Source organism: Triturus cristatus, chromosome 3_1 (assembly GCF_964204655.1).
Source record: "Triturus cristatus chromosome 3_1, aTriCri1.1, whole genome shotgun sequence".
Taxonomy (NCBI): Eukaryota; Metazoa; Chordata; class Amphibia; order Caudata; family Salamandridae; genus Triturus; species Triturus cristatus.
Window position 1 is genome coordinate 23,580,765 of NC_140583.1, and position 243,793 is coordinate 23,824,557.

At 46.5% G+C, this 243,793-nt stretch overlaps 3 protein-coding genes across 5 annotated transcripts; all 3 read right to left on the reverse strand.

Moving 5' to 3' along the window:
- Nucleotides 1–32,198: 32,198 nt before the first annotated feature.
- LOC146859626 (zinc finger MYM-type protein 1-like) lies at nucleotides 32,199–33,899 on the reverse strand. Its single transcript, XM_085645228.1, has one exon. The coding sequence runs from the start codon at nucleotides 33,897–33,899 to the stop codon at nucleotides 32,199–32,201; it is 1,701 nt and encodes a 566-aa protein (XP_085501354.1).
- Nucleotides 33,900–107,057: 73,158 nt separating this feature from the next.
- Nucleotides 107,058–110,106, reverse strand: LOC146859627 (uncharacterized). Its single transcript, XM_085646662.1, has 2 exons — nucleotides 108,453–110,106; nucleotides 107,058–108,161 (listed from the first exon to the last, which is right to left on the reverse strand). Exons 1-2 carry the CDS (start codon nucleotides 109,027–109,029, stop codon nucleotides 107,194–107,196), a joined length of 1,545 nt encoding a protein of 514 aa, XP_085502788.1. The 5' UTR covers nucleotides 109,030–110,106; the 3' UTR covers nucleotides 107,058–107,193.
- Nucleotides 110,107–110,240: 134 nt separating this feature from the next.
- On the reverse strand, nucleotides 110,241–240,689 carry ZNF408 (zinc finger protein 408). Of its 3 annotated transcripts, XM_085646658.1 has the most exons (5): nucleotides 240,507–240,689; nucleotides 180,841–181,091; nucleotides 159,391–159,452; nucleotides 156,247–156,914; nucleotides 110,241–112,624 (listed from the first exon to the last, which is right to left on the reverse strand). In XM_085646658.1, exons 2-5 carry the CDS (start codon nucleotides 181,009–181,011, stop codon nucleotides 110,316–110,318), a joined length of 3,210 nt encoding a protein of 1,069 aa, XP_085502784.1. In that variant the 5' UTR covers nucleotides 181,012–181,091; nucleotides 240,507–240,689; the 3' UTR covers nucleotides 110,241–110,315. The 3 variants fall into 3 exon arrangements, with proteins under 3 accessions (XP_085502784.1, XP_085502785.1, XP_085502787.1); XM_085646659.1 differs by lacking the exon at nucleotides 240,507–240,689 and having other exon boundaries at nucleotides 180,841–181,215; XM_085646661.1 differs by lacking the exons at nucleotides 159,391–159,452; nucleotides 240,507–240,689 and having other exon boundaries at nucleotides 180,841–181,000.
- Nucleotides 240,690–243,793: the final 3,104 nt, after the last annotated feature.

Sequence of the window (243,793 nt, forward strand, 5' to 3'; positions counted from 1 at the left end):
CGACGAAGTCAGCAGGGCTCCGATGGTCTTACTCCTGCGAGGTCGAGCCGCGACGAGGTCAGCAGGGCTCTGATGGTTTCTCTCTGCGAGGTCGAGCCGCGACGACGTCAGCAGGGCTCCGATGGTTTCTCTCTGCGAGGTCGAGCCGCGACGAAGTCAGCAGGGCTCCGATGGTTTAGGAGTGTCTTCTTCTCAGCAAGAGGGTGGAGCCGCGACGCAGTCAGCAGGGCTCAGAGGTCCAAGTTCCAAGTAATGAGTCTTTCTCCGTAGGGTCAGCCGCGATCCGATCAGCAGGGCTCTTGACTCCAGGATACAACTGCCGTCCTGGCGGGAGGCTGCCCCAGATATAGGTCTGGACCCCTTTGATGTCCGGACCCTTGCGCCTGGGGGGCGGAGGAGCTGAGATGGGAGAGGCCAGTCACCCAGCGGGAGAGGCGCCCGCGTCCAGGAGGGCCGGAGGGTGATCGAACCCCGGCGTTGATGGACGGTTGGGGGTCCCATCAAAACTCCCCTCCTCCGGGATCGGTGGAGTGGCCACTTGGTGCCCCCTGGCCGGATCTTGGTGCCTCGATGTCAGGGCTTTGCTGGGGCTGATGTCGGGGCGAGCCGGGTCGCATAGGTTGGCGCGGGCGGCAAAGTATCATCCGGCGGGACCCCGAAGGGTGGGGGTTGCCCCCGTCGGGTCGGGTAGGAGGGTTCGGGACCACGCCACGAGGCCGGGTCCAACAGAACTTATCAACAACATGAGCGATCCCCTAACTCCACTGCGGGAGAAATGGACGGGAGATGGCGTCGAACTAGATGATGAAAGTTGGCAGACGGCGATCTCATCCCCTAAAATAGTTGCAATATCAGCGCGGCTCCGGCTTGAAAATCAGTTGAAAATCCTACATAGAATATATGTAACAGGTCCCCAAATGGTGCATATGGGGGGTCAGACGGATGGGTCCTGTAGACGGGGATGCTCTTAACCGGGCACTTTCATGCACATTCTATGGCATTGCAGACCAATCCAGGAATTCTGGCGTAAGACACATGCAATCATGAGCGAAATACCGGAGGCTGAGACCCAGCCGCAAGCGCCCAGATACCTCCTTAATATCTGGGAACCGACAGACCTCACCACCCATGCCACACAGTGGGTCACACTCGGCTGTATGATAGCCAAAAGGAACATTGCGCAGCTCTGGGGGGCCTCACATGCACCCACAATTACAGACTGGAAAAAAGACCTTGACTGGTGTATGCAAAGAGAGAAGTTTGTGTATACGGCCCATGGCTGTCCCCGCAAATGGTCCAAGATATGGGCCCCTTGGAACTTATACCGTGGAAACATTTGTACCCCCCCTCGCATACATGATGATGATGTCTCCCCTTCCCCGTGATTTCCACTGCATAACCTTACTGTATTATGATGTATATTGGTTTTTGCGGTACCCTCCATATTGACTTTGTGATACTATGCCTTGTTGTCGAGTCTGTTTAATAAAAAGATTTATAAAAAAAAAAAAATTATGGAGGCGGAGAAAAGCTATGACCGACAGCAATGGGGCGTTCCAGTTGGATGCAATGAGGCTGTGCGTTAGTCCATAGGTTCCTGGTGGACACACCGTCACAGAGCGTCTTATAGCCGGCCAGTGGGCTCACCTTAGACACGAGGCGAACATTCTGAAGATGGATTGCGCGTGTTGCCGCCATGAGCGTCCTATAGCCGGCCAGTGGGCTCACCCTAGACACGAGGCGAACAATCATTGCACGTGCTGCCGCCATGATCACAGGTCGGTAGGCCATGTGCTTGTCTCACACCCAATTTAAACCAAGCAGTAGTTCAGATGCCAACCTGTGTGACTTCAAAATCACAAACAAAATGCAGCACTTAAAAAAAGTGAAAAAACAAGGATAGATAAAGATATTTCTACTCGCTATGCCTCACCTGGGGAGGCGTAGCATTTTGACACATTCTCAGGTCTACCAGTAATGGTAAATCTGGGAATGCATCAAAAGCCATTGGTGGATGCGCGGGAACACCCCTGGTACACTCATGGAAGGCCTCCCTTGGGCACAGTAACCCATTGTGATTCGTTACTCTAAATTTATCAAGCTACGGAGGGCCACGCGGCTTTGTAAATCTGACTTGGTAGTTGCGTCGCCCTTGCGCCCCGTTGCATCTCATTTTGACTTAATCATTGAGTTTGTGGGGTTGCCAAGTGCCTAGTTGGGTGATCCAGAAACGTTCTCTCAGGGAGATATTCAGAGGGCTGCCCTGCCTCCTTTGTCAGTCTTGTGCACTTTAAGGTCTTATAAGTGCACCTGCTTCCCATTCATTCCCATTCAGAATCCATATTGTATTGCTAATGGTGACTTTTCAGTTCTAGTTCTGACGTTTTTTTTGTGCTCACTGAAGTGGGTTTTGTCTTTGCGGGTGGCGTTACTCGCGTATCCATTGCTAGAAAGGCATTTCATTACGTGAATACAGTTTGAAACGTAACAAGTAGCACAGGTTTAAACCCATCGCTGGCTGGTAAAGCAGGTCACCCTGAAAGCACTTTAAACAAGTGGAAGCTCCATTCTTGGCTTCTGGAGGGCGGCTTAGAGACCTCAGAGGTCAATATTTTCCTCCAATCAAGTTTTTAAAGTTCTTACCTCTTTTGAATGCCATCACTAGATGTAGGAAAGTGGCTCTGTATATACTGTTCCCAGATAGGTACAATGAGTCCACAGTCCCCAGAGGTTTGGCAGAGGCTAAAGTTAGATATAACCTTACTCTCTAAAGTGGTAGCTTCGTCGAGCAGTAAGGCAGTATCGGAGGACAGTGTAAAGCATTTGTTGCACACACTCAGTCAGCAAATGGTCTCACACACTCAATAACTGAAATCTAGGCCAATGGGTTGTATAAAAAATATATGGTTGTTTTATTTTAGAACCAACAATAGGTATCAAAATATACTTTCTCAGAATGAGATGCTTTAGTTAAATACTTTGCAAGAGGCAATTGACTTGGAATGCAATAGTTACAGTTTGTTGCAATAGGCAACACAATTCAAACACAATAATACATTGAGCTCAATGGGAAATTTAAGTTATATGCAATTGATTACTTTCAGGATTACTTTTCTAACTCCAGGACTGGATCCTAGATTCAGTCCTGGGACAGTTCTTGGAAACAAGTGAGTAAATACGTTTTAGTTACTGTTGTAATTTTTAAGCAATATTTTGCTATTTTAAAAGTTGACACTTAGAAACCTTTTCTCATAGAATCACCAATGTTATCCTATGGGAGGAAATTCACTTAGCAGGTAAGTAGGGTTATGGTTACTTTTTCTAGGTCAGTGTTGGATCCTGGATCAAGCATGAGTGAACCACCTGTAAGCAGTTGAGAAACTGTGTTTAAGTTACACAGGCGATTTTTAACGAATATTTATAAGTTTGCAAAATCGACACTTCGAAGAAATTTCACAGAAAAACAGTCAATGGTTTCCTGTGTGAAGGTGGCCTGATATGTGGGCACCTTTTATCAGTCCAAAGAACCCCTTATGGTGAATTGGTTAAAGACACCCTTTATTGAAAGCTATCCTAGTGGTAGCTATGGAGAGCAGCCTTCAGGCTAAGTCTTGAAGGAATGTAAAGCAGCTTGTTTTACGAGTCTATAATCTCTTAAATGATCAAATGAAAGGACAACCACACCAGGTATATATTCAAAATATATATATTTAGGTTAAAACACACCCCTCTAGCCTCTTTATGAGACTGAAATTTGAAGTACTTAAGTTACAAGTTAGCAATCAACAGTAATAGCACAAATACACGTTTGGGCCCTAGGGGCGTACCAAACCATATACCAATAAAGTGGTATAAGAACCATGACCGAACTAGAACCAAGACCTAGAGCCTGTAGAATCACTGTGACCCCAAGGAACCACCCAAGGTAGTGACACAGGGGACCCACGGGGACTGTGTGCAGTGTGTAAACACAACTGCGGGTTCCCGTTAGCTTCTATGGGCAATGTCGCGGTTGGAAATTTAAAGATTAGGGACACTTAGAATCGAGTCAGGACCAAACCCTTTTGGACTTAAGAAGTTCTAGGGCTTGCACCCATGAGAGTACCAGAGTACTCGAGTTACCTCACCCAAGGAAGCCGGGTGCATAGGTGTCTTATGGTGTCGGGTCGCATCGTCGATTACAATGGAAGCTGGCGAAGAACTGCTGCTGTCGTGAAGAGGAGAAGTGTCCGGAGAGATCCAAGCCTGGATCTAGGATGTAAGGAACCTGAAAGCAGAGGGGACAGAGTCTGGGTCACTAGCCAGTGACCAAGGGCAGGATGGACCAATGCTCACAGATGTCGGGTGCTTCAGGTGAGTTGAGGGGTGCCTTGACTCTTCAGCCACGAGGTCCAGGAGGCGTCGACGAAGTCCACGAGCCGGATTCGAGCTGTCCCACGAAGTCTTTCGAGTGCTGCGGTGTCGGCGACCAGATTGGACCCAACAAGTCTTGGCAACGGCAAGTTACTGGAATTCAGAGAAAGGACTGCGGTGCAGACCAGCAAGGTCTGAGGGACTCACCCAGCTAGGGTAAGTCAGGGCACGTCTGGATAAACCAGGGAAGCCCAAGTAGAAGAGGAGTTGCCTTCGTGGGGACCCACTAGCCAACGGGCTAGCGATCACGAAGGAGCCTGAAGCGGTCGCACTGGAACCTGGTCCACGGGTCACTCGTGGAGTGGAGGCCAGAGATCTTCGGTGCAGACTGTGCTCATGGCTGGGGCTACTCGGAGCCCAAAGCAGAACTTCAAGGATGAACAGGAAGTTGATGTACCAGCAATAGTACGCGGTGCCCAGGGGTCATGGTTGCTTGTCACCCACGATAGCCACAGGCCTCAGCTTTGCTGTGGACTCAGGGTAGCCTCGGGGAAGTCAGGAAATCTACCTCTGGTGATGCAAAGACTTCGGCGTTCAGCGGGAGCTTTGGAATTGCAGACCGGACAGTTGCTTCTTTGGTGCCTGCTAAGCAGGGGAGTCACTCCTTGACCCCAAGGGAGATTTCTTCCATCTTCTAGTCGAAATAGAAAGTCGAAGGTCCAGGATATATATTGCAGAGTTTCGTCCAGGGTAATCTAAAGTCACGAGGACTGGGTTCCCATACTTATACTAAGTTTGGGGCTTGGACATACTCTAGGGACCCACCTATGGGAGGGTTTGGAAAGAGGGATGGTTACACCTATTTCCTTTGTCCAGCTTCACGCCAGAGCAGGGGCAGGTAGCTGCAGAGGGGCTCTGCTCATGCAGGGGCACCCTCTCACATAAAAACCAAGCACTCTGCCTTCAGGATTGTTAAGGCCTGCCATAGGAGTGACTTATAGGTTTTATATGTGTGTGCAATGGTGGTGCTATAGGTAGCCTATACCACAGTAAGGGGTGCAAGCACCCCCTTACCCAGGCTGCAGTAGCAGACCTGTGGTGCCATTTTGGAGTGCTTCCCAGGGGTGGCATAATACACGCTTCAGCCCTGGTAGGCCTCTAAGGTACCTATGCCCTAGATACATAGCATACCATATACTAGGGGTTTACAGGGCACTCCAGAATCCAATTAGATATGTACCTAATGTACATGGAAACCATTTTAGAGAGGAAGCAGGTAGGCTGTGGTCCTGATTAGCAGGGCCACAGCCAGACTCAGGTCGGAAAACAGTGAAACACCAGCAAAAAGTGGGGGTACCCATGTGAAGCAGATCCTACTCTCCTACAATAGCTAGCTATAGTTCAGTGTTGCCAAGTGTTGCCAAAAGTTTCTGTAAGTTCTAGTCTGCTCCATACCTTAGAATGTGCAAGGTTGGAATCTCTTTCTGGGACTCGATATCTAACACCCCGCAAGGGGAGTCAGAAACACTGGAGCTGGATTCTCTGCGAGGAGGATGACAGCGTCTGGTCAGTGCATCAGGCTGAAACTCGATCTCCTTCCGAACTTGCCGTGGTGAACCGCAAATAGGCAGTCGAACTGGACCGTACCGGAACCGTGGTTTGCCAGGGTAAGTGCAGGTATATTTGTACCTTAAAGGTGTTTCGGAATGCCTGAATTGACGTAAAAGTCGGGCATCGGAACGTCATGAATGAACCCCTGAGGAACAGATGTTCATGCATAATAATGAGTTCTTGGAGAAATCAATATCAAAGCAAGGGAAATTCCTAAAGGCTTAAGAGTCTGGTTTTCCAAGAACTCGTTGTGACGTGGATTGACGGATGTAGGAGACCATGCCTGTGTTTAGTTAGCATGGACAATGCCTAAATAAGGTGTGGATTTTCTATGCCTTAATAAGGGCAATATGATTTGTAACTATATAAGAGTATAAATCGGGAAACTTATACACGGAATGTAAATCTACACACAACAATATGTCAGAGGACACAAAGGAGTTGTGTCGCTCCTGTATCACTTGTCAAGCCAGTGGTAAGGCAGGTGGTACTACAAAGGCACCCATGATACCACTACCTGTGTTGGGGGTTCCCTTTGAGAGGGTGGGAATTGACATTGTTGGTCCCATGGATCCTCAAACTGCATCTGGGCACAGATTTATACTAGTAGTGGTGGACCATGCCACTAGGTATCCAAAAGCAATTCCACTTAGTACTACCACAGCTCCTGTTGTGGCTAGAGCCATCCTGGGAATCTTTTCCAGGGTGGGTTTTCCTAAGGAGGTAGTATCAGACAGAGATGCAAACTTCATGTCTAGTTATTTGACTGCTATGTGGAAGGAGTGTGGAGTAAATTACAAATTTACCACCCCTTATCACCCACACTGAAATGGGTTAGTTGAAAGGTTCAACAAAACCCTCAAGGGCATGACTAAAGGTCTCCCTGAAAAGCTCAGGCATAGATGGGACATACTTTTGCCCTGCCTTCTTTTTGCCTACAGAGAGGTTCCTCAGAAGGGGGTTGGTTACAGCCCTTTTTTAATTTCTGTTTGGACATCCAGTGAGGGGTCCTTTATGTCTAGTGAAGGAGGGATGAGAGTTACCTCTCAAACCCCCTAAACAGGATATTGTGGACTATGTACTTGGTCTCCGCTCGCGGATGGCTGAGAACATGAAGAAGGCTACCAAAAACCTTGAGGCTAGCCAGGAATTACAAAAGGCCTGGCATGACCAAAAGGCTGTGTTGACTGTTCATCTGCCCGGACAGAAAGTATGGGTGTTGGAGCCTGTGGCCCCAGCAGCCCTTCAAGACAAGTGGAGTGGCCCTCCTACAATAATTGAGCAAAAGGAGAGGTTACCTACCTGGTGACCTTGGAACTCCCAGAAGCCCCCATAGGGTGCGCCATGTGAACAGGCTCAAACCATATGTGGACAGGGCAGACATGGGCTTGCTCATGGCTACTGATGAGGGACAGGAGGAAGAGAGTAATCCACTCCCTGACCTGCTCTCACAGAACCCTGATGATGTGTCAGTTGATGTTGTAGCCTTGGCAGGCAGCCTCCCTGACCAGCAGCAAACTGATTGCAGAAAAGTTCTGAATCAGTTCAGACCTATGGTCTCACTGACTCCAAGTCAGACTACCTGGTGCACTTATGAAGTGGACACAGGTGACAGCCTGCCTGTTATAAACAAGATTTACAGGCAACCTGACCATGTCAGGGACTGCATCAGGACTGAAGTCCAGAAAATGTTGGACCTGGGAGTAATTGAGCCCTCAGTTAGCCCTTGGGCCACTCCAGTAGTCTTGGTACCAAAACCTCACACCCAGAATGGTAAGAGCGAGATGAGGTTCTGTGTTGACTACAGGGGTCTCAATGCAGTCACTAGGACTGATGCCCATCCAATACCAAAGGCAGATGATCTTATAGATATGTTGACCTCAGCCAAGTTTCTGAGTACATTTGACCAGACAGCTGGCTACTGGCAAATCAGATTAGCTGAGGATGCAAAGCCAAAAACAGCATTCTCAACCCCTAGTGGGCACTACCAATTTGTGGTGGTGCCCCTTGGTTTGAAGAATGCATCTGCCACTTTTCAAAGGTTGGTGAACAAAGTCCTTACAGGCCTGGAAGCCTATAGTGCAGATTATCTAGATGATATTGCTGTCTTTAGCTCCACCTGGGAGGATCACCTGGTCCACCTGAGAAATGTTTTGGAGGCCCTGCAGAAAGCAGGCCTAACTATCAAGGCTACTAAGTGCCAGATAGGGCAGAGTCAGGTTGTGTACCTAGGCCACCTTGTGGGTGGAGGCCAGGTTCAACCATTGTAGAGCAAAATCCAGACCATCATGGACTGGGTTACTCCAACTACCCAGACTCAGGTCAGAGCTTTCGTGGGCCTGACTGTATACTGCAGGAGGTTTGTCAAAGGATATGGATCCATAGTGACCCCTTTGAATGACAACTTCCAAAGAATTGTGGTAAATATTTCATTACCGGTACTATTTTTTATGCGGTAAAGTCTAGTAAGAATAACTCAGTAAATATAAGAGGCAGAATCTGTGGTATTAGAGGTTCTAAAGGCTTTATTCCTTGACAAAGGAAATACAATTCGAATTGCAGGCTTCAAATTCCATCACCACGAGAGTTCAGGAAGGAAGGGCATACATTATTGACAGGTAATGATATTTATATGGAAAGCATTACGTTAAGACAGATGCAAGAGGCGTAACAGCTGATAATACAGATAAAATAGGCATACGTAACTAAAAAAGGCGGACATATAGGCGTAACTTATAAAACGTCATTATACATGATGTCACAAGTGGGTGGATCCATAAGAGAATCCTGCAATGTCAGCAGAAATATTTGGCAGAGATGCGCGCGCAGCCGCATGACGTGTGATTGACGTGCAACTAGAGGGTGAAGGGGACTTGACATTTAGCTCTACATGTGGAGACAGAAGTCTGGGGTCATGTCAACCTAATCCCAAATCATATCTAATATCCTATGTTTAAAGAACTGTGTTATCCAAAAGGAAAGGTCTCTAGGATAGAATCTATTCTATACTGACTGTTAGTGCGTGTACAAGCGTCTAAGTGTCTGTATGAGATGCGAGGGGGCAGGAATCTTCCATGGTAACAGGGGCTATGAATTACTTGCATGAGGACAGCGAGGCCTGGCCCTTTGCATGGTAGCTGGAAGAATGTTTACCTAAACTACTAGACAGGAATGCATCGGATGAGGAGCGGAGCAGATAATCTTGAAGGTGAAATACAGTTTTTTGGCAGGCAACAGGCTGGATCAGGCACCGTTAGCCACGCAGGGAGTAGGACAAAGTTCATGGATACAGATGCAGGCTCGGACTGGAGCTTTCAGAGGCAGAAGGCAGGAAAAGGCTTGATGGCAGAATTCAGGGCCTACTCGCCTGAGTCTGTAAAATGTGGAAAGTGAACCACATAAAGTCGGTGGCCTTTCATACTTAGGAATGGAATATCTGACCCATTCATGGCGGATCTGAAAGAGGACATGTTGACGGTGGACGCACATATATTTGCGTCTTCAAAGCTGGAACTGGAGGGAACATACATGTACTTGTAGCATGCACATGGAGCCGTTGGGGTCTACGATAGGGGACATAACTGATCACAAAATTCATATTTCCTCATTCCCTCCTTGTCCCCTACGGACCCTCAGGTGATATCGATCTTCATCAATCCATCGATCTGTTCATATAGCATCATTTGTTCTTCTTTCTTCTTCCGGGATTTTGAATGAAAACTTGGAGGTGGGATACACGATGTGGCACACAGGCCGCAAATCGCTGGCCCACATTGTAGACATAAGCAGCAACTGAATAGTATGAGGAAGCCAATACCTAGGAAGGATAGGATCCTCCATCCCCAGGCGGACAACACGCCCCAGAACCAGCCGGACCAAGTCCAGGTGCCTGGGCTCTGGTGTATCTGGCTTATAATCTTATGAAGGCGGGTTATGGCTTTATATACTGACGGCGAATTTTCTGGTATGAAAATGCAGCAACTTGATCCGATGACCCTACAAGCTCCGCCCCTATCGGCCAGGATGACGTCAAGGACAAGACGATTTTGAAGCACAACAATCCGCATAGCAGACTGCTCTTCTGTTAAATTGCCTAAAGCGGAAGTAGTCTCGTTCACGACTGCTTCAAGGGTTCTAGTTAATCTACGTATCAGCTTACTATTAGTGACTGTACCTATATAGGGAAAGAAACCTTTATTGAAATCTGTGTATTGCTCCCATGCTGTTTCAGTGTAATCGACAATTGGGAGATCTCTCTGCTGTCTATTGTGTACTAAATGGGTATTTCTGTGATAATCAGGAGGAGCTAGGAAGACAGGTGGCAGAAGGAATGCTATGTAACAGGTACCATCCCAATCTAGAGGTAGACGTATATATGCGGTCTGGCCACATATGAAGTAGGAATGACGGGAAGCTCTAAATGTAGACTTGCCTTGATCACTGAATTTTATTACAGTGGTGCATTTACTATGGCCCATGTGTATGGAACCATTCTTTCTTACACATAATTCCCCTTTTACTGGGAATACTGACATGGCGGGCAAGATTGGTGTAGCTTCAGATTCAACGTTCAGGATCATGAGGTTAAGTGTAAAATTACCTAATCCATATACTTCATTTTCTAGATCAGTTCCTGTTCTTTTGGGAAGTCCCTCCTTGTTAGGGTAGCAGACTTTAAGCAAAACTAGGTTCAGGTTTCCCCATACCCAGTTGTCTTGATAAACTGCGGAATTTGAATCTAGGGAATTAATCAAACTAAACCATGCTCCACAGGAGCCATTGTGTGTGAACGGATATGGAAAGAGGGGCAAAACTCCCTTATAGTTCTGATAGGGAGGGAGTCGGCCACATATCCAACAATTTGTGGCATTGCTGGTCTGGTGGGAATGATGTAACATACTAATGAATGTGTTGTTGCGCAGCGCAAATCTATAGGACAACTCATGCGGAGGTAATTCGCTAAAAGAGTGTTCTGCAGTTACATTGTAAGCACGTTTAGAAATAGGGTAAAACATATGCAGTAATATACTAAAAACGATGATCAGAAGACTTAGAAAAAACAAAATTAATAATGTTACTGTGCAGTGACTACGAAGTGATTTACAATACGCATGCTTTTTAAGCTGCATCTGTTGATTTCTTTCTCTATTCCGGTCTAGAGGATACATGTCAGAGACAAATTCAACCGATTCACCTTGGAGAGGACTTAAACAATCAAATTGTCTGACTTGCTAGACCTTAATTTTAGTTTATAAAGTTCCGTTTTTGACGGCTCAACCAAGGGAAGCTTAGAGTCTGTCTGTGAGGGAATGCAGGGTTGAGTATTCACACTGGATGGTAGTCCATAAAATTTCTTGATATGACTCGAGTGCAACCACCCTTTACGTCCCTCGATCTTCACGGCTGTCCTTGTAGTCAGTAGAACAAGCTTTGGCGATTTCCACCTAGGCTCCAGTTGGGTCTTCCGGTCGAAATTCCGGACCAGAACCAGGTCGCCCGGAACCACGTCATGGGGCTTCACCTCAGTATTATCGGGAAAAGCTGCAGCTACCTGTGAACGACAAGATTGTAGTGCAGACATCAAGGAAGCCAGGTAATCTGTCAGCATATTACAGTCAACATCAGTGATTTTGCGAGGTATAGGCGTCCCCCACATATTTGGTGCTCTACCGAAGATCACCTCGTACGGGGATAGCCCTGTTCGAGAATGTGCTACCATTCTCATGTAAAAGAGCGCAACTGGTAAGGCTACTATCCAATCGACACCTTTTTCTCTACATATTTTGGACAATCTAATTTTCAGAGTTTGATTATGGCGTTCCACGAGACCTGCTGCCTCGGGATGTCGGACACAGTGGAATTTCCATTGGTAGCCTAACAAAAGGGAAACGTGTTTCATTAGTTCGGATGAGAATGGCTGGCCGTTGTCTGAGTAGACAACACGTGGTAAACCGTACCGTGGGAAGAATTCTCGAACTAACTGTTTGGCAGTAGTCGGGGCAGTGTAATCTGAAACCGGGTAGGCTTCTGTCCAACGGGAAAGAGCACAGACAACTACGAGAACATATTTGAATCCTCGACATCGTTCCATCTGGATATAATCCATCTGGAGGACTTCAAAAGCATGATCGGGAGGTTGAAATCCACCCTGCTCTACGGGGATGCTTTTACCTGGATTAAACTGACAACATATCATACAGGTACGAACTTTCTGTTTGGCTGCTGCTCGCAAGTGTTTGTTGAACCAAATGTGTTGAATACTGTCTAGCATAGCTTTTTCTCCTAGGTGCGCTGGACTATGTATTGTGTTAATGATGACTTGAACCATGGAGTCGGGAAGAAACTATATAGATTTTTCCTTCGTCATCCATCCTTGATCCGTTTGGATCCCTCCTAATTCAGTCCATTTCTTTATTTCTTCTGATGTAGCATGTGTCTGTATGTCAATTACATCAAGGGCGGGATCCTTAACTGTCATGCAATGTGTTGGTGTCGGAACTATTGTCTTTGTCGCGTCAGTTGTATGAGTCTGGTTCTGAGCAGTCTGTTTAGCTGTTCTGTCAGCTAGGTCATTTCCCTGAGAAATGATATCGGTAACTTTTGTATGAGCTTTGCATTTCATAATCGATATTGCAGTAGGTAGATGAATCGCGTCTAATAGAGCTTGAATGAGGGGTCCGTGTTGGATGTGGGCACCGTGAGAAGTTAAATAACCTCTCTCTCGCCACAGTACGCCGAAGTCATGGACGACTCCGAATGCATAACGTGAATCTGTGTATATGTTGACTTTCTTATTTTTGGCTTGAATACAGGCTTGTGTCAGAGCGATGAGCTCTGCTGCTTGAGCTGACAAAGTGTTAATACAATTTGTTTCAATGACTTCAGTGTCTGTTGTGACTGCGTAAGCGGCCACTAACTCTCCTGTACTTGTTCTCATACATGAACCATCTACATATAATGTCAGGTCTGGATCTGATAAAGGGATGTCTGTCAAGTCTTGTCTGGGTTTCGTCGTGATAGTAATGACTTCGACACAATCATGTGCCAATGGATCTGTTCCGCCTACTGGTAACAGTGTGGCAGGATTTAACGTATTACAACGTCTGATTTCTATGTGTGGCTGAAACAATGTCAATTCGTAACCGGTGAGTCTCGCTATAGTCAAGTGTTGTGTTTGTGTGCGGTTCAAAAGAACCTCTACTGCGTGTGGTACTTGTACTGTCAATTGGTGTCCTAACACTATGGTATCGCTTTGTCTGATTGCTAAAGCTGTTGCTGCCACCGATTTCAGGCACGCAGGAAGAGCCTGAGCTACTGGATCTAATGTACTAGAGAAATAAGCACATGGTTTGTGTGATCCTGCTTGTTCCTGAGTGAGTACTGACAAGGCAGTACCTTCGCGTTCTGTAACAAAGAGTGTAAACTGTTTACTGTAACATGGTGTTGTTAAAACAGGTGCTTGGCATAAAGCTTTCTTTAAGCTTTCAAAGGCATGTGTGTGTTCTTGAGTCCAAGGGAGGACAGTCGATGTGGCTGCCTCCTGTGTTGTCAACTGGATGAGTGGTTTTGCTAGAAATGCATATTGAGGGATCCACTGCCTACAGTACGAGGTGAGGCCTATAAAAGCCCGCACCTCCTTTTGTGTCTTGGGTGGTGGCATGTTAGCGATTAACTGGATGCGGTCGGGTGTAAGCTGTCTTCCCTCCTTGGACAGCGAGTGCCCAAGGTAAACAACTCGCTGGACACAGAATTGCAGCTTAGAAGGGGACACCTTGTGCCCCTTGTCAGCCAAAAATTTTAAAACCGTCAGTGATGCTGTTTCACATTCAGGTTCGCTTCGGGCGGTGATCAGCAGATCATCGACATATTGAAGCAAGGCAGTGTTAGCTGGCATGTGGATACTGTCAAGTTCTCGTTTCAGTGCTTGGCTATAGATGCTGGGGCTTTCTGTAAATCCTTGAGGTGCGCGTGTGAATTTAAAACTTCGTCCATTTAAACTGAAACCGAACAGATATTGACTTTCCGGATCTATTGGGACGCTAAAGAAAGCATTCTTGAGATCAATTACAGTGAAGAACGTTGCTTCTGAATCAATAGCTGTTAGTAGTGAAGAGATATCTGGGACCACAGGGTATTGTGGTACAATACATTTATTTAGTTCGCGCAGATCAATAACCAATCGATATACTGGTGGTGCTTTTGGATCCGTTCTTTTAAGAATCGGAATTATCGGGGAATTGCATACATTGGAGTCGGTTTCTACAACCACTCCTTGTGCAATGAGTTCGTCAATGATTTGCAGCAAAGCCACAACAGCATCTGGTGGTAACCTATATTGTCGCATTCGTGGTAGTACTATTCCTGTTTTTAGTGTGACTCGATATGGTGTAATGTTCATGCAACCAACATCAGTGGGGCCTTGTGCCCATAAATGTGTAGGTAAATTCTGCAGTCGGTGATCCATGTCTCGGGACACGTAGTGACCTTTAAAGTCACGTAAAAATAGTCGTACTCCTTCCGGAGAACAACATATTATAGCTCCTAGAGCTTTCAATGTTTTTATACCTAACAAGTTTTCTGGACAGGATTTAGTAAGCAATAAATCTGTAGTACGTGTTAATGGACCAACCGTGAGTGGAAGAGGTTGTGTTACGTCATTAATTATAGGTTTTCCTGAGAATCCAAGGGAAATATTCTGTGAGCCTGAGAGGGGTGCCCCTGGAACTTCACTGCGTCTTATAGTTGTTCTGCTTGCCCCTGTATCAAGTAAAAACTTTCTGTCTTCCCCTAATAGTTCACTATGTACATAAAGTCCCTCCTGGTCTACAGGAACCTCAATAAGGGGTAAGCCAACTTCCCTCTCTAGGCTATTTCATGTGTATCGCTGATAATCGGGATAATCTGCTTGTGCATACTGGTACATCTGTTGTGTCGTTGCTTGTGTTGCAGCAATAGGCTGCGCTTGTGGTGGTGCTACGGTCTGTTGTGGAGCTGCCTGTTGCGGAGCTAGTTGTTGCGGAGCTGACCTAGGTTGTGCATGCTGAGGAATTTGTTGTTGATTCTGATCCTGTCTAGGTGGACGTGGTCTTTCCTGGGTTCTACCTGTGGCAATATTATGTTTCAAGACTGGACAATCGTGTATATAATGACCTTGTTGTTTACAATAGTTACATGTCCCTTTAACTGGACCTGCGGAATCACCCTTTTGATGACTATCAGCTGGAACTGACTGAGCAACAAGCATTTTCATTTTTGTATCTTTCATACGTCTCTGTTCGTGTTCTTGTTCTTCTCTAATTCTATTGTGGTGATATTGTAACATCTGTAACATCTGTGACGGGGTATTACCTTGCCAGGTGCTCTCGAATTTCAATACTCTATTCTTAACTTGCGGCAGAGAATTTTCAACTAATTTTGTCACAAACAGATGTGGATATGACTCGCTACTTGCTTTTATGCCACTATTGATACCAAAACATTTTTCAAATCGGGAATAGAAATCACTAGTGTCTTCATCTTGCTTTTGTTTACAGGCTGAGATTGCACCCCAGTCCTCTTTTTTTCGTAGTTAATAAACGCGGCAGTACCTGCACTAGTAATCCTGGTAATGCTGTAGTCTTTTCCCCAAGCCCTGCTCCTGCAGCTCGGGCCTTTTCTTCGTTTTCTAATGCTGTCCAATCTATCTTTTGGTCTCCCACCTCCCATTCCTTTTCTTTGAGTTTCTCGTAAACACCGGCAGGCATTAACACTTTCAATATTTTCATAATGTCGGGGTATGTGTACTCTCCCATGAGTAACATGTCTTTTATCTCACGGTGGAAACCTGCTGGATCCTTGTCATGGCTGGGTACTACTTTCTTCATTTCTAATAATTCAATTTTAGTTATAGGCGTGTACACAAACACACGTGTAAAGTTATTACCTTCACCTCTGATTGGGTGGACTTCGCGTAACGGGTTCTGTCTATCTATGTGATACATTTTTCTTCCCATAATGGGAACCGGAACGTGTTCTGGACACACGAAAGTTATATACTGGTTTCGGAATTCTAGAATTTCTTTAATTAAATCAGTACCTGAACCTCTCCAGTTATTCGTGAGTAGTTCTGTCAATATGTCAGGTAAGGGTCCTGGATCGGAGTGTTGGCTTTTATATAACATAAGGAGGTGTTGAATCATGTATATACTAGCTAAACGCTGTTCATCTGGGGCAAGATTCAGAAACGTGTGTGCTAGTGCATCATCACTGTATTTACTGGGACTGTCAGCCCATTGTACAACTGACCTGGCTAATTCTTGTTCGTCCATGGAATCGAGCATATGGTACCCACTTCGATCTCGGAGTAATTTATCAGCAGCTTGGAATAGGTGTTCAGGGGATCTTGTATTTAACATAGGGTTTGTAAAATGTCTATTACATTCTGGACGTATCGGACGTATCGGATCATTAAAGCCTCTAGTATTATTATGGGGTCTTCCTCTACCTACGTAAGCTATCGTATCTAATTGTTCTGATTCTTGCTCCTCCTCTTCCTCTGATTCAATTCTGTCTGCTTCTCGTCTTTCTTTATGTATTCGTTCTACTTCCTTGCGGATCTTTCGATACATGGCGATTATACACGCCTGTCTATCATGTTTCTCTTCTGATATGTTCTGACCCCATTTGACAAGTTTTTGTATGGCATCATGATCTGCCCCAGGCCTGTCTTGGTTCCTAATTACGCAATTTATGAAAAAACGTAGTAGTTGTCTTTGGACATCCACTTTCTGGTATTCCATAGCTTCGTTAATACTTTCTGGACCTCGCCCTGTTTGGACAAAGCGATATATATTATCTAGGTGTTCAACCATTCCTGGTATCGTCATTAAATACAATGTAGCTCGTCGTATACGTAGTGATGATATGAGCAATCTGTCCTGTTTACCTGGTACTGGGTCGTATCTACAATCCACAAGCTGTTCTTTAAACATGTCGGATGTCGCTAGTTGGGGTGTACGCTGGAGTGCTAAATCTCTAAGGGTCTGTTTATTTCGCGGCGGTGTGGCAAACATGTCTGTCGTACCTCCTGTAGCACCATCTGAAGTGCTGGGCAAGAAAGGATTCGTTGGACGTAAGATAGAAATCGTAGATGCGGGAAAAACAGTAGAAACGGACGGACCTGTGGGAATGGGCGTAGGAGTTTGTTGTTGCGGGGATACAGACGGATGCTCTTGGTGTTGAACACCATCGGCAAGCGGTGTGGGTGGTATGGTATTAGCATACTCGGGAACTACGTCATCTAAATAGGAGGAGAGGAAAACGTCCTTTGCTGTTTTGGGATGTGTTTTGGGATGTGCTTTTATCGGGAGTAACGGAGGAATCAAGTCTTTTGGTATTTCCGGGGTAGCCTTAGGTAACCCTTCGGCCAGAAGAGGATACATACCATTCATAAGAGTGTTTCTTTGTCTGTCTACTTGTTCTGATTTTACTCGGGTACCTTCCTCAATTAATAGATTTTCTCGGGTTTTATTTGAATTCTCTCTACCTCTCTCTTCCTGTCTGAGCGCTTTTTCTGTACGTCTATATGATTCTTTACGCCATAATTCAATGGCATCTTTCTGTGACTGTCTGGCTTTCTTTTTCCATAATTCTTCTTCTACTCTCATGATGCAATCTGCATCCCAGGTCCCCGCTGCGGGCCATCTCTGACTTTCTGGCAAATCCTTGGTGTAGTCCACCCATAAATCAAGAAATAATACGGCATCTAGGCCATGTTTATGATACATAAAGTATCCTGGGGTATCCCTAGGTGGAATGGGAACAGCTTCTTCGAGTACCCCTTTTCTAGTTTTGATCTGTCTTAATTTCGAAAAGAGCGGCATTTTTAGATCTGGTTACTTAATCTTAAACACACTTAATACAAATAAACACAATAATGAACAGTCATTCACACCACAATGTATAGAACGTATTAAAACATTTAATATTTAACATTTAACGAATAATGATGACTAATAGGAAACTAGTTACTGACATAATACTGACACTAGGTAATACTTATTTATATGCAAGACATACTAGATATACTGCTAAACAGTACAGATACACTGCTGGAACAGTGCAGACCGGATTTGTGTACCCAAACCCGTCTTGACCGGCATAGACTATGTGCACGTTAAATGCCTCCCCGGCAATGGTACTCACCGGGTAGCACGGAACGGAAGGCCTCGGAACAGAACTGAAACTGGACCGGACTGGACTCGACTGGACTCGGAACTTCGGAACCTGGTGGGCCTCTGTATACCTCGGATCTTGCTCTCTCAGCTAGGCTCTGGTCGGGATACTTCGCACTTCTCACCGCCTCGTCTGGGTGTTGATCGCAGCCTCAGTCGCCCCCGCTTGGCCGGAGGGAGATACAGGAAATCCTGCGGGTACGCGTTTTTGTCCGTTCAGCTGTAGCAGGAGACCGGGCCTGCAACGCACCGCCGGCGCGTGAGATGAGAAAGTGTCCCTGTTCGGGCGCCAATTTCTGTGGTGAATATTTCATTACCGGTACTATTTTTTATGCGGTAAAGTCTAGTAAGAATAACTCAGTAAATATAAGAGGCAGAATCCGTGGTATTAGAGGTTCTAAAGGCTTTATTCCTTGACAAAGGAAATACAATTCGAATTGCAGGCTTCAAATTCCATCACCACGAGAGTTCAGGAAGGAAGGGCATACATTATTGACAGGTAATGATATTTATATGGAAAGCATTACGTTAAGACAGATGCAAGAGGCGTAACAGCTGATAATACAGATAAAATAGGCATACGTAACTAAAAAAGGCGGACATATAGGCGTAACTTATAAAACGTCATTATACATGATGTCACAAGTGGGTGGATCCATAAGAGAATCCTGCAATGTCAGCAGAAATATTTGGCAGAGATGCGCGCGCAGCCGCATGACGTGTGATTGACGTGCAACTAGAGGGTGAAGGGGACTTGACATTTAGCTCTACATGTGGAGACAGAAGTCTGGGGTCATGTCAACCTAATCCCAAATCATATCTAATATCCTATGTTTAAAGAACTGTGTTATCCAAAAGGAAAGGTCTCTAGGATAGAATCTATTCTATACTGACTGTTAGTGCGTGTACAAGCGTCTAAGTGTCTGTATGAGATGCGAGGGGGCAGGAATCTTCCATGGTAACAGGGGCTATGAATTACTTGCATGAGGACAGCGAGGCCTGGCCCTTTGCATGGTAGCTGGAAGAATGTTTACCTAAACTACTAGACAGGAATGCATCGGATGAGGAGCGGAGCAGATAATCTTGAAGGTGAAATACAGTTTTTTGGCAGGCAACAGGCTGGATCAGGCACCGTTAGCCACGCAGGGAGTAGGACAAAGTTCATGGATACAGATGCAGGCTCGGACTGGAGCTTTCAGAGGCAGAAGGCAGGAAAAGGCTTGATGGCAGAATTCAGGGCCTACTCGCCTGAGTCTGTAAAATGTGGAAAGTGAACCACATAAAGTCGGTGGCCTTTCATACTTAGGAATGGAATATCTGACCCATTCATGGCGGATCTGAAAGAGGACATGTTGACGGTGGACGCACATATATTTGCGTCTTCAAAGCTGGAACTGGAGGGAACATACATGTACTTGTAGCATGCACATGGAGCCGTTGGGGTCTACGATAGGGGACATAACTGATCACAAAATTCATATTTCCTCAGAATGCCTAAGAAAGTTCAGTGAACAGTCAGCTGTCAAAGGGCATTTAATCACCTGAAGCAAGCCATGTGCACTGCTCCAATTCTGCAAAGTACTGACTATTTCAAACAATTCATTGTTCAAACTGATGCATCTGAGTTTGGGTTAGGGGATGTGTTATCACAACTGAATGAAAAGGGTCAGGATCAGTCAGTAGCTTTTATTAGCAGAAGGCTGACCCCCAGAGAGAAACGTTGGTCAGTTATTGAGAGAGAGGCCTTTGCTGTGGTTTGGGCTCTGAAGAAGCTGAGGGCATACTTGTTTGGCAGTCACTTCATTGTTCAGATAGACCATAAGCCCCTCTTATGGCTAAAACAGATGAAGGGTAAAACCCCCAAACTTTTGAGGTGGTCCATTTCCCTACAGGAGATGGACTATACAGTGGAACATAGACCTGGGAGTAACCATGCCAATGCAGATGGACTCTCCAGATATTTCCACTTAGAACATGAAGACTCAACTGGTCAAGGATAGTTTAATATCCTTACGTTTGGGGGGGTTGTGAAAGAGTAGGATCTGCTTCTTATTGTTACCCCCATTTTTTGCTGATGTATCACTGTTTTCGACTTAGACTGACTAAGATCCTGCTATCCAGGACCACAGTCTAGCTGCTTTCTCTTCTAAATTGTTTGCATGTACTTTAGGTACACTCCAGATTGGATTCTGGAGTGCCTTATAAGCCCATAGTATATGGTATACTATGTACCCAGGGCATAGGTACCACAGAGGCCTCCCAGGGGCTGCAGCATGCATTATGCCACCCCTGAGAGACCATTCAAACTGACACCACAGGTCTGCTACTGCAGCCTGTGCAAGGTGGTGCATGCACCCCTTACTTAGATATAAGTTCACTATAGCTAGTCTAAATCACTGCACATATAAACCTATCAGTCACCCCTATGGCAGGCCTTATCAATCTTGAAGGCAGGGTGCTGGGTTTTATGTGAGAGGGTCCCTCAGCATGAGCAGAGCCCCTCTGCAGCCTTCGGAACCTATTTTCGGGGGTTGTTTGTGATGCAGCCAACCATATATATTTAAGTGCATTATAACCTCGCGGTAAATGCTAACTTTAAAACGGCTGCTTAAAAACATGTCGTGTTTGGTGTCAAAAGCCTTGGAATCATACCTCCACATGATTTCTCCCTTCTAGAGGGACTTATGTGAAACACTGGTACACCCGGTACCAGCTTTCTCGACCTGGGCATCACAAAATGGATGCTGCCAGCCACAGACACGAGTCTGCCCTCCTGCTGCTGAGCCAAGCTCGAACAGGGGGAGGCTTGACAATAGGTTTCCTGTCACAAGGAGGTGTGACCACCTCCCAGACAGGATTTAGTGTATTGGGGCTGGGTCGGTGCACTCTGAGAGTGTTTGAAAGTCTGCACTGGGGGCACATTTGGTGTCCCTGTGCATAGCCCAGTTCAAAACGATTGCAGGAGCCATTTGCTCCTGCTCTGGCACAAAACTGGACAAAGGACATGGGTGTAGCCACCCCTCTGTCCTGACCCTCCCATCCCCCAGAGTTTGTTCCACCCCTTCCTTGGGTATAAAGTAGGAACCCTGACAACAGGACTTTAGATTTTACCTGGACTAAACTCTGCTACAGAAACCAAGTGCTTCGATGCTCTACACTTTGCTAGACGACTGAAGAATCTCCCTTGGAGTAAAGGAGTTACTCCCCTGCAGCAGCAGGCACCTTGGCGCATCTGACCAGTTTGCATCTCCCGAGCTCCTGAGGACTCCGAAGATTTCTGCAACAGAGGAGGTAGGTTCCAGAGCGTCCCTGAGGTTGATCTGACCTCTCAGCAAATGTGAGACCAGTATCCCTTGTGGAGACCGTGCAACCCGAATCCCTGTGCACCGTGTACTTTTGCAACAGCATATGCTTTTTGGCGATCCCGGAGGCTGTGCTTTGGGCTATGTGTAGTCCTGACCCCGAGCAGTATTTCCACTGAAGATTTCTGGCCTACACTCCATGAGTGTTCCATGGGCTGGTATTTCGTGATTCAGCTCGAGGTCCCCTTGCGACCCCCTGGTTCGTTAGTCTGTAGGTCCCGGTGAAGGTAACTTTGACTTTCCTTGGGTTTTCCTGGTTGCTCCAGATGTGTCCTGACTCTCCATTGCTTGGAGAGTCTCCAGGACCTTGCTGGTCCTCACCGTAGCTTGTTTCCTCTGCCCGCGTGGGTTGCAGTTGCCAAGGCTTGTTGGTGTTCGATCGGACACTGACCCCCCAGCACTCGACATCCTTCGTAGGACAGTTCACCTCCGGACGTTGGTCATTGTCGACATCTCTTGGTCCCCGTGGCTGCAGAGTCAAGCATCCTATCTTCTAACCTGAAGCACCCGACATCGGTGGGCATTCGTCTACTGAGCCCCTGGTCACTATGAAGTGACCCAGACTCTGTCCCTTCTGCTTTCAGGTTCTTCTCACCTCAGATCCAGGCTTGGATTCCACCGGACACTTTTCATCTTCCCGGCAGCAGCACTTCTTTGCATCACGCCATTGAAAACGACGAGGGTTTCCGACACCACTTGACCCTTATGCACCTGGCTCCTCTGGAATAGGTAACATGGGTACCTCGGTACTCACAAGGGTGCTGGCCTTAGAACCTTCTATGTTCCAAAGGGTTTACTCTCCTAAGTGTCCTTAAACTGTACTTCTCCAACAGCGACTTTCCCATAGGGTTGGACGGAGCTCACACCTGTGTTCTTAAACTGCAGCCGTACACCGTGGGTCCCCTGTGTCACTACTTTGGGTCCCATCGATTCTAGGTGCTCAAGGCACAGTGTCTAGTTAAGTCGTGGTTGTTATACCACTTTCTTAGTATATGGTTCGCTCTCCCCCTGAAGCCCGCTGTGTATTGTGCTATTTACTGTCGTTCTAGTGATTTAATATTGTGTGGTTTGTGCTCTAATCTCATAAAGAGGTTAGTAGAGAGTGTTTAGTAATAAATACATATATTTTATATATCTCTTGTGTGGTTCTCCTTTCATTTGGTCAATCAGGAGGTTCCGATCTGGTAAAACAAGCTGCTTTACATTCCTCCAAGACTTAGCCTGAAGGCTGCTCTCCATAGCTACCACTAGGATAGCTTTCAATAAAGGTTGTCTTTAAACCTATCATCAATAACCAATCAGTCCTACATACTCCCTTTGCCGGCGTGCTGCAAATTCTGACATGTCAGAGAATACTCTCACTCCTGATCCATCAGTTAACAAAATATATATTTTTTCTGAATTGCCTTACTTAGAATGGCTTGTCTTATACGAAAATCTGAAAAATGTATGATCATTGCCCTTGGGTTTTTGACCCCTGCTGAATGATGTGGTGGAACCTTGTGTGCCCTCATTATGTTCTTTAATCATTGTTTCCATGTATAATAAGGGGTTAGACTGGTCATTTATACGTATATTATCCTCCGGAATCCCCGTGAAGCGCAGATTAGATCGTCTCGCATAATTCTCCATTTCAATTGTGAGGCCTGAACTTTTTTTCGAACAGTGACAATATCACTGTCCCAGCTCAAGGAGTGATCCTCCATATCCGACACTCGTTGCTCAAGTTCTTTCATTCGTTCTGGAATTTGTTGTACCATACCCTCAATTTTATCTAGCATTTAATGAACTGTGGCAATATCCTGGGCCTGCACATTTTTGCATTCTCGAATCACAGTTGAGATAGTTCCAAAGAAGTGCTGGACCTGATGCATCCAGGGCTGGCTATGGCTAGATAGCCCAGTTGGTAACTCATTGAACTGCTTTTGGTTTTGGCATCCCATGGCATTAGCCTTCGCCACCTTCTGGAATCCTTGAGATGGCCCCTCCTGTACTCTTCTCATGGGGCCGGCACACCTGTGACTTGGTTTATGCATCTGGAAGTTTCCCCACTCCTGTTTCCACCATTGGACCAATGCTCCGCACTGCTGCGTTCTCCATAGAAGCGAGTCCTGCATTCGATGCAGGGTCGCTCTGGCTGACAATGTAGGCCCTCCAACATTGATTTGAACCGATTTGCAAATAGTGGATCATCCTTGTGAGATTTATTGGCCATACTCCCCTCTATAACTCCACCAAGTATGACTATTGGCACATTTCCACTACTGTTGGTATGTTGTGGTTTGAACGTGGCCTCCTTGTATTCAGTGTTATCAGCCTCCGGTACCAAGATAGATTCTGGCATAGAGCCCATGCCAGCAAAGGCTGAGCAAGAGGGGACCCAGATAAAGCCAACATACGGGGAGAAGATATCGTAGTTGAGAAATATGGAGATAACGACTCCATTGATGTATCTGCGACTCCTGCTTTCTTTGCAGAGTTCTTCTCTCTCTTCACCGCCAGAATGCGCATTCTCGCAGCTTTCCTCTTCGCCCTTTGCTTCACTGATGAAGGGCTCAACGCTGGGGGTCCAACGCCTGCTCCCCTTAAAACCATTTTTTGGATGCTTTGGTCCATCCAGTTCAGTAGAGTTGTTTCCTTACTTCTGCCCCATACAGTTGGTAATGACAGATAATGTTCAAAAACATTTATCTGTGGAGACCGCTGGCACTCTTGTAGCATAAGAAATTGGCTATAGGGGAACAAATCCCTTCCTATCATGTAGATTATGCCAAGCAGGATGTATAGAGCGTACAAGCCTATACAGGGACCGTCAGCTGGACAGGGCTGGTCTACTGGGGCGACTCCTCCTCCACAAAAGACCTCTTTACCTCAGCGAGGCACCTGACCTCTCCCTCTGTTTCCGTCTGCGCTCTTTACCGTGGCTTTCCTTATGCCATCAACACCAAGAACTGGCTGTGTGACACTGCAGTCAGAAGTCCATGACTGCCGCACCCACCGCATCGGGTCCCCAGTCTGGCTGCCACGGCGTGCACGTGGCCTGTAGCAAGGGAGTGGAGATCTTGCGTGCTAGAGGCAGGGCACTGGGCTCACCTTCGCCGCCATGTCTGCTTCACTCTCAACAGGGATGTAAACTTGTGCTTCACTCTCAACAGTTGTGAGCAGTGAAGGCGGGGGATGACACTCTTGGGATGAAAACCTGTTCTCCACTCTCAGCAGTTGTGAGCAGTGAAACACCGGGGATGACACTCTTGGGATGTAAACTTGTGCTTCACTCTCAACAGGAATGTAAACTTGTGCTTCACTCTCAACACTTGAGAGCAGTGAAACACGGGGGATGACACTCTTGGGATGTAAACTTGTGCTTCACTCTCAACAGGGATGTAAACTTGTGCTTCACTCTCAACACTTGAGAGCAGTGAAACACGGGGGATGACACTCTTGGGATGTAAACTTGTGCTTCACTCTCAACACTTGAGAGCAGTGAAACACGGGGGATGACACTCTTGGGATGTAAACTTGTGCTTCACTCTCAACAGGGATGTAAACTTGTGCTTCACTCTCAACACTTGAGAGCAGTGAAACACGGGGGATGACACTCTTGGGATGTAAACTTGTGCTTCACTCTCAACAGGGATGTAAACTTGTGCTTCACTCTCAACACTTGAGAGCAGTGAAACACGGGTGATGACACTCTTGGGATGAAAACGTGTGCTTCACTCTCAACACTTGTGAGCAGTGAAACACGGGGGATGACACTCTTGGGATGAAAACGTGTGCTTCACTGTCAACAGTTGTGAGCAGTGAAACACGGGGGATGACACTCTTGGGATGAAAACGTGTGCTTCACTCTCAACAGTTGTGAGCAGTGAAGACGGGGGATGGCACTCTTGGGATGAAAACGTGTGCTTCACTCTCAACAGTTGTGAGCAGTGAAACACGGGGGATGACACTCTTGGGATGAAAACCTGTTCTTCACTCTCAGCAGTTGTGAGCAGTGAAACACGGGGGATGACACTCTTGGGATGAAAACTTGTGCTTCACTCTCAACAGTTGTGAGAAGTGAAGGCGGGGGATGACACTCTTGGGATGAAAACCTGTTCTTCACTCTCAGCAGTTGTGAGCAGTGAAACACGGGGTATGACACTCTTGGGATGTAAACTTGTGCTTCACTCTCAACAGGGATGTAAACTTGTGCTTCACTCTCAACACTTGAGAGCAGTGAAACACGGGGGATGACACTCTTGGGATGTAAACTTGTGCTTCACTCTCAACAGGGATGTAAACTTGTGCTTCACTCTCAACACTTGAGAGCAGTGAAACACGGGTGATGACACTCTTGGGATGAAAACATGTGCTTCACTCTCAACAGTTGTGAGCAGTGAAACACGGGGGATGACACTCTTGGGATGAAAACGTGTGCTTCACTGTCAACAGTTGTGAGCAGTGAAACACAGGAGATGACACTCTTGGGATGAAAATGTGTGCTTCACTCTCAACAGTTGTGAGCAGTGAAGAGGGGGGATGGCACTCTTGGGATGAAAACGTGTGCTTCACTCTCAACAGCTCAACAGTTGTGAGCAGTGAAACACGGGGGATGACACTCTTGGGATGAAAACGTGTTCTTCACTCTCAACAGTTGTGAGCAGTGAAGACGGGGATGACACTCTTGGGATGAAAACTTGTGTTTCACTCTCAACACTTGAGAGCAGTGAAACACGGGTGATGACACTCTTGGGGTGAAAACCCGTTCTTCACTCTCAGCAGTTGAGAGCAGTGAAGGCGGGTGATGACACTCTTGGGATGAAAACCTGTTCTTCACTCTCAAAAGTTGAGAGGAGTGAAACACGTGTGATGACAGTCTTGGGATGAAAACCCGTTCTTCACTCTCAGCAGTTGTGAGCAGTGAAGGCGGGTGATGACACTCTTGGGATGAAAACCTGTTCTCAACTCTCAGCAGTTGTGAGCAGTGAAGGCAGGTGATGACACTCTTGGGATGAAAACCTGTTCTCCACTCTCAGCAGCTGTGAGCAGTGAAGGCGGGTGATGAAACTCTTGGGATGAAAACCTGTACTTCACTCTCAGCAGTTGTGAACAGTGAAGGCGGGTGATGACACTCTTGGGGTGAAAACTTGTGCTTCACTCTCAACACTTGAGAGCAGTGAAACACGGGGGATGACACTCTTGGGATGTAAACTTGTGCTTCACTCTCAACAGGGATGTAAACTTGTGCTTCACTCTCAACACTTGAGAGCAGTGAAACACGGGGGATGACACTCTTGGGATGTAAACTTGTGCTTCACTCTCAACAGGGATGTAAACTTGTGCTTCACTCTCAACACTTGAGAGCAGTGAAACACAGGTGATGACACTCTTGGGATGAAAACGTGTGCTTCACTCTCAACAGTTGTGAGCAGTGAAACACGGGGGATGACACTCTTGGGATGAAAACGTGTGCTTCACTGTCAACAGTTGTGAGCAGTGAAACACGGGGGATGACACTCTTGGGATGAAAACGTGTGCTTCACTCTCAACAGTTGTGAGCAGTGAAGACGGGGGATGGCACTCTTGGGATGAAAACGTGTGCTTCACTCTCAACAGTTGTGAGCAGTGAAACACGGGGGATGACACTCTTGGGATGAAAACATGTGCTTCACTCTCAACAGTTGTGAGCAGTGAAGACGGGGGATGACACTCTTGGGATGAAAACCTGTTCTTCACTCTCAGCAGTTGTGAGCAGTGAAACACGGGGGATGACACTCTTGGGATGAAAACTTGTGCTTCACTCTCAACAGTTGTGAGAAGTGAAGGCGGGGGATGACACTCTTGGGATGAAAACCTGTTCTTCACTCTCAGCAGTTGTGAGCAGTGAAACACGGGGGATGACACTCTTGGGATGTAAACTTGTGCTTCACTCTCAACAGGGATGTAAACTTGTGCTTCACTCTCAACACTTGAGAGCAGTGAAACACGGGGGATGACACTCTTGGGATGTAAACTTGTGCTTCACTCTCAACAGGGATGTAAACTTGTGCTTCACTCTCAACACTTGAGAGCAGTGAAACACGGGTGATGACACTCTTGGGATGAAAACATGTGCTTCACTCTCAACAGTTGTGAGCAGTGAAACACGGGGGATGACACTCTTGGGATGAAAACGCGTGCTTCACTGTCAACAGTTGTGAGCAGTGAAACACAGGGGATGACACTCTTGGGATGAAAATGTGTGCTTCACTCTCAACAGTTGTGAGCAGTGAAGAGGGGGGATGGCACTCTTGGGATGAAACCGTGTGCTTCACTCTCAACAGCTCAACAGTTGTGAGCAGTGAAACACGGGGGATGACCCTCTTGGGATGAAAACGTGTGCTTCACTCTCAACAGTTGTGAGCAGTGAAGACGGGGATGACACTCTTGGGATGAAAACTTGTGTTTCACTCTCAACACTTGAGAGCAGTGAAACACGGGTGATGACACTCTTGGGGTGAAAACCCGTTCTTCACTCTCAGCAGTTGAGAGCAGTGAAGGCGGGTGATGACACTCTTGGGATGAAAACCTGTTCTTCACTCTCAAAAGTTGAGAGCAGTGAAACACGTGTGATGACAGTCTTGGGATGAAAACCTGTTCTTCACTCTCAGCAGTTGTGAGCAGTGAAGGCGGGTGATGACACTCTTGGGATGAAAACCTGGTTTCAACTCTCAGCAGTTGTGAGCAGTGAAGGCAGGTGATGACACTCTTGGGATGAAAACCTGTTCTCCACTCTCAGCAGCTGTGAGCAGTGAAGGCGGGTGATGACACTCTTGGGATGAAAACCTGTACTTCACTCTCAGCAGTTGTGAACAGTGAAGGTGGGTGATGACACTCTTGGGGTGAAAACCTGTCTCAGCAGCTGTGAACAGTGAAGACAGGTGATGACACTCTTGGGATGGAAAACCTGTTCTTCACTCTCAGCAGCTGTGAACAGTGAAGGCGGGTGATGACAATCTTGGGATGAAAACCCGTTCTTCACTCTCAGCAGTTGTGAGCAGTGAAGGCGGGTGATGACTCTCTTGGGATGAAAACCTGTCTCAGCAGCTGTGAACAGTGAAGGCGGGTAATGACACTCCTGGGATGAAAACCTGTTCTTCACTCTCAGCAGCGTTGAACAGTGAAGACGGGTGATGACACTCTTTGGGTGAAAACCTGTTCTTCACTCTCAGCAGCTCTGAACAGTGAAGACGGGTGATGACACTCTTGGGATAAAACCTGTTCTTCACTCTCAGCAGTTGTGAGCAGTGAAGACGGGTGATGACACTCTTAGGATGAAAACCTGTTCTTCAGTCTCAGCAGTTGTGAGCAGTGAAGGGGGGTGATGACACTCTTGGGATGAAAACCTGTCTCAGCAGCTGTGAACAGTGAAGGCGGGTGATCACACTCTTGGAATGAAAACCGGTTCTTCACTCTCAGCAGTTGTGAGCAGTAAAGGCGGGTGATGACACTCTTGGGATGAAAACCTGCTCTCCACTCTCAGCAGTTGTGAGCAGTGAAGGCGGGTGATGAGACTCTTGGGATGAAAACCTGTTCTCCACTCTCAGCAACTGTGAACAGTGAAGACGGGGGATGACACTCTTGGGATGAAAACCTGTTCTCCATTCTCAGCAGTTGTGAGCAGTGAAGACGGGGGATGACACTCTTGGGATGAAAACCTGTCTCAGCAGCTGTGAACAGTGAAGACGGGTGATGACACTCTTGGGATGAAAACTCGTTCTTCACTCAGCAGTTGTGAGCAGTGAAGGCGGGTGATGACACTCTTGGGATGAAAACCTGTTCTTCACTCTCAGCAGCTGTGAACAGTGAAGGCGGGTGATGACACTCTTGGGATGAAAACCTGTCTCAGCAGTTGTGAGCAGTGAAGGCGGGTGATGACACTCTTGGGATGAAAACCTGTTCTTCACTCTCAGCAGTTGTGAGCAGTAAAGGCGGGTGATGACACTCTTGTGATGAAAACCTGTCTCAGCAGCTGTGAACAGTGAAGGCGGGTGATCACACTCTTGGGATGAAAACCTGTTCTTCACTCTCAGCAGTTGTGAGCAGTAAAGGCGGGTGATGACACTCTTGGGATGAAAACATGCTCTCCACTCTCAGCAGTTGTGAGCAGTGAAGGCGGGGGATGACACTCTTGGGATGAAAACCTGTTCTCCACTCTCAGCAACTGTGAACAGTGAAGACCGGGGATGACACTCTTGGGATGAAAACCTGTCTCAGCAGCTGTGAACAGTGAAGACGGGTGATGACACTCTTGGGATGGAAAACCTGTTCTTCACTCTCAGCAGCTGTGAACAGTGAAGGCGGGTGATGACACTCTTGGGATGAAAACCTGTCTCAGCAGCTGTGAACAGTGAAGGCGGGTGATCACACTCTTGGGATGAAAACCTGTTCTTCACTCTCAGCAGCTGTGAACAGTGAAGATGGGTGATCAGACTCTTGGGACGAAAACTTGTGTTTCACTCTCAACAGTTGAGAGCAGTGAAGGCGGGGAATGACACTCTTGGGATGAAAACTTGTGTTTCACTCTCAACAGTTGTGAGCAGTGACCAGACGAGTCTGTGCGTTCAAACGTCCTCTGGGAGGGGTCTAGAACTTACGTGATGTTGTGGACTGTTCGTGATCAACTAACTAGAAAGATGGTTTTGTAAGTAGCTATTACTCAAAGATTCACATACTCTGCACCATGCTGCCATCTAGTGCACAGGTCCAGAATAGCTCCGTGACGTTCTAAAAAGTTAAAACCTGTTGACATTGACCGTGTCTAGAATGAAGCTCCCCTAATGGGCAATGATGCCACCAAAACCACTCGATGCAACCCAGGATCGTATTACATGGTTATTCATTTGATATATTTGATACAAAAAATAAAAGTTATAATGGGTTTTAGATTAACTAATATATAATTAGAGGCCTCACCATAAAAATGTAAAAAGTCATTAAATTGACCTGTTGTTGCAACCCCAACCCGGAAAAGACACGACATGTTGGAACAGCCCTTGTTCCGCTGCCTTTGGGCCACAGAGATACCACATACAACTCGGCTAGGACCGGTCAAGTGTTCCAGTGGGAGAAGGACGCACTGGACCCAAACAGGGACATTTTAAGGATTTTGGGGGCCCTGGGCCAAACATATTTTGGGGGCCCCTGTTCGCAATAACTTTGAATTCACTGTCCATTTTACGTTCATTCACACCCTTGCTATGTCACGCAATATTTAATGATACTTTCAAAATGTATGAAACAGTAAAAGAAAGAAGAAAAATTAGCTGTAATTACTTACATTACATTTTATAGTGATTATGTTACTTGAATCCACATCCGAAGACAAATGAAGATCAGTGGGGCCGTCTGGTTGTGCTAGACCACTCTCTCAGTCACTCTAAGTATCACATATAACATTATTGAAGTAGGCCAGAATGATGTTGTCCCATTTTCTAGCAAAATTCTGTATCCACCTGTCTAGATTCAATCAATGTCTTGTTCCATGATATTATTTTTCATTCATTTCAGCCTGAGGTATATAACTTTCTATGCATTTACTATTTTCAGTGCTGTTCTTCTTACCTTCTTTCTATTGTTAACATTGGTTCTTTCTTTCCTCAGACATGCTCAGAACATCACCTTTAACATTTTACTGGTGAAATTCAAATTGTTTAAGGCCTTAACAATGTTGATTCTGGGACGAACTTTATTGCATGGGCTGACAGCAAACAGTAATAAATACAGAAAAGCAGTGGTGTTCAACCTTCTTCAACGTGTTCTGTGCAATAGGTGTTTGTTTGGATGATATCATATACATCCTGGTGCATAGGTTAAACAGAACATGATTGAGCAATTATCCTTGTTGGACCTCATCTTGTATCTCTGCAAATCTTGTTACCTACACTTGACCTGTGCAGTAATTGTGTTAAGGAGTTCTATTTTAATTTTGAGGAATTGAACATAAATGCTGCTGGGTTTGGAAGTTTTGTTGAAGGCAATGTTTGCTGCCTGTATCAAAGGCTTGAATGAAGTTTCAATGATAAGTAGAAAGTTATAGACCATAGAAAGTTATAGGCTTTTGTGAACTGCTGACAATACTTTTATGATGCTCAGATGGACCCTATTTATGATTTACCATTTTCCTGGTCTACTCAGTCTTGGAGATGCCTGCAAGGCATCCATGCTGTTTTCCTGAATGGTCAGGCCCTCTTTGATTGTTTCATAGTTGGAGAAGGACGAAATAGGCAAGATTGAGTACAAGAACTCTATGCTGTTGGCTTGAATTTTGACAATGCTGTTCGTCACATAGAATACGGTTTTGGCATTTTCTTGCGAACATTATTCAAAGTGATTTTGTTCTTGGGTCTTCTTCCCATTTGTCAGTTTTTCTTGTCATATAATGTCAAATGCTATAAGTGCACAATGTGCTGTGATTCCAGAGCATCTAGGGGTATTTTAAGTGCAGTTTAGGTTGTAGAAGTCAAACATCTTAATGCAGATGATTTTTAGAAAAGGGAAAGTAAATGTGTTTCTATGACTATTTACTTAGATTCAATGAATACCAAAAATGTCATTATGTGTTTCTGCAAAATAAAGCTTCTAAGTCAAACCTTGGAGCATCTCTGTACAATATTAGGCACCTGTAAGACACTACTTAAATTATGCATCTCTTTCTGGATTTGCTAGCAGCAAACTCATTAACCAGATCAGCAAATTCTATTTCTTGGAGCATTTCTGACTCAATACTCAGCAGAGCCAGAGAATTGAGTCTGGCTTGTAGCATTCGATTACGTAGCTCATTTTTTATGAGCTTCAACTTTGAAAAGGACCTTTCACCAGTACAGTTTGTGACCATCATCGACAAGAAAATGCGCAGTGCAATTTCAATGTTAGGGAAAGTGTTCTCTAGTTTATCAGTTTTTATTTTCCTGTAAAGACAAGTCATTGAAATTGTTTCATTTTTGTGTACAGGATAATGTTTGAACTGCTGGCATTCCTTGATGAGATCAGATTTGTTCAGGTCTTTATAGTACAAAGAGGCAAGTTTTTCACACCACCCTTCGATTTCTTTGGTGTTCATGTTTTTTAATTCTGTAAAGAAGCCAAACCGATTATTTAGGTCTCTATATGCTTCGCTTCGCCGTGTTAAACCATCAATCAGAGCATCCATGATCGGTAAGTATGCTTCTACTTTAAATTTGTACCGCCCTTCAAGTACGGTGTCACTAGAGGGTCCTTCAAACCGAGTTTGTCTACTGCTTCGTTGTTTTGTACGCTTTCCAAAATCTCTGTAATGAGTATCTGGAGCTTTTGCCTTTGCCTTGCATTCATAGTCATCAAATTGGTCTCTCAACTCTTGGACATAAGACTTCAAAGATTGGATAATGTTGACTGCAACAGATAGGTTAACATCTTCTTTTTGTACAGTCTTGCTTGTTTCGTTGAAACGCATCAGTATGTCATTCCAGAGAATGGTCAAGAAAATGGTTTCCAGCTTGTCCATTTTTTTAAGGAGACTAAGTGCATCATGCATTGTATCTTTTGACTGAATGTGATCATTTGTCAGTGAATCAAGAGCAGCTTTAATTCTTTCATAGCCACCACACAATGCATTGAGGGCATCTGCATGAGCTGACCATCGAGTATCAGACAAGCGTTTTACAACCTTGTGATCTGGGCCTACAGAATGAAGTAGCACATCCCAACGATGAGTAGAAGCAGCAAAAAAAGTGTACAAATTTTGAACAAAGTCAAAAAAAGAAACAACCTGCATGCTGCACTCAGCCGCTTTTATACCCACCAGGTTCAAAGAATGGCCAGCACAAGGAACATAAACAGCAAATTCGTTGATCTCTTTCAATCTTGCCTGTAAGCCCGAATACTGACCAGACATATTGGATGCATTATCATATGACTGACCACGGCAATCTGATAATGGAATACCGGCCCGCTCTAGGAATTTCACTACAACATCGGCAAGATACTCTGCCCCATGACCATGAATGGAGATAAATTCCAAAAAACGCTCCTTTGGTACGTGACCCTTTACATACCTCACTGTGAATGTCAACTGATCGATGTGGCACACATCTGGAGTGGAGTCTACACTGAGAGAATAATATTTTGCTTCCTTTATTTCTGATATTATTGCAGAGAAAACTTTCTTGCTCATTAATGTGATAAATTCTTCACAAATTGTTGCTGATAGGTATGAGGGATTGCCCTTTCCAGCATTTCCATATTTCCTGATGTGTTCTTCAAGAAACGGGTCAAATTGGCTTAGAAGTTCTAAAGTCCCCAAATAATTTCCATTGTGCAGTGATCCTATCATCTGGTTTTCTCCTCTGAATGCCATACCTCTTGCTGCTAAAAATTTAATAACTGCTACAATTCTTTTCAGCACACCCTGCCAGTATATTTGTTCATGTTTTATCTGTTCCTCTAATTCAGAATCAATTTTACCAGTTTCTTTTTGACGGGTGGTGTATATTAACATGCATTTTTGATGCTCAGGGCAAGCTTCATGTTGAGAAATACAACGGGTTGCATGCTTCCAGTCATTAAAACCAGATCTACTGAAGGCAGAATCTGTGCTAGAAAACAAACGACAAGCAAAACAGTACACTGTTCCTTGTGAAGGAGAATATAACAGCCATGTACGACTTACAAATTCCCAAATTTGCAGTTGCTGCTTGAAAGCAGCATCGGATAAACTCCGCTTGTGTTTCTTTTCTCCAATTTGATAAACACGAGCAGAACTGGAAAAATCACTATTTCGATTTTGACAGGTTGAAGGGCCTCTTTGAACCCAATATGATCGTGTTTCGTTTGTGATAGGACTCTCCGGCACAAATGAGACTTGGCTTCGGTCAAATAGCGAGAAAGGGCGCCTACTTCAAATGCTGACATAAAATAAAGGGAGCGGATGTAACAACTATGAACTCCTACCTCTGGAAGGAGCTTGAAACAAAAAAACGGTAGCGCGGTCACAACCTATCTACAGCATTCAAAAGACACCCTGGCTCGACGAAATATCTGGGAAAGCACTGGATCACATTCCATGTTCAAAGAGCTTATAAACAAATCAGTAAGAATTATTTTGCAAGAGGAGGACAAAGCGCCGATAAAAAAAAAGAGGGCCCATGGTTGGTTTTTCCTTCAGAGCTACACCAGAGGTTCCCCTCAACCAGCGCTTCATTTGTGCCGGTGGTTTCAGGTGCTCAGCACCGGCACTTATTTGTCAGCACCGGCTCTAGTGACAGTCTACCACAAGGTGCCACTGTCTTTTAATTTTGAAAACACACCAGCATTGTTAATTAAGTCAATATACATTGAATAATACCAGCCTCTCATGCCATTATTATAGCCTGAGTGGCCTGAAATAGTCTGAATTGTCACACTTGTAGAAGTGCAATGGTTGGGTGTTATGTTGGTACTGTCATTGGCAGCGCTGGCAGGGTCTTTGGTGGTGCAGGCTGCAGTGGCCTTCCAAGAAGTGCCCTGGCACTTCATTTTTTACAAATTAAGTGCCGCCCTCAACCCTACATCTAAAGCTGGGCATTCTTTCATCACTGTACCATCTGCCCCCATACCTACAAACAACAACCAGCTGCCGTCTATGCGGAGATTCAAAAGAGGACATTATCCATCAATTGTGCATATGCAAGACGTTGGACAAGGAGCGCAGATACATATTAAAACATGCTTTAAAAAAAGGGGAATAAGATCATGCGGGCAGGCACTTAAAGCATGTTTAGAAGGCGAAGATATCCAACTAGCCTGCCGCCTTGTCCAATTCCTGGACAAAGTGGGAAAAATCTGAACTGCAACTGGCAGCCAATAGATGGGGACACAACATGATGTACGTAAGACTCATTGCTCGTGGCAGTAATGGAAGACTGACAGCTACCCGCAACTTCACAATGCAAAATTTCAAAAACCTTTTAATTACCCTTCTCTCATTCTTAATAGACCGCTTGCAAAATCTTGAGACTTATGAAATGATACATGCTACCACACAAACGGTCCTGAACTTTGAACACTTGACTATCATTGTTTTATCAGGGCGTTTTAAAATATGTCTGATCAAATGAAATATATTGATATGCCATTTTATAGTTGCAATGGTTTCAAGTAATCATGCAATAAAGATTGATTGATTGATTGATTGAATGTGGATTTTAAGGAGATGGGATTTACTTGGGATAGAAAAGATATCAATTTCCATAGGAGGAAAAGGAGAACAATGTGTGGCCCTAGGGAAACCATGCCTGGGGTTGCTGCTTTCGAATTTTAGGAGTTTACTTGCCCCTGGTATTTGAGTGTTCTGCGTATTGTGGGGCAGGATGCTATGTTATGTTATGTTATTTTAATCTTATAAGGCGCACAGCTACCCAAGGGTTTTCCGGCGCTGCCCATCAGGATCAGAAAATAAAAAGGAAAAAGTTCTACATATTAAACAGCCAGGTTTTTAAGCACTTACGAAAATTCTCATATATAGTTTCGGTCCGAAGTGACATAGGACGGGAGTTCCACAAGGAGGGACCTAGACAGGAGAACGACCGACCGCCCATTCGTGAAAGTCTGGTCCTAGGCACCGTAAATTTAGCCCGAGTGGCAGAACGTAAAGAGAGGTAGGGGTGACCTAAGGCATTCAAGTATTGGGGTGCCTTACCAAATTTGATTTTAAACATATAGCTCAGGGCTTTGAACTTATACGATTCTCAACCCTGAGCCAATGAAGATCTCGAAGAGCGCCTGAGATGGAGGCTGTTTTTGGAACCTTGCAAAGTAACGTAGCCGCCGCATTCTGCACCAACTGTAGTTTACGTAACATGTCCTTGTTGACTCCTAGATACAGAATGTTGCCGTAGTCCAGTCTTGAGGTAACACAAGCTTGGACCACAGTTTGTTGCGTAGACAAAGGCATCATCCAAAGGATTTTCCTGAGCCATTTGAGAATAGTAAAGCAGGTCGAAGACACTTTCACCGCTTGTTGCCTCATTGATAGCTGGTCATCGATTATAACGCCTTGGTTCCGAACCTAATGATTAGGCTGGGGCAAAGCGCCCATTTCAGGCGCCAGTGTTGAGGTCCCCATAGGTCTTTATTCTTGCCCAGTATCATCACCTCCGTCTTTTCACTGTTGAGTTTAAGCAGGTTGGCTTGCATCCAGCCTGCTATATTTCTCAGCCCAAACTGAAGAGAAGATTTTGATGCCCCTTCAACAGATAGGGAGAAAACAATATGGGTGTCATCAGCACAAGAAAAGAGAGACAGCCCAGAATCTTCAGCAATCGTCGCCAGAGGCCTGACATAGATGTTGAATAAAAGAGGGCTAAGGATCGAACCTTGAGGAACCCCATAAGGTGAAGAATGAGTAATGGAACTAGAAGTGGGAGAACAGACTTGAAACGTGCGATCAGACAGAAAATCATTGAGCCAGTTGAGTGCTAAGCCAGTCACTTCCAATGATTGCAAAGCTTGCAATAACACATTATGAGAAACCGTGTCAAACGCGGCACTTAAATTGAGGAGTATAAGAGCCACAGTATCCCCGGTATCAACACGGTTACGTATCATTTCTGTGACTCCAAGCAGAGTAGTCTCCATTGAAAAACCTGGTCTAAAGCCAGACTGTGAGCCATGCAAAACATTTGGGATTCAACAAATGACGTCAGTTGGATATTGATCTATTTTTCCAGAAGTTTGGAGAAGGCCGGAAGCAAAGAAATGGGCCAAAAGGTAGACAATTGCGGAGTCGGCAATAGCTTTTTTTTAAAGTGGGAGAACCATCGTGTGCTTCCAAGCAGCTGGCACCTTTGCTTCCTTTAAGGAGGCATTGAGCAACTCCATAATTAACAGCAGAGAGGACTGTTCAAGCTTCTGGAGCACAGTGATGGGGACAGGGTCCCTGGGAGAGCCGGATCTAAGGCTGTCCAAAATCCGCCTAAAGGAGTTTTTACCCAGGGGCACCCAAGTTTCTAAATTGCTAATAGGTGCCGAGGACGCACAGACCTGTGGTTCCGTACTCCTAATTGACTGATGAAGATTCTTAATTTGCTGTATATCATTGGCCGGTTGAGATTCATTAAGTGCGGAATATATACTTTCAACTTTATTGAGAAAGAACGTAGCAAGATCCTCACATTGTGATTCAGTGAGATCCGGGGATTTGGGTTGACAGGCCGCGCCAGACGTTCTTTGACAAGCTTGAACAATATCTTGGCGTTAATCTGTGCCTTAAAAATGGTAGAGGTCACATGCTCTGCACGTGTAGCCTTACAGAGTGAATGGTAATCTCTTTTTGCCTTTTTATAGACCAGTTTAGTGTCTGGAGCGTAGTTCTTTCTCCAGCTTCTCTCTGACGCATTACATTTACTTTTCTCCACTTTTAAATTCTCTGAAAATCAAGGGGAAGGTGGCCGGTGATTGTTCACCTTTGTGACAGACGACGGAAGACAAGCATTAATGGAATTAAGAATCCAGTTATGTATGGCATCCGCGTCTGCTATAGGAACTGGGCTAGAGATGGGGGCACTCTTAGATAAGAGCCTATTAAAAGTTTGATCCGAAAGCCCACCAGGAAATGATCGGACCAGAGTACTGGAAGAGCTGGGGGGCAACTGATGTTAGGCAAATTGGAAAAAATCGGGTCCAATAAGTGTCCAGCAACGTGGGTGGAACCCGAATTACAGAGCAGAATGTTCACAGCTGCTAGATCTAGAATAAGTGCAGCACTAGTAGCACATGTCGGGTCATCAAAATGCAGGTTCAGACCACCCAAACTTGTGAAATTTGCGGCGTCCAAGAGATGGGGAGTAATTAGGTCAGGGAGTGAGTCAGCCCATGCCCCAGCAGGCCCAGTGGGCGATAAAGCAAAATGCCAGAAAAGGTGACCTGTGGGGTTATGGCAAGTTTAAATATTGCAGCCTCACAGCCCACAAAGGATAGATCTTCAAATTTGCATGTGTAGGAATTGTTATAAATGATTGCAATGCCTCCTCCCATTTTGATTCCCGTGTCTCTCCTAACTATTGTATAATTAGATGGTAAAGTGAACACGATGTCAGGCCCAGAACACTCCTGCAACTAAGTCTCTGTGAGAAAAATAGCATCAGGCTGCTCATTGATCAAAAGGTCAAAAATATCTGACTTATGCTTAGGAAGTGAGCGACAATTTATGTTAATAAATATATCATCTTTATCAAATGTATTGCATGGTTTTATAGAAACATTGCCCTGGACCTTCTCAATCCTTGGGGGAGTAGTTAGGGAGCTACAGCCTTTGTATGAATGTGTGTCAAATGCAAAGCTACAACACGGGCAGCTAAAAACCGTAGCATATGGATTAAATAGCCTGCAGTCAGAAGACGACGCACTATTATGATGCACCAGATGTTTGTAGGAACATCTTATAGGCATCCTCTTAATCGGACCAGGGGTCGTGGCCCCTGGCCCCGGTCGTGTGCAGACGGGCTTGCCTTAGGCACGCCTTTGGCGCGCCTGCTGCACGTTCGATCCGTGTCCATTATATAGAATAATGGCAGGACGGCGTGCATAAACTGATGCGCTAACCAGCCGAAAAACGCATGGCAACACAAGATGGCCACCGGGGATTGAACCTAACAGGTGTCCGATCCGTGTCCATTATATAGAATAATGGCAGGACGGCGTGCATAAACTGGTGCGCTAACCGGCCGAAAAACGCGTGGCAACACAAGATGGCCGCCCAGGATTGAGCAGGTTCAAATGTGCAAAATCAGCTACAAGGAGTATAACACATTCCAGAGGTAACGAAAGTCAATTTTTAAAAGCCCGCAAAGTGCAGAGTTTAGATTTAGTGCAGGTAAAATTACAGTTAACCACACAATTAAAATTTCATTTAGAGCGACCTAACAGGCCATGCTAGACAATAGATATCTATGTGGCAGGCATAGAAGGACCTGGGGAAGGCACAAAGCACAAGCAGAACATTATGCAATCTAGTGCATATAATGAGATTACCAGATCACACAGTCGCAACACTGGGGGAGGCGCGCGAGGGGTTTTGGAGAGACTTTTATTGCTTTATGATCGATACAATTGGTAAAAGTTTAGGTATTATAAAATACTTTACTGCTCATCCGCTGGCCGGTGGCTGTAGATGGGTTTAATTGTAAATGTTTATTCAATAAAAAATTGTAAAAAGTTGATCCATAAAAAAGAAGCCCACCAGACATACTGCCACAGGCTACCACTGCATTACCCATCAAGAAGTTCTGTGCAAAAATGAATAATTGTATTCATGCCAAATCCATTAACTATAGACCTTTTGAAAGCACCGCTGCGAGATTCTGAAAGTGAATATGGAGACCTCTTGCAGCACACGGACGTACAAGGACTAATTAAACGGAAGATTCTGGGCGGTTCACAGTTTTGCTTCCTGAGATTGAACACTTTGTAGACAGTCAAGGTCCATCCTTCCCAGAACTGAAGGATGTGAAATGGCTCCCGTGATCCATTTCTTTTGGATAGATTTGAACATTTCAATGCACTCAATGTCTCTTCTCTATGATTTATGCTGTTTCTTCATTTGAAAGTAACTTCTTCCTATTCAACAAACACCTGGAAGAATTTCATCCACTTTCCAGAACTGTCGGCTGCAACTCAAAGGTTAACCAATGCTCAAGAAACGCAGTCAACGCTAAACCTTGGTGCAGGCCTTGAGGGCATTTCTGGGGAGATAGTGGGACTGTTTTCTCAAGTCTGTGCCCGCACCCCCTGTTCATGCTGATTGAAACCCCTTGGATGGTGAGTGCACAAAATCTTGAATTTGATAAACGTATTGGCTTAAAAAGGGCACATGCAGAAATGGAGCAGTTTGACATGCAGCACAATGCTGTACTTCAAAATTACACAGTGACATTTTCAAACAACTCCAGGAGTAGAAGTAAATAGACGTGGTTGACCTTTCATAAATATGTACAGTTTAAAAAGCACATTCTTTTGAGATAATGTATTTTTATTGTCAAAAACAATAGCAAGCTCAGTAGGTATTGAATGCCAGAGCTTATTAAGCTGACATTCAACATGGTCCCAATCTGTCAGAAATGTAACCGGTTCCTAGCTGAAATATAGATATATTATAAACTTATTTAACATTTCATGTCTCCTATTAAAGTCCTGTAGTCTGATACAATGTCAGAGCCTGCCTCATGAGCAGGGCCATATGTAGGTAAGTTTAGTTCAGAGTTTTTTTCCTTCATCACTTCCATTGTTGAAAATAAACATATGTTGACCCCAAGATACAAATTAATTTCTAGACCAGTGTAACAAGAAGAGGACATTTTGGGGAGGTAAAATTTTCCAGAGTTCTTCTGATCCGCCCCCCCCCCTTCCTCCCCCCAAAAAAGACATCAATAACTTAATTTTCTACTAATGTTTTGAAAAGGAATTGATTTTTTTTTGCTTCTAAATCGCCTTCACCCTACTCCGCCACTGATGCAGCCCACAGCCCTAAACCAGACTGTACATTTGCTCCAAGAAAATATTTATTAGTACCCAGGCTATATTCAGTTAATCTGATCGATGCGCGAACACATCCAGCACACGCACACTCCATAAGACACATACATCTAACTCCTGATTCATGATTACACATTCAAAAACACACACACTCCCAACTCATACATATAAAATAAGCTTGACAACGGATGCACACACTTCACAAGCTCTGATACAGAAAAAGCATGCACACTCAACTCTAGATGCACTCGAACTGATGGCACACTCCACTCTTGCACATTATGAACACACCTGTTGCCGCATATATGCTGCAAGAAACGCACTTAAATTCAGACACTAGACAGACAGCTATACATTTACACTGGGCATCCGACACACACTGGCTACAAATATTCCATGATACCTCAAACTCCACACGTTACACATACCCGCTCGATACAGTGATAACACACCTACTGACTGTACAGAGTCTTGACTCCACACATTAGTCCGATATAAACACTTGTGACAGACACACAAACTGATTAAACAACACACAGTTATTTATATATTGGAACTGATACACATGGCTGATACACTCCTTGCACTATACACACCAAACACCCACACACACTGTGTGATAAAGATGTCCACCCAGTACACTGATAACACTCACCCCTGATTCCATACTCCTGACTGTACAAACTCTGTGCTGACATGTTACATTTCTTCACAACTTTGAATAAAATATCTGTCACATAACATTATATATTATACACTTTGTATATACCAAGCATTAAATGCTTACACAGCCGCTAGCATAAGCACACACAACTGCATTGATACAAACGCTGAACCCCGTTCATACCATGACATCATTCGAACCCACAATGATCAACTCACGTAGCCACTATCATACGCCAACACACCAAGCACCATACATACCGCCAACATTTACAAATGCTCTACAGCGTCTACAACAAAACACCAACCATTATAGGCGTATTTACAAATCATATGTAACTAAATATAAGCAATTATGTGTTTACAACTAACACTTTGCATTGAACAGGGACAGCTGGTGTTAACTGCGAGACGGGCCCTCGCCCTGCCACCCTAGGGAGGAACCAAAGGGTGAGAAGAAACGCCAGCAACCAGAAATACATTGTGCTTGCTGCTCGGTGACAAAGATGTTTCAATCTGTGCTTTCGCTTGAGAAGGCGGGGGAGGGTGACCCTTGGCCCTGCGCATGCGTTGGCTGGGCGAGGCTTAAATCAGGGCAGTGACGAGACTCTGGTGGGTGCAGTGTGTGTGTTACTGCCGAGAATAGACTTTCTTTGAGCGTTATTCACAAGGCCCTAAGAAGAGTCCGAAGACCTCCATTCATGAATCTCAATAGCTGGGGCCAGCAGTGTAAGAGTGGGTGTATCAGTGGCCCTTGCCTCTTCCACCGAGACTCAGCATCTCCTCTTGAGTTGGTTATGATAGGTGGGCTCGGGTCTGCGGGAGGGGGAGGGTCTAGGGGAGGAGTCCAGCAGCTTCCTTCCGGGTTCTTCTTCAGTGTGGGTTAATAGTTCGCACCACTGCAGTCCAGTCACCAGGCCCGGGGAAAAGAAGTATGCAGGCGAGTGAGTTTTGTATGGGTCTGCTTCGGTTCACTCTGCCTTCCCTCGCATAAAGCCCTCTTGTTTTCAGTTCTACAGCAGCCGCGCACATGGCATCTAGCAGATGTTATTGAAGAACCTGGCAAGCTGGTTAGGCCTCACGTTCCTTCACCTACTGGCTTTGCCAATGCTTCTTGTGTTTTAAATTGGGAAGATAAAGTGGCTTATCCATAATCACAAAATGTGGAGCCGAGGCTTGGGAGATGATATGGCATTCTTTCGGGAGAGGAGGTGGCGTAATGGCCAGAGCTGCAGAATATGGAGCTAGTCAACTGGATTCGACTTCACAGCCTTGATTTTGGGCAAATCACGTAATCTCGCCGTGCCTACAAAAATAAAGGTATCCTTGTGTAAAGTAACTGGTGCTAATATAAACGGCTCCAATACCTTTGGGTGGTGTTGGCACTATATAAAACTGCACAAATAAAAGGACCTGGTGCTTATGTAAAGCGCTCTAATACCTTCGGGTGGTGTTGGCGCTATAAAAAACTGCACAAATAAAAGTAATTGGTGCTTATGTAAAGCGCACCTATACCTTCGGGTGGTGTTGGCGCTATATAAAACTGCACAAATAAAAGTAACTGGTGCTTATGTAATCAATCAATCATAGGCATTTGTATAGCGCACTGCTCACCCGGAGGGTCTCAAGGTGCTGGGGGGGGAGGGGGGTTGGGGGGGAATGCTACTGCTCGAACAGCCAGGTCTTGAGTTGCTTCCTGAAGGCGAGATGGTCTTGTGTTGTCCAGAGGTGGATGGGGAGGGAGTTCCATGTCTTGGCTGCCAGGTAGGAGAAGGATCTTCCTCCGGCGGTGGCTCTGCGGATGCGGGGGACGGTGGCAAGAGCGAGGCTGGCGGAAGGGGGACGGTGGCAAGAGCGAGGCTGGCGGAGCGGAGCTGGCGGGTGGGCTTGTGAAAGGTCAGGCGGCTGTTGAGGAACTTGGGGCCCAGGTCGTGGAGGGCCTTGTGTGCGTGGGTGAGTTGTCGGAACGTGATTCTTTTGTTGACGGGGAGCCAGTGCAGGTCTCTCAGGTGTCCGGAGATGTGGCTGTGTCGGGGGATGTCCAGGATGAGTCGTGCTGAGGCGTTCTGGATCCGTTGGAGTTTCTTCTGGAGTTTGGCGGTGGTGCCAGCGTAGAGGGCGTTCTCGTAGTCCAGCCGACTGGTGACGAGGGCCTGGGTGACCGTCTTCCTGGTCTCGGTGGGGATCCACCGGAAGATCTTTCGAAGCATGCGCAGGGTGTTGAAGCATGAAGACGAGACGGCGTTGACTTGTCTGGTCATCGAGAGGGAGGAGTCCAGGATGAAGCCTAGGTTGCGTGCGTGGTCCGTTGGCTCGGGGGTGGCTCCCAGGGCGGGGGGCCACCAGGAGTCGTCCCAGGCGGAGGGTGATGATCCCAGGATGAGGACTTCCGTCTTGTCTGAGTTCAGTTTCAGGTGGCTGTTCTTCATCCATTCGGCGACGTCCTTCATCCCTTCGTGTAGGCTGGCTCTGGCGGCGTCCGGGTCGCTGGTGAGGGAGAGGATCAGCTGGGTGTCGTCGGCGTAGGTGATGATCTTGAGGTTGTGTTGACGTGCGATGGTTGCGAGGGGGCTCATGCAGACGTTGAAGAGGGTGGGGCTGAGCGATGACCCTTGTGGAACGCCGCAGATGACTTCGGTGGCCGCTGACCGGAACGGGGGGAGGCGGACTCTCTGGGTTCTTCCGGCGAGGAATGAGATGATGTAAAGCGCTCTAATACCTTCGGGTGGTGTTGCTGCTATATAAAACTACACAAATAAAAGGAACTGGCGCTTATGTAAAGCGCTCTAATACCTTCGGGTGGTGTTGCCGCTATAAAAAAACTGCACAAATAAAAGTAATTGGTGCTTATGTAAAGCGCACCTATACCTTCGGGTGGTGTAGCCGCTATATAAAACTGCACAAATAAAAGTAACTGGTGCTTATGTAAAGCGCTCTAATACCTTCGGGTGGTGTTGCCGCTATATAAAACTGCACCCAAAAGAAATGTGAAACAGTCAATGGAGGAGGGGATCTGTGCAACTGAGTTTAGCGGGGTAAGCAGCAATAGCCGGGGTGTGGACCGGCAACCAACAGCAAATGCAGGCAGAATTAGGAACATTTTTTACTTGTTGCTAATGTTTTCTTCACACTCGTGCTTTAAAATACTATATTTGGATCCTCTTTTTTCAACAATTTGCAATAAATAAGTGGTGTTAAATCCACCATTTTAATCCATTTTTTCAACATTTTCTAGCAGGGGGAGAACCCGCACTCTCCTTTTGAGGTCGCTCATTATTCAAGGGTATAACATTTCTGCCCCATCAATTTGAAACTCCACCCGCCACCACGGACGCTGAAACCAGTGCTTAATTTGTAAAAAACATAAGTGCCAGGACCCTCGTCAGGAAAATACTGCAGCCTGCACCACCCGTAGCCCCTGCCAGTGCTGCCAATGACAGTACCAACACAAATACTTACCATCACATTCTTACAAGTGTGACAAGTCATATTATTCAGGCGCCAAAGCCGTAAGAATGGCTTGGGTGGCATGTAGTAGTCACTGTTAATGAATATTGAATTCATAAATCAATGTTGTGCTCATACCAAAAGTAGGCACACAGCGCCACCATGTGGCAGACTGTCCTAACCACCGGTGCTAACAATTAAGTACCGGTGCCGAGCACTGGACACCACCGGCTCAAATTAAGCATTGTTTGAAACCCCTGAGACAGCCACACAGCCTTGAGTATAGGCTTACTCCCAATAACAAATGATCATGCATCCACCTTGAAATGCCCACACACTCGGGGCCAGATGTACGACGAGATTTAGCATGCGCAAATGGGTCGCAAACCCATTTGCGCATGCTAAATCTGATAGGGCCATGCACACACACTATTTTGGCTCTGCAAAAAATTGCGACTCGCAAAATAGTGATTTGTGACTCGCTATTATGAAGGGGTGTTCCCTTCCTAATAGTGACTCACAAGCCATGTACAAATGTTTTGCAACCGCCCTCTTCAAGAGGGTGGTAATGCAGTCGCAAATGTACACCAGCTCATGCATTATCATTATCATACACCCACACAACCATTTACCAGTGGTCTACACTGTTTATCCAAAAACTTAGCAACACCATCACAGAATCTTAAAACACCTCCAAACATAATCTAGAACTCTCAAAAAATTCTCATTTCAAACTTCCTTAAATACTGACCGGGTTGGGAGTTAAATTTAAAACAGCGGGTTGATGGTAGCAGCTTAACTCATGCACGCCATGACCCTGAGCAAGCTGAACTACAGGAATATCCTTCATGCCAGGATTAACAGAAAAAATCACCAGAAGGCTGAAGACCACTCAGAGCTCAGTGGCCATAATCACTCTCAATATATAAGGCCCCACTCACATCACACCAAACCTGAAGGCGCTCTACTGGCTCCACCCATACACAATCAAGCACATTTCAAACTACCCATCAACACTTTCAAGGCGCTACATAACACTGGCCCACACATTAAGTCTGGCACTCTGAAACTCGCAACCTATTTGGAAAAGAACTCTGGCAAGGAGCCCCGTGCGGGACTCAGTCAGGCATTGCAGTCAGACCAATGAGGAGCACAGCTCAATGATGAAGCCTGCACCAGCTGCTGGGTAAGGGGCTTGTGCTCCACAACTAATTTACCTCGGATTACTTTTTTTGGGCCAATCCATGACAGCAGATAACTTGGACCACTCTCTTGGAACTGCACACGCTATATGCCGACGATTTGGCGGTCTTGTCGTCAGACATGAATAGAGCTATGCGGAGAATTGAAGCCATAACGGAGGATTTTGGCGCAGTGTCCGGCTATAAACTAAATCTGGGGAAGACTCAAGTGCTGCATACAGAGGTCGGACTTCCATTGGAGGTTCAGGTGGAAGTGGCTACGGAGGCAATGTATTTGGGTATAATTATTTCACCTCAAATTTATAATATTCCGAGGATTAATGTGGAGCCGATACTCGCCTCCTCAAATAAAACCCTGGAGCAAATAGATCGGCTGCATCTCTCCCTATATGGAAGGGCCAATGTTTTGAAAATGTCTATTTTCCCAAAGTTTCTGTACCTGTTCAGGGCTATACCAATTATTTTTCCAAAGTCCGTATCCTGTAGAATAGAACGAATGTGCGCAAGATTCCTCTGGGGCTACCGTCGGTCTAGAAGGGCTATCAAATGGCTTTATTTGCCAGTCGAACGAGGCGGTTTGGCTCTCCCAAATTTCTATCTATATCATCTATCTTCGCTACTACAACTTATGGGTATTCTGGTTTGGGGCAAGACGGCAGCCCTCGATCCTGCCTCCTTTCCGTCTATATACGAGTGGTGCTTGGGAGAATCAGCACAAGGGTTACTTTTAAAAGTGCTGGAGCCAAGCTACTATAAAAAAAACTAGGTTTAAGATTATACAGACGGCCTATTTAGTTTGGAAGAGGGTGTGCAAACAACTATCTATCTCAAGCATTATTAAATATACACCCTTGGATGCGTCCGGATTTCCGCCCGCTGTATTTCAGGATGCGATTATGCGTAGGTGGGCGCAGTATGGCATGAGATTAGTAGCGGATTTGTTGGAGCAGGGAGAGATGTTATCTTTCTCAACACTACAGGAAAGATTTGGTGTCGGGAGGGCTGACTTCTACAAGTATTTGCAAGTTAGGAGTTTTTTACAGGCCGCAATGGCAGGGGGGAAACTCCAGCACAGACAGATCCATATTTTGGAGCTAATAAAAGCTAAGTGTAAAATAGGGCAAATATATATTTTGGTTTAGGCGCCTTGACGCCCACTGGGCATAGTTGCGCATTATAAATAATATTTCATTCATTCATTCATTATATAGAACTTATGTCAATGCAACCTGATGACATGGATAGACAGGAAGCATTATGGAAGGAGAAAATGATTCTAAACAATCTGGATTTACATCTGGTAATGCGAACTGCCAGTTCAATTTTGCTCTCTGGTAGCCTTAGAAGTCAATCATATATGGCCACATTTAACCTGTATTATACGCCGGGGAAGATAGCAAAATGGAAGGTGGGGAGGGGGACTAATTGTGCCAGATGTGGATATCATGCTGCAGATTCACTCCATATGTTTGTTCTGTTTCCTGCCCTCCATCCTCTTTTTATGGATATAGAACGGTTTTTGCTGCAAATTTTGGGAACACCAATATCTGTTACAGCATCTCTGGTTATGTTTGGTATAGAATTTGGTTCAGTGCCAAGCAGACAAGCAACTGCTTATAGAGGCTTTAAGTTTATGTGTATGTCAGTGTTGAGGTTATGTATAACATCTTAGTGGCTGGACCCTGAGCCTCCGACCTTTATAAATTGGAGGGCTAAACTTATCTCCATATTTAATACGGAATTTGCATTATACAAATTGAAAGGTATGGCAAAAAAAAAATGGGGGCCTTAATATGGGATCCGCTCAGAATCTGGGCACAGCAATGACACTTATTCCTCTTCTTTGGTTTGTTCTCTGACTGCTGTTTTTCCGTGTTTTTTTATTTTTTGTTTCTAGTGCTCTTGTTGCTGTGGAGAAATTATAGATTTGTAGAGTCTGAAATTTCTATGTATCTCATTTTATATATGTTTTTGTTAGATACAAATGCTCTGTTAACCATTCTGTGTCCTCCCTGAATCGATAAATAAAATAAAAATTAAAAAAAAAAAAAAGGAACTGCACACGCATTTGTGAGATTATTGTAAGAGAGAGGACGTGTGCTGGACAGGTAAATCTCTCTTCCCCTCCTTATATAGCTAGCCTTGCATCTACTCAGTGCCAGGATACCCACCAGAGTGACAGTGCGCTCCACGAAACTCATGAACATCATTTTCCTGACTTGTTAGTTCCTGCAGAAGCTACTGCTAACTTATTAGTCAACATTAACTCCATTTCAAAAGGTACATAAAAATGTCACATTTGTTCAAATGTCTCCAGAATTCTGCATGTTGCCCGAAGAGAACGTGGTCATGATTCTGTGCCAACAAGCGGAGTCTGTCCTAGCCCCACTGATTCCTCCATTTAAACATGATTCTGGGATCCAAAGCCATTTACTCCTGTCTGCTGCACAAAACAAATTCTCAAAACCCTCTGAACCACCATCCAACCATTTCTCATTCCACGAGTGATTAGCATGGAGATGAAATCCTCTATCCCATCTTTCTTTCTGCTTTCTCCAACATCTCTTACTGCCCCAACCAATAAATACTTCCAAAGCTCACACTGGCTTTTAACATACAATAACCAGTATTTAATATGCGTTTTCCTCCTTTCTGTTCCCTTCTTTGGACATTTTTCTTCAGGGATAGCCCCAGGAATGCATCCAGTGTGCATTGGAGCTTCAAGGCCTGGTCCACATCTCACTTTCATCGGATCCTGTTCTCTAACGTAATAGTCTGCTACCATCTCCAAGCATTCCATTGTTTGTAATCAGTGGATCAAGTAAGGCTCTCTCTTTTCTCTTTGCTTTTATTGGAATTCTTGTTTGAATGGAGAAATCAGAGGGGCTGGGATTAACTCTGCTAAACTGTGCTCAGTGTTAAACCACAGGAGAAACCAGTAACCCCAGTTGAGACCTGGGCGAGTATAACATCATACAACAACGTCTCAATGGTAGTCAATGAAAGAATACAGTTTAATTGCACAAAAAACACGTAGTCCCACTTTTAAATGTCATCGCAATTGTATTAAAAAAAGAAAGGTATCAATACACACTTAACAAGGAAAAAAAAGCAGCATCAACCTGCTTTCAAATTTGTGTACTAAAGTGCAGGTGAACAAATTGTGTTCGTGGAAAGTGTTTTAAACGACACGAGGGAAACACATAAGAAATAATCTGCGGTTTTCTTTGGGAAATACTTGAAAAGAACATTTACTTTAAAATGTGACAATGAAAATAATCGTGACATAATTAACAATCCCAATTAGGCTGATACAAGTCGACGGCGTTTCGGCCTTCATGACTTGGTCATCTTCAGGAATAGAGATCAAACAGAAGCAGATTACTGCCATGCGGGAAATAAAGAAAGAGTTACCCCTATCGAATGAATTTAATTCAATATAATAGGTGGGGTACGTGTTTAGAAGGTACCAGAAGAAAATCCAAGGCACCTAGGGACAAGGACAAAGAAAGAAAAGGGCTACATTAGCCACTGCTACCAAAATCAGAAGAAAACCTCCAGAGTAGCCAGAAAATGTATGGGCAAAACACTAACATTGAAAAAAATGCAAAAAGAATTTGTCAAAAGCTTGGCCAGCACGCTAGTCACTAGGCAGGAGGAATGGGGTCCACAAGTCGTTCTTCATGGTATGACGACGAGTCACGGATAAGAGTTATTCGAAAGGCTGTAAGGGACCAAAGGAATAACTCAGTCCAATGATAACTCAATAAATCTGGATTAGACCAGTAGGGACTTACCCAATGGGACAGGAACCATTTGCATATGGTCAAGATGAGCTGTGTAAAAAAGGAATGTCAACCGATCACGAATGAATCTAAAATGAATAATGAACAAGAGGGTCACAGGAGCGTGTGCCTGAAAAAAAGGGGGGGTTTTGCATTATTCAGGGTTCTATATACCTCAAGGGCAGGTGAACAAGAACTAGATTAGCTGCTCGCAGTTACATGCATGGGTTACAAGTTTATTAATAAAAATGCACTCACTGTACAATGGGGCGCCTGCACTATAATTAAGAACACTAGAGCGCGAGGGTATTGACTCGTCCACTAGATACCAGGAGCAGATGCATAAATGGCTGCTCACATGAATTTATTGGATTACAGACAAGTCTGATTCGGTGGTGCTTTTACTATAGGTGGTAGGCGGCTTAACCAGGTGGTAATTAAAGACCAAGTATTCCCATGGAATCCCAGTGTGGGGGAGGGAAAGGGGCAAGCCATAACCCGTCTCCCTTTTTGGTATGCTGTCACAGAAGATACTAGCGTGATGCTGTGCTCTATTCATTATTTTATTTTAATTATTTAATCGCACTCCAGGGCCAGCGGCTCGGTAAGTAGGAGACAATATTCATGACACAAATCAAGTTCGCAGAGCACTCACCCAAAAAAGCGGGGTGTTGTTATTTACTCATAGCACGTCCCTAGTGAACCAGGAAGAACATGTCTCCATGTGATGGAGGCCAATTGAATGCTGGGATTGGAAAGCAACTAGAATGCAAGGGGAACCGGGAAGGTTAATTACAATGTGCTCCTGGGGTGCTGAAAGGAGAACCAACCCATGGAATACAGCCTGCCCAAAATGGGCTTATAGTCTCGCGCAGACCTGATCCATATTCAATCAGTATCAATAAGAATGAAATTGATCTCCTTGCAATGGCGGTCATTGAATGCTGGGATTGGAAAGCAACTACAATACACTGCAACAAGTTCCTGGAGTGCTAAAAGGAGAACCAACCCATGGAATACAGCCTGCCCAAAACGGGCTTACAGTCTCCCATATATCTGATCCACATTGAACCAGTATTTATGAGAATGAAATCGATTAAAAACATGAGCATGTATAGGGGCACACATTACTGAAAATGTCAAACATTTATATATAAAAAAAAAAGACATTCAAAATGGTTAGAGTTACTATATTCAGGTATATGTACATTGAAAAAAGTCAGGCGAAAACCGCCCATGGTAGTTAAGCACAGGCGTGTTATATGCCTGAGCCCAGGCCGAACAGGTAGGTCACTTTAGGTAGACACCATATTATCCATGGTGTTTAAGCCACTGTCAACAGAATTACAACGTGTAATACATTCACATCATAACAGTAGTTAGTCCAAATATCCTCCTCGTATTGGCAAGATGGATTGGTCTATCACTTGCCCTACAAAGTCATTTTCGGTGTGGCTATAGTGCTTTAAAGTAGGCAACCAGAGGAGCATTTTCCACTTGGCATCTGATTCGGCTTTTATGTTGTGAACTGTGACCAGCTGAGTTGTTTGACCAATATAAAGCCGGTCGCAGTGTGGAAATCTGAAATAATTTCCGTTAGCATAAGCTGAAGCCATCTTGGTTGTGGCATCCATTTTGTAAGCTATGTAATTCTTCCATCTTCACTGTTGCTTGCCCTTCTATTTTGCTTGTGTCATCAGCTTACTTAACTCCTTCTGTACTGAGCCAAAGCAATGTACGTGCTGAGAAAAGGCCTGTAGCTGCTAAAATACACCTGGTTAAAGATGCAACTGTCAACTGTTTTCTACTGTTGTCAGCAGTTCTGTTCTCCCTCCCAATTTGCTGACTAAGTGATTACCCATCTGCCCATGTCTGGAAGTAACTATTCCTGTGTAGACTTGTACCTTCTATTTGTAACTACATGCTTACTCTGCAACAAACTCTGTATATAAGCAATATGGTCTGTGTATTTAATGTACTACCTATGGCAGCACTTGAGAGTGCTGTGTGGACGTAGTCCCACTCGAGTGATTAATAAACTTGTTATTTGAATTCCAGCTTCAGTGCCAATCTCTATTTTGTTGGTCTATGGACCCGTGGACAGTGAAGGGTGACCCCTGCACCGGTGTGCACACTAAAAGGCACATTTCCACAGTTGGCGCCGTACGTGGGCCTCATCGAGGACGCGGCCGTCCGAAGAAGTGGTCTTGACGGAATAGTGGAATATTTCTGAGGAGACCCTTGTCTTTGCAGCCAAAGTGATTTTTCCGGTTTTCTCGATTTGACCCTCCAGGTGTTGGCCAGTCCCGACTGAGGTATCCTTTGGCGTTATTTTTACAGTGACCATTAGGTCGACCAAGAGATTGGCAGTTGGAGGTTGGAGACTCTTGTTTGGTAAGGTCGCTGAAGCGCCACTCTTGTTTGCTTGGCCAAGATTCTGGTTTTGTTTCTTTGATTTATTTTTTGCAATAAAGGCAGGTAATGTGGAGATTTTTCTCCACTTTTGAATATTTTGGAATAGTAATATTTTACAAAAACTTGGTAGCATGCCTGTTTCCAGCACACTCCGTAGGCTGTGTTGCTGTCTTGGTGGTACCAATATGGATTTAGAAAGAAGTCAGCCGGCTCCCCGGAGGGGACACCTAATAGACATGGTGATTAAATATGGTATTTCTTCCATAATGTATAGCATACTGTGGAACAAATATACGAAAAAGGATCCTGATCTACAATGGCCAGTGAATTGGTCATTTGACTTTAAAAAGATTCAATATGTAGAGCAGTGTTTATTCAAGAGAAAAAGTCGACAAGATATGTTTGATTGTGTACAAATGTGGGAGAAGGGGGGGAGGAGCCTAGCGCTTGACCAAGATGGCCGCGTGAGCCTTGAGCTCCCGCGACCCTGGCGCCCTCCTGCAATCATCCTGTCCTAAATCCTGATTTTCATGCACGGAATCCTGCAGATGAGTCACAGCTGGGGCGATTGACGTTGTCCGGGCTAAGATCGCCCACCGGGGACCGAAGTTGTGCATGGCGGAAGATTGCGGCCTACCTCCGAAGGATGCCAGGGGCTTGCGTTGGCAGGATGCCTGGCCACTAATTGAACAACAGCGGCCTTGGGAGGTGTGAACTGGCGGACGGGTGCCGCTGCACTTTCACTTTCGCTTTCTCGCCCTTTGCTTGCTCTGGGTTGGGAGTGCTTCATGCCGATCCCCTGTTGTCTGGAAGACCTCCACTCGACCCTGGCTGGCTGCTGAAGTCCTAGTTAACCCTGTTTCCTCTGGCTGAGTGAGGGACGTCTTTTTGCGACTGACCGCCCTGCTGTTCGGGATGTCGACCAAATCAGAGGCAGATAAGACGAAGTCTAAGACTACCAGGCGGGGAGGCTATACCCAATCCAACAATATGGATCGCTATGCCCAGCAGAAGGGGTCGCCTGGTGGATCGGGACAGTCGCTGGAAGCACAGAAGGCCGATTCATCCCCAGCCTCGGAGTTATCATTGCAGGATATCAAGGGGGCGATAGATGGGATGCAATCTTCGATTGGGCGACAGTTCGAGACCCTGGCGCACAAGGTGGATATGATTTTGGTTGATGTCAACTTGATTCGCGCGGACCTGGGCAAAACCAATGAGCGGGTCAAGTCCCTGGACCTCAAGACTACGGGCCTCGCGGACGATGTCTCGGAATTCCAGGCTGAGGTTCGTAAGTTACGAACCGCGAATGACCTCTCCGCCCGCCGGCTCGAAGACTTTGAAGGTCGGGCCCGGCGCAACAATGTGCGCCTTATTGGGGTCCCGGAAACTTCGGAGGAGCTCTCCGTGGATTTACTCGTCGAGGACTTGGTGGTGAATCATCTTGCGCCTAAGGGCCTCGGCAAGTTTTTTGCGGTTGAGCGGGCTCACCGAGTGCCTGGCGGACGGCCTAAGGTGGGAGCCCCCCCGCGGCCGATTGTCGCCCGCATCTTTAATTTTAGGGAACGAGACGCTATCCTGCAAGCATCGAGGGTGACAGGCCCGGTGCCTTTTCAGAATGCCTCTGTGAGCTTTTATCCTGACTTCACCCAGATGGTGCAGAAACAGAGGCGGAGTTTCCTGGGGGTGAAGCGGCGGCTTAGGGAGATGGACCTGAAGTATGCCATGCTTTTCCCCGCCAGGCTACGTGTGGTGTATGAGGATCGGACTTTCTTCTTCGAATCACCGGACATGGCAGGGGGCTGGTTGGATGCGCTCCCTCGGCGACAGCCCGGCCGGGACCGCGTGGATGGAGCGGAAGGCTACCGGGATGGACAGAAGTGATACCTCCGGGGTCGGTCTGTTTTGACTCAGCCCCGGACAGTGACTCGCATTCTACTGCAGTAATGGGAGGGCGGCGGGGGGAAGATAGGAGCTCTTTCCTCCCTTGGGGTACTTTTTGTAGATTTGTTTTTGATAGGGCGACAGGCACACTGCAAGTTGGGGGGGCTTTGTAAGCTGACGCAGGGGTGCAGGGAGGGGGGGGATTCGGGATGTTGGGGTTGTTGTTGGGGGTTGTTTTTTTCTTGCAAGGCGTAGCAATTGTTGTCAGTATGGTCCGATCGTGGTTCTCCGGGGGGGGTGGAGGTCTCTTTGTGTTTGGGGATGGGGGATAGGGGCTTAAACATAATTAGCTGGAATGTTAATGGCTTAGGGGATCGTATTAAACGGGGGATAGTCCTGCAATTCTTGAAACGGACCTCGCCAGAGGTGGTCCTCCTGCAGGAGACCCACCTTATAGGGAATTCATGTTATGCACTTAACAGAAAGGGTTATAAATTCATTGCTCACTCGGGGTTCTCCTCGGGCTCCAGGGGTGCGGGCATACTTGTTAGAGCTTCCCTACCATTTGAGGTTGACTCCACCATCGCTGATGACAGGGGGCGCTTTGTGGCTGTGGCGGGGAGGTGGGAGGGCAGAACGTTGGTATTGGTTTCTGTTTATGTCCCTCCTGCCCTGCAGGCCTCCACGTTTGCTGATCTGGGCAAGGCCTTGTTGGAACTCCCCGAAGGGATGCTCGTGGTGGGAGGAGACTTCAATGCGGTTGGTTCTGGAATGCTCGATAGGTACCCGCCCAGGGACACCAGGGGGGGGGCTCAGAAGTGGCTTCCTGACTTTATAGATACTTTTGGCCTGGTAGACTGTTGGAGGCTACGGCACCCCACTCAGAGACAATAGACCTTTCACTCCGGGGCCCACGGTAGTCTCTCTCGGATTGATTACTTGCTCACTCTGGCTGCGCACGCCTCATTGGTATCTGAGGCTAGGCACATGGCACGGGGCATATCTGATCATTCGCCGGTGTGGGCCCGTCTGGATATTGGCCGGGTGGTGGGGGGCAGGGTGGCTCCCATTAACCCCTGGTACTTTCGTGACCCCAAGCTGCGCAGTGCGTTGCTGAAGACAGTTGCTCACTATTTTCAAGATAATCAGGGTTCAGTTGAATCTGCGGTGTCCTTGTGGGAAGCTTTTAAGACTGTATTGAGAGGGGAGGCCCTTTCCTTGGTAGTGGCCGCCAAGCGGCGGAGAGACGCCGAGGTGACACAAGTAGAGGACGAGATAGCGGCTTTAGAAGTGGCCTTGGAAGAGGATGTTGCGACGGCCACACTGCATACTTTGAGCTTGAAGCAATTGGAATATAGGGATCTGGTGACGAACGCTGCCAAGACCCTCAATAGGGAACAGCAGGGTCGATTGTACGATGTTGGTGATAAGGCTGGGAAATTGCTGGCGTGGTTGGATAAAAAAGAGCGTGTTAATCGAGTGGTGCCGGAGTTGTCGATGGATGGGGGAGAGGTTGTCACTGACCCCGACGGTATAGTTCAGTGTTTCTCGGACTATTTTCGTACGGTATACACCTCGGTTTCGGATAGGCCGACTGAGGACTCGTGTGACCTTCTGCGTGATATCGCTCTGCCCTGCCTTTCTGCCATTGATAGGGATGACCTCGATGGAGATATAACTGTAGACGAAGTGGCGTGTGCTATCCGTGCGTTGCGCTCCGGTAAGGCCTCGGGCCCAAATGGTTTGCCGATTGAGCTGTATAAGCTTCGTCCGGATAAGTTTGCTCCTCACCTGCGCGCCATGTTCGTGGAGGCGCGGGTGAATGGGTTTCTTCCGCTCGATCAACGGCTGGCGACGATTGTGGTAATACATAAAGACGGTAAGCCCCGGGACAAGTGTGGCTCCTATCGGCCGATATCACTTCTCAACGCCGAGCCGAAAATCCTTGCTAAGATCCTTGCTAACCGCCTGGTCCGGGTGCTTGGCGACTTGATCCACCCGGATCAGTCGGGCTTTATCCCGCACCGTAACACTGCACTGAATCTTAGACGCCTTCATGGAGTGATTGCTAGGACGGGCACGATGCGGGAGCCGGCTATTGTGGCGTCCCTCGATGCCACGATGGCCTTCGATACGGTGGAGTGGGCATACCTGTGGGCTGTGCTAGCCAAGTTCGGCTTTGGGCCTGGATTTGTAGGCTGGGTGGGGTTGCTCTATGAGGGGCCTCTTGCTAGCGTCGTGGTGAACGGGCGGGCGTCGACACCGTTCGAGCTCGGGAGAGGCACCCGGCAGGGCTGTCCCCTGTCGCCGTTGTTGTTCGCCCTTGCTCTTGAGCCGCTGGAGGCGTGGATACGATGGCACCCGGATATACGTGGGATTCGTTGGTCGCCTGACCACGAAGACCGCATTTCACTTTACGCCGACGATATTCTGCTATACCTCGCCTCGCCTAAGAAATCTCTGATAGTGGTTTGTGACGTCTTGACTTCTTTCGGTAGGAACTCTGGTCTTGTCATTAATTGGGGGAAGTCATACTTATATGTCCTGTGTGGGGATGTCCCGCCTGTCCCGCGCAACTGCTCGATCCAGATAGCCCGGCAGGGCTTTTTGTATTTGGGGATCTATATTTCCACCGACCCCATTTTACGATACGAGAAGAACTTGCTCCCTCCCTTGGCACGTCTGCGACGGGACATGGCGGGCTGGCGGCGGTTGCCGCTTTCCCTCCTTGGCCGTGCCGCCCTGTTTAAAATGATGTCTCTTCCCCGTTTCCTCTATGCCCTGCAGAATACCCTTGACTTGGTCCCGGCCAGTTATTTCCGTGAGGTCGAAAGCCACCAGCGCGCGCTATTGTGGGAAGGGCGTCCGCGCATAGCGATTGCTAAGTTGACGCTTCGGTGGTATGACGGGGGTATCGCGCTTCCAGACATTCAACGTTATTATTGGGCTACTCAGTTGAGCGCGATTAACCATGGTGTATATGGTCCGGCGCTGAGCCCCGGCTACGCCATGGACCGATGGTTGCTGCGTGGGGGTAATTACCACAGAGCGTTGTACTCGAAGTCGTCGGACTTAACCCTTACGCGGCCCACCAGGGTGGCCGTGCATGTATGGAAGGTGGCGACGGATTCACTGGGCTGGAAGGGTAAGCTTACCCTTGCCACCCCTCTGTTTGACTCCGATATTCTGGGAAAGCTTTGGCATACAAAAGGGTTTGAGAAATGGGACCTGATCGGTATATCCAGGGTTGGAGACCTTTTGGTTAAGGGTAGGATAAAGTCATTCGAGGAGCTGCAGAAGGAATATGAGCTAGGGAGCACGGAGTTCTTCCGATACGCTCAAGTGTGCCACGCCTTGCGGTCAGTCCTTGTAGAGGGGGAGAAGGTGCCTGAGTCCTCTCCGTTAGAGGACCGGATCCTGGATGGCCATATGCCAGAGAGTATGATCTCGCTCATTTATAAGAAACTAATTAATGTTCGGGCGGATCTTCTTCTAGGGTTGCGCGATCAATGGACCAGGGATGGCCTCGAACTAGATGATGAGGATTGGCAGTATGCAGTTTCTTCTCCCAAAGAGGTCGCGATCCCCGCGCGCCTGCGGCTGGTGCAGCTTAAAATACTCCATAGGGTCTACGTGACGGGGCCCAGGCTGGTCCATATGGCTTTCTCTGAGGAGGGCTTATGTAAGAGAGGCTGTGGTATGGTGGGCACCTTCCTACATATTATTTGGGAATGCGGTGCGATTATGGAGTTTTGGAAGCGAATCCACGATGTGATGGGGGAGGTGACGGGCATCGTCATTCAGCCGGAGGCGCGGTGTTGTCTCCTGAATGTTTGGGGTCCTACTGACCACGATGGGGCACAGACTCAATGGGTGACCCTAGGGAACATGGTAGCCAAGCGCGACATCGCTCGCCTGTGGGGCTCTACTAGGCCTCCTACATTGACAGCGTGGATGGAAAACATGGATTGGAGCATGTTTAGGGAGAAGACAGTGTATTGTGCTCGAGGGCGCCCTCGGAAATGGCACTCTGTATGGGGGCGATGGAACCAGTACAGAGGGAGCATATGCCTGCCCCCAGACCCGGACCCGCCTGAGGAGCAGCTCTCCCCTTAGCTTTCTTTCCGGCTTTGTACTCCTTGCTGGTATGTGTTTGTCTTCTTGAGTCTCTGACTTCCCCTCCTTTCCCTTACTATAGACCTGTGTCTGTTGGACGAAATGGGGCTCGCTCCCCCTGATGGGAACCCTTTTTGTGCTTTCAGTACTTATCGCCTTGCTTGGGTTTAGGTTTGGGTTTGTGTTTATTTAAAACAGAACCTTTGATTCTCCTGTCAGTGAAATGTGGACGCTCGCATGTGTTGTGTTTCTAAAGCTGCCGTACCTCCGGGTTGTTGGCTGAATAGCTGTGTCACTGATTTAAAAGAATAAAGGTTTTTGAAAGAAAAAAAAAAAAATGTGGGAGAAGGAAGTGCAAGAAAGAGTGGGGAAAGAAGAAACTATAGCAGAAAAAGAACAACGAAAAATTATATATCAAAAAGCGTTAGAATTAAAAAATAAAGAGATGAAGGCAATAAAAGAAAAAGAGGAAAGCGGGTGTCGTTTAGAGGTAACTGGCCAGTACACTATTAGGCACCCCATTTATCCCATACTTAATAAACCTCAGAATGATTCCATCTTGTTAGATCGACCTCCGCCCCGTACAAGTTTCCCTCTGCCCCTGAGGATGATCTTTCTGAAGAACATCTTTCCTCAGACGATAAAGACTTAGATAAGCAAGATGGGCGGCAGACTCGCTCTACTCTGACCGTTGACGAAAAAGCTACTATCAGACCCACTGCTCGCAAAGAAGCTTGTGGGACTACTTCTGCCCCAGATCTTGTAGCTCTGGTTCAGCAATGGAAGGATTTAGAGCAGTTATGTTTTGCAGAAAAGTTCACCGGGAAGTGATACTTGGTTTTAGAAACGTTTCTAAAAACTTAGAGCCCACTGATATCAATTCTGATTATAAACAATTAAATGATGGAACTTTCCTTTTGTCAAATATACCGGATTTAATTAGGCGAGTGGTTAAATTAAGACATGATACACTACGTTTAAAAGCGGAGTAAAAATCAGCTGGTAAAGTTAAAACTGCACAAACAGTTCAGACCCCAGTGCAGAAAGAAGAAATTTAAGGGACAGATAATTACCCTAGTGATACTGAAGTTACTGTAAAACCGATGCGTGAAGCTGCGCCTTTGTATGTTCCTACGAAGGGTGCAGGAACAAGTGCTGATAAAGATTCAGATGATGCAAAGTGATATTTTGTCTACAATTGGGTCTATACTCCTTGGAGTAGAGCAGACGTTCTAGCTCTTAAAGCTGCTTTGCCTGATCAGTGGAAAAATCTGTCCGCTTTCTATGAAGAAGTGGAAGGCGCCATTAGCTCCTGCAATATGACCTTGCCAGATAATGATATGCTTTTTGGACTTATTTTGCCCCCTGATATGTGGAGAACAATTCGGAAATAGGTGATAATGTAGCATATGGGGATACTTGGGTGCATTTAGAAGAAATAGAAGCGGCCAGAAAGCCTGCGCAGAAACCACAACAGGAGATATTAGATCTTACCAAAGCTATTGTAACTAAGTTGAAAACTATCATACCCTCTAAGAAAATATATTTACTTTAGCGGGCAGTCCTTGACAGATGGCACGGGTAAGCATCTGTTCGTCAACAAATTTGTTGCTATCATGTTGCCAGAAATAGCTAGTTGCCTAAAGGCCAACGAGAGTTCATTGACTATGTCTTCCCAAGTCTCCCTTTTGACTATGGCCCAGTATTATGAGCGTCAGGAATTGGAAGCAAAAGGCAAAGAGGATAAGAAGATAAAGGATTTAAAGACGAAAGTTGTTTTGGCTCAGGTATATGGTCCACCATTCAGAGGTGGTGGTAGAGGCGGACGTGCAGTATATACCCCTGGTGTACCTCATTTCTCTCTATCAACTTTGTCTTCTGATCAGTGTGTTTATTGTTAAGAGATTGGACATTGGCGTTCAGAGTGCCCCCTTTTGCGAGGTCAGCAGTATCAACGGGGTAAAGGAAGTATGAGAGGACGCCCAGGGAATTCAGGAAATAGGGGAGGAATAGGAACTCGTCCCAGATTTGAGGCAGTTGAACATGGACCAAATTATCCTAATACCTTTGATAGACTAAATCAATATCAAATGTCTAAATATTCGGACACTGGTCTTGCGGATTCTGATTATGCATAGGAATGCCTAGGATGGGGTAAGGAACCGGTTGATGTCCCAGGAGATCAGAAAGGTCCTTATGTTGATGCAAATGTCTTGGGCTCTACTGATCGGTTTCTGGTTGATACAGGAGCTACTCGTTATGCTAGGGCTCCCCTGTCTGGCGCAATGAGAACATCAATAGGATTCGATGGGACACCTACATCTAGACCACTGTTACAGCCACTTGCATTTAGTCTTGATAAATTCACTGCAGCATGTCCATTTTTACTTCCCTCTAACACGCCGGATAACATTGTGGGTATCGATATGCTCAAATATTTTTGTGCTACAATACGTTGTTCCCCAGAAGGTGTGCGTGTTATCTTAAATGATAACTATCCAATGGTTGAGAGGTCTTCTCTTATCAAAGAGGATATCGCTCTGGCATCTTTACCTAGTACTTTATGGGCTACATCAGATACTGATGTGGGACAAATGGTTATTCCACCAGTGCATAATCAAGTTTAGGAAGGTGCTTCATTTCCTCAATTGCCCCAAAATACAATATCTCGGGAAGGCAAAGAAGCATTAACGCACATTGTTCAGGATTTGATCAAGGCAGGGGTTGTGGAAGAAGTCCCTTATAACATTTGTAATAGCCCTATCCTTCCTATTTTGAAAAGAGACACCGATACTAAGATTTGCAGATTCATTATTGATCTGCGAGAGGTTAACAAAATTGTGGTGCCCAAATACCCGGTAGTCTCTGACATTACGACACTTCTTACTATGGTTCCTCCTACTGTCACTACATTTACTGTCATTGATTTGAAAAATGCATCCTTCTCAATACCTATTCATCCTGACAGCCGTTATTTATTCGGCTTCACTTTGAATAATAAATCATTCAGATTCTGTAGAGCTCCACAAGGGTATACAGAGAGTCCTAGCATTTATAGTCTAGCATTGAAAAGGCAGCTTTATTCTTTTTCTGTGCCGAAAGGGGTGGCTCTTATTCAATATGTCGACGACATCTTGCTGGCTGCCGATACCCCTGAACACTGCAAAGAAGGGACTGTCATTGTTATCATTTCTTGCCTCTCATCATCACAAAGTCTCTCGGAAGAAATTGCAATTTTGTAGACTGCAGGTTACCTATTTAGGTCACCTCCTGTCTAAGAGACGTGCACTCACACCAGACCGCATTCAGACCATTTTAGATACTCCTGTGCCCCGTACTCAGAAGGACGTCCATGCATTGATTGGCCTTACTTCCTTTTGTAGGCAGTGGATTCCTAGCTTCTCGTACATTATTAAACCCTTGTTGGCCTTTTTGACTAAGGACACTCCGATGCCTCTCCCATGGACTACTGAGTGCCAGAATGCCATCCAACAGCTACGTCAATGTTGGAAAGGCGTTCGCCGGAGGGGGGTTCGATGCACGTCTTGCCCACCCCTTTGACCCACCTCTCCCAAGTAGGCCGAACCAGGCGCGCACACCCTGAGCTTACACTACGAACAGAGTGACACCACACGTATTCTTTGTAGGACGATAGGTTCTTTTATCGAAGGTTTCAAGGGATCTTTATGATCCCAAAGCGTAAGGAGTACACCAGCGGCACAAGAGTCTACAAATCGGTGGTAGGGGAATGGGGGTAGCGGGACAGTCTTTGGTGGTAGTGTCTCTGCGAAGTACCCTGCGGATAGCTCACAATCCTCGAGCTGGAGGGTGTTGTTTCTCTGGGCGATCTCTTGCCAATTTGTCCTCGAGGGGAGAGCCGCGAGTCACTCAGCAGGCACAGGTAGTCGGAGTTCTGGAGCCGCGATCTTATCAGCAGGGCTCAGATGGTTCAATGGCTGGGGGCCGCGAGTCACTCAGCAGGCCCAGGTGGTTCAGTGTAACAACAAAGCAATCAACAGCAGACCAAGGTCAAGCACTTAAGTTCAATTATTTGTGCAAATTTAGAGTGAGTGCAACATCTTCCAGCATCTGCTGTTGAAAGATGCTATTTAAACACTGGAGTTCATAGAAGAAGAGAGGGAAGGTGCACTTCATCAATAGTTGTAGTAACCAGACATTTGTAATTCAAAAGTCTTTTTTTCGTTTTCTTTATTATTCGAAGTTGATTGACATGGAAACGGCACACAGCCAACGCGTTTCGTTCCCTTGTGCCTTGGGAACTTCGTCAGGGCTGTAATAATCATAAAACCACCCATGAATACGCAATAATAACACGAACACATATATAACACAAAATACATATTACATGGGAAGACATAGTATGTGCAAAAAAAGAGAAACCAAACATGTACATAACGATGAATATGTCACAAACAATCAAAAGAATCACCATTTTGACAAAAACAAAAAAATAACCACAAATACAATATGTTAATGACCCAAAATCAAAAACAAACGACATAAAATGAGCTAAAAGCACAAACAAAATGCGACAAAATTTGATTAACGTACAAATATAAATATGTATATAAAAAAGTGCAACAATAGGTACAGACACAGTCATATTCCTTTTGACGATCAAAAACTGGCATTACAGCCAACACATATGCTATCTTAAAAGAAGGGGGCAAAGACATCTCCTTTTTGAGAAATTAGAAAGCATGATAAGAGAAAAATGAGGGAGAAGCAACATAGAGAAACAGAAGATGGATGAAGGAAAAAGGATCTTATTTATATGGAGAGTGAAAATATCAGTCAATGCAAGTAGCCAAAAACCGAAAACAAGGGGGAGGGAGAAGGGGCAAGGGGGGGGTGCGGGGGGGGGTGGGGAAAGGGAAAAAGGGGAGCTGCTCACCAATATGATTTCAAGAGATATTTGCGGTAAGAACCCCTCAATCCATGTGATGTGGATCCTTATGTTTCCAAAGGATTCTTACGTGCAACCAAAGCCCGCAAATGAAACCTGTGAACATGAAGCATAAGGAAGCTGCTGTCCAGTAGTGTAACATAAGACAGCTTAAGAAAGCATCACAATAGGACCATAAATATCACTAATGCACATTCTCTAATGATTAGAAAAATAGTGTCATCCAGGCATCTCACCTTAGTAGGTGTAAAAGAAACATCCAATATAAGGACACTTCGGTTATTGAGCAGTTCTGAGTATGCGGGAATTATCCCAGGAATTATCACTTGTCGAAACACAGGTAAGCGACGTCAGGCGGGCATAGGATAATTTCGTATAGTGTTAATACATGCCGTCTACGACGGGCTTTATTTTAGAAGTTAAATGTTGTTACACAGCAGAAGGACGCGTGTATGTTTGATCGCTATCGTCCGTTTTTGCAAAAATGTGATTTCCATACCCTCTCTTATATCGTGATGACCTTGACTTTAACGTGGGCTTCCCCCCCCCCCTTTTTATCCGTTTCTATTTTTCGCTTTTCTACATGAGTTTGTGCATCGCATTGGGATAACGATTTTAGGTGCCTATCGGTATTATTTTACAGTATGGTGGCCGAGAGCTTTTTATTTCGCCCGTCTATAGCGCAACTTTGTTAATAGACGTTGTTGATAATTTGGGGCAGATGTGAGGAATTCGTAATCTAGAGGTCAATTACATCTATATCTGGACAATGAAATTCGGTTTCGGATTTAATATAGATTGTGACATCTTACTATAGAGCACGCCAGCTATATGTGGCTCTAAAAATATACATCACTCTTTACCATAAAGGGAGTATGTTTCTTTTATGACTGTTTTCAGTGAGATGCCTGGATGACACTATTTTTCTAATCATTAGAGAATGTGCATTAGTGATATTTATGGTCCTATTGTGATGCTTTCTTAAGCTGTCTTATGTTACACTACTGGACAGCAGCTTCCTTATGCTTCATGTTCACAGGTTTCATTTGCGGGCTTTGGTTGCACGTAAGAATCCTTTGGAAACATAAGGATCCACATCACATGGATTGAGGGGTTCTTACCGCAAATATCTCTTGAAATCATATTGGTGAGCAGCTCCCCTTTTTCCCTTTCCCCACCCCCCCCCGCACCCCCCCCTTGCCCCTTCTCCCTCCCCCTTGTTTTCGGTTTTTGGCTACTTGCATTGACTGATATTTTCACTCTCCATATAAATAAGATCCTTTTTCCTTCATCCATCTTCTGTTTCTCTATGTTGCTTCTCCCTCATTTTTCTCTTATCATGCTTTCTAATTTCTCAAAAAGGAGATGTCTTTGCCCCCTTCTTTTAAGATAGCATATGTGTTGGCTGTAATGCCAGTTTTTGATCGTCAAAAGGAATATGACTGTGTCTGTACCTATTGTTGCACTTTTTTATATACATATTTATATTTGTACGTTAATCAAATTTTGTCGCATTTTGTTTGTGCTTTTAGCTCATTTTATGTCGTTTGTTTTTGATTTTGGGTCATTAACATATTGTATTTGTGGTTATTTTTTTGTTTTTGTCAAAATGGTGATTCTTTTGATTGTTTGTGACATATTCATCGTTATGTACATGTTTGGTTTCTCTTTTTTTGCACATACTATGTCTTCCCATGTAATATGTATTTTGTGTTATATATGTGTTCGTGTTATTATTGCGTATTCATGGGTGGTTTTATGATTATTACAGCCCTGACGAAGTTCCCAAGGCACAAGGGAACGAAACGCGTTGGCTGTGTGCCGTTTCCATGTCAATCAACTTCGAATAATAAAGAAAACGAAAAAAAGACTTTTGAATTACAAATGTCTGGTTACTACAACTATTGATGAAGTGCACCTTCCCTCTCTTCTTCTATGAACTCCAGTGTTTAAATAGCATCTTTCAACAGCAGATGCTGGAAGATGTTGCACTCACTCTAAATTTGCACAAATAATTGAACTTAAGTGCTTGACCTTGGTCTGCTGTTGATTGCTTTGTTGTTACATTGTATAATTCCTTCGGGTTTATAGACTGTCTTGCACTTGTTCTGCTTAAAACACCTTTTATCAAAATGTCGAAATTTAATGACGGCAGAGAAGAAATGGCCCAGAATCTTTTTGGTATAAACATCCAGACTGAACCAACGGAACATGGTGCAACTGGTAAAGCTAGTCTGAAAACACTTTTTATCAGGCTAGAGCGTTTAAAAAAACAAGAGCTTTCCCGCTGGTGGGATGGAGTAACATTGCAACAATACCTGGCAAACAAAAAAATACCCAGAGGTTTAAGAATTTTAATCTTTCCCACTTTTGAAGATTTAAGTGAGGATCTTCTGAATGAGTGGGAGGGCAACCTGGGAAGTGCATCACAAGTGATGATGCAAATCTTAATCCGCCATGCTAAGGAGAAGTGTGAAAAGCTGCAGGGAGAAATAGAGGTCCTTGAGAAGGAAATTAATGATATAGAACAAAAAGATTTGATTGAAAAGAACTTTAACATACTAAAAAAGGTAATGGAAGAACATCAGAAATACTTGAAAGATAAAAAATTGACAAAAATCAAAAGGGATGATAGAGATTATCGTGACGGGCGTGTATATACGTTTGCAAAAAAATTTGACAATATCCAAGCAGGAGAAGAAAGAAAGAGAACTAGAGAGGAAAGGGAAGAGAGTGATGAGGCTCGTTCTAATAGTAGTGTCTCCTCATCAGTAGGCAGTTCAGTCTCCAACGTATCACATGAGACCCCTTTAGAGGAGGGAGCTTCTTCTTTCCAGAAGGAGCTCGCAAAACTCCGAATCAGCAGCAGAATACAACAGAAAAAAGACCAAACAAAACAAGGAGGGGTGGCAGGAGGTCCGAAGGGAGGTACAGGAATAGGTCGAGGTCTGAACAAGAAATCGAAACCATAACTACTAATGATAACCTATCTGCTAATACGTGCGTACCCAATGTTGTTGATAGCACTTGTGACCTGAAAGTTGTTAATTTGACTAATAAAATTCTTGACAAAGATGAAATGATGGTTCTGAGTAAGGGCTTGAGCTTTTGTCCCACTCAGGGGGGTGATTTTACTGATGTACATATCGATTTGTTTAAATTTATAAGAGCTTTGAAATTGAAGGATTTCTTTTCCCAACAAACACCGAGAAGTTTAATGCCCCCGACTCCTTCTAGAAATTACACACAGACAGTGGGGGATATTCGAAATGTACAATTGTTGCTCAGCCTGGATGAGGATGAGAATCATGATATGACCACTCTATTAAATCATTTTGATATTGAACAAGACTGTAATATGGATAGTGGGCTCAAATCTAGATCCAAATTTATACCCACTTTCAATTACCATCCTAATATAGATGTGTTTTATAACAAAATGAGCAAGGACCTGTACAATCTGGAAGTGCCTAGTAGGTCAATGACACGCGTCAGACACAACATTACCGCCAATGAACGAAAAGCCCTGGATAGACTTAAATCTGACAACACCATTGTTATAAAAGAGGCCGACAAGGGCGGTAACGTTGTGGTCATGAACCATTCTGATTACATGACTGAAATCACTAGACAGCTAAACGACACACGCTGCTATCAGCGTGTTTCAACAAATCCCACCAGGAATTTAACCAGTATGATCAATATGAAACTAAGCGAGTGGAAGGATATTGGCTTGCTGTCTGAAGATGAGTACAGATATTTGAGAGTGAACAAACCGAGATACCCTTGTATCTATATCTTACCTAAGATACATAAGGGTGGTCCTTTCCCTCCTGGCCGCCCTATTATCTCTGGGAATGACTCACCAACAGAAAAATTGTCGGAATTTGTTGATTCTAGACTTCAAAAACATGTCCTGGATCTTCCCTCATATATCAGGGATAGCAAGGACATTTTGATCAAATTTGATAACTTCCAGTGGTCGGATGAGCTCTATTTCGTCACAATGGATGTAGTCAGCCTATATACGTGTATTCACCAAAAATTTGGAATTCCTGCTGTACGTTCTTTCTTGGATAGGGAGCCTGCTGGCCTCTATGAATATAATGAGATGACGCTGGAGATGATTGACATCATTTTGAACAATAATTTTTTCTTGCATGACACCACATGGTACCAGCAGATACTCGGGACTGCCATGGGTTCTAAATTTGCTCCCTCGTACGCCTGCCTCTTCATGGGGTGGTTCGAGAGGGAGTACGCCTGGCACAGCCATGCCTCCCCCTGGACGGAGTACATCGTGTTCTGGGGGAGGTATATTGACGACATCATTATCCTATGGTCAGGACCTGTGGAATCACTTGAGGAATACCACACATACTTAAATGCTAACCCTTTTAATGTAAAGCTCACCATGACATATAACAAAGACAGAATAAACTTTCTTGATATTGAATTTTATATCAAAGATGGCACCATACAAAGCTCTCTCTATAGAAAAGAAACAGCCTGTAATTCGATTCTTCACGCTGAGAGTGCACATGCACGCACAGTAATTAATAACATACCTTTCGGAGAGATGACACGTCTAAGGAGGAACTGTAGTGAGGACAATCTATACCTTGAGAAGGTTCTTGAATCTAAGAAAAGATTCCTTAAACGAGGGTATGACAGGAGACTACTTGATAAAGTCATGGACAAAGCACAGAAACTCAAGAGGGCGGACACACTTCGAGATAAACCCAAAGCCACTCGTGATACAACAGTACGGTTTATCACCCAGTATAATAACAACAGCGGCAAGGTTTATAAGATCCTCAAAAAACATTGGGGGTTAATAAAAGATACCCCTAGCTTAAGCGAATGTCTGCCCACTAGGCCAGCAATCACATATCGTAAGGGGCGATCCCTACGGGACATATTGTGTTCCAGTTATGTGACAAATGTAACAACTACATGGCTACCTCCTAAACCGAAGGGTTTTTTTACTTGTGGTTCCTGCAATGTATGTCCGTTAGGCAGAAATAGAACAACTGCCTTCACACACAACTCCCCGAAAAATCATACAATTGCACATTTTATAAATTGCAATACGACACATGTGATTTATGTATTGGGCTGTAGCTGTAATTCCATCTATGTAGGGAGCACTGTACGCTGCCTCAAGGTCCGAATACAAGAACATCGTAGGGCCATTATCAACGGTGATACCCGTTACCCTGTAAGTGAACATTATAAACAAATGCATCCAGATGACACGTCCTTCTGGTTCTACGGGATAGATCACGTGCCCATGAACGCCAGGGGCGGTGACCGTGAACTACAGGTTAGACAAAAGGAGGCCAGGTGGATTTGTCGTCTGCGGGCCACAACAATGGGTCTTAATACCGATAGAGAGCTACATTATTTTCTTGGATAGATGGGTATGATGTTGATAATTTGAGGTATTTTTCTGTATGGGGTATATGTAATGCATGTAATGCCCTTCATTACAAAACGTCATGCATCCAACATAATGAATGTCCTATTTAATGGGTCTGTATGCTGATCTCTATTCTTAACTTTTTTCTCTATTCTCCTGATTCTTCTCAATATATAAGATCTTATCTAATAGTGTTTAACTGACATCTTAACAAATGCCATCGATATTTAGCTTTTAATTAAATATACATATATACTCGCGAGGTCGGAACACAAATCCGGTTTTGAATTGGGACAATATATTAATAACGTCCTTTTTATTTTATATTATATCCTAATTTTGCCCCAAAAAATTATTTTCCGAGATATATTCATGGACTATGTTCGTGATTGCACTTATGCACAATTTTTCTGATTCTTGATGCCCTTTATATACGTGGGCCTCGGGTGACTGCACTTATACTTTTATTTCTCTTGTGTTCACTACGGCAGTTTGATCGCTAATTATGGTTGCAAGTCTAAGGAAATGTTTTGAGATTAATTCCAGCCTGTTCGTGCATATTATAGCAGTATGATCTTAGGACATGGCTGCATTTCAAAAAGAAACGATTGGTTGGTAAATGTTGTTTTTTCGTGTTCCGGTTTGTGTTAATGAAACTGAATATGGTATCTCTCATTGAGTTATACAGTGCTGGTGATTTGATTATCAAAAAAGGGACTTTATGTTCCTCGACCGTTGTTTATATTCTTTCTACATAGAATCACGCACTTGCGGTGAACTACTATGATTCTTTTTGGTATATTGGACACTCCAATATGGCCGTCGACTTGTGGAATTGGCTCGCAATCATTGTCCTTTTTCTATTGCTTTTTGACAACGCGGATGCGGTCATGTGATTGTCCGGCGCGCTGTTTAAAAGCCAGCATGCTTCCCTGTCTCCGTTTGCCGATATCCAACACGGAGAGCAGTGACGGTGACACTTGTCGAAACACAGGTAAGCGACGTCAGGCGGGCATAGGATAATTTCGTATAGTGTTAATACATGCCGTCTACGACGGGCTTTATTTTAGAAGTTAAATGTTGTTACACAGCAGAAGGACGCGTGTATGTTTGATCGCTATCGTCCGTTTTTGCAAAAATGTGATTTCCATACCCTCTCTTATATCGTGATGACCTTGACTTTAACGTGGGCTTCCCCCCCCCCCCTTTTTATCCGTTTCTATTTTTCGCTTTTCTACATGAGTTTGTGCATCGCATTGGGATAACGATTTTAGGTGCCTATCGGTATTATTTTACAGTATGGTGGCCGAGAGCTTTTTATTTCGCCCGTCTATAGCGCAACTTTGTTAATAGACGTTGTTGATAATTTGGGGCAGATGTGAGGAATTCGTAATCTAGAGGTCAATTACATCTATATCTGGACAATGAAATTCGGTTCGGATTTAATATAGATTGTGACATCTTACTATAGAGCACGCCAGCTATATGTGGCTCTAAAAATATACATCACTCTTTACCATAAAGGGAGTATGTTTCTTTTATGACTGTTTTCAGTGTAATTAATTTGCTCACTATGCTGCCCCTTTCTTTCCTATCAACAGATAATTCCTGGGATAATTCCCGCATACTCAGAACTGCTCAATAACCGAAGTGTCCTTATATTGGATGTTTCTTTTACACCTACTAAGGTGAGATGCCTGGATGACACTATTTTTCTAATCATTAGAGAATGTGCATTAGTGATATTTATGGTCCTATTGTGATGCTTTCTTAAGCTGTCTTATGTTACACTACTGGACAGCAGCTTCCTTATGCTTCATGTTCACAGGTTTCATTTGCGGGCTTTGGTTGCACGTAAGAATCCTTTGGAAACATAAGGATCCACATCACATGGATTGAGGGGTTCTTACCGCAAATATCTCTTGAAATCATATTGGTGAGCAGCTCCCCTTTTTCCCTTTCCCCACCCCCCCCCGCACCCCCCCCTTGCCCCTTCTCCCTCCCCCTTGTTTTCGGTTTTTGGCTACTTGCATTGACTGATATTTTCACTCTCCATATAAATAAGATCCTTTTTCCTTCATCCATCTTCTGTTTCTCTATGTTGCTTCTCCCTCATTTTTCTCTTATCATGCTTTCTAATTTCTCAAAAAGGAGATGTCTTTGCCCCCTTCTTTTAAGATAGCATATGTGTTGGCTGTAATGCCAGTTTTTGATCGTCAAAAGGAATATGACTGTGTCTGTACCTATTGTTGCACTTTTTTATATACATATTTATATTTGTACGTTAATCAAATTTTGTCGCATTTTGTTTGTGCTTTTAGCTCATTTTATGTCGTTTGTTTTTGATTTTGGGTCATTAACATATTGTATTTGTGGTTATTTTTTTGTTTTTGTCAAAATGGTGATTCTTTTGATTGTTTGTGACATATTCATCGTTATGTACATGTTTGGTTTCTCTTTTTTTGCACATACTATGTCTTCCCATGTAATATGTATTTTGTGTTATATATGTGTTCGTGTTATTATTGCGTATTCATGGGTGGTTTTATGATTATTACAGCCCTGACGAAGTTCCCAAGGCACAAGGGAACGAAACGCGTTGGCTGTGTGCCGTTTCCATGTCAATCAACTTCGAATAATAAAGAAAACGAAAAAAAGACTTTTGAATTACAAATGTCTGGTTACTACAACTATTGATGAAGTGCACCTTCCCTCTCTTCTTCCAGGTGGTTCAGAGTTCGGGAGCCGCGACCTCGTCAGCAGGGCTCAGATGGTTCAATGGCTGGGGGCCGCGAGTCACTCAGCAGGCCCAGGTGGTTCGGTGTTCGGGAGCCGCGACAGCGTCAGCAGGCTTCGATGGTTCCAGGTCTTCTCTGCCATTCATTCCTCCGGCACCCCTTATTATACTCCCCTGCCCTTTGAAGTCCGGAGTCCTCGCAGAGAGGGGCCTTGGGAGACTTCGGCGGGATTTCCTGCCGCTCGTTTCTTTGGTCTTTTCAGGTGGGTCTGGGAGGGACCCCAGACGCTCGGCAGGCGAGGCGCCTGCTCGCCAGGGGCCTGGGGGCCGATCGAGTCCTCCCGGGGGAAGGCGACCCGAGGTGTGACTGGGCTGGCGCCTCTGGGTCTGGCTCGGGGGTTCCCGCTCCCTCGGTCGGACATGCGTGATAGGGTGTCGAGTCGGTCGGGGGCTCTGGCCGGCCCTTGGGTCTGTGTGGCTGGGGCAGCCGGAGTCGGAGATGCCGTGTCTTGGGGGTGGTTGCAGGTTGGCTGAATGATCGGGAGGGCACACACCGTGAGGCCGGTCTCACACGCGTCCCCCCCAGCTGAAAGGCGTGGAGAACTACCCATCCACTGGGGGGTTCTCCTCGCCGAAGCGGAAGAACCGGGACAGGCCATCGGCGCTGGCATGATCCGTTCCGGGGCGATGCTCGACAGTGAAGTCCATCCCTTGGAGGGAGATGGACCATCGTAATAGCTTGGGGTTCTCTCCCCGCATCTGCATCAGCCACCGCAAGGGCCGGTGGTCCGTCTGCACTCGGAAGTGGGTTCCGAACAAGTAGGGCCGTAGTTTCTTGAGGGCCCAGACTACGGCGAAGGTCTCTCGTTCTATGGTGCTCCCACGCTGTTCGCGAGGCAGCAGCCTTCGGCTGATGAAGGCTATGGGCTGATCTATGCCTTTGTCGTTGTACTGCGAGAGGACGGCTCCGATGCCGTGTTCGGATGCGTCGGTCTGGACCACAAACTCTTGGGAGTAGTCGGGGGCCTTGAGTACTGGTGCGGTGCACATGGCGGTTTTCAAGGCGTCGAACGCCTGTTGGCACGGGGGGGTCCACTGCACCTTCTTCGGAAGTTTTTTGGAGGTCAACTCCGTGAGAGGCCCTGCGAGGCTACCATAGTTTTTAATGAACCTCCGGTAGTATCCTGTGAGGCCCAGGAAGGCCCGGACTTCCGTCTGAGTGGTGGGGGGCTCCCAGGACTTGATGGCATCGATCTTTGGTTGGAGGGGGGCGACCTGCCCGCTGCCCACCTGATGCCCCAGGTAGACCACGGAGCCTTGCCCGAGCTGGCATTTGCTGGCCTTCACTGTTAGGCCGGCTTGGTGCAGGGCCAGCAGTACTTGCCGGAGGTGCTGGAGATGCTCGTGCCATTGAGAGCTGAATACGGCTATGTCGTCAAGGTACGCTGCGCTGAACTCCTTGAGTCCGGCCAGGACCTTGTTTACCAACCGCTGGAAAGTGGCCGGGGCATTTTTCATCCCGAACGGCATGACCCTGAAGCGGTAGTGTCCATCGGGTGTGGAGAAGGCGGAGCGGCCCCAAGGTGGTCGATGAGCTCGTCGGCGCGGGGGATAAGATGAGCGTCCGCTCGGGTGACCGCATTGAGCCCCCGGTAGTCCACACAGAATCTTAGTTCGGGGGCGACCCCAGGGGCGGCCGCTTTCGGGACCAGGACTACCGGGCTGGCCCAGGGGCTATCGGAGGGTTCGATCACTCCAAGGGTTAACATCTTCTGTACTTCGGTCTTGATGCAGGTGCGGACCCGGTCAGGCACCCGGTAGGCTCGGTGTCTCACAGGTGGGCTGTCGCCGGTGTCCACGTCGTGGACACACCAGTCGGTGACTCTTGGGATGAGGGAGAAGAGGTCTGCGAATTGTCTGAGCAGCTGGCGACAGTCGTCGGACTGTTGGGGAGTGAGGGTGGTCGACAGTTTCACTCCCTCCACGGAACCATCCAGTTCTTTAGCGCACAGGGGGTCGGGCAGGGGTTCCGGGTCTTCTTCCGCCCCATCATCGGTGGCCAGTAGCAAACTCAACTCCGTTCTCACAAAGTGGGGCTTGAGACGGTTCACGCGGAGAACCCGGAGGGGGTTCCGTGGGGACTGTACATCGATCAGGTACGTGACCTGACTCTTTCGCTCGATCACCTTGAAGGGGCCAGTCCATTTGTCCTGTAGGGCGCAGGGTTTCACCGGGGCCATGACCCAAACCTGCTGGCCCGGCTGGAACTCGACCAGAGTTGCGTTCTGGTCATACCAGCGCTTCATTTCTTCTTGGCTGGCCTCGAGGTTAGCCTCTGCCAGTTCTCGGAACTTCCGGGTCTGGTTGCGGAGCGCCAGGATGTAGCGGAACACATCAGGAGGGGTCCCCCGGGGGCTTGTCTCCCAGCCCTCCTTGACTAGGCTCAGGGGCCCCCGGACGGGGTGTCCGTATAGTAGTTCGAATGGGCTGAACCCCAGGGACTTTTGGGGAACTTCCCGGTACGCGAACAGGAGGCAAGGGAGGAGGACGCCCCATCTTCGGCGTAGGGGCTCCTCGAGGCCCAGGACCATCCCCTTCAGGGTTCGGTTGAAGCGTTCCACCAGGCCGTTGCCCTGGGGGTGGTAGGGGGTCGTGAACTTATATGTTACTCCGCACTGCTGCCACAGGGACTTCATGTAGCGGGATATGAAGTTAGTGCCGCGATCACTCACAACCTCGCGAGGGAATCCGACACGGGAGAAGATCCCCATGAGAGCCCGGCCCACCACGGGAGCCGTCACGGTGCGGAGGGGAATGGCCTCGGGGTAGCGGGTGGCATGGTCCACCAGGACGAGGATGAATCTGTGGCCCTGGGCGGTCTTCGGATCCAGGGGTCCCACGATGTCGATGCCGACCCGCTCAAACGGGGTACTCACAACGGGAAAGGGTTGTAATGGAGCCTTGCGCTTTCCGCCACTTTTCCCACTGCCCTGGCACGTGAGGCAGGATTTACAGTGGACTTCTACATTTGCTCGCATCTTGGGCCAATAGAAGTGGGTAACTAATCGCTGATATGTCTTGTCTTGGCCTAAGTGTCCTGCCAAGGGTACATCGTGGGCTAGGCCCAGGAGGAGGCTTCGGAAGCGCAGGGGCGGAAGGTTCCGGCCCTTCTCCCGGGTTAGTGTCTTCTTCTCCTTCCGAAGGGGGGTTGTCCGTTTCTGGCAGGGTGCCCCGGTTCTCGGGGTCAGTGTTCGGTGGGAGGGCCTCACCGCCCTCGGAGAGGGGCAATCGCGCGGTCATGGAGCGCGTGGTGGCGCAGACCCATTCGGGTAGGCCCATCATCTCGAGATGGGCTCTTCGTTCCACTTGCCCCCACGGGGAACTCTCAAGGTCGTTGCCCAGGAGGCAGTCTACGGGCTGTGACGTTCGGACGGCTACCTTCAATACTCCGGAGACTCCTCCCCACTCGAAGGGCACCAGAGCCATCTGGCAGAGGCTCTCGGAATTGTCGGAGGATATGACCGGGCAGAGGGCATCGGGTAGGATTTGGTCTTCCGAGATTAGGTTGCGGTGGACCGCGGTGACACTTGCCCCGGTATCGCGGAGGCCCTCGACTCGGTGGCCGTTGATGGTCACCTGCTGTCGGTACTTCTTCGTGTTGGCGGGCAAGGGTGTCCCGGGGACCATCTCTCGATCACCAAGGGAGACCAGGGCCATGGCAGCTGGTTCCCACTCTTCGGAGTCCTCGATCTCTTCCCCTAGGGCCACGGAGGCCATCTGCCGGGCCGGGGGGTTGGTCGTTGCGGTTCGTTGATACTGGGGACACTGGGGGTCATTGGCGTAGTGTCCGGGCTGTTGGCAGCGGAAGCAGGTGATCCTGGTTCGTGGCCCTAGCCGCCCCTGGGCTCCGGTGCTGGCTGGGGGCGGAGCTGGTCCTGCCGCTGGTGGGCTGCTGGGAGGGCTGTGCGGGGGCCCCCCTGGGAAGTCTCTCTGTCGGCCGTGGTTTCCTCCGCCCCTCTGGCGGGGGGGTCCTTGACTGTGGCGACCGTAGTCTCCCACGGGGCCTCGGGTGGCCCGGGTGTTCACCCAACGGTCAGCCTCGGCGGCCAGCTTCCGAGGGTCAGTGAGTTTACTGTCCAGGAGATGTTGGCGCAGTTCTACAAAGCAATTGGCCGCTAAATGTTCCCAGGCGATCAGATCAAACAGCTCTTCGAAGGTGGAGACCTTGCTGGCCTTGATCCACCCGTCCAAGGCCCGGCTGTAAATGTTCACGTATTCTACCCATGTGGTGCCCGGTATCTTTTTGCAATCTCGGAACCGTTGCCGGTACATCTCGGGAGTGAGTCCATACCGGCCCACGAGGGCTTCTTTCATGTGGCTGTAGGAGTTCATGACCGTGGAGGGCAGATCCAGCAGGGTATCTCTTCCTTCGCTTAAGAACCGGCCCCATAGCCCAGCCCCCCAATCCTTCTGCGGGACTCGGTGAGAGGTCATGGCGACTTCGTAGGCCTTAAACCACTGCTGGATATCGTCGCTTTTGTAATACTCCTTTACTACATCCTTGGGGATGTGGACTTTGGCTTCCACGGTGGAAGCGGAGGTTAGATTCCCGGAAGGTCGTGACTCTTCGCTTTTAGCCCTCAACTCGATCTCTTTCAGGCTGCGTTCATGTTCCAGCTGGAGTTTCTTTTCGTCGTGCACTCTTTGGCGTCTCTTTTCCTCGAGTTCCCCTTGTAGCCGTAACTGCTCGACGGCTAGCTTTTTCTCAGCCAGTTTTAGTTCCCCCTCGATTTTCAGCTTGGCCAGTTCAAGTTCGTGGTTGCGGCCTCTCTCTCGGTCTGCTAGTTCCTCGGGGGACAGGTTCCCCTCTGGCCCGCTGTTTCTCACCGGGATGCTTTGTGGTTCATGGGCGGAGTCTCCTTCCGTTTGGGCCGGGGGCGCCCCCGTCTCGACCCAGGTCTTCAATACTTTTTGGAAGTCTTCCTTTGTGCTTAATCCGGTGGTAGCGATTCCAAGGTCTTTGCAAAATTGTTTTAATTCTCTATGCGTATAATAGTCCAATTGATCCTTTCGGAACGTCGCGCTCATTTCGGTACCTGCGGCACCCAGGGAGGTTTCTCCTTCCATCTCTGTTTGGTAGTGCGTCAGTCGTTCACTGCACGCTCTCTTCTGGTGTCGGCTCGGATCCCGTCGTCTGCCACCAAATGTTGGAAAGGCGTTCGCCGGAGGGGGGTTCGATGCACGTCTTGCCCACCCCTTTGACCCACCTCTCCCAAGTAGGCCGAACCAGGCGCGCACACCCTGAGCTTACACTACGAACAGAGTGTGCGGGGGAGTGTGCCATGGTCAGCATGGGGATCAAGTATGAGTCAGGTAGCAACCATTTGTTCGAGTCTTTAGTTCGCCAGCAACCGTCATCGTCCTTCAATCCCACCCGTGCCCATTCAGTTAATTCGTGTGGTGTGCTGGCTAGTTGGATGTCCCTAATCGTTTCCCTAGCATCCTTCCATTTCTCAGTTTGTGACCTGGTCACGTACATACGGGTCGTGGACCTATTCTCGGCTGTGGTTCGGGCAGTAATGTCAGCTAGTGCATTTCCCTGTCGTATAATGTCTGTCACCTTCTTGTGTGCCTGGCATTTGATCACAGCCAGCCGTGTGGGGAGGAGGACTGCTTCGGTCAGGGCAGAGACTAGATCTCCATGCAGGATGGGTGTGCCATGGTAAGTCAAGAATCCCCTCTCTTTCCATAAGAGCCCAAAGTGGTGAACTACCCCGAAGGCGTACTGACTGTCTGTGTAAATGTTTGCGGTTGTCCTTGCTGCCAGGATGCATGCTCGTGTGAGAGCAATTAGTTCCGCCGCCTGTGCGGATCGCTGTGTGATGCGGGCTGTCTCAACAACTGTTCGGGCTGTGGTGACTGCATAGGCAGCTGAGGTGGTGCCATCGGGGAGCTTGATGCATGAGCCATCCACCCACAGTTCTCCGTCAGGGTCCGGGAAGGCAGTATCTCGGAGGTCAACCCTACTCTTGGTCTGTTCGTCGGTGAGGGTCACGCAGTCATGTATAGGGGACGCATTGGGGTCAGTGTCAGGGAGAGGTAGTAGAGTAGCTGGATTCAGAGTCGTGCATCGTTTCAATGTGATGTGGGGTGCAAGCAGAGTCAGTTCGTAACCAGTCAGTCGTGCGCTAGTCAGGTGTTGAGTCTTGGTCTGGTTCAGGAGGGTGTCAACCGCATGGGGTACCAATACAGTGAGGGGGTTCGAGAGCACAATCCCCTCACTTTGCCGGATAGAGACAGCAGCGGCGGCTACTGCTCGAAGGCAGGCGGGCAAAGCTCTGGCTACAGGGTCAAGAGTGGCAGAGAAGTAGGCACAAGGGCGTTGTTTAGGACCTATGGACTGGGTTAGGACAGACAACGCACATCCCTCCCTTTCGTGGGTGTAGAGGGAGAAAGGTTTAGTGTAGTCTGGGGTTCCTAGGACTGGGGCCGAGCAGAGGGCGTCTCGTAATTCTTTGAAGGAGGATTGGCATTCGGGTGTCCAGGGGAGGGGGAAGGGGACATCTTTAGCCAGCAGGGAAAGCAGAGGCTTTACAATAAGACTGAAGTTTGGCAACCATTGTCGACAAAAGGAGGTGAGGCCTACTAGAGACCGCACTTGCTTCTGAGTTTTGGGAACAGGGGTTTCTAGGATGGTCTGAATTCGGTCAGGGGTAAGTTTCCTCCCATCCTTGGATAGGAGGTGGCCTAGGTATGTCACTTGGGGTTGGCAGAACTGCAACTTCTTCCTGGAGACCTTGTGACCGTTCTCCGCGAGGAAGTGGAGGAGGTGAAGGGTGGCCGTGACAGCAAGTGGGGTGGTGTCGGCCGCCAAAAGGATGTCATCGACGTACTGTATTAACACCACTCCATCGGGCAATTGGACTGCATCTAGTTGTCTCTTGAGGGCTTGGCTATAAATGCTGGGACTCTCAGTGTAGCCCTGGGGTGCCCTACAGAATCTGTACGACCGTGCTTTCAAAGTGAAGCCGAACAGGTAGCGGCTGTCTGGGTGGATGGGGATGGAGAAGAATACGTTCTTGAGATCAATAACAGTAAAGGTGGTGGCAGTGGACGGAATTAGGGTGAGGATGGTGGTGATGTCTGAGACCACGGGGTACTGAGGTATGACTACTTTGTTGACTTCTCGTAAGTCAACAATGAAGCGGTATGCTTTCTCATCTCCCTCGCCTTGCTTCTTTACAATGGGTAGGATAGGGCTGTTGCAAACATTACTGACTACTTCTTCTACTACTCCTGCATTGACTAGGGACTGGATGATTTCCACCAATGCCTTCTCACCTTCGGGCGATATTCGATACTGTGGAAGCTTTGGTAGCACTGCGTCCGGTCGGACGGTTATGTGTACTGGGTCGATCACCATGCGCCCTACATCTGAGTCGGTTTTAGCCCATAGATGTGAGGGTAACGTGTCGAGTAGGGACAGGTCAGCATCAGTTATAGAGAGCATACGTCGTGTGTGACAAGGTCTGAACAGATCTGGGTTATCGTGCAGGATGACTCGAACTCCGTCTGGGGAGCATCTGATGGTAGCTCGGAAATGTTTTAGCAAATCAAGTCCCATAATAGCATCGGGGGTGTTGGAGGAGAGCAGAAAGGTCGTGTCAGTGGCGTTATCTTCTAAGTCAAAGGAGATTGGTGCTGATAAGGGGTTAGTGGAGGGCGTTCCATCGAAGCCTATTGAGGTTACGTGTGAGCCAGACAAGGGTGCCCTAGGAATCAGTCGTTTAGATAACGCACTACGTGTCGCCCCAGTATCTACCAGGAATGGAGACTTTGTGCCCAAGACCTTAGCAGTGACGTAAGGACCTTGCTGGTCAACACGGAGTTCGACTGGATCCCTCCCTTGCCCCTGGCGGTCCTATGCGAAGTCATGGGTGCTTTCATAGTCGGACTGCTGACACTGGTTTTGTCGGGGGCGATCAAAGGTGTTTGGTCTGCCTGGCCTGTCGTTGATGGCGTCGTTCGTGTACCCTCGTCCCTGTCCTCTATTTCTGGGGTCATATGCTGTGTCTCTGGGGTCCCTATTTTTGTTCAATTCCAGAAGGACCGGGCACTGGGATTTCCAGTGTCCGAACCCTCTACAGAACGCACATTGGTTCCCATCTAAGTCTCTCCGTCCGTTGTAGGGTGCAGGTGTATGGTCTCTAGGGGGTAGCTTTCTAGGGGCGGTTGGTTGGTAATTCCCTTTTGGGGGTTCCCTTCCTATGGTCACCCCTTGCAACTGTGCTATCATTACCCTCTCCTTCAGTTTCTTTTTCTTCCTCTCTGACGCCCTATCGTTCTCATTCTTTTGGTTTTCGTAGTATTGGGCCATCTGGAGGATTGCTGCGGGTTTGGACGCTGCCCAACTACTCTCGCTGGTCTGTAGCTTCTGGGAGACTTCTTGTGACAGACCCTTCACATAATTCTGGACAAAGAGGTGATGTCCGGTTGCGTTGGTCATGTCCTGGCCACTATAATCGGAAAACACAGTCTCGAATCGAGAGAAGTATTCAGACACATCCTCCTGGGGTTTCTGGCGACAAGCCGTCACTATCGACCAGTCTACCTTTCTTTCTGAGATTAGAGTCTTCAACTTCTGTACAATCTTGTCTGGGAGCTCCAATATGGCTTTCGGGGGTTTCTGTCCCGGTTCTCGCTGTTTATCTATGGTATCGAGTTGTACCCAGGTATATCCGAACGGCTCAGCGTGGTCAACTTTCCGGATTTGCTTCCACACATCAGCCGGCAGACATAACCCGAAGAACAAGTCGATATCTGCTAAAGTCATTATTGTTGAACCTAAGGCTGTACCTAGTTCGGTGTAGAAGGCAGTCGGGTTCTTTCTTAAGTCGGGTAGAGTTTTTCTAAAGGTCAAAATGTCTTGTCGGTCCCATGGCTGGTAGACCCAATTATATACAACCCTTCCCTTCGCATCTTGGTGGTTGATGTCGTCATGTGTTCCCTGACCTCGTGGGGGGACCCAGTAGGGGGCGGCCTCTTTGATGGGCATCATGGTATCAGTCCTTCCTGCTTGGGGCTTAGTCGCTATGGGAGTTTCTGCTTTGGTTGTCTGTCTGTGCTCTTTAAGGTGTCGATAGACCTCGAGTGTACGAGTGAAGAGGTTCGTCACATCGCCCTCTCCTTCTTCCCCAATGTCTACCTTCCTATATAGGGCCGCTAAGCCTTCGGGACCTTTATCGTGGTACCTATTCTCATATGTATTCAGGGCGTGATAACAAAGTCGTACGGCAAAGTGTCGTCTGCGGTTGTCGGCATACGAGTTATACACGTCTGTTATATACTCCTCACTTTCCTTTCGCTCCACCAGTGTCCCTACTATCTTGTCGATTCCTGCTCGTTCATCCTTTGTTAGTCGATTCATTCTGGTGGAATCTTTCTTTCTCATCTCAGGGTCATCCAACGTTATTGCCGACGTTGTGTTCAGTACAAGAGGCTCGGCCGGCGCTGAGGCCGTGAGGACCGAGGCCCCTGTACTGCTTTCGCTTGTGTTTGGGGGTTGTGGGTGTTGCACTACCGATTGGGAGGGTGCGTATGGAGGGGGCATGTAAATGATCGGGGGGCCTAATAGTAATTCGTCATTCGTTCGTTGCTTAGAGGACAACTCAGGGTAGAGCATAGAGGGGGTCCTAACAGGGTACTGGTCTGATGTTTCGGGCTCCTGTCTTAGTTTAGTTTCCCTTCTCTCCTTTATTTCTTCTTCTAACTTTCTAGCGGCAAGGTGAGCTGCCTTTCGTAATTCCTTTTCTGCTTTTACTTCTTCCCTCTTTTTCCGTTGTGTTGCTTCTTTGCGCCACATGCCGATACTGTCAAGCATAGTAGGCGTCGTCTTATTGCTACGCAGAGCTATTTCTAGCATTTCTATCTTATGGTCGTCGAAGGATCCCATCAGTGGCCACTGACTCTCGGGGTCCTTCTTTGTATATTTATGCCATAGCTTGCTATAAGCTACGGCGACTAGTCCATATTTAGTGAACATGTCCTTATTAGGGGTGCCCTCCAGTGGAGCCGGATGGTTCACCTCTAATAAGCGGTCCGGGCAGAACCAACTACCAATCAGTGGGGAGAAGATAGGCATGACGGGTTACAACGGGGACAAAAGTCAGCACTACCTATCTTTTCACTGCTTGCAAAGACTAGACAGAATATCTCTATTCCTCGTTATTTGTAAGCAGAGAATACCTCCAAAGAACCAATATCGAACAACTAGTGTTCGGACAATCATTCAATCAATGGGGAGATAAAGATAGGCACGACGGGTTACAATGGGGACAAAAGTCTGCGTTACCTACCCTTCACTATTTGCAAAGACTAGACAGAATATTTCTATTCTATGTTATTTGCAAACAGAGAATGCTCAAAGAGCACTATCCTTCAAAACAATCAATGTTCGGACAATCAATCAGTAGGGAGATAAAGATAGGCACAACGGGTTACAACGGGGACAAAAGTCTGCGTTACCTACCCTTCACTATCTGCAAAGGGAGAGAGAGAGGGTATTTCTACTCCTCCCCGTTTGTAGACAGCGAATATGTCAAAGAGAACAATCAATAAGCAATACTAGTATTTTTCAATCAATCAATCAATCGTTTCGCAATTTGTCGTGTTTCACGACCTTACCCGGACCGCGTGGACAGTTTCTCGTCTTCTGCCTCCAGCGCCCGATCGTCCTCTACTCTCCGTTATTGCCGCGGCACTCCTGATGGTTCCCAGTCAGGACCGTAGATCACTCGAGAGAGGTCTGCTCGGAACCAGTGAAGTTCGGATGATCGGCTGCCAGACGAGGGTCTATCGGGCAGGAGCTCTCCCGATCGTTGCAGTCGTTCACTCTGTCGTCGGGACCTCTCCCACTGGATCCACGTGTCGCTGATGGGCCCCACGCTTGGGACGCCAATTGTTAAATGGTAGCGGCAGTCGTAGTCGATAACCTTTCAAGTATTGCCCGGCGGTAATCGCCTCTTATACCATTCGATGCTAAACCAATAAAGAGGCAGGCGCCGGAGACTGGAAGGCAGGAAACAAAGTTTTATTCCGTCGGAGTGGAACACATCAGATCAGACAGCGAAGTATCGTCACGAGGTGCTCTAACTGCATCTCTGAGACCTGGCTTCTTATACACACGTTTATGACTTTATTGCAGGGTTATCATACATGGCACATTCTTGAGATCACTTTGAACATCCTCAGAATCCCCGGCTCAGATCCGATCCCACGCATAGCTACAGTAGAAGTTCTCACCCACCCGCAGTAGGAGATGGCTATCACACAGCAGGATATTCTGCCAGTTCCCGGGGGTGTGTGCAACCGGTCGGGTCTCAGGGGGTGGGGGCCTTGATCTGCTGTAATCCCTTTGATGTGGGGTGTTTCCCTTACAGTAGGGGCAATAAACTGCATCCGCAGGGCTAGGTGATGGCCTGGGATCGGTTCGGACAATCGGGCGCGGAGGAAGGGGGTTATCAGAAAGGATGTATGACCATGTATGGGATGAAAGGAGGTGTTGGTCAGGCACGGGGTGCGATTCCATGGCAGGGTCGCGCAGAAGGAGAGGTTTTACGGCCCATGTATGAGAGAGCGGGGGTGGCCAGCGCGCGGGGGATGTTCGCAGCGCCTGAGGGGCGCGCTGGTGATCGGCAATGAGCGGGGAGAGAGAGTGGGGTGCCTAAAATGGCGGCCGTGCGTTCGCTGTGCGTGGCACTGGGGAGAGGCAAGATGGCGCAGATAATGTTCAGTTACAAGCTAAATTTCCACACCACCCTTAGAGGCCCTGTACCCTTACACACACACACTGCCTTTGCAGGCTGAGTGTTTGGGTGAAAAACCAAAACAAAGTCGACATGGCACACATCCCTGTGTGCCATGCCCATCACCTACACTGCCATGGCATACATCAGTCACCCCTCTAGCTGGGTGCCCTATGCCAATGGTGTGGGCACAGGAGCAGGAGCCCTGTGCCCCTACAGTGCCCAGGTCAATTCCTGAGACCTGTAAGTGCAGTGCTGCCATTTAAGAGTACATGGTGCTGAGAGCTCGTCAAACACGAGCTCCACAGCACCATAATGGCAACACTAAAGACTGGGAGGTTTGGTATCAAACTTCTCAGCACATTAAACCCGCACTGATGCCAGTGTGGGATTTAATGTACCCAGCACCCCAAAGGGCATCTTAGAGGTGCCCCCTGAAACCTAACCCTACGAATACACGTCTGCTCTGAGACTGCCTAGGCTGCCACCCAGCAGACATGTTGCTGGACCCCTGGGTAGGAGAGCCCCTGCTCTCCTGGTCCTGCAACAATGCACATCCTGGGCGAGGTGCTAAATCTCCTCCCCCAGGATGGGCAGGGGGAAGCTTCAAAGGCATGCCGCCTCTGTGAGCTTCCCCAGGCCCCTGCAACCCCCACTCTGGCGGGAAGCTTTGGCCAGAAACCCCAAATAAGGACAGGGGATGTGCCAGCCTGCCAACCCCACCCCTCAGGTGGGGGAGGCGAGGTGAAGCACATCTTCGGGCTCTCGCCATCTTGAAGATGGGGAGCCCTACCCTATCAGGACTAGGCTACTGCCCCCCTCCCACAGGAGAGAGGCAGGATAGGGGGTGTACCCACCCCAGGACGGGGACCCATTGGTCGCTGCTCTTCACCTACCTGTAACGCCCCTAAATCTAGTATTTAGGGGCACCCTGAACTTCCTGCCCCAGATTCCAGATTCCGAAATTACAAGAAGAGCGAGAAGAAAAGAAGACCTGCCCTGCAGCTGCGAAGGAGAGGGAGACACCAACTGCTTTGGCCCCAGCCCTACCGGCCTGTCGACCTCGAACCTGCTCCTGCTCCAAACCCGGCATCTCTTGTGGCCAGCAACCTCAGAAACCCCGGAGGACCTGGCTACCTTTGAACTCTGATCCCCTGGGACTCCCATGAGTAGAGGCTCTACTCAGAACCTACCTTTCACCCCTGGCAGCAGCCCGGAACCACGATCCCAGCCCACTCTGCACCAGCCAAGCCTGGCCGGTGCCGGAGTGAACTAAACCCACGAGGACGACCCCACGGCGACTGTGCCCCGAGTCCGGCACCCAAGGACCCCCCTCGACAATCTTGAAGAAGCCTGCAGCCTCAGAACAGAGTGCCAACCCAACCGCAATCAACAGAGGGTAAGACTTTCCGACACCATAGGGCACCCCTGCACCCGGCGCCCCACGGCCCTCTGTGTCCAATCCCGGGGTACCTACCTATCCTCCAACTACCCAACTTACCTCTCAAAGTGGTGGTGGCACCTGAAGAGTCCTCGTCCCCGAGCCTGCAGTCTTTTTCCAAACCGGAGATTTCCCATTGAAATCCATTGAGCGCCCGAAGGCTCAAAAGCCCTCTGCACCCAGCCGCCCGAGTGGCCCTGGCAGTGAAAACTCTACACTTTCCTACTTCCCCACTTGCCCTGAGTAAGTGACCAGGAGCCCAGCTCCCACAGCCGCGTGGCTTGCCAGACAGCAGCCACCAAACAAGGCCCCCCTATCCCTCATAGGATAACATTGGGCCTAACTCTCTCTGCACCCGGCCGCCCTAGAGTCGCTGAGGGTGAACCAACTGTACCTACCTGACCCTGGGAGACCCCTGAGTCTGTGCCCAGAACCTCAACTCTGCCAGTCGAGTACTTACCCTTAAACCGCAAACTCTATTTTCCTCATAGGGTAACATTGACTGGCTTTTTCCTGAAATTTCTTCTAAGTGTGAACTTTTCAAATCTTCAAATATTCACCAAAAATCAGCCGAGTGACAAAAACGAATTTACTCACCTGCTCTTAGGTGAGCTCCCAGTGCTGGATGTTGGTGCCCAGCACTGACTCTGAAAAGTACCCACAACTATACTTACCTTTAACTCATTTTTCTTCCATAGGAAACCATTGACTGTTTTTCTGTGAAATTTCTTCTAAGTGTTGATTTCTGCAATTTCTAAATATTCTTCAAAAATCGTATAACTTCTGAAAACGTAATTACTTACCTGTTTTGGATAAAGGTCCCAGTACTGAGTCTAGGCACCCAGTACTGGATTACAAAAGTAACGATAACCTACTGTACCTATAACCTGAATTTTCTTCCATAGGGAATCATTGATTGTTTGCTCTGAAATATTTTCTAAGTGTTAACTTTTAAAATAGCTAAATATTAGTTAAAAATCATTACAGTACCAAAGTCGACTTTCATCAACTGATTCTGAGAACTGACCCAGGACTGAATCTAGGATCCAGTCCTAGAATTACAAAAGTAATCTAAAAAGTAATCTTTTACATATAATTTGAAATTATCATTGAGCTCAATGTATTGTGTTTAGAAATAGAGTTGCCTACTGCAACTACTTGTAACTGTTTACTAAAAAGTCTATTGCATATACAAAAGTATTTTTATGAAACATCTCCTGTCGAGAAAGTATATTTTAATTCCAAGTGTTGGTTCTAAAATAAAACAAGCATATATTTTTTATATACAAACCATTGGCCTAGAGTTCAGTTATTGAGTGTGTGGAACTATTTGCTGACTGAGTGTGTACAACAAATGCTTTACACTGTCCTCTGGTATTGCCTTACTGCTCGACCAAGCTACCACTTTAGAGAGTAAGGTTATATCTAACTTTAACCTCTGTTAAACCCTTGGGGTCTGTGGACTCTGTACACCCTGTACCTATTAAGGAACAGTATATACAGAGCCACTTTCTCACAATCGGCCATAGTATTTTGGACTCCTGGGACATGTTGGGCTAGGAGAAAGATTTTTTGGGGTATGGCCCATCTCCAGTTGCTCTGTGCTAGCTGAGAGAGCTGCGGGGAGTGTGTGCCCCCTTGTTTTTGTATATAGTACATGGCTGTCATATTGCCTGAGACATGCATTTGAAAGGCCATTAGGGCTAAGAATATGGCTAGTAACTCCAGATGGTTGATGTGGAGTAACTTTTGTTGAGGCGTCCACCTGCCCTGCATGGTGTGATGTAGTAGGTGAGCTCCCCAGCCGGAGAGCGATGCGTCCGCTGTCAGTACTATCGGAGGAACCGGTTCCAGGAATGGTCGCCCTTTGGAAAGGTTTTTGGTGGTTCACAACTGCAGAGAGCGATGGGCACGACCATCTACCAACACAAGATCTGTCAACTGACCCTGGGCCTGGTTCCATTGGCGCGCTAAGCAATCTTGGAGAGGACGCATCTGGAGTCTTGCGTGAGGTACTATGAATATGCAAGAGGCCATCATTCCTATAAGTTGCACGAACACTCGAGCTGGAAGAGTGTGTTCCGGTTGAAATTTGGCGCGTAGAGCCTGAATGCTTGCTATCCTGGCAGGACTGGGATAGGCTAGCGCTTTTGAGGTGTCTATGGTGGCACCGAGGTATTGTTTTACATGGGACGGTTGCAGATGGGACTTCGTGTGATTTACTGTGAAGCCCAGGTCGTGAAGTAGTTGGATAGTGGCGTGAGTGTGTTGTACACACTGGTTGTATGAGCTGGCTTTTATGAGCCAGTCGTCTAGGTATGGGAAGACATGTATGTGTTGTCTTCGCAGGTGTGCTGCCACTACCGATAGGCACTTAGTAAACACCCGTGGTGCTGTGGTGACTCCGAATGTGAGCACTTTGAATTGATAGTGTTGACCGTCCACTACAAATCTGAGAAACTTCCTGTAAGCTTTGTGAACAGGAATGTGGAAATAGGCGTTCTTGAGGTCTAGGGTGGCAAGGAAGTCGTTTTGGGAGAGGAGGGAAAGTACCTGCTGGAGTGTGACCATGTGAAAATGGTCGGAGTGTATATAGTGATTTAGGGGTCTGAGGTCTAGGATGGGCCTTAGAGTGTCGTCCCTTTTTGGTATGAGAAAATATAAGGAGTAAACTCTTTTGTTGGTGGGTAGGAACTCATTCTATCGCACTTTTTTGTAGGAGGGAGATTACCTCCTGCTTTAGTAGTGACAAATGTTCCTGTGTCATTGGGCGTTGTTTGGGTGGAATGTTTGGGGTGTAGATGTTAGTTCGAGGCAGTAGCCTGACCGAATTATTTGTGTTACCCATTTGTCTGAGGTGATAGTAGTCCAGACAGGAAGGAAATTGTGGAGTCTACCCCCAACCGGAGTGGGATGATCTGGGGGGGAGTGGAGGGAAGTCATTGGTTAGGGGTGGAGGCAGAGTGGGAGGTGTTAGTTTTACCTCTGCCTTTATTATTATTGCCCCTGTAGCCGCCTCTTTGGTAACCCCTTGTGAAGGTGGATTGGGTAGGGGCTTTATAGGAAGTAGAAGCGTTATCGGAGGAGTAGCCTCTGGAGGTGCTTCGAAAGGAAGAGTGGCGAAAGGAGCGCCTGGCAGGGTGCGACTGTAAGGCTCCCATAGACTTCGCCGTATCTGTGTCTTTTTTCTTTTTTTTCCAGGGCATCGTCAACTTTTGGGCCGAACAGATGTTCCTGGTCAAAGTGGTGGTTCAGGATGGAAGCCTGCACCTCTGGTTTGAAACCTGAAATTCGTAGCCAGGCATGCCGACGGAGGAGGACACTCGTGTTAATTGCCATAGAAGCGGTGTCAGCTGCGTCTAGGGCACAGCGAATGGCGGTGTTGGTGATGGTTTTACCCTCCTGGATTAGCTAGTTGGCTCTATTTTTGTATTTGTCAGGGAGGTGTTGCATTATGGCTTCCAGTTCATCATAATGTGCCCTGTCATATCTTGCCAAAAGCGCTTGTGTGTTTGCGATGAGCCATATGTTGGCAGCCTGGGATGCAGTGCGCTTGCCAGATCACTTATCAGGTGGTGGTGCGTCGCCTGATGCCTGGGAGTTAGCACACTTTCTTGCAGTGGACACTACTAGGGAGTCTAGTGGTGCTGGCCTTCTGATGTAGGTGGGGTCTGTAGGGGCGGCCTTATACTTCTTCTCGATACGAGGGTTGATGATGTGGAAATATGGATTTTTCTGATCAGTTATGTCCCCTATCTTGGACCCCAACGGTTCCATGTATGAATCACAAGTACATGTATGTTCCCTCCAGTTCTAGTTATGAAGACGCAAACACATGTGCGTCCACCGCCAACATGTCCTTTGTCAGATCCGCCATGAATAGGCCGGATATTCCATTCTTAAGTATGAAAGGCCACCGGCTTTATATGGTTCACTTATGCCATTTTACAGTCCAGGCAAGTAGGCCCTGATTCTGTCATCGAACTCTTCTTGCCTTCTGCCTCTGAAAGCTCCAGTCTGAGCCTGCAACTGTGACCATGAACTTTGCCTCATTCTCTGCGCGGCTCACGAAGCCTGACATAAGCCTGCTGCCTGCCAAAACCTGTATTTCACCTTCGAAATTATCTGCTCCGTTCCCTGCCCGATGCATTCCTGTCTAGTAGTTTAAGTAAGCATTCTTCCAGCTACCGAGCAAAGGCTCGGCTTCTCTGTCCTCATGCAAGTAATTCATAGCCCTGTTACCATGGAAGGTTTCTGCCCCTTGCATCTCATATAGACACTTAGACACTTAGACGCTTGTGCACGCACACACAGTCAGTATAGAATAGATTTTGTCCAAGAGACTTCCCTTTGTGGATAACATAGTTCTTTAAACATGGGATGTTAGATATGATTTGGGATTAGGTTGACTTGACCCTCCAGACTTCTTGTCTCCACATGTAGAGCTAAATGTCAAGTCCCCTTCACCCCCTAGTTGCACGTCAATCACACGTCATGCTGCTGCGCACGCATCTATGCCAAGTATAATCTTATAGATCCACCTATATATGACATCATAACCAATTATGTTCCTTTTTACTCCTCATTACGCCCATTTTCGGTTACGCAGGTGAATCGCCATCTTCCTTATCAATTGTTACGCCTACCGCATTCGCTTCATTGTATTGTGTGTTCTATAAAAGTCATTTCTTGTCAATAATGTATGTACTTCACTTCCTGAACCTTCGTGGTGACGGAACTTGGAGCAACCGATTATAATCGATCATTGGAATAAAGCCCATTCCGAACCTCTAATACCACGGATTCTGCCTCTTATTTACTGAGCTGTTTTATTATGTTTCTGTACCAAATTAAGTCCCGGTAATTAAATTATTTACCACATGAATGGCGCCCGAACAGGGACACTTTCTCATCTCACGCGCCGGCGGTGAGTTGCAGGCCCGGTCTCCTGCCACAGCTGGACGGACAATAACGCGTACCAGCAGGATTTCCTGTATCTCCCTCCGGTCAAGCGGGGGCGACTGAGGCTGCGATCAACACCCAGACGAGGCGGTGAGAAGTGCGAAGTATCCCGACCAGAGCCTAGCTGAGAGAGCAAGATCCGAGGTATACAGAGGCCCACCAGTTTCCGAAGTCCCAAGTCGAGTCCAGTCTCCGCAGTGTTCGAGTCGAGTCCAGTCCGGTTCAAGTTCAGTCCAGTTTCCGAGGCCTTCCGTTTCCGAGCTACCCGGTGAGTACCATTACTGGGGAGGCTTTCTGACGTGCACATAGTTTGTGCCGGTCAAGACGGGTTTGGGTACACAAATCCGGTCTGCACTGTTTCAGCAGTGTATCTGTACTGTTTAGCAGTATATCAAGTATATAATTCAGTTAATGTCGAGTATTATGTTTAGTGATTTAAGTTTTCCTTAGATCGTCATCATTATCGATTGTTCAGGTAAATGTTAAATGTTAAATGTTTTAAGTACGTCCTGCATATTGTGGTGTGAATGACTGTTCATTATCGTGGTTACTGTATTAAGTTTTGTTTTAAATCAAGTATCAGATCAGTTCTCAATATGCCGCTCTTTTCAAAATTAAGACAGATCACAACAAGAAAAGGGGTACTCGAAGAAGCCGTTCCTATTCCTCCTAGGGACACTCCAGGGTACTTCATGTATCATAAACATGGCTTAGACGCTATATTATTTCTTGATTTATGGGTAGACTACACCAAGGAATTACCAGAAAGTCAGAGGTGGCCCGCAGCGGGGACCTGGGATGCAGAGTGCATCATGAAAGTCGAGGAAGAGTTATGGAAAAGGAAAGTCAGACAGTCACAGAAAGATGCCGTTGAGTTATGGCGTAAAGAATCTCATAGACGTACAGAAAAAGCACTCCGACAGGAAGAGAAGAATAAAGAGAGTTCAAATAAAATTCGAGAAAATCTATTAATTGAGGAAGGTATCCGAGTGAAATCAGAACAAGTAGACAGACAAAGAAATGCCCTTATGAATGGTATGTATCCCCTTCTGGCCGAAGGATTACCTAAGGCTACTCCAGAGATACCGAAAGACTTGCCAACCCCATTATTTCCAATAAAGGTACATCCTAAGGGGCATCCTAGAACCGCAGAAGATGTTTTTCTTTCCTCATATTTAGATGACGCAGCTCCCGAGTATGCTAATTCCGCCCCACATAGACCGCCTGTCAGGGAGGTTCAACGCCAAGATCCGGTACCCGTATCTCTACAGCAACGAGTTCCGGCAAGCACATCTGTTTCTACATCTGTCCCTGCAGATACTTCTATAGCTGTGTCCACACCTATAGTTGCTGTATCGCGTTCAACGAATCCTTTCACGCCCGACACCCCAGATGGGGCTACGGGAGGTACTAGCAACATTTTTTCTACGCCACCCAGAATAAATAAACTTACTTTTCAAGAGTCAGGACATTCACGTACACCCAAACTCATAAATGCCCGCACGCTTAAGGAACTTCTTGTAGATTGTAGATATGACCCTGTGCCCGGCAAAGAGGACGAAATGACCCTGGCATCATTACGTATCAGACGAGCCGCGGTGTATCTAGGGAAGTTACCAGGAATGACTGCGCATCTAGATAATATATATCATTTTGTTCAAACAGGGCGAGATTCTGAATGTATTAACAGAGCTATGGAATATCAGAAAGTGGAGATACAGGGGGAACTGTTACGTTTCCTCATAAATTGTGTGATCAGAAATCAAGACCGACCAGGGGTAGACCCGGAAGCAATGCAAATTCTTACCAGATGGAGTCAGAATATATCAGAAGGAAGACATGATAAGCAGAATTGTATAATAGCCATGTGCCGAAAGATCCGAAAAGAAATAGAACGCCTACACGAAGAAAGATTAGCGGTAGACCAGTTCGAACAAAGCGAGGAAGAAGGATCAGGACTGCCCACAGGACAGTCAGACACTATAGCCTATGTAGGTAGAGGAAGATCTTGTAATAGTAATAGATGTCTTATTGACCCGATACGTCCGATATGTCCAGACAATAACAGGAGTTTCCCAACACCCATAGTTCATATAAGGTCTAACGAGCATTCGTTCCAAGCAGCTGACAAATTACTCCGAGAACGAAGGGGTTATCATTTTCTCAATTCTATGGATGAACAAGAATTAGCCAGGTCAGCTGTCCATTGGGTTGACAGTCCCGGAAAATATAGTGATGATACAGTAGCACGCACATTTTTGAATCTCACCCCAGATGAACAGCGTTTAGCTGGGATTTATATGATTCAACAACTCCTTATACTATATCAGAGTCAGCATTCGGACCCTGGTCCCTTACCTGATATATTGACTGAATTACTCATGAATAGATGGAGAGGTTCAGGTACTAAATTAATTAAAGAAATACTAGAATCAAGAAAGCAATACATTCTTTTTGTATGTTCAGAACATGTTTCACTACCCATTAAGGAAAGAACCACGTATTACATGGACAGACAGAATCCTCTACGAGAAGTACACCCAATAAAGGGCGAGGACAATGAGTTTAAACGCGTATTTGTATACACGCCCATATCAAAAATAGAATTGTTAGAAATGAAGAAAGTGGTACCCAGTCATGACAAAGATCCAGCGGGTTTTCACCGAGAAATTAAAGACATGTTACTCATGGGAGAGTATACCTATCCCGACATTATGACAATATTAAAGGTATTAATGCCTGCTGGCATTTATGAGAAACTCAGGGAAAAAGAGTGGGAGGTAGGAGACCAAAAGATAGAATGGTCAGTATTAGAAGCAGAAGAAAAGGCCCGAACTGCAGGAGCAGGACTTGGGGATAAAACTAAAGCACTACCAGGTTTATTAGTACAGGTACTGCCACGTTTATTAACTACGAAAAAGGAAGATTGGGGTACAATTTCAGCCTGTAAACAGAAGCAAGATGAAGACACTAGTGATTACTATGCCCGATTTGAAAAATGTTTTGGTATAAATAGTGGCATAAAAGCAAGTAGCGAATCATACCCACATCTGTTTGTAACAAAATTAGTAGAAAATGCCCTGCCCCAAGTAAAGAATAGAGTATTAAAATTCGAGAGTACCTGGCAAGGTAACACTCCATCACAAATGTTACAAATGTTACAGTACCATCACAATAGAATTAGAGAGGAACAAGAACATGAACACAGACGCATGAAAGACACAAAAATGAAAATGCTAGTTTCTCAGACAGTTCCAGCTGAAGGACATAAAAAGGGTATGACACATTCCGGTGATTCAGCAGGACCTGTAAAAGGGACATGCAATTATTGTAAAAAGCCAGGTCATTACGTACACGATAGTCCAGTTTTGAAACATAATATCGCCATAGGTAATACAAAAGAAAGACCACGGCCACCTAGACAGGATCAGAATGAACAAGGAGCTCCGCAGCACGCACAGTCCATGCCAGCTCCACCACAGTCTGTACAGTTTGTGCCAGCTGCACCAGCGCTGCCCGTTGCTGCCACACAAACCACGACACGACAACTGTACCAGACCGCACAGTACGACTATCCTGATTACCAACGATACGCATGAACCAGCCTAGAGAGGGAAGTTGACTTACCCCTTATCGAGATCCCTGTAGATCAAGAAGGACCTTATGTACATAGTGAATTGTTAGGCCAAGACAGAAAATTTTTACTCGATACAGGGGCAAGTCGAACGACCATAAAACGTAGTGAAGTTCCAGGGGCACCCCTCTCAGGCTCTCAGAATATTTCCCTTGGTTTTTCAGGAAAACCTATTGTTAATGAAGTGTCACAACCTCTTCCACTTACGATAGGACCTTTGACCCGAACTACCGATTTATTGCTTACTAAATCATGTCCAGAAAATCTGTTAGGAATAAAAACACTGAAAGCTCTAGGAGCCATAATATGTTGTTCTCCGGAAGGAGTAAGATTGTTTTTACGTGATTTTAAAGGTCACTATGTATCTAGAGACATGGATCCCCGACTGCAGACTTTACCTACACATCTATGGGCACAAGGCCCTACTGATGTTGGTTGCATGAATATTACACCATATCGAGTCACATTAAAGGCAGGAGTGGTACTACCACGAATGCGACAATACAAGTTACCCCCAGATGCTGTAGTGGCTTTGCTGCAAATCATTGACGAGCTCATTGCCCAAGGAGTGGTTGTGGAAACAGACTCTAATGTATGTAATTCACCAATAATTCCGATTCTTAAACGAACAGATCCAAAGGCCCTGCCAGTATATCGATTGGTTATTGATCTGCGCGAATTAAACAAGTGCATTGTGCCACAATTCCCTGTGGTCCCTGACATCTCGTCATTATTGACAGCCATTGATTCCGAAGCAACATTCTTTACTGTAATTGATCTTAAAAACGCCTTTTTCAGCGTCCCAATAGATCCGGAAAGCCAATATTTGTTCGGATTTAGTTTAAATGGACGTAGCTTTAAATTCTCACGCGCACCTCAAGGATTTACAGAAAGCCCCAGCATCTATAGCCAAGCACTGAAACGAGAACTTGACAGTATCCACATGCCAGTTAACACTGCCTTGCTTCAATATGTCGATGATCTGTTGATCACCGCTAGAAGCGAACCCGAATGTGAGAAAGCATCACTGACAGTTTTACAATTTCTAGCTGAAAAGGGACACAAGGTGTCCCCTTCTAAGCTGCAATTCTGTGTCCAGCGAGTTGTTTATCTTGGACACTCGCTGTCCAAGGAGGGAAGGCAGCTTACGCCCGACCGCATTCAGTTAATAGCTAACATGCCAATACCTAAGACACAAAAGGAAGTACGGGCTTTCATAGGCCTCACTTCATACTGCAGACAGTGGATCCCTCAATATGCATTTCTAGCAAAATCGCTCATTCAGTTGACAACACAGGAGGCAGCCACATCGACTGTTCTCCCTTGGACTCAGGAACATACACAAGCTTTTGAAAGCCTAAAGAAAGCTTTATGTCAAGCACCTGTTTTAGCAACGCCATGTTACAGAAAACAGTTTACACTCTTTGTTACAGAGCGCGAAGGTACTGCCTTGTCAGTACTCACACAGGAACAAGCAGGAGCACACAAACCATGTGCTTATTTTTCTAGTACATTAGATCCAGTAGCTCAGGCTCTTCCTGCGTGCCTGAAATCAGTGGCAGCGACAGCTTTAGCAATAAGACAAAGCGATGCCATAGTGTTAGGACATCCATTGACAGTTCAAGTACCACATGCGGTAGAGGTTCTTGTAAATAGAACGCAAACACAACACTTGACTATAGCGCGACTTACAGGGTACGAACTTACATTGTTCCAGCCACATATAGAAATCAGACGCTGTAACACATTGAATCCTGCCACGCTTTTGCCAGTAATCGGAACAGACCCACTAGCCCATGACTGTATTGAAGTTATTACTATAACGACGAAACCCAGACAAGACTTAACCGATGTCCCATTGTCAGATCCAGACCTGACATTGTATGTAGATGGTTCATGTATGAGAACAAATACAGGAGAGTTAGTGGCTGCTTACGCAGTCACAACAGATACTGAAGTCATTGAAACAAATCATATAAATACTTTGTCAGCTCAAGCCGCAGAGCTCATCGCTCTGACACAAGCCTGTATTCAAGCCACAAGTAAAAAAGTCAACATATACACTGATTCACGTTATGCATTCGGAGTTGTACATGACTTCGGCGTGCTGTGGCGAGAGAGAGGTTATTTAACTTCCCACGGTGCCCACATTCAGCACGGACCCCTCATTCATGCTTTATTAGATGCGATACATCTACCGACTGCAATATCAATTATGAAATGTAAAGCTCATACGAAAGTCACCGATATCATTTCTCAAGGCAATGATCTAGCCGACAGAACAGCTAAACAGACTGCTCAAACACAAACATCCGACATGACAAAGATAATAGTCCCGACGCCGACACATTGTATGACAGTTAAAGATCCTACTTTTGACGTAATTGACATCCAGACACATGCTACACCAGATGAAATAAAGAAATGGACCGAATTAGGAGGGATCCAAACGGATCAAGGATGGATTATGAAGGAAAAGTCTGTGTGGTTCCTTCCTGATTCAATGGTCCAAGTTATAATTAACACTATACATAGTCCAGCACATCTAGGAGAAAAAGCTATGCTAGATAGCATTCAACACATTTGGTTCAATAAACATTTACGAGCAGCAGCCAAACAAAAGGTCCGTACCTGTATGATCTGTTGCCAGTTCAACCCAGGAAAAAGCGTTCCCGTAGAACAGGGCGGATTTCATCCTCCTGAACACCCTTTTGAAGTCCTCCAGATGGATTATATCCAGATGGAACGATGTCGAGGATTCAAATACGTTCTCGTAGTTGTTTGTGCTCTTTCCCGTTGGACGGAGGCATACCCGGTTTCAGATTACACTGCCCCGACTACTGCCAAACAGTTGGTTCGAGAATTCTTCCCACGATACGGTTTACCACGTGTTGTTCACTCAGATAACGGCCAGCCGTTCTCATCCGAATTAATGAAACATGTTTCACTTTTGTTAGGTTATCAGTGGAAATTCCACTGTGTCCGACACCCTGAGGCAGCAGGTCTCGTAGAAAGACATAATCAGACCCTGAAAATTAGATTGTCCAAAATATGCAGGGAGAAAGGTGTCGACTGGGTAGTAGCACTACCAGTTGCACTCTTTTACACAAGAATGGTAGCACACTCTCGAACAGGGCTATCCCCGTATGAAGTGATCTTCGGCAGACCACCAAATATGTGGGGGACGCCTATGCCACGAAAAATAACTGATATTGACTGTAATATGCTGACAGATTACTTAGCTTCCTTGATGTCTGCACTACAATCTTGTCGTTCACAGGTAGCTGCAACCTTTCCCGACAACACTGAGGTGAAACCCCTTGACGTAGTTCCGGGGGACCTCGTTCTTGTGAGGAATTTCGACCGAAAGACTCAGCTGGAGCCCAGGTGGAGATCACCCAAATTGGTCCTGCTCACCACAAGGACAGCCGTGAAGATCGAAGGCAGAAAAGGATGGGTGCATTCAAGTCATATCAAGAAATTTCATGGACTTCCTTCGGATGTGAATAGCCCACCTCGTGTGTCTTCACCCATTGACTCAAAACTACCTTTGGCTGAGGCCAACAGTCAGGAACTTTATAAACTAAAACTCAGGCCTAAACCGTCGGACGATTTGATTGTTTAAGTCCTCTCCAAGGTGAAGCGGTTGAATCTGTCTCCGACATGTATCCCTTAGACCTGAATCATGGAAAATCGCGAAAAATGTTGAAGCGACATGCGTACTGTAAATCATTGCGTAGCCATTGCATAATGACGTTATTAATTTTGTTTTTCTTGAGTCTTTTAATAATTACTGCAAGTATATTGTTGCACATATATTATCCTATTTCTAGACCTGTTTACAATGTTACTGCTGAACATTCTTTTAGTGAATTATCTCCGCTTGAGTTGTCTTATAGATTTGCGCTGCGCAATAACACTTTTATTAGTATGTTACATCACTCCCATCAGGTTAGCAATGCTACAAATTGTTGGATATGTGGCCGACTCCCTCCCTATCAGAATTATAAAGGAATTTTACCTCTCTTTCCATACCCGTTCACACACAACGGCTCCTGTGGAGCATGGTTTAGTTTAATTAATTCTCTAGATTCGAATTCTGCAGTTTATCAAGATAACTGGGTATGGGGAAATTTGAACTTAATTTTACTTAAGGTCTGCTACCCCAACAAGGAGGGACTTCCCCAGAGAACAGGAACTGATCTAGAAAACGAAGTGTATGGATTAGGTAATTTCACGCTTAATCTTATGATCCTAAATGTCGAATCCGAAGCTACTCCAATTTTGCCCGCTATGTCAATATTTCCAGTAAAGGGTGAACTATGTGTAAGGAAAAATGGTTCCATACATATGGGCCATAGTAAATGCACGACTGTAGTAGAGTTTAGTGATCAAGGCAAGTCCACATTTAGAGCTTCCCGCCATTCCTATTACATATGTGGTCAGACGGCATATGTACGTTTGCCTCTAGACTGGGACGGTACTTGCTATATTGGATTCCTTTTGCCACCTGTTTTGTTAGCTCCTCCTGATTATCACAGAAATATTCATTTAGTAAATAGTAGAGTAAGGAGAGATCTCCCAATAGTCGATTACACTGAAACAGCATGGGAAAAATACACAGATTTCAATAAAGGTCTCTTTCCCTATATAGGTACTGTTACTAATAGTAAGCTGATACGTAGATTAACTAGAACCCTTGAAGCAGTAGTGAATGAAACTATTTCCGCTTTAGGCAATTTAACAGAAGAGCAGTCTGCTATGCGGATTGTTGTGCTTCAAAATCGTCTTGTCCTTGACGTCATCCTGGCTGATAGGGGCGGAGCTTGTAGGGTCATCGGATCAAGCTGTTGCATTTTCATACCAGAAAATTCGCCATCTGTATATAAGGCCATAACTCGCCTTCATAAGATTGTAAGCCAGATACACCAGAACCCAGGCACCTGGACTTGGTCCGGTTGGTTTTGGAGTATATTATCTACCTTTGGATGGAAGGTCCTATCTTTCCTAGGTATTGGCCTTCTCATACTATTCAGTTGCTGTCTATGTCTACAATGTGGACCAGCGATCTGTGGTCTGTGTGCCACATTGTGTATTCCACCACCAAGAATTCATTCGTCACGGAAGAAGAAAGAAGAACAAATGATGTTATATGAACAGATCAATGGATTGATGAAGATTGATATCTCTTAACGGGCAAGTAGGGGACAAGGAGGGAATGTGGAAATATGGATTTTTCTGATCAGTTATGTCCCCTATCTTGGACCCCAACGGTTCCATGTATGAATCACAAGTACATGTATGTTCCCTCCAGTTCTAGTTATGAAGACGCAAACACATGTGCGTCCACCGCCAACATGTCCTTTGTCAGATCCGCCATGAATAGGCCGGATATTCCATTCTTAAGTATGAAAGGCCACCGGCTTTATATGGTTCACTTATGCCATTTTACAGTCCAGGCAAGTAGGCCCTGATTCTGTCATCGAACTCTTCTTGCCTTCTGCCTCTGAAAGCTCCAGTCTGAGCCTGCAACTGTGACCATGAACTTTGCCTCATTCTCTGCGCGGCTCACGAAGCCTGACATAAGCCTGCTGCCTGCCAAAACCTGTATTTCACCTTCGAAATTATCTGCTCCGTTCCCTGCCCGATGCATTCCTGTCTAGTAGTTTAAGTAAACATTCTTCCAGCTACCGAGCAAAGGCTCGGCTTCTCTGTCCTCATGCAAGTAATTCATAGCCCTGTTACCATGGAAGGTTTCTGCCCCTTGCATCTCATATAGACACTTAGACGCTTGTGCACGCACACACAGTCAGTATAGAATAGATTTTGTCCAAGAGACTTCCCTTTGTGGATAACATAGTTCTTTAAACATGGGATGTTAGATATGATTTGGGATTAGGTTGACTTGACCCTCCAGACTTCTTGTCTCCACATGTAGAGCTAAATGTCAAGTCCCCTTCACCCCCTAGTTGCACGTCAATCACACGTCATGCTGCTGCGCACGCATCTATGCCAAGTATAATCTTATAGATCCACCTATATATGACATCATAACCAATTATGTTCCTTTTTACTCCTCATTACGCCCATTTTCGGTTACGCAGGTGAATCGCCATCTTCCTTATCAATTGTTACGCCTACCGCATTCGCTTCATTGTATTGTGTGTTCTATAAAAGTCATTTCTTGTCAATAATGTATGTACTTCACTTCCTGAACCTTCGTGGTGACGGAACTTGGAGCAACCGATTATAATCGATCATTGGAATAAAGCCCATTCCGAACCTCTAATACCACGGATTCTGCCTCTTATTTACTGAGCTGTTTTATTATGTTTCTGTACCAAATTAAGTCCCGGTAATTAAATTATTTACCACAATGACCCTGGCCCTGACCGGGTCATTAAAGACCTCCGGCGCATGCTTGATAACCCCTTTAAGCATAGGCAGGATGGAAGTGGCCCTGTGTGTTGTGTCGAAGGTATCTAGGAGGAAGTCCTCTTCCACGGGGTCTGTATGGAGATCCCCTCCGTGGTAGTGTGCAGCCCTATGGAGTAGTTGGTTAAACCCCATTGTGTCTTCCGGGAGGGGGACGGTCTTGAAGGGTAAAGGTCGTCCTGCGAGACGTTAGGGGTGTCTGGAATGTTATAGTCATCCCATGGGTCTGGGGAGCCTGTAGGAGTGGGGTCCCCTGTGGGTTGGTGATGGGGCTCGCCCCCTGTGTCATCGTAGACATCGTCATCATCCTAATCAGGAGAGGGTGTGGGGGAATGATGAGGTGGGGGAGGAGGAGGAGGTGGAGGAGGAGGTGGAGGAGGGGGTGAAGGTATTCTCAAAGGGGAGGTAGCAAAGTCTTTCCTCTTTGGAGGTGGAGCTGGGGCAGGCTTGTCCAGCGGTCTCTTTTTGATGCTGAGCATCAAGTGTCCAGTTTTAGGGTCTTTGACAAGTGTTTTTTGTAGTGGATCAGGCCGAAATAGTTCTTCAGTGAGTGGCCGATCCGTCGGCGCCAAAGGAGTCGGTGCCGTATGTTTTTTAGTCTTGGAGTTGGCATCGGTTTGTTGTTTTGAACTGTGCGGCTTCGAGGTGGATGGTTGTTTCCTCGGCTCCGAGATGACTTTCGGCTTCGAGGTGTGGGTGTCGATGGCTTTGGGTTTTTTGCTTGGCTCCTGGGACAGTGTCGGTACCGAGGAGCTGGTGCTTGTTTTCGGCCGCGAGTGCTTCGGTGTGGAGCTCGGTGCGAAGGAGGAGGCCATTTTCTTTTTCGGTGCCGGTGCGGATGAGTGTTTCTCGGCACCGACGGTAGGCTGGCTTGAGCCCGAGCCGCCAGAAGGCTGGATAGGCTACTTAACCGGGCCCGAAGGCGAGGTGTGGGAAGCAATGTCTTTGGTTGTGCCTAGACCCGAGGGTGTGACCGAAGCCTTTTTCGATGCTGTTGAGGCTATGGGGTGGGGGTGGATGTTAGTACTACGCCCCTCTGTGCCGGAGTGATGTCCTCGACATCTGAGTCGTCGGCTTCGGAGGCGCTGACGAGGCGCCCTTCGGTGTGCTGTTCTTCTGGAGCATCGACGCCTTCTCCGAAGATGTCGTCTGGGATCGCTGTCGACGAGTGTGCCATGGTTTTCCTCGCCCTTCGGTCTCGAATGGTCTTCTTGGAACAGAAGGATTTGCACGCCGGACAGTCTTGAGCCTCGTATTCAGGGGAGAGGCAGAGGTTGCACACCTCAGAGATTGGTGTGGGGAAATTTGGACCCACATCGAGGACACTTCTTGAATGGAGTCCTTTCCATCAGCCAGGACTGGAGCTTAGGTAGGCCCGAAGACCTTCGTCGACGACCGGAATCGAAGACTTCGGACGATGAGAGTCGCGTTGAGTGTGGTGATCGCGATGATCGAAAACAATACCGCGAAAAGGGGAGGATTGAGCGCCCATCAGGAGAACTGGAAACTGTTCGTAACCGGAGCGCGAAGAACACATCCGAGACCGATGGCGGAAAAAAACAATCTGAGGATGAAGTTGAAGCCCATGCGCAATACGATCCGAAGGAGTCGCCGCCTACCTCGTGACTTCCAAAGACTTTCCAAGAGGAAAAACAACTGCAAATATCCGGGCCCAACGCCAGATGGCGATCTATGCACAGTGTGTAATCTGCAGCTCATATGCCTCAAACACATTATTCTCTCACACCATCTCCACTGCGGGTGACTTATACTGCCATATCTACATCTAAGGTGATGGTACTTATTTGGACGTTGGATTCTTTCACAAGCTTTTTTATCCTACTTAACTCCTTTTTAAGTTTCATCTTTGTCAACCCCTGGTAAAATGTAGCATTTGATATATCACTGAACTCAGTGTGTTTTGAGAATTGTGTTTTATAGAATTTTTATTGTTATGTAGGAAAGAGTTGTGGCCCTCCTGATGAAGGCGCTTTTAGTGCCGAAACGCGCGTTGAGAAGATGCATCTTTTAGCCACCTCATATTTGTCCTTGTTTTTCTGTAGTACTGTTTTTCATTATGTTCATGTATTAATGTTTTGTCTATTTTAGACCATTTTTTGGCTTTGTGATATTTGTGTGATTTTGTACCTCACTGAAACTATGTTGCATCAGAATGATGTATTGTTCACAACATTATTTGAACGAAAGTCTTTTAAAAAATGAATAAAATACATTTCCAATATGTTTTAATGTAGCTTAATTATATTCACACTGATTTCTCCTTATCATGTTGTCTGTGTTGATGAGTTGTTGAATTAGTTTAAACCATTTGACTGCCTAGGAATTTTGTTTTCCACTGCCGTCTATTTGTATCTACATGCTTATTCTGCAACAGACTCTGTATATAAGCACCATGGTCTGTGTATTCCATGTACTACCTCAGGCAGCACTTGAGAGTGCTGTGTGGACGTAGTCCCACTCATGATTGATTAATAAACTTGTTATTTGAATTCCAGCTTCAGTGCCAATCTCTATTTTGTTGGTCTATGGACCCGTGGACAGAGAAGGGTGACCCCTGCACCAGTGTGCACACTAAAAGGCACATTTCCACTGCAGGGACATTGGATCGCATAAATCACATTGGAAGATCTACAATTACTCAACTGTTTCAAATTGTATGTCTGGGTACCTGCAATGAATGTTTTGGTATTGATGGTTTGTACACAAACCGTGCAGCTTTGTCATTTGTAGTGGCCAATAATAGGTGGTAAATGCCATGTGGCTATAATGCATTGGCTTTAGTTTTAGGTGTCCACATGACGGCATGAGTTAGGTGATCATCTAAGTTGATACCTCTCTTGTAGGAAAATAAAGGAGGGTCTGCAGAACTGGTTTGGGTCCGTAAAACATTCCAGTTCTTCTGGATTATCTTGCTGAATTTGTTACTAGCTAAGCAGAAAGTAGATACAAAAGGTATGCGTTTATTCATAGTTCTAGTCCTGGGTATGAGAAGTGTTTCTCTAGGACAATACCAAGGTCGTTTGAGCGAGCGTGATAGTGACCGTCTTGAATAGCCTCGAGCGATCAATTTACAGCTACTTCCCTGAAGTAATTCTTCCTCAACTTGCAATTTCTGCAGATTTGCATGAACTGTCCATAGGGTAATGCATCTCGGAGGCCCTTAGGATGATTGGTAGTGTACAGAAGCAATGTATTGCGTTCCATAAATTTAGGTTTCCTAAAGAGGGATGTTCGCTATGTTTCCATCCTCGATTTGCAGAGACAGGTTCAAAAAGGGAGATTATTGCTTTTGGCTTCATGAGTGAACACAAGATGGGGTTGGTCAGTGTTGAGCCAGTTGACAAATAATTCCAGTAAGTCTTTCCCAAACTTCCTTATGAGTAACACGCCATCTATGTAATTCCACCAAAATGAGATTTGGTCATAGAAAGGGTTGTCCTGTGAGAGAATGATATTTTTCTCTAGATTGTCCACATACAAAATGGCAAAATTAGGGGCAAAGCAAGCGCCCATTGATACTCCTTTCTTTTGGAGATAGACGGTATCCGTGTATAAAAAGTAATTATGATGAAGAGCTATTTGTAGTAGTTACAGTATGAACTCTGTAGGGATGTGCATGGGTAATGGTCTAGTTTTCAGGAGGTCCCTTATAATATGCATGCCTTCTATCTGAGGGATATTGGTGTAAAGAGACTATGTCCAATCCAACCAAAAGCTCTGTGGTGGAGTCGAACTGTGTCTTTAACTTGGCAAATCAAATCCTTACTGTCACAAATAAAAGTATTTGTGAAACGGCACAAATGTCTTGATTATAGATTCAATATATTTGCCAGTAGTTCAAGGACCAATCCACACCCAGAAACAATGGGCCTTCCAGGAGGGTTTGTGAGTCTTTGTGTATTTTGGGGAGGATGTACAGAACCGGGGTGCGTGGCCACTTGTTATTCAAGAACAGATATTCTTTTCTCGAGATGATATCCTGTTCCGAGGCCCGGTTGGCGACTTGGGCAATTTGAATCTGAATTCCAGTAACGGGTCAGAAAGTAACTGACAATAATGGCCCGTGTTGGACAATTGTCTTTCAATTTCTATACTGTCTTTTAAGGAATCCATATGAACTATTCCTCCATCCTTGTCCTTGGATTTAAGAACCAGATTCTTGTCAGTTTTTAGAGGTTCCAGAGCTTGTTTCTCTGAGAGTGGCAAATTGTAAGGAGCAAATTCAAAGTTTTGTTCCAATTGTGAAATTTCTTGTAGGGCCAGTCTTTCAAAAGCCAATATTTCAGGCAGCGTAGAATTGGAAGGAGGGTCGAAGGTGGCTTTTTGATCTCGGGTCCCGATGACGACCCCAAGTCATGAAGGACGAAAAGCCGTCGACTTGTATCAGCCTAACTGGGATTTTTAATTATGTCATGCTCCTTTAAATGTTCATGCATAATATTCTTTTCAAGTATTTCCCAAAGAAAAATGCTGGTTATTTCTTAAGTGTTTCACTTGCACCGTTAACACTTTTTTCACAAGCATAATGTGTTCACGCTGCACCTTAGTACACAATTTTAAAAGCACTGTTGATGCTGCTTCTTATTCCTTGTGAAGTGTATACTGATACCTTTCTTTTCTTTTGTTAATGCAATTGCGCTGACATTTAAAAGTGGGACTATGTGTTTTTGTGTAATTAATTTGGTTTCTAAATTGTAGATTTTCATAGACTCTCATTGAAACATTGCTGTATGACATTAAACTGTGCTCAGTGCCATGGAGAACATGGCCATGCCCCTGCAGCAACAGGCAGACATTTGAACAAATATTTTTATTTCTATGTATGGCCCAATGTTGTGTAGCGCGCGCACACGCACACACACGCACACACACACACACACGCACGCACACACACACACACACGCACACAGTACTTGTACTGAAATATGTGCAGACAATTACACATTCACAGTCTGATAGTCAAAGAGTTATCGACTTATGATTTGTTTAGCAGACTTCAACTGGCAAATTTCATGGGATTGTAGATTTTGACTTTGAACCATTGTGCCACTTTAACTGTATTTTTGTAGTGCTTTTCTTAAGTATTTACAGGTTTTGCACTATCTGAACTACAACTTTACTTTACCTGTGTTTTTTCAGTGAATAGTTGTGAAAAGAAAAAAAAGAAAAAAGAAAATGCATTACCATTCGATTAAAGGGCCCAGCCCTTTATCCATTCCATAGCAAGCTAGCCTATGACAAGGCCCTGCAACTAATCGCCCATAATTCCAGAACAGACAGTGCAAAGCCTTTGGCTGTATACCTTTGGTTTAGAAGCATGGCCTGACTGCAGTGAGCCCAACTCCCTATCTGTCCCAATACTTGCACACATGGACTGGCCAGAGGCCCTGTGCCTATCCGCCCAAGAGTACCATTGATTGGATGCAGGACTTGGTCTGTAGCCAGGGTCTAAGGCCATCCACCCAGGCCTCAAACCAGGCCCCATGTACCAAATTATAAGCTTGATGACTGAATCCTGCTTTTTTGCAAATTCACTGAAAGTCACACATTTAGGGCCATATGTAGGTAGCTAAATACCGGTCGGTAACGGCCGAAATTCGGTAAATATGCCGTTACCGACCGGTATTTAGTCAAGTGAGATGTAGGAGGCCAAAAACCAGTTTTCGTTAAATATGAAGCGGTAAATACCGATTCATATTTACCGAATACAGATTTACCGAATCGGTAAATATGAAGTGGTAAATATGAAGTGGCGAATATGAAGTGGTAAATATGAAGTGGTAAAACTGAAAAAGACATGTAGGTAAATTCGGTAATTAAGAAATCCATAAAATTCGGTAATTAAGAGTCGGTAATTAACACGGATTGAAAGCAGGTGGTAAGCATCAACAGTGCATATAAGCAATCCCAAAATGCAACAGCGTGGACAACATGGCCGCTCTGTATGTCATTGCAAGGCGCCTACGTCTACAGGCAGCAGGTCTGAGGATTTGGAGACGGGAGGAACGCATTTACAGACAGCGCATCACACTATTCCAACTGACTGAGGATGAGATACATGAAAGGTACAGGCTACACCCCCAAACCATCATGGACCTGATCAGGGACCTGCACCCACTCCTGGACCAGCCAACAAGAAGGGCGCATGCCATACCACCACATGTGCAGGTGCTCTGCAGCCTACATCTACTGGCATCTGGCAGTTACCAGGGGGTGATAGCTGCGGTGGGCGGTGTATCCCAGAGTTGCCTGTCCCGTTTCTTCAGGAAGTTCCTGGATGCCATGATGCAGAGAATGCACCACTACATCAGCTTCCCAAACACACAGGCTGAACTGCAGAAAACTAAAACTGACTTTTATCACAAGGCACAGTTCCCCCATGTCATTGGCTGTATTGATGGCACACACATCCCAATCTGCCCACCAGCTGCCACTGAGCACATCTACAGGAACAGAAAGTCCACCCACTCCATCAATGTGCAGGTAATCTGCGATGCAGGGAACATCATCACTGATATTGTAGCGAAGTTTCCTGGGAGCACCCACGACTCCTACATCTTCCAGAACAGTGGGATCTACACACGACTGCTTGCTGGAGAATTTGGAGACGGATACCTGCTAGGTAAGTAACAGTGACGCCCCATGAGACTTGCAAATCATAGTGTATTGAGACATGTGACTGATGGTTCACTTTCACTCACCTAGGCGACAGTGCATATGCCGTGCGGTCATTCATCCTCACTCCCTACCTACACCCATCAACCCAGAGTGAGAGACGATATAACGTGGCACACAAATCTACACGCAACGTGGTGGAGCGCACGTTTGGACTATTGAAAAGCAGGTTCCGCTGCCTCCACAAAAGCGGAGGCGCACGCCAGTACACACCCATCATCTGTTGCAAGATCATTGCCACTTGTGCAATGCTGCACAACCTTGCCACAAAGAGAGGTACAGAGGTGGAACTAACAGATTTTGAGGACAATGATGATGATTCAGGTCAGCCAGAGGACAACGCTGCTGGAGTGCCAACAGCAACAGATGGGAGAGAGAGACGGGCAGAGATCACATGCAACTATTTCTGAGTAAGTAAGGGGACACAGCCAGTTGTTGTATGTCATGACGTAGTTTAATAATGCGGCACTACGCCACGAAACCAAGATTATGCCATTCTGGCAACATTGCGTATTGACAAGTTTGAAGTCCAGGGTTACGTCACCCAATTGTCTTTTGCTACGCGGTGCAGCATCAATGTTTGCGGCCACGCGCTACATTGTGGGATGGCACGGATTCAGCCTCCTCACTGGTGCCAGCCCCATGCCGCCTGCTGCTCCTGCGTGTTTCTGGGACCGGGGGTGTTATGCTGCTCCTGCTGCTGGTGTCGATGCTTTCAGCAGCATCCCCTGCACCACTTGTGGCCGCCTGACTGGTCAAAAGCACCTCCAGGGCACTGGTGACCTGCACCATCCCCCTAGTAACGTCGCTGCTGCAGTGTGTCAGGCCCTCCTGCATGTTCACTGAGCGCCGGCAGAGTAGTGAAGTTGCAGTTGCCATGCGGTTGAGTGCCCTGGTGTGCCTGTCTCCCCTCTGCCGTTCCCGGCGCCTTGCAGCTCTATCTGCATCTAACTTGCTGCACAACAGCTGCATGGACTGTGACACGTCCCGCAGGCCCGCTGCCATGTCAGTAATCCCCGCCGCCATTGCGCTGATGTTCCTGTCCATGTTTTTGAATGTGGTTCTCAGTCCCTGCACATGCCGCTGAACTGACATGACTGCCTTTGTTTGTAGGCGCTGCTGCTTGAGCATGTTGCCCTCGAGTCCCGCAAAGACCCCATGGCTGTCACCGTCTGCTGGTGGACTCTGAACCCGCGACCTGCGGCGCCGTCTTGCACCCGTGTGTGCTCCCTGTGAGGTGGAGGGCACAGTGGCATAGCTCCCATCCTGGGGCATTGTGTTAGGCTCCGGGCCCCTGCTGTCGTCGGATGAGGTCTCTAACGCTGCCAACCTGCCAGCAGCACGCCTCCTCGGCATCACAATTGCAAGTGGTGATGTGGGCGGTGACTCATGCATGAGTGGTGATGTGGGCTGTGGTGGTGGTGATGCAGGCTGTGGTAGTGGTGATGCTGGCTGTGCAGTACTCGTGCTGGCCAGAGCTGACCTGTCTTGCCGGTGTGCCCTCTCTCCTGTACCATGTGCAGTCCTGCGCGATGTTACATCTGTGGACAGAAATGCAACATCAGCTCAGTGTACCTGAAGGGCTGCATTGCAAGCAGCACAATAAATTCATGTAACACTCTCACATTGTCCTCTGCCTGCTTTTGGCTAATGTGTGTACCATGCATTGGTGTCCTGTGCTATTCACTTCATGGTTGGGGGTTCCCTGACTACATCTCCCATAATGCATTGCCTGTCTGCACTAACACATGGACTGGAGTGGGATACTCATTTCACAATGGGGGATGTGGGATAGGGGTAGGAGGGGCTACATTGCTGTGCATTCGTCTTACCTTGTTGGGTGGCGGCTCTGGCAGAGCTGTCGGCATCTCCATGCCCCACGACGCTCTCATGCTCTATTGTGGCCTCCACCAGCTCCTCCAGTTCGGTGAGGGCAGGTGCCCTGTTGATTCCACCTCCAGTCTGGCTGGCCTCCTTCTGGATTTCCCCCATCATCCTCTTTGTCACAATCCTCAGGTCGTACCAGCGCTTTTTGAGTACCTCAATGTCGATGTGGGTCACTCCCACAGCATTGACCTGCGCCTGGATACCCAGCCATATAGTGCGCTTCTCAGACTCCGGCACTTGCAGGGACTGCCTCCCAAACAGCTTCTGGTGCTGCTTCACCACCTCCTCCACTAGCACCTGGAGTTCCTTGGGGCTGAATTTCATCTTCCTCCTCCTTTCCCCTCCATCTCTCTGTGTCCTCTGGCTGGACATGATGATTTTGAGCTGCACAAACAGGCACTGGCTCCCTGCCTCTCCTCTGCACTCCAAGCCTCTCCAGAGTCTGTTGATTGTGTGCACCTGCCTGGGTGTGGCCACTTCCTGGTTGGGTGGGGTGTGGTTGCACAGGATTGGCTGTTTCATCCAGTCATGTGATTTTCTTTTCCCGATTCGGTAAATACCGATTCGGTATTTACCGATTCGGTAAATACCACCGCGGTATTTACCAATTCGGTAAATTCCGATTCTTGAATACCGAATGTTACCGATTCGGTAAATATTACCGAATTATTACCTACATATAACTTACCGATTCTTAAATACCGATTCGGTACGGTTCGGTATTTAAGAATCGGTAAATTTTATTTACCTACATGAGGCCTTTAGAGTCCCTTCCTGAAGTCAAATTGGTGGAATGTGCTTTTTGAGTTTGGGAGATTGCCAACCACTCATTTTCTTAAAAGTTTCGGGGTACTTCTTTACCACTATTTGTGGTCTAGAACTGGTCATTGCGCCTCCCATTTTCTTTGCGAATTTCTTTTCCACAACGTACAACTTGCAAGTTTGGGAAAATTCACAAATTCCAACATGGCAAAAAACAACATATCTCTTGAAAAATTCACGTGATTGACAGAACTAGTGACTTTTTAGCTACAGTGTTTAACCGTCAAAGTACTTCTACATGTTAAATCTTTGCTGCTTGCTCGACCATCTTCAAATTGCAAGACCTTGAAATCTACTGTATGGGTTTACATCAAACTACATGAACACATTTGGAGTAAAGTTCTACTTTTAAGGCAAGCTTGGCTTATACCCGATCACTGTTTTTTGCTGTATCTCACTGCAACATTTTCACTTGAAACTAAAATCAGAAATGCATGTTTTGACTTCATACGTTTTTCCCCTAACAGGTATCTGAAATTAACTTGGCCAGCCAAACTTAGCCAGTTTTGTTAGGAGTGTTTCAAATTCCATGCTAATTCTGTAAAGGATAACAAAAAAAAAATGCATTTTGATGAAAAGGGTGGCTGAATTGTAACAAAGGATTTGGTATTGCCAATTCCATATATGGAGATTCAATTGATCTTATAGTTGGGGCCTTGGATGTTAAGCTTATCACATGAATGTGCCATTGTCACATTGTCGGCTCTGTCAAAACACAGCTCTGGAGAGGCTCATCTGTGCTGCTGCACATCTACTGTGAATTATATCATTGAGTTTGTTTAGTGCAAGTGCTGCTTGAGAAATTAGGTTTCACGTCACTGCGGCAAATCTTGCCTTCCCAAGGAGGGATCCCAAATCCAACCTATTGGTCTGAATTTCCCAGTTTAAGAGTAACAATGAGGACCTAAGAGTCTAAAAATAACTCTTTATACATGAAATGTGGAATGGGACAATTTCTCCAGGGAAATTGGAGGGAGAAGAGGGTGTCAGCTGCCTGACTGCACCTCCACTTCCTCTGCAACACTGGTGAAGCTCATACTGTCCTGGATAATCACCACATTACCATGGGACTCTTCACTCTGCAGAACAAGGCACTTTCCATTGTGTTCGGAGGTGGCGATCTTCAGGATGTTGGTCACCTGGACATGTTCTGTGGACTCGTTGATCTCAGACTGACCGAGGAATGGCTGAACCAGGCATCGTGGAGGGCTCGTGAGAGGGAGACTGCAGACAATGTCTGGACTAGCTGATTTTTCCAAACATCCCTTCTCCCTTGTCACTGGTTTTAGGGTGATGGTGGAGGCTTTTCTGAGGTTCATGATCCCTTGCTCTTCACTAGTCCTTGGTTTCTTTGAGGGAGCAGAGTGCACAGTACAGTTGCTCTCCACAGATGCTGTAGGCACAGCCACTCCAATGGCTTTGTGGGTGACCTGATGCCGCTTCAGGTTGTGCAGCAATGTGTACCCCATGCCACATGTGTCACATTTGTATGGTTTCTCATCCAAGTGTGATTTCTGGTGCCGTCGGAGTTTGGTGGCTAGTGTGTATGACTTTCCACACTGCTCACACTTAAAGGGCCGTTCCCCAGTGTTGAAGCGTTCATGAGCGCGCAGGGTTTGGGGATCCATCAATTCCTTCTCCTTCGCCACTGGTTTTAGGGTGATGGTGGAGGATTTCCTGAGGTTCATGATCTCTTGCTGTTCGCTGGTCCTTGGCTTCTTTGAAGAAGCAGAGAGAAGAGTACAGTTGCTCTCCACAGATGCTGTAGGCACAGCCACTCCAATGGCTTTGTGGGTGACCTGATGCCGCTTCAGGCTGTGCAGCAATGTGTACCCCATGCCACACGTGTCACATTTGTATGGTTTCTCATCCAAGTGTGATTTCTGGTGCCGTCGGAGTTTGGTGGCTAGTGTGTATGACTTTCCACACTGCTCACACTGAAAGGGCCGCTCCCCAGTGTGCAAGCGTTCATGGGCCCTTAGGGTGTGGGGATCCTTCAGTTCCTTCCCACAGATGGTGCACGGGTGGCCTTCACCTGTGTGCAAGATCATGTGCCGCCTCAGCTCTGGTTTCTGAGGGAAGGCATCACCGCAGAAGTTGCATTTGTAGGGCTTCTCCCCAGTATGAAGCCGCATATGCCCCCTCAGGTTCCCCATCTGACGGAAGTTCTTGCTGCAGACGGGGCAGGCATAAGGCTTCTCCCCAGTGTGCAGCCGCATGTGGTTGTTCAGCGAGCCTGGATTGGCCAGGTCTCGCTCACATATGCTACACTTGTAAATCTTAACGTTTTCTTGGTTCAACTGCTTGCCCTGGTGGGTCTTCCGGTGGATGCGGAGTGCTGGCCGGCGGGTAAAGGCCTTGCCACACATCTCACACTGGAATGGGCGTTGGCCAGTGTGCAACACCTCATGCTCCTTCAGGTCTCGTTTGGTCCCATAGGTCTTGTCACACTGTGTGCACTTATATGGCCGGACACCGCGATGGGCTAGAACATGGGCTTTAAAGCTTTCCTCTGAGCTGTAGCTCTTGCCACACTCCGTGCAAAGGAATGGCTTTTGGCCACTGTGGATATAGCGGTGCTTTTTTAGGTGGCAAAGTTGGATGAAGGCTTTGCCACACTCTTGACAGCTGTACCTCCGCTGGTCAGTGTTGGCAGGTTTTTCCTCATGGTAAACCTTGGTAACATGTGGAGTCTCAATGGCCAGCTCAGTTTGATGGAATGCTCCGTCACTCTTTGAGCTTCGAGTCTGTTTTTGGTGGTGGCATTTATCGTCCACTCTGGAGTCGAGATCAGAAACCACTGCTTTGCTGCATACTTCAGCGCACTCACTTAGAGAAACATGATTTCTTTCACTGTGCAGGCTCAGCTTGGGACTTTCTTCATGCTGCCACTGCACATGGCTCTCTGGAGTGGTTTTAGGTTGACCTGATGGGAGCTGGCATGCTGACTTGACACCATTCTGCAGACTGGCACCGATACAATCTTGGAATCTGTTCTTTGGTGCTTCGAGCTCAGGGCCTGCCCCTCCCACCTCACCCTGCACCACTGAATCCCTTTGACTCATTGTTGCTGCATCGTGCTTCTGCAGGGCTGGAGTGCTACTGCTTGTCGGTCTCTCTTCTATGTGGGCATGTCTTAAAGGCTTGCTGTCCTGTTCCATCTCGATTGTACCCTGAAGGTTCTCCAGTGGCAGCCACTGGGGGCGTTTTTCCATTCTCCCATCATCATAAGAAGTCGCAAGTGCAGCTTCTGTCTTTGTGTGACCACCACTCCTTGCCCTGCCAGCAGGGGGTGCTGTTGAGACAAAGAACCAGCATGAGTATTACAACAAAAAACATCTTCCAGCATTCACTTTTCTTCCTGAATACAATACAGATATCAAAACACATGAAAGCACTCCAAGAGAGACAAAAACTATGAGATGCAAGACCTCAGCCCCAGTGGACATCAGGGATGGAACGAGTCACAATGCAGATACTGCCACTTATCAGAAGTTGGAACCAATTAAAAGGCAATTCTGCCTGTATCCCAAGTATCTCCAGTGCAACATTAAGTTCCTGTAATTGCGTAGAAGCCATAATATAACAAATATCACATCCCAGAAACAAAATGAAACCTACAGATATAGTGCAACAAAAGTGCAATTTGCAGTGGGCATACTACAAACAAAATCAAGGCTCAAAGAGTAAAGCAAGTCGTTGTCTGAAACAATTCAACAGCATGAACATCTACATCTGCTACGACATTGTCAATACGCGCAGTTTACCAATCTTCCATCACTGATCAATGAGCGGTTTTTTGTTTGAGGATTCCATGAACATCGTACATGTGTCGACAAATAATGACAACAGGAGTTCAGGAGGAAAGCACTCCTTTAGGTCCCGTGAGGGTCCTCTATCCAAAATGCCTGAGGACCATCAGCATAGACCTGGTCTTCAGGTGTGCAGCTACAAACCAACCAGAAAGAACATGAAATCTATCATCAAGAGAAACTGTCAGAGTCTTACTTTCCTTCCAGTAACGAGCATTAGCTAGGTGGATGGGTCTGGCTTGCATTGGGAGTTGTGATGACAATAAAATTTTTTTTTAAAAAGTGCTGCAATAAAAAAACACATTTGCTTTCTGTATACAATGCATTTCAGAGATAACTAGTGCGGCTACATTGTATTTTTCAGATGTAAAACGGTCCCTCATGCACTGCAATGCAAGCACTGCAAAAGAGAGCGATAGATCAGACTGCCAACAGCGTGAGAGAAAGAGACATGCTCTGGCACCCCATACAACTTTTGCATAGCCAGCGTCAGTGTCCTGTATGTTAAAAACTAGGCGCCTAGTACGCCTTTGTCGGCTTCCATCTCCTCTGCCATGCAGAAAGAGCCCTCAGAGTAGCAGTCCCCAAGTGTTTCCAAGCTTGCCCCGATCCACGTAGTCAGTCGCTGGGAGGTGAAATAACCTCCTTTGGCGATAAGGAACTCCACCAGTGGTATCGCTGGTGCACACAGCAAGGTTGGCCCCACATTGCGGTGTGCCCACCCCTCCCTGCACCACAGTGCTATCCGTAGGAGCCACGTCCAGCAAGATGGAGTCAGCTTGGCCCCCAATGGCATGACCAATGCCACCCCCTCCATGCGCACAGTCCCAAACTCAGGATAGACAGAGTCCCATCAGCCAGAGAGCAATCCACTGCAACTGTGCCGCGTAATAGTAGAGCTCAAAGTCAGGGACCCCCAGACTGTCTTTAGAGGTTAGGCTTTGGAGTGTAGGTAGTGACAGATTGGTGCACTGCCCATCCCAGATCAGTTGCCTTAGCATGCCATAATGGATTGAAACCATGCCTCTCTTATTCAGATGGGCAAATTGGCAAAATAGTAAAGGACCCTGGGCAATATGACCATTTTTGTTAACGCTACGCGGGCCATAATCGAGAGTTTCATTGTTCTCCAAAACATGCGCTACCTCGGAGGGCACGCAGCAGTCCTCCAAGCCTGCCCTCACTGATGTCACTGTCAGTGTGGTATATCTTGCCCCCTAGTCCTTGAGCACTGTAGGTTCCCACCGGAGCATAATATCCTACACCGCTTCTGGGGGTTCTGCCAGCCCAGGGGACACAGGGAAAGTACATGATTTTTGCCAGAAACTTAACCGTAGTCCACCAAGCGGGACACACTTCACGGAATGCCCGTACCCACGTCTCTCACAAAAATGAGCATGTAGTCTCCCATGACCCTCCTTCTGCAGCAAACAGGCCATTGATCCATCACCAGCGCGAAAAGCATGGGGGAGATAGGGCACCCTTACCACATTCCTCGATAAATTCCAAAAGCATCCGATATACACCTGCCCGTCTGGGCACATAGAGCAGCCTAAACCACCTGTTCCACCCCTCTCTTGAGCCATTCGGCACATGACCACTTGCAAGTAGTCCCATTGCAGCATGTCAAAGGCTTTCCGTTTGTCTAGAGAGAATACCAACGCCTCGGGGTACCATGTCTCAGATGTTTCGTTGAGAATATGGTACAGACGCTATATATTAAGTGAGGTATTGCGCTTCGGGGTGTACCCGTCTTAGTTGTGTATTAGGCCTGCGTGGTGCGCTTGGAGTCTGGTTGTCAGAATCTTACTAAGGCTCTTATAATCCAAACGGAGTATTGATCGGGGGTGATACGCCATTGCATCAAGGTCTTCATACATGGATTTGGGTATTGAGAGCACGAGGGCCTCCCTGCCAGTGTCATGGAGGCAACAGTTCAACACATTGACATAGATTGCAGCAAGCCTCATGGCCAGCAAGAAGGCATACATTTGGTAGACTCTGGCCAGGAAATGTTGCGTCCCCGGCATTTTACCATAAGTCACTTCTAGCAGCTCTGATCTCGGACTCTGCAATGGGGGGCCCCAGTGTCTCCTGCTCCCCAGCTGGTAACTGTGAAAGAGTCACCCTGGCTATAAATGTTTCCAGAGTTTTTTCTGGGTTTGGATTGCCAGAACTTTACAGGTCTCTACAGTACTTTGTGAACACAGCGTAAATGTTGGTTTGGGAAAAGGCTATTTCCCACCCTGGCTAAAAATGTTTCCAGAGTTTTTTCTGGGTTTGGATTGCCAGCGCTTTACAGGTCTCTATAGTACTCTGTGAATACAGCGTAAATATTGGTTTTGGAAAAGGCTATTTCCCATCGGGTCATTTGTTTGCGTAATGGGGCACCCCAGGTCCCCTAGGTGGGTAAGTGTGGTAAATGAAGATACAGAGTCCAGCTGTACAAGTAGAGTACTTCTTTATTTGTAGCTTGGTTCCAGAATAGGAGATCAGGAAAGTAGGAGAAGATAGATGGTGCAAAGACAGCCCCACCAGGAGCAGGCTCCTAGCAGCTCAGCCTGAGTTGACTAACTGACACTCTAAACACAGAGAGGCACTCAGGCATTCTATGATGTCATGGTACATTCTAACAGAGCAGTACAGTGGAGGATAGTAGAGAAGTAATTTACAAAAGTAAGCCAGGCCAGCAACTGGCCAGCCCATCCTCCTTCCTCATGCGCAGTATTATTCCAGCCACTTTAGAGAGTGGAGTTTACCTTGCACCTCTGAATGCTTCTCACGATCCGCCTTCAGGGGTTTCAAGGCCTCTGGGCGAGTCAAGTCCGGTTTCCAGGTGCCAGAGGTTCTCCTCCAGCGTTCCCAGCTCTGCCCATAGTGAGCGCTCCACTCCCACTGACTGGCAGAGGAAATGTACCCAAAAAAACGCCTTACAGACTTCCCATGCGACATTAGAGTGGGAGGCCGTATACATAGTCACAGCAAAGTAATTTGTGTTCCCATCGTCTAGAGGGTCCCTGAAAGTGAGTTAGGTGAGGTAGCTAGGTAGGAGTCTCCAGGTAGGTATAGGGGTTATGTGGCATCCCCAGTGCATGCCAACCCATAAGGGATTGTGGGTAGACATTGTTCAATTTAGGTACTCAGCACAATGAATCTGCACAGTGAGCCTGCAGAGCATGGTGTCCAGTGGGACGTGCAGGTCATGCACCAGGGAGTAAAAAAGAATACTTTTGCAGGGTTGGATGGCGGTTGCGCCATGTGTCCCCCATAGTCCAGCATTCCTGCCAGACCCTAAGGCACTGTGCCAATCTCACAGCAGGGGGGTAGCTCTATCGCGGACCATATATGCAATGCAGTTATAGTCACCCCTAGCAGCATCAATATGTCGGGGTCTTACAAGAGGAGTGGGGAGAACGTGGCAAAATACTTCGCCTGGCCCACATCGGAGGAGTAAAGTAAGCCAATCACAATCTAAAGCCCGCTGATCCTCTCCACCGCTAGCACACAGCGGCCCGCCTTATTTACATTAGTCTGTAGGGCTTCTAGCAGGGTCCCCCACCCTCTTAGAGAAAACTGAATAACGGGTCGCATAAATATGGTCTCTCAAGCGTTTTTGTAACTTAAGGATTTTGGGTCCCATCAGGTTGGCCTCCTGTAAAAAAGCTATGTCTACACTTCAGATAGGATAGGATTTTATATCACTTATCCACAGAGCCCATCTCCCGAACATTCTATGTAAGGAAAGTATAGCGCATTGACAGGTTAGTCAAGGTGGATTCAAAGAGCTATGCCTGCCCCGCCTCCACCCAAAGAAAGGAACACAGCCACTGGCACACACTAAGCGAAAACAATAAAATAGTTCCCTACTTCCCAACCTCAGGTCAGAGCCTCAACAGATCTCCAGCCAAAAGTAGAAATCAAACAGTTGAAAAAGTCAAACTCTCAATACCAACATGTCATACCAGAGTTTCCAGGAAGGGGTGGTTGTCATATGCTTCCTGGGGACTGGGGGATTGGGGGGGGGGACTCTGTCGCAGACCCCTGAATTAAAGTATGGGACAGGATCATGTGGTTGCAGAGCCGATCTGCCCTAGAAGAAAAGGACTGAATTGCGGAGCAGACAGTGAAGTCTGTGCATAGCACCCTCAGAGATCCCCCTTGCGGGCAACCTCTGTTGCAGAGGCAAAAAAAAGTTATAAAAGAATGTGCAGTGAGGCGGTGGCTCCCACATTAGATGTCGTCCACCATCCTAGCGATCAGTTGCAGGCCCGTCTGCGAGTTCCTCTGGTAAATCATCAGAGTCTAAGTGCTCAGAAGTCGGTGTGCCCCAGTGTTGATTTCAGCTGAGTCAGATACCAGCACTGTCTCCCTCTCTGCCGGTTTGCCATCTGGGTGCGGGTCCCTGGCCACGGCCAGATTGTAGATATTGGCTCAAATCAATCTTCCTAACAAGAGGAATCGGAGCATGTAGAAGAGCAGTGACTGAGTCTCCGCAGCCACTGATCTTATGCTAACCGCTCGCTTTGTCAACTTTCTGTCTTGTGTGGCAGAGACTAAAAAGCTAGACAGTAGAGTTCTCCTGAAAACTCTGAATACAAGACCATTGTTGACCTAACTCGGTCATTGACTTTCTGACCCACATTGTGTCTTTTAGCATCCTATCACAGCACTTCTACTCCAGTGATTTGATTTTAAGAACTTGCACCTACATAAGCAGCTTCATAGGCTTAGCACTCACATGTGCTATCAAAATACTCAGATGTCCTTGTCTGTATTGGGTTTATTAACAGTGTATTTAGCCATATTTCTTTGTTTGCACTTTTAATCTAAAATGTTTTTAATGTATATTGACTTGGCTTTGACAAATCTTTTTGACACATTTTGGGGCCTCATGAGCAGCTATGACATGAACTTTTGCACTATTTTTAAAGACTTGTTTGTGTGCAACGGGTTTTAGTAAACGCGCATGTATTTAATAAATAAATTAATTTACTAAATAAATAAGAACAGTGTTTTGTCCTCCCTCATGAATTTCAGGCGGACAGGGAACAACAGCATGTATCAAATTCTGTCATTTCGCATCTCATTTTTCACAGCAAGGAAAAGGCATATTGTTGTTGAACCAGCATAGTGTAGTCCAGAAAGAGAGCCAATGAGGCCTGGTCTATGGGAAAACTGCATTTTACTCGGGTCCTCTGCAGTATCAAATTTCAGTAATGTTAATGCAGCAGCCGAGACACCAGAGGGGGAGGAGCCCTAGATGATTGCCTCGCCGGGACTCTGTGTGCTCGCTCTAGGGCAAAGAACGAAAGTCCCTGGGGCGCCACCTCCCATCTGCAGCCAGGCCTCGAGAAAGGCCACCATGCCTGCTGCCTCCACTCTCTGGCAGTCCAACTATCCGTACATTCAAAAGATAATGATTCCCTGAGCAATTTTCAAACGAGTGAGTCTCCAATTTAAGTTAATGTGAGTTTCTTAAACCCAAAAGTTATCATATAGTAAGTGGAAAAAAAGTCCAATCTTCCTTTGTAGTCTTTGTTACAGCTTTTGTTGATATTCTTAGGGGACTTGTTTAAAGCAGGAACTTAATTTTCAAACCGATCACTCATCCAAATCCAGTCGTAATCAAGGTTTCTTGAAATCACTTAGATTGCACCAAAGTTCCGTTTCTTAATTTATTCAATCTTAAAAGCATACAGCCACCACGTGTTTCGTCTATGGTAAATTTCCAAAAGACTTCCTCAGGGCTGTAATAGACAGATATACAAAACCATTACCAACAGTCACTTGTTTCAAACTGAATTGTCTGATGGCAGGAATTTATTGTCTACTATGGAAGGTATATAGACGATTGCCTTATCATTTGGACCGTTAACGAATTTGAATTGCGAGACTTTTTTGAATATATGAATACTAATCCTTTTAACATGTCTTTTACTATGTCATCAAGTCAGGAGAAGATAGTCTTTTTAGATACTGAACTCTTTGTGGCGGATGGCAGAATCAATAGCAGACTGTATAGAAAAAGTACCTCCTGTAATTATACTTTATTTGCTACTAGTGCCCACCCCAAAGCCCAAATAAATGCCATACCATATGGTGAAATGTATAGGGCACAGAGAAATAACAGCAGGGAGGACGATTTCCTGAGTTGTTTAACTGATATAGAACACATTTCATGGAAAGAGGCTATAATAAGAATATTATTAATCAAGCCAAACAAAGATCATTAAAGTTGTGTAGAACTGAGACTTTGAAACAAAAAACAAGACACAAGACTAACAAGATACAACATTTAAAATTAGTGACTGACTACCATCCCAGGTCCCATAAGATCTATAATATTCTTAAAAAACATTGGCACCTATTGACCTCTGACCCTGCCTTATGTGCCCATCTTAGTAATAAACCTAGCATTGTATACAGGCGAGGTACTACTATCCGTAATTTGATCAGCCCAAGCTACCCCAAAAATTCTATTCCTGACCGCACTTGGATGCATAAACTTAACATAGGATCCTTCAAATGTGGACACTGTTCTATGTGCAGGTTCGCAGCCCATGATGTTAAGGAATTTGAATATAATGGTTCAGCCAAATATAAAATATTTCAACATATTGATTGTTCCACTAAATTTGTGGTATACGCTATTCGGTGTAAATGCCTAAAAGTATATATTGGTAGTACCATCAGATGCCTTAAAGAAAGAATGGCTGAACACTTTAGAGCCTTAAAGGATGCAGACCTCAGATATCCCCTCGCAAATCATGCCAAGAACTGCTCAAGCCAGAAAGGCAGCTTTTCTTTTTCATTCCATGGCATTGAGTGTATACTGTTGGACAACCGTGGTGGTAATAGAGAACTTAAAGTTCGCCAATGTGAGGCTAAATGGATTTTAAAATTTCGGGCTGTGGAACTGGGTCTCAATATTGATTCTGAGCTGCAATACTTTCTGGGCTGCTAAGGTGATTATATCTAATAGGTAATCTGTCTTATCCTCAAATAGGATCCTTTGTAACACTAGGATATTCATCGCTGTGGATCATAAGGGGGCTGTAATCTAAAATCTTACTGCTATTCCTACTATGTGCTGTCCATATATGCTGTTATATAACAATTGTTGATAACTTAGACATTGTCCTAAATGGGATGTCAATTGTTTCTGCTTTTTACTGTTCTTTCTGTTCAAAACTCTGTTATCGAATTGTATGTGCTTTGTTATTACTGTACTAGTTAGCCAAGCCCTCCTTTTGTCTTCTTAAATCTTTCTCTCTGTTGGTGGTCCTTCTCCTGTGTTTCCACTTTGTTTTTTATTTTTGGTCACATGCCAATATTGCTCTTTCTATGAACTTATCCACACCTGGACGCCATCTTACTAGTTTCTCCACTTTTTCGTATAATAATATTAGAATATTATGATTACTGTAGTAATATACTAGTAGAATTAGGGAGGTCGCTTTAGTTCTGATTTAAATTAAGGGTCCAATAAAAGAAACCCTTTAAATATAGATCTTGGATTACACTTACGGGAAGGGATTGATATTTTTAAGAATCACGTAACTAGTGATTATAAATTTGCAATGCTATGGGTTTTGGCATTTAACAAACTTTGGGATTATACCGTTGGCAAAAACATCTTATTACAGTTTCTATGGGGGATTAGACCGCAATGTTTAACCTGAATTTAGTAATACTCTTTTATTATATGAACCCACTCTAATATGGCACTTATTTACGTACTAGCCTAGTTGCGAGGTTTTTTCGGTAGTCCCTTTACGCTTTGGCAAATGCTTTGATTTTTATAAATATGAAATAAACATGGCGCTGTTTTTAGACGCAAGTTCAGGGTGGCAGGATATCTCTCCACCTTCTGCCTCGAATATATTGGCAAGAAATAGCTGGACTTCAATATGGCGCTTATTTACGATCTAGTTAGTTGCGAGGTGTTTCCGTTAGTCCTTTTTTCGTTCCTTGCATTTAATAAATATGAAGTAAAACATGGCGCCTTTGCCAGACGCCAATTCAGGGTGGCAGGATATGTCTCCACCTTTTGCCTCGAATTTGGAGGTAAGAAATAGCTAATCAAATATGGAGTATTTTTCTGTACCTCCCTTAGCTGATGACACGGGAGACCAAATGCGTGGGGATGTGGTTTATTAATAAGGAACAGGAGTCAATAATTGTTCCTATAGTTTACATTTATTAAGTGTTAATGCTTTTATTAAGACTAAGATTGAGACTTTATTGTTTTAATAAGGAATTTTAAATTACATTGGATTTATATATGCTTTCTAGGTCAGGAGTCGATTAATTAACGAAGATTTTTACTAAGCGGGCTGTTACTTTTTCTGCCGACCCGCATTTGTGCGTTACAAAATTGAATCGCTACTTGGATTTTTGGTGAGTGACACCTGGCCTGCCAATAACGGCATGCTGCGCTTGTTTGTCTTTAGTAATATCTATAAGAGTTGTATATAGACAGTTTTCGATCTAACTTTGCGCTCACTTTAAGATATACCTTTTGGGAGTTGCTATTTCCACGAGTTATGATGAATATAACTTAAGAAAAAACTCTCTATACCTTTATCCCTACGGGTTTTCTCTGTGCACTAAATTGGTATCAATCTTGGTGTCGTTCTGCGTTTTTTGTTTTCTCTTAATGTGATGGTCCTTTGTGACTCTGACACTTTTTTGATTTTGGTTTGTTTTTCTAACACTCTGGTTTGGGTTTTCTTGGCTTTTCTAGATACGTTTTCCTTTGGTGTGGTGGTGGTCTATCAGACAATTCAGTTTGAAACAAGTGACTGTTGGTAATGGTTTTGTATATCTGTCTATTACAGCCCTGGGGAAGTCTTTTGGAAATTTACCATAGACGAAACACGTGTTGGCTGTATGCTTTTAAGATTGAATAAATTAAGAAACGGAACTTTGGTGCAATCTAAGTGATTTCAAGAAACCTTGATTACGACTGGATTTGGATGAGTGATCGGTTTGAAAATTAAGTTCTTGCTTTAAACAAGTCCCCTAAGAATATCAACAAAAGCTGTAACAAAGACTACAAAGGAAGATTGGACTTTTTTTCCACTTACTATATGATAACTTTTGGGTTTAAGAAACTCACATTAACTTAAATTGGAGACTCACTCGTTTGAAAATTGCTCAGGGAATCATTATCTTTTGAATATTTACAATTGTTCTCAATTGTAAACTTACAGCGTTGGGTGGTGGCTGTTTTTTTTCCCTTGATGCATAGCTGTGACAATTGTGCTCTCTTACTGTCTTGACCACTAAAACAATTTTGCGCAGGTTTTACCTCACCACCTGTCAACACGTTGTATCAACTATCCGTACATTGTTCCAACAGCTCCGCATCATCAGCTCGCCTATCCAGAAGTTCTACATGCTGCAGCATCTCTGCCACCTTGGCCTGCAGGCCCTTGACAATGGAGCCTACCTCCCCGAGGCTCTCAGAGTAAAGTTCTACCTTGTTCACCAATTTGCGGTGGTCATCATGGAGTATGCCCAGATCTATGGAGAACTTTTTGTTTTTAAGATTCTTTTTTATTAAACAATCACTTGGCACACCATTACAGTTGTTGCATGTACAGAGGTATACTACAGTCGGTGAATAGAGAGGATGGTTACATATTGAGAGACCACCCCACTTGGATAATACCATCCCATGATGCCCCACCCACAACCCAATCCCTATTCCCATTTGCAGTTCCAATTTCCAGTTATTACCTAACTGTGCCTGTACTCCTTCCAATGGGCCCAGATATTTTCCAATTTTTTGGAGAACCACCTGCTTTGGTGTACTTCATTTTTTGTGTGTTTTTGAGCTAACCTGAGGTGGAATTGGGCAATGCTCCCATTGAGTATAATTATATTGGGGACGCTGTCCACTAGTCCTATGCAAAAAAAAGATGTCCAATCTGTTGATAAAAAAACAAAATCGGCATAGTTAGCAGAATTGAAATACAAATTCTCAGAGTCAAAGACAGTATAATACTGTAGGTCAGAAAACATCAAACTCAGAACACATATGGTATTTGCAATGTCTAAGCAAGACCAAATACACCGAATGGAACTTAAGCCCACACAATTCCAACAGTGACTGGGACCACTGTATTGTTAACTAGGGACTGGTCTCTTCATTTTATGCGAAGAGGAATGTGGGGCTAACACCCCGTCAACCAGTTCGGCAGCAGAACATTCTGGGAGGTAATGGCCGTTGATCAAAAGGAAAAAAACTGTCACGAACCCAATCCACATGAACAAAAATACCATGGAAAATACAATCCAGATTTATATCCAAGGCAGAACCAAATAAGTGCGTTTTAACCAGGGGATGAAAACACAAATTCATGCTGGCGGTGAAGGCAAAACAGAAGTCAATGAAGAATGTCTGTAGAAAAATGATCTTGATCGATATAATAAAAAGGAAATCAAGTGAAATAGCGGATGCTGTGTTTTCTGGAGGGAAAGCTGGTTCTCGTACTGTAGATGGGGCATCAACTGGCGGATCCGAATATACAACGCCCATTACTAAATGTGTAGATGGTGTAATAATTTTTGGGTGAACTGAAGTCTCGACATCCCCCTCCTGCAGCCGGGGAGAATCAGAAAGGATGGTGCTCACGGGCTGTAAAGCTACATTCTGTTTAGGAACACCTTGCGGTATAATATTTGGGATTGGCCATATGGTGTAACTTGACATGTTCAATGGAAACAAAGCGATTATCCTTGTAACCAAGAAGTGGAGGCAGTACCCTGGAGACCAAGCACTGGAAAAGGAACACAGTAGGAGGGACCAAATTCTTGATCACGATCTTCTTACTAAATCACCAACTTTAGGGAGCCAGCCAATAACTGGAACCTAAACAGAAGCATCGGATTGAACAGAAGATGGCAAATGACTTTTGGCCAGAACGTCACAACTTTTCTGTAGATCCTGATAGACAGCACAGCGGTTATCTACGTCAAAGGTTGCGGCTGCTGCCACAACATCTAGACCATCGAGGTCCGGAACATTCATCTTGATGCCAAAGAGCATTACATATGGAGTTTGCCCACTCAGATATTTTAGGGAGATTAATCCGTGCTCACTGAACTCCATACAGATGAGTTAACCAGACACGCCCCGTAACTAATACCCTCGCTGTTAAAGACTCGGCCGGTTGTGCCGAACTATCAGTGTAAATGATACATTTATACTGATCAAGAGGAAGAAGCATAGAAGGTAAAGGATGAACATTTTCACATTGAAGAAACTCCTGTGTTTGTAGCGAAGGGTCAAAAACAAAGGAATCATCAATAGATGTCAAATATGTAGCCCATTGAATCCAACGCAGGTGAAGTGCATTAGAATTGGGAACGCTAGCTTTTGTGACCGCCTCTAAGGCAGGCACAAGTGACACAACAAAGATGTGTTTACCTTGAGCGAGAGGCCATTCTTTAAAGATAGCCATCTGTAGCGCAGTCAAAAAAATGTCAGTAGATGTGAAACGTATCTCATCCGGTGTGTAAAGATGCGATTTATAAGCAACAGGAATAGTGTCACCCTCATCGAACGTGACATAAGAAAACCAATTGCACCTGGTATTATCCCGATGACCAAATTAGTGGAGTTAAGCCCGGTCTATAAGAACTGCGTAGCAAGTAGATCAGACTGCAAGTCACGTAAGATAACAGTATGTTATGGAAGCCAAGAGGAAGCAGAAAAATTGGGGTGTATCAAAGCATAAAGAGGTTAAATTCGCTGAGCATACTCAGGTACGTAAATCTTGCCGAAATTAAAAAAAACAAGCAGAGACTGCTTTTGAGGGTAGAAGGTGGTTGCATTGTGTACAGTTCTCCAAGAAATGGGGAGCCATACCTCTACACCCATGGATTAATTCCTAACCAAGAAAAAGAACAGGAAGAAACGAAATGTGAGACTTTGCAAAATTGAACTTGTGGCCCAGTTCAGCGAATTGCGTAATAATGCGATCCACCTTCGCCAAATACGGATTCAATTCATCATCGGTAAGATACATGTCATCGACATAGGATTAAGCGTCAGGATCAACATCATGTAAAAGGGACACAATATGTGCTACAAAAACACCGGGGAAGTTCTTATAGCCCATTGTTAAATGAGTATCATCTCTTGGAACCGAGGGCAGTAAATGCGGACCAATCAGGTCTTCTTAAAGCCAAATTGTGACTAAAAAGTCAGTTCGAAATGTCCAGCGTAGTTTTAAACTTTTTACAGACGATATTGTTCATTAGAGCTGTACTGTGCGTGTTCTGCATTGCAAAAGTGGGTGTGTGGCTATTTAAATATCTATAATCCAAGACAATGCGATAAGAGCGGTCGGGTTTTAAAACAGGACAAAGAGGATTATTCATAGAAGAGACACAGGAAGAACCCCCTGATACTCTGGGTTCAAGAACCCCCCCGATACTCCAGTTGAGTAACAATGTCTTTAATGGACGCATCTGCGTCCCATTTAATTGGATATTGAGCCGGTGATTGAGTGATGGAACGAATTGGAATAACATGATGCGGTGAGTTCGCATCCCAACCAACTTGATTTCCTTAAAGGGCAGGAGCTAAAACAAGGGCCCATTCGGAAGCATAAGCATGCTGCAACTACTCAGGGATGAGATGTGAAAAAGAAGGGAGGATTATATCTTCTCAACTCACACTGTGTACAGGGTAGAAAGGTAGGAATTATATAGGTGGATTTGGGGCACTGCTTGTGTCTGGACGAGAACCCTCACTCACCCTAGGGTGACATGCTTCATCATAGGGTCCCCTCCACACACTGGGACCGCAAGTTACCCAGTGTGTGCTAAGGCTTTCCCATAGGAAAGGAGCAAGGTTGTTCTATAGCACAGACAGTACTACTACCTGTAGGGGCAGAGTGATGGGCAGAGTGATGGGCAGAGTGCTCAAGCAAAAAGTGTTTTAAAACTATCTCATGAAAAAACTTTATTCCAATGCCCTAATAATGGATAGAAGTTAAAAGCATAGTGAGATAAGGATATGGATGTTACCCTATATTATGGTCACCATGTCTCTGCCGTGTATAACTGTGATGTTCAAGGCATTCTTCAGGACCAGGATTGTCAGTCACTCTGCTGTACATAACGTGTGCAAAAATAAGTAATACGAAAATGCTTTTTGTATAATTAGGCTGTACAAACACTTGAACAGCTGTACTTATTAGCCTCAAATTCTTGAGCGGGCCAGATGGCACATAATTATGTAGTTAAGGTCCAACTCAACCGTCAACAGACTCTCTCAGCACTTAGAGCTCTCCGAGTCCCAGTCCCAGTTTGGGTAGTGTAAGCTCCTTTGTGACCCTTTGTGTGTGAGATTTAGGATTATATCTTCCCCCACGAGGACAAGCAAGAACAAAGGAGGTAGGGCAATCGACCTCAGCTAATAAAATGTCATAAGAAATCAAATTGATCCAAAAAATAGCATTAATGGTGCATTTAATATCTCCTTCAATCTGAACGTCTAAATGATAAAGTCGATCAGGCGGTGCAAAGCGGGTATCTGCGGTATCAACCGTAACAAAGGTTTCAGTTGCTCTCACTGCCAGAAAGCAGCGGAGTGTCTGGTGCACCATGGTGACTTCAGCCGTGCTGTTGAGGAGGGTCAACGCCCTGCTCCTGTCCAGGAGAAGGGTTCTCATCGTCTGGGGCATCGTCTGGGGCATATTTCGCTGTTAAAACAGCAATTGTTTTCTTTTGGAAGAGAGCTCTACACGGAAGCGGTTCCACTCTCTTGACTTTAGTGTAAAAAGAACAATGCATGTCCCGTTTAGGCTGAATGGACTCGCCTTGCCTGCGATCCGGTCGCCCTCCTCTGTCTTACTGTTGATCAGAAGATTCCTGAAAGGAACAAGAATCAGGAACCTGAAAAAGCTCCAGAGTCTTATTTTAGTGCGATCACACAAATCATATCTATGTTCAGATGCGTCCGGTGGCGGAGAGTCACCACAAGACCTGGGCTTCTGTTGTTGTTGTCTAGATTTATCCCAAGATTTCTTAGGAAAAACCAGGCGACCTTCCTTTTCATGAGGAGGTCTGGCCAAGGATTGCGCAGGTGGTCTGGACCCCAAACTATTATGTCCTAAAGATGTATAAACATCAGAAATAATAATTGGCAGCTCACGCACGCGGTCGGCTACGGCCACAGCAGTTAGCCACTGGCATATAATCAAGGACACTGCTTCACCTTTACCATTAGAAAGAATCATCTCGGAGACTATGGGAAAATAACCCACTAGCTTCAGCCCCAAATCTAGGGCAGAACCTGCCCCATGTTCATTCTGTACATGTTTGAGAAAGTTCGTAAGAACGCACATCAAGGGGGTGCCATAACAAAGTGTACACACTGTAGCAATCGCCATCCCCCAGGTGTTGCAGTCGCCCAAAAGAGGCACCAGACCAGTAGACAAGCAGATAGTAAGGACCCTATGCGTCGCTACAGGACCCGTCATGGGGAAAAACAGCATCAAGATGATCAATTTTTTGAGCAATCCAAAACGGAAAGTCTTTGCAATTAAGGGGTCATTTGCCAATAAAAGAGTTAATAATAAAGAGGTAATTACAAGCCCACCACCATGTGGGGCCTGCACAGGGGCATCAAATTGAATCAAGCGCCTATACAGATGGACTACTTGAGCATACAACAAACGCATATCCGCCACAGTAGCAGTGGCATAATGTGGATATTAAGTAAATCCGGTAAATACAGGCCATGTGGCCCCGTCAATACTTAAGGGGCGCAGTCGAACAGAAGCAAAAGGATAGGGAAGGGCGCCATTAAACTAAATCTGGTGCTCCCAGGCCATAAGAGGAAGCTCAATGATCGCATAGGGGCGATGATCCGCAGAACATTAGCTACCATATAAGAACACAAAGTATAATTTGCATCAACAGCAAAATGGTTTATAACCATTTAAATCCAAGCTTGAAAAACCTACAGCAATAGGAAATGCCCAAAAGCAGAGGAGGTAAAGCCCCCGCACCACAGACGTCTCAGCGCAAAGGTGTGAAGGTATTGTGGACAAACACAAGCGCTACTCAGGGGTCCCGTGAATAAGAACCAGATCAAAAGTTGGGGGCCATGTTGCAGGGATTCTGCGAAATCACAGAACTATGCCTGGGAACATAGAACCTTAGTAGGCAGGGACCGAGTTATCCTACCACCTTAGTACCAATGAGCCCAGGACAGACTAGCTATAGTGTCTCACTTGTCCTTCTACTTATTCACAGAGGAACAAGTTATTAGACACCCCAGAACACAACACTTCTGACGCTCTCAGGAATCGCGGTGACAGAACACACTCTTTCCGCTCTCACACTCATACTTGTCCAAAATAAGATCTGACTGAGACAAGAAAAGTTTAACATATTTATTTTAACTATTGTGCTTTCGTATGCAGTCACGTGTCACAATGAGTAAGAAAATGCCTAACACAAATACGGTCAGCATAGTAAGTAATCCATAAATCTTAAAAGGAGTTGTCATTGTATAGGACAGGGTAAACTAACCCCCCCTTCCCTGTAAAAAAAACGTAAAGTGATTATAAATCAAAAGATCTCTAGGTGTTTCCAGCAGACCCCGTACCTTATAGCATGTACAGATGAAGTTTCTACATCTCAGGTGTAGTCGCGATCTCGTGTGTGTATTTGCCTGTTCGTGCATACCTATATGATAAACAGTACGTGTTCCCAAACAACAGCTGCATGTGTGTGTGTGTTTTGTCTATGTGCTAAAGCCTGACCAAAGCAGAACAACAAGAGGCATGGTCGTTTGACCTGGTCTATGGTGTTCAGACTAAATCCCAGGAAAATATGGAACGAAAATTAACAGTAAGTTCTGTGTGAAGGTACAGAGTGGCACAAAGCAAAATACGTGTGTATAGTAACGTGTGCAAAGCAAAGTAAGGACTGCAGTGTGTTCCTACTAACATTGGGAAAACGGCAATGGGCCTGCACAGGACATGTGACACCCTCCGACTGCTGAGGTCTATCCACCTGGCTAGTATTACTAGGCTAGGGGTCCCAAATCTGTGGATAAGGGGATTCCTCCTGACAGTGGGCAATGTGGCCTATTGACATCCCTGGCCTCTTCAGCACCAGGCTGACTGAGGCTTGGCAGAGAGCGGCAGGATACCTGCTCCACACTTGGTACATCCTTGGAAGACTCCCCTGCCCTCAGTGGCTCTGCCAGGACAGGCCTGACCTCCGCTGGGGCAGTTTCTTCACAAGGGGCAGGATCAGTTCTCTGAAGAGTCTGACCTTCACCTACAATCTGGGGAGGAGGACTTTTCTTCATCCCTTGGGCTCTCTGTTGGAGCTGGGTGGGCCATTCTTTCAGGCATCTCTGCTCTAGGGTTTCCCTGTGGTTGGACGTGGGCCCTAGGGGTCACAACAACCTGCTCAGGGAAGCCTATCATCTCTAGATGGGTCTTGGGTTCTACTTCAGCCCAAGCTGAAATCTCTAGATCATTGCCCAACAGTCAATCTACAGGCAGGTTGGGGGATACTGCAAATCCTTTTAGGGCCAGTTACCCCTCCCCAGCTGAGATGGACTATGGCCATGGGGTGATCTGTTCTGACACCATCCGTGTTGGTCACCTGGTACATGTACCCAGGTAGAAACTGAAGAGGGGACACAAGTTTCCTGTCACCATGGTGACACCGCCCGTGTCCCAACAGGCTACAACTTTCTGTCCATTGATCAGAAGCTCCTGTATGTACTTGCCCAAGGTATTGGGACCTCCAGTAAAAGTGGCAAAGCCCATGCTACGATCACAGACTAAGGGGGCATGTGTAGGGGATCGGCCTAGGCCAGAACCCACCTCAGTACCCCATGGGAACCCAACTAAATTGTGGGGGGCACGACTACTACTTGGAGTGCTACTACTAGGGGGTGTAGTAGTAGTAGAGGTTGGGGTGCTAGCCTTGGGGCAATTGGAATCTTCTGCCATGTGACCTTTCTCTTTACAGAGATAGCAACAGGGTATCTTACCAGGGGAGGAAGAGGACTGGAACTCACCTGCAGAGGAAGACTTTTGGGGGCCTTCAGAGGACTTCTCTCTAGACCTTTCCCCACCTTTCTCTTGGGCCTTGGAAGAATCTTTCTTCTCGTCACCACCACCTGAGACTTAGTCTTAACCCTGGTACAAACCCATTTGTCTGCCTTCTTTCTCCATTCTTGAGGACAGGTCAGATCATAGTCTACCTGGTTCTGGTGCAGTTGTTGATGCTGACAATTAAGGATGTGCCCCCTCACTAGTACATTGTACAGTCCTGCGTAATCATGCACTTTACTTATGGATGTGCTCCCTCACAGTCCTGTGCAATCATGCACATTACTTAAGGATGTGCTCCCTCACAGTCCTGTGTAATCATGCACATTACTTAAGGAAGTGCTCCCTCACAGTCCTGTGCAATACTGCACATTACTTAAGGATGTGCTCCCTCACAGTCCTGTGTGATCATGCACACTACTTCCATTAATCCAGCCTTCCAGAAGTTTAAGAGCACGGTCTTCAAAATCAACCCAGTCTTGGGTGTGTGCCTTCTGTGCGTTCCTAAACGTAACCCTGCATTGCACAGTGGTTAAAACAAACCCATCTGTGAGCGCACTCGTTAAAACTGTGTAGTTGTCAGCATCATCCTCTCTGACTTTACAGGCTGACTTCACAGGCCCTCTTCAAGCCAGTGATCCATTTATGGATATCATCCCCCTCCTGGTAAGGAGGGACTTTCCTGCTGAGCCTCCTAGTATCAAAGGACTGTTCCCTGACCCTGGGCTCGCTAGTGCTGCCACAATGGGACCCTAGTGCCAAATTCTTCCTAACTCTTTGTACTTCCAGGGTCTCCTTATAAAGGGCCAACTGTTCTTTCTTGAGCCTGAGCTTAGCTCTCTCAAGTTTGAGCATGGGGTATTCCCTCTCTAAGGTGTACTCCCTCTTGCTAGAGATGAAGGTGTCTATGGAAGTTTTAGAAGCATTGGAATTGATCGAGGAGGACCTAGACCTACCCTGAACTCTTTTCACCCTCCCAGGAGATCAGAGTTTATCAGTGTGGGGTCTTCAGACTCCTCCTGGTCATGCTCAGAATTGTAGAGCCACCCCTGACCCCTCTTCTTGAGCCTCCCCCAACCCAGTGTTTTCATGCTCTTCCGGCCTTTCAGGATTCTGACGGTCATCCTGCAGGAGCATCTGTAAGAGTTGCTCTGTGTTAGGGTTGCTGCCTGTCTGTAACTTCCTGGATGCGGCCAGGGTTTTAAGTTCCTGGAACTTAAGTCTACTGTAGCAAGAGGGTTGGGACCCACTGGCTTCCCCGACAAAAGACATGGTGACTAGGGGTTCTGTGGTGTTGCACCTACCAACCCTAGTGAAACTAAACTTACAAAGATTGGAGAAAAGGTTGTGATAGTCCCTTGACTGCCAATCCAAACTGTTCAGTAGAACTTAGTACTAACAAAAAGTATTTTATATGTGCCTATGCTAGTGATGGTTTTTCATCTAACCACACCTAGATTAGTTGGTAAAACAGTGCAGGCTTAAATCCCAACCGCTGCACACCAATGTAGGAGGCTGGCATAGTGTATGGTGCACACTTATTTAAGTGAAGCACCTTACACTAATCCAGGCTACTCTTATGGTGATTTTACTAGTCTTTGATAACCTCTTAAAAGCTCTCAAAGTGGTAGCGGTGGGGAGCAGCCTTCAGGCTTATCTAGGAGCGTTAAGCAGCTTGTTTTACCAGATTAATCATGTAGTGTAAGTTAAACAAAAAAGAGCCACACCGTGTATATATAAAAATATGTCTATTTATTACACAACACTCACTAACACATTGGTATTTCTCCTACCCGGAAATATAAACACAAATGCACAATAATTCATTGCAATAAGGTAAGTAGCACAAAATACTGTGGTCTCCAGGGGGAGATCAAACCATATACTAAAATAAAATTGGTTGCGAACTGCGACCAAAGTTTGGGACTTGGACCAGGAGACTCAGAGAAGCTGGGGACACAAGGAACAACTCAAGGTATGTACCCAGGAACCCCAAGGAAGCTGTGTGTGCAGAGTAGAACCACAGTGTGCAATAGAAATCAACGGGGGAGTCACAATTGCAGTTCTGAAGAAGAAGGACCCTTCCCAGTGGACCTTGAAGAAACCCCATGGAAGAAAGAAGGTTGGTGAGTCACCCCACCTGTGGATACCCCAGGAACCAGGATACCTACACCAGGGAAGGCAGGTGCATAGGTGTGAAGTTAGAAACCGCCGTAGACCACAATGGAGGACTTCAGGAAAGATGCAGATGGAGAAGATTGCGCAAGAGTCTTGTGGAATCTAAGGGCGGATTCTTGAAGTGAAGAACCTGTAAGCAGAGGGGAAAGTATCTATGCCACTCGGAGGTGACCAGGCGGCACGGAAGAGCAATGCCCACCGATGACTGGCGGTTCAGAAGAGTTGATGGTGACCTTGTCACTGCAGCAGCGAGGACCAGGCGACGCTGAAGACTATGAGCCTTGCATGAGCTGGAGATTGGTGTCTGGCGGGAGCACCAACAAGCCTTGGTAGCGGCAACAGGCATGGAAAGCGAAGAAGGAGCAACATTGGACCCAGCAAGGTCCAAGGGACTCATCACAAGCATGGGAATGAGAGCAGGCCCCGAGCAAGCAGGGGAGTCTACTGGAGCAGAAGACCCTCAAGTGGACCCACAGGCCAAAGGCACAGGAGTCGCAAGAGGACCTCATGCAGCTCACCAAGAAGGAAGGCCCACGGTGCAGTGAGAACGCTGTACTTGGCAGGAAGAGATGCTGGAGCTTCTTGTAGCCTAAAGATCTCTGGAGTGCAGAGCCCACAAGCCTTGACAATGGCAAGTTGAGGCTGTGCACAGGGGTTTGGTCCCAGTGGTTCCGACGAGGGATACTGGTCTCAGAGTTGCAGAGAGGACAGGTCAGGCCTCGAGGGAGCTGCAGAACTACCACCTGGGTTGCTGAGCCTTTCGAAGTCCGTGGGACGTCAGAAGCAGCAGACCGGTAAGCTTTCTTACGGTGCCTGCAGATGCAGAGGAGTGACTCCTTCACTGCAAGAGAGATTACTTCGGGTGTCTTTGATGCCCACAGGTCTGAGAAAGATCCTGGAAGAGGCACAGACACAGAAGAAAACTTGCAGAACAGCGAGACCAGGAGCAGCAGGAATCTTCCTTGATGCAGTCTTGGTTCCTGGTTAAGTCCAGTAAAGTCAAAGTGTCCAGACGGTCGAAGAGTGATATGGTTGCAGGCTCAAGTCTTGTCCCACAACGAATATGAAGAGCCACCCACAGGTTAGCCGTTAAGTACCCTAGGCAAAAGGTTGGAACAACTCAGGGGTCGCTCCCCGAGGAGGGGAGGGACAGAGGGGAGGATACTCCCATGTTTTTTGTCCAGTTTCACGCCAGAGCGTGAGTCAAGGGCTCCAAGAACTGGTTCCAACTGGAGTATGCAAGGAGGGCACCAAATGTTCCCTTCAAAGCAGTCTTGTGGCTCTGGCAAGTACCCCCACCCCAGGCTAATACACCTAAGTTCTGTCTGGGAGGTGGTCACACCTTCCTGTGACAGGAAACCTATTGTTCTACCTTCCCTTGCTCAAGCTTGGCTCAGCAGCAGAAGGGCATAATCGTGTCTGCGGTCGGCAGCAGCACCAGCTTGCTGTAAGACCTTGAAATACTGTTACCAGGAGTACAGGGGGGTACCCCAAGGGAGCCCCTCAGTACACGGGGTCATACTTCCAACACTGGAATCAGTGTTGGGGTATGATTCGAACATTTATTTTATACCAAACATGACCGAGTTTGGTGCAGCCACCATATAGTTAGACATCTCGTAATGACTGATGTCCACTATATATATTAAAATGGCTGACTGCACTTACAAAGCCTGGAGAATCGACTCTGGGGTTTGTTGGGGTGTCCTGCATGCAGGGACACTTATAACCATGCACCCTGCTTTCAGGACTGAAAGTCCTGCCATAGGGGTGACTTATAGGTTTTAAGGGCAGTGAGCTCAGATCTAAGACCACATATCTGTTGTGAGGGGTGCTAGGACCAACTTACACAGCCTGCAATGGCAGGCCTGTAGTCACAGTTTAAGTGGCCTCCCATAGGTGGCATAAATCATGCAACAGCCCATGGGAGACCCCTGGTGTACCTATGCCCTGGGTACTTAAGTACCATATACTATGGACAAGGGTACACCAGTAGCCAATTGTGGATGTACAACAGGACTTGCCATGGTCAATTTAGGGGGGAAGCACAGTGACTGGGGTGCTGATTAGCAGGATCCCAGTCAGACTAGTTAAAAACACACTGACACCAGGTAAAAAGTGGGGGTAACCATGCTAGAAGGATCCTACCTTCCTACATAGTGTAATTTATCAGCAAACTTACATTTTGTTTCACCACCCACCCGTTAAAGCTGTCCCCCTGATGGACCTGCATGAAATTGTGAAAACCAAGGGCATGCAAAATATACTACGTCTTTGCCATATCACAGATCAATTCATTAAATGGTACCAAAGATATTAATCAATCAAAAATGTTTGCGAACCTCCCTTTCACCCCCTTTGAATTTGTCCCCCCTATCGGATTTGCACAAAACCTGAAATACCTGCGCTGGGTGCAACTTGATAAGTGCCAGCCACATTCCACATTACCAGCTTTCCCTGGTCTTTCTGATCATGATTTTCGTGTTCGTTCAATTACTACTGTATTGTATATTTATTCATTCTGTTACTATTGTGAAACTTTGGCAACTAGTAACACGCTGTTTCCTCATGTAAAGCGCTCAGATACCTCCGGGTCTAGCCAGCGCCTCTTCAGTCTATGGCTGCCAAATCACATTCCTTCTCCTATCCTGCCATCCTCGCCAGCTCCTACCTCTTGTCTTTGGATTCTAGACTTTTGATCACCTTCTGTTCCTCACTCTATTCTGCCGGAGCCCGAAACGCATACATGGCCAATTCCTGGTGGAGCTGCTCCGACAGTTATAGGGGAATTTGGCTCTGGCACACTGCTATGGCCGTCACCTACCCAGCTGGACTTCGGACATTTGTCTCGTTTTCTTCCCCGCTGCGGTCTCCTTCCTGTGGATTACCAGCTTTCCTTCGTCTTTCTGATCCTGATTTTAATGTTCGTTAAATTACTCCTGTATTGTATATTTAATCAGTCGGTAACTATTGTGAAACTTTTGCAACTTTTAACATGCTGTTTCCTCATGTAAAGCGCTCCGATACCACCGGGTCTAGCCAGCGCTATATAAAACTCAAATTAATAAATAAAATAAAAAATTCCTAGCAGATTCATCAAACAGCCCCAAAGTCCCCAAAGTTAAAAGCAAATTAAAATGTTATCCCTCCACCCACCCCTTCCCCAGCCTTTAGCTTTCTCCCGGATTGATTGGCACAAAACCGGACATACAAATAGGAAGCATGTCCTTCCAGGTTTCTGCCAAATTTAGTGCAGATTCATAACAGTGCGAAAGTTACAATGAAATGGACACTTCTTGCCCTCTCCCTTTCTTTAACTGGGCCCCCTTTGATGCATCTGTGCATATTTGAAAACATCTGGAGTAATCTCAAAATACTCAGTGTCCGCCAACTTCATGCATAATTGTAAAATGGTTTTAAGCAAATCAAAAAATGGCTTTTCAACTGACAAGATCTACAAGTGTGTTAACCCTCCCTCTGTGCAGCTAATAGTGCTGGGTTGGGTGCAATAGAGATAGGGGGAAGGGCCTAGGGGCCAAAACCCACTGGTGGGGCCTTCAGCTCCGCACCTCGAGGGCTTGGCCGCATGACCTAACCTGCAGCCAGGCTCTGCACACAACCCAAGCTGGGTCTATTTCTATGTTTTTGCACCTGGTTTTCTTAAGTGCAGTGATATCATCAGTGAAGCCTGTGATGTTAACTGAGGTCCATTGATGTCATGAATGAGATCGTATGCAGCGCAAGGGAGCTGTGCGACTAATGCTTTGTGCCGCGAACCATAACTCACATCCAGGTGTGTTTTTTGTAAGTGAATTTTGTTTTTTAGGTCTCACCTGGCGAAAGCAGTGCATGCGCTGCTTCACCATGCGAGGGCCTGTTGCGATCAATTCGGCCAAAGCTAAATGCACGCGCGTACAGATGGACAGAAATGGCTGCTCTCGCCATTCACCAAGCTAAACATGAAGGGACACAAAAATGCACACAAATTTGGACAGCCCGACGCCATCTTTGCACGTGCATTATTTTGTCCCTACGCGTGCATGGCGGCGTGCATTCGCTTTACCCCCCCCCCCGCCTGTCCAGCCAGAGCTCTGCAGGCCCACGGTGTGAAACCAAGAGGCCTGCGTTCATCAGGAGCCTTCCCGAAAGTAAACTTTCGAAATGAAAGCCTTATCGCCATAAATCATACTAATCAGTTGAGATCCTCCAAAGATGCGGGTCTGCGGAAAAGATACCGACTCAGACCATAAAAAAACCCACGAGGAACGCTGCCATTAGCTCATTTGCCTCACTTCGAATAGGAAGGAATTGCTAGCTCTCTAACCCGGGACTGGGCAGCCAGTAAAGTACAAGCAGGCAGGATGCATTTTTATTGACCAAATAGCCCTGCTCTCTCTGCTCCGGGTCGGTGCTCCCCCTCCCCACAGTGCGCGTGTGCGTGCCATTGCTGAGCAAGTGAGACAGAGTCGGAGGCTCGGAGCACTCGAACGCCGCCTGACCTCGTTGCCCACCTTGCCCTGCCCTGGCCTGGGAGTGGGAGTCCTCAAGGAGGATGCCGGTGGAAAAAGGAGACCCGGCCAGGAGCAGCAGTAAAACGCGGGACGGTACGTTTTTTTATTGTACTTAAACCTGTCCCGCTCCCCTCCCCACCGCGAACCTGCTCGGCCCCTATCACCCCGCGAACCCGTGCGACCCCTCCCCTTCCCCCCATCATGCTGGCCGCGACTGCTTGTACTGCAGAGCAGGTATTATGTGGAGGGGCAGCTACTACAATGGTCCACTCCCCCCCCCACACCATTCCTGCACTTAAACAAAATCACGGGGAAGAGGGCGTAGGGAGAGGATACGTGAAACAGCGTCCTTCATAAGACTGGCATGACCAATATAATAACAAGCATTTGCAATGCACTAGGTCTCGCAATATTAAAAGTTTGAGCTATTGGAGTTGCAAATAATAATGCAACGCCAATAGCTCAAACCTTCAGTAATGCGAGTCCTATTCCATTGCAAATGCTTTTTTTTATGTGGACATTATTCTGGCCTCCATTACCTTTACTAAATGTTCGTTTGATGACTCTGGGGTTGAAACATCGGCGATAATTACCTATTGGACTCTCACCCTACCACCTGTAAAAAGGGGACCCTTCGGAATTCAATGTCAAATCTTTGTGATCTCTAGATATTAAAATATTGACTTTCATTAGTTCTATTTTCCGCTTTCTTTATATTTTTATTCTCACACCAGCACGTTTGATGCACTTGCCCACTGCACTGCCATTGTTGTTTTGCAGCACTTGGTTCTATCCTGTTCTTCTTAAACCATGTATGTATAAAAGACATGCTTTCTATTGGTCCTTCTTTGACTTTATTGACTCTTTGCTCTTATGTGCATGTGTTTTTTTCTCTCATTGCGCTCAGGTCTAATTTATTTGCCCTCCATTGCATAAATTATTTTGTACATGACCCCAAAGTATCCCATGTCCTTCGTTTTATGGCATTTCTTCAGATTATCTTATTGCGTGTTTACCTTTATGGTATGACATAAACAGTGTTGGATTTCTGCCGGTGGTTCCTACTGGTGGGTGCTGGCACTATTGATGGCGGATTGGGACATACCATTCATCTTCATACATGGGCCCATATTAAGCAACAGAAATACAGAAAAGGAGAAAGAGGAAGAGAGGAAAATATTAAGTAAGAAAGAAAGCATGGGTAAAAAAAGAACCCACAAGACTGAGATAGAGACAGGAAGAAAGTGGAGCCACCACCAGCACTAGGCAATGCTATTGGCGAGCTCCTAAGAGAAACTTTGGCACCCAGCACATATATTTTTTAGGAAGCCAGGCAAAGACTGCTAAGTGCTTACAAACACGAAACACAAGGATGACCTTGTCTTAAAGAAACACACTGAACAGGAAGAAGTACCTTAGCTAATAATTGTCACATGTAAGCTTTGTGGCATCAACGTGATGTTTTGAGACATTTGTTTACAAAAAACCTCCAATATATGACTTTGAAACAACGTAAATAATGGACTTAAAACCTCAGTTAATTCATTGGTAAAATAAATAAGAAAATAATCATTTTTGGCGCAAATCATTTCAGAGTTTGAAGGTCAGAAATTATTTGAATTTTTCAAAATCTCTGAACTTTACCCCCTGGTTTGTAAACATTCAGTGTCTGCTCGCAGAGATTGGTGTTCGGAAGCAAGGGAGCAGCCAGAACATTAAAATGCACTCCACTTTTACCCAAGGTCTGGTGACACCGAATGATCAAACCAAGTAAGTGCAGCAGTCCTAGAGTAGTCCCCTTCACACTTTCACCCTCCCTCCCTTCCTTCCTTTCATCCATCCATCCTTTCATCCTTCCATCCATCCTTTCATCCATCCATCCTTTCACCCATCCATCCTTTCACCAATCCATCTTTTCCCCTTTCTATCCATCCATCTATTTTCATTTAGTTCATAAGTCAGTCATTCATCCTTTCACTGTTCCATGTATTCATACTTTCACCTTTCCATCCAACCAAATGGGCAGGAGCTAAGCTCCAGATATGTGTTTGTGAAAATACTAAATTGTGAAATAAGTGTGGGGTTTTTTTTGGGGGGGGGGGGGGAGGGTTGTATAAAAGATCTGCAGGTAATTATACACAATACATATAGTCCAAATTTACTGCAAAATTGTGATGGCGAAATCCTCCACATTGAAAACCTGGCTTTGGAAATTAGACTAATGTATTATTTAAAATGCTGGTGAGGCTCCTACGTGCATTTATTAGTAGATATGACACGCTCCGAACAGAGAACCAGACCCGACGAAATGTCTTCCCTGTTTGTATTTTGAAATTAAAAGTGTGTGTCCCCTAGGCACAAGCAGCTCTAATAATGCACCCTATTCCATAAATACGGCTTTTTTTGTTCTTCTAGCAAGCCTAACATCCACTCTGTCAGTGCACCTCAAACCTAATGAGGCATGTTTGCGGGGAGTTGCTTGTTAAGAAGTCTGTGTTCATTATTGGAGACGGATAGTTTAGAGTGTTTTGAGTTCCCACTGCTTGTTTTACGTTCTAGTGATTGATGCGTGTGCCTTGTTCTGTTTTCATTCGCGCTGTTGGCCTGACCTGTGCATCGCTTCAGCAAGAAATTGTGTTATTTCCATGCTTTGGCCAACATTACCATTCGCACTGATGCAGTCGAAACACAAAATGGTTTCAAAATTAGGCAAATGTATGTATGAAGGTGTAAGGATGGCAGGCCAATGTGGACTGCATGACTATGGAGCGTCTTTGTAAACATCTAAATAAATACCAAAATATTGCAGTAACTCCCCCTGCTGAAGATCTTTAATGTAAGCTCTACTACTCTATTACTCACTCTCTACTACTCACTCTCTCCTACTCTATTACTCACTCTCTACTACTCACTCTCTACTACTCTTTTTTTTTATTTTTTTTTATTTTTTTATTGACAACACAAAACAAAAAAAACAACAAAAAAAAGGCAAAGATTAGCTGATAACATGTACATTTGATATCCAATAGGCCGTACATATAAATACACATTAGAGACGTAATGGCAAAAAGTAAAATTAAAGAAAAGTTCCCCAAATTTTATCAAATTTTATCATAGATTTCAATCCCCTCGTTTTGGCAATAGCACGCTCCATAGTATAAATTTCATTAACTAAAAACCACCATTCCATGATATGTGGGGGTTTCTGAGATATCCATAGCCTGGCAATTGTCAGTCGAGCACAGGAAACTAATACAGTTAATAAATCTTTTTGTAGACAATTTTCAGATTGTATATCTAGTAGTATAGACAATGGCGAAAGAGGGCCAAGAACAATTTGTTTTTGCAATAAAATATTTTCAAATCCGGACCAGAACTCAGACAAGAAAAAAATATATGAATGATATCAGCCGCAACAAGATCACATTTGGGGCACTTAGAGCGAGAGCTTGATGTAAGATTTAAAGGTCAATTAGAAATTCTAAACGGTGTATAATATAGAAAACAGATGGTTTTATACAACTGAATCCTCAGACTTGAAGATTGTACTACTTTGTTAATATTACAAAGTGACGCCGAGATCTTGGTGGGGGTAATATTAGTCCCTAATCTAGAAGCCCATTTCAGAGCAATTTTTGGACAATTATCCTCTTTAAAATTAATTAAACATTTATAGCCCCTACTAATTAATGACTTCTGATTTTTTGAGTAGAAACATGCCCATAAATCTGAGTCTGAGATTTGATTGATTTTCATTTTACCAACCAAAAAATCTCTAATTTGCATATATTTAAATCGCATACCATCCGTTAGATTAAAGAGAAGTTTAAGTGTTGTGAAATCTAAAAATCCCTGGTTACCATATAAATCACCCAACAAATTAATTCCTAAATTAGCCCAGACGGTCCCACGTCCATCATTGAATATGTCCGGTAGCCCAGGATTACCCCACAAATCAAGCTTAGGATGAAAAAAAAAGGTCTTGCATGTAATTAATAAAGTTTTCCAAACCGCAACTGTCTCTCTCGCAGTCTTGAATTTAACCCTTTTGAAGTAATTAGGGTCGTTGACTCTTGCAAGAAAGCAATTAGAGTCATTACCTAGCATGAGTTGGTGGTAATAGTATTGATTATTAGTAAAAAATAAACTACGTAAACGGCCGAAAAAAGTTGCCAGAAAATATAATTTAAAATCGGGGAAGTTTAAGCCGCCCTTATTAATTGGTAATTTAAGCAGGGCAAGCGATCTTCTAGCTTTCTTATATCCCCAAATATAGCTGCTTAAGATCCCGTCTAGTTTCTTAAAAAAAGGATTGTTTAGACATAAGGGTATAGACCTAAATAAGTACATAAATTTGGGCAAAATCTTCATTTTAATTAAATTAATCCGACCTATAAGGCTTAGAGGTATTTTATGCCATTTTTTGAGTACGCAAGCTGTTTCTTTCAATAATGCGTCATAATTCAGGTTTTTTATATCGCTTACTTTAGCAGAAATTTTAATACCTAAATACGTCGCCACCCGGCAAGTACCTTGAACTGGGGTCAATGATTTATAGTTTAATATAACTTGTGTTTTACTTAAGTTTAATTTGTATCCTGAGATTGCTCCAAAAACATTAGATTCTTCTATTATCACGGTAAGAGCTTTTTCTACATCAGTAGAGTAAATAGCGATATCGTCTGCGTAAGCAGTAATTTTCAGGGAATTAGAACCAAGTTGTAATGGAATAATATGTGATTGGTTGATAATGAATTTATAAAAGGTTCCATGGAGAGTGCAAATAATAAGGGTGAAAGCGGACACCCTTGCCTCGTACCCCTAAGTATTTTAAAACTTGGGGAAATCATACCTGCATAGCTGATTTTGGCGGTTGGCGAATTATATAGGGCCTGTATCCATTTTAGATATCTACCATTAAAGCCATAAGCCCTCATTACGGTCCAGAGATAATCCCAACCAACTCGGTCAAATGCCTTTTCAGCATCTAAAAGTATCATACCGAGTTGGGTGGAATTAACCGCTGCTATATCAAAAGCAGTAATTGCCATATTGACATGGGCCGTAGTATCCCGTCCTGTGATAAATCCATGTTGTTGTGGGTTAACTAATTCAGGCATAAAAGGGGCTAATCGAAGTGCGAGCATTTTAGAGAAAATTTTGGCGTCGACATTAATTAAAGATATGGGCCGGTATGAGCTACATTCCTCAGCTGGTTTATTTTTTTTGAGGAAGAAAACTATTTTAGCAGAGTTCCAAGAATCTGGAACTTTCCCTGTTTGATCAATTGAATTGATTACTAAGCAAAAAAGGGGGAGTATTTCATCAAGACAGATTTTATAGAGTTCTATAGGAAGTGTGTCTTCACCTGCAGCTTTACCAGACGGAAGAGAAGCTACTGCCTTTCTAATCTCAGCAGATTGCCGACTATGTTCTACAATTATATTGTTAGTAACATTATTGCCAATGTATGCTTGAATGTTGTGTAAAGTAGGAATATTTTCTGGAGTGTATAAATGACTATAATATTTGACAAATTGTGTTATAATGTCACTAGTTTGGTCATAGATAATATTATTGGGACCTTTAATACATTTAATTATTGTATTAGCTTTATTATCTGCAATTTTATAAGCCAGAATCTTACCTATTTTATCACCACTCTCATATTGAGAGATTTTAAATTTCTGTAATTTTACAGTGGCTCGTTCTCTAAGAACATTTTTAGTAGCAGATCGAAGACTGATTAACTCCAGTCTTAATTTATCTCCATCCGACGTACCTTGTATTAAAGCATCTGCTAGTTGATTTTCTAAAGATAGAATTTTAGTAGTAATATTCTTATTGTCTTTACGAAATTTGGAGTTTTGTGTAAAAACATATTGTTGAGTAAATCCCCTTATACTAGCTTTACAAGCATCCCATACATAAATTAAAGAAGTAGAATCAAGATTCGTATCAATAAATTCAGAAACGTGCTTTTTAAGTTGTAAAATGAATTCTGAATCTGAGAAAAGATATCTCGGGAAGGAGAATAATCTTGTATCTTGAATTCTTGTGACTGTTTGAAAAATAAAAAGAATGGGGTTATGATCTGATGTAAGTCTGGGGCATATTTCAATAGTGCTAGATTCTAATATCCTATCAGAAGCCCAGATCATGTCTATCCGGGAGCATAATTTATGAGGTGCGGAATAGTACGTATACCCTGGTAACTCTCTACTACTCTACTACTCACTCTCTACTACTCTACTATTCTCTGCTCCTCACTCTCTACTACTCACTCTACTACTTTCTACTACTCACTCTACTTTCTACTACTCACTCTACTACTCTACTACTCACTCTCTACTACTCTCTACTCACTACTACTCTACTACTCACTCTCTACTACTCACTCTCTACTACTCTACTACTCTCTCTCTACTACTCTCTCTCTACTACTCTCTCTCTACTACTCTAATCCTCACTCTCTACTAGTCTCTCTACTACTCTCCTACTCTACTCCTCACTCTCTACTCCTCACTCTCTACTCCTCACTCTCTACAACTCCCTACTACTCATTCTCTACTACTCTCTTCTACTCCTCTTTCTCTACTACTCACTCTCTATGCGAACACACACACACATATATATATATATATATATATACACACACATACATATACACACATATATATAAATATATAAAACAACAACCTCTGCTCCAGTTTCGGAAAAGAGCACGCACACAAGGACTATTTGGGTTAAGGCCTCTTAATTAGATAAAGCCTCCTCCGACCCAGCACAAAGATACGTGTTTCAGCTGACGGAGCAGCCGTCCTCAGTCATATATATGTGTGTGTATATATGCATATATATGCATTTATATATATGTGTATATATTTACAAACATACATAAAGATATATATACACATCTGCATATCTATACAAATACAAATATAAATGCATGCATACATATACATATATGCATACATATGCATGTGATGTACATGAAAGTTTGAAAGACACTAATAAAAGCAAAGCTAAAAAGCCATATAATTACAAACAGAATTGCTTTAACTTAAACGAGGGGGAGACCTATTCCATTTTCAATGCTTGTTCTTTTTTTTAAATATTTTTTTTTTTTAATAGTGCACTTCAAAATCCTCATTGAGCACAGTAGAAGGCTGTGACCAGCAGGGTTTGCGGCATGCCCAGAGTGCCCGAGCCCACCACGGCATTACCAGCCAACCCTGCCCGAGGGGTGGATTGTGTAGCTTCACAAAAATGTACTAACTGTGATCTTCGGGACAGGAAGCAAAGTTTTCTCTTCGGTTTTCAGGCTTGAAAAGGTGACGGCAAAGATGGTTTTTCTCCATCAGTGATTTGCGATAAATACTTTCTCAGGTCTGGACAACTTGACAAAACTCACGTTACCTTGCATTCTGTGTTAATTACCAACCTTTGTCTGTGCAGAGCTGGGGTTGCCCACAGGGTCGGGTCCGTTGCCACCCTGCGCTCCGCCTGTGCGCATCTGGGGTGGTCGCAGAGCCTGGTCTGTTGCCACCTTGCGCTCCGCCTGTGCTCAGTTGGGGGTGGCCACGGGGCCTGGTCTGCTGACACCCTACGCCCCGCCTGCCTGTGCTCAGCTGTGGTTGGCCACAGGGCCTGGTCCGCGGACACCCTGCGCTCCGCCTGTGTGCAGCTGGGGGTGGCCACAGGGCCTGGTCCGCTGACACCCAATGCCCAACCTGCCTGTGTTCAGCCGGGGTTGACCACAGGTCCTGGTCCGCTGACATCCTGCGCTCCGCCGGTGCGCAGCTAGGGGTGGCCACAGGGCCTGGTCTGTTGCCACCCGGCGCCCCTCCTGTAGCTGGGGGTGGCCACGGGGCCTGGTCCGCTGACACCCTGCGCCCCGCCTGCCTGTGCTCAGCTTGGGGTGGCTACGGGGCCTGGTCTGCTGCCACCCGGCGCTTCGCCTGTGTGCTGCTGGAGGTGGCCACAGGGCCGGGTCCGCAGCCACCCGGCGCACAGCCTGTGCGCAGCTGGAGGTGGCCACAGGGCCTGGTCTATTGCCACCCTGCACTCCGCCTGTGTCCAGGTGGGGGTGGCCACAGGGCCTGGTCTGTTGCCACCCTGCGCTCCTCCTGCAGGCAGGGACCACGCCCTGCTGCGCAGTGTTTGGATGTATACAGCAGAAGTACCTGCAGGATCAACCCACTGCAAGCAGCCAAACACCACTGTATTTTATGTTTGCTACTCTTTATATATTTAATTCGTATAGAAAAGCCATTTAAAAAAAATAAATAATCATACAGTCATTTTAGTTAACTTTGCATACTTTGTTTTTAGCCATTTCTAGGTCTTGCCTGAGCCAGCGCGCATGCGCTGTCTGCGAGGCTTTTTGTAAGCACTTTTAAAACTTCTATGTGTGGGTCTCACTCCGCCCACACCTTTGACACATTGGATTGGCCTTTGCATGTGGCTTTCAAGAATGAAAGCACGCAAATGGCCAAAGGTGGGTGCATGTCCCACCTCTCTTCCAAAAGTTAACTCCCACGGCCTAAGGCTCTCGGGAGTGAGCAGCGGCGCGCTGCATTCCTCATTGTGGATCAGGTTACTGCGGTCGCGGCTTTCACTTTTGCGGCCATCAGCGGGCACGATGTCAGCTGCATTCATTACAGCGTGCGCGCGCACACCACTCTTTAATGGAAAAACATGTATGTTTGTGTGCCGCACCACTCGTGGGCTTGTGTTCTGCTGCACCCACTGCTGTAATCACCCGTCATATAGAAGTACTATATGTACTCAGTACTCTATTAATGTCATGTTAAATCTGTATCGTGACACTGACCCGTGCATAGCGCCTTGACTCTCGCTAAGTAAAACTAAAGACATGTTTCCAGGGCAGGCAGTAACTTCTTTTACAGCGCCTAACACATCCTCCCACTGGCCCTATTCACGAGTGTCATGTTCCACATCAGAGAATCTCTTCTCTAAAATGACCCAGCACTTCACAATAAAAGCAGGCACAGGTCAGATATTGCCACATCCAAAACTAGCCTGCATTTTTTGTGAAAATGGTAAATATCTTGAAACAGCCTCAGGGGTAGCTGCTGAGCACAACGTGCCGTCTGTCAGGGCCGGAGAAGGACCTGTTTGTCAGGTAACCGGACCCACGTCTGCCCTATCACCGATCTGACAGACGGGGCCATTCTGGGGCAGATGATGGGATTTCCTTCGTCCAGCCCACACTCACTAACCCCCCGTTATAAGAATGGTGACTTCTGCGGATGAGGACGTGTTCTTCCAGGTGTGCGTGCTTCTCTAATAGAAACATGTTTTTATTGGAGCATTTAATTCAGTTTCCCTGTATGATCCAACCCTACCTGGCGGGTTGGGCTGTGGCTGCCAGGGCGACAAGTGATGGAATAAAACTGCATGTTCCACGGAAGCATCCATGCCACCTTCTGAAGCGTCTTACACAGGGACCCCCCTAAAACACCTTACCAGGGGATTCTTACATAGGGACCTCCTAAAACTCCTTACCTAGGGACCCTTACATAAGGCTTCCCCTAAAACTCCTTACCAAGGGCACAGAAGACCTCTGCTCCCCAGCCCGTGGATGGGCGAGGCTGTGAGCATACAGGCCTTCATTTTAGGTGGCCCACTCGAAAGACAGCGTCACTTTACGCACTGCGTGGACCTGCACCCCGCCCCCTCCTGGGTTACAGTAAAACAGATGCAAAGTGGAGTCTACCACACACGAAGGAATGGGTCAAATGTGTCCATGTGACCCTAAAGCAAATGCAAAGCATTTACCGAGTGCTGCGTGTCACGGGCCTGACCCAGGCTACCATTTCTTTATTAGCAGCCAAAGCCAGACTTCTCTCAAATGTGCTAAACAATCTCTGCCTTATTTCTGAATCACTGAAGCAAAAATATGTCTCCCAGTGAAAGTGTGTGAGCAGACAAATACAGTTTCTGTGTTGGGGCGCAGGTTGTACTCCTTGTAGGGTTGGGGGTACATTTTCCAGTGAATGCTGAGGTGAGTGTTTGTAGTATGTTTCTTTCTCGCCCTGCCTTTGAGGCTGCCTAGCGGAGGGTAAACATGGTGCTCAAAGTGTATCACAGTTAAAAGGAAATGTTCTTTGTCAGTCATAATAATCCTTGTTCGGCTATAAAAAGCCTTAAAAGCAAAGTTAAAACACAAATGAAATACATCAATATGACAACAATACAGTCGCAAAACAGAAAATTAAAAATATTAAGAGTACTGATAAATGCCCTCAGGACAAGTCCCCATGGCTCTTCCTAACTGCCAGTGAACATAAAATTAACAGCAGCATAGGGTATTTGAGCATGGCCAAGTTGTTGCAAGAAAGCAAAAGCAGGCTTACAATATCTGATATTAGCTTCAAGGAGAATTGAAAGCAAAAAAGAAGTGAGTGGACATGTATACACTGCCCATCCTCTGTCACAACTCGGACCTTCAGCGCGGCGCGAGGGAAGCAAGCGCGGGGCGAGGGACTACATCTCCCAGCATGCGGAGCGGTAGGCACGCCCACGGGACCTATATAGGCCCCGCCTTCCTTCGCTCCGGTGCTTGTCAATCAGAACTCGAATCCCAATGATCCCAGAACACTGCTAGCGTTCTTCCTACGTGCCGAGAACTATTCAAAGCTACGCGACTACCTTCGGCAGATAACCACCACGGGGGACGAGGAGCCCTGACGCGAAGTACATTCCCAACTCGCCGAAGACACATCTACACCTTCCTGACAACCTGAGAGTCCTCTACGGAGTTACCGCGCCCAGCCCACCGGGGCTTCGCCTGTGCTGCAACACCGCAAGTCTCCCGACTTCTACCCGACACTTCACGCCCGTTTGACCTAGGAGCTACCACATCCCTATCCTCCCGGGCAAGAACGCAGGGACGCCTTATCCGGACGCCGCGTTCGCCCTCCAAGGGTTGTGGTACCGCTCCCTTTATTCTTTGTTGTTTCCTTCCGGTGTACCTTTCCCGTTTACCGGATTCTGCACGGTGCGTCAGGAACTACCTGCGTCTACTTGCAGAACACTCCCTCCGTCCCGCTTGGAGCCGATTGAAAGGCTCGGAGAGCGACCAAGATTTCTTCTTCCTTATGCGCTTGAAGCCGCTTGAAAGGCTTGGAGAGCGGCATAGCCCACAGCATCATTCCGAGGTCATCACGCTGGACTTGTGAGTACGGTCTCGATCTTGGGGCTCTCTGTAATCTCTCCTGTGCTGTGGTCCAGTCCTGATCTCAGTAGCTCACTCTGTTCTTTCTTTCCAGGGTTACCCGGAATCACGGTTCCTTTCGGAAGGTCACCTCACCCCCAGGAAGTCTTACCTGTCCCCTTTCCGGGGTTCCCTTCCATTCCTTCTCCCCCTTTAGGTGGTGTGTCACGCTAGACGTATCATTCAGGGTTAGGCGGGCAACACCACATAGGGGGAGGGGAGTATCAGCATCGCTCCCGCTGTATCCGGTGTACAAGGTGAGTGGTTCTCAACCTTGTATCTCAGATCCTGACAGGTTGACAAGCCCACGAATACGTACAGCCTGAGCGATGGATGCGGATACTACCCTGACCGCTATATTGGACACCTTAACTGCCTTGCGAGGAGAGGTGGATGCCTCTCGGGCAGAAACCTCCGCTCTTAAACAAGAGATGGGCACCATGCGAAGAGAAGTGGCAGGCCTCTCCCGCCAAAAGGGTACAGGGGCAGGAGGAAGCTCTTATATCAGAGGCTGGACGCTGCCACCCCCCTTTTCGCAAACGCCCGTTATGGATGGGGGAGCGACCGCGGCAGTGGGGGGACAGGGCACAGGGGTCTTCCCACATACCTCCTTTGCTTCAGTGCCGCAGACGGGTTCCACACCTATACACGTCATACAGCCCATGCATTTGCCCCTCGCCCCTCCTGAAAGGTTCTTTGGGGACCCAAAGAAGTTTGGAGTATTCATGGGGCAGTGTAGACTGCATTTCTTGTGCAAACCTGCTGTCTTTCCAACGGATCAAGCTAAAACTGTCTTACCTCGGAGGCAACGCAGCGAATTGGTCTTTTCCCTTGATAGAACGTGACGACCCGGTGTTATACCACTTCCCGAATTTCTGTGTAGAAATGCGACGGTTGTTTGATCGGAAGGGTCATCAACTGTCCCTGGATAAAGAACTCCTCACTCTCAAGCAAGGTACTCAGGACTTGCTTACGTACATTACCACTTTCAATAGGTTGATTGTGGAAACTGAGTGGCCCGAAGAAAAGAGGACGTCGCTATTTTATCAAGGACTAAGAGGGGAGTTGAAGGACGTCCTGGCCCAAGTGGTTCAGCTACCTTCTACGTGTGATGATCTCATTGACCTAACCGTCCAGTTAGACCACCGTCTTCTGGAACGAAAAGGAGATAAGCTACGAGTAGAACCACGATTCATCCCTTCGAGGCCCCGTGTTAGTCCCGAGGACCGAATCTCTCCAAGCGACGGCTCTGAGCCTATGCAGATCGGGGGTATTCGAGGCCCCCTGAGTCCAGCAGAAAGAGAGAAGAGGAGAAGTCAGAAGTTGTGCTTATACTGCGGGAAACCCGGGCATTTCATCAAAGAATGCAAGAGCCGGATGAAAACGGCCAGCCCAGGAGGACCAGTGCACAAAACTCTGTCGGTGGTTAACACAGAGGCAGAATATCCGGAAAACCAACATCCTCAAACAGGTTGGAGACCCCCTGTTTGAGGCCTACGGACACGAAGGTCTCACCCGCAGTCGCTAACACCTTGCAATCGTCCGTAGCCCACATGAACATTTGTGCGGTTCTGGACTTACCCTCGGAGATATCAGTGGTTGTCCATGCCTTACTGGACTCGGGGGCAACTGGAAATTTTATAGACCAACAGTACGCCAGAGAGCTGCATCTGCCTTGCGATCAAAAGGAGGCGCCTGAGATGGTGAAGGCGGTGGACGGATCTGCTCTGACGTCGGGTCCTGTGCGGTTTCACACACACCCACTCCGGATGCAGATTGGAGAAAACCATGTAGAACGTATACGTTTTGATCTGATCGATGCTCCCCAGTTTAAACTGATTTTAGGAATGCCGTGGTTGACGTTACACGACCCGCTGGTAAGATGGGCCGCGCGCACCGTGTCGCTGAACTCTCCTTTTTGTCGAGAGCACTGTACCAGGGAAGTAGAGAACAACGCCTTACCTAAGCCGAGTCCTGCAGCGATGCTCGCGAGTGCAGGCGTGGAACAGCAGGTGTGCTGTCTATCGACCCTACCGGCAATATACGATGAATTCAAGACAGTGTTTGACAAAAAGGAAGCCAGTCAGCTGCCCCCCCACAGGGAGTACGATTGTGTTATCGAATTGGAAGCAGGAGCTAGCATTCCCTGCAGCAGGGTCTATGCCCTCACCGAAGCCGAAACAACTTACCTGCAGCAATATCTAGCAGACATGCTGGCATCGGGATTCATACGCGCATCTTCCTCTCCCGCGTCCTCGCCGATCTTCTTTATACCGAAGAAGGAAGGGGGTTTGAGAGCCTGTATTGACTTTCGTGCCATTAACAAGGTGACCATAAAGAATCGGTACCCGCTCCCCTTGATTCCCGTGCTGCTGGACCAGTTAAAAACGGCCAAGGTCTTTACTAAGCTCGATCTTAGGGGGGCTTATCATCTGGTCAGGGTAAGGCGGGGGGATGAGTGGAAGACGGCGTTCCGAACGAAGTTCGGGCTCTACGAGTACCGAGTAATGCCCTTCGGTCTCTGCAACGCCCCCGCCGCCTTCCAATTCTTTATGGACGAAGTGCTGAGAGGACTTTTGGATGTCTCCTGCATCGTCTATATAGACGACATCCTTGTCTATTCTGCCACCATGGAAGAGCACGTGCATCATGTCTCAGCGGTACTAGAGCGACTAAAACAATACTCTCTTTACGCAAAACTGGAAAAGTGCCTATTCCACGTCCCTGAGGTAGACTTCCTGGGCTATGTCATCGGTCCGGGTGGAGTGTGCATGGATGACAAGAAGACACAAGCCATTATCCAATGGAAAACTCCCGCCTCGGTGAAATCCTTGCAAAGTTTCATAGGCTTCGCAAATTTCTATCGAAGATTTATACAGGGCTTCTCTCATATCATCCAGCCTCTTACCAAATTGCTGAGAAAGGGAGCTACTTTCGAGTGGTCGGAAGAAGCGGAACAAGCGTTTCAGGCCCTGAAACAATGCTTCACTACCGCACCGGTGTTGCGGCATCCAGATGCGGCGCAGCCCTTCGTATTGGAAACGGATGCTTCGCATTATGCAGTTGGAGGCATACTGTCGCAACGCCATCCAGATACGGGCCAACTCCATCCCATCGCCTTCTTTTCCAGGAAACTGTCAGCGTGTGAAATCAACTATAGTACCACGGACAAGGAGCTGCTGGCGATTAAGAAAGGATGTGAAGAGTGGAGACACTATCTACTGGGAGCTCGACACACGGTGGAGATATTCACGGACCACCGGAATCTCCTGTTTCTGAAGACAGCCAGGGCTCTCACTCCCAGACAACTCCGCTGGTCATTATTTTTTTCCGACTATGACTTTGTGATTCGGTATCGCCCAGGACCGCAAAACGGCAAAGCAGATGCCTTATCCCGAATTCAGCACCCTCATGAACCCAGTGACATACCCCTCGAGGAACCCCCCATCATCCTGCAGAAAGCCTCCTTTCCAGAGGATCTCCTTGCCGCAACCAGCATTGACGACTTTCTAGCGGATGTACGAGCTCAGACAGAGAAGATGGACTCACCTGCCTGGGTAGCAGAAAACCCCTCCCGTCGTTCCGCCTCTCAGAGCCTCTTGTATCATGAGAAAAAACTATTTCTTCCTGCCGAGGAGTTACGGCAGCTGGCTCTGCACTGGGTACATGATACTCCGTTAGGGGGGCATTTGGGAGCCCGCAAAACTACACAAGCCCTGCAAAGATACTTCTGGTGGAATACCTTGGGACCAGATACCATAAACTACGTCTCGGGGTGTGCTGTGTGCGCTCAAGGTAAAGCGCAGCATAGGAAGCCCTGTGGGATGCTGCGTTCGATCCCGATTCCTCCGTATCCCTGGCACACAGTGTCCATGGACTTCATCGTGGACATGCCCCCTAGTCTGGGCCTAACTACCATCTTGGTAGTAGTTGACCACCTTACTAAAATGGGTCACTTTCTAGCCCTCGACAAACTGCCTTCGTCCTCCGAGCTGGCCCTCATTTTTCTGCAACAGATTGTGCGGTTACATGGAATACCGGCTGTTCTCATCACGGACCGAGGGACGCAATTCACCTCTCGCTTCTGGAAGGCCTTGTGCGCGGCGATGAGCATTGACGCACGCCTGTCCACAAGCTATCACCCACAGACAGACGGAAAAACGGAGAGGTTAAATCAAACCTTAGAACAATACCTCCGGTGCTTCACGATCTCGCATGAGGGGGAGTGGGGCAGAATGCTGTGGCTAGCGGAGTTCGCATATAACAACGCCGAGCATTCCTCGTTGGGGTGCTCGCCTTTCTATTGTCTATCAGGTCACCACCCTAACATGCTTCCCTTCGAATGGCCAGTGCAAACACTACATCCCACCATACAAGAACATCATTCACACCTTCGCTCCGTTCTTCAGGCAGCCAAGGCAAGATTAGCAGCAGCACAGAAGCACGACAAACAGTACGCGGACAAACGAAGGTCTCCTGAGCCAGCGTATGGGGTGGGGGACAGGGTATGGCTTAACACTAAGTACCTAAGATTCAAGGGCAACACCCGTCTGCAGCCACGATACGTAGGGCCGTATGCCATAGAGAGAGTGATAAATCCGGTAGCCATGAAGCTAGGCCTCCCCGCGTCGTGGAGTATCCACCCTGTATTCCACGTATCGCTGTTAAAACCTTGCCTCCCTCATACCAGGCTCCATCAAAAACCCCTGCCTCTATTGGTAGATGAGGGAGAGGAATATGAGGTCAAGAGGATTCTAGACGTGAAACGGGTGAGGGGGAGACTCCTCTACCTTATTGACTGGAAGGGATACGGACCAGAGGAGAGATCGTGGGAACCCATAGCTAATTTACACTGCCCTGCTCTACTGAAGAGATTTCACGCAACCCATCCTTCCAAACCTGGAGGCCCGTCGAGACGCCGGGCGCGAAAAGGGGGTTCTGTCACAACTCGGACCTTCAGCGCGGCGCGAGGGAAGCAAGCGCGGGGCGATGGTCTACATCTCCCAGCATGCGGAGCGGTAGGCACGCCCACGGGACCTATATAGGCCCCGCCTTCCTTCGCTCCGGTGCTTGTCAATCAGAACTCGAATCCCAACGAGCCCAGAACGCTGCTAGCGTTCTTCCTACGTGCCGAGAACTATTCAAAGCTACGCGACTACCTTCGGCAGATAACCACCACGGGGGACGAGGAGCCCTGACGCGAAGTACATTCCCAACTCGCCGAAGACACGTCTACACCTTCCTGACAACCTGAGAGTCCTCTACGGAGTTACCGCGCCCAGCACACCGGGGCTTCGCCTGTGCTGCAACACCGCAAGTCTCCCGACTTCTACCCGACACTTCACGCCCGTTTGACCTAGGAGCTACCACATCCCTATCCTCCCGGGCAAGAACGCAGGGACGCCTTATCCGGACGCCGCGTTCGCCCTCCAAGGGTTGTGGTACCGCTCCCTTTATTCTTTGTTGTTTCCTTCCGGTGTACCTTTCCCGTTTACCGGATTCTGCACGGTGCGTCAGGAACTACCTGCGTCTACTTGCAGAACACTCCCTCCGTCCCGCTTGGAGCCGATTGAAAGGCTCGGAGAGCGACCAAGATTTCTTCTTCCTTATGCGCTTGAAGCCGCTTGAAAGGCTTGGAGAGCGGCATAGCCCACAGCATCATTCCGAGGTCATCACGCTGGACTTGTGAGTACGGTCTCGATCTTGGGGCTCTCTGTAATCTCTCCTGTGCTGTGGTCCAGTCCTGATCTCAGTAGCTCACTCTGTTCTTTCTTTCCAGGGTTACCCGGAATCACGGTTCCTTTCGGAAGGTCACCTCACCCCCAGGAAGTCTTACCTGTCCCCTTTCCGGCGTTCCCTTCCATTCCTTCTCCCCCTTTAGGTGGTGTGTCACGCTAGACGTATCATTCAGGGTTAGGCGGGCAACACCACATAGGGGGAGGGGAGTATCAGCATCGCTCCCGCTGTATCCGGCGTACAAGGGGAGTGGTTCTCAACCTTGTATCTCAGATCCTGACATCCTCTAACCAGAATTTCTCTTTTTTTGCTCTCTTCATCTGCTTCGTTTTTATTGCTGACCTAATAAACAAGCATTGGCATAGCCAATAGGTCTCGCTTTTAGGACCTTATAAGTATTTAGTTATGCAGCACAATAGCCTTGTTGCATGGCTAAACACTTATAAGGTCCCAAAGTTGAGACGTATTGGCTATGCCAATGCTTGTTAAACTATTTTGCTGAACTGCTTTTTTGTGGGGTCTTCACTAATTCAAAGTGAAGAGGCTTTGTGGTATTTCTTTAGCTGATGGGTCATTGCACGAGAGAGGATTTATGTGTTAATGTCTCCTGAACAAATGTTTTTTTTACATTATTTGCTGCCTGTGAAGAACAGATACAACCTTGTGTCTGCTTCCTCATCTGTAGCTTCAAGCCCTTCTGGTGGAACAGTTTTCTTCTACACGTCATACTCTCGCTGCTCAACCACTTCACGCAGGAGTACTTTTGACGGTGCATGGGAGCTGCTTGCAGGGCCTGGCAGGAGGCAAGGCCCATGCCCAAACCATCACATGCAGCCATCCCCACGGTCCATGGAATTCAGCCATCCAAATCAGGGATTGGGTTGGCAATTGGCATGGCCTGTCTGCGCACAGCCCTGGCCGGCCCGCGCGCAGCCCTGGCCCGTCCGCGCACAGCCCTGGCCTGTCCGCGCACAGCCATGGCCCGTCCGCGTAGACTTCTGGCCTGGCCCGTCCGCGCACAGCCCTGGCCCGTTCGCACACAGTCTGCCTGCAGTCCTGGCCCATCTGCGTACAGTCTGGTTTGCTGGCAGGCAACACCCTTTCCCTAACCAGCCATAAGCATACAACTCCAGCTCTGCACAGCTTTTGACTGCGACCAATGGGGATCTGTTACAGGGAAAGTCCCCACAGCGCGCAGGGCTTGTACCACTTTGGCCAGTTTGCGTTTTTTTATTGTTTGGATCTGCAGATCTCGATTCGGAACTGCAAATCCAAGGAAGCTTCATGCTGGTGTACCGCAAACCAAAGGCAAGCCAGACGATACATGTGGAGGTCTGTGGTATCAAATCAATTTTCCCAAACCCCGCCTAGGCAATGCATGGTCTGCCGAAGCATACTCTGGTTTCACAATAGCGAGGCATTAAGCTTGCACTGAATCTGTGGCTATTTATTTGGATCCAAAACACCACCTATGTTGCCTGGGATCCACGGTAACCGTCTCGGTTTCATGGACCGTGGCTACCATTTTAGGTGTCTAGGAACTGGGAATGCAGATAAGGATCCACTGAGCCTGTAACTTTTTTAACTTTATTTACACCAAGGACATGGGCTTTTGGAGGGTCCCGCTACTTTGGACTGGTGGTTAGGGTGTACCTACCCTGCACTCTCATATGGCCTATTACTACAAGGTAAATGCCCTGTCTCCTGAAATAGTTGCTGTAAGAGAACTTTTTCACTCTATTAGCAGTGCCAACTTGGACCCGTGGATCTGAAAGGAATAACAAGAGAATAGTTTCCCTCATCAAACCAGATTCCTCAATTTTTTATTTCTGGAATCGCAAAGAATTTATGAATCCCAAATACCATAGATATACAAAAGAGTTAACCCTTTAAAGTCCAATCAGCAGCTTTTTTTGTTTTTTTAAACCGCTTCTATCTCAAAAAACTACTGAAGGATTTACACTAAACCAATAAAAGCAGGCTGTCTGTGTCGTGTCCGACTTTCATGCCATGTTTGGTGTAAATCCATTCATTGGTTTTGGCAGTAGGAGGCCAGCAAAATGTCTTATCGGAGCTAAAATGGGAAAAACAAAACTACTCTCCCCACATTTCAACCTGTGTCCCCCTGCACGGATCTGACAGAAAGTGGCATGTCAGACCTTAGTTGACTACGTCAAGCAACAGACAAATTTGGTGCAATCTGTCTTAGAGGGGAAAAAGTTACAGGCAAATCAAAAAATGTATTTTCAACGTAAAGAGTGGCTGAAACAGAACTACAGAGTGGCGACTGCCACGGTGAGTTATACAATTAAAAGAGGTAAGGTTAAGCACGGTACCTGCTTCAGAGAGAGTGGTCCTATCTTCCACAGCAGCATGAGGCTCTTCATTTAGGAATGTAGGGTTGGCCCTCTCGGGCACCAGGGAGCTCTCCTCCACAGACCATCTATGTTCTACCACCTTAACGGCAGGCTTGGTTCCCTCATCCTCGACAGGTACGTTCTCCTTCAAAGCGAGACTCTGGTCCTGACTCTCCGAGGCAGGCTTCACCTCCGTCACAGTTTGGATCTTGCCCTCTTCTGCAGGAGTCACCACCACCACCACCACACCATGAATGTGGCCCTCCACCTCCTTTGTTAGCACAGTCTCCTCCTCTGTGAAGGCTGCCGTATCCACGTCCTTGACATGTACCGCCTCCGCTGCAATGAATGATCGACGTTCCACCTCCACGTCAGCACCCTCTTCCTGGGTATGACCCTGGTCCTCCTTTTCATGGATCCCCTCCAACGCAGCATGAGTGTGCCTCTCCGCCTCCTCTGCAGGCACTGCCTTCCCCCCTGGAGGACCTCCTGTCTCCAAAGGCCCTCTGGGCTCCTTCCGATCTTCAGTCCAGAAGTGCAGCTCGGTGCCGGGCTGAATGGTGCAGCAGACAGCGATGTACTGGAACCCAGAGTGTGTGACATGCACCACGTTATGATCCGCAGCACAATTACCCCTCTTAACAAAGCTGCAAAATGACAAGGAGGAAGCAAAGTAGGTGTTAATTTGGGAAGACTGCACCAATCATTAGGAGGTTTCATGTACCTCTTTTGGAAGGCAGACAAGGGAGGCCGCCAAACAACAAATGCCACACTGAAAGTAAGCAGTGACCCCAGACGCTCCCGTCTACAAAACAGCTGTCCCGAGGGGACTAGACCTTTTTAGCACTGGCGTTAAAATTGATGTGGTTTGGGCAAGGCGCTATGGATTTGTGTATCATCAACTATGGTGGCCCAATGGTCAGAGGACCTCTGAACTGCACACCATACATACAGATCTACCTGGGGAGAGACATGAATTAAGGTTCCAATTTAAGGTCATATTTAAATTTGTAATGTAACAACCAGTCCATAGATAGCCTGTGGTAGGAGCCTACATTTTGGGGTCCAAAATACAAGTTTGCTGATAACCTATTGATCTATCCAGTGGACCCACTAATGTTGTTCCGAACAGTCTTCAAGGATTTATAAATTGAGGGTTTAAAATAAACTTGATTAAATCAACACTTCACCTTTAGGTGGGATAACATCTTGCTTGAAGTGCTTAGGGGTGAAGCTAACCAACACGAACAATCCCACCGTTGTGATAGACAATGTGATTTGACAGTGTCATGGGTGAGAAGAATTAACATAGTAAAGCTAGTGATTTCACCACATCACCTCTTACTTTCAGCTTGTTTAGTCAAGTCTCTACATGGATGGTTTGAGAGAACTCTAAAATGGGATGGATAATCAATACCGAGTGTTCCAAGAAATATTCTACATTCTAGATAAAAAAAGAGGGGAGGAGTGCTTTTCAACTTCTAGTTTGAGGCAGCTTAGATCTAAAAATTAACAAATGGTGATTTGTTTTTTTTCAAAAATACTGGCTGCCCACGGACAAGATGCAAACTACTTGAACCCTGTTGAGTGGGATGGAGCGGCCTACAAAAAGAAATATATATTTTTTTAAAACACAAGTCATCTCTTGTGTACCTCATGCTAGACACGCGAGACAGACTGGACTATAATGAAGCAGTATATTCAGTGCTTACTTTGTGCTGGTGCTTTCTGGTGCTCAGCACCGGCACTTAATTGCCAGCACCGGGGCTTATGACTGTCTGCCACATGGTAGTGGTGTCTGCCAATTTAGGTACGAGCACAACAACTTCTGTTTATTATTTCCATTTCAATTTCCAATTATCAGTATTTGCCTCCAAAGCCATTCTTATAGCTTTGGGGGTCTGTAATAGTGTGAATGGTCACACTTTTAAGAGAGTGATAATTTGTAGTGTGTTGGTGCTGTCATTGGCAGTGCTGCCAGGGGCATGGGATGGTGCAAGCTCTAGTGTCCTCCTGTCGAGAGCCCCGGCACTATGTTTTTTTACAAATTAAGCACTGAGTATATTTGTCAGTCTTCTGCCTCCATATTACAAGAGAACACCAGACTTTCTTCATCAAGGACAGTGGGAGCCTTCTACTCTTTGAAAGGGGAGACTATGTCTGATCGACAATCTGTTCGAGTGAATCCATCTCAGATCTCTTGATAGTTGTAGGAAAGAGTTCAGCTTGCATGTGAGGAACAGAAGGGGATATTTCCAGCTTGCATACTAGACATCAACCAAGGCTTTGCCACGAATGAGAACAGAATGGGCAAATTAAAGAATTTCCAGCCACATGGATCACCGGGTAAAGAACTTTGTCTCTAGAGGGGGCGAACAGTCGTGCCCAGGAAGGCGGGGGCCTTGAATGTGTACTTCAACTGAGCTGCTTCAGTGAATGACTGCCCGAGGCGTTGATCAGTTGGAGGTTTCAACGTGATCGACCAGTCGGCCAAGGTGGAAATGGACAAGGAGTGTTATTGTAGACCGCGCTCTCGCTTGTTGCTGCTTTCGCTAAAAATACTGAGCTGAAGTGAGAGGAGAAAGGAAGAGAAGAGAATGGTGGCTTGTGGACAGAAGTTCAAGTGTTGAAGGTGAATTGTAATTTGGAAAAAACTTTAATAGTCCTGTACTTTTTGCTTTCTTCCAGGCCGAGGGGAGGGGGAAGGTCCTCAAATGCTGATGTAGGATTTCACTACATGGCAACTGACACAAAGTCTTTCTCCCACACCCTCAACTGTGGGTCTCTCATCACATTTGAATGCACATTTGTGGCTCTGTCACAATCCTATTGTATGTTGCAGACTTCAATCCACCTCATAGGTAGCCCTCATGTTCAAACACCAAAACACAGCGTGCACTAACTGTATTGTTTGAACCCCCCACCTCCCCAACGCGCTTATATGGGTCTAATCTTTTCTCGCAGTGCCAATGCTCCCAGAGACCACTGCAAGTTTCACTCCACCTCACAGTAGAAGTTCTGTGCCCCAACCCATCCAACTGCGCACTCCACAGGTGTCTCCCTCTGCAACTCAGGGCAGGCAGCAGGTCTGCTCTGTAAGTCTTTTGCAATCCTCCCACTCACCTTGTCCATCCAGCATTCCTCTCCAGAGCCCACGTGTCACTCAGAGAATCAGAGCGAACCTCCTAGAAAAGCAAGAAGAGAAAGCAAGTGTCGGGGAGGTCACAACATGCATTGGGTACAGATTATAGTACGGTGGCCCCAGATTAGATCACTGCAGTCCTATTTTGGGGCCCCAGATTATATCACTGCAGTCCTATTTTGGGGCCCCAGATTATATTACTGTAGTCCTATTTTGGGGCCTCAGATTATATCACTGCAGTCCTATTTTGGGGCCCCAGATTATATTACTGCAGTTCTATTTTGGGGCTCCAGATTATATTGCTGCAGTTCTATTTTGGGGCCCCAGATTATATTACTGTAGTCCTATTTTGGGGCCCCAGATTATATCACTGCAGTCCTATTTTGGGGCCCCAGATTATATTACTGCAGTTCTATTTTGGAGCTCCAGATTATATCACTGCAGTCCTATTTTGGGCCCCCAGATTATATCACTGCAGTCCTATTTTGGAGCTCCAGATTATATCACTGCAGTCCTATTTTGGGGCCCCAGATTATATTACTGTAGTGTCAGATCAATGGAGCGACTTCCCCAGGAGCAGATGACAGGTCCTCAACTCCCTCTCATCCAAGCCAGTGACAGATGGAATATACAACTGCCTCTGGACTTAGCCAAGGGGGAAAGGGGAAGTGGAAGACAAACAAAAGAGAGACTGCCTCCGGACACTGGATCTGCTAATGGTATCTTCTGTTCTTATGAAGACTCCTAAAAAACATAACACACAAATTAAGTCTTCCCTAACTCTAAAGATAGTTTTAAGCTTTCTTCGCTAGAACTACTTTTACCTTTAGTGTCGGAGAACTAAGCCACTCTCTATGCTTGTTTGTCTATTGATTACTTGATCAGCTTTAAGAGGCTGTAGGTCTTTTAATCTCACTCGTGGTTTTACTTCGTGAACTTGTGTGCACCACAGGTGAAAGGGCTGAAATCTCAACGTCTTTATTCAGGATTAAATTATTGTAGAAAAAATTAGCTTAATGCCTCTTATCTTAATAGTGTACAATCCATAACACGGTTGAAGAAAATACTTCGCTGCTCGCCCTTGATATTAGTCTGAAGTCACTTCACAGTTCAAAACTCTCTCATTGAGAGCTATTCAGAATCAATAAGTTCTAACTTGTACTTCAGCAGAATATTTCTTCGCTTTTGCTTGCATATGCTTTTAGATGGAAAAAACAACACTCTTACTTGACTGAGGAGAAGGTCTCTCTTCACAGAGACGCTTCTCCGAAATATTGCTGGTGACGTAGAATCTCCTTCTGAATTCACTACAAAGATTCTCTCGTCAAAACTGTCGACTTGCTGACTGAATTTTAACTGAAAAAATAATAAATACCAGAAAGCACGTGAGATAATATTTTCCGTGCCACACAAACTGTACTGTGAATACTTTCCTTTGAAAAAAGGAACCTGGAACCCACGAAGATAACTCTCTCAAAAGATTTTCTCTGAAGGAACGGGCCTCTGAAAGATAAGGCAACCGTTTTCTTGAGATTCAACAGTTGAAGTGCGCCGCGCGAACCTCGCGCATGCGCATTGAGACCTGTGAAGAGTCTTGCGACTATAACAACTAGACCGAGTACTCTTCCAGGAAATGATCTACAGAATTTAACTGGAAGTGGAAGGGAATCGCAATCCAAGCAGAATGGATCTAAGCGATGTCTTCCAAGTGGGAGTCAATCTTCTCCAGAGCGGGTATTTCCAAGGACACTGTCTTTTAGAGTGCAATCGTACACTCGCAGAATCGTTTTTCAGTCTGTTTCGCTGCATCGTGACAGTACTCCCCACCAAAAGACGTCCCTTCAACCTTGGCTTAGTAGGAGGTTTCTGGTGAAAGTCTCGAATGAGCTTTGGAGCGTGAACATTAGAATGTGGCTCCCAAGATCTTTCTTCAGGACCAAAACCCTTCCAACTGATCAAGTAATACAATTTACCTTTTCTAAAGGTTGAGTCTAGAATCTTATGAACCTCAAACTCCTCCACTGAACCTACATTAATGGGTTTAGGGGTAGATCGGAACCTCAAATTTGGTGGACTTTTCTTTAACAAGGAAACGTGGAACACTGGGTGAATCTTTAGATAGGGTGGCAACTGGATCTTAACTGACACTGGATTTATCATCTTGTTTACCTTAAATGGGCCAATGAACCTTGGTTGGAATTTACGGTTTTCTTTTAGTTTTAGATTTTTGGTGGACAACCAAATCTTGTCTCCTGGTTTAAAAGCGGGACTCTCTCTTCTCTTTTTGTCAGCCTGAAATTTATAAGAGTCTTTAGCCTTTTTGATATTTTCACCTGCCTGACGTAATGAATCTTGAACCTTATTTACCAATTCTTCTACTGCAGGTACTGATCCCTCATCTTTTTCAAAAATTAAACTCGGGTGCCTACCATAGTTTAAATAGAAAGGGGAGTAACCAGTAGTGGAATGTTTGGCATTGTTATAGGCAAACTCAGCAGACCAAATTAATTCAGACCACCCAGCTTTCTGATCCATCAAATAAAGCCTGAGATACTGCTCTAAGTCTTGATTGACTCTTTCGGTTTGACCATCAGTTTCGGGATGGAAACTGGTGGAATAGCGTGCATCAATGCCTAGCCTCTTCGTAAAGGCCCTCCAAAAGTGGGAGACAAATTGAGAGCCTCGATCAGAGACTACAACCTTTGGAATCCCATGCAGTCTCACAATGTGTTGAGTAAACAATTGAGCTAATTGACGTGCCCTGGGGATTTCCTTCAAAGGGACAAAATGCGCCATCTTAGTGAATGTGTCTACCATAACCAGAATGGTGTTAAAACCCTGGCTTGGAGGGAGGTCTACAATCAAATCCATCGAAACAGTGTGCCAAGGGTGAGGTGGGGTAGGCATTGGCATCAACAACCCTTGAGGAGCCCTTCGATCTGATTTCCCCTGCAGGCATCTCTCGCAGGTGGAAACATACTGTCGTATTTGTGATTTCATCTTTGGCCACCAAAAATTTCTTTCAACCAACTCCAAGGTCTTTTGAACTCCTTTATGACCTGCTAGAGATTCGTCATGACATAGTTTCAAGGCTCGATCTTGCAGTCTTTTAGTCGGAAGATACAAACAATTTCGTATATAAGGCAGACCATCTCTGATTTCTCTCTCTGATTCTTCATTTGCCCACAGAATCATTTCTTCATATGGCATGGCCTTTTGGATCTCACTTGAAAAATCTGTGTTGAGAGAGGCAACAATGATCTTCTCTTCCGGAATTATAGCCTGTTTCTTTTGATCAGTTTCTAAATGATCAGTATTTATTCTGGAAAGAGCATCTGCTTTTACATTACTGGTCCCAGGTCGGAAGGTGATTACAAAATTGAAATCTGCAAAAAATAATGACCAACGTAACTGCCTGGCCGTCAATGTCCTGGCAGACTTAAGGAATTGAAGGTTACGATGATCGGTGTAAACAGTGACCTTATGCAAGGCCCCTAGCAAATAATGCCTCCATTCCAAAAAGGCACTCTTGACTGCTAACAATTCCTTGTCTGCAATTGAATAGTTGCATTCAGGAGGAGATAACTTCCTGGAGTAGTAGGCCACTGGGTGTAATTGACCTGTATCCTTATGACGTTGGGACAGTATTCCTCCTATGGCAACATCTGAGGCGTCCGCTTCGACATAGAATGGTTCATCAGTTCTTGGATGCAACAGGATAGGGGCTTGAGTAAAAGATCTCTTTAGGAACTGAAAAGCCTCTTCTGCTTCCTCATCCCAAACAAACTTGACTCCTTTTCTTAACAAACGTGTGATTGGACTTACTTTGTGGGAAAAATTTGAAATGAACCTCCTGTAAAAATTTGAAAAACCGATGAAACTTTGGATTTCTTTTACACTTTTGGGAGATGGCCAATCTTGTACAGCTTTCACCTTAGTCTTATCCATGCTTACACCTTCAGGGGATAGCACAAACCCAAGGAATTCCACCTTATTCACATGAAAGGCACACTTCTCCAGTTTCACATAGAGATGATTTTCTAGCAATCTAGTTAAAATCAATCTGACATGGGTAACATGCTCTTCCAGACTGTCAGAGAAGATCAAAATGTCGTCGATATAAACAACGGCAATTCTGTCCAAAAACTCCCTGAGAACGTCATTCACAAAATGCTGGAAAGCCGCTGGAGCGTTACATAACCCGTATGGCATCACCAAATATTCAAATAAGCCATGACGGGTACGAAATGCAGTCTTCCACTCATCTCCGGGGGCAATACGAATCAAATGGTAAGCCCCACGTAAATCCAATTTTGTGTAGACCTTTGCATTTTTCACTTGATCCAACAAAACTGAAATTAGCGGGAGTGGATAACGATTTTTGATTGTCACTTGATTCAGGGCTCTGTAATCGATGCAAGTTCGAAGTTCTCCATCTTTCTTCGGAATGAAAAATAAGGGAGACGATACTGGAGATTTAGAGGGACGAATAAATCCATTTTCCAAGTGTTTGTCCAAATAACTTTTAAGATATTGATTTTCAGTTTCAGTCAATGCATAGATTCTACTGCAAGGCAACACGGCCCCTGGCTCAATGTCAATTTTGCAATCGTAGGGGCGATGGGGGGGTAGCCTTTCTGCCTCTTTTACATCGAACACTGAAGACAAATCCTTGTATTCTTCGGGAATTTCCTTGGTTTCCAAAGAGCAAATTAAAGCAGGACGACCAGCTAACTTCCGGGCAGGAGAATCTTCCGTTTGATGGGATTGCTCACAAAAACAGTTTTCCTTGCAAAAGGTTGAATCCATGGTGATGGTTCTCCTAGCCCAATCTATGCGTGGATTGTGTTCAGTTAACCAGGGAAGGCCCAAAATTAATTCAAATTGAGGAGCATCAATCAAGTTAAATGTCAACAATTCCGAATGTCCACTCAATCCAGTCAATTGGATTAATTCTGTTTCATGAGTGATTGGTCCCGAAGATAGGTTAGTTCCATCAACAGCTGTGACCACTTCCAAAACCTGCTTTTCAACAAATCTTATCCCTTTGCGACGGGCATACTTGATGTCACAGAAATTTCCAGTTGCCCCAGAATCTATCATCACTGAGACTCCGCTAATCTCCTGATTTCGAAATCTAGCCGTAAAGGAAACTACCACATGAGGTGAGGATGATTGTAAGGTATTTACCACTTGCTGCAAATTTGGAGTTGACTTTGAATCTGCTTCACCCTGGGCAACTCTCTTCACAGGTGAAGCTGACCTTTTCCCGGCAGAGAATTCTTTGGTTTTTTCGGACAATCCTTTACAAAGTGACCAGAGAGGCCGCAATACAAACACAGGTGACTAGATCTTCGCCTTTCCTTTTCTTCTTTGGACAAGGGTCCTCGTATTGACCCTATCTGCATAGGTTCCTCGGTCAAGGAGTTTTCTAATGACTTGTGAGCTTCCGACTTCATTCGATCAAAACGTGGTGGAAGCGGGCGAACATCTCTTCTTTTTTCATTTCGACGCTCACTCAAACGGTGGTCTATCTGCAACACCAAATCGATTTTTTTTTTTTTTTTTTGTATAGCGCAACGGTTACTCAAAAAGAGAATCCCGGCGCTTTAGGTAAGGTGAACAGGTTACAAAATAACACAACACAGAGAAAACAGTTCAAAAGTCCACAAAAGAAACGGGGCTACAAGCAAACCTATTGAGAAAACAGCCAGGTTTTGAGGCCTTTCCTAAAATCAAGAAGAGTAGTCGCCCCCCGCAAAGGGAGCGGTAAGGAATTCCACATCTGTGGGGCCAGCAGACTGAAGGAGCGGCCCCCTAGGCGAGCCCTCTTCACACGCGGAACAGCCGCAAGAAGTAAAGATTCCGACCTCAACGCGCGAGTAGGATGGTAAAAAGCGAGTCTCTTTTGAAGATGTTTAGCTCCCACCGCATGGAGAGCTTTATAGGCCAAGGTCAGAGCCTTAAAGGCAATCCGTTTGCGGATGGGTAGCCAGTGTAGCGTCACCAACAACCCAGAGGCGCTGATGCGTCTACTTAGGCCAAAGATGGCCCTGGCCGCCGCGTTCTGTGCCACTTGAAGCCTCTGCAGCAAATACTCTGGCAGGCCCAGGTACAGGCTGTTGGCATAATCCAACCTGGAGCCTATCAGGGCCTGCACCGTCAGCCTCCTGTGCTCCTCGGACAAGAGAGGCAGAAACTTCCGCAACATTTTTAGCAGGCCGAAACAGGTGCCGGTTACCCCCAGAATCTGGGCTTTCATCGTCAGCCCCTTGTCCATCTTAACCCCCAGGTTTTTAGCCATGGGAGAAGAGCCGGACGGAGGGAACATGTCGATGGGCCACCAGGCCTGCCAGCTGGGCTCCGAATCGCACCCGCACCCGATTAATTCAGATATTTCGGTGGGCCTCCTAGGAATCTGAGCCAAAGCATCCTTTAGGTCATCCTTTAACCCTCTATAAAAAATTGCTGCTCTTTTGTCTTCAGGCCACTTGGATTCCACCACTAGTTTATTAAATTGGGCCAAGTAGGCAACTAAATCTCGACTCCCCTGCTTGAGCTCCAATAACTCGTTGTCTGTGGCTTGGGAGGCTGAACGTCGATCAAAAATTCGTAAGAATTCTATCTTGAAATCGTTAAAGTTGTATAACATTGGATCATTCTGAGAGACTAACGACATGGACCAAGCTGCAGCATCACCATTCAAATACGACAGTATGAAAGCCACCTTTGATTGATCCTCTGCAAAAATGACTGGCCGACACAAAAAATGCAGGGAACACTGAGTTAAGAATATTTGTGCTCTTTGTGGATCCCCACCAAATATTTCTGGGGGCGCCAGTGGAATAATAGGTGAAACTGCATGAATAACTTGAGTTGAAATATCTGAAGGAGATAGATTGCCTGATAATCCTTGAGAACCCTTAGATCCTGAACCTGATGCAACTAACTCGTCTAATCTTTGCCTAGTCTGAATTGATTCCTGACTCGACCTCCTAACTTCCTCTCTCAATGACTTATTATCTTCTAGGGCACAATTAAGTTGCTTCTGCATGCCTTCTAAAATAGAAGTTAGGGTCTTTAAATCTATCCCTTCCGCCATACTGCTCGGGGGGAAATCTAAACCCTCAAAAATGAGGGTTTTTTTGGGCACTTCAATCTGTCAGATCAATGGAGCGACTTCCCCAGGAGCAGATGACAGGTCCTCAACTCCCTCTCATCCAAGCCAGTGACAGATGGAATATACAACTGCCTCTGGACTTAGCCAAGGGGGAAAGGGGAAGTGGAAGACAAACAAAAGAGAGACTGCCTCCGGACACTGGATCTGCTAATGGTATCTTCTGTTCTTATGAAGACTCCTAAAAAACATAACACACAAATTAAGTCTTCCCTAACTCTAAAGATAGTTTTAAGCTTTCTTCGCTAGAACTACTTTTACCTTTAGTGTCGGAGAACTAAGCCACTCTCTATGCTTGTTTGTCTATTGATTACTTGATCAGCTTTAAGAGGCTGTAGGTCTTTTAATCTCACTCGTGGTTTTACTTCGTGAACTTGTGTGCACCACAGGTGAAAGGGCTGAAATCTCAATGTCTTTATTCAGGATTAAATTATTGTAGAAAAAATTAGCTTAATGCCTCTTATCTTAATAGTGTACAATCCATAACACGGTTGAAGAAAATACTTCGCTGCTCGCCCTTGATATTAGTCTGAAGTCACTTCACAGTTCAAAACTCTCTCATTGAGAGCTATTCAGAATCAATAAGTTCTAACTTGTACTTCAGCAGAATATTTCTTCTCTTTTGCTTGCATATGCTTTTAGATGGAAAAAACAACACTCTTACTTGACTGAGGAGAAGGTCTCTCTTCACAGAGACGCTTCTCCGAAATATTGCTGGTGACGTAGAATCTCCTTCTGAATTCACTACAAAGATTCTCTCGTCAAAACTGTCGACTTGCTGACTGAATTTTAACTGAAAAAATAATAAATACCAGAAAGCACGTGAGATAATATTTTCCGTGCCACACAAACTGTACTGTGAATACTTTCCTTTGAAAAAAGGAACCTGGAACCCACGAAGATAACTCTCTCAAAAGATTTTCTCTGAAGGAACGGGCCTCTGAAAGATAAGGCAACCGTTTTCTTGAGATTCAACAGTTGAAGTGCGCTGCGCGAACCTCGCGCATGCGCATTGAGACCTGTGAAGAGTCTCGCGACTATAACAACTAGACCGAGTACTCTTCCAGGAAATGATCTACAGAATTTAACTGGAAGTGGAAGGGAATCGCAATCCAAGCAGAATGGATCTAAGCGATGTCTTCCAAGTGGGAGTCAATCTTCTCCAGAGCGGGTATTTCCAAGGACACTGTCTTTTAGAGTGCAATCGTACACTCGCAGAATCGTTTTTCAGTCTGTTTCGCTGCATCGTGACATGTAGTTCTATTTTGGGGCCCCAGATTATAATCACTGCAGTTCTATTTTGGGGCTCCAGATTATATTGCTGCAGTCCTATTTTGGGGCCCCAGATTATATTACTGTAGTCCTATTTTGGGGCCCCAGATTATATTGCTGTAGTCCTATTGTGGAGTAAACACAGATTGTATTAAACTGATCATGACTCGTAGCTAGAAAAGGTTCTGGCCAAAAATGAAAGAATACAATTCCTGACCTATTGAAGGCATCCCAGAGTATTTAAACTGGAAGACAGGGCCATAGTTCATAGCTGTTCTTTACTTCGAAGTCTGAACAAATGTACAATACGGTGGGTGTGAAAACTGTGAAAAAGTTAAACTTGCAGCACATTCAGCCATAATAAATGTCCTTATTACAATTAAAAAGCATGCAGCGTTTTATGGCATTGCTCTTCTCCAACCAGGCCCATATATGTGCTTGTCAGTCATTCCCTAAAAGGGGGTTTGCACAACTCTTGGAAATCCCCTAGGAGGCTGGGCTCTGTCAGTAGTGGCTGGCACGGATCAGTGGTGTGGGGGTTTCGCGGAGGGATTAAAAATAAGAAAACGTACCCCTTCGCGTCTCTCCGTGTCGTCCCTCCGCTCCATCCGGAAGAGGGAGCAGGCAGGCCCCCCCCCATACCCATCAGAAGGCAGCATTGCAGCGTTGTGATTGGTCTGTGTGCCGTGGTTCGGGGCTCAGATGGGGAATGGGGCCCTGGGCATGTTCTCCACGCAGGCTGTAATGCAGCGTGGCGGGTAGCATGCAAAGTGCGCGTGAGTGTTTGGCCGGCTCGAGAAGGCCAGTCAACCATGCGCACTTTACAGACTGACCCCACTTCTTCCCCTGCTCTGGAGCAGAGCAGCCCCACCCCGCAAAGACGCAGGAGTGAATAAAATGATAATAAAGACAAGTTATTATCATTGTTCCTTCATTTCCACTGCTAAAAGCAGTGGGGCGACTCTCCTCCGCCATAGTGGAGGAGCCGTCACTGCCCTTTGTTCACTTGGTGCAGAGCTAGTAAGATACAAGGGGGGGGGAGCAGCCTTTTCTAGGAGGGATCTTGTCACAGAATAACAGAATTCGTGGAACCGATTCCAAGAAGCTCAAAGGAGAGAGTTGGGGAAAAGATGGGAAGCTCTCTGTTTTTGGGGTATTTCAAAGAGAAAGAAAGCATCCGTCATAGGATTTGCTTCAACTCTGACGAAAAGAGGGCAGGTGAGTGGCACACTTCAGGGAGATTAGTGCCAGGTATTCCTTGGGCTAGGAATGTGTTGTGATCTGTATTTAGAACATTGGAATGCTCTCCATGTAATGGAATGGAGTGATGTACTTGATGATGTTCACTCATTCCAGTTGGAGATAGAGCAACGGAGTAACGTTGGTGCTGTGCTGTATTACTGGCTGTTGTGTCAAATAAACCTTTGACATCAAGACTTCTGGAGAACAGACTCTTCATTACACAATCACAACAGGTATTCCCCTGAATAGTGTAAGAACTAAACTATTTATGACACTCAACGCTAATGCTAGCTAAAACTTTAACCTGCTAAGCGGATTTAACCAAGGACTGACGGGAATCTTCAGGAAATGACGGCCTGTTTGATGCACGATCAGCACCACAGACAGCACCTCGTCAAGCCAAGATGGTTGCAGCACGACCAGTGACGTCTAAAGGCATGGGCATGCTGGGCAGTTGCCCGGAGGTGGAGGGGGGGGGGGGGGCGGCTACGAGAATAGGGGATCCCATGCTAATCTATGCACAGACAATTTGCATTTCTAATCCTGTGAGTGTTTGCGTAGAGCCCAGTGCACTGCTTTGCCCGGGACCTAGTATGCCGCTAAGATGCCACTGAGCATGGCCGACAGGTCCCGGCAACCATCTGTTCTGAGAGTCTGGGCATTCACAACGACAACCATCCCGGAGGCACCACAGGCTTCAGACTGGGATCCGCTTGGTTTCCAGTACCTCCCGCCTCCTCCGTCATGAGGGCTTTCACCACCAGTAGCTGCCAAGCGGGTTCAAGGCTGGGCCACTCTCTGCGGACTCCACTAGGCGCCGAACCTTGTTTGCCAAGGCTTAGCTTTGAAAATGCATCTACACTTGGACCATGCGGCACATGGGCGGCATCACCGAGTTGGTCTAAGGTCTTCTTGCATCAGCCTTCTGCAGCAGCCAATAACACACCTTTCTCTTAGGACGTTCCCCTAAATCCAATGCAACAGTTCATCTCATTCTGGTTTGCTACTCTCTTTACATCTTACCTCTTCGTGGGGTCTAGTTAATCTATTTTTCCTAGGTTGGGAAAGGACCTGGAGCTTGGCCTCCACTATCTAAAGGAGGAAGTTAAATACCTCAGGGAGGAGGGCACATGCTCGAGGAACTAAGTTGCTTAGTTTGGGGTTTGGAGACCTGGATTCACATCCTGCCTTTGTCATCTCAGAAGCAAACCATGCAATACTATCTCTCAAATTGCAATCATCTAATCTAATTAGAAGTATTGTATCATTTAACGTGGATAAGTGCAATGCTTTGTGTGGCGTTTATCACTGTTCCAATTACATGTTCTAGTATGTGTACTTTGGCTTCAAGTTCACACTATACAAACAGCAGTCTGTGTCTGTATCCCTAAAGTGCTCTTACACTCTAAGGTTTCATTAGACTGGCGCGGGCAACCGGCAGAAGAAGCTTCTTACCCAGAATATAATAAACTCTTCCGGCCATTTTGAAACCAGTGCGATCGGATTCTGAGGAGGGGTCTAACGTAGAGTCCACAAGGTGGGGACAAGCTCGTCGATGACAAAGAAGGGACTTAAAGGTTCATCCACGCAAAGCCAAGAGCTCAAGATGATCTGCACTTTTAAAGCTTATGCTACAGAAATTGTGGAGCAGAACTAGAAAAGTGTTCTGTTCACCATGCAAAGGGTGGTAAAATCCACGCCCACAAACGTGAGCGAGAGAAAAGCCTTGGCGTCGAGGGAAACCTGGACATACTGGCAGACCGATCAATGAGGCGAGTGGCCACGCTCTTCTCAAATGGAGCAAACGTGCAAGGAGATGCCTCCTTTTACAAGACCACCTCTACAGCTTTGGACTAATGCTGCTGGCTTTCAACTCCGAAGGTGCACGGAGTCCTGACAAATATGCCTCAGTGTCCGGACCTTTACAACGTGTGGGACTTGTATGTTCACCCACAATCGGCATAAGTTGTCTTACTTCTAAGTCCCTAGTGTATGGTACCGGGAGACCCGGGGCCTGTAGGTTAAAGTGCCCCCGTGGAGTGCAGCACTTATTGTGTCACAATGAGTAACAAAGCAAAGCATGACCCCCGCCTGCCACTGCTGGCTGCCAGAGCAGATTTCACGCTGCTAATCTGACTTGACCACCTAAGAAACTGACAAAGTCCAGACTTTCCTTTTTATTAATATAAATATGTATATTATAAAAGACACCCCTAAGGCTGGCAGGCCTATGGAGCCCTTAGGCAGGGTGCTGTATATTAAAAAAGTACGATGTTACTCGTTGACAACTCAGCTGTGCTAACCCCTAAATGGGACTATTCAAGTTGGAACTTCAAGGTATCAAAATAATCGCTACATTAGACCTAACGTGATGCCCAAGTCTAATTTACTGTAACATTTGAGAAAAAGGCAACTTTAAAAAGTTGACACTCTGTTGCTCAAGTTTTCCAGTGACCATTAACAGATGCTGGCCACAAGACAGTCTTCTGCTGGTGGAAAAGTCGTCCCCGAGCCCCAGACAGAACAGGTGAACTCCAAGAGTCAAGTTGGCTAACTTCCAGTGCCACAAAAGCTGAAGTAGTCCGCATTGTCAAGTCAGTAGCCACAATTGCTTGACCGCAAACGTGCAGCCTGGAACACAGTGCCCAGACACAGATGGACGACTTTTTTAATTGAACATGTGCAAGTCCGACTGTGTGCACGCTTAGATAATGGCGATCCCATGGTTAGGGGAGGTTACGGGTGATGGAGCTCACATACTTGACATGGAACATTAGGAGCCTTAACAACCCCTCGCAGGAGCAAACAAGTCCATGCTTATCTGACACAGCATGGTGTTTGTTGGACCTGGCCCTCTCTGCAGGGTTCTACCCAAACTTTTTGCCTTCCTCAGCCATTTTTACTGACCTTTTTGTTGGCTTTAGGACTCTGGGCCCTTTACCACTGCTAATCAGTGTTAAAGTGCATGTGGTATGTTTGGTTTACATCTGTTATACCCAGAGCCTGTAAATTAAATGCTACTAGTGGGGCTGGAGCATTGCTTGTGCCACCCTCGGACGTAGCCTTTCAAACCTGTCTCAGATCTGCCACTGCAGGGCATGTGTGTGCAGTTTACTGCCACATTGACATAGCATTCAAAAACTACTTTCCAAGCCTTAAACTCCCCTTTTATTACATACAGGTCACCCATAAGCTAGGCCCTAGGTAGCCCCAAGGGCAGGGTGGTGTGTAATTAAAAGATAGGACATGTGCCTTTATTGTGTGGAATGTCCTGGTACTGACAAACAGCCTATTTTGTTTCTCACCTCTGTGAGGCCTACTCCTCTGATAGGCTAGCATTGGTAATTCCCTTCTATAACTTCAAGGGGTAATTCCTGATCAGAAAGGAGTAGCGAAAGCAGTAGGAGTAGCGCTGTGGAGGACAATGCGTCCTGATTGCCAACACAATCACGCCGTGCTGTGGAAGACAGCGCGGCCTGATTGCAAGCTGGGGCCCGTGCTTTGTGGTGAGTGCAGAGAGCCGTCTTTGTTTGACTGATCTCTGGTTGGGCGTGCGCGAGAGGGACCCACGTTCTCCAGTGGCGGCGGAGTCCTGGTTGGCAGTACCTCACCGCGTGGGGGCGTGTCGTAGCAAGATACCCAGCGAGGTCCTGCAAAGGTCAAACCATGTGCCCCCCTCCTTACCTTGCAAAGTTCCTGGGGGCATTGCCTACCCCTAGGATATAGCAGACACGGAGAGAGGTGTGGTATTGCCTCCGTGGAAAGTACACTAGCCCCCCACCAGCGCCACCCATACAACACTTGGAGGTAGCGCCTGCCCTTGTTTTGTTCGGCCACAGAGTTCCCACCGCCATTGGCATAGTTCTGGTGCTGACTATTTCTTAGTCACCGTAAAGGCTGTAATAACTGCGCCAGTACTTTTGCACCCTACATATGAGGCCTGTTTCTATAGAAGGCCACAGAAATTACCATAACTAGGATAATAGAGGGCCCAATGCTTTCGAGCCCTTTGGTTATATTTTCATGATTTGTTAGTGTTCCTACTCTAAATGGCATCATGTGCAAGAGATTTATGATTCATGCCTAGTATGAGAAATAAATAAACAACAAAAGAGTGAAGCCGAGTTGAAGAAGGCTAAGACATGGAATCACTCTTGTTTTGTAGAAGGGTCCTCACTCACCAACCTAGTTGGTGACATTCTTCATCGTAGGGCCCCCACCAGAGATGCCGAGTGCCTCCCCGGTGTGCTACGACGCCTGATTACAGCAGAGCCGGATTTTGTGAGTGTTGGGTGCAAGTGATGGTGCAATAAGTGATGTTAACATAGCCTATACTACTCATTATTTTTTTTTTTAATAATAGGGTAGTATGACTAGAGTAAAAATAGTGCATGGTGGAAGTTATAACTGATTAGATTGGTCCGTTACATCCTTTTTTTATAAAATAATGGGTCGACATGTTTCAGCCTCTATATGCAATTGGCGAGGCTTTCCTCAGGACCGTGGACCATGGCGGTATGCGCACGCTAAGGCGCATCCTGACCTATGGCCCAAATTAGAACCGGTCTACTCACGGTTCTTACACTAGAACGCCTTCAGTGCTTCTGAAAGCACAATCTGTAAAACAAAAATTCACAGTGACAAGACATCAACATACAACATAACACATATGTCAATAAGCTTCGTTGCATGTTGGAAACCACCATGTATGTTGTAGCGCTGTGGTTGTATGTTGATGTCTTGTCACTGTGAATTTTTGTTTTACAGATGGATTGTGCTTTCAGAAGCACTGAAGGCGTTCTAGTGTAAGAACCGTGAGTAGACCGGTTCTAATTTGCACCATAGGTCAGGATGCGCCTTAGCATGCGCATACCGCCATGGTCCACGGTCCTGAGGAAAGCCTCGCCAATTGCATACAGAGGCTGAAACATGTCGACCCATTGTTTTATAAATACGGATGTAACGGACCAATCTAATCAGTTATAACTTCCACCATGCACTATTTTTACTCTAGTCATACTACCCTATTATTAAAAAAAAAAAATAATGAGTAGTATAGGCTATTTTAACATCACTTATTGCACCATCGCTTGCACCCAACTCTCACAAAATCCTGCTCCGCTGTAATCAGGCGTCGTAGCACACCGGGGAGGCACTCGGCCTCTCTGGTGGGGGTCCTATGATGAAGCATGTCACCAACTAGGTTGGTGAGTGAGGACCCTTCTACAAAACATGAGTGATTCCATGTCTTAGCCTTCTTCGACTCAGCTTCACTCTTTTGTTGTTTATTTGTTTACCCTTGGGGAACAATAGTGGAGTAAGAATTCCCTCCCTCTCTCTTTGTTTTGACATAATATGAAAAATACCCATAATTTATTCATGATGTGCAGAGAACGGATTGTCCATGCATAAGGTACAAAACATTTATGATTCACGTTGTATTGGATTGTGATATGTATAATACAGAAGCATATTTTTCATATAATCCTGTGTGGAGTCTCTTGTGGTGTATTCATTTTATTACTAGTGTGAGTGTGATGCACAAATGCTTTTTGCATTGCCTCTGATTATAAGCCTGACTGCTCCGTGCCAAGCTACCAGAAGGTGAATACAGGTTATCCTGGCGCCCACCGTTTAGTAGAGGAGCAACATGCTGGAGTGAAGCTACTGTAAGATGGCAGCCGAGCTACATACTCCTTCCCAACATGCCATCCTCATCACCTCCACCCTCCCGTTTCTGGACACAAGACTTTCGGTCACTTCATGATCTTCATTCTAAATCCGGCAGAACCCGAACCACATGGCTGATTCCCAGTGGAGCGGCACTGACCGCTATAGGGAAGATTGGCTACGGTGCACCGCTATGACCGTCACCTATCCAGCCAGACTTCGGACATATGTCTCGTCGTTTTTCCCCTGCTACTGTCTCCCCCCTGTGAACCCCCTCTTGACTTTTGTGTTTGCTAGTCACTCCTGTCTTGACTGCGTAATCATTCTGTAATTTATGTTAAATCTTGTAACTTGCAACTCGCTTTTTCCCTATGTAAAGTGCTGTGATACCTTCGGGTCTAGCCAGCGCTATTTAAAACTCATTAAAAAAAAATCTAAACAAAATGTTTTGTGTGTAACTTACTTGCCCTGACTAGTGTGGTGGGTTCTGCCTGGCTTAGATGCATACCCCAGCCAACTAGATATCCCATCTCTAACAGTGTTAAAATAGCATTTCTATAAGAAACACACCTCTCGCCCCGTGATCGATCTACGTTTGAATCGTCTCAGGGGGACAATAGCTACTTTTCATACTGCAGCAATGTGACACCCCTCCATCACATGTTGTCCGACCATTCCTCGATTAGGATGCGATTGAGGATACCGTATGGAGGAGGCCTGGAATGACATTGGTGCTTTTCCGGCACTGCCCTCCATGACGAGGTTTTTCGTAAGGAACTCTGTGACTATCATCAAATACTTCATCTTAATACCAGCTCAGTCACCAGGCAGGCCACTCTATGGAACGCATATAATGTTTATAATTGCAAGGTGTGCATCTTGAAACATGCCGGAGTGCTGCGTGATATTCACACCCACCTCTCCCGCACAGAGACCGAACTGCTTGGTATTGGTCGAGAGGACTCCCAACTGCGCCGCGAGAATTAGATAGATCCTGGTGAAGGACTTATCAGACAGGGAGACAGCTAGGGAAATATGCATGTGCACGAGGATACGGGGAGGGAGAACACCGGGGCCGTACCTTAGCTTGACTACTGAGCCCCCAATAGACACGAAGGGCACATCACTGAGCTGCGGACAAAGGTGAGAGGACTGCTGACAGAAAATGAGAGTATAATCACAAAACTCACGTTACTACAACAGCCTATACTCCTCCCAAACAACGAGTAACGCCGCTAAAATTGGTGACTACCTTGCTGGGATCGCTAAGGTCTGGATTACAGAGGGACAGAGACCGGTTTTGAGCGAACCCTTCTTTAGTGAAGAAATATTTCCTGCAATAGATGCCCTTGATGGAGCCAAGGCCCCAGGGCTAGAGGGGCTCGTGGGAGCATTTTATAAGGCGCATAAACACGTGCTTGCCCCACATCTCCTGGAGGGGTATGCCAAGACCCTCGAGACCGGGTTTGCCCACCCACACTACGCAAGACTGTGATCACGCAGCTTCTGAAGTGGGGTAAAGCACCTCACCTGTGCTCCTCATATCGTCCACTTTCGTTACTTTACCTGGACAATACAATTCTGGCCAAGGTCATCACAACAAGGCTGGCTCTACTGATGGAACAGCTTATATCGCCAATACAAACCAGCTTTGTCCCTCATAGGTCCACTTCCATAAATCTACTGAAGATCTTCGCGGTGCTGAATCAGATATCACCTTACGTCCTAACGGTGGCCACTTTGCTAGATGTCGAAAAGGCATTTGATTCCTTAAGATGGTCTTTTCTGATGGCGCTGTTGGATTAATTAGGTACGCCCCACGGATAGACTGCTCTTAACATGTTACTCTACTCACACCCAGTGGCTCAACTGAGGGTCAATGGCTCCCTCACTAATCCATTACTGGTGTCAAGGGGTACTCATCAAAGGTTCCCCCTGTAGCCGCTAATTTTTATAATCGCCATGAACCCCCTGGTTCGGCACATCAAGAGCAACATCTCCACCACGGCTTCTAGTTCGGTCCTGGCTGTTTGTTGGTGTCCATGTATGCAGATGACATTCTGCTTTTGGTGCGTCACCCTGCAGATAATCTCGCTCCCCTCATCTGGCAAGTTATTTGTTACCGTTGCCTTTCCGGCCTTACATCAACTTGGCCAAATTGGAACTCTTTCCTCGTTGCAACGCCAGGAATATTATAGAACCTGTTGTCTTGGAGTGAGGAATCTACCAAATATCTGGGAGTTTTACTACATAGCCAAAAATATATGGTGATCTGGTGAGCTATGGGTCAGCCATGGATAAGCTGAGCACACAGATTGAGCGGTGGATCAAGTTGCCCTTATCCATGGTGGGCCGCGTTGCCATCATTAAGGTAGTAGTCCTCCCTAGTTTTATATATTTATTTCTGAACATTCCAATTCCACTGCCCAACAGCTTCTTTGCTACCATAAGGAACCTTTTGATCCAGCTTGTTTGGGTGGAACTCTCTGGCAGTTGTATTACCTTGCAGCACAATGTCGATTTGCATATTACTGGTATTATGTAGGCACTATGTGAGCCCTGAGCAGGACCAACTGAGACATGCCCCCCTACTCTCTATATTCCCAAAAGGCATACCACTCGACCCCTCCGATGTCCAGATGTTGTCCACCACTAGCTGGGCATGAAGGAAACTTTGCCACCATCTTGGGAGTGGCATTCTGTACTCACCTGCCCTTCATTTACCTCATAACCCCTGGCTTCCTCTCACAGAAGAAAAGTTGGTCCAGTGCACTCTACTGGCCCACAACTTGCCCACGATTGGAGACTCAGATACTACCCATTTTGGTGACACCACACACATGGATCATTTTATACTTCAGCGCCTACACAACAAGCTTCATGCTAGAATACCCTTCTACCCATTGGTGCCGGACGACTCCACTCAGAAGACGTTAGTTATTACTGCTACAGATAAGGGGCGGCTGGTCTCCAGACTGTATCGGATTGTGTTGCCATGAAGCCAGGGAATGACGGTCAGATCAAGGCACCATGTGAGTGGGATCTGGGACAGCCCCTACCAAATTAGAACAAAGCGGGTTTCCCCTAATCATAGGCACAGGCTCTTGCACTATAAGTTTCTCCACCGTGTAAACACCACACCTTGGGGCCAGGCTAGAATTAATCGCACACGGTCCTCCCAATGCCCAAAGTGCTGAGCGAATGATGCCACTTTTGCACACCTGTGCTGGAACTGCCCCCAAGTACAGAAGTACTGGACAAAAATCCTCTTTCTGATATCTACCATGATTGGAATAGTACTCACACCTAGTCCTTTACTGGCCTCCTTAGTTATGTCAAGGATGTCACAACAGGTATATGTAGATTTTCTGACATTGTACTACTGCTTGTGAAACGAGGGCAGGCATTACTCTGAGGCAGCAAACTCTGTACCACTGGTTTACTGCGACATGACTAGCGAAATATACACCACATCACAACCCAGCTTCACGGCCCAAAGATATATGTCAGCCATCTCGCGATTACTTTCTGACTTTGGAATCTGATGTACCTGTTTGATTTGGTGACCTGCATTTCCCGCTGGACGGCCTCATGAACCCCCTCCCATTTACACCATGTGGGCTGTTACTACACGTATGCCATTCATGCTGAGGACCCTGTAGGCTGATCAAACACCTAGACAACCTGCCGTCAGTTATCCCTTAGGGCCTACTTCCTGCCAGGTATGTCGATTAGCAATAATACTTGCCTCGTTTGCCTGACTGTTGTCCGGTTATTAGTACAGCTCACGTCTGCTTAAAGTGTAGACGTAGTTTGTTCTTGTTGATAAGCAAATGAAAATAAAGTTTATAAAAACAAAAAAAGCACCACACTGCTCACAGGTACCCTTTATAAAGACATGTTGCATGTGGTGCAGGATGGGGCATGTCTGCCTTTGTCGCAGCACATGTGACAGCATCGCATACAGCCCATAGCAGCTTTCCCACCTTCTGCTTCTAGCTCCCATATGCATTCCTCTAAGAGCCTTGTTTCAACACCACAGATCAAGTAAACCAACAGTCTGCTTAGGGCCCTCCTTTCTCCCTTTCCCAGCACCAGGCCTCCATGTTGGACTCTAGAAACAAGAACCAGTCTGCTGTGCCCAGAGCTCACTCGTCATGAACCACCAGCCATGTTTACTGTACACTGGAACACGGACTTTAGAGGAGTACTTCGGCGGCCTATTGGCGGTGCGAAATCTTGTCCACTTCTAGGAGGTGCGTTTTGGGAGTTTAAACTAGTTTTGTGCTGATGGCATTTTGTGGCTGATTCTATGCTGCTGGGCTTCAATCCACTGCTTTGTGCCCCTATTACCACCAGGGCCGGCTTTAGCACTAGTGGCGCCCTGTGCGATAATGTTTGTTGGCGCCCTCCCAATGACCACCTCCACCACAGATTCCCTCACTACCACCATTTGACAGTGCCCCTCAAGTCTCCAAAACCACTGTCTCTTAGATTCATTTCGTTTTATAGTGCCACTCATGCCAGTTTAAGATGTCAGAAAACTTTACATCACACACGCATTGCACAGACACAATCATCGCTGTGAAAATCAGTATATAGGAAATGTTACATAAGATAGAGGCTACAAGGGGTAGGAGTCACATGTCATCCAAACTGGTAGGCAGTATAGTTTAAGAGTCCTTGGGCAGGAAAAGCACAAATTCAGAATTTAAAATGTAACGCAAAATGTAACACCATAGTTAGGGGTTTTCTTTAATAATAAGAATTGATTTCTACCCAAATGAACCCCTTTTGCAATATTAGGACAACGAAAGTCTGGGCAAAAAATATATAGCTCTAATATTTTCCTTGCAGTTTGCATGCAGCTCTTTGATGGCAGTTAATAGATCACTGCGCTATATTAAGATTTTAACTTACAAACTGCAAGTAAGAAAAGGATCTCTGACAAAACCGGTAACCCATTGACCTATTTATATTATATGCACTGTGTGATGTTAATGGGAAACGTTCTTTGCAACAGGCATTTTAACCCTCTGCCCTCTGATCAGTCAAAACGTTCACTAGGCAAAGCTCCGGACTCTCTCCAGGAAGAACATTAATCACTGGAGTTGTCATTTTTATTTCGGGGACAAAGTACGGGGCATCAGGTGCTTTCAAAGCGATGAACATGGCGCCCCCACTCCAAGTAAGCGCCCGGTGCGGTGGCACCGATCGCACCGCCCTAGAGCCGGCCCTGGTTACCACCTCACTCCTACCGCCCTTGTGCTGGAGGGCCCCTCGAATTCTGTCCTAGACCTTTTTTCCATTGTTCGAGGTCTTTGGGAAGCAATAACACAAAGGCTGAGCACCACCGAGATCTTCCTACCTTCCCAAACCCTCGATGGGATTGTCCACAGGCATTAGAGTTAGTTTCCTGTGCTCTGTTGGGAATCATATCGCAACCAAGCCCAGAAGCTGGTTTGTGTGTAGATAATCATGTTAACTGCCTCATATTTCCTATATGTGAATACATTTTGTTAATACCATAGCTGTGACTGAAGAGTGAGTTCCTCTAGGTTTACTCGGAGTTTAAATCCGGCTACTACCTCATGAGACAAGTCTCAAATACTCACCCTCACTACCTAGAGAGACCCGGGTGCCGCAAGGGAGAAAATGTTTGTCCAATCAGAGTACAATAGTAATGAAGGTCCCTGCACACGAGTGGTTTATCGCAATATCCCCCGCGATACTGCCAAGCACCACTGTCTGCTCTAGAGTACCAATGAGTACAGTCACAGCATGTACTGGGTTCAGTTCTCATTACTGTGCTCATAACCAAAACTGGATTAAGAATATATGATTGTGGTCATAACACATACCAGGATCCTAACGAGCTCACATTAGATTACAGAGGCCCCTAACACATACCAAGCTCACACTGCATTGTAGAGGCCTAACACATACCAGACTCAGGGGACATGTTGGGGCCAGAGCAGGTGCCAGACTCACTACCTTAGGAGGCCCACGCACAGAATAAAAGTACTGGGGATGCTGCTTTCCTTAGGGCACAAAACCTACAATGGCTTACCGCCTGCGTCTCTGAGGCTCCATCGTCCATCTTCAGTGGCCCGAAGAGAGTCCCTATGGAAAGGGCCTCGCCAACACACCAGACTCCCAGGGCATTATCCTGAGTGAGAGTGGGTCCCACAGCGAGCCCACAGGGAAGGCTCCAAAGGGCCCAGTGAGGAGTTCTCGACATCACCTCCCAGATCTAGGGGCAGGTTTGCAGGACCAGGGCCTGAGCTTGGGGTGTAGACCGGTGCTGCGGCAGCTCACAATCTGTAGAGAGAGAAGAGTAGACGTCAGTGGGTGCGCCCTTGTGGGACACCAGAAGTGGTCATCATTTTCAATCCTTAAACTATATCCCTTCTTCCTTCTAAGGTCTATGTGCAAACATAATGGTGGTGTCCATACAAATACTTCTCTCTCCCTTCGTTCTCTTCATAGTGTCTATGCTCACACTCTTGCCTCCTCTCCTTACCCCTAGAATCCCTATCTTCATGTTACAGTTTTTGACCTTCATTACTTCCTTCGGTCTCTATGCACCTTCAAGACCTTCACTACTTCTCTCCTGTGGTCTCTATGTACCTTCAAGACCTTCATTACTTCCTTCCTGTGGTCTCTATGCACCTTCAAGACCTTCATTACTTCCCTCCTATGGCCTATATGCACCTCCAAGACCTTCATTACTTCCTTCCTGTGGTCTCTATGCACCTTCAAGACCTTCATTACTTCCCTCCTATGGCCTATATGCACCTCCAAGACCTTCATTACTTCCTTCCTGTGGTCTCTATGCACCTTCAAGACCATCATTACTTCTCTCCTGTGGTCTCTACGCACCTTCAAGACCTTCATTACTTCTCTCCTGTGGTCTCTATGCACCTCCAAGACCTTCATTACTTCCTTCCTGTGGTGTCCATGCACCTTCAAGACCTTCTTTACTTCTCTCCTGTGGTCTCCATGCACCTTCAAGACCTTCATTACTTCTCTCCTGTGGTCTCTATGCACCTTCAAGACCTTCATTACTTCTCTCCTATGGCCTATATGCACCTTTATGCACTTCATTTCTACCCTCCTGTGTTATGCAACTTTGCAGCCTTCATTCCTTATGTGCCATGGCATGTCTATTCACTAGCTCGGCCTTCATTCCTTCTGACCCATGGCCTCTCCATTCACTTTTACGGCCTTCATTCCTTTCATCCCATGGCCTCTCCATTCACTTTTACGGCCTTCATTCCTTTCATCCCATGGCCTCTCCATTCACTTTTACGGCCTTCATTCCTTTCATCCCATGGCCTCTCCATTCACTTTCACGGCCTTCATTCCTTTCATCTAATGGCCTCTCCATTCACTTTCACGGCCTTCATTCCTTCTGTCCCATGGCCTCTCCATTCACTTTCACGGCCTTCATTCCTTTCATCTAATGGCCTCTCCATTCACTTTCACGGCCTTCATTCCTTCTGACCCATGGCCTCTCCATTCATTTTCACGGCCTTCATTCCTTTCATCCAATGGCCTCTCCATTCACTTTCACGGCCTTCATTCCTTCTGTCCCATGGCCTCTCCATTCACTTTAACGGCCTTCATTCCTTCTGTCCCATGGCCTCTCCATTCATTTTCATGGCCTCTCCATTCCTTCTGTCCCATGGTCTTTCTATTCACATTTAACAGCCTTCTTTGTTATCGTTACATGGCCTGTTACTTTCACGGCCTTCATTCCTTCTGTCCCATGGCCTCTCCATTCACTTTCACGGCCTTCATTCCTTCTGTCCCATGGCCTCTCCATTCACTTTCACGGCCTTCATTCCTTCTGTCCCATGGCCTCTCCATTCACTTTCACGGCCTTCATTCCTTCTGTCCCATGGCCTCTCCATTCACTTTAACGGCCTTCATTCCTTCTGTCCCATGGCCTCTCCATTCATTTTCATGGCCTCTCCATTCCTTCTGTCCCCTGGTCTTTCTATTCACATTTAACAGCCTTCATTCTTATCGTTTCATGGCCTGTTACTTTCACGGCCTTCATTCCTTCTGTCCCATGGTCTTTCTATTCACTTTCATCGCCTTCATTCCCATCATCCAATGGCCTCTCTGTTCACTTTTACAGCCTTCATTCCTTTCATCAATTGGCCCCTTTATTCACTTTCACAGCCTTCATTCCTTTCATCACATGGCCTCTTTATTCACTTTCATGGCCTTCATTCCTTTCCTCCCATAGACTCCCTATTCACTTTCACAGCCTTCATTCCTTTCCTCCCATAGACTCCCTATTCACTTTCACGGCCTTCATTCCTTTCCTCCCATAGATTCCCTATTCACTTTCACAGCCTTCATTCCTTTCCTCCCATAGACTCCCTATTCACTTTCACGGCCTTCATTCCTTCTGTCCCATGGCCTCTCCATTCACTTTCACGGCCTTCATTCCTTTCATCTAATGGCCTCTCCATTCACTTTCACGGCCTTCATTCCTTCTGACCCATGGCCTCTCCATTCATTTTCACGGCCTTCATTCCTTTCATCCAATGGCCTCTCCATTCACTTTCACGGCCTTCATTCCTTCTGTCCCATGGCCTCTCCATTCACTTTAACGGCCTTCATTCCTTCTGTCCCATGGCCTCTCCATTCATTTTCATGGCCTCTCCATTCCTTCTGTCCCATGGTCTTTCTATTCACATTTAACAGCCTTCTTTGTTATCGTTACATGGCCTGTTACTTTCACGGCCTTCATTCCTTCTGTCCCATGGCCTCTCCATTCACTTTCACGGCCTTCATTCCTTCTGTCCCATGGCCTCTCCATTCACTTTCACGGCCTTCATTCCTTCTGTCCCATGGCCTCTCCATTCACTTTCACGGCCTTCATTCCTTCTGTCCCATGGCCTCTCCATTCACTTTAACGGCCTTCATTCCTTCTGTCCCATGGCCTCTCCATTCATTTTCATGGCCTCTCCATTCCTTCTGTCCCCTGGTCTTTCTATTCACATTTAACAGCCTTCATTCTTATCGTTTCATGGCCTGTTACTTTCACGGCCTTCATTCCTTCTGTCCCATGGTCTTTCTATTCACTTTCATCGCCTTCATTCCCATCATCCAATGGCCTCTCTGTTCACTTTTACAGCCTTCATTCCTTTCATCAATTGGCCCCTTTATTCACTTTCACAGCCTTCATTCCTTTCATCACATGGCCTCTTTATTCACTTTCATGGCCTTCATTCCTTTCCTCCCATAGACTCCCTATTCACTTTCACAGCCTTCATTCCTTTCCTCCCATAGACTCCCTATTCACTTTCACGGCCTTCATTCCTTTCCTCCCATAGATTCCCTATTCACTTTCACAGCCTTCATTCCTTTCCTCCCATAGACTCCCTATTCACTTTCACGGCCTTCATTCCTTTCCTCCCATAGATTCCCTATTCACTTTCACAGCCTTCATTCCTTTCCTCCCATAGACTCCCTATTCACTTTCACGGCCTTCATTCCTTTCCTCCCATAGATTCCCTATTCACTTTCACGGCCTTCATTCCTTTCATCCCATGGCCTCTTTATTCACTTTCACAGCCTTCATTTATTTTGCACTGGGTGGGGAGCATATGGGAAAAAAAACAAAAAAAAAAGTCCTCAGACGAAGTAGCAATCTCCAAAATTCATTCAGACTATCTCTATCCTAATCAAAATTCAGAAAAATGTAACCTAGAATGTAGTTAAGGATGAGGAATTATGATATAGAAATAATGACATGGAATGTAAATGGTTTAAGGGTACCCAGAAGGAGAAGCAAGATACTGGAATATTTAAGAATGTCTGACTGTAAGATTTTTCTTATCCAAGAATCCCACCTACTGAGGGAAGAGTGGGAGCTAATCACAAAGCAGCACAGGTGGATCGAACACTGCATATGCACAAACCAACCTTATACCTCTAAAGGTTCTGCAATCCTAATCAAAAAATCAGCATCGGCTGTGCTGAAAGAAAGTGTAGTGGATCCCGCAGGTAGATGGGCGGTTGCAAAAATAAAAATAAACGGCCATGGCATGTCACTCGCAAGTTACTATGGCCCCAATTGGGACGATCCGAATCCCCTTTACACATTGATACCCCATCTACTAGAAGTTGATGATGATATAATTTTAGGAGTGGATTTTAACTTAGTCTTAAATCCAGGTAGAGACTCGACCTCTTCTAGAGCTGTATCTGCCACAGTGAAAATGAGAAGAGCCGTAAGACAACTAATGGTGGATATAAATTTAATAGACATATGGAGCGAGATGCTGGCTAAATCTAAAACGAAAGGTAGTAAGTTCACTTTTCACAACAAAAAATGTGGTCACAGATCAAGGATTGATTTTTTTTTAGTAAATACAACTTTTTTTCGTAATACGCTCCTTGTATCTCACGCCCCCCAACATATGTCAGATCATTCTGCAGTCACGATCAAAACAGCTTTATATAAGATTCAATCATCCCGAAGATGTACCATAAACAGAATATTATTGTCGGAACAATCTATTATTCAAAAATTAAAAATAGATACCAATGAATTTTTTGAAAGTAATTTAAATTCTGCAGCAATCCAATCAGTGTGGGGTGCATATAAAGCCTTTTTGAGAGGGATCTTACTAAGCATTAACTGTAATCAAGCCAAGAAGCAAAAAGAGGTAACAGGGAAGTTAGAAACGGACCTACATAAATTGTATGAAATCCTTGAGTTAGACGAACATAACGAGAATACCCTAAATAGCATAAAACTAGCCAAGTGTAATTTGAATAACCACCTAGAAGCTATATTAAAAAAGAAATGGGAGGCCAGCAAATTAGCTCACCACGAATATGGGGAGGGGTGTGGCAAGCTTCTCGCCTGGAAAACAAAAACAGACCAGTCGAGAAATATGATAAAAGATATACGGTCCCATAAAAACGGACTCATAGTCACAGAAGAATCGGAAATTGAGGATTCCTTTGTCCATTTTTTTGAAAGTCTATACGGTGGTGAGGGTAACCTGGACTTGGGAAGTACGGAGGAATACTTGAGGGGCTTAGACCTCCCATTACTCCAACAAGAAGATAAAGACTTTCTTAATGCGCCAATAAACTCGCTAAAAAAAGGTAAAGCTGCCGGCCCCGATTCCATTCCCAATGAGATTTATAATATACTTAAAGATGAATTAGCCCCAGTTCTCCTTCAGTTATTTAATGCATCTTTTTTAAATGGAGACAATACTCCTTCTTCATGGGATGAAGCAATTATCATAGTCCTCCTAAAACCCAACAAAAATCCACGTGAGTGCGAATCATATCGCCCAATATCACTTTTAAACTCTGACCATAAAATTTATTCGCAGATTATCACAAAAAGATTAAATAAAGTGTTAGATCCACTTATCCATCAGGACTAAAAGGGCTTCATGAAAGGGAGGCAGTTGAGCCAATTAACTTACGATCTTATTGGGGCAATCGATCTGGCGCAGACATATAAAGTTCCCTTGGCGGTTATGACATTCGATGCCGCCAAGGCGTTTGACCGAGTCGATTGGTCATTCTTATTTAAAACACTACAACGTTTCGATCTTGGGGATAGATGTATATCAGCAATTCCTAGGCCTCTTTACTCACTTTCACAGCCTTCATTCCTTTCCTCCCATACACTCCCTATTCACTTTCACGGCCTTCATACCTTTCATCCCATGGCCTCTTTATTCACTTTCATGGCCTTCATTCCTTTCCTCCCATAGACTCCCTATTCACTTTCATGGCCTTCATTCCCATCATCCAATGGCCTCTCTGTTCACTTTCACGGCCTTCATTCCTTTCCTCCCATAGATTCCCTACTTACTTTCACAGCCTTCATTCTTTTTGTCCCATGGCCTCTCTGTTTACTTTCACGGCCTTCATTTCTTTAGTCCAGTGGTCTCTGCATTCCTTCCCTTTCGTGGTCTGTAGCCTGACCTTCACAGCTTTCATTTCTTTCTTCCTTCATGCGGCCTATAGTCACCTTCACGGATGGACAAAAATTCACCAAAATGCCAGGGATAGCGGAAGTGACATCACACACCCTTTGACCTTCACTTTCACGTCTCCACACATACTCTCATATAAACACTCAAGCATGCACACAATATTCATTTAAAAGCATTTTTTTACTTACCTGAGCAGCAAGAGATGGTGATATTCCAGCAACTTATACTCCATTTTTATTACGCCAGCAGTGAATAATGTTATACTATTCACCATTACTGAATTACAAAATCGACCGAAACCAAAGAGCGGGAGCCCCAACCGACTTCCATAAGGATGGGCTGCAGCTGTGTTCAAGGCATTGATTTTGCCAGGTATGAGACCAGGGTGCGCAAAGGAAGCGCCAGGAGTCACAGAGGCAACCTCTAAATGACATCCATGCTTCTTGCCTCCTGCCGTCTCTAGATCTGCATTTATGTACCTAATTCCCTCCCTCCAGTGCTGGCTATATTCACTTTCAGGACCTTCATTTGGTCTCTAAATTCACTGCTGGGACAAGGATGTCCCCTGCAAGATCTACAGTGGTGACCACTGCTCTGTGCGCCCAAACTGCATATTCCTGTGATTCTGGTTTTTGGTTATGTCACACACTAACCCTGTATACGTGGGTGGATCTAGGCGCGGTCTTTGACAGGGATTGGTTCTAGACCTTGTTCTGAACCAGGAGGGGCACACCAAGACCATCCTCATAGTGAATGAGGACTACTGCGTGGAGCACAGTGGTGGCAGCATACTGTGTAAGTGAATTATAGTAATAGGCCTTTATGCCTGTGATGCATGAAGCGCACCTTCAGGTCCATTCACCTAAAACGTTACGCTGCTCACAATAAATCCAGAATCCTGAACACCGACATCTTGTGGTTTGTGCATGTGCGAGTGTGCTAGGATTGATAGTGTGTCATGGGGGAGTGTTACCGGCCTGAGGGTTCTATTATGAAAGCCCATAGCCGGGACCAGAGAAAAAGACGGAAGGGTGGTTACTTTTCCCAAACTGCATTTGAAAAACTGTCAATTCAACTTTTTTTCACAGCTCCCACAATAGTAGCATTGATGCAACAATGATGCCCGACGCATGGGTTCAACATTTCTCTAGCTTATACAGCAATGAGGGTGAGCACTATTCCACTTTCAAACATAGCGACAAGCAAAGTGGTCTGGGGTCTCTAGAGCTGGCACCTCCAACTTTTGAGGAAGTTAAAAAGCCTTAAATCAAACCATAAAGAACAAGGCCTCTAGCCCATATGGCGTACCTGCTGACCTTTTTCTGGTCAATCCTGTTCTTAGGCTCCCACTGTTGACTAATATTTTAAGCTGTATAGCTTCCCAGGGCCCCCCACCAAAATCTAGGCAACTGTGATCATTGTATCCATCTTTAAAAATGGGGACAGGTCTGACCCGAAGTGCTACCGCCCAATTTAGTTAATTGATTGCAAATGTAAATTGATGGGCAGGGTCATTTTAGATCGCCTGGAAACTTGGGTAACAGAAAGTGGGAAAACCACTGATGAACAGTATGGCTTCAGGAGGGGACTAGGAACTGTTGAGCAGTGTCTCAACCTCCTCCTGGTCATAAGCAAGTACACAATAGTCAAGAATGGTTCCCTCTATTTGGGTTTTATAGACCTTACATCAGCATTTTTGATTGGGTGGAGAGAGGGAAACTATGGGGAAAAAATGCTTAATCTGGGCATTGACATATTGACTGGGAGGGTCAGGCATGGGGCAGATCGGAAACTCACCCCTCCCATCAAAATGAACCGTGGGGTACGTCAAGGGTGTGTGCTTGCCCCTTTTTTGTTCTGTCTTTACATGAATGACTTAGAAAGTTCTATTAACCAAGGGCATGTTGAGGTCCCCAAGATAGGCACCAGAAATCTGCCAGCACTACTCTATGCCGATGATGGTGTGTTTATGTTTAGAACCGGTGTCGGCCTGCAAATGCTTGTCACTAGAATTAATGATTTTATGTCTGATTTGGGTCTAAAGGCCAATACGGCCAAGTCTTAAAGCATGGTGGTAGGAAATACCACCCCGTTTTAAAATCAGGTTTTATTAGTAATGACTGGTTGTCTTATGTCTCAACTTTTCATACTTAGGTAATCCATTTCACCAGAAAGGTATGTGGCACTATTTAGTTTAAATAAGGGTTAGTAGTTTCAAAAAATTAGGATCTAGACCGATTGATTCAATAATTAACGTCTATAAGGCTCGCTCATGCTCTGTAACTTTGTATGGGGCCGGAGTGTGGGGTTTTTGCAATCAGTCTCGGCTCCAGGCTGTGGAGAACAATTTCCCTGGACGATTACTAGCAGTCCCAAGTAGTCTCCAAATAATTGTTTTCATAATGAACTTGGTCTGATTCCTTTAAGTCACCGCATACAAATTGCTCCAACTTTGCAATGGCACTCGGTATGGGCAAAAGATGAGCCGGCCCTCAATCGTGCAATAATACTGGACTGCTTCAGCCTTGATCATATGCAGAAGAAGGAGGGGATATAGACTTATGGCTAGAGCGGTCGACCTCGAAGCTGGGGAACCGGGTTCGAGTCTCGGCAACGATGCTCAACATCCTGTGATTCTGGGCAAATCACTTAATCTCCCCTTGCCTAACAAAAATTAATATGTCCTTCTGTAACGAATCTGGCGCTATGTAAAGCGCTCTGATACTCGATGTCTCGGGTCTAGTTAGCACTATAGAAAACTCTAAAAAAAAACGATACCATGGTTTAACCCTTTCGATGTGCATGACGGAGCGGTTCCGTCTTGCGCATCGGCCGCGCTGTGCGTATGACGGAACCGCTCCGTCACAGCCCCGCCCGCGCAACGAACCTTCAGCACGGCGCGGTAATCCGCGCCGCGCTGAAGGGGTTAATTACATAAAAAGGCAGCTGGAAACAGTGGGGATGGTGGGTTGTTTTTATAACCCTGAACAAATTGCCATGGTTTCAAAAACTCAGTTGAAAGGGGATATTAGCATCGGGAGACTGGGAAAAAGAGTTTTGGAATATTTGCCTCTAGTACCTTCCTCGTGTGTAGAACCCTATCTCTCCTATTTTTCATCAGTCAAGAATGTGTGACCGCATTTGATTTAGGTTCAGCATCGCATATTTCTTGGTCTCTTCTGCTAGTAAAGTCTACTGTGATGCTGAATCATGCCCGTGTGACGAATTCAACTCAGAACATGTTGCACTTTTTGTTCTTCTGTAGACTACACTAAACCGAGGAGGGATTTTATTATCCCCTTAAGATTTTTAAGTATCAGGAAGTGTAGGCCGGCCCTGTATCATCTCCAACTTTTGAATGACGAATGTATATGTTTAATGGTGTATAGATATATTTCTACAGCAGTCTGTTTACGGAACTTAGTTGGGAAATGATTTTATTTTTATTTCTTAATGTCTGGTCATGTGTTGTTCGAGAGTAGGATCTGCACTTATTGCCCCCACTTTTTTTCTGATGTTTACACTGGTTTCTGGCTATAGTCTGGCTGGGTCCCTGCTAATCAGGGCCCCAGTCTCTCTGTTCTCTCAAAACAACTTGGAGTGCATATTAGATGCACTAGTGATGGGATACTGTGGTACCTTATGAGCCCCTAGTATATGGTACCTTAGGTACCAAGGGCATAGGTACTTCACAGGCCTACCAGGGGCTGAAGCATGTATTATGCCACCCCTGGGAAGCAAACTAAATCTGACACCACAGGCCTGCTATTGCAGCCTGGGTGAGGTAGTGTTAGCACTCCTCACTGAGGTATAGGTCCCCTATATCTCACATTACACACACATATAAACCTATCAGTCACCCCTAAGGCAGACCCTATCAATCCTGAGGGCAGGGTGCTTGGTTTACATGTGAGGGGGTGCCTCTGCCTGAGCAGGGCCCCTCTGCAGCCCTCAGAGTCTATTCTCTGTGGCTGTTTGTGGATGCGGTTAAACCATATACTCAAGTGTATTATAACCTCGCGGTAAATGCTAACTTTGGAAGGGCTGCATCAAAACATGTCGTGTTTGGTGTCAAACAACTTGGAATCATACCCCCACACCAGTAACTGGTGTGGGAGTATGATCCCACCCTTCTAGAGGGCAAGACATGTACCTACTGTGGAAACAAGGTAGAAATCTGAAAGAGCCCTGGCATCACAAAATGGATGCCACCAGCACAGACACTGGGCTGCCCTCCTGCTGCTGACTGAAACTCGCAGTGGAGGAGGCCCAACAATAGGCATCCTGTCACAGGGAGGTGTAACCACCTTCCAGACAGGATTTAGTGTATTGGGGCTGGCTGGGTGCACTCCTAGAGTGCTTTGAAGTCCTGCACTGGGGGAGCAGTAGGCTCCTCTGTGCATATGCCAGCTCAAACCGGTTCAGGGGCTACCAGCTCCTGCTCTGGCGTGAAACTGGACAAAGTGAAGTGGGTGTAACCACCCACTCCCCTGACCCTCCCATAGGAGTCGTCATAGAGCTAGTCCCTCCCTTTCCTTTAGTATAAGTTAGGGAAACCATGCGATTGCAAACTAGATATCCCTGGACGACGCTCTACAAGAAGAATCCTGGACCTTCGACGTTCCACTACCTCTGAAAGACTGAAGAATCTCCCTTGGAGTCAAGGAGTGACTCCCCTGCTTGGCAGGCACCAAAAGTTTGCATCAACGGTCGCAAACTTTCCCGCTTCCGCCGGAGTCCGAAGTCCCTGCAGCCCCGTAAGTGGATTTCCTGACTTCGACGGCCATTGTGAGTCCCCAGCAAACCTGAGGCGAGTGGACCCCACGAGTGACGAGGAACAGCAATACCCGGGTACCGTGCACTATTGTCGAGTGCAACCCCTTCACGACAATCTACGAACTTGTGCATTGGACCACGTGTGGTCCAAGCCTCCAGCAGGATTTCCCTCGAAAATCAGAGGCCTACCTCGTCCCGAGTGACCGTGGGCTCCTGTGAAGTGAATCCTCACGAGGCGTCTTCGCGATCCCTTGCTGGTTGGCTTGTGGGTCCCCTGAAGACTTTTTCATCGAACCAAAGGGCTCCTCTGGTTGCTCAAGGCCTGCCCTGACTTACCCTTTCTGGGTGAGTCCCTCAGACCTTGCTGGTCTGCACCGCTGACTTTATTCACATTCCATGAGACTTGCTGTTGCCAAGGCTTGTTGGCTCCAATCCGGTTGCCGACACCTCAGTAAGCTGCAGACTTCGTGGGACACTCCGAATCCAGCTCCTGGTCGTCGTCGACGCCTCCTGGACCTCGTGGCTGAAGAGTCAAGACACGCGTGAATCACCTGAAATCGCCCGACTACCGTGAGCATCCATCTTCCTGGCCCCAGGTCACTGGCTAGTGACTGTGAACACTATCCCTTCTGCTTTCAGGTCTTCCTTCTTCTGAATCCAGCCTTGGATTCCACTGGACACTTCTCCAGTCTTCACAAGCAGCAAATCTTCTTCGACTTCCATTGAAAATGACGCCGCGACCCAACACCAAAAGACACCTATGCACCCGGCTTCCCTGGGTGAGGTAACTCGTGCACTCCGATGCTCCTGTGGGTGTTGGCCCTCGAAGTACTTACCTTGTAAGTGGCTTGCTTGTAGACTCTACCGAAGTACCCTAAAACTTTAAAAATCCAACCGTGACTTGCTCCATTGAAATCAATAGGGAACCCGCGGCTGTGTTCTCACACTGCACGCCTCTCCCATGGGTCCTTTACTTACCTGCCTTGGGTGGATTAGTGAGGCCCCAGCGATTCTAAAGGCCCTAGGCCTTGTCCCCTTGCAAGTCGACATTCCTAAACCTCTTTTTTAGTATATGGTCTGGTACGCCCCTAGGGCCCCAGCCATACAAGTGCTTAATTTGTTGTGAAACATTGATTTGTGCATATGTTCCTGACTTCTAATCTCATAAAGAGATTAGTAGAGTGTGTCTAGAAATAAATAAATATATATTTTATATATATATACACCTGTGTGGCGTCCTTTCATTTGGTAATTCAAGAGATTAGAAGGTAAAACAAGCTGCTTTACATTCCTCAGAGACTTAGCCTGAAGGCTGCTCTCCACAGCTACCACTAGGATAGCTTTCTTTAAAAGGTTGTCTTAAACCTATCTACCATAAGAGTCGAATTAGACTGGTGCAAGGTGGCCACTATAACTAGTGACCAGCATATGCCAGGCCAACTTCTCACATATGTCTTTTGGTCTTTTTGGTCTTATTTGACCCCTAATGAATTGCCTCTGAATATCATGTTTTTTTGGGGGACACGGTTTGTTTTTAGCATTTATATTTGTTTTGTCTCTGTGTTGACCTATGATTACTGTCACAACATTGTTATCTTTGTTCTTATTTGGAAACTCATGATTTCCTGCTATGTGATGAAATACAATCTCACTTTTTAGGTCTCGGCTAGCGAAGGCTGCGCTTGTGCAGTCTCGCTTGCGAGATTTAATGACTTGGAGAAGAGGGGCTTGAACCCGCCCCTCTTCTCTCCTCTTCTCCATTGGCTGGCCTCTTAAATGCTGGCCAGCCATTGGAGAAGAGGCTGGTCTCGCAAAACAAGCCCCGTCCTTTTCGGATTCGGGGGCGTGTTTTTTCGTTACTTTTCGCTGGGCGTGTTTTTCTCTCCTCCAGCCAATGGCAAGAGGAGAGAAAAAGAAAAACACGCCCCCGAATCCCAAAACGCCACTGCGTTTCTCCGAGGCATTTCTGCTTCACCTCGGTGAAAGGCAGTGGTGTCCTCGTCCTCTCCCCCTGCCCTCTCCTCCGCCCTCATCTACCGTTCCGCGGCGCCATGCGTTTCTCTGAGGCATTAACCAAGCGCCTCGAAGCGCCGCTTCCAACCAACCGCAGGCCGGCCGCCTGTCTCCGAGGCCCATAATCCAAGCCACCCACAGCCCGGCCGCATGTCGTAGAGGCCCAGCCTCCGAGCCAAAGCTGGCCCAGCCTCTGAGGACCCGTCCCTGCTGCTGAGTCCGTGCGAGCACTCCGAGTGTGCACGCGCGCACTTCGCCATAACACTGCAAAGCCTAGAATAGCGGAGCACTTATGAATCTCGTGGGTGGCGCCCTCTCGTGTGTCCTCGCTCTTTGAAGGGTGCAGAAACCCGCTCAAAATGTTCTTGGGGTCCCGCATGCCTTTCATGGTGCGCCGCGCTCTCCCCCCTCGCAGCACTGGGGCTGCGTTGTTCCGGCCCCTCTCCCCTCGGCTGGACTAGACCGGGCTTCCTCGGACTGGAATCCTCTCTGAGATGCGAGCGGCGGCTGCTCTGCTAGCTCCGGCCTCTCTCTGTCCCCTATCAGGGTGTGTGCAGGGGTGTGGGACAAGCATGGCACGCTGACAGCCGCGGCACGCAGCCGCAACTGAAACCACCGACAGCGCACACACACAGGGAACCGGTTAGTTCACTTTGTTGTCGACACTGTTGCGAAAAATCATCGTTTTTTATGGAAAGACCTGCGACTGCTAAGCATTGAGATGAGTTGAAGACCACCAGCAGGGAGATCCTCGCAGTTAAATATCGTACATTATTACAGCTGTTTGCTAATGCTTTCAAAAGTGTTCATTAAAGGTTACTTGCAGGTTACACACACCGAAAGAAATGTATTTATTCTTTTGGACGTGTTCTTGGGTTGGATAATTCTGTAATTAATTTATTCTCCCGTGACCCACCCTCTTAAGAATTGTACGTTTCGCGTTATTGAGCCCTTAAACTTGTATGAACCATCACACTGCTATTGTTGAGCTGGTAACATAGTACAAATATCTAATGCACATTGTCAGGGCAGCTCTCCGCGTCCCTCTGTGACTAAAGCTAGGCCATTCTTGTAACACGAGTTGCCACTGTCCATCGGAGACAAGAGCTAGGTAGTAGCTCACGTATTTAACAAGAGCCAGTTGTGTTTTCAGACGCTATTTTACACACAGTGTTAGTATTTTTATAGTTTCCATTAGTTTATTTTCTTTGGTCCTTCTTTGGTTTCCATAGCCTATTCTTTTGTGGCAGCCGTGGTTATCATTTTGCCAGCTGGTTCGCAGTGGCCCTACACTTGTTTCCATGGCACCTATCTCCGCCGGGTGGCCCTAGTATTTTGATCTGTGGGGTTCGTCGGAGGCGGCCAACCCGGTCGGGCTTTGTAAGGGTCCGTCCGCCAAAATGGGGGCCGCCATGTTCTTCGGCTGCACTTTCATTGCCTTCGGACCCGCCTTCTCCCTGTCCCTTCTGACAGTAGCGAGGGACCCTCTCCGGGTCATCATTCTGGTGGCAGGGTGAGTGCCGTGAAGAGGCGCTGTGTTTTCTTTCTTATGTGTGTAACACACACAGCGTGGTGTGTTGTCGGCTTAAGAAGGGCAGATCATGAGGGTGTAGACGTACCACTACAACTAGCGATTTGGTGTTGCAGATGTAAAATGATTGCGTTAACAGTATGACTGTCAATGTAATGAAGTTTTTTACGCTTATACCCAAGATCTGCCCTTATCTCCTCTTCTTCACAATTGGATTTTATATTACTGGGGCAGTCAGGTATGACAAGTCATTTTCTTTCCTCTTGTCTTTTGAAGGGAATACAAACTTCTACTTATTCGAACAATCAGAGTCGAGGATTAAAGCTGCTGGAAGTATCTGAATTAAAAAGGGAAGCCGTGCAAGTCATGTGTGAATGATTATATTTTTCTATTCTCTTAGCGAAATGTTTTTATTAAACCTAGAGCCCAGTATAAAGAGTTTTAGCACAGATCTTTATTATACGTTGGTGACTTGCATGTTGGAGGCAGGTGAGCGGCTGCCATGTGAGATGTGCCCGACAGTAGCGAAGGGGCTTCTGGGCACCTGCTCCGGTGTGAGCAAATTGGACGTGCAGGAAGGGCTTCGGCTGGTAGGGGCGTCGACCTGCTACTAAAAAAGGGGCTTTGTGTGTTAATCCTTTTTGTAAGATTCCGTGAGGCAGTCCTGCAAACTCTGAAACACCAAGCTTAACAGAATGTCTGACATTGCCCTTCTAATGCAGAACTCTGTGGCTGCGGTACCCACAAGGCACACTTTTATGTGCCTCTCCTTCGGGGTTTGAGTTGAAGTACTTCCCTTATTCTGAGCACTCCTAACCCCTCCTCATCACAGTGGTGAATACAGAACATGACTATATCCAGTCTTGAAACTTCCGACCACACGCAGCCTGCCAGGCCAGCATTACCCTGCCTTCCTGTCAGGGCTCTGTGTGGGGGTGACTCTGTGTGGGGGTGGCTGTGTGTGTGTGGGAGTGGTGGCTGTGTGTGTGTGTGTGTGGGTGGCTCTGTGTGTGTGTGTGGGTGGCTTTGTGTGTGGGGGAGGGTCTGTGTGTGGGGGAGGGTCTGTGTGTGTGGCTCTGTGTGTGTGGGTGGCTTTTTTTGTAGGTGGCTGTTGGACTTGGCCCTTTTTCCCTGAATGTTTTCGTTTTTGTAGTGTTAAGGTGCAGGTGCTCCCTTCACCCAAGATGGCTGCCACAGACCCCTGCTACTGCAGAGTGGTCTTTCATAGTAGCACCCTAGCTGCCAGGAGCTGGCTGGAACCCCAGAACAATGTTGCGACACCAGCCCGCCTTTTTGTCCCATAGGTAGAGTGGGGAAGCTCCTGGAATGTGCTGGAACCTTCTAGAAGGGAGGTGTGGTTTTTCTTTTGCCGCCTTGGCTAGAGGTCACCTGACCTAGGGCTACTTAAGAGAGGGAGGGAAACTTTTGTGGTGAGTTGGCCATTGGGGTGAAGCAGAGCTGGAAGAATTCACCAGGAGTGTAGGGCCTAGCCAGGGACTTATGCCTCTGAGAGTGACAGGATCTAGGTGCTGCCTCTTAAGTGAGTGAGGGACCCTGTGAAACCCACTGATCTTGCCCAGCAGTAGGAGGACCCAGAGACTCTCTGCCCAGCCTGACCAGGAAGGATCTAGTCGCCCTCTCCATTCCTAACCCCCTGTAACAGAACCCCTTAAGGGCGCTAGATACATCTGCACCAATAAGACTTCATCTAACAGCTGAGAACCAAGACTGAATACTGAGACTGCGTGTCCAGACTGAACTCTAAAACCTATTCACCAAGCACTGAGACTGCGTGTCCAGACTGAACTCTAAAACCTATCCACCAAGCACTGAGACTGCGTGTCCAGACTGACCCCTGAACCCTGATGCAAAGCTGACTGGAGAACCACCGGGGATCGACCAGGTATTAGCGCTGTGACCCCTGCGCTCCCTGCCCTGGTCTGGGACCCCCGGCAGCGTGCTCCACTGAGCACAGAACCCCATCCTTAATTCGAGCCCCCCCGGTGACGACGAAGCCAGCGCGCTCACCGCCGTGGCCTGGAGGCCTGGAGAAGTGCCCGGCCGTGTCACGAGGCCCGCGGAGAAGCCCGGGGCCCCGTCGCTGCCGTCGCAGCTGCGGGAAGAGGTGTGCGAGGCCGGGGCCGAGTTCTCCCATCATCGTGGGAGCGGACGCCTGCTGACGCCGAGATCGAGGTAAGCCCGGAGGCTGAGATCGCCCCCGGTGCGCCCCCTGCGGGTTGGGAGCCACACCGCACCCTTAGCCGGGTTTCCTCTCCATGGGATTTCCCCCCCCCCTGACTTCGCGACGGAAGAGACCCCGCCGAGGGATCCTCTCCGTGTGCCCCCTCAAGCGGTACTGAGGCGCGGTGCCCGACGAACTGCACCGGAGCCCAGAGACTTGCTCCTCAAGTCCCGTGGCGCTCCCCGCTGGAAGCTCCGCTCCAAAGTACTGAGAGTCATTGATTACGAGTGGCGCTTTGTGTTATATGCTCCGCTCCAAAGTACTGAGAGTCATTGATTACGAGTGGCGCTTTGTGTTATACGCTCCGCTCCAAAGCACTGAGAGGCATTGATTACGAGTGGCGCTTTATGTTATATGCCCCGTCCCAAAGTACTGAGAGTCATTGATTACGAGTGGCACCTTGTGTTATACGCTCCGCTCCAAAGTACTGAGAGTCATTGATTACGAGTGGCGCTTTGTTTTTACATGCCCTGCTTTAAAGTCTTACGTGCGATTGATTCCGAATAGCGCTCTGTGATTCATATGCCAGGTTGAAGTGTTACGTGCTATTGATTCCGAGTAGCGCTCTGTGATTCATATGCCATATTGAAGTGTTGAACGCTATTGATTACGAGTAGCGCACTGTTATTCATATGCCAGGTTGAAGTGTTACGTGCTATTGATTCCGAGTAGCGCGCTATTATTCATGTGCCATATTGAAGTGTTGAACGCTATTGATTACGAGTAGCGCTCTGTTATTTATATTCCCTATTACAGGGCTATGCGCCAGAGATTACGAGTAGCTCTCCCTGCTAGGTGCCCCGTTCTGAGGTCGTCACCGGTTAAGCGCGCCCAACGCGCGTGTACAGCTACGTGAGTGGTAGTTGTGCCCCAGGCAGTACTGTTATTTCATGAATTGCATATGTGGTATGAACAGCCTTTATCGCTCCTGACTGATATGTACATCGCTAGCTATTGTGTTATCAGCTTATGAAATGTACTGCTACCTCATGAACTGCATCTAACGTGATCTACATGGATAAACTTGAGTATTTACATAACTCCTACAGTGTGGCGTCACTTATTGTGTGTGTTCCTCGTCGCATGTGAGGTGCGTGTTGTATGGTTGCTTTACACACAGTCCTCTGGTGGCCCGACCGCTCGTGTCACGTTACCGCCCCATAGGGCCTGGAGACCCCAGGTCCCACAGTGGCTCTATGCGTGGTGGGTCTGTCTGTGTGTGGGTAACTGTGTGTGTGGAGGTGGCTCTGTGGGTGGCTCTATGGGTGGCTCGATTTGTGTGTGGGTTGCTCTATGTGGGTGGCTCTGTGTGTGGGTGCAAATGCAATAGGTCTCGCATTTGAGAGTGATTAAGCTATTGACATTGTAAATAACAATGCCGTTTCTTTAAATGTTTTAAAAACAAAAATAATGTCATGAGCAATGCCAATAGCTTTAACTTTAACAATGCCGAGACCATTGCATTGTAAATGCTGGTTTAGTATATGCTGCAGACTATGAATTTTATTACACATCCTCCGTTGCTTGTTTTAACTTTTGATGTCTTCTTTTATGGTTGTAAAAAGAACCGAATAAAGAATATTTTACTGAATAACTGGAGGGGGACCCACCAAAACAAGCCTGAAGGGGGAATCCCAAAGCCGATATCTGCACATTATATAATGAACGTTGTGTGTGGTGTTGACATGATCTCTGGCAGTCAGCTGAAGCTATCTGTAGCCATACATAGCAAGACTTTTCTCTTTTTTTTTTTTACAACGTGTTTTCTAGTTATGTTCTGATAAGAGAACAGGGAGATTTTTGTTTGTAGCGGCAGCTTCTTCAAAAGAGCAGGGCTCCCGGTCCACCCTCAAAATGTAGATAACATCATCTCACATACATATAGGAACAGGACCAGGAGTTATTTCTCAGCTACTTTACTGAAAATAAATATATATTGGATACGTGAGAGTTTCCTTTCAGGGATATCATTATGCATCTCTTTTTGATGACCAGGGCAGAGTTGTGATTTCTGGTCAGACCATCGGCAAGTAATATTTGTATAAGAGTTACCTCATGGCCACGTGACTGTGGAAAACCTACTCCACTACCACGAATTTCTCCACCCACTAAGGCTCCTGTGCCCTACGGTGCCTGAGGAAGAGGTGGCATGCCTAACGGATCCGGGCGGCAGCGGTCCACCGGCAGGGGTGCATACATGGGTGCTTGAACATCCCAGGGAGAAATACAGCTCCCTCCCACGAGGTCAGGATTGGAGCTGGGCTTCAATAGAGCTACAGACACTTTAAACATGCCTTTGGTACACCCTGCTAAAACAGGTTCCATTAATTTAAGGCTGAAAAGAAATGATTAAGAGTAAAATAAAGTGCTGCAATAATGCCATAAATTTTTCATTTTTGTGCTGCTAAATTTGCAACTCTATGCCGCTATATCCTCGGGGGCTGTATGTTCAGTTTTACTTCCTTCAGTTCTTCCGTCCCATGGTCCCTGCAAACACATCCACAGCCTTCACTACCTCCATCCAACAGTCTCTCTTGTTACTAGCAATCCTTCCCTCCCACTACCTCTTTATATACCTCTATGCCCTTCTTTCCTTCCCTGGTGTGTTCTCTATTTGCACCTTCACAGCCTTCTCGCATTCCCTCCTAAGATCTTTATATTCAACATCAAAGCTTTCATTACTTTGCTACTGTGGTGTCTATTTTTGCCTCCATGCCGTTCTTGCCTTTGCTCCTGTAGTCTTTACCTTCACCTTCCCAGCCTTCATTCTTTCCTTCCTCTGGTGTCTATATTCACCTTCATGCTGTTCTTTCTTTTGCTCCTGTGGTCTGTACATTCACCTTCACAGCCTTCATTCCTTCCTTCCTGTGGTCTTCAAATTCACCTTTAAAGCCTTCATTCCTTCCTTCCTGGGGTATTCATATTCAACTTCATGGCCTACATTCCTTTCCTCCTGTGGTCTCTGTCTACACCTTCATGCCATCCTTTCCTTTACTCCTGTGGTCTATACGTTCCCCTCCATGACCTACATTCCTGTGCTCCTGTGGTCTCCAGATACACCTTCACAGTCTTCTTTGCTTCCCATAAGTTTAAATAAATGTAATTAGCCCTTCCAGCTCCCATTTATATATTTGCAATGTTTTTCTAAATCATTATTAATTGTATTGTTGAGTGACTTCAAACTTACTCCCAAATGCCAGCAAAATTCAATCAGTAGTTTTGTGGAATTTTTTTTTCATTTTTTTAGGTCTCGTCTAGGCAGCGCTTGTGCGGTATCTTCGAGACATGCTGTATTGAGGTAGGTACTTTAAGCTCTGCCCACTTCCCAGACAGGTTTGTAATTGGCTGCTGTTACTGCCCTTTATAAATGTTGCCTTTTGATTTGTTAATAGGCTTATTAGTCCCTCCTTAGTACCTCCCCTTCTTCTATTGTTACTACCCCAGAGGACTGGCCCTTTTACTTGAGTTGTTACTCAGGATGTTTAATATACGGTTAGTGGGGACTATTTTGGGAGTGAATGTGTTTGTTTCTATATTACTGTAACAGGAATGGCACGCTTTTCCTTTGTTTGCATTTCAATTACATGCTGCAGAGGGAGATGTGTCCAAAGGGTGCCTGCTGTCCGACACAGCACTTGCAGGACGTGGGCAACGGCGGCTGCTTCTTTGAATTAACAACGTGCTCTGCGCGCTTTTACTTTTAGAAAGGGTGCCCCACACAGCACTTGCGGGATGCCGGAACTTGCTGTTAATGGCCGTGGGTGTGAAAAGAGGACATTTATCACTTAATCCACTACATTTAAAAGACATCATTTAAGGTATAGATATACGGGAGCAATTACGAAAGGGACGTGGATGCAGTAATTGAAAGAAATGAAATGCTCTGTGTCTAACCAAAGGATGGGTTCAAGTAGCTGTACAGGGTCTCTCTTGGTAGGAGCAACTGAGCTGCCAGACACTTCAAGGATGGATCCAGCCTGCAGCCCCAGCCCTTTCCTACCACACAGCTGACGGCCAGGGGCGACAGTGGGGGTTAAAGTCCTCTCTGCCCAATGAGCGCTGCCTGCTGGCAGAACCGGGACAACAAGAACAGGTCAATAGGAGTCAGACTTGGCTATCTCTTCCCTGATAACTCCAGACACACAACCTAGTGAGATACATGTTGGTCCATGTCTAAATAACAGATTCCAGAGACATGGGTGAAACTATTATCGGTCAGAAAGGTTATCTACAGGACTTTTAAGACTGGACTAACACTGCGACAAACCTCTCGAACATAGTGTTTTAAATCAATAGACTGAGCTACTGTAACGATGAAGGAGGGATACTGGGCGCCACAAAGAGTTTTCAGGACGTGCAGGATATAGTAAATGGTACACGTTTGATTTTAAGCAGAAAAATTGGCTTGCCTGCAATAAAATGATTTGTATAAACATTTGATATGTGTTTCAGACACAATAACTTTTAAATAAACATGTTTATAATAGAAGGTGCACATTTGACGTTCTTGAAGCGATAACAGGAAGAACTCTTGAACAAACATTTGCAATGCGATAGGTCTCGTTTGAGCAATTGGCATTGTTAATGACAATGCCTTTTATTAAAAGTGTTCGTTTTTAAAATATAAATGAAAGGCATTGTCATTTACAATGCCAATAGCTTAAACTTTCACAAATGCGAGAACTATTGCATTGCAAATGCTTGTTGATTTTGTTAGAATACATTTGAAAGAAATGCTGGAACAATGCAGGTTTATTTTATGTTTAGATGCCTTTAGGTCGAGTATTGTATGGCTCAATTAAACCCTATTGTGAGCATTAAGAAGTAAATATGTTGTTATCGAGTATCTTGATGTGGAAATCAGTAACGATTATGGTGAGCAACGGCGGGACCAATAGAAAGCCTAGCATGACCCAGCATTTACCAGACACTACTTCAATTTAGAAAGGAGGTGACGTAAAATCTCTTTAAAGAACACTACATTGTGGCATGGTAAAGAATCCACCACTCGTCTCGGAATCCAGTACTCCTCTCCTTCCCGCCCTAGATTCAACCCAGCTTTCGATACTCTACAATACTATGCTACCTTTCAGCCACTACTGCCACATGCTTACACGGAAAATAACATTCCCATTTGCCCGAGTATCTTCAAACGAAGTTGATTTTAAATTAAAACAACTTGATAGGTTTGATTCCCAAATAGACTTCATTGTATGGAATCAAAGGTGATGTAAGCAAATGAACCCGCAGGAAGGACAATTTGTTAAAATAAAATGATTTGTACAGAACCACAGCTGTGTAAAAGGTCGTCTCTGGTATTCATCCACCTGTGAAGAATATTCAGTGTTACTCAGGGGCTAAACACTGATAAATGCGGATAATCAGACTGCTGACCAGGATTACAAAGCAGAATCTCCACTAACGGGTACAGGTTTAATACTGGAGATAAGTGGGGACAATTGCTCACCATGGTCAGATAGTATTTCAGGACGATCGAAGCCCGCTCATGTAGTACTTTCATCCTGGAAGGTTTCTGTCCTAAGTGTCAGCAAGTACAACATGTCCTGAAGAACCGGCATCATCAGAGGATCCAAAGTGAGAAGTATTGTCCGATAAAAGATCATGAACATAATTACACACTTTATTATTAATCTCACTTTCTTTGGGAAAACAAGATCTACTCTGTTCAGTCACTGAAAAAACAATACTTCCTTGATGACATAGTAATTCGCTCCACTTTCTTATGGACAGTAGATTTTCATCTCCTTAATGAAGTAAAAGATGGGCTATGGAGTGATCAGGTCGAAGTGTCCTAGTCTGACCCGAGAACATGCTGCTGTGGGGTCAAAATGCAAGATGGGCTGTTCAGATGCAGGTTTGGGTCAGCAATGGGAATTATTGTTGATACCAACAACTTGTCTCAAGAGGGCGGACATTTTCAAGTAGATTTATAGTATCCTTTGCTCACTGCCTTCGACAGAAGATACCAATTGCCAAAGTGCTCTAATAGGAACTGATAGCTTATCCAAAAGTTTCTAAATCGGATTCTTCCAAGTTGATGTTTTCGATGTAGTACTTCTCTGGGATTTTTGATGGGTACCTTAGCAATGGGAATTCCGTTTATAAATATTTGAGAGTTGTGATCTAAGAACTTACATTACTTGACAACTCAACTCTTCAACCTAGATAAAGGTATAATTAACCTGGAAGTGATAGAGTTGTTCTGTAGGGACGTAAACTTTAGCAACATGAAGCACAAAGTATCCTGACTGTATGCATACTTGTGGATTTTATGTGAAGGAGTATATACAAAAAAGAAAGAAGTAAAAAGAAGAAATAAAAAGGAATATCTTCCTATTATAGACAAGATCTTCCCTATTCTCAAGAAAGCATTGAACAAGAAAAACTCACTCCCCATCATGAATCATCCTGATTATCATGACGATACTCCAACTCTATCACAAAATCCCATAACTACATCAACTGTACCTACAGTTCACCATACCCCCAATGACTGCTATCCGTCCGTCACAACGGATTCAACCATGCCAGGGTCCCCAGGCCCAGAATGGACAAGCATCCACTTAGCTACTGGGAGAAGTTGGCCTGGTGTATGCTGTCCACTAGTTATAGTGGGCACCTTGCACCAGTCCAAACAACCCTTATTGATGATGTGTCAGTCAAAGCTTCTATTTCGGTAAAATACCATAAAAAGACATAAATAATTATTTACAATAAGACATGATTAAATAGACATTGCATAGAGTATAATCCATCAAAACATTAATAGTTTTTGTCATAAAAATTACAAGAAGCAGTTAAAAAGAATTTTTTCACATAAAAACATATTGTTAAAACGATATCCGTGCCCCAGAGTAGTCTCACAACACCACATGCTTCTATGGTAACAATAGTGTCAATACTAGAAGCAGAAAAGTTATGTGGCGGATAGAATTTTTTTTGGACCTGGTAAACCACATAGAAAGAAGAAATTTAGCCATCACAAACACTATCAGTGGGGTAGTGTCGTACTTCAGGATTCTAAACACCTCCTGATAGTCCCTGAGACCCCTAGACTTGCAGAGCTGGATGATCCACTTCTTCCTTGCCTTGGTGTATAAAGGGCAAAAAAGAACAGCATGCAACTCTGTTTCACAGATATCAATACATTCGGGACACGAGCTTAAGGGGTCAGATGCATTAGACCATCTATGTGTAAAAGCCCTCAGTGGTAACGAGCCGTGTCTAAACTGAATGTAAAGTTTCTTTGCCAGAGGGGGTTCAATAACATCCAAAAAAACTTCAAAATGGGGACTGATCTTAATATCCAGAAAGGTGTTAGTAAGCCTTCCCAAGGACGAATGCAATAAAATGTCCTTCCGGTACAGCTGTAAAGCCTCACTCAGTGATTTCTTAGTTAACGAGCGGCTTGTCTCTTCCGGTGCAGACCATAGGTCCCCCATCCCTATAAGATAGCAAAGGTTCTTTACATATGTTAACCAAGGTATTTTTCCCAATTTCCCCCTTGACAGTATATCGCCGAGATCATGCCTATGACTTGCAAGCTCGGGAGTTGACCAGAGTCGTCTCCAATACAGGAGAGGGCGATTCAGGGCGATCTCTTCAATGGGAACTAAGCCTAAATCCCATCTCAAGGGAATTAAGGGGGTGCTCATGGGTAATTTCAGCAGTCGCCTAATAAAAGAATTCTCAATTGACGATAAGGAAGTAGAAGTACAATATCCCCAGAGTTCAGCGCCATAAAGCGCACCCCCTGTTGCTTGGGATTTGTAAATTTCCATGGGGGGGCCCAGAGGTTTAAAGGAAGTGTTGTTAAAAACCTTCAGGATACCCCCACTGATTGTGTTAGCTTCAAATTTGCCTTCGCCATGTGGGACCCCCATTTCATTTTGTCATTAAGAGTTACCCCCAAATAATCGAAAATAGAAACCCTATCCAGCTCTTCATCTCCCATCTTGGGGTGAGGACAGTTGGTTGAATTGGAGCTGAAAACCATAAATTTTGTTTTAGATAGGTTCAATTCCAGATCCCTTTTTTTACAGAAGGAGCAGAAAGCCTCTAATGAACGCTGGATGCCCATGTAAGATTTAGACAACAGGAGCGTATCATCGCGAACATTAGGGCCGGTATCTTACGCCCCGCTAGGATTGGGGAATCCAGATTAGTGGCACACAAAAGGTGCTCAATCAACCCATTAATAAAAAGGGAGAAAAATGTGGGGGCCAGGACACAACCCTGCCTCACACCCTTTTCAACCGGGAATGGGCCTGAAATTTCCCCACATCTCCCAAATCTCACCCTTGCATAAGTGCCTTCATGCAAACGTTTAAATAGATGGCAAAGGTAAGGGGGAGCACCCATCTCCAATAATAAAGCCCATCATTTTTCCCTTTGGACCATGTCAAATGCGGACCGAAGGTCCACGAAAATCAAGTAAAGATTACCGGCACCCATACAAACTGTCTTCCAATGAATTAACTGTAACCTAAACAATTGATCAATGGTGGAAACCTTTGCTCGAAACCCCGCTTGGAGGGAGGTTAAGATTTGATGGTCCTCCATCCAGGTCTGCAGTCTTGTTAAAAGGACTCGGGCAAACAGCTTCTGTAAAACATCGATCAAACTTATGGGGCGATAATTAGCTGGATCCAAAGGGGAAGATTTTTTATGAATGGGTATGATTTCTGCTCCTAACCAAGTATCCGGGATCTCAAGGCCCTGCAAAATAGCATTACAATTAGGGGTGGGCGGAATTTGCGGAATTAACCTTCGCAAATTATCGCGAGAATGTTTAAAATTATCGCAAACAAGCAGAAATATCGCGAAGATGCGGAAGGTTTTTTCCGGCATGTTCGCGCGATTTTCTGCATGGTTGCGGGTCGCCAACTTACCCATGTGGCTGCTTGCGGGCGCGGCCATCTTGTTTTGAGTTGTTCTCGCGGTGCATGATCGCGAGAAGAAAGACGTGATCGCGCGACGCATGACGTCACTGCGGGCGCGAACTGTCGCGAGACAGCGCAAATGGCTAAAAACAATACAACATCTCATGGAGAACGCGACCGGATCAAGAAAACTTGTCGGCGAACGCAGGGAATCAGGTAAGGCGATCGCGCGCGCGCGAGAATGTATCATTTTACAGCGCGAGCAAGAAACAAATTATCGCCAAGCTGCGGAAACCGGAATTTTTGACATCTTCGCGCTCTCCGCGGAACGCAAAAATGTCAAAATATCGCAATTTCCGCGAACGGAACGAAATTTTTGCCCAGGCCTAATTACAATAAACCCGAATATAGGGGGCCCAAATTTTTATTTCACTTCTATACAAATCACCAGGGATCCTATCGAGCCCCGGGGCTTTCCCTACTGATAGGGTACTAAGGGCCAGCTCTATTTCTGGAAGGGAAAAGGATCGACTTACCGAATCTTCATGATCCGTTTGATCCATTACAGTGGCATTAGGCTGGATTACCGGGTCAAATCTACCACTAAAGTTACTGAGTGAATAAAGAGGTTTAAAATACGCAAGCCAAACCTCCTCACTAAGATTGGGAATAGTAGCAGGGCAGCTTGCTGCCGTACCTGTTCGTACAATATTCCAGAAAGCCCTCGAATCACGATCTACTAATGCTTGCTTCATATTTTGCCACCTTAAATCCTCCCACTCAGATTTTGCCTCCTTAATCAGATTTTTATAGAAGGCCCTCGCAGCTTTGATACTTGACTGGGTACCCTCTTTTACTTCTTTAATCAGGGCAGTCTTGGCCAGCCTACAGGTTCTATTATACCAATGCTCAGGCCTTGAAACCCTTGGCCTTGGCACACTAGAACTGTAGAAAAAGCCAACCAGGCCACCGAGGAGTTCCTTGTGAATATCCTGGAAATCTGGGAAATGATTCTGCAAAATATCACCATTGGGGCTCAAAAGGTGGGAAACCTCCTCCATAGAGCGAGCGACACTACTATATAATGCTGCAAGCTTTGTCTCATCGGTCACGACCCTTGCCCACCTAATGCGTCTACCTCCTGCAGCTAGCACCAAGTTCTCACTACTTGGTAGTGCTAGGCCCTGAGGGACTAAGCTACCACCAATATTTTTTGCCAGTTCCAATGACAATAAATTGTGGTCGCTATCGACCCTGGGTATAACGGGGAAAGTTGCTAAAAAAAACCAAAATTCCACGTTCACCAGAATGTAGTCGATTGTCGAACAATTCCCGGGTCTATTAAAAGTATATGAACCCGGGGCATCGGGCAAGAGTCTGCCATTACAAGCCCTCAAGGAATGCGCGATGGCCAGCTTATTAATCTCGAGGGCCAATGGGAGAAGACGTTTTGCTGGGTACATGGTAGGGTCTGGGATTTGATAGTTTTCATCCTCATCACAAGTGGGTGAGGGAATCCCAAGAAGGGGTTCAAAGTGACAATTAAAATCGGCACCTATTAGTTTATGGGACGCAGGGGGAAGAGAATGTAAGATATCATCTAAAGCACCCAGAATCGACAGACCCAGCTGTACCGGATAGGGACGCAGGTAGACATTAAGTACTGCCAGCGAGTATCCGGCAGGAAAAGTAAGTAGCAAACACAAAATATCAGGGGACTGTGAATCTATGGTCTTTACAGAGCAACCTAAGTGGGTTGCAACCCAAACAACTAACCCCCCCGAAGGTCTGCCCCTGCCACCTTGGACCGCAGGAACAGAAAAAGATGCATAGCCCACCCTCACTGGAATGTGCCGTAGCCATGTTTCTTGGAATAGGCAAATGTCATAATTGTCCATTAACTCTCCCCACTCTGGGTCAGAGAGTTTGGACTCCAATCCAGCCACATTCCAGGACCCTACTAAAGGTCTACGTGTAGGTGTATGGGCGGGACTGGCCACTAAGGGGACAGAGATGGTAGAGCAGTGAGAAGCAGTTTGGTCAAAAGGACCCAACTCAGAGAGCCCTTGAGTGGAGCTAATGTTCAGAAACGGAAAAGAGGTGGAAGTGAGTCCTGTCCCGGTACCAAGTACAACCTTGGAGAAATCCATCTCCACACCATGACCATCCCTGCCCAAACTCCCCCTCGTATGCATGTGCCTTCCCTTGGTATGCCTCAAAGATGATGGTCAATCCACGGAACTAAGCGCATCAAAACGGTTGGCAACCGGGATATTGAAGTGGGAATTATGAGTAGCTTGGTGGAAGTAGGGTAGTTCCACAGGGTTCAGTGCACTAAAGTGAGTGTAGAAATACCCCAAATGGCAGGTATCAATGGAACCAAGTTTGGACTTCCCGCCCGAATCCAATATATGGCCGACTACTCTTGGGTCCCTAAAATTAATTAGGACACAATCCCCACCGATGTCCTTTGGTCGAGTCCCCAGCCAGCAAACCCTGCGAACAAAAAGGATCTCCCCCCGACCTACCCCATTCAATGGTCTATTTTTAGACAACCAGTGAATGACTTTATTTTTTAGTTCGTAATATGTTTCCCCCTTATCATTTGTTAATGGAGGAACTCCTGTAAGCACGATCACATAGGATGCAGCCTCGGGGGGGAGCTGTAAAAGGGGAGAGGAATTAGCCAGGCTCAATGTATATGAATTCCCACCCAAAATAGAAAGTGGCCTACCCCCACCAGGGGTCCGTGAAATACGATCCTTATTACTATGATACTGATCACATGCTGCTGGAGCAATAGGAGCTCGGGGAATGATCGAGGGCATAGGAGGACGGCCAGGAGGAGGAGGAGGAACTGGCAGCACCGAGGATGACTGAGCTAAAACAGAAGGAGTAGGGTGGGAGGGGGAAATAAAGAGACCCTGTGGAGTGGGATTGCTGATCGTGACTTGAGTACCAACACCCTCCACGCTACCAGGGTCATGCAGTAAATGATGATTTGGCTGCTTCTTCCCAATACCTTTGGTATTGATCAAAGATACCAACCTGTCGATTTTGGACGACAGGGTTTTTAAAAGAAGGTTTAGGGACTGGTCTATATGCGTCTGTAAATCTATTAATAGATCAGTAACCCAAACCGGTGGACTTGAAATGGGTGGGTGTTGGGCCAAATCTGGAAGGACAGGCCTGGCTGTAGAGGGGGCAGGATGTGTGCTCCTTTATTTTGTATTCTGTTTTTTTTTCCTTAACTTTTCCTGCTTCTTGGGCGCCACTATGGATACCAAAGAGGATGATAGTGGGCCAACTTCCACTTGCTCAGACTCATCTGGTATCACCTGTGCACAAGGTAGGTGGGCAAAGGAGGGCAACATAGAGGACATAGCTTCCATATCCACCTGGTTTAGAGAAGAATCGGACAAGCCATCAAAAGGGGGTGCCATAGGAAATGCGGGGGTAATAGACAGCCGTCTTTCCGTGTTTTCAATGGCTGTAGCAACCACCCCAATTGTTTTCTGGAGCATTTTATCTATAGCTGTGAGGCTTGGGAGCGGCGGATTTGAGTTAGCAAGTTGTCTAGTCATAGGGCGGCTCGTTGAAGGTTTTGAGTGTTTCCCCATAGTTCAGGCAACAGTACTAACAAACAAGTAAAATACAAGAGGGTTACCCCTCTGCAGGAAGGTAACTAATATCTAAACAAAATTTGTTAAAAATAGAACACTCTATGCACAGCTTATGGCTGAATGCTACATATAATAACAATAGTTTGTAATCGGATAACCAACAAAAGAGAGAGAGTCCAGACTAACCCAGTGTCTGCGTCCAAGAGGTGTGGCCCAGCCCGGCCTCCTTCGGCCTTTGACGGGCAAGGACGGGCCTGCCCTTGGCCCGGGCTTCGCCCGGGCGCGTCCCGCGCTGCGGGGCTACCAGTGGGCTTAAATCCCTCCCCGGCGCTGCCTGATTGCGTATGCGGCAGGCGCCCGGGGCAGGGAATGCTGGGGGATGTAGTTCGCTGCCGCTGCTCCTCTCATGGCAGCGGAAAGCAAACTGCTGCACGAGACTCCACCAGACGGGCTCCACCGATGATTGGTTTAACACAAACTTTACTGAAAGCTATCCTAGTGGTAGCTATGGAGAGCAGCCTTCAGGCTAAGTCTTGAAGGAATGTAAAACAGCTTGTTTTACCAGATTAGAACCTCCTGAATGACCAAATGAAAGGAGAACCACACAAGGTATATATTATAAAATATATGTATGTATTTCTAAACACTCTCTACTAACCTCTTTATGAAGTTAGATAGCAAGCCACACAATAATACAGTTATTAAACAACAGTGAATAGCACAATATACAATGGGCCCCAGGGGGGAGACCAAACCATATATTAAGAAAGTGGTATAAGAACCATGACTTGACTAGACACAGTGCCTAGAGCACGTAGAATCGCTGGGACCCCAAGGAACCACCCAAGGCAGTGACACAGGCAACCCACAGGGGACGTGTGCAGTGTGAGAACATAGCCGCGAGCCCCGTACAATTCAATAGGAAAGTCGTGGTTGGGGGAGGACTTTGAGCAAACCCCTATAGACTTAGAGGGTTCTAGGGCCAACACCCACGGGAGCACCGGAGTACTCGTGTTACCTCACCTAGGGAAGCCGGGTGCATAGGTATCACTGGGTGTCGGGAATCGTCGTTGATTTCAATGGGGATGTGCTGCAAAGTGCTGCTGCTGTGGAAAGGAGAAGTGTCCGGTGTGATCCAAGCCTGGATCGAAGATGTGAAGAACCTTAAAGCAGAAGGGACAGAGTCTGGGTCACTTGCCAGTGACCAGGGGCACGATAGACGAATGCCCACCAATGTCAGGTGTTTCAGGAGCGAAGAGGTGAAGCTTGACTTCACTGCCACGGGGACCAGGAGGCGTCAACGATGGCCACAGTCCACAGGTGAGCTGTCCCACGAAGGATATTGAGTGCTGGGGGGTCAGTTTCCGGATTGGAGACCAACAAACCTTGGCAACTACAACCCACGCGGTGAGAGAAAAATGGCTTGAGTGTGGACCAGCAAGGTCCTGTGGACTCCCCAAGCGATAGAGAGTCGGGGCACATCTGGAGCAACCAGGTAAGCCCGTTGAAAGTCAAAGTACCCTTCTAAGGGACCCACAAGTCGACGGACAAGGGATCGCGAAGGGACCTCGAGAGGAATGACTAGATACCAGCCCACGGGTCACTCGATGAGTGTAGGCCAGCAATCTTCGCTGTAATCACTGCTCGGGGTCTGGACTACAAGTAGCTCAAAGCACAGCATCCGGGATCGCCAAGAAGCATATGCTGCTGAAAACGGTCGCGGTGTCCAGGGGTTCGGGTTGCACTGTCCCCATGAGGGCCTTGGATCTCAGAGATGCTGAGAGCATGGATCGACCTCGGGGAAGCTTGGAAACTCAACTCCTGTGTTGTAAAATCGCCGGTGTCCTTCGGGAGCAGCGTCGATGCAAACCGGACAGATGCGTCTTTGGTGCCTACCTTGCAAGGGAGTAACTCCTTTACTCCAAGGGAGCTTCTTCGGTCATCCAACGTCGTGTAGATAGTAGAAGTTCTGAGATTCTGTAGCAGAGTTTCGTCCAGGTAAATTTCGAGTCTTGTAGTCAGGGGTTCCTACTTTATACCCAAGGAAGGGGTGGGACAAACTCTGGGGACCCATCTATGGGAGGGTCAGGACAGAGCGATGGCTACACGAATATCCTTTGTCCAGTTTCGCGCCAGAGCAGGGGCTAAGTGCCCCTGCAACAGGTTTGAGCTGGGTTATGCACAGGGACACCAAATGTGCCCCCAGTGCAGACATCAAAGAACTCTTGCAGTGCACCCACCCAGCCCCAATACACTAAAGCCTGTCTGGGAGGTGGTTATACCTCCCTGTGACAGGAAACCTATTGTCCAGGCCTCCCCTGCCGGAGTTTTGTCCAGCAGCAGAGGGCAGACTCGTGTCTGTGGCTGGCAGCATCCGTTTTATGATGCCAGGGTCTGTTAAGCTGGTACCGGGTATACCAGTGCTGTCATGTTTCTCCCTCTAGTAGGGTGGAATCATACCCCCACACCAGTTACTGGTGTGGGGGTATGATTCAAAGGGGTTTGACACCAAACACGACATGTTTCCATGCAGCCATTCCAAAGTTAGCATTTACTGCAAGGTTATAATGCACTTGAGAGTATATGGTTTGGCTGCATCACAAACCTTGGAATAAAGGTTCCGAAAGCTGCAGAGGGGTTCTGCTCATGCATGGGCACCCTCTCACATGAAACTCAGCACCCTGCCTTCATGATTGTTAAGGCTTGCCAATAGTGGTTTAGATGTGCAGTGATATGGAGAGATATAGGTAACCTATATCTCAGTAAGGGGTGCATACACCACCTTACACAGGCTGCTGTAGCAGACCTGTTGTGTCATTTTAAATGGCTTCCCAGGGGTGGCATAATACATGCTGCAGCCCCTGAGAGGCCTCTGGGGTACCTATGCCCTGGGTACATAGTATATCATATACTAGGGACTTATAAGGGTACCCCAGAATCCAATCTAGAGTGTACCTAAAGTACATGCAATCAATTTAGAGAGGAAGTAGCTAGGCTGGGGCCCCGAATAGCAGGGTCCCAGCCAGACTAAAGTCGAAAAACAGTGACACATCAGCAAAAAGTGGTTGTAACCATAAGAAGCAGATCCTACTCTCCTACAGCTACCGGCCAACCCAGTGCATAAACCCCCCCAATATCCTTGATGACCGATGGAGAATCCACCAACTCTGAATCCACTCTTGATAACCCACTCGTCTCACCTACAGTTGAACTGACCTGCAAAGCTCCCTATGACTTGCTAACAACTCTGGTCTATGAACGGTCCCTCTCCCTCTCGAAACTTTCTCCTCCCATCTTGATTCACCACTCTTCGATCATACCCCTCTCGCATGCAACAGCCCTTACCATGCTGTCACCTTTCCAGGCCATCACCCATACTCATACAGACCCTCCCCCAACCTGCCATGATCAACTAACCCCATTGGAACCTAATAACGCTATCCCCACTCAACCAGACCTAACATGCAGACGCCCCCCTCTAATAGAACACACACCTCAACACATAACTTGCTATCCCAACTCAGATTGCATCGCACGCTTCAACGAGAGATCACTTGGCCTATCCCATCTCAAGGACGAATTGCAAAATCGATCACCAAAGAACTCCTAAACTCGCACAGAGCCACTAGTGCCACTGTGAACTGAATTAGTTACCAAACTAGCAGATATATCACCAAAAATAAACACTCCGTGTATACTAGTCAGAATAGGATACCTTCCCCCAATGACTCTTTTCGTCCCAGGAGGCTAGTTACTGAGTTATCTGGAATATACATACGTGACTTCCTCCTATCCTATGCCAGTCCTATAGAAAACAGCAAGCCTCTACGTGGCAGGATTCAAGCCATTCAAGCTAACCTCTACAGAGAACCTACTCACAACTACAGATCCATAAACCTCACAAATATCAACATAGTGCAGACAGCCCTCTGCCACCCTACTAGCAAACTGAAGTGCGTACTCCTAACTGCAGATCAGCTAGCAAACATGCGTCCGACATCTACGATCTCATCCTCTCAGACGAGCTTGACATGGTCATCCTTATTGAAACATGGCTACATAGCTCCTCCTCTCCCATCCTTGACCTACTGGTCCCTCCTAGTTATGACATCATCCGCCGTGAAACCTGGCGTTGGGTTAGCCTGCATTTACCGAAACACAATCTCAGTTAATCAAACAGACTCCGTCTCTTTATCCACCTGTGAAGATCTTTGCATCAACATCACAAACAACAATTGCCTCATTAGAAAACTTCACATGATCTACCACCCCCGGTGATAGACTACCGTTCATCGAACAGATGATGGGAGTCATTACATCCTACGGCAAGTGTCGGGGATTTTTCTAGGAGACTTCAATCTCCACTGGAACAATACGAATAATCATGCTGTAAGCTGTATTAAATCCTTTCTGTCAGATCAGGATCTGACCCAATTCTGTGACAGTCCAACCCACAACAATGGAGAGACATTAGACCTCATCATAGCTAAAACTAACAATGTCTCATTAGACTCCATTATCCCGTGATTGGTCTAACATTTACAGCATCTTCTTCTCCATCAATATTGAGGTGACTCTGAAAAAATGAAAACCAACGAAAACAAAACAATGGAAAAGGAATATCCAAAATATCAACCCTATCGGCCTGGTAAACCGATGCAGCTCTGACCTGATCCCCGAGACAGGCATGGCTGACGTCCATGACCTCACAGACTTTTACAATTCCACTATGCTTGAAATAATTGACTGAACAGCTCCCCTCCCAAAAAAAGCGTTTCCACTAAAATCTCCAAACCATTGTTCAACGAGAATCTGAACTCTGATCGGCGCAAGCTAAGATCCACTAAACGAATATGGAAATCGGCACCATCCATTGAACACCTTAATCACCTTAGAGCGCTGAGGAATACATACAACAGGAAAATCTTTAAGACCAAGGTGGACTTCTTTAGAACTCAGCTGAACCAAGCCATTAATCGTCCCAAAAGATTATTGGAAATAGTCAAACAACAATCGCTCAACACACCAAATGCGACGGAACTAAGAGAGTCGGCTACCCCTAGCTGCGAGGAGCTTGCCAATTTCTTCCTCGAAAAAAACAAAAACCATTGAATACGACATAAAATCTAAGAATGCCCTTCCACAAGTTAACGATCATGAGTCTACATTTTACTCACAGATCAAGGACAAATTTATTATACCGATGGAAACTCCAAAAAACAATGCCTCTTGGAACACCTTCACACCCTACGCTGAAAACGAACTCTATAACACTCTTCTTGCGATTAATCACTCCACTCACTTCTCAGATCCTTTATCTCCATCATTCAAAATTATAAAAACTTCTATTCTACCCTTATAGTCAAAGATTGTAAGCGCCTCTCTTAGGCAAGGCACCATACCGGACTGTCTTAAAGTAAGGCAGGTAACACCCATACTAAGGAAAGTCAACTCCCTCTCCTCCGATCTCAACAACTACTGCCCTAGATCCAACATCCCCACTCTGGCGAAACTACTGAAAAAATGTGTACAAATTCAATTATGTAACCACATTGAGAACTACAACCTCCTAGACCAACACCAATCTGGCTTCCGTCAAGGTCACAGCACTGAATCAGCACTCACCCACATCATGGACGACATCTTAAAAATGTTAGACCATAATGAATCATGTCTTTTGATACTTCTTGACTTATCCTCTGTTTTCGACACGGTTAAACATAACAACCTACTGTCCCTACTGGAACGAAAGATGGGCCTATCTGGTCCCGTGCTACAATGGTTTACCTCTTTCCTAAACAACAGAACTCAAAGAATAAAGATGAAGCAATCACTCTCTCAACCCTCCATGGTCCCCTCGGGGTTCCACAGGGATCAACACTATCACATATTCTTTTTAATCTACTCATGGAACCCCTGGCAAACGTGTTGAACTCTACGAACATTCTATATCACCTGTATGCAAAGGACACACAACTGTATATGAAAATCTCCTCCCCAGAAGACTTCATCTCCCTCAACGCTATTCTACATAATACTCAAAGTTGTCTCACTGGCAACCACCTCATGCTTAACACCAAAAAAACGGAACTCCTCCTCATCTCCCCCACCCAACCACACACCCAAGATAGACCTCTGGCTGAAACATCTGACATCCTTTGACTGCTCTCCCCACATCATTGACTCCGCTAAATCCTTGGGCATCACCTTAGACAAACACTTGAATTTGCAGGTGCATATCAGTTCAGTAATGCCACCAAGGGAGCGAATCATCAGATGAGTATCCTAAGGAAACTTAAACCCTTCCTCCCACTAACCGACTTAAAAATAGTGGTACAAACCCTACTGTTACCAACATTTGACTTTCGGAAGCACCACTCTATGCTGACTTTCCAAATGCAAGCTGGCCACCCTGAGGGCATCTCTTAACGCTGCCGCTAGGCTGGTCTCTGGAACAAAAAGACATAACCAAATTTCTTCGACCTTGAAAGAACTGAACTGGCTACCTTACGAGGCAAGAATACGACTAAAGATCGCCTGCATGACCCATAAAGCCCTGAATAGCAAAACCCCCAGTTACTTAGCACAAAAGCTAGAGCTGCTGGGAGGTTGCAGAAATTCGTGAAGCGCGAGTTCACTACTACTGAAACCACAATCCTTCCACAAAAAGAGAACGCGTTGCAGAGCCTTCTCCGGTATCGCACCGAAGATTTGGAACTCCTTACCACCAGAGGTACGCAGAATCCCTTCCTCATCCTCCTTCAAAAAAGAAGTAAAAATGCTCCTAATGAACAAATTCACATCCTAAGACTTTAAATCATATGTGACTGTTAGCAACATATGTCATCCTATCTACCACTGTCTACCTCTTCTTGTATTGAATGTCGATTATTGAATGTATGTATATCACCCTCTCAACCATCTAATGTTTCCGAACAGTGTAATGTAAAGCATTCTGATACCCTCTAGGGTCATGTTCGCGTTATATAAAACGTTATAAATAAATATTTATATAGACTGTCTGAATGATTATTGGAAGGAGAACAGTTTTCCAGTGCACCATTCCATCTTGAATAAAATTAACATCATTAAGGAAGGGCGTACAAAGCCATGAGCCCAAAGAAAACCGAAACACAATATCACGTGAAATGCAAACCCTGAAATGAGAATTAAGAAAAACAGTCAGGAAACTAAGAACAACTGACCTCTACTAAACTGCATAGGATAATGTACGTCGCCTGAGGAAAGAATACCAAAAAACGTTATGGGAAGAAAAAAGAAATAGGAATTAGACATCTCGGACAAAACTATTGTTTAGTGCAAGGCAAACCAACTTTTGCACCTTCTGGGAAACAATAAATAACCTGAACAGGTGAGTTAACATTATAAACTCAAACATCCAAGAAAAAGATTGGGCCGAATCCTGATCAGGAGGTTTATGGGGGGATACAACTCCAGAACCACTGTATTCCATGCAATCAGATAGTAACTGTCATCAAGACCAGGTGACGCCGACTAAAACAACAGTAAAGCCCGGCAATTAAGGCAATAGCACCCATGGTAAACAAAACAAAACTGCTGTTTTACCCAGCAGAAGAAATAACTAACATAATACACACAGGCAGAAGGGATAGTGCACCGATGGAGCGTGATTATTTAGTGAAGTTTTTTTTTTGCTCGATCAATTACTACTCATTGGGTGTGATACTAATATATGCTTAAGAAACATGACTCACAGAGTGTCTTGTGAAACACGTGAAAGCTTAAAACTGCCTCGTAAAAGCATGCAGAAGGGTCGCCAAACTGGTTTGAGAATACGTTGTTCATGGCAGAGAGAGAAAAACTACTAATGTGCAAAGATGGATAATAGTTGAGAAATGTAATAATGAAGTCAATACTTTTTAGCAATTATGATCATGAAAATGCTCAAGTAAAATGATATCTGCTTATGTTCTTCTAGCACATAAATCTGAAAGAAATGGCTTGTTTGATTATTAATTCAATCGTACACAGACGATACTTATAAGTATAATGAAATGGTGTATAAATATTAATTTCTTATACATTTCTATTTCTCTCAATGTTTTCGAAATAAGTGTTTTTCCTAAGAAAATTGTGATTTAGCTTTCCCTTGTAGGTTTCAAAAATGTATTTTGTTCTTCATTATTTCCTTCGAATAGACTAGAAAAATGCTAACCTGATTGCATTTTAGCTACAATGTATATGTGTACGTGTATTATCGTTGGAGTTGCTTTCCTGCCGTTTGAATAATGGACATGCTCTCTGTTGATATAAAATTGTGACAACCTTGTTGCAAGCTCAGAAGAGAGCGTGTGGAGTGGCAACGATAAGTTACAAGTGTATTTTACTATTTCTGCGGGGAAATGATGTTGCACATTCTTAGAAACAGTGAACAAAGATATTACGTATAGGTTCCGGACGATTTTGGGATGGAGAACGATCACATGACGATCGAGCCATGGATTTTGACCAATAGAAATCATGCAACCTGTGCAAAAGTTACTTTGTGGGCAGGAGCTGTGAACTTTTGGAGGTATAATTGCCCCGTGGGAAAAAGATGTGAGTGGCTATTTCCTTGCAAAATCTGAGCCTGACATGCTGTCAGACTGTGTCTCTGATTTCCCTGAGCTGACCTCTCCTGTTACCCTCTGCGCTTTACTGGCTGGTAAAGTCAAGCGACCAAATATACAGAAGAATAACTGTTATTAAATGATTTTATTGTTTTATTGTGGTTTGACTATTCACCTTGAAATTTAGATAAAAGCTTCTTCATAACCATTTCAAGTGTATGTTTTTACTTACTGATGATTTCGTTAACATTGTGTGAATATTGTTGTTAGACAGGCACTTCTTTATTATAGGTCCGCATGAACGAGTGGCGTTCCGTCTCTAATTACCAGAGTCCCTATTAGCTTGTACAAAGATCTGTCGGAGGATCTTATGGGTTGTGAATGTTTGCAGAGTTTCTATGGGCCAAACTCTGTGATATTATGAAACGTGTAGCTGTGGATTGGGATTACGGTCTGGTGGGTAACTCATGTTTGCACCCACAAAAACTTACACCGCTTCTGCTGGATCAGTTTTCTAGTAGCGTAATTGTATGGCTATTTTGACTAAAAATACTACGTAAAGAAAAGAGAGTTACGAAGCATTGACAGATTACAGAAAAATGTATTCTTTTGTGTTTAATGTTGTGGTCAGTTGTTGACCTTAATGGAAAGTAAATTGGTCCGTTGTGGCCTAAGATCCCGGGATAAATCCTAAGGGCGGTCTAAGTGTGGCATACACTAAGTGCCTTTTGTCTGCTGTGGAAGTAGTACTGTGCATAGACCCTGCCGGTGCTCGCATAGGGAACCTGAAATGTGACAAGTAGAGATTCTTGAGTTTTCTTCAAAAGAGCTAATTTGGAGAGATCTTGAAGATTTTCATTTAAGTGAGGGCGAAATCACGTTGGAATCAAAAGAAATTCTCAGATTATGTGGTTCTACCGTTTTCCTTTGAGCTGAGCAGACAAGTTTTTGTATGTTGTTTATTTTGTTAAAGATTTTGTAAAGATGACAATGACTTTGTAAAGGGAGGGTCAGTCTCAGGAGGTAAACTGACGTCACTAACTACCTCAGACAACATCACCGGCACAAAAGCGGGTTTGGAATTCTGGCTAATGATTGAAACAATAGGGAGAATGTAAACCACAATAAAATGTTGGTATAAAATAGAAGAAAACTCGGTATACTCCCCACTCAACAGGGCTCTATGGTCAAAAGTTGAAAATGATAAAAAGAATCTATATACAACCCGTTAGAAATGGGATCTCTGGTTGGCTAAGGCTTGCGCCAAAGCCAGGCAGAGACCACCACTCTAAGTCAGGGCTGGGGAGTTACACGCCAAAGATAACCCCTGCTCACCCCTTGGTAGCTTGGCACGAGCAGTCAGGCTTATCCCGGAGGCAATGTGTAAAGCGTTTGCGCGCGCACACAGCAACAACACCCTAGGCCCACCACAAAAGAAACTCCACAGAAGGTTATATATAAAAAAATAGCCTTTGTATTATAATAAACACATTAGATGATAATCACATAATTTACACTGGGCCAACTGGCACTGGGCAGAACTTTACAGGGGACTATTTACACAAGACAGGGCCACATGGACCACTGTCAGAATTAGCACAAATCACCAATTGTAAATGTAGAACATATACCAACTGTAACACAAATTATAACTGTAGAGCACAACCAGTAACTACTGGCGCAATAATGACCTCAGCATTATCACAATAGAAGCAGGTATAAAACCTATCCTGTATACATCACAGGGGCATAAACACATTATGCAATCTCTCACAAGTCTAACGCATTAGACCCTACCTCCTGAGTATAATTACACTAGGGGCGTACATCACACAGAGAAGTATAATCTCCCTAACATAAACCTAAACAGGTAAAACAAACTCCTATGCAGAAATCATATCTAGAGGTATAACACCGGGTGCGTAAAACATACTACATGAATTACATTTCCTAGCACCAAAATCACATTAGGGCCTGGCGCCCTATAAACCTAACAATCCCAACAGCCCCCCTGGCCAACTGGCCATCGCAAAGGAGGGGCTCAAATGCCCTGTGTCCCAACAGTCAGGGCATGCTGCAAAGGCAGTGAAAGTCCAGGTGCGCCATTGCGCAAACCTAAACGTTGCAGCTGGCACTAAGTGCTGCGCAGCTGTGCAGGAAAAGATGGGGGCAAAGGAGTGCGTCTCACGCCTAACTTAAAACACAAGTCCCCCAAAGAAAGATTACCCTAAACGGTGCAGCTGCCCACTACTTGCTGGGCAGCTGTGAATATTCAAATGAGGCAGGGGCTCTCAATGGCCCTTAAAACAAATTTGTGCCTTTCGCTGGAGCCACGTAGGCTCTGAAAATCACTATGCCCACGTTGGAGCCACGCACGGCTCTAGAAGTTAAACACCACAAGCGTTGGAGCCATCTGGCTCTGAAAATTAACATGTCCTATCGTTGCAGCTGACCCCTGCAAAGTGGGGCAGCTGGAGAGAAAGGCCCAACAGGGGCGGCACAGGACCTCGGGACCCCCCCACCAGGGGGGCCTTCAAAACAAGTATCGCCACGTTGGAGCGGCCCGCTGCACAAACGGGGCCGCTCTGACCGGGTGCCTCTGCCAGGCACCATCCACTGCGAGCCCCACTCACCTGGGCTCTTCGTTGGCGCAGCCAGCAGTCCTCTCTCGGCGGTGGCAGCGGGCGGGGCTCTCTTGCTCCTGAGAGCCCCGCGGGTGATCCGCTGCACCGCTCCTCACCCGAGCCATGCTTCACCCGGTCCCCCGTCTCGGGACCAGGACTTTGGATATGGAGCCCACGAGGCTCCGGGTTGATTCCTCTTCCGGGGCTCCCCCCAGCTCATGGGAGCCCCGCAACTCTCGCCCTGCTTCCGTCCCAGCCGCAGGCCCCGCCCACGTCACAGGCAGACTTGCCTGACTTCCGGGCGGCCGCGGCAGGGTGGCCGCGGCAATTTTTCGGCTCCTACTTCCCAATGAGGGGTAGGCTCCCTCTTCTTTAGAAAATGCAAAGTGGGGTGGGCACCCGCTAGGGCGGACAACGCGGGGTGGGCACCCGCATCCATGAAACAGAATATCCAATGCGGCCATGACGCGGGGTGGGCTCCCGCTATGAAATCAGCGACAGCGGGGGAATCCCTACATCGGGATTCCCTCGAAAATGATCGCAGCCCAGCGCTGCAAGGACAAGGCACAGAGGCTCCCTCTCAAATCAAAGGGGGCCAATTAAGTTAAAGCGCTCCCAGGCGCTAGAAGAATGCAAAGGTCCGGGGGCAAAGAAAATAAATCCAAAAAGCTCCCAGAAGTCCATCAGGCATCCAGGGGCTGGGCAGGGCCCAGAGAGGCAAGGCTTCCCCTGGGCCCCAGCAGCAGCACGCCCCTGGCAGATTCGAGTCCAAGAACAAGAACATTTTCATGGGGTCACAGCCCCTCTTTTATACACAGAATCCGTTGTCTCCAAAGGTGCAGGGAAGGGGCGAACCAGATGCAACTGGTTCCTGAGCACTTTGTTTTGCTCAGCCCCTCTCCCTATTCGCAGGACAGGCCAGGGACATCAGACGCATCACAGGGGGTGGAACCAGCATTGTGGAGGGAAAGCCCAGCCCTATTCAGGTCCCAGGTGTACTCCTCCCTGCCATCAACATGCAGATCTCTCCATTCACCACTGGGGCAGACCCATCCTGACTCCTGGAGCCAGGCACACCAGCCAATCACAAGCCAGACAGTCACTTCACATTTATTACACAGACATGCCAGCTTTTAGAAGTGGCACTTCTACACTAGACACAGTAACGCCGCACACATCATTGCGCAGCATTCAATCTCACGAGTTCGCACATACCAAACTCGACCCTGCACTCCTCTCACATCAGGACTTGACACGGTCACTCAGATCCCCCATGCATTCCTATGGGAGGGCAGGTCAGTGTCACTAAAACATACACAGAGCGCACGCACTTTCCACTGGGACACAGTGTAAAAGCGCCTAGAGGCCTAAAACCACTAATACAACATAGGAAAATGCTAGGATAAATGCAAAAAGTTTTAGGGGTGAACTTGCCAGAAGGGCCAAGTCCAACACAACCAATATCTTTTCAAAGCTCTAACAACCACAGGGACAGGTCAACAATGGAACAAGATTCTATCTTTTACAACCTTTAAACACATCATAAACAAAGCTGCACAATGCCACTCGCTGCTGTTTGATAAAAACAGCTTCAGCCAAAGAACATACCTCTGAATGGTGATTAAAAACTAAGACCCTAAAACCAGCACTTTACTTAAATATAAAATTTCCAGTGTACCTAAAAAAACAACTGATGGCACTTCACTTTGGCCAGCTACCGTCAACAGCGGATCAACCGGGCTGGAAGCAAAACGGACCGACAGCAATCTGAGCTTGTGGCAGCAAAAAAGAGGAATTTATTCACCTAATTTGTATATGCCCCTATCTACATACAGCACGTGCTACTTTATTAACAAAAGACTTCATCGTTAGAGGAACAAGCATATGTAGAGCAGCTATCATACAAGGGCTAGACCCGTCAGATCCCACGTTGAATTGTAAATTGGTAAAATACCTCAAACTTCACAATCTGGCTGTGAAAACCATAGCCCAGCAGGAACATTGATTTTATTTATTAACAGAAAACTTTTAAACATTTAGCATTAAATCTAAAAAGGCAAAAAGCTAGGTGCAAAGTACAGATTTGACGAATGTCTATAAGTAACGCGAATGAGTCCACGTTTAACTTGCTCACTTTTTCAAATTAAGAATGAAGCCTGCGGGACACCTTAGCCAGCACAGCGCACATTATGCTCTTATAATAGGAAGAGTTACTGGCCCTTTTTATGCACATTGAATCTAATTTTAGAAGCAGCATTTATGTCTCAACTCAAGGATGAAGTTTGTATTTATCTTGCTTATTTTGCACATCAACCAATTTTCAGATGAAATGTTTATCAGGTCTTAATCTAAGAATAAAGCCTGCGTTTTTTAGTTCCTGCTACCTAGGCACTTTATGCTTTTAAATTACGAATATTACTTCATCACTTCTGTAATGATTAAGATTGAACAAAGTGATAATTAAGTCTTATTTTCAATTATGAAGCTGTGCTAATTTTTTTTCTTTTATGCCAAAAATGCTATGGTTTTAATTAACTACACAGTAAAATGTACCTTACCGTACCTCCTATAGGCATACTAAGGAGCACTCACTGCCTCAACCCTTAGTGTATACAAAAATGCCCTAATTCTGGTCGGTTGTCACAAGAAACACCAAGGCAAGTGCATTGTCTACGCAGATCAGTCAATCAATCAAGCAGTATGTGTATAGCATGGCTAATCCCCCCCCCCCCCCCCATGGGGTATCCAGGCAATGTACTGCAGGTGTCTGTTGAAGAGCCAGGTCTTGAGTGCCTTCCTGAAGTGGATGGTGTTCCAGGGTCTGGCAGCGAGGTGGGAGAAAGAGCGTCCTCCGGAGCGGCTGCAGCAGTTCTGTGGTGTCTGGGGCAAGGGTGAAGTGTGCGGAGCAGAGGTTTCTGGTCGGTGGTGGAAGACCAGGCGGTGATTCATGTAGTCGGGTCCTTGGTTGTAGAGGGCTTTGTAGATATGGGTGAGGAGCTTGAACTGACATCTCTTCTGTACGGGGAGCCAGAGGAGGTCTTTCAGGTGCTGGGTGGTGTGTGTCCTCTTGGAGGAGGAGGATTGTTCTGCCCGCTGCGTTCTGGATGGTCTGAAGTCTCAGTCTATGGGAAAAGAACAAGACTCGAACTGGGTAGCAGCAACCCTGCAGGGTACACCAAAGACGTACGCTTCGTTTTATCTGCAAAGCACGGAAATAAAACAGATGCAAGATTTTCCACCACCAATGGGAGGGACGCGGAGCTGGTGTGCACCAAGGTTGCAAGTCATATTAGAGACTCAACCTTAGTATTAACAACAAGGCATGGGAGAAGACCTGTTACTCTTAATTCCAGCGCGGCAAGCTTGAAAAAAAGGGCTTAGTCTCTTAAATCGGAGCTTACATTAATATCAAGGAATGTCACCAGCCTTAGTCGCATACTGATACAGCCAGAGGCTTACCAGTTTATAACAAATGGGGACACTGTATGTTCGCAGGAAACCTGGGAGATCGATACTGTTCCACTAACAGGCTCCCATCAATTTCAGATACCCTCAAAAAAACTTAAGCATTTTGGGTGCCAGGCAGAAGGCTGTCCATGTACATCTCCACAACTTTGACTCTCGAACTGAGAGAAGTTGATACTAACAGGTCAGCAGTACAAGCTATAACAATTAACATATGTTGCATCAATGACAGACCAAGTACAATTCTTTGGGTCAATGTTTATCTAAACCTGCACGGGGTCAATAGGACAACAAAACTGGTTGATTGTTGCGTTGCCCTGGGAGATCTCTGTACATATGCAGCTTTGGAGATCATTGCTGATTTTAACCTCCCTAACCTCGGCCCGCTCCACTTACCAGACCAACAACTAACCTCAAAGGTTAATCTTGAGGGGGGAGATGATCGACTTCATGTCCACACATTACCTCGCCCTGTTGCCGCTAAAGGAGTGCCCGGCAAGCCATGACATCGACTCCTACGTACATACAGAGACCCTGCCCTTCGGGCTACACTTTTGTAAGTGCTGCATTACACAGTACTTACAAGGATTATGAAATGAAGAAACATCAGTCCAGCAGCCATCTCCCTCAGAGAATGTCACTCGGTTTATTCGCCTGCACAGCTACACAAAAGACCTCCATAGGCGCATCACTGGGAGAAGAGTACCATGCATTACTAAGACGGCTCGATTCGGGCAAAATCCGTTTATTCGGGTTCAATCAGTGGAAGATGACCTTCAGCTGGCCTAAAAACCTGCTTGACCTTGCTTGAGGATTAATTCTCCTGACATCCTGGGGCGACATTATGGAATCCCTGTACCAAAAGGACAAAATAAAATGTATATGGCATGCGGCAGATATATGGAAAAGGAGCACAGAATTAAGACTAGCATCAAGAGAATATAACAAAACAGCCAAAACAAAGCGTTCTAACAAAGGGTGCAAAACTTTTAGAAATTTCCATCTCAAACTGTTATGGACAGCTAAGGCCAAATATTTAGAATCAGAATGGGCACACACCCACTACCTGCTAGGGCCACACAATCGAGCAAAATTCTAACAGCATACCAATAAATTAATCAATACAGCCAGTGTAAGGAGTAACAGAGTCACTAATGAAAAATTGATTAAATACGTTGAAGGCTTGTACAACAAACCAGAAGGCGTAAACAAGACGACGGGCCTCCAAAAAAAACAGGATGTAGTAATCCAAACAAGCTTGGTCGATAAAACACAATAGTCACGCAGATCCCCTTTGGCAAATTTATGTGGAAGAGGTGAGAGTGGGAACACGGACAATACACAAAACATCTGTCCCAATCACAAAGTGAATATGTTAACTTCAGCCACTCATCTGTCATCTGTCAGAAATGCTCAAAAACCATCAGAGAAAACGGGGCACCAGGTCCTAACAGCCTACCAGGCTCTGCACTCAAGGCTGACCCAGACTACTGGGCTAATATTCTCACCATCACCTCTTCCAATTTGCCCAGCTTCACACCAGAGAGGATCGATATAACATCCAATTCATAAAAAAGGTTCCAACACTGACACAGCAAACTATCGACTCATATAGCCTTGTTAGATGTACAGGCCTAAGTCCAAGCCAGAATTCTATTGCACAAACTAGAGGCATGGTCCACCGAGGAAAACATAATTCCATACTATCAAACCTGATTCAGGCCAGAGTCATCAACAATAGACAACACGGTCGCCTTATCGTATCTGGTGTGTCTTATCTGGCAGGTTTCAGTCCTTCCCTCTTTATCTGCTTTATAGAATACTCAGCTGCATTTGATGGTGTGGACCAGAACACACTATGGTCAAAGCTTGTACAAAGAGGTATTTCCCCCACCCCTTTGAAGGCAATCATTTCCTTGTATTCGAATACATGGGTCTGTGTCAAGCTAGGCAATGGGAGCAAGGCTACATCCGAAATACCAACAAATCGAGGCTTAAAACAGGGTTGCATGTTGACACCTGTTTTGTTCAACCTTTACACAGCTGACTCGGGTCAAGCCATATCGAACAGCAAAAATAGTTCCTCCACGGATCGGCATGCACAGACTTCCTGTATTCCAATATTCGGATGACGAAATGATTCTGAACTATACCAGAAATGCACCGCAGCGAGCACTCAATCAACAATCCATACAACGTCAGTAACAAGCTTATAACCCATGCAGGGCCGCTCGAAAAAAGCTTCAGCGCATAGATTTCATCGTCGCTAAAAACATGATTTTGGTCTTGCGACTATAAATGTGCAGTGTGCAATACAGCTCGAGTATAAATACGTTAGGTATAATAAAACATATAATACATAATAGGATCAAACTAGAGTAGGCTAGAAGCAGACTTACAGTCAACACAGTGAACAGACCTCTCTGTCGTCCACACAGGATGGTAACAAAAACCTCAGGATAGCCACACAATACTAACAGGGTCCGCTGGGAAACAGCCTTTACAACAAGGTTTTTACCTTGTTGTGCCTTTACCACGCATTTTTCAATCACGCATATTTTTACAGCGAATATGCATTTACAAGTTATGCCAATACCACGCACATGCGCGCTAAAAAATGCGTGCAAAGGCATGCGAAGTAATTACGTTCGTTGTACAACCGGGTCGGCTATGTTGTCAGTGTTCATCTATTGCACATTCCCAATTAAAAACTTAAAATATCATGTGGCTAGACAGATAAAACCAGTTAATATCATCTGCATCACAACTTCCTCCAGATACCCCACATATGACCCAAAAACTGTGCAACGGGACGAGCAATCAAGGGTCTTGGGTGGGATCTGAGACCTCGCAGCGCTTCACCGTGGTTACGCGCCCCTAGCTGCTGGCATACCAGCATAAGCCACTTAGCTCTGGACGTGTATAGGCTGGTCAAGCAAATAATACACGTGCAGGTGATTCAACTGCAGCAATACAAATTAAGCAAAACTGTGATGATGCTGGGGTACTGTGCCAAGTGCTAGTGAGGGAAATCAGGGGAAGCGTGCCAAACCTGAATTACATATATCATTTCCTGTCATTGGGTACCTGAATGATATATAAACAGCTTTCCAAGGAGCTTACTGATTTGAAGGCCATAAACCCCAACCGACTCCATGATGGATTGGTGAATTCAGACTGAGCCACCCAATCCCAATACTGCGCTTTAATAAGATCTTTGGTGGAGAGTAATGCTGAAACCCTGTTTTCCCAATAGCCCTCTAACCCAAATCGGCCAGTAGGCATTTCACATTTCTTAGGCAGCCTATGTTATTGAGTTTATCTAGAGAGCTCACTTCGAGAGCAGCGGCATATGAGCATAGTTCGGGAGTAGACCTAATTCTCTGCCAAAACCGCAACGGTTGCAGCTTGGCTGTGTCTGCAATGGGTTTGCTGCCCAGGTCTAGTAGGGTCGTGCTCTGGGGTAACAGTACTTTAAGCTCCTCAGAAACTTCTTCGCAGATCTGGAGGGGTCATCCATCTTGTCAAAGCCCCACAGTTCGGACCCATATAGGGCTGAGCTCACTGCTTTAGAATCAGATTTGCAGTGCGGCTGCCACTGGTATACTAAAGGAAGCGCTATGTTATTTGTTGAGGGCCCCAGATATTTGCATACGCTTCAAGGATGACTTGGCCACACGTGGCTTCCCGGTCATATCTTAAGATAACATTATGCCCAAATAGTCGAAGGTGCTTACGCTCTCAAGTGGAGTACCACCCAGAGTTGATCTTACTTTGTATGATTTATGGTGATTGATCGTCAAGAATTTTGTGTTAGATTTGTTGATCTCTGGTCCTCACGCACCACAGAAGTCATTAAATCGATTGAGGAGTTGCTGGAGCCCCCTTGGTGTTTTTGACACGAACAGTGTGTAGTCCACAAACAGAAGCGTCACAGTTTTTTCTCCCCCCAACATGGGAGCATCAGCTGGCACCTGCAGTAAATCTTGCACTGCATTGTTCATGTATAGGGGAAAAAAGTGTGGAAGCCAGGACCACCCTTGGCGCACTCCCCTGCTGACATAAATCGGGTCAGTAAGCTGGCCTTGGTCTCCCCAGCGGACTTTAGCGTAGTTTGCGTCGTGGGTGCAAATGACTAGGGATAAAATCTCTGGCACAACCCCATGTCTTTTAGTACTTGCTACAGTTTCTGTGTTGGGACAAGATCAAAGGCAGTCTTTAGATCAATGAATGCTACATACTATAGCTCCCCCAACCAATAACCACTGCCTTCCAGAAAAGGAGGAGGAAACGGAACACCTGATCTATTGTTCCCATCTTCGGTCTGAAGTCAGCTTGGAAGGGGTTTGGATTTTATATTCACTAATCCAATCCTGAATCTTAGCCAAAAGTGCTTGACAAACCCCTTTTTGTATAGGGTCAATGGGGCTAATGGGTATTATTTGCTGGGTAAAGACCTGTCCCTTTTTTTATAAATGAGAATCACCTCTGCTCCCTTCCATGACTGTGGAATTGGAGCACCCCCGGTTATGGCATTAGACAGAGTTTATAAGTTGACCAATTTTCATTGTTGTTTAAAAACAAATCCCCAGGAATGACATCAGGGCCTGGGGCTTTTGTTTGTGCAATTGAGTTGATGCAGGTCTGGATTTCACTTCTTGTGAAAAAGTCCCTAGAGTAGGTATGGGGTAATTCTAGGCGAGCAGCTACAATGTCGGGCAGACACGATCCCACATATAAAAGTTTAAAGGGTCATACCATGCAGTTGTTGTAATGTTATTGGCTGGTTAAGGTGGCCTCATAGGGTCCCCCCTTGTGACTACGGGCCAAAACATTTTCGAATCTTTGCTGGCACATGCCTCAACAATAAGCCTCCATCTGTTCTCATCCCACTCCCTTTTCGCTCTAACTTGTGCTTTTTTATAGGACCTTCTCAGATCTCTCACTAGGTCAATCAATCAATCATTCATGACATTTGTATAGCGCACTACTCACCCGGGGGGGTCTCAAGACGCTGGGGGAGGGGGGCCGTCACTGCTCGAAAAGCCAGGTCTTGAGTTGCTTCCTGAAGGAGAGATGGTCCTGGGTTAGCTGGAGGTGGATGGGGAGGGAGTTCCATGTCTTGGCTGCCAGGTAGGAGAAGGATCTTCCACCGGCGGTGGCTCGGCGGATGCGTGGGACGGCGGTGAGGGCGTGGCTGGTCGACCGTAGCTGGCGGGTGGGCGTGTAGAAGGTCAGGCGGTCGTTGAGGTACTTGGGGCCCAGGTCGTGGAGAGCCTTGCGTGCGTGCGTGGGTGAGGAGTCTGAACGTGATCCTCTTGCTGACGGGGAGCCAGTGCAGGTCTCTCAGGTGGCCGGAGATGTGGCTGTGTCGGGGGATGTCCAGGACGAGTCGTGCGGAGGCGTTCTGGATGCGTTGGGAGTCTTTTCTGAAGTTTGGCCGTGGTTCCGGCGTAGAGGGCGTTCCCGTAGTCCAGTCGGCTGGTGACGAGTGCCTGGGTGACCGTCTTCCTGGTTTCATTGGGGATCCAACGGAAGATCTTTCAGAGCATGCGCAGGGTGTTGAAGCATGATGACGATACGGCGTTGACTTGTCTGGTCATCGAGAGGGAGGAGTCCAGGATGAAGCCTAGGTTACGTGCGTGGTCCGTTGGCTTGGGAGTGGAGCCCAGGGCGGCAGGCCACCAGGAATCGTCCCAGGCGGAGGGAGATGGTCCCAGGATGAGGACTTCCGTCTTGTCTGAGTTCAGTTTCAGGCGGCTGTTCTTCATCCATTCGGCGACATCTTTCATCCCCTCGTGTATGCTGGTTCTGGCGGAGGCTGGGTCGTTGGTGAGGGAGAGGATCAGCTGGGTGTCGTCTGCGTAGGAGATGATGTTGAGGTTGTGTTGGCGTGCGATGGCTGCGAGGGGGCTCATGTATACGTTGAAGAGGGTGGGGCTGAGTGAAGATCCTTGTGGTACGCCGCAGAGGACTTCGGTGGCCTCGGATCTGAACGGAGGGAGGCGGACTCTCTGGGTTCTTCCGGCGAGAAACGAGATGATCCACTCGAGCGCCTTCTCTTGGATACCGGTGCTGCTGAGGCGCTGCACTAGGGTGCGGTGGCAGACGGTGTCGAACGCTGCGGAGAGGTCCAGGAGGATGAGGGCCGCTGTTTCCCCGTTGTCGAGCAGGGATCTGATGTCGTCCGTGGCTGCGATGAGGGCGGTCTCGGTGCTGTGGTTGGCTCGGAAGCCGGACTGCGAGTGGTGGAGGGATCCGTTCGTCTTCCAGCTTTTCGGGAAGGTGGCGGTGTTGAAGGAGGCGTTGATGATGTCTCTGAGTTGGGGTGCGATGATGGAGTCGGCCTTGTTGAAGACGTGGTGGGGGCAGGGGTCGGTTGGGGATCCGGAGTGGATGGTGTTCATCGTGCGGATGGTGTCTTCGGTGCCGACCGGGGTCCAGGTTCTGAGGGTGGTGGTGGGGGGTGGGGGGGGGTCGATGGTTTGGTGGTAGGGTGCGTGGTCGCGGCGCCGAAGCTGTTGTGTATTTCGGCGATCTTGCGGTGGAAGAATGAGGCGAGTGAGTCGCAGAGGTCTTGCGAGGGAGTGATGTCGTTGTTTCCGGCGTTGGGGTTGGAGAGCTCTTTGACGATGCTGAAGAGTTCCTTGCTGTTGTGGGCGTTGTTGTCCAGTCGTTCTATGAATGCTGTCTTCTTGGTGGTGCGGATCAGCTGGTGGTGTTTGCGGGTGGCATGCTTGAGGGCAGTCCAGTTGACTGTGGTCTGGTCGTTGCACCAGGCTTTCTCGAGGGTGCGGCAGTTCTTCTTGGATTTCATGAGTTCGTCGGTGAACCAAGAGGCTTTCTTGTTGCCGTGTCTGCTGGGAGGGGTCTTCAGTGGTGCGAGGACGTCTGCGCAGTTGGTGATCCATTGCGTGAGGTTGTTGGCTGCTTCGGTGGGGTCCGTTGTGCTGGCAGGTGGGTTCTGGCTGAGGGAGGTGGTGAGCTGGTGAGCTGGTTGGCGGTGATCTTGTTCCAGTTCCTGCGGGGAACCTGTTGCGGGTGGTGGTGGGTCGTGGTTCTTCTGAAGCTGAAGTGGACGCAGCTGTGGTCAGTCCAATGAAGTCCGGTGGAGTGGCTGAAGGAGATGTGCTTGCTGGAGGAGAAGACTGGGTCGAGCGTGTGGCCGGCGTAGTGGGTGGGGGTGTTCACCAGTTGTTTGAGGCCGAGGTTGGCGAGGTTGTCCAGCTGGGTGGTGGTGTTGCTGTCTTTGTTGTTCTCCAGGTGGAAGTTGAGATCCCCTAGGAGGATGTAGTCAGCGGAGGAGAGGGCGTGCGGGCTGATGAAGTCTGTGATGTCTTCGCTGAAATGTGTGCGTGGTCCTGGGGGTCTGTAGATGAGGGTGCCTCTGAGTGTGGTCTTGGGGTCGGTGTGTATCTGGAAGTGGAGGTGTTCGGCGGCGGTGAAAGTGTCGTCGGAGCTGGTCGTGATGCGGATGGTGTTCTTGTGCACGATGGCGATGCCTCCTCCAGTCTGGTTGACGCGGACCCTCCGGGTGATCTTGTATCCGTCCGGGATGGCGATGGCAATGTCGGGCGCTGAGGAGGCGTTCATCCAGGTTTCCGTGAGGAAGGCGATATCTGGTGATGTAGTGTCAAGCAGGTTCCAGAGTTCGATGGCGTGTCTGTGGACGGAGCGGGTGTTGAGCAGGATGCACTTGAGGTGGTGCTGTTGGTGTTCGGCTTGGCGGGTGCGGTGCAGGTCCGGAGGCAGGTGAATTTGCAGGCTTGACAGGTGAACGGTCCGTGGGTGCGTTTCGGGGTGGCTCGGTAGCATGCTGGCGGTCGGCCGGTGTTGAGTGCGTTGAGGGTGGCGGCGTTGTAGGTCCGTCGTGTGGTCTGGCGATGGCATGGGGTCAGGGGTCCTGGCGCTGGGCGCGGGCCAGGCGCGGACGGGCGCAGACGGGCGCAGACGGGCTTGCCTTTGGCGCACAATCGGCGCACCCGCTGCGCGTACGCGCGGACTCTGCCATAAATGGAGAGTGGGGGGGCGGAGCGAGGGAGGAGCAGCTGGGAGGCGGGAGCGGGGTGGGGAGGGGAGCGGTGCGGTGATGCTGGAGGGAACGGGGGTGGAGCTGCAGGGGAGCAGCGGCAGGGAGCGGGGTGGAGCAGCGGGGGAAAAACGGCGGTATAGGCACAAAAACAATCAGGGGCACAACAGTTGAGAAAGAAAACAATTACTGGCACAACGGCGAGATCAGGGGCACAACAGTAGAAAGAAAAACAATTACTGGCACAACAGCGAGATCAGGGGCACAACAGTAGAAAAAAAAAAACAATTACTGGCACAACAGCGAGATCAGGGGCACAACAGTGGATACAATACAGGCAGCGGCGGCGGCAATGGAGACCGAGCACACGAGGATGGGCCACGCGGCGGGTGGAGCGACCGGCTCTGACCAGGTCAGGTCAGAGCTCCCCGCCTCGCGGACACAAGATTATGTATCCAGTGGGAGGGAGGAGCAGCTGGGAGGCGGGAGCGGGGTGGCGAGTGGGGAGGGGAGCGGTGCGGTGATGCTGAAAGGAACGGGGGTGGGGCCGGGGGGGAGCAGCGGCAGGGAGCGGGGAGCGGGGTGGAGCAGCGGGGGAAAAACGGCAGTATAGGCACAAAAACAATCAGGGGCACAACAGTTGAGAAAGAAAACAATTACTGGCACAACGGCGAGATCAGGGGCACAACAGTAGAAAGAAAAACAATTACTGGCACAACAGCGAGATCAGGGGCACAACAGTGGATACAAGACGGGCAGCGGCAATGGAGACCGGGCACACGAGGATGGGCCACGCGGCGGGTGGAGCGACCGGCTCTGACCAGGTCAGGTCAGGCAGGCACTAGGTCAATGTTCTTAGTCCCAAGTGCTGGCAACTATTGATGTTTTAACTGTCTGCACTCACGGTTGACCCATGCATACTGCAATCTTACGCTAGATCTAGATTTCGCGGGAGGGGACGGGTCAACGAAGTGCGCAACCAACTGCTCGAAGAAACAGGAGTGGCTATACGATATTGCATCCAACCCTCCCGGTTGCTCGAGCAGGGCTGTGATTGCTACCGTGCACCCTGATAATTCTTGTTTGATTAACTGGAGCTTACCCTCATCCAGGATAAACTTTCGCCACTTAAGCCGGCGGTTATCATTGGTTGGGTTAGCTCTCTTGTTGTTAAATGGTCTCTAGGTTTCTTAAGAGGCTCACCCCAAGGGGACACCAGACTCAGAGGGTTATGATCGCTGTCAACAGTCATGCCCACAATCATGTCTATTAGCAGGGGCCATAGTCTTAGATCAAACAAAAAATAGTCAATGCGGCTTGTGCCACTGGTTCCGTTAAAGGTATTTGCTCCTAGCTTATCTGAATTGGTCCGCCCATTTGTGGCACTCAGCCCATACCCTGGAGCTAAAGCATTTAACTGCAGTGCCACTTGTGACCATTTTTTGATAGGAGGAAAGTCAGGTTGGGGACTAGCCACAGTTAGTTTTCCTCTCTTGCCTCACAGACGTTCTCCCTCTCCAAAGGTTCAAACGTCACATTAAAGTCGCCTGCTAGGATCAGGCGGTGCAAGGGAACTCTTTGTGTTCCTGTAGGGTAGAGGATCTACGCCCCCTTCGTTCCTCTCGGATAGACATTATAGATGTCAAGTGTTGAGCCTAACTTGCCTTTGAGTTTGATTCCTAAAATGCCAGGGCTATTTGTAGGATTCTCTAGATCTTAAAATGGAGCTTTATCCTAATCCATATTAGCAAACCCCCTGCAGGACGCCCGGGCTCATTATGAATAGCAGGGCAGTAATAAGCTGCATAGCCCGCAATGTGTAATAGGGCTGTACTCCAGGTTTCCTGGAGAATACAGATGTCAAAGGTTTCTATGAATTTAATCCAGTGTGGAAGGGACATTCCATGACACCATCTGGAGCTTGCATAAATCCTCCGGCAAGGGAACCAGTGAAGGGTCCTACCCTATGGGTGAGACGCCATCAAGGACATGGGGCTGTCAAGGGTTAGAAGACGTTACTGATATGGGAGTCTCACCCCAAGTTATAAGTAGTCCCCTTCTGGTCGTATCTCCTAGACTAAGAGTGGCTTCACTGCTGCCTTTAAATGCTTCAAAGGAGGCTAGCTGGATCTCCTGAGCTGGACAGGTCTTGACACGAGTCAGGCGTTTGTGGCTAGGGTGGTATATTTGCTCCCTGTACACTAAATACACATTAGACAGCCCTTTGGCCAAAGCCATCTCACGAGTTGTGAAAGTAAAACTATTACTCACTGTTCCTTATGGCCACCTGGCCTATGATGGGAGACTGTTGGTTGCACTAGACAAGCTTCGGTGGACCGCCTATAGGCGAATCTGTATTCTACCTAAAAACACAACGCAATCGCTGCTTCTTCTCGAGTTCAGTCTGACCAGAAACGACCTGGAATGCAAGTTGCCTCATAATAAATACTACCACTCACAGCAGACTCAGAAACTTTAAAACAGGGGTCACTGGAGATCTTTAGGGTTTCCGACAACCTCTATGGAGTAAAACTAACAACGCAGCAAACGACCTAGTGATTGGCCTAGAGACAATTAGCACATTGTCTATAAATATATAATCTAACAAGTCATTGTTGTAAAACAGCGATTGGCCATTTCTCAAAATAAAAATGTAACTCAGGGATTCTCTACTTGTAAAGAAGTCTTTTGTCTAAGCACCAACAGAAGATGGACTTTGCCTGGAAAAAGTATTAACATCTTGCACATCACAATAAAAAGAATGGGGGCGGGGGAGCTGTATCCGCTTACCTGGGTAAGTCTCAAAGACTCCTGTTTCACTGGATCTAAAGCATCCTGGTTTATGAATTTTAAATATTTTAATAATAGTTAGTCTCAAAATGTTTGTATAGCACACAATTCTGTGTTTTTAATCTGGGTTTACTGTACACATTTGTATTTATTGACAATGCAGGATACATTAATTAATACTGCACTCCACAGCTCTTCCATGGTCTCTCTGCTCACATATTCCGCTCTGCAGCCCCCATACAGCACGGACGCCGATTCACCAAAATCCCAAGGTTACGGGAAATGATCGCACATCCTTTGACCTCAGTGACATCATACGACGTCAGCTCCGGACATTAAGAGCCCCATAATAAGTGCACAGTTAATACAACCCAGCAGTTAGTAACATAAATACATCTCAATTTTGAAACCGTAGCTGCAGCAGGGTGTTGACAAGATATGCCACTGAAACATTACACATTTCTTTTTTGTTTAACTTTAGAATATCGTGCTACAAAGCAAAAGAAGAGATTGGCTTGCAGTATACATGGCACAGTTATAATATCTGTATTTATGATCTTTGGATCACTCTCACTAAGCACAAAGGTAAAGATATGGTGCTGGTATCATTTTTAATCTATGTTTCTTTATTTCATTTTTTGTTTATTCAGAAGAACGACATTTCTCTGCTGAAACAATTCCAGTCGAAGCAATATAAAGGTAAACAGTGCTCATCAGGAGACCCTTTACCTTCTGTTTTTTAGAGTGTTCTTGCCTCCCCCCAGGCCAGGTGTTGCAAATGAAGAGCGGGGGGAAGCAAGGAGCAAGCTAAGGGTCGCAGCTGTGACCCCTGGCCACCCCTAAATGACGTCCATGCCATGTAGGGGGCAGCGAAGGGGGAACTCCAACCCTTTAGTGGTTCCAGACTCAGTCCAAAGCCAATGAATGTTTGTGAGATATGGGAGACTCGGGGGCACCCCATCATTTTGCGAAACGCCACTGTGCCCATGCCCTCCCTCCTTGCACTTTCAACCACAGCCTCTCCACGCATTCCTGCCTGATATATTCCATACCCCAAACACAACAAGATGATGGACAGAGTGCAGAAACTTTTGAAAGACTCGCCAGCAGTCAAGAGATCTGGGTTTAATCCATCATTCTGTTGCTCACTATGGCACCCCAGTTTGGACCCAGCCATATACATATCAGTGTTGGTGCAGTCTTGAGCCTGCTCCTCATGGGAACAGTCTAGCCCGAACTGCCAGGCAAGGTCCTCCCTGGACCGGAAACAAGCATTCTGGAACCAGTTTCAGAGTATTACACCTCATCAGTCAGGCTAGCTTGAATTTGTGGCACAGCGAGCAAGTGGCCCACATCTGGGTATACCCCGAAACTGGTCTCAAGATGCTTGTTTCCGGTCCAGGGAGGACCTGGCTTGGCAGTTCGGGCTGGACTGTTCCCATGAGGAGCAGGGTCAAGACTGATTTGCATATGGCTGGGTCTGAACTGGGTTGGCAAAATGAGCAGAAGAATGATGATGGATTTAACCCAGATCTAACGGCGAGTGGGGGTGTCTGCAAAGTTTGAGCGCTCTATCCATCATCTTATTGCATTTGCTATTTTTTATACTCCAGCCCTCCCATTCCTTCTCTGCACATGTTCCAGTCCTCAACCCTCTCATGCTGTCCCTTCCCAGACAGTCCACCCCTGATCCACAATAGCTCTTTCTTCTCAGATATTCAACTCCTTAGCCTTTTCATTACTCCATCTTCACGTTCCACTCCCCAGCATACCCTGGTACCCCCCCCACCCATTTTAGTAATCTCTAACCCCTACTCACATACCACAGTAATCCCCCCTTCTCACATGTCCTAGTGATTCCCACCCCCTCGCATACCATGGTAACATTTACATTGCCTAGTAATTCTACCCCCTTACTTTCCCTAGTAATCCCACCCCCTACAGTCCCTAGTAATCCCACCCCCTTGCAGTCCCTAGTAATCCCACCCCCTTGCAGTCCCTAGTAATCCCACCCCCTTGCAGTCCCTAGTAATCCCACCCCCATACATTCTCTAGTAAACCCACCCCATACATTCCCTAGTAAACCCACCCCCTTACATTCCCTAGTAAACCCATCCCCTTATATTCTCTAGTAAACCCACCCTTATATTCTCTAGTAAACCCACCCGCTTACATTTCCTAGTAATCTTACCCCTTACATTCTCTAGTAAACCCACCCCTTACATTCCCTAGTAAACCTACCCTTACATTCCCTAGTCATCCCAACCCCAGACATTCCCTAGTAATCCCACCCCATACATTCCCTAGTAATCCCACCCCCTCACATTCCCTAGTAATCCCACCCCCTCACATACCTAGTCATCCCCACCCCTCCCTCCTCTTGCAGGTGTATACAGCCTAAACTGGACCAGTACACGGGCGCTTTAATTGAGCACCAGCCCCGTTACACAGGGACACGTTCGTTTGTAGGCGCTGTGAGATGAAGAGATCTGCCCAGGATCACAGGATGAGGAGCCGACACCGAGACTCAGCGGGCCGCTCCCCTCACATCCCTCCTCCAGGCTCCCCCCTCCCTCATCATCCAGCTCCCTCCCTCGTGCCCTCACATCCATCCCTCATCCTCCAGCTCCTGCCCTCACATCCCTCCCTCATCCTCCAGCTCCATCCTGCCTTCATCCTCCAGCTCGCTCCCTCCTGCCCTCACATCCCTCCCTCATCCTCCAGCTCTATCCCTCCTGCCCTCACATCCCTCCCTCATCCTCCAGCTCCCTCCCTCCTGCCCTCACATCCCTCCCTCATCCTATCCCTCCCTCATCCTCCAGCTCCCTCCCTCCTGCCCTCACATCCCTCCCTCATACTATCCCTCCCTCATCCTCCAGCTCCCTCCCTCCAGCCCTCACATCCCTCCCTCATTCTATCCCTCCCTCATCCTCCCTCATGCACATTGGTCCGACTTTGAGCTAATGTCGGAAAATGAGGTTTTCAGTATAATTTCTAACCTAAAACCTTCCTCCCACACTATTGATTCCATCCCATCCACAATCATAAAAGAACTTAACCACACCATTTCCCCTTTCTGGACAAAAATCATCAACGCCTCTCTCACCTCAGGCTGTGTCCCAGACTCCCTTCAACTTGGACAAATCACACCCATTCTCAAAAAACCAGGGGCCGACCCTAATAAGCTCAACAACTTCAGACCTATGTCCAACCTCCCATTCCTTGCAAAAACATTGGAGAAATGCGTTCTCCACCAACTCAACAAACACATTGATGAGTTCAACCTCCTCGACACCTTTCAATCAGGATTCAGGAAAGGCTGTAGAACAGAAACAGCTATGCTCAACGTCTCTGATATTCACAAGGCTTTAGATGAAGGTGATGCCTGCCTACTCATCCTTATTGACCTATCTGCGGCATTCGACACAGTAAATCATCCAGCGCTTCTGGAGACCATGTCGAAGCGCTCCGGCATCAATGGCACAGTACTAAAATGGTTCACCTCCTTCCTTCAACACCGCTCGCAACAAATTAAAATCAACTCCTGTCTCTCGAAGCCAACAAAAGTCACACTTGGGGTGCCGCAAGGCTCGATCCTCTCCCCGCCCTCTTCAATCTTTTCATGGAGCCCCTCACAATCATCTTAAAAAAAGCTGGAGTGAATTACCACCTTTACGCTGATGACACCCAGATCTATTTCAAAATCAAGTCTCCCAGCGACATCCAACCCCTTAATGCCACTCTAACTGAGATCCAAACTCGGTTCAACACTAACCACTTAAAACTCAATCCTGATAAAACAGAACTAATCCTATTCTCGCCAAAAGGCAACCATCGTCCAATCCAAGAGTGGCTCAAGAATCTGGTCGCCCTAAACTGCCCCATCGTCCTATCCGACTCAGTTAAGTATCTAGGCCCCACCCTTGACAAGAACTTATCTTTGGAGGCCCACATCAAAAACTCTGCAAAAAGTGCTCTTTTCTCTCTAAAACACCTCAAGAAATTGAAACCTTTTCTTCCCCATGATGACCTCAAGACAGTAGTCCAATCCCTAGTTCTCTCTAAAATCGACTACGGGAACGCCATCCTAACAGGGACTCCAAAAGCTCACCTAGCCCCTCTAAGGGAAGTGTTGAACATGTCCGCTCGGCTCGTATCTGGAGTAAAAAGATTTGATCACATCACTCCAGCTCTCAACTCCCTCAACTGGCTTCCCATGGAAGGGAGGTGTATTTACAAACTGGCCTGCATCACACACAAAACCCTTCACTCTCCAGCCCCTAACTACCTGAACAACAAACTGGTAAGAGAAGGTCAATCCAGAATGCTGAGAAGCTCCAACTCACTCCTTCTTATTCCTCCGAAACTGAGAAAGAAAACCACACAAAACCGATCGTTCTCTGACAACGCTCCCAGGATGTGGAACGCTCTCCCTAGAGTCCTCACATGCAACCCCTCCTTCTCCTGTTTCAAAAGGGACATGAAAATCCATCTCCTTAACAAATACTTTCCTAACCAACGTCAACTAACTTCAATATCCGAGTTTACTCCTCTCTCTTGACATTCAAGGATAGTTGGCGACCGGACTGTGTTAACCACCTTATCTTCCATGCTGTATTTTATTTATCCCTGGTTTTGCTTCCTTACTGCCTGCCTACTATGTAATGCAATTTCCGTCTGTTTTTCTTTACAGTATGTATGTAAAGCGCTCTGATACCCAAGGGTCAAGCTAGCGCTATATAAAACTTTTAAAATAAAAAAAATAAAAAAAATCCTCCAGCTCCCTCCCTCCTGCCCTCACATCCCTCCCTCATCCTATCCCTCCCTCATCCTCCAGCTCCCTCCCTCCTGCCCTCACATCCCTCCCTCATCCTATCCCTCCCTCATCCTCCAGCTCCCTCCCTCCTGCCCTCACATCCCTCCCTCATCCTCCAGCTCCCTCCCTCCTGCCCTCACATCCCTCCAGCTCCCTCCCTCCTGCCCTCAAATCCCTCCAGCTCCCTCCCTCCTGCCCTCACATCCCTCCCTCATCCTCCAGCTCCCTCCCTCCTGCCCTCACATCCCTCCAGCGCCCTCGCATCCCTCCCTCATACTCAAGCTCCCTCCCTCCTGCCCTCACTTCCCTCCTCCTCCGGGTTCTCCCCTGCCCCTCCCCTTACTTTCCTCGGGTTCGACGTCGGTCGTCCCGAGCGTCGCGGACTCTCAGCGGCCTCCAAACTCCGGGCAAGGCCTGGGCGTCCTGCAGCCCGGAAGTGCGCAAGAGGGAGCGTTCCGACCGGAAACAGAGGCCGCGCACTGAGGGTTCCGGCCGTGGGGCTGGAGGAGGGGATAGCACAGACAGGGCGGGGTAGCGCAGATGCAAGGGGTCATGGGGCGGAAGGAGGGGATAGCAAAGCCGGGGGGGGGGGTCATCGGACGGAAGGAGGGGACAGCGCGGGCTGTGACTTGTAGTCCAATATCGATCTAGGACTACAAATCCCAGAATGCACGGGTAAATCTGGCACCGAATTAGCTATCCATGCATGGGGCCGACTACCTCGAGATCTCTGAATGCAGCTCTGGGGGGAGGGGTCCACCTTGGGAGGGGGGCTCTTACACCCCGGGAGGGGGGGAGCCTTACACCCCTGGCCCTCAGGGGCGCCCACACGGATGGATCTCAGTCCTGCCAAATGTCCAATGTCCACGTGTGATGTGCTGCACTAGGACATGTTTTTCTTTGAATTCTGGGATTGGTAGGCTTGTTTATTCCGTTATAAAATACCCCTACAAATCCTAGAATTCAAACAAATAAGCGTGGCCGGGAGCAGCACATCACACAGCTCAGTCAGGACACTGTCGTGACACTGGCAGGATATCACAGTCAGTCGTGACACTGGCAGGATATCACCCCAGGGGGAGGGTGTTGCACTGAGAGAGGGTTTCACAGCAGCACTGCTGGATCCCAAAGGGAAGGAGAGAGGACCATCTCCAAAGGGAAGGGGGCCTGCACCTGCGGGGGGTGTCACACCGAAGGAATGAGCACAGGTATCATGTCTATGGAGTATGGGAAACCGTGGAAACTAAAGAGCCCATCACCCCAAAGGATAGAGGATGTCAAACTCCGATGGGGCAAACACAAGGAGATGATGGACGGAGCGCTGAAACTTTTCACACACTCGCCCCCAGTCACAGATCTGGGTTGAATCCATCATCATTCTTTAGCTCACTTTGCCACCCCTGTTAAGACCCAGCCATATGCAAATCAGTCTTGACCCTGTACCTCAAGGGAACAGTCCAGTCCGATCTGCCAAGCCAGGTCCTCCCTGGACCGGAAACAAGCATCCTGGTCCAGTGCCCCCAGTACTTCCTTCAGGCCTGGGCTCACCTGGTAAATGGACCGATTAAAGACCGGTTTGGAAAAGCCCGTGTCTGGTCCTTTTATGTTCGCTCATTCCTTACTTCAAAGCACATCCCCATCTCTTAAGCTCCATCCTGTAAGGCCTCACAAGCCAGATCCGCCTTCCTTGCCCCAACTATTTCTCCCACATTCCCTTTTTGTCTTTTCAAACCTTCTCCTTTTCCTGTGATTCCTAGGTATCACTACTTTTTTAAATTTATATTTCCTCACATTTTTTAATAAAGAAATTAGCACCGAAAATCATTTCTATTCTGATGAAAGTAAAATGTAAACTTGTCATTCAAATAACATTCATGCATACATATACAAATTTGTCAAAATAGCTGCAGCTAAACACAATCTGGAGGAGGAAGCTGGGCTTAATCAATCAGGGTTTTTGAAGCGCGCTACTCACCCGTAAGGGTCTCAAGGTGCAGAGGGAGCGTGGGTGCTGTTGGGACAGCTCTGTGCTCAAACAAAGAGCCAGGTCTAGAGATCATTTCTGAATAGGAGCAGTGTCAGACTACGTCTGATGTGAAGGGGGAGTTCGTTCAAGGTCTTGGCCGCGTTGTAGGAGGAGGATCTGCCACCCGCTCTGGCCCTGGGGGTGCAGGGGACTATGGCCAGGGCTAGCTTGGCAGAGCGGAGGTTTCTCTTCGGGGCGTGGAAGGAGATTCATTTGTTGAGGTATTGGGGTCCGGTGTTGTGGAGGGCTTTGTAGGCGTGTGCAAGCAGTTTGAAGGTTATTCCTTTTTTTATGGGGAGTCAGTGGAGGTCGCGGAGGTGTTGGGTGATGTGGTTATATATTTGCAAAAATAGGGGTACCCCTGAATAAATTTCCTAAATCAGGGTCGAATTACCAATTGTGAACAAACTATTTTAGGAAACGGATAAAAAGTGAACCTTCAAATTAACAACGACAATATGTAACCAAAATCCACAAAGTATCAAAAATGCATGTTTTATTGCTGAAAATCATGTTTTTTTATATATATTTTGTTTTTTATATAATCAAAATTAACTGAAAAAGTTATCAAAAACAGAAGTAATCACAATGTAACTTCTATATTGGCCTATGTATTAAACAAGGTATGCGTCCATTGTTGTTGCTAACATTATTCAGGCATACTTACTCATTCATACTTGGCCTAGGCACATAATATTTTCTAGAACATGTCATGCCCATATGGTATATAATATTTTGATTAGACATGAACTATACAGTGAAATCACTTCAAAACAAATCTAAATACAAATTTTTAGGAAAAAAGACAACAATCTTCTTTGTCATGGCTAACATAATTCATATTCTACGCGCGTTTCGGCATTACCCCTTCATCAGGTAGCCATGTCGGTCTTATAAAATCTAGAATCATGAGATAATCTCCACCTTCCCTGAGAGAGTCGCCTGACATTAGGATTTTTGTAAATAGAGGTAAGAACAATAGGGGTGTAAAACCCTCAATTTAAGCACCATACGTGTCTAGATGGATTAGAGTCCATCCGTGGGCATTCTGTTTATTATCATTCTCATTATTTTATGTTTAGAGTGGACATTATCATGCCCTTTTCCACTCAACGTTTATGGTACATTGACGGATTTTCGGGAATTTATATACCGACTCACGGTTTCAACAGTGACACATACTAAGACCTTCTAATTATCTGGTAAGCCCCCGCCTGTTATTTGTAATTTCCAGTTTAGGACTTCTCTATCTAAATTAAATTTTCTATCTATGTGAATAGTCACCAATAATTTGCACATTGTTCTGTTTCTCCATAAGGTTCTTTGCTCATTTTAGCTCTGAATTTATCCCCTACAAATTCTTTACAGTCATACTATGCAGCGCATCTGACAAGGTAAATATATCGATTATGTAAATAGGGATCACTTTTTTAGGGTCTTTTTGAGTACCTGTTTGTTCTTAAATATCACATACTATCACAATGTTTAGCTGTACCTCACAATCAAGGACTTTGCTGTATATACACAGTTTCTCTTTTAGGTGGTAACTCTATCCTCAAGAATCTTTTATATCTTAGCACAGTGTTTGGGGAGTCAAAGGGAAA

What these genes read in the sequence shown, in the direction of transcription:
- ZNF408 (XM_085646658.1), bottom strand. Translation starts at nt 181,011, where the DNA reads ATGTCGAGAACTCCTCACTGGGCCCTTTGGAGCCTTCCCTGTGGGCTC. An exon ending in GAGCCTCAGAGACGCAGGCG is followed by an intron (nt 159,453 to 180,840) that starts GTAAGCCATTGT and finishes TTGCTTTTCTAG; the next exon opens with GAGGTTCGCTCTGATTCTCT. An exon ending in GACCACTCTCTCTGAAGCAG is followed by an intron (nt 112,625 to 156,246) that starts GTACCGTGCTTA and finishes TTGTCTCAACAG; the next exon opens with CACCCCCTGCTGGCAGGGCA.
- LOC146859626 (XM_085645228.1), bottom strand. Translation starts at nt 33,899, where the DNA reads ATGGCATTCAGAGGAGAAAACCAGATGATAGGATCACTGCACAATGGA.
- LOC146859627 (XM_085646662.1), bottom strand. Translation starts at nt 109,029, where the DNA reads ATGAAACAGCCAATCCTGTGCAACCACACCCCACCCAACCAGGAAGTG. An exon ending in CAGAGCCGCCACCCAACAAG is followed by an intron (nt 108,162 to 108,452) that starts GTAAGACGAATG and finishes TTCTGTCCACAG; the next exon opens with ATGTAACATCGCGCAGGACT.